The sequence below is a fragment of the Artibeus jamaicensis genome, unplaced genomic scaffold (genome assembly GCF_021234435.1).
Source record: "Artibeus jamaicensis isolate MK-2021 breed Jamaican fruit bat unplaced genomic scaffold, CSHL_Jam_final scaffold_461, whole genome shotgun sequence".
Taxonomy (NCBI): Eukaryota; Metazoa; Chordata; class Mammalia; order Chiroptera; family Phyllostomidae; genus Artibeus; species Artibeus jamaicensis.
This window is the reverse complement of record NW_026522045.1, coordinates 11,120,312-11,364,104: the sequence shown is the minus strand read 5'-3', so window position 1 is coordinate 11,364,104 and position 243,793 is coordinate 11,120,312. Positions and strand designations below refer to the sequence as shown.

The following is a 243,793-nucleotide window of genomic DNA, read 5'->3' as shown; positions in this document are numbered from 1 at the left end:
AAAGGCACCCAGGACATAAGAGGGTACAGAGAACTGGAACTGCAGGCCCCTTCTGATGACTCCTACCACCATACTGTTTCAACTACTATACTATGATCTCTATGTACAAAAGGCAGAGACAGAACTAGTGAGGATGAATATAAGTGGCTTTTAAAGCCTTTTCCCAATTAAATCATTTACACACCCTCCATGTAAAACGCAAAATAAAACTGGTTTTGTTGTGGGTGAAGCAAGGGGAATGGCCAGAAGCCCAACCACACTGCCTTCATCCATCCCACGTCCCAAATGGCCTCTAAGGCACTTCCCCAGCCTCCTTGAAGCTCTAAGGAACAATTTCCTAACCTGTGGGTAAGGGGGCTTCAACTGTGTTGGTAACATTCTTTTTCTTAAGCTGAACTCAGATATTATTTTTATCCCTTTTGTTATATCTTAAACTTTCATTTAAAAAGCACTGGTATAGATGGTCAGTTCAAACACATGGCTCAAAACCTGGAAACTTAGAGTAAAACCAAAAAAAGTTTGCTTTGAATTATTAGCTGGGTGAAGCCTGACCATTGAAAACTGTCTTTGAAACTCCTCAGGTAATTCTGATTTGCAAGAAAATTTATAAGCTCCTGTATGAGTGTTATCTTATCAGCTCCAACATTCCAGAAATCTGAGGGTATGCCCTGGAGTACACAGGAAGGCCCCTCCTTTCTCAGAGAGAATACTGGAGAGCCCAGGGTCTTTCTAAAAAAAATAATATCAAAGTGATTGAGAGTCCTAGGAACAAGGGAAGAGGAAGGCACAGCTGAAGCAACAGCAAAAGCAGGCAGCACCTCTGCGGCCCCCTTGGATAAAACTCACTAGGAGCTCAGATGGTAACCATCCCGAGCTGCTTCGTACCCCTTCAAGGTGTAGGTGATGCATTCCATGGGCTGGTTAGGCTTTCACCATGCAAACACCAAGTCTGTGTGCCCTGGAAACAGAGGGGTGACTCTGATGGGGATGAACCTGGTGAGGATGAGCCAGGGATATGGCAAAGCAGATCGATGATGCCATCCTCACCCTCTACCCAGTGGTCTGGGTTAGAGTCAGGTGAACAAATACGGTCTCAGTTCTCTTCCATCCCAACACCAGCACCTCATCCAAGGTCCCAACCACAGAGAGCCCTGCAGAGAAGCAGGATGGGCCCCTGAGCAAGGAGGCCCAGAATCTGGAGCTTGAGGTATCTTGACAAACAAAGGCACATATCCCATGCAGCAGAGCTCACAGGATGGGCGATAGCTCCTGCTTCGGGGCCAAGGATTCTCCCTCAGGTGATGATTGTGCCTGCAGGACTCCAAGAAAGATCACTGTTTATTTATCACCTTCTTATGGAGCAGGTCCAAGGTGCCAGGGGCTGGAGGGAAAATCAGACCCTACCCTGCCCTCAAGGAGCTCAACAGCCATGAGAGAGCCTTAAGGGATTACACAACATGGGGCAAACTGCAGCCCAGGAGTGAGTACTATGTGCTGTGGAAGCCAAGCAGAGAAGAATCTAATGCAGACTGGGGCTCAGGGAAGACTGTGCACAGGAACTGACACTCGAACTCAGGCCTTTGGACGAGAAAAGAGAATGGAGAGCTAAGAAAACAGCACAAAGAGAAAGGCAAAGAAGTGGGTAAAGGTAATGGCACAAATAAATGGAGTATGATATGCCTGGATCAAGCGGTCTTCCCCTGTGTATGGTTCCTGGGGGGCCTGGGAAGGAGATGAAACCTAGATGTTTACAGGGCCCAGGGAAATGAAGCAGTCAGATTTGTATTTGAAAAACTTGCCCACAGTAGGGAAAAGACTGGGGCAGAGACAAAGGCAGAAGCACTAGCCCAGGCAAGAGGACGGCATGGCCTAGGCCACTGGTATTTAGCAATTCCTGAAAAGGAAGACACATGGAAAGGTCATGGGCCCAACTTTTATCCCATCCATCCAACAGTTTCTTTTTCCATCCTTCTACCTGGGCCAGCTCTACCTAGACCCTTGTGCCCCTTCCCCTACCCCTACTCCTTTACCTTTCAGCTCTGCTCTGAGCCTCACCACTCAGGCCTGCGGGCAGCACAAAAAACAAACAAACATGGGCTTGACTACTCCAGTCATGCAGTCATGGGTATCATTTTCATCTCTCCTGCCTGCCACATCATTTTCCGGTTGTCCTCCTGAATTTCTTCCCTTCTCTTTCAGGTTTGCTCAGTAATGCCAGCAGTCCAAACAGACCATGGAGTCTGGGGGTGAGTGTAAAACACTCTCTAAAATTGGTTTCACTTCTCCATTTATTAGTTCTGTCAGGTGGCGACGGCACTGCCAGTCAACTCTCTGTGTTTTTGTGGGATTCAAATGAGGTACTGTGTGGCGGGACTTAGCATCATACCTGGCACATGGATGTACTTAATGCTTTGCAGATGCAGCATCTGGGGTGGCAAGAGATCAAAGGACTTGCTCTATGTGGTGGTTTTGTGGCCCAGGGTCACAGGCCCCTGCTTCCTTGCTATGCTGGGTGCCCAACTACTGACCAATGAGGACATCCAGCAGCACTGCAGGCCACTCTGGCTAGCTGTGCCCCTTCTAGAAGCAGCAGCAGCACCAGTAAAACACCAAGGAAGACATGCTGTTTGATGTAATGTCAAGCTGGGCTAATCATGCTCACCATGGGCTGTTCAGTGGGAAGCCTTGGGCAGGCAGGTCTGACTGCACCGAAGTTCAGAGTTATCCTCTCCACTTCTCCCCATAGTATATTCTGACTTGTGTTGGGCACAGAGCCCAAGGTGAACAGTGCTGGCACAGAGCCAGCCCTCAGGGAACTTGGGATGACTGAGTCTGAACATGTTGGTTTCAATGTTGCCTTGTCTAACTCAGTCATCCAGCCCGGGTCCATGCAACATGGGCCCAGTGAGTGCAGCAAATGTCCCCAGCAGACAAGCCCTGCTAAGAGCAAAAGACTCCCTGGGTCCCTAGCAGAAGCAGGCAGCATGTAGGAATTTAAAGCCACACATCCGGCCACACAGCTCCCAGGGCAAAGCTATGCAGAGAGTGCCTCTGGTGCTCTGCTCCATGATGTGGTGGACCAGCAGCCCCGTTTGTTTCCTTTTCAAAGCAGGGGGCCTTCTGGGAGGGTATAGGAAGCAAGGCCAAGACTCCTGTGTTCTCATAAATCTTTTAATAACAGTAAATGAAGAAAACATTGTAACAGTAAGTCCCATGGTGAGGGTTCCTTTTCATTCAGGGATCATCAACAACAAAAAAAACCCACCTAAGACTAAAATTCAAAATGCTAAGTACATAAATTAATAACCATTTATTTCCAAAGGTGACTGCAGAACCATCTTGGTACAATCAAATGGTTTTAGAAAACAGGGAAAACTCATTACAAAATGCCCGGAGAAGTGAACAAACTAATGGGGGCAGAGGGACCAAGAACCAGCTTGGCAAAAATACTCACCATGCTACTATTTAGGGGGATTATATAGACTGGTCTAAAAGGGAGCCATTGAGGGGAGCAGTGACAGGAAGGGGTCAGCCTTCAGGATGAGGAAGGATGAGGGTGGGGTGTAAGAGGGACAGATGCATTTGCCAATTGCTTGGCAGAAATAATTACAGATCAGATTATCTTATTCTCTCCACCACAGTAACACCAATAGAAATGAATAATTCTTTAAAATATAAACAAAACTGACACTGGAAGTTTCTAAAACAAGAGCTTTGCTTAAAATGACTTTTGTTTCATTTCATGTCACTGAGCAGCAAACCACTGTACAAAAATGTCACAGACAAGAGCAACAACAAATTAACAGGTTTTCCTGAGCACAAACTGACTTGATCTATATATATAAAAAGAAGGCTCACTCCCTGTCATGACTCTACACCCGCTACCCAGAGGGCAGGTCAGGGTAGGGCATAAAGGAGGAAGATCATTTCTGTCTGGGGCCTTGCCAAGGAGTACACGAAGGGCTGCAGGCCCCCCTCTTATGTCTGCTCCAGATTCACCAAAACCAGCAGTGCACCTGCATGTTATCCTGCTATGCCATACATGGCCCTTCTTTATATATATTTGGATTTTAAAGAGAGGGGAAGGGAGGGAGAAAGAGAGGGAGAGAAACCTCGATGTGAAGGAGAAACATCAATTTGTTGCCTTCCATATGCACCCAAACCAGGGACTGAACCGACAACCCAGGCATTTGCCTTGACTAGGAATAGAGCCAGTAACCCTTTGGTTTGCAGGACGTCACCCAAGCAACTGAACCAGACTGGCAGGGGCTCAGCCCATCTTTTTTCCTCCCATACCTCCCTTTCAATCTCCCAAAGAGGACACATGACTCTGGATCAACATCTAGAGATCCAGGGAAGTCTTTTAGGCCAAGGGAATAGGAAAAAGGGCTTTCCACCACCTAGTGAGGTACTCGGCTTACTCCCTCAGCACCACCCAGCCCCAATACCAGTGCCTGGAGACCTGCTGACAATTTGTTATCTGTGGGTAGCTATGCCTACTCCCCAGAAAACTGAATTATCAAGCAGCACAAATAGCAAAGCCCTGGCCAAGGCTGCAGCTAAAGAGATGATCTGATAGCTAGACTTGTGGTACTGGATGGTAAAGTGCACTGCCCATGCAACTTAGCCCAACCACTCTGCAAGCAGCTTCTGTGAATGCTGAGAAGTTCAAGGAGAAAGAGAGAGCACTGTGGAGAAAAATTCGGTGCTTTTCTCATAAGCTCACAGAGTTATACATCACTGGGAAGAAAATGGGCCAGGTCATCTTTGGTGTCCAAAGCCAAATACTCAGACTGCAAGCAGGCATGACCATATTCCTGCTCTTCTCAGCTGATGCCACAAGTTGGACAACTGAATAGACTGTTCTCATTGGCCCAGATCCTTGGCCAAGGCTACCCAGGGTCTTCAGGGAACAGTCATTTCTCTTCTTAGGGCTGTTTTGAAAGAAGTCATCCACTCCTACAAACACTCCTACTCCTACAAACACTCTCTCAAACACACACTAAGCTTGCACACGCTGGCTAATGACATGGAAACTTGGCCAGAGTGGTTGGGGAACCTCCTTGGCACTGGACGAAGGCCCTGAAGAGGAGCTGGGAAGTTCAGGCCCACTGGTAAGGGCGCCTCTCTCCAAGGCAGGCTGCCAGGTTTTTGGCCAGGTTTGGTCCAAGGTGAGAGTGAGGTACAGACCAATTCAGATGCACACTGCTCCCTAACACCTCAAACAGAGTCCCTGGTGCCCTGTGGAGCCTCTGGACTAGGTTCACTGTTCCTCTCTGTTCCTCCCACCTCCATGTTTCTGAGCCAGCCTGGCCCTCAGAAGCCCTACATCTCCCCTTCACGTATTCCGTTCTCTGACAAGTGTATCCATCTTTGGCTTGGCCAGGGCAGGCACATGGCTTTCACTGTCTTCTTTCCTTCCAAGCAGTACAAAATGCCAGATAGAACGGGGCACTGAGCTGTAGCCAGGGCAAAGGCAAGCTTTAGAGGCATGCCAATGCAGGGAAAACCCAGGTGGACTGGCCACCTGTACCATGCCACACAGGGAGAAAAAGAGCTTCTGCAGAGTCACTTATAGCCCTGTGGCCAGCTGAGGCATGTCATCTGCCTACAAAGACTCCACACACACTGGCAGGGGGCAGGACAGGCCCCTAAGGGCTCCACCCGTGACCTCCTTCTAACTTTTCCTTTTGTAAAGAGGCTGAGGAGCACGGAGGCCTTGCACATTTCCTTATTGGCCCATCCTCCATGCAGCACTTTGATGGTGGGCAAGGCAAATCTTGCCAATCAAAAGGTTCCTCTTCTGGAATGCAACCCTAGAGTGAGAGGCACTAAGAAAAACTTGTTCGTATCCTCAAAGACAGCAGAAAATGAAGGTTACCTGTCTCTCAGAGCTCATGGGGACTATGAGTACCCAGTGATCTCCCTCTTGTTGCCCCACACCCTGGGGGCTGAAATTTCAGTGCCAGCAGGCATCTGCAAAAGGGTGGTTCCATGGTTGCTGCCCTGGGCCTCCCCTTGCTCAGAAACTGTCCTACATTCTGCTACCTCCTGTAGGTCCATTTGTTAAAATTGTAACCACTGAGTCACTAAAGCTCAATCTACATCTCATACAGTAACACCTGAAATATTGAAACTGGTCCAGGGTAACTGGGTTGCCTAGGGTGGAAGATGGGAGGGGAAGCCCACCAGAGGAAGTCACTGAACTATCTTTTCTGTTCTTAAGCAAATCTCCTTAATACAAGCTAATAAGAAAAGAGCAAAAGCCCAGCCACTGTCTCCGTTCTTGAGATCCATGAGTGACTTACCTAGTCTTTCAACAAAAGGTCTTCCATTTGGAGCAGCTGCATCTCCACCCATGAGGATTTAATTCCTTTGTACCTCCCTTTCAATCTAGACATGGGCTTAGAAGTAGGCAGGGTGGGGAGCATGTGATGCCTCCCATGATCAACAATTCAGTACTGTGTCTGGCTACAGTGATGATATCTGGCCCTAAGGAGACAACACCAGCAGGATCTGTATCTTCTGAAACCCAAGACACTAACATATCCTGTAAAGCCACAAAATGCATTGGCAAGAGCCCTTTCAGAGAGATGCCCTGGTGCAAGGATTCTCCAGACTCAAACATCCAAAAACAAATGAGCAAGCAAATAAAAGCCAAAAAGCAAAAAAAGGCAAGCAAACAAAAACCAAAGACAGAGAGAGAACCTTTAAGGGCACTCAAGATTAAACTGGCATCTCTTACCAGCATGACACTGAAATGGAAACATATGAGTCGAATCTGTTTTCTGTTTTCTCAAGTTACCACTTCTGTTGATTAATTTCTATACTCACTTTTGATTGGGATGTGGGCTAGTCCTCAGCTCTCACAGGCAGAATGTGCCCAGAGTCCTGCCTAGAATTACTTGTGGACATTTGAATGTTGTTCACTTCAGATTTGCCACTGCAGCAGCTCTCTATCCTCTTCAATGCAATTAAGCCCTTGGACCTGGTAGTGTCCCATATCCCACTGCAGGCAGCCTCCTGGAGATCATGGCTGGTTGGTTGTTTGCTTTGAGTCATGAGACACCAATGATAAGAATCTGGCCAGTTCTATTTTGGCCATGAGTTGGGAAATCCCATGGCTCTTGGCTTCCTGCTGGTATAGAAACAAGGTCTCAGTCCCCTTACAATGGGGGTTTTGCTGGAGACAAAGGGGACCCCAGAACAAACCTGTAGGTCCCTGGCAGTGGAGAAATGAAACACAACCAATCTCATCACTTCAATGCCCAAGTAACTACTGCTTGTTGTTTCCTTTCTCCTCAACCAGCCATTGTTAGAGCACCAACAAGCAGAGTGAAAGCTACTGACTACTGTCTCCCTATGTAAGGCCACTGGGAGCAGGAAGAAGGAGCAAAGGGGTGAAGAACAGATTCAGCCCTCAGCACTACACCCATGTTCCAGGCAATGTCCTGGGAGGAAGAGCTGGGGAAGGAAGAGTGGTGGAAGAAAGGGACAGAAAGGAGGAAAAAAGAAATACACCAAACATTGTACTGCCCTCTCCCAAGATGTCATTAAGAACTGGGTGTTCTTCAAATCAAGTCAGGACTTATTTCCTCAGGGAGAGAAAAAAAAAAACACCTTCAGTCTATTTTCTTGGCTGGAAGCCGGAGCAAATCCAGCAGATATTTACACAAGGGCCCAACCATATATGAGAACAGGATGACCAGCTTCCCGTGGGTCATGGTCATGAGAGTCTGGTGTCCCGAGGCCCAGATGCGATACCAGGGGCCGTAGAATGGGTCTGAGATGGCCGGACACAGCATGTTGTTCAAATTCACTTCGGTGACCTGCAGGGACAAGGGAGGTAAAGTGAGCGTTCACCATCCTTAGGCTTTCTCTGGCTTCTGCCAGTTCAGCCATCTCTACCTAAAGGGAAACTAGACAAGTAGGGATTAACAAATCCCCACCTGTTCATAATAGGATTTCTCTCCCCTAGGTTTCATGAGTGAGTCAAAGCTAGAGCCCTCTGGAAGTGATGGGGAAGAAATGTTGGGAGATCTGTTTGGTTTTGCTCCATCTTGCATTCTATGTTGAGCATAGGGCCTGTTGTTATTCCTAAGCATCTACTATGTGCCTAGTCCCCAGAAAGGTGTTATGGGAGAAAAGAACAGTTAACAGTATGGTCCCTGCCTCCACATAACTGGCAACCAATCAAGTTAGGGTGATCTGTCTACCACATCTGACCTTAGACCAGATGGAGCTCACCGGGTCTGCCTCACCAGATCTACATAGTGTACAGAATGGAGACAAAGTGTTCAGGTAAGATTTCATGAAGGAAGTGGCATCTGAATGGACTCATGAAGGATGAATGGGGGTCACGGCAAAGAATGGAGTAAGCAGAGCCTTCCTTATAGGAGATGTGGCCTGAGCCAGCCTGGAAGTGGGATGAAGTATGGTATGGATGGTGACATAAGGACACTGGCTCTTCTGGAATCAAGGAGGCCCAGTAGAGAGCAGTGCAAATAAAGGTGTGAAGGTCATACTACTCCATCCCTATTGTCAGGAAGCATGCACACTTTCGGCAAGGAGCTCAAACCACACCCCAAAGTAAACCAGAGCAGAACAATATGCTAGGGTAGGGAAAAGAAGGTAACTCTTTCTACAAAGGCACTGCTGACATTGATTATACAGCCTAATCCTGCCAGATCCTGCAAGTCTCCACATGGAAAATACTATATTACTTCTGCTCACACACAAATCCAGACATGCCACTCCTGCCCCAAGGACAGCCACTACACCTTCCTCCTGCAAACCCACTCACATTAAAAACCAGTCCTCAGCACCTGTTGGGGAGGTTAGGGGTTTTGTACCATGTCACTGAGGGGTGCAGAGCTCTCCATCCTCGAGGATGAGGTGGCAGAACCAGGACTTTAACTTGGGTCTCCTGACCACCCCCTCAAGCCCCAGCTCTGAACTTTTCCTATTCACTTTACCACCACCAGACATCCATATGCTCAGTATTCTTCAGTTCTAGATAATTCAAATACTGAGTCCAGCCATCATCCAAGCTCTCAGCAGGTCTGAACACCCCAGAATGTCCAACACTGTACTTCCACTGGCCACACAGCTCAGGGTCTGGGAGTAGGCCGAAAGGTCTACCCAGGCCCAGAGTAAGGGTTATGGTCATGCCTACCTATGGGATCCACAGCAAACCACTTTCTAGTTGTAGCTCACTCTTCCTGATCCAAGTGGCTATAACTGAAAGGTAGCATCCTTGCCTCCCAATGGATGAAAGAAACAGCCATTATTAAAGGACTCAGAAAACTGCTTAGTGAAGCCATGGCTGCAGACCATAAATCAGCAACCCAGACACAACAATCTGATGTCCTGGCCTTTGGCATCTTGTATTTTCAATACAAAACAATGCATCGGTGCCAACCAGGATTATCAAGATTTATGAAAAAACTCCAAACAGAGGGGATAGAAGGGGTTAGAGCCAAACTTACCAGGCCCAGGATCTGTAAGATGCTGAAGTGATAAAAGAACATGAGGCCAGTTGAGAGAAGTGCCCACTGGAAACAGCTGAGGGGCTCTGGGGTGTAAGCACCTGAAGAAAAAGGGGAGATGGTGAGGTAGCAGGGTTAATGACGCACTTCTCCCCCTTTGCCACACAAGGTGCAGGTGCTGAAGCCCCAGCTGCTGCTTGCAGATTACCCCCTTTCAGTGCTTAGTAACAGCTACCTAAGAGACAGCCCCACTGATTACCTGGGTACTCCAATCAGCCCCCTCCCAACCTCTGTTCTGCCATGTAATGCTGAGACCATTACAAAGAGAGAGCTTTTACTTATTGTAAAAGTAATAACATAAAATAAAATGTGACTAAAATAGAAATATGCTATAAGTGCAAAATACACAAATTTTGCACATGGGAAAGAATGTAAAATATGTTAATTTTATATTGATTACATGTTGAAATGATAATATTTTTATTAAATAAGACACTTAAACTTAATTTAGAAAAGTAAAACATGCTCATTAAAGGGAATTTAGAAAATGTTAAAGAGTATAAACAAAATGGAAGAAAAGAAGAAAATCATCCCCAGCTCTATTACCCAAATGCAACTACTGCTAGCCCATGGGTGTGTCTCCTTGGATCTTTATGCCTTAGGAGTCCCTTTTCCTTGCTTTTAATTATTACTATGGATGTGTGCATGTGTGTGTGTGTGTATTCCCTTAAGTTTCAGAAGAGAAATGTCATTTATTGGGAATAGCATGGTGGTTGAGAGTGTTAACTGTGATGTCAAACAGATTAGGTTTTAAACCTGTATTTTACCACTTACTGGCTGTGTGACCCTGGAAAAGTTGTTTAAACGCCCCAAATCTCAGCTGAGTTTTCTGTAAAATGGGCATAAGAGTCCTATTTATTTCTTAAAATTGTTATGAGAAGTAAAGGACATAATATATTGAGAGCTGTTAGAACAAGATCTCATACAATGTAAATGTACAATGTGTGTTAGATACTATAATTACTATACCATTATTATTCAAATAACTAAAAATGTGCTACATACAATGGTGGTGCCATGTCCCAACTGCTAGACAACTTCCTCCCCTAGTACACCACAAATAATATTATTTTCCCTTTATCATCACTAAGAACCACCATCCCAGTAGGCTTATAAATGTCATGACTGTCACCCTGAGTAGAGTCTTGGAAAGGAGTGGTCCAGAATGAAAAGAACCTAGAACCCTCTACCCCAGCAAGTAGGTGGCAAAATTATTATACATCCTGGAGTAAATTTTTTTCAAGTGAGTCTTTCACTGATTTATCCATTCATTTATTAGTTATTAGGCACCTATTATATTCAAAGGCAGGGGTGTCAAACTCATTTTCACTGGGGGCCGCATCAGCCTCGTGGTTGCCTTCAAAGGATTGAATGTTATTTCAACTCCTTAACAGTTAAGGAGTAGTTACATGTATGCAGTCCTAAAATTATTTCAACCCTTTGAAGGCAACCACAAGGCTGATATGGCCCCTGGTGAAAATGAGTTTGACATTCCTGTTCTAAGTCCTGTGCAAAACTTTGGGGATAGGAAGATAAAAAAGAAATGCTCCCTACAATCTCAGATTCACAGTCAGGCAGGGGAGGAAGACATGCCAGTCAACAATTATGAACCAGTATGATGGGTGCGCAGACCAAGGTCTGTACCATATAGAGGGTGGGCAAATGTAGGTTTACAGCTGTGAGTAGGAAAAACAGAGTTTGATTCTTTTATTATTCTTTATTACTTGTTGTATTATTTCTGCATGAACAACTGTGAACCTACTTTTGTTCATCCCTGTATTATGGAAGGAGAAAACTCAGCTTTGTGGGGAAAGTGCGGAAACATGAACTACCTCTTGGTTCAGTGGGTCCATATTTGTGTAAAAGTTGGAGCCACAGAGGAGAGTATGCTGGGGTAGAGAATCGAAGTAATACTTAAGAGGTTGGCAGAGCTGGTCTGCTCCGAGCTGGGCCACACAGGACTTTAGGAGCCAGGCTGAGGGCTTTGGACTCTACCCTGTGCTGCAGGATCATGAGCCCAAATGCCTCAAGACTCAGGTAACTGGGAGCAAAGGACTGATCAGAGACAAAGAAACATTAGGGATACTAGAAACTGGCCAACTAGAAAGCCCCTGCCCCTTCTAAAGAGGGCAACCACCAATCAGCTCCATCCAATCATTGACCTGCAAGGACGTGGGCCCAGAGTTGCCAATTTTTATTGCTTTTGCAAGAGAAGCCAGAAATAAACCTTTCATGTGGAGTTTCCTAATTTCTAAGTGTTGGCAAATGATTCAAAATATTTTAAGCATGCTTAATGGACTGAATAAAACATTTCTTCTTAGATTTCTGCCCATGGGTGGAACAGCTTTGAGCTCTGCTGCCGAACCATAGAAAACACTGCAGAATTTGAAGCTAGAAAGTGATGACATCAGATGTGTGCTTGAGAAGGATGACCCTGGCCCACTACTGTGGGGAGGATGGCTTGGGGCAGAAGGCATAGAGGCTAGGAGACTGATAAGGAGATTGCTGCAGGAACCCAAAAAGGGAAGAGCATGGATGGCCTTGAATAGCAGTAGGGATGGAGAAAAGTGGAGGAAATCAGCAGGAAGTCACAGAGACTGGATATTGGAAGAAAGGGTGAGGAAGGATCTACTAAGACTCCCGGGCCTCTAGTGTGGGTGTCATTGGGTTGGTAGTGCCATTTATTGAGATGGAGAAGGCAGGAAACCAAGGAGGCCAATTTTAGACGTGTTGAAAATCAGGTACCTGTGGAATATCTTAGCAGAAATATCTCTTTGGTGCCTGGATGAATTCTGGGATATATGGTGTGATGGCTAACAGTGTGAATGTCAGATCCTGGCAGACACAGGTTTTCAAATCCTGGGTCTTGTCATTTATTAACTTTGGGATCTGGAGCAAGCCTGAGTATCTCTTGAATTCAGTCTCACTCATCTATAAAATGCGGTACCACTGCCCACTTCACAAGATTGTTGGGTAGATGATGTGAAACAATTTAAGTAATGACTGTAGTATCAAATCTGGGATTTAACAGATGCTGATTATTTTTATTATTATAGGCATACCTTGGAAATATTGCAACTTTGGTTCCTTGCATTAAAGTGAGCCACACAATTTTTTTGGGTGATTTATCAGGATATACTGTAGTTAATTAAGTATGCAATAGCATTATATCTTTAAAAACAATGTACATACCTTGATTTAACAAAATGTATTGCTAAAAAATGCTAACCATCATATGAGCCTACAGTGAATTGTAAACTTTTTGCTGGTGGAGGGCTTTGCCTCAATGTTGATGAAAACACAATATCCGAAAAGTTCAATAAAGCAAGGTATGCCTGTATATGAATCACAAAGTTAGTGAAGAGGATGGACTGAATGTCCAGATATAGGTGTCATCAGTGCATAATGGTAACCGAAATCACAGGAGTGTATGTAGACCAAGAGAGGAAGAAGGCTGGAAGCAGAAAACCAAAGAACTCTATGGGGTGGGGTGGGGCTGAGATTGGAGGGGAAAAGATGGAGTGGCTAAAGCTAAGTTGGGTCTTCTGGGGGAGCAGGTCAGCCTTGCTCTCCGACAAGAGGCAGAGTCACAGCACAACTGAGTCAGAAGGCTGCTTGACGGTATCAAACTCATCCCTCTATTTTATAGGGGGAGAATGGGTCTGGGAGATGGGCAACACCACAGCCAGTCACAACTGCAGAGCACTAGGCTTTCATACACTTCCAGGGCACTCACTGCTCAATGCCCCTTGCTATTCCCACAGACCTCCATCACACCAAGTTGTACCATTTCTTTTTTTGTCTGTCCAACCACCTATACCAGTTCCTTGGGTTCATGGGCCATGTGAAATTCATTTCTGTGTTCCTAGCATCTAGCACAGTACTCGGTTTTTTAACACATTGAGCTATGTACTTATGCTTCATGTACTTTCTTATTTGCTAAATGAGTGGGAACAGGTCACCATGTTGTCACTGTGGCTTCTGTGGGCTTATATAGAAAGGAAGAAGAGGGGACCTGGAGGACAGCCATTCATACATACGACTCCCCAAGCCCCAAGCCATTTTCCCTACGTGTCTCTGCTCTCTACCTTCTACTTGGTTGCACCTAGTGTACTTGGGCAGTAATGGCAGCTGCAGGAAAGGAACAGATGGGGAAAGTATCCTCGTCCAGGAGCCAGCTCAGCCACAGACCTGGGAAAAGCTGGGATAAGAACTCAACCACTAGGCAGCCCCCTCTCATTGCGCTCCTCTCTGCCCTGCCCTGTTACATGGGGAAAAAGGAACATCCTGACACCGTCAGAGGCCATGTTCCTCAGTGTTCTCACTGCTTCTTGCCCAAATACCCACTTTAGTATCATTCCCTCTGTATTACATCACCCGTGCTACACGAGACTGTTAGTTCCCTGAGGGAAGGGCCATTTCTGAATGACCTCTTTACCTTCAGCACCTGGTACACAGTAAGCACTCAGAAAATGACCACTGAATGGGTGAACGAAGGGCACAGATTTTCTGGCTCAACAATCCTACTTTTAGGACTACCATCAAATACCTAAAAAACAAAAACCCAAGAAACCACTCTTATTTGCACAAAGATGTTTACATCTGCACCACCTATTGAGAAACTACAAAACAAAGCAAATGGAGAAATAAGTTAAGTTAATTCATATTGTGTGACAGTCCACTGTCATTCAAATGACAGAGTGACAAACTATTCCCTGGCTAGTAATGGCAAGTGTAAAAGACAGAACACCAAGCAATACATCAATGATGGAAAATACAGCTTACTAGTTCAAAACAAAGGGTTTGGGGTTAGACAGCTTTAGGTTTAAATCTTGTCTCTGTCACTACCCACAAGGGTGACCTTGGGAAAATTGTGCTACCTCTCTAATCCTGTTTTCCCTATGTAGACTGAAGTTAACCTCTCCCTTTCAAGGCTGCAAAGTAGAACATATAGAAAAGTAAATACAGCAGCTAGTCTGGCATACAGACAGACAGCAGCTGCTATTTTTACCATGTCCACCACAGGCATCCAAAATCTCATAAAAGACTAGAAGAGAGGGAATCTTAAAAAAGGTGATCTTCTCTAGGAAGGGAGACTTTGACTGTGGTCTCTGCTGCCTTTTTACAGCTGTTTGTTATTTTCATTGCAAAGATGATCAAATATTCAATTTCTTTGAAAAACAAAGAAAAAACAAAAACACCCTGAGAATAGATGACCCAATCCACATAGGCATATGCAAATTATATGCAAACACACACCATTCTTTTTTTTTTTTTATCCTGTACCTGGATGTAGCCCTAGGATAATCCATGAAAAAATCAGTTTTCTTCTAAAGGAAAATATAAAGTTAAGCACTTTCAGAAATATTAAACACATAAAACTTTTTTCTACTCTAAGAAAAAAAATGTGATATTTTCCACTAGCATCTTCTATCCCAGGAGGATAGAATCATTTCAGCACTAAAGGTAGGGGAAAACCTAGATAACAGCTTTTTCTGAAATTGATTTCTGCCAGAAAGAAGCTTCATGAGTGCTGGGAAAGAATTCAATTGTACCACCAGCAGTGAAGACCTGCCCCCAGAGAGGCTCCCAAAGCCCCTTTTGCTCATTCTATAATCCCACCCAGAAAGGATTTACACCAAGGAGATGAGACTGGGCACTGTGATATTCCCTTCTCCAATCTTCTTCCTGCTACCTTCAACTCATTCACTTCTACATGTTACACATTCACTCAACATCCACTGAATGCATACTGGGTACTAGACTCCACACTAGGCAGTGAGAATAAGGAAGCAAAGATAGCCCCTGCAATTGAAAATGACCCTGCAGCTTACAAGTGAACAATGAGATGGTGCAATAAGTTAAGCACAGTAAGGAATGGGGTCACCAAGGAAGGGAAGCTGGAGAAAGTTTTCTCTTTCTGGATGAAGAAAAGTTTTCTAGGTGTACGAGGTAAGGAAGGGAATTTCAGGGAAAGGGAACAACACATGCAATCACAGAGAAATCTTTAGCCAAATTCCCAGTATTTCAATAACATCTTTGAATGTCTTCTTTATTCTGTTGTTCTTACCCCATCAGCCGCTCCCCATGGGAGCCTGCCTCACCTCTAGGCCTCTAAAGACACTGGTTTTGGTCCTGTGGCCCACATACCTACAGAAGGTAACTTCTTTCTTTGCTTCACTGTTTCCTGACCACTGGTCCTCCTTTCTCCCTAAAACCTCACAACCATCATAGTGTACCACCCACTATCCTTTCCTCTTACACTTGTCTAAAAACATACGGGTCATGGCCCTCAATATTCCTTGAGGATATTAGTAACTGGCTTGCCACCCCTCTCTCCAAAAGTATTCTTGTTGCACTTCTTGATAATTTCAACATATCTCTAGTTGAATCTTCCACTATCCTGACCTCTCAGTTTCTTGGCCTCTTCTCTAACTGTACTGCCCTCTACCACACCTCAGCTACTCATTGTCATAGTCATGTCTGAGACCTTTTAATTATGAGTATCTGTATCCCTTCCGTAAATCAAGCATTCCCTATTTACAGCTTAATCTTTCTAACCTTGACCCCATCATTTCTTTGACCTCACCGGAATCTGCAATCCATTGGTTCTGTTTTTGCTATCCCTCATGGCTCCCTCTTTCATCCTTAAATTCCATGGCCTTAAATTCTAATTATCTCTGGCATACAATCTGGACTCCATTCAGCCTCTCATTATTGTACTCATCTTGGAAAAAAATTCAGATCTGGTTAAGTTCCAATCTTCTTTTCCTCCCTGCTGGTACCTACAAAGTTGAATGTGGCTGGAGAAAAACAACAATACTGCACTGACTGTTCTCACTTCAAATTTGTGATGACAAACCTTAAAAGCATCCTTCATGTTGCCAGGCAACCATACTACACTTCCCCAATCCAATCACTCTCTCATGCCACAATTTAGTATTTTCTCCTCTCTTCTCAGATGTTCAATACTTTTATCCCATCCTCGATGGCAGATGATGACTTTGCTTCTTACTTCACTAAGAAAAAAAGAAATCAGATAAAAATGTTCCGTAAACTCCCATGATTGCATCTAACATCATATCTGTATCGGGACCTGATATGCTCAGCCTTTACCCCCTGTTACCACAGTTGAACTGCCCAGGTTCCTAGCCAATGCTGGCCCTCCCATCTACATCCAGATCCTGTTCCCTCTTGCCCACTCAATATCACCCCAGCAGCTTTCTTTTTTCTCTTACATCAACAATTTCTTCTTCTTTACTAGAATATTCCTAATAGCATATAAACTATATTATACTAGCTTCCATTCTAAAACAGTAACTTGACCTCACTTGCTGCTGCAACTACCTCATTCCTCTTTTCCCCTTTAATAGCAAAACTCCTTGAAAGTACTGTATATAACTATACTGTCCAATATGGTAGCTACTGGTCATGTGTAGCTATTGAGCCCTTGAGATATGGCTAGTTTGAATTGAGAGGAACTGTTAGTGTAAAATTCACACACTGGATGTCAAATGATGTAAGATGTCCTGGTAATAATTTTATATTAATCATATTGGAATGATAATACTTTGAATATACTGAGTGAAATAAGATATAAGATATATTATTAAAAATAATTTCACCTGTTTCTCTTTAGCTTTTTTAAAATGTGACTACTAGAACATTTGAAATTACATATGCAGCTTACATGGTTTTATTAGACAGCACTAGTCTATACTCCCTGTCTAGAATACTCCTCTCTTCCAACTCACTCTAATTAGGCTTCTACCAAAACAACTCCCAGCAAGATCATGTAACATTTTCATTGCTAAATCCAATGATCAATTCTCAGGCCTCATCTTTTGTTCCCTTTTGCTCTTGAAACATTCTTCACTCGGCTTCAGGGTTACTGTTCTTTCAATTCTCCTCTGACATTTAACCTGCTTCTTCTCAGTCTGCTTTACTGGTTCCCCCTCATCACCCTGACCTCTAAAATGATAGGGTGGATCAGGCTGTCGAAGAGTTTTTTCCTTCTCTATATACTTCCATTCCCTAGGTGATTTCAACCAATCTTATGGCTTTAATAGAATCTATGTGCTGATGACACCAACCATCATATCTCAGCCTGGACCTCTGCCTTGAACATCAGCCCCACATAGCTCACAGCCTACTGAATATTAAACTTATATGTCTAGAGGGCATCTCACTCTGAAACCCAACTTCTAAGCTTGGCTCCTATGATAGATTGATACAGTACTAGCTCATAGTGAATCACACTATCACAGTATCCATACCCTTATATATTCCCTCCCACACTGATTTAACCCTTTGGCTCACATGACTCAGCCATGCAACTTGCTTTTTCCAATGGAAAATCACCAAAAAAAAAAAAGCAAAGGTTTGATAAAAACCTGTACATTCCTTCTTGGAATGCTGTCCTAAGAACTACCCCTACAACAAAATGCCATGTGGATAGAGAAGCCCGACCATCTCAGCCGAGCCCACACAAAACCAGTACAAAAACGTCTTAGTCAGCTTGGGCTACCATAACAAAATACCATGGACTGTATGGCTTAAAAAACAGAAATTTATTTCCTCACTAGATCAATGCACTTGCAGATTCAGGGGCTGCTGAGAGCCTACTCCCTAGTTCACAGATGACCATCTTCTTGCTGTGTCCTCACATGATAAAAAGGGCTAGGGATCTCTCTGGCCTCTCCTTATAAGGGTGCTAATCCCATTCATGAAAGCCCTGCCGTCATAACCACATCTAACCCTAAATATCTCCCAAAGGCCCCCACTTTCAAATACTATCACACTGAAGTGAAGACTTCAACATATGAGATTTGGGGAACACAAATATTCAGGCCATAACAAAGAACAATCCAGTCAACACACATACAGTTGTGAGAAAAGTAAGTCATTGATTTAAGCCACTAAGTTTTGGGAATGTTTGTTATACAGCAATAGATAATGGAAAGAGCACTTCCCCTCACCCCCCTCCAAAAAAAAACAATAAACAAGCAGAAAACCCTTTGTCCTAGTTTTCCTCTTCTCAATAAATGTCCATGTATCTAAGAATAAACAATTTTAGAGCCATCTTTAATCCCTCCCTTTCACTCATACCCCACATCTGTCCCATCAGCAAATCCTGTTGGCTGTACCTTCAGTATGTATCCAGAATTCGATGACTTTTCTTCATCCTTATTGTTAGCATCCTAGCCCAATCTTCTATCATCTCCTCTCTGGATTATTACAAATATCACATACAAGTTTTCCTACTTCTATCCCTGTCCCCTACAGTCTTTTTTTAGCATAGCAACTGGTTAATACCTGGAAAAATTAACTCATATCATGTTAGTCCTTTGCTCAAAACCTTCCAATGTCCACCCATATGCCTAAGAACAAAATACCTAGCCCTTACAATGACCTATGAGGCCCTATATATGAGCTGCCCCTTTACCTACATCACCACTCTAACCTCATCCCCTACTACTTTCCCCTTCCTTAACATGGCTCTAGACATACTGACCTACTTGCTATTGATAGAATATTCTAGAAACCATCCTATCTTAGGGCCTTTATACTTATTTCCTGATTAGCACATTCTTCCACCAGATATTCAGTGGCTCATTCCCTTGCCTGCCAGTCTTTCCTCAAATGTCACATTTTCAGTGAGCCCTTTCCTTTAAATGAAACCACGACATTTAAAATTTCAGCCCTCTCCACCCATTCAACAGCACTATGACCTTTATTCTGCTTTTGTTCTTCCCCTATGGCACTCAACATTATCTGACTTATTATGTATTTTATTTATTTACTGTCTCCTACCATGAGAATGTAAGTTCCATGAAAGCAAGGATATGTATCTGCTGTGGTCACTGCTTTATCTCCAGTGCCTGACACAGACCAGAAATTCAAAAAATATTTTCTGAAAAAATAAAGCAAGTAGCCCAACATGTTCAAGAATTTTATATAGTTTAGGGGATTCCAACATGGCAATGGAGTAGGACGGAGCAGATTCCATTTCCCTATACACATGGGAGAAAAACCTGGCCGATCTATGGAGGAACAGCGCAAACAGCCAACAGTTCCCCAGCATATATGAAAATAAGAGACCAGAAATCATAAGGGACACTGAAAAACCAGACAGTAAGGAGACAGCTGCAGTACAGTAGAGTCTCAGGTACCGGAGCAAAGACAGGAGCAGCAGAGGCCTCAGCCAGAGCCCAGTGCCCACTACACAGCACCCGGCTCCCACTGCATCTACCGCAGACTCTTCGGGAGCCCCAGGCCAGCCCAAGGGTCCTTGAAAGAGAGCTGGGTTATCAGCTCCCTCCCTCCCAGGCCAAGCAAGGTTGGGCACCTGGAGAGACCTGTTTGCTTGAGTTTGCAGGGAAGGTACTAAGGACAAAGGGCTGAGATCAACTGCGAACTCTGTGGTCCCCAGCTCAGGAGATTTGAGAGGCGCAGTGTCAGGCTCTGACTCCAATAGTCACCAGTCTGGCTGGGGGATTAGGCTGTGCTGAGAGGCAGGCTTTCTAAAGGAGAAAGTTTTTGGAAAGCAAACTGAAGGATTCTCCTGTGACAGATGCTTGGCCTGCACCCCACCCAGCCTGGCAGCGAACCCAAAGTTGGGCAGAGGGCCTGGAGTTCCCCGACAGAACTGGGATGGATCTGCACCCGAACCCGCAGTACCCAGGCAGCTCGGCTGGCGTGCATGCATGTTCCTCCCGCAACTCAGTCCACGGTAATGACCCCCGGGGAAAGAGTGCTATGAGGAAGACCTAGATCCCCCTCCTGGGGCGCTGGGGCAAGGCACCAGGTTGGTTCTTGGGAGAAGGCTCACAGAAAGACCACAACAATCGCCCCTCAGCCTGCTGCAGCCAGAAAAACCAGTTTGGCCAGTTTGAAACCAACAAGAGATTTTTTTGTTTGTTTGTTTGTTTTGCTTTGTTTTTTGTATGTGTATTTTTGGTTTTTTAAGTAATCTTTTATATTTTTAATTTTACTATTGTTTTATGTTTCAATACTGTTTTCCTCTCTTTTCTTCTTTCCTGTTTTATTCCTTCTTCCTTTCTTTCCAAAGTTATCACTTGTTCCTCCCTTCTCCTGCCTTTTCTGTTTCCTTTACCCACAAGTGACACAAATAACTTGGAACTGCAAAAAGACCACAGTTGAACCCAAAGAGGGAGCATCACAACAGTAGAGAGAGAGAGACAAATTTCACTTTGCTATAGCAGGGAAGCCACAAGTTGCTGCATATTTGTATTATTATTATTTTTCATTATTCTCACTTCTTTTATATTTTAATAGTACCTTTGTATTCCTCTTTCTGTATAGGCTTCTTTACCTGGGCTGGTTATATTCTATCATTTGACAGGTGTCCCCTCTTCTCTCCTCCACAGTGTATTGCTAATTTTCTATACTTCACGCCACTTGTTCTCCTTCAGCACACTACCCAAAGTTCTATACTCCCTATTCATATTATCCAGATCACATAAAGCCTGTCATATGATTGTTGCTCTAATATTACTGTAAATAATAGCTGTTCTATAAAACTGTAAATACTTTACAACACATCTACCGGATCTAAGTCCACTTTACAGTTTCCTGAATTCTATTACTGTAGTGATGAATTCTATTTGCTCACACACTACACCTATTTACTATCCTTTAATCTAACCTTACCTCAGAATCTGACTGCCTGCAAACTCACGGCTTTCTAGATCCAACTCACAAGTCTTCCCTCCCCAACAAGAGACTTATCTTTTGTCCATCCTCCCTTAAAAGTGGCAAGTTGGGTTGAAGATTACGGTTAACACGATATATAGCATAAAGATCTTCTAACTCTTCTCTACCAGCTGTGACTGTAAATATCATAAAATACTGTCCTCCTGTCATAAACCATTTTGCCTCACCCTCCAACAGATCACTCAAAAAAAAAGGAGTATGTGGAAGCAGAGAACACCAGAATAACAAAAAAAGACTGCACCACTGAATTGCACAGGTATTCTACCACAGAAGTACACACCACAAACCCAGGGAGTCAGGACAACTCAATTTAAGAAGCTGAGGCTAACAAGAAGAGTCTCACAAACAATGGGAAGGCAAAGAAACAACCCCCAAATGAAAGGAAAGGAGGAACCCTCAGAAACTATGTTAGATGAAATAGAGGCAAGTCAACTATCACATATTGAACTCAAAGCACTGGTTATCAGGAAGTTCAAAGAGCTCACAGGGAGCTACCAGGAACTACAGCGGAGCTACAATGAACTCAACTGCAAACTTTATCAACATGAAAAAGGAAATAGAAACGATTAGCAAGAACCAAAAGGAAATGAAGAATACAATTTCTGAACTGAAGAACACAGTAGAAGAAATCAAAAGCAGGATCGATGAAGTAAAAGATTCAATCAGCAAGTTGGAGGACAAAGTAGGAAAAAAAAAAACACCCAGAAAGAGCAAGAAAAGGAAAAGAGGCTCAGAAAGAATAAAGAGGGATTAAGAGAAATACAAGACAATATGAAACATAATAATATCCGAATAATAGGGATACCAGAAGGAGAAGAAGAAGAACAAGGGATACAAAATGTATTTGAGAAATTAATGAGGGAATACTCTCCTAATTTGATGAGAGAAAAAAATGACACAAATCCAGGAATCACAGAGAGGCCCAATCAAGAGGAACCCAAAGAGGCCTACTTCAAGACACATCATCATTAAAATGAAACAATTTCAAGATAAAGAGAGAATCTTAAAAGCAGCAAGGGAGTAAAAGGAACTAACACACAAGGGAGCCCCAATAAGGTAAGCTAATGACTTCTTAATAAAAACACTCCAAGCAAGAAGAGAATGGCAAGAAATATTCCAAGTAAGGAGAACCAGAGGCCTGCAACCAAGGCTACTTTACCCAGCAAGGCTCCCAATCAATACAGAAGGCCACATAAGGAGTTCTCCAAACAAAAGAAGGCTAACAGAATACACCTCCACCAAACCAGCTCTGCAAGAGATGCTAAAAGGACTGCTTTAAGGAAAGGAAGGAAAAGAGAGACACAGAGAGGAACACAGGTACAAAAATGGCAATGAATAAGTACCTATCAATAATAACCTTCAACATAAACGTATTAAATGCTCCAATCAAAGGACATAGAATAGCTGAATGGATAAGAAAGCATGACCCACACATATGCTGCCTACAAGAGACCTACCTCAGGACAAACACCTACAGAGATTAAAAGTGAAGGGTTGGAAACAAATTTTCCAAGCGAACGGACAGGGGAAAAAAAGCCGGGGTAGCAATACTCATATCAGACAAAACAGACTTCAGAAAAAGGGCCATAAAGAGAGACGAAGAAGGTCACTTCATAATACTCAAGGGAAGAATCCACCAAGAAGACATTAACATCGTAAATATTTATGCACCCAACATAGGAACACCAAATATATAAAGAAAATCTTAGAGGACTTCAAGAAAGATATTGAAAGCAACACAATTATACTAAGGGATTTTAACACCCCACTGTCAAAAATGGGCAGATCTTCCAAACAAAATATCAACAAAGATATTGTGGCATTGAACAATGTCCTAGATGAAATGAACTTAACTGATATATATAAAGTCCTTTACCCAAAGAAGCTACATACACATTCTTTTCAAATGTACACGGAACATTTTCCAAGATAGATTACATGATAGGACACAAAACAAGCCTCAACAAATTCAAGAAAATTGAAATCATCCCGAGCATTTTCTCTAACCACAAGGGACTGAAACTGGAAACCAACCGCCCCCCCAAAAAAAACCAAAACACTCAAAGTCATGAAGATTGAATGGCATGTTATTAAAGAACCCATGGGTCGAGAATGAAATTAGGGAAGAAATCAAAAAGTTTCTGGAAACAAATGAAAATGAACTCAAAACAACCCAAAACTTATGGGACACAGCGAGGACAGTCCTAAGACAGAAGTTCATAGCAATACAGGCCTACCTAAAAAAGATAGAAACTTTTCAAACAAACAACCGAACCCTACGCCTACAAAAACTTGAGGAACAACAATAAAGACAGCCCAGAGCAAGTAGAAGGAAGGGAATAACCAAGACCAGAGAAGAATTAAATGACATAGAGACTAAAAGCACAACTGTAAAAATCATTGAATCCAGGTGCTGGTTTTTTGAAAATATAAACAAAACTGACAAGCCTTTAAGCAGGCTCATCAAGAAAAAAAGATCGAGGGCCCAAATAAACACAATCAGAAATGAAAGAGGAGATACTACAACTGACACCACAGAAATACAAAGGATTGTAACAAATTACTATGAAGAACTATGTTCCAAGAAATTTGAAAACCTAGGGGAAATGGACACATTTCTAGAAAAATATAATCTTCCAAAACTCAACAAAGAAGCAGCAGAAAACCTGAACAGACCAATAACAGCAGATGAAATTGAAGCACTAATCAAAAAACTCCTGACACACAAAAGCCCTGGACCAGATGGTTTCAAAGGAGAATTCTACAAAGCATTTATAGAAGAGCTAACCCCTATCCTTCACAGACTATTCCAAAAAACCAAAAAGGATGGAAAACTCACAAATTCCTTTTATGAAGCCAACACCATCCTAATCCCAAAACCAGATAGAGACACAACAAAGAAAGAAAACTTCAGGCCAATATCGCTAATGAACATAGACGCTAAAATCCTCAACAAAATATTGGCAAATTGTGCCCTGGCTGGTGTAGCTCAGTGGATTGAGCGCGGGCCTGGGAACCAAGCAACCACGGTTCGATTCCCAGTCAGGGCACATGCCTGGGTTGCAGGCCAGTTCTCTACCTCTCTCCTTCCTTTCCCCTCTAAAGATAAATAAATAAAATCTTAAAAAAATATATTGGCAAATTGCATCCAACAATGTATCCAAAAGATTATACACCATGACCCAGTGGGATTCATCCCAGGGATGCAAGGATGGTTCAATATTCGCAAATCAGTAAATGTAATACATCACATAAACAAAAGCAGAGACAAAAATCATGTGATCATATCAACAGATGCGGAATAAAGTTTTGATAAGGTACAACACCCATTTATGATAAAAACAGCAAAGCGGGAATAGAGGGAGCATTTCTCAATACAATAAAGGCCATATATGAGAGACCTACAGCCAACATCATACTCAATGGGCAAAAACTAAAAGCTTTTCCACTAAGATCAGGAACAAGACAAGTTTGTCCATTTTTACCGATTCCATTCAATATAGTATTGGAAGTTTTAGCCACAGCAATCAGACAAGAAAAAGAAATAGAAGACATGCAAATCGGAAAGGAGGAAACAAAACTGTCACTGTTTGCAGATGACATGATAGTGTACATGGAAAATCCTAGACTCTACCGCAAAACTGCTCAACCTAATAAATAAATTTGGCAAAACAGCAGGAAACAAAGTCAATATCCAGAAATCAAAATCACTTTTGTATACCAACAATGAAACAGCAGAAGCAGAAATCAAGAAAAAAATCCCATTCAATATAGCAAAAAGAAAAATGAAATACCTAGGAATAAACCTATCCCAGGAGGTAAAGCACCTGTATTCAGAAAACTACACAACACTGAAGAAAGAAATCAAGGGAGACACAAACAAATAGAAACATATACCGTGTTCATGGATTGGAAGAATTAACATCATCAAAATGTCCATACTACCCAAAGAAATATACAGATTCAATGCAATACCTATTAAAGTACCTATGACATATTTCACAGACATAGAACAAACACTTCAAAAATGTATATGGAACCATAAATGACCCCAAATAGCAGCTGCACTTTTGAGAAAGAAGAACAAAGTAGGAGGGATCACAATACCTGATACCAAACTGTATTACACGGCCACTGTAATCAAAACAGCCTGGTATTGGCATAAAAACAGGCAGATAGACCAATGGAAGAGAACAGTGAACCCAGAAATACACCCAAGTCTCTATGGTCAATTAATTCTCTACAAAGGGGACAGTAACAGAAAATGGAGTAAAAATACACTCTTTAACAAATGGTGTTGGGAGAACTGAACAGCTACATGCAAAAAAAAAATGAAACCTGAGCACCAATTTACACCATACACTAAAATAAATTCAAGATAGATAAAAGACTTAAATAAAATCCATGACGCCATTAAAGTCGTAGAGGAGAACATTGGCCAGAAAATCCCAGATATTTCATGCAGCAACATTTTACTGATATGTCCCCTAGAGCAAGGGACATAAAGGAAAGAATAAACAAATGGGATCTCATCAAAATAAAAAGCTTCCGCATGGCTAAAGAAAATAGTATTAAAATAAAAAGACAATCAACTGTATGGGAAAACATAATTGCTAATGATACCTCAGACAAGGGTTTAATCTCCAAAATATACAAAGAACTTCCATGACTCCACTCTAAGAAGACAAGCGACCAAATTAAAAAATGGGAAAAGGACTTGGACAGACACTTCTCCAAGGAGGACATACAGAGGATCCAGAGACACATGAAAAGATGCTCAATATCACTAGCTATCAGAGAGATACAAATTCAAACCACAGTGAGAGATCACTTTACACCAGCCAGAAATGCCATTATAAACAAAGCTACAAACAACAAGTGCAGAGAGGTTGTGGAGAAAAGGGGACCCTAGTTCACTGTTGCTGGGATTGCAGACTGGTACAACTACTATGAAAAACAGTATGAATTTACTCAGAAAACTAAAAATGAAACTGCCTTTTGACCCACCAATTCCACCACTAGGTGTATATCTTAAGAACCCTGAAACACCAATCCAAAAGAACCTATGCACCCCAATGTTCATAGCAGCACAATTTACAATAGCCAAGTGGTGGAAGCAACCTAGGTGCCCATCAGTAAATGAATGGATCCCAAAACTATGGTACATTTACACAATGGAATTCTATGCAGCAGAAAGGAAGAAGGAGCTCCTACCCTTTGCAACAGCATGGATGGAACTGGAAAGCATTTTGCTGAGTGAGATAAGCCAGGTGGGTAAAGAGAAATACCATATGATCTCACCTTTAACAGGACCCTAAGCAACAAAACAAACAAGCAAGCAAAATATAACCAAAGACACTGAAATACAGAATAGGCAGATAGGGACCAGAGGGGAGGGAAATTCAGGGGAAAAGGGGGAAGGATTCACAGGAACGAGTATAAAGGACACAGGGACAAAAACTAACAGGGGTCGAAATGGGAGGGAGGTGGGGAGCACTGGGGGGTGAGCTTGGATAGGAGTAAAAGACAGAAAACTGTACTTGAACAATAATTAAATAAAAATAAAATAAAATAAAAATTAAATTCCTCAACCATTGCAAAAATATTGTTTTATATAGTTCAGTATCATTGAACTATCATATGGGAAAGAGGAATAAAACAGGAATTAAGAGGCAGTTGATAAAGAACTGATTGCTACATTAGATATTTTGAATTTTACAAATCACCTTGAGATCTATTTAAAGTTAGGTTGTGGTCAATTAGGTCTGGAGTGGGACCCGAGGGTCTGTCCCAGGTGCTGGGGGTCCTGAGACCATACTTTGAATAGTGAGGGATAGAGCTTGCAGTCTGGATGCTGATTGACATAGGGTGAGAGTACAAGCAGAGAAACCAGTGTTGAGCCTGTTGCATCGGACCACGTCATGAATGATGTAATCTGAGCATATATAGGAGTATTGGAAGTGAATTTAGAGAAGATCAGGAGGTCAAATGGACAGGATTTGGTGACTGACTGGATGTGGTAGTATTGGGAAAGGAGAACAGTGAAGGGCCAGTGACCATCTTTAGATTTGTGGCCTGGGTAATGAATGCATGATGGTACTACTCAATGGGATGAGGAATATTAAAGAAGGTGCAGATTTGAGGACAGGGAAGACAATGACAAGTTTGACAAGTTTTTAGTTTCTGACAACAATGTCACCCCATCTTTGGTGCCTTCTAAAAGAGACACCACCATTTCTAGCTTTTACAATCAATTAGTTGCCCAAAAGATATATTTCTAAGTGGCACAATCTCAAGGTGACCATGGATATGTGATTTATCATTTTCTGAGCCACTGAGTTCAAGCTTAAGTCATGTTACCCTTCCCCCAGGTGTTTGAATAAATGAACTATTTAAGGTCCAAGTCTGTCCTGAGTTGGTGTCCACGTGGAATGTCCATCTTATTGAACTCCTATCCTGAGATGCTGGAAAGTCCACGCAAGCCAGGCTTCACCCTCAAATTACCTGGTGGAGGCTGACAGAGCCACCAAGCCTGTGGGTAAGGTCACTTAAAAACCCTACTTCATCCATGAACATCAGAGAGCTAGCCCTCTGTCAGCTGCACACAAAGTGAGGGGGCCCTGAGCTGGCAAAGAATTCATCAGATAAACCTAGCCTAGCAGAATCACCAATGGAGTCCAGAGACCCAGGTTCTAGCTTCTACTCTTACCAAGTTGCTGTGTAACCATTGGCATAGATAAAAAAAAAACCCCTAAGCATCAGTGTACCTCTCACAGGAGAATCCCAGATCTTCCCTACCTACTTTTCAGGAGCACTATAGGGATACAAAAGCTAAAGAAGCATGGAAATACTTTAGAAAAAAGTACTATTTAAACATAACATACCATTATGCTTCACACAGTTCTGCAGTTAGTATTAGCTGTGTCTCTGGTTAGCTTTCAGCAAGGGGGGCCAACTCTTCAATCATTTGAGACAATGAGACTTAACCTTCATTCTGTATTAGAATCCCCTAGAGGACTTATTAAATGGCAGCTAACTGGGGCCTACCCCAAAATTTGTGATTCAGTAGATCCAAGGTAGGGTCTAGAATCAGGAATCTGAGAATTTCTAACAGGTTCCCTGGTTGGGCTGCTGCTGCTGCTGATGGTCCAAGGACTGCATGTTAAGAACTCCTGTCCTAGAGGATGTATAGAAATGCAGATTTCTGACTTCTGCCAAGATGGAGGCGTAGGTGGAAACACCTTGCGTCCATGCACAACCAAATCTAAAAACAACAAAGTTTTAATAATAATAAACGCAACCAAACCACACAGAAAATTGACAATACAGAGTCCGAAAACAACAAAATGCTCAGCTAAACCAGTAAGAGGGGTAAAGCCAGCAGCGGAGCGGGTTGGCCAAAAAAATCCCCGACTGGGTGGTGCGCAAGCAGCTGAAGGTGCAGATCCCAGGTGTGGGCTAGCTACCGGCGGACACAGGGAAGAGGCGCAGCTGGCTGTCTGAGGTCAGTCGACTATTTGCGTACAGATAAACCAGTGAAGAGGAGAGCATTGACACAGACCACACAGGCCCTGGCGCAGGGCAGCGGGCTCGCACATTTCCACTCAGATAAACTGGCCGGGGCAAGCGATGGGACAGACTGTGCGAGCAGAGAGGACCGCCATAGCTCCCTCTCTGACCCCGCCCCCACATACAGCATCACAAACCTGCGACCTGGGTGGCCCCACCCTGGTAAACAATTAAGGCTCCGCTACTCATATTTAATGGGCACAAACAGACCAAAAATGGCTCAAGAACAAGTCAGAGCCCCAGAGCCCATAAATCCAAGTAATGAAGAAATAGCCAAACTTTCAGATGCACAGTTCCAAACACTGGTGATCAGGATCCTCACAGAACTGGTTGATTTTAGTCACAAATTAGAGAAACATATGAAAGCTAAACTAACTGAAATGAATGGTAATGCACAGGAAAGCAATAGTAATGGAAAAGAGACTGGGACTCAAATCAAGGGAGTAGACCAGAAGGAGGAAAAAAATGACCAAACAGAAAAGAATGAAGAAACAAGCATTCAAAAAAATGAGGAGAGGCTTAGGAACCTCCAGGACATCTTTAAACGTTCCAACATTCAAATTATAGGGGTACCAGAAGGGGAAGAGGAACAGTCATGAGTGGAAACCTTATTTGAACAAATAATAAAGGAGAACTTCCCCAATCTGGCAAAGGAAATAGACTTCCAGGAAATCCAGGAAGCTCAGAGAGTCTCAAAGAAGTTGGACCCAAGAAGAAACACACCAAGGCACATCATCATTACATTAGCCAAGATTAAAATGAAGGAGAGAATCCTAGATGCAGCAAGAGATAAGGGGACTGTCACCCACAAAGGAGTTCCCATCAGACTGTCAGCTGATTTCTCAGAAGTGACCTTACAGGCAAGAAGGGGCTGGAAAGAGGTATTCTAAGTCATGAAAACCAAAGACCTACAACCAAGATTGCTCTATCCAGCAAAGTTTTCATTTAGAATGGAAGGGCAGATAAAGTGCTTCTCAGATCAGACCAAATTCAAGGAGTTCATCATCACCAAGCCCTTATTATATGAAATGTTAAAGGGACTTACCTAAGAAAAAGAAGATAAAGACAAAGACACTGAAATAGAGAACAAGTGGGCAGTGACCAGAGGGGAGAGGGAAGGGAATTTAAGGGGAAAAATGGGGAGGGATTTTGAGGAGCAAGTATGAAAGACACAGGGATGAGGACTGGGGGGGGGGGAAATGGGAGGGAGGTGGGGAGACAGGGCGGGGGGGCTGGGATGGGAGAAATAGACAAAAAAATGTACTTGAAAAATAATTAAATAAAAATTTAAAAAAAGAAAAAAAAGAAAAAGAAGATAAAAAAGATGAACAGTGAAAGGACAGCAAACACAGTTATCAACAACCACACCTAAAACAAAAGCAAATTAAGAGGACAGCTAGATCAGGAGTGAACCATAGAAATGAAGATCACGTGGAAGATTAGCAACAGGGGAGTGGGAGACGGAGTAGGGGGGAGAAGGTACAGAAAATAAGTAGCATAGACAGTAGATAGAAAATAGATAGGGGGGAGGTTAAGAACAGTAGGGGAAATACAGAATCTAAAGAACTTGAGACACGTGTTCATGAACTAAAGGGGGGGATGGTGGGGGAGGGGTGTACAGGGTGGATGGTAATGGAGGGGGGAAATAGAATAAATGTAATGGCATAATCAATAAAAAAAAGTTTAAAAAAGAAAAAAAGAAATGCAGATTTCTGAGTTTTACCCCAGAGACTTAAATCCAGGGGATGTGAGTGGGCCCTGGAATTTTAATTTAGTAATAAGCACCTGCTTCGTCTTCCGACCTCACAAGAGAAACATTGACTTAGGGGGAAATCATGGAGTTGGAAGACATAACTAAGAGGCCTGGGAACCGCTACAAGTAAAGAAGCCATAATCAGGCCAAAGGTAAGGAGGAGTGCTTTCTGGAAGCTGATAAAATTAAGGTGGGAAATACTTAATCCTCTGTTCCTACACAGTGCTCCTGAGCCCCAGTTACCTCTTCCTCAGCAGAGAGGTCTTCAGAAAAGCACTTACCTATCATCCTGCAGAAGGCTCAAGCCTTAGTCAGTTTTTCAAATTCCCCAGCTCTCCTCTCACCCACTATGCCTTCAAGAGCCTTCAGAATCTACGTGAGTCTCTTATCCTTTCCCCTGCCCCTCACCTGACCAGCAAAGTAAAAGAGGAATGCCAGCCCAGGCCAGGTAGTTCAGCTGGTTAGAGCGTCATTTTCATGAGCCAAGGCTGTGGGTTTGATCCCTGGTCAGGGTACATACAAAAAGCAACCAATGAATGCATGAAGAAGTAGACTAACAAATCAATGTCTCTTTCTCAAATCAATAAAAGAAGTGCAAAGCCAGTGAAAGAGGAAACTTTCCCAGCATCCTGAGACTAGTTAGGAAAGAGAGGCATTGGGCTAATTGGGAAGGTGGGGGGGGGGTGGAGGGAGGAGAATAGGCAGGAAAACACGAAACTAGGGCTAATAGAACCTTGGGGCCAATTTTCAAGTCAACACTGGCCAAAGTGCTTTGGCTTTAACTGTTTGAGAAGCTAGCACAGAGATGGTATTTCAACCCCCATCCTCCATGAGACAAGCTTAAAGCCCACTGAAGAGAGAAAAGGAATCAAACAACACTGGGGTTCTTACACCCCAGTTTCTAGAAAAGTCCCTAAAGACGATGCAATTTGCCTGTACTTTAAAGCAACCTTTTTACCCAGTTGTCAAGCCTTAGGAGCCACTGCTCCCTGATTCTGAAACAGGAGCTCCCTCTAGTGAAACTGAAAGGGCTTCCCAAGCAGCCTGGAGGCGGGGCTCCTTAACCCTCCTCCCCTCCAGACTGGGACCTCGTCTGGCAGGTGGGAACATGGACAAATCCCTTCTGAGAACAATGTTTTAAATGCATAAAATAAAAGGGACAGGGTTATGAAATAAGCCAATAATATTAAAGGTTATCAAAGTATGTAAACAGATTTGAAATATGGTCCTTCTGTGTTTCTTTATTAATGTGTTTAATAATAAGATCTAGCTGCAAGTCTAATTACTACCATAATTTCAAAGCAGTGGTGAGCTAAACAGTATTCTGATCTGTCTGCAACCTCTGTAATATGATAGGAAGCCATCTGTGATTGCTACTGACAACAAAGGCACAGGTGTGCTCATTGCCTACATTCATGGGCTACAGTTCTGCTAGACATTAGTGAAGAGATGTGATTTGGTTTCCCCATCTACATTGACAGACCCTTGTGGATTCTAGGTTAAGAAACCCTGCCTAAAAAAAAAGACCCACAAACCACCACCACCAACAAAAATTCCCCACAAGGATGAAGAAAAGGGAGTTTGGGTGGTCAGGGATGGGACTGTGTCACCAGCCCTACAGGAGCTAAAACTAGAGGCACTCTCCTATACCCAGCATATGGCTGACTTGCCTCCAAACCCAGTGGCACCATCAGCAAATCCTTCTATACCTTCCAAGTCTGCACAGCATGGCCTGTTCACATCCTCCCCCTAAGGAAACCCAGCTCTGCCCCAAGGACACTGTTTCTTCCTTTGGCTGCTCTGAGCCAGACGCCCCTCTTTCTCATGCCCCTATTTTCACTGAAAGATTTTTTGAGGGGAAGGGGAACTGAAGATTCCTCTAACCCTCCATTATTTGCTTTTAAATGTTTGCTCTTCTGTTTTATCCTCTCTAGTTTCAGTTTCTCTTCCTCATCACTACCACCCACTGTCCTCCAGGTCACTACCAGATTCATCCCAGATCAGTCTACATTAGGTCTTTTTCTGCCAGCATTCTCAGTGAGTTCAACATCCACCCAGGCACCATTTCTACCACTCTCACCTCAAAGCTTCTTGAACCTCCTCATCTCTACAGATCTGCAACTTCTGCTCCACCTCCCCACCTACAACCAGTTTCAGTCAGCACTCACAATCACCCTGCCACAGTTACGATCATCTGACTGTCGTCGAACATCCTATATCCTCATTCCTGCCATGTACATGCCCAGAGATGTCTTTGTGACCTCTGACACCTTAAAGCCCCTTGCCACCCCTATGAATTTCCTCCTTGGTCTGCAGCTCTCTCCTAGCCTCACTTCTATCGGCACGACCTGGGATCCCATGACCAATTACTTGAATTCTCACACTAGCACCCTCAAGTCCCTCATGGTCAGAGGACACTCTTCATCCCTCCTGCCCCACATTTCCACTGCCCCCCTCACTAGTTTATCCCCAAGGGGTGGCCTGCTAAAAGTGAGAACATAAGAAACTGCTCAGACCACATTTTATTACATTAATAAGCAGACTCATGGTACATTAGCAAGCAGACACCACACTAACAAGGGTAAATTTATATTGTGTGAACTAAGTGACAGACCCTATTTTAAGCATTCTGCATACACAAATACACAAATATGTTTAACGTTCATTATAATCCTCTGAGGAAGTACTATTATTCTTATTTTACAGATAAAGAAACTAAATAACAAAGAAGTTAAGAAACTTGTCCAAGATCACAAGGTTAGGAAGTGACAGAATCAGGATTTGAAACCACATCATACACATCTCGGAAAAATTTGCCCCTGGGCAGCTAGATCCATTCACCTTCCTCTCTACTCTAACTTCTCAGTTCCTTTGACTGGGTGGGAAATAAGTTTAGGACCTTTCTACAGATCTGGCCACCTTAGATTCTCAGGGTACATTCGGAGCAGGAAGTTCATTTAGGTGTCCATACCAAAACTGCCAGAGGAACCCTGCCTGTATTGGAGGTACTGGGTGCCTGCTCATTTCAGAATAAAGTGGCATTCTGTTTCCAGTTCCTGACTGTTCCTAGGTGACCTGCCCTTGGGTGTAAACCCTAAAGGAGGAAAATAGATGGCAGGATTACCAAACTCTGTCCCAAACCTTGAACATCCCTCACATTCTGTATTTCCCACATCATTGACCCTACCTACAAAGTCCCAAGCTTGAATGGACATCTCAAGCCAGATGTTTTGCTCCTTCACTCAGGCTGCTGAGCCCTCCTGGAGAAAATGGGGTGAATGTACAGAGCAGTGTGGGGAAAATGCACAGAAATTTGTTTCAGGTGGATTCCCTCAGTACTACCCACCAAAGTTCTACTACTACACTGTTCAAAACACTGTTGACACTTGAACAACAAGGGGTAGGAACACCAACCCTCAGGAAGTACAAAATCTGATTATAAATTTAGCCTTCCAGCCATCCCTTGGCATCCATGGGGGATTGGTGCCAGGATTAGTGCAGATACCAAAATTTGTGGACATGCAAGCCCCTTATATAAAATGGCATAAAGCAATGCTGTGGACTGAAAATACTTTGTTCAACCTGTGATTAGTTGATTCCATGAATGTGAAGCCCACATATTTAGAGGGCCATATATTTATTTTATTGAAAGATAAATATACAGTCCGCTTATAAGTGGATCTGTGCAGTTCAACCTGTGTTGCTCAAGGGTCAACTGTAGTACCTACTAAAAGTAGGTGGCTATTTCCATTTCAATTCAATTTCAATAAACTTAAATCAAATTAGAAATTCCTCAGTCCTAGTTCCTTAGTTGCACTAAGCCACATTTCATCTCAGGAGCCACGTGTAGCTAGTGGCTACCATACTGAACAAAGCAGATAAACAATATCACCATCATCATAGAGAATTCTATTGGACAGTACCAAAGTACCCTACAATGATCTTCTCCCCATTCCCGCAGCACTTGCTCCTATTGTCATTACCCTTCTCAATCTTCCATAAACGCCTTTAATTCTCTGCAGCTGTAATTACTCTGTAATTTATCCACTCCCTTTTCTCCCTAGTACCTTCAATTTTCTCTTTCTGTCTACTGGCCTTCATCTTAGCACCTTAACATGCCCAGCCTGGAGAAGAGAGGAGAGGGGAGTATTGGAAAAAGTAAGGGCAACACAGAGAGAGGAAAGGGGGGAGAAAAATCCCTCCATTGGCTCTATAACTCCCTTAACTCCTCCTTCTGTGACACCCTTAACTTCCTCTTCCTTCCCAACCCTATTTCTCCAACAGCTTTACCTTCCTGGAATTCTCCAAGACCCAGAATTCTTCCTGGAGTTCTCCTGGAATTCTCTCAAGTGTGACCTTGAAGAGGTGTGACTATGACCTTGAAGAACATTCCTGTTGTCTTAGCTTCCAGGACAACCAACCACTCCTATTCCTCTGACCATTCCTGCAATCTCCTTACACTCTTCTTCCTCTATTATTTATAGGTTGACACTCTTCAACCTTTTTCCAAGTTTTATTTCTTCCCCACCTACATAGTTAGCCTAGACCACCTCATCTACTTCCGTGTTTGTATCCACCACCTTTACAGCAATGATAATGCAGTAAGCCTGTATCCTCAACTCCCCTGAGCAGCTCCAGATTATTCCACGCAACCGCCTCTTGGACATCTAAACCTGAATAGCCTTGAAGTACCTCAAAGCCAAGTAAAATCACCTCCTCCCCTAAAACATGCTCCTTCCTTCTGTGCTCCCTCTCCATTTAGTAGCACCCTATCCCTCCCATCCCCACCCCACTCAGCCACCCAAGCAAAAATCCTAGGGCCTCACAGATATTGCATTCTCCATAATTCCCATAGCATCTTAATTACAATGCATATTATGAATTTAATTATTTATTATTATTAATTCAATTTAAGATTTTAAAATGGTCTTAATTGTATAGCCTGGGTTCTTGAAAACATGAAAATAGGAGACTACTGCCACCTAGTGGCGATACACAGATTAAACAACTAGATAAGACAGTTGTGATGATACTCAGAATAAGAGTAATTCAAACTGAATTGATATGCCTTTATTTTTACCCATGAGTTAGGCAAAACTTTAAAAAGTTGAAAATACACTCTTTTGGTAAGGCTGTGTGTGAACAGGAACTCTTACACATTGCCAGTGAGCATTTAAATTGGTATAACTTTATGGATCGAGAAATACCCATCAAAATTGCTAACACTCACATTCTTACATTCAGAAATTCCAGGTAGGGTGATTTATCCTATAGGTACACTTGTACATGTGCAAAATGGCATCGGTACAAGGTTGTTCAGTGTGGTGTTATTTATATTACTGAAACATTTGAAGCAACCTAAATTTCTATCAATAGGAGGCAGTATAAATTATGTATGGTATAGTGTTGCAGCCTTGTGTTATGCCTAACAACATAAATCCTGGAGCCATACCAGTGGTTCAAATCCTGGATCTTCTACTTAGTTTTTGAGTGTCAGTTTCCTCATTTAAAAGGAAGATAATAGTAACATCTACCTACAAGGACTGTAGTGGGGATTAAATGAGTTAGTATGTTTGAAGAGCTTGCAACAACATCTTCTGGCATATCATAGTGCTATATAAAGTGTTACCATTTTTATTATGCTGCATTTTATCACCCATGCAATGGAACACATCCTGCTATGGAAAAGAATGCAGAAGCTTCCAATGAGCTTACATAGAAAGCTGGCTAAGAAATACTGCTAAGCAAAACAGTAACAGCAGCAACAAAACAGTTGTGTAGTAGCATGCTACTTTGAGATGTTTGTTTTAAGGAGGAAAATAAAATACTTTAAAAATTTACTTCTATATTTAAACCAAACTTTTGGGGAGATATGTAAAAGCAAAAAAAAATGTTTACTTGTGGAGTTGTAGGAGGGACTGTGTGGATGGGAGGAAGGGGTGGGAAGGTGATTTTTCACAGAATGACTATTTGTATCTTATATTTTGAAGTACAGATGGTCCCCAACTTACAATGGTTACTGACATGATTTTTAGGGTTTAAAATAGTATAGAAGCAATATATATTCCGTGGAAACCATACCTCGAATTTCAAATTTGGATCTTTTTCCCAGGCTAGTGATATGCAGTAGGATACTCTCAATGACAGTGGCATTGAGCCCACAGCCCCCAGTCAACCATGTGATCATGGAGGTAAACAACTGATACTCTACAGCATATTCATTATTAGATGATTTTGCCCAACTGGAGGTTAACAGGAGTGTCCTGAGTGTGTTTAAGGTAGGTTAGGGCAAGCTATGATGTTTGTTTGGTAGGTTAGATATATTCAATGCATTTTCAACTTACAGAATTTTCAACTCATGATGAGTTTATTGGGGCATAACCCCACTGCAAGTTGAGGAATATCTCTATATCAATGCATTACGTAAGAAAAGAATCAATGGAAAAGTGAAACTCACTTTACATTCCTTTTAAAAACTTTCACTGGTTTTCTACAGCTCTTAGAATAAAGGCCAAACCCCTGACCATGGCCAAAAAGCCCTTCTTATCTGACCCCCACCTACCCCTCAGGTCCAGTGACACCCCTCTTCCCCTGACTCCCTATCTTGCTGCAATGCTGCTACACATGCTATTTTGTCTGGCTATAGGAATTTCCTCCCCTAATCCTATGCTTCCCTCGTAAACTCCTTTACTTATCCTGCAGCTTTCAGATGAAATGTCACCTCCTTGAGGAACTCTCCCCCAAACCTCCAACCCAGGTCAGGTTGTGTTGTTGTAAGACCTTGTAAATGAATGTTCCTTTCCTTCAGAATACTTACCTCAGTTACACAGAGCACAGCAAAAGTAAGTTTGTATTGGTTTGTATGAAACATAATATGATAATAATAGTACAGGAATAAACTGTTTTTGCATACTTACAACTGTAAACCTAATTTCACCCCACCCTGTACACATTCACTTGTATGGTTATTTGATTCTTGTTTGTCTGCCCCCACTACAATATCAGTTCTATGAGAGAAAGGGTGCTGTTTGATTTTTCACTCATCAGGATATGCCAGTGGTCAGTGCAGAGCCTGGCAGAAAAAAGGCAGATGTAAATATGTTGCTATGGTTTGAATGTCTGTGTCCTCCCAAATTCATATGGTGCAATCCTAACACCAAAAGATCATCATCTTAGGAGGTGGGGTGTCTGGGAGCTACTTAGATCATGAAGGTGGAGCCTTCATGAATGGGATTGGGGCCTTAGAAAACAGGCTTCACTCAGAGTCCCAAAGAAGTTGGATCCAAGGAGGAACACACCAAGGCACACCATAGTTACATTAGCCAACATCAAAGATAAGGAGAGAATCTTAAAAGCAGCAAGAGAAAAGGAGACAGTTACCTACAAAGGAGTGCCCATAAGACTGTCAGCTGATTTCTGGAAAGAAAACTTGTGGGCAAGAAGGGAATGGAAAGAAGTATTTGAAGTCATGAAAGGCAAAGACCTATATCCAAGATTACTCTATCTAGCAAAGCTATCATTTAGAATAGAAGGGCAGATAAAGTGCTTTCCAGAAGGTCAAGTTAAAGGAGTTCATCATCACTAAGCCCTTGTTATATGAAATGTTAAAGGAACTTATCTAAGAAAAAGAAGATAAAAAAGATGAACAGTAAAATGACAACAAACTCACAGTTATTAACAACTGAACCTAAAACAAAAACAAACTAAGCAAACAACTAGAACAGGAAGAGAATCACAGAAATGGAGATCACGTGGAGAGTTACCAGTGGGGGCAGGGGAGAGAGGAGAAAAGGTATGGGGAATAAGTAGCAGAAATGGTAGGTAGAAAATAGACAGGGCGAGGTTAAGAATATTATAGGAAATGTAGAAGCCAAAGAACTGGTATGTATGACTCATAGACATGAACTAAAGTGGGGGAATGCGTGTGGCAGGGAGTATGCAGAGTAGAGGGGAATAAGGGGGTGGTAATGGGACAACTGTAATAGAATAATCAATAAAATATATTTTTAAAAAAAGGAAACAGGCTTCATACGGACTGCTCACCCCTTCTACATGTGAGAACACAGAAAGTGCTAGCTATGAACCAGGTAGAGGGTCTTTATGAAAAGATGACCACCTTGATTTGGACTTCCAAGATTCCAAATCATGAGAAATAAACTAACATTTATATAAGCTACCCACTCAGTGTTATGTTATTATAGCATCCTGAATAGGCTAAGCCATGTGTTAGATAAATGGATAAATCAGATATGGGGCTGGGGTGACTTCCAGGTTTTAGTTGGGGTGACCGGGTGGTGCCATCTCTCAAAAAGCCACAGTAAGAGAAGCATAGCCAATCGAGAACGTATGAGGGCAGCATGGACAGGTTGAGTTTGAGGTGTGCTTGAGCCATTCAGGTGGACATGTTGAGGAACAATATGAAACTGAACTTCCTAAGTCTGGGCTGCAGATAGGAATGTGGTGGTCATCACTGTACAGACTTCTGGTTAAACAGTATAAGCTCATGAGACCATGCTGGGAGCAGCAAGCGAAAGGTGAGGCCAGAACAGACCACCAAGGAAATCAACACCTTGGAGGGCAGAGGAAAAAAGAACTGAAGAAGACAAAAGACATGGTAAGTGAGGTAGGCAAGCGAAGAGAGGAGATTTTGGAAGCCCTTAGAGCAGAGCCTTATCCATGTAACCACTTATATTATTATGTATATAATATATGTCCTTAAATCTATTGATATTTTCCCTAAAGTATATTTACTTATAAGAGAAATTTTATTATCCATGAAATCCTGGATTCACTACACTGGGTACCTATTTTAATATATATTAAATATATAACTTAGAAAAAATATTATTTCTCTACCCCCTGAAATCACCTCATATGGTGTTAAGAGCACACTCATACTAGAAACCATGAAATTTTAGTGGCATTAAGTCTGAATGACTTGAGAGATTTTCTCTAGTAGGCTAGAACTGGGCACAGGGATTGGACACTTGTTCAGTGCAAGAGGCAAGGGAGTGAGACACTTTCAGGAGGTGGTAAAAGGAAAGTTCCAGTAATTGGTTATAGTGTTACGAGCTGACTGGCTAAAGGAGGAGGCTGAAAGGAGTAGAGATTTGGGTCAAATAAAGGGGCACAGAGGCTGATTATCTCAGACAGAAGACTTTTAGGTGTAGGAGGAAGGCATGGTCCAGGTGACTGAAGAGAAAGGGATGCAAAAGTCACTGAATTAAGAAACCCAAACCTTGAAAGGCCGGGGATAAAATGCGCAGTCCTCACTGGCAGCCTGTCAGCATGCTGGCTAGCACTGTAGTGGAAAATTTGAGAACCCTTGGCCCAAAGATATCTGGGAATGTGGGGCAAGTGACCAAGAAGTTAGGTAGTGGTGGAGATGAAAAAACAAAGTCAAGAGAATGATAAAGGAGAAGCATTTTCACATAAGGTAGAGATGAAATAGTAGCCTGGAAGAGACAGTGTGCAGCCAGGCAGCACATGGGGCTGGGCAGAAAGAGCAGTCTCCATTAGAGGGAGCTTCAAGCAAGAGGTAGGACTTGCTTGGTCTTCTGTAAAGAGCTGGTGGCAGGGCTGGGAGGGTTATACTAGAATATACTTCCAAAGGTCTAAACGCAAAGAGTTGGGAGGAAAAGAAACAGAAATCAAGAGCCAGTATGAAGGAAGAAAAGAATACAGTGGACAAAGATGGTGGTGCCAAAGGGCTCAAGGAACAAGGGTGGAATGGGGTTCCTGCTAAGCACCACTCAGTCACCTCCAAAACACAGGAAGAAGCAGAAGTGTGCCTTTTAAGAAAACAGAGTTCCTGGGAACAAGAGGTGTCTATAGGACAGCTGCCTTGCCATGGGTAAAAAAATCCCTGAGCCAGTTATTTTGGGGAAAATTACGAGACTTCTAGGGAAGAGAAGCCCCAAACCCTCAGCTTTTTTGGTTTATAGGGAATAATCTTCTCATTGCTCACTCCAGATTCCATTTTCCCTCTGTAAGGCCTAGGACCAAGGCTCCAACTGAAGGTCAAACCAGCCAGAAGAAATCCAGAGTATTGTCAAAATGCCCATAATTTCCACTAAGTGAACAGCAAAGGGCAGCAAAGAGCCAAAAAGGAAGCTGAACCCATACAAGAGCCCAGAAATAGTGAAGAAGGGAAAATAAACTAGCCTTCTGAAATCATACCATGCTCCCATGGTATGATGTTGTATTACAGCTCTTATGATGTTGTATTACAATGGTCCATCTTCTCCCATAGATGAAGATGGAAGACTCCCAGCCTGATGTAGTTAGGAGACAGACATCTGTCTTTTAGGACAACTTGGTGTGGGGAATCAGTACTGGTTTGGGAGGGAAACTAGGCCATCTTTGAATCTGGGCTGTGAGCAAGGTACCTAACATTTCTGACCCCTGATTTTCTCCTCCATAGAAGGAAGATTTTTCACCAAGTTGGCTGTGATAAGAAAATACTTAAAACATGCCTAGCACACTATCTTGCAAACAGTAAATAATAAAAAGGAAACTGACATTCATACTGTTATTATTATTATAGCCTCTTCTCAGGGTCTGGCACCAAAAGAGGGGGGAAATCACTAACATTAGGAAATAAATAGAAATTAAGACTTGGAATTCCTATTTCCTCAGCTCAGTTTCCCTGAACAGTGCAGCAATAGATCCAACAGAAGGCACAGTGGAATCAGCCACGTCTAGAAGGTGCTGCTTCCCAGACTGTTTGTTGGAGGGGAGAGCAGGGAATGCCTGCTTGGTATTTTCTATGTCAGACCAGTCTAGGACAGCTACTTGACAGATTTTTATAGGCACCTCAGAGCACAAACAGGTTTAACTAATAGCCAAGCACACTTTGGCTAGAACTTGCATCACACCCCTTAGAAACCAGCAATGCGTGGTGGGGATCTAGAGCTCTGGGACAGCTGCCTGCTGGTGCCCTTCAGAATGAGTCTCTCTCCAAGATTAAAGCATTATTAGGAAATTATTTCTTGTGCCACAGGGGACAGATAAGGGAAATGACAGAGGTCTCCCAGTTACTGGAACTTCAGACTTCTCTTAAAGCTCAGAGGGAGAAATAGTGAATTTAAAGCAAATTAGAAGTTAAGCTGTCTTTGACAGTATGAGATCCCAAGTGGCTGCACAGGGTAAAAACTATCTCAAAGAATATTTAGATTAAGTCCTAAGAATCTTAATTGATACAAACCATGCACAGGAACAAATCACCGGACTAGTAATAGCCATCATGGACAGCAATAATGCCCATGTTCTAACATGTTTCTAGATTGACTGGTCCTTGACACTACCCCAAGCCAAAAGTTAAGATTTGCCAGAATTCCTGAGTTGGAGGAAGCATACTTCCAAACCATCTTCCAGTGGGTTCAAGGGCCCATGTGGCCTCACATCATTTTTAATGCAATAGAAATAAAATAATTGCTGCCTGGGGTGAAGTAGGGAGGTTTGATCTCCCAGGAAACTCCCAGCAACCAAAATAAAGGGGCTTATGACTAAGACTAGAAGAGGCTATCCAAGTATATGCTTTACACAGGATGGTAAGAACAAGGAGAAGGATCTGTTTTCACACTCAGTATAAAAAGGATATGAATTTCTCTTCCCTTTTGTCTACTAGTATACAATAGAGGGAGGGGATAATTTAAGGGGCATTATAAGATCACAAATCAGCTTCCATTGTTCGCCAACTCTCCCAAGTTGGTGATCTCTCCAGTATGACCAAATAAAGGTTTTCCATAGTGTATTTTACGTAAAGGTCACTGCCTTCTCATGCCTCTTCCCTCAATCCTATAACCCCACTGTCCCTGGACTTCTTGCCTCTTTCAGTATTTCCTTTGGTTCTAAGAGAATGAATATAATGAACAAGAGCACAAGGTCTGTCTATTGAGAAGGCCAAGTGCTTCCTTTTCTCCCTCGATCCCACACTGTACACTGAGGCAATGGGAAGGCACAAGCACAAGTGAGTGGCAGAGTGTGGGAGGTTCCATGCAAACCCAAACAACCAGAGTCCAAGGCCTAGGCCTTAGTACAGACAGTCATCAGCACCAACCTCACTGACAGGATGGTTTTAAAAAGCCCCTATCCATGCCCATTTCCCACTGCCTGGTATCTGACATAAAGAATGCTATAGAAACTAAGCCAGACAGCACCCTAAGATCCTGGTAGGCACCCAAGATGCTGTGACTCCCCAAAACAGAAGGGAGCATTTAGGTCTTAGGGTAGGACAGGGGTATGGTTCACTGGTCTTACCTCCTTTCCAAAGCAGGTAGATGGGTACCACATAGAGCATAACGTGCTGAATGTAGTAAATCTCCAATTCAAAGGGGAGCTGCAAGAACATGAGGGAGAGGTGTTTTAGAGCAGGAACCACACATTTCAACAGATTCTGAATTTGAATGCTGTTGCTCTTTACAGCCCACATCTTAGCAACCCTATGCATTTCACCAGTTCACCACCTTCACAATCATACCAAGAAAAAAAAAGACTAAAATGAATATACTTATGACCTAGGCTGGCATCTTTCAAAGTGTATATTGCAGAGATGATACTTGAAAAATGTTCCACTAAGAAAGTTGGTTATCCCATAATTTCTGGCTATAAAAACAAGCAGGGATTATGGCTGAGAGAGATGGAAGGCTTCTGGAGTCCTAGGCAGTTCCTCTTTTTTGTTTTCTAAATTTAATATCTTTTCCACTTTTTAATTTTTTAATTTATTTTTATCACTTTTTAAAGTTTCTTAACATTACCTTTCAGTCCCCTTATACCCCCCTGCCCCCAACAATGACCACACTGTTTTCCATGTCCTTGACTCTGTTTTCCTTTTTGCTCAATCCCTCTACCCCCTAACCATCTCCCAACTAGTACCTGAAGACAGATGTACTCAAACTCACACCCTCTGAGCTCCAGCACTGGGACAGAAGTTTGAAAGGAACTAGGCATATATGGGGAGGAACTGAATTATCTGGCATCGGGGCAAAAACTGGGGGAGTAACTTTCTGCCAGACAAAAGTGCTGGCAGACACCATTGCTCCTTTCCTGAGATAAGCCATCCCCCAACAGAGCCAGCAGCTGGATGCCACATCTGAGTCTCCATCGACCTGGCTCACACCAGGCTCACACTGTTAACCACACCCTGGTGATTCCCTGAGACCCCACCCCACCCAACTTGCAGACCCACCAAAGCTGTTTCCAGCAGCTTTTCAATACAAGTGGCAAGTTGGAAGGTAAGAGAAAACACTGAATCAGAAAAGCAAAAATGAAAATGAATTTAAGATATGAGCAAAGTGTAAGGAGACTCTGGGATAATATCAAGTTCACCAATATTAGCATCATGGGGGTGCCAGAAGGAAAAAAAACAGAGAGGAAGAAACTGAAAATCTATTTAAAGAAATAATCACTAAAAACTTCCCTAACCTGGTTAAGGAAGTAGACTTAAGATTCCAGGAAGTACAGACAGCCCCAAACAAGATGAACCCCAAGAGACACACATGAAGACATATAACAATTCAAATGCAAAAGGTTAAAAAGAGAATATGAAAAAGAGCAAGAGAAAAGCAGTTAGTTACCAATAAGGGAGGCTCCATAAGACTGTCAACTGATTTCTCAACAGTAACTTTGCAGGCTAGAAGGGACTAGCATGAAATATTCAAAGTGATGAAAAGCAAGGACCTACAGCCAAGATTGCCCTAACCAGCAAGATATCATTTAGAATCAAAGAGCAGATAAAGAGCTTCCCAGACCAGACAAAGCTATAGGAGTTCATCACCACCCAACTAGAATTACATGAAATGTTAAATGGTCTTGTGTAAGAAGAAAAGGAAAAAAATAAGAGATTAAAAATATGAACAATAAAATGGCAATAAACACATACATATCAACAATTGTATTTAAACAAAAAAATAAATTAACCAGAAAAACAAAAACAGACTCATACATACAGAAAACATTTTGACAGTTGTCAGATGGGAGGGGGGTTGGGGGATGGGTGAAAAAGATGAAGGATTAAGACATACACATTGGTTGTTACAGAACAGTCATGGAGATATAAAATACAGCATAGGGAATATAGTCAGTAATACTCTAATAATTTTTCATGGTGTCATAGGGGTACAAGATTTACTGGGATGATCACTTAGTAAGTTATATAATATCTACTCACTGGAGTGCACACATCAAACTAACATAATATTATACATCAACTCTGATTTAAAAATAACAAATGATGTAAAAAGATAGTACCTGGGTGGTCTCTACAATTACAAAATAAACCTTTTTAACATTGTTTATCCAGTGTATTCCAAACTTAGTTAGCCAGTGCCTTTTAAAAAATAACACACAGTATTCTGCAGAATATGCTGGAAGAAACACAATCTTATGTCACTACCTGTTCCTGATAAGTAGCTAGTAAGCTATTTAAAAGCTTATTTATCATTTGACATGAAGAACATATGGAATTGGATTTATTATTCCTAATTTCCAGATGCAAAAAAGAATGCTTGCTAGAGCCAATGTCATCTAGATCCAAGAATAGTTTCCCTGCTGCATATTTGGGGTCAGTCCAGAGTTAGCCCTCCTTTTGGGTGAAGATCAAGCAAGTGGGCTAATATTTTTTTGTCATAGGTTGCCAAAAATTAGTCCCCAATCTCTGTCCACCCTACATGTTCACTCATTCACTCCTGTTTCCCATCTCTCTCTCTCATAATGGAAGCTCTGGATTACCAAGGCAGAGCACAGTTTCAAGCTAGCATGTGCACCATGCTGTAGACCCTGGCAGCAGGAAGAGAATGGAAATTGTTTGGTGACTAACTCAATTCCAGCAGCTGGCAAGAGGCCTGGCCTTCAGGTTTACACAGCCCTCAACTCCCCTCTCAAGGGGAAGCCCAGAGAAACAAGGACACCCAGGGGAAGGGTCAGCTGCTTACTTGTTCCCTACAGAACATACACAGAAGCAAGGCTTTGTGCTAATGAGAGGAAGCATTTATGGGTTCCCCAGGCCCAGAAGCCCACACCTGCCTTGTGCCAAGAGCTGAAACTGAAATATGGCAGAGTTACCAGAATGGTAGCTGGGACAACTATGGATCCTGGACAGATACTGGCTCTGGTTCTTGAAAATAAAAACCCAGGTGGAAGGGAAATTTCCCATGGATTCAAATGACACTCAACTTATTTTATGTTCACAGAGGAAAATGTAAAATCCCAGAAAAACAGATAGGTTCTAAGCATCTTTGTAGACCATAATGGAATAGCTGGAAAAACATCACAGGGTTTGACAATGGGCATCACAAGCAAGAGGCAGTTATGGAGGCTTGAGAGGCCCACACTGTACCCTCATAGTAATGTGGTCTTAGATCACCCTACTATCTTAAATTTCAGTGCTGATTCATGCTTTTTAAAATGTTTTCACATCCATCATCAACTCAATCCTGTCAAAAATGTCCTGAAGTAGGGGGTAAAGTATCATTATCATTTGACAGATGAGGAAACCAAGATGTAAAAGTTAACTGGCTTGACAGTAGTCACCCAGAAAATAGGCAATGAGAAAAAGGACCCAGGAAGGTTGAGTGCTCTGGCTGTAATTTGAATATTCAGGTACCTAAGGGACTTGGCGTCTCCCTGCAATGGTCCTGGGAACCCAGACTGCTCTTGAATAGCGAGAAGCACAGAACTGGGCCAAGGACCTACAGACCATGCTCCCAACTAGGTTGTCAAACAGTATCTCTGCTAGCCTTTCGGACTCTATTTACCTCACTGTACTCACAGTACCCACTTGCTTCTCCCTCCTTGACAGCCCTCCTAGGAAGCAATCTGCCCACCTTCATGTCCATCTTAGCACTGTGGCTGCAAGTAAGGACTTTGGAGTCTGTCAAATATGTGCTCTAGATTTGATTCTGCCACTTAACAGCCCTGTGGTCTCAGGTAAGTCACTTAACCTCTCCACCCGAGTAAAATGAAGATAACTGTGGTTGTTATAAGATTATTGTAAGTTTTCTAATTTTAAAAAATACAACAATCATTTATATAGTACTTAATATATGCCAGAAACTATTATAACCACTTAGTTAACTATTAATCCAAACAATCCTTGTAACAACTGAGCAGCAGATATTCAAATAACATTGTTTCCTTCCATGTTGTTTTGTTATAAAGTTGATGAGAAGCTGCAGGAATTTAACTCTTGTTTATATTAATTAGCCTGTGATAAAAACTGGTTTTGTAATATGTTGTTTTGCTTAAAGTTACAGAAACTATTGATGAGGTTAAGTGAGGACTTACTACACTGTTCCAAATATCACCATTTTATAGATGAGAAATTGAGGCATTTTGTAATATTGAGACAATATTATAAATATATTGTAACAAACAAATTACAATATTTTTCATTTAAAGGGACAAAAACTGTTATCCTCACTAGTGTGGCTCAGTTAGTTGGTGCATCCTCCCATAAACCAAAAGGCTATGGGCTCAATGCCCAGTCAGAGCACATGCCTGGGTTGTAGGTTCAGCCCCTAGTCAGGGCTCATAGAAGAGGCAACCAACTGATGTTTCTCTCTCCTCCTCTCTCTCCCTCCCTTCCACTGTTTCTAAAATCAATGAGCATGTCCTCAGGTGAAGATTAAAAAAAAAAAGAACAAACAAGAGACAAAAGCTCTTGACCCTACTATCTCTTCTAGGTATCACCCCATATCTCTGCTTCCCTTTATAGCAAAACTCCTCAGAACATTTGTCTCTCCTCATTGCCATCACTGCCTCTTCCCTAATTATCCTTCTATCCACTCCAATCAAATTTTCATACCCACCACTCTCCCTACATTGTTTTTACTGAGGTTACCAATGACCTCCATGTTCCTAATTCCAATGGGTAATGAGGATGGAAGCTAGCCCCCATAGCATCTTTGTGTGAATTTTAAATAGCTGCCCCTTTTTCACCCCCTTGCCAGGGTGTCAATTTTGGGTCTCTTCCATTTGATCCATCAGCAGCATGTGATGCAGTTGATCATTCTCTCATCCTTAAAACACTTTTTGCACTGGGCATCCAGGTTATCACTCTCTGCTCTTCCCCTGCCTCAATGTCTCCCTTTCTCAGTCTTCTCTGCTAAATCTTCCTTATGTCCCTTACTTTTTAATATTGGAGGGGGCCAGAGCCAATTCCTTGGATCTCTTTTCCATCTACTCTCATTCACAAAATAACCCTTTTCAGTTTCCTGGCTCTAAATGCCATCTATATACTATGACTCCACAATGAATATCTCTCATTTAGAGTCAGGCTGCTAAGATGGAAACTCTAGCTCCATCATTTAGTTGCTATGAACCTTTGGGAAAATTATTTAATCTTCCCCTGCTTCACTTGACTCATTTGTAAAATGGGAATAACAGTACATATCTCATCAAGCTGTGGGAAAATTCGGTAACATGAAGTATGGCACAGTGCTGGCATACAATATGTCCTCAATAAACATTGGCTATTATCATCCTCCTCTTCAACATCAATCAGTCACTAAGTGGTAAAGCCAGGATTTAAATCCCAGCCAACAAGACTTAATGTCAGTTCTCTCTCAGTGAAAAGCAGGAGTGTCATCATCACTCTGCCTTAGCAAGAGCCTCCAGCAAGAGATGGTGGCAACTGGGCCTGCCCAACAGCCCTAAGTCACATGTTAGTATACTTATCAGATAACTACCAGGGTATCTTACCTTCCTAATTCAATCCATTCTTTTGCCCCATCTCTAGGCAAGTTTATCCCTGGAGCCCATGTTTCTCAAAGGAATTTCAACACTGCTCTCCTCTTCTTACCCATGACAATACTATTCTTCCTCTCATCCAACCAACAAAAGAATAACACTTATTGAGATATGAATAGATGCCAGGTAATATATGTACCTGGCTCTGGATATACAGCAATAATGAAGACACAGTCCCTGACCTACAGGAGTCCATAGTCTAGCTGAAGGGGTTAGCAGATAAAGGGATAATGCCTCTGCAACAAAAAATCATGGAAGTACCTGTGGATCAGGCACTGAATTGGGTTTGGTTTTTCCTTGAAAGTCAGGGACAATCCTGTATGATGTACAGTTGTATAGAGCTCCTGCTGGGGACTGGCTTCATGGGATGCTAATGGAGGCAGGGACACCAGTTAAAGGACTAGCAGTAGCAACATTAAAGTCAAGCTTAATGCAGAGGCAGCAAAGAGAAGTGAGGATGGACAGATCTGAGAGAAGGCAAGAATGTTGCATCACTAGGACTAAGTAATTGATTGCATAGTAGTTATACAGGAGTAAGAAGAAGAAAGATGTCAAAAATAATCTTCAGGTTTTTACCCTAGGTGGATGGATAGTGGCATGTTGAAACGTCTCCCTAAGTTGGGGCCCACAGTCAAAGAAGCAGTTTGGAGAAGGTGGGGTATAAGAAAAGAACCTAGGACCATGCTGAGTTTGTAAGGCTAGGGTGATAACCTGGTAGAATGCTCATAAGTCAGTGGGAATATGCATCTGGAGAGAATTAAAAGACTTGAAAGGCAAGTGATATACATGTGTAACTATACTATATACACACACACACAGAAAACTAAAAGCATGAAATTCTGAAATGCGACTTCCGCCAACATGGAGGTGTAGGTGGAAACACCTTGTGTCCACGCACAACCAAATCTAAAAACAACAAAGTTTTAACAACAAGAAACGCAACCAAACCACGCGGAAAATCTATAATACGGAGTCTGAAAACAACAAAATGCTCAGCTAAACCGGCAAGAGGGGCGAAGCCAGCAGCGGAGCAGGTTGGCCAAAAAGACCCCCGACCGGTGGTGTGCAAGCAGCCGAAGGTGCAGATCCCAGGTGAAGGCTAGCTACGGGCTGACACAGGGAACAGGTGCAGCTGGCTGCCTGAGGTCAGTCGAGCATTTGCGTGCAGATAAACCAGTGAAGAGGCGAGCATTGACACAAACCACACAGGCACTGGCGCAGGGCAGCGGGCTCGCACATTTCCACTCCGATAAACAGGCGGGGGTGAGCAGTGGGACAGACTGGGCGAGCAGAGAGGACCGCCATTGCTCCCTCTCTGACCCCACCCCCACATACAGCATCACAAACTAGTGACCTGGGTGGCCCTGCCCTGGTAAACAACTAAGGCTCTGCTCCTCATACGTAACAGGCACAAACAGATAAAAACATGGCTCAAGAACAACTCAGAGCCCCAGAGCCCATAAATCTAAGTGATGAAGAAATAGCCAAACTTTCAGATGCACAGTTCAAAACACTGGTGATCAGGATCCTCACAGAACTGGTTAATTTTAGTCACAAATTAGAGGAACATATGAAGGCTAAACTAATTGAAATGAATGGTAATGCACAGGAAAGCAATAGTAATGGAAAGGAGACTGGGACTCAAATCAAGGGAGTAGACCAGAAGGAAGGAAAAAATGACTAAACAGAAAAGGATGAAGAAACAAGAATTCAAAAAAATGAGGAGAGGCTTAGGAACCTCCAGGACATCTTTAAACGTTCCAACATCTGAATTATAGGGGTACCAGAAAGGGAAGAGGAACAGTCACGAGTAGAAACCTTATTTGAACAAATAATAAAGGACAATTCCCCAATCTGGCAAAGGAAGTACACTTCCAGGAAATCCAGGAAGCTCAGAGGGTCCCAAAGAAGTTGGACCCAAGAAGGAACACACCAAGGCACAGCATCATTACATTAGCCAAGATTAAAATGAGAGAATCCTAGAAGCAGCAAGAGATAAGGGGACTGTCACCTACAAAGCAGTTCCCATCAGACTGTCAGTAGATTTCTCAAATGTGACCTTGCAGGCAAGAAGGGGCTGGAAAGAAGTATTCCAAGTCATGAAAACCAAAGACCTACAACCAAGATTGCTCTATCTAGCAAAGTTTTCACTTAGAATGGAAGGACAGATAAAGTTCTTCTCAGATAAGACCAAATTGAAGGAGTTCATCATCACCAAGCCCTTATTATATGAAATGTTAAAGGGACTTACCTAAGAAAAAGAAGATAAAAAAGATGCACAGTGAAAGAACAGCAAACTCACAGTTATCAACAACCACACCTAAAACAAAAGCAAATTAAGAGGACAGGTAGATCAGGAGTGAACCATAGAAATGAAAATCACATGGAGGTTTAGCAACAGGGGAGTGGGAGAAGGAGAAGGTACAAAAAATAAGTAACATAGACAGTAGGTAGAAAATAGATGGGGGGTAAGAACAGTAGGGGGAATACAGAATCTAAAGAACTTGAGACACGTGGTCATGAACTAAAGAGGGGGAATGATGGGGGAGGGGTGTGCAGGGTAGAGGGCAACGGAGGAGGGAAACAGAACAAATGCAATGGCATAATCAATTAAAAAAGAAAAAAGAAAAAGAAAAAAATTCTGAAATGCATGGAAATGCTAGTATTTTGTTTAATCAGCCCAACAGAATATCTTATGCACCATACTTTTCAGATACCTCCTCCACAGTACTCCTTCAAGAAGAGTCAACTATTGGAGAAAGAGGAAAGACATACATCAAGGGTAGTATCAATAAAGAAAAATAATTATAAAGAATGGGAGAGACATGAACATACTTATAGGCCGATAGAAGGCGTCTGCAGAGAAGGAGAGGCTAAAGAGGTACAACAGGCACTGGGTGGTGAGAGGACCTGAAGCAGCCATGGGATAGGACCCAGAACACAAAGAGAGGGATTTGCTTGGGCTCCAGGAGATGAGCAGTGAGATGAGCAATACAAGCTGAAGTGAGAATAACTGCAAAAGGGAGAAGCATGCTAGAAATTGAGAGAACTCAATACTTAAGGAGCTCACACTATATGGCAGGAAATTTGGCATTACCAAAGAGTCCATGGCTGATGATGAGGTACAAAGCGAGGATATGTGGTTATAAAGAGACGACACTGGTGTCGGCTTAGCCCCAGATGGCAACCTCTTGCAAAAAGAAAAAAAGAATAGGAAAAGATAATTGATATGGTCTGCATGTGTGTGCACCCTGCCAAATTCATGCTCAATGTGATGGTATTTGGATGTGGGGTCTTATTAAGTCACGAAGATGGAACCCTCATGAAGAGAATCAGTGCACATATAAAAGAGGCCCCAGAAAGCTCCCTAACCCTTTCTGCCCTGTGAAGACACAATGAAAAGTTGTGACCTGGAAAATGCCCTCACTGGACCATGCTGGCAGAACAGTAAGAAAGATTTCTGTTGCTCATCAACCACCCAGTCTATGGTATTTTGTTAAGCCTGAGCAGCCCTGGCCGGTGTGGTTCAGTGGATTGAGTGCCGGCCTGTGAACTAAAGAATTGCCAGTTTGATTCCCAGTCAGAGCACATGCCTGGGTTGCAGACCAGGTCCCCAGTAGGAGGCACACTAGATGCAAGCACATGTTGATGTTCCTTTCCCTCTCTTTCTCCTTCCCTTCTCCTCTGTCTAAAAATAAATAAACAAAACCCTTTGTAAAAAAAAAGAAGCCTCAGCAGATTTTAAAACAATAATTCATCTCCCTTAGAAGGGAAAGGATATATAACCCACTCTTACTTCTGCCTTTGGCACCAATGTTCCTGCCAACTAAGTCTGGCTTTGGAACACTGTATCTTCATTAACTGACCAGACTTTCACTGTGGTCTACTGGTGCCCCAAACTCCTTGGGAATAAATGCCACATCCTTAGAGGAGCCACAAAAGAAATGCCCGCAAGCTAAAATTAACCACAATACATTCAGAGAACAGAAAACCATGTGGCTATTAGAAACAACAAGGTGCCATAAAGAAACACTCAGACAAATTTGGAATGTGGGATTTTCTGCAAAACAACTGGCATACAGTCATCAAAATTTCAATGCTGTAAATAAAGGAGGTGGAAGGGGTCTTTTAGGATTAAAACAAAAACAAAAACAAAAACTGAAAAGATAACAATCAAACCAATTTTGAAACTTGACTGGATTCTATTTTTTTTCTTAGTTTAAAAGACATTTTTGGCCCCTGAAATCAAAGCAGCCTGGTACTGGCATAAAAACAGACAGACAGACCAATGGAATAGAACAGAGAGCCCAGAAATAAACCCAAGTCTCTATGGTCAATTAATATTCAACAAAGGGGGCAGCAACATAAAATGGAGTAAAAATAGTCTTTTCAACAAATGATGTTGGGAGAACTGGACTGCTATGTGCAAAAAAATGAAACTTGAGCACCAGCTTACACCATACACCAAAATAAATTCAAGGTGGATAAAAGACTTAAATATAAGCCATGACACTATTAAAGTCCTAGAAGAGAACATAAGCAGGAAAATATCAGATATTTCACGCAGGAGTATTTTAACAGATATGTCCACTAGAGCAAGGGACATAAAGGAAAGAATAAACAAATGCAATCTCAACAAAATGAAAAGCTTCTACACAGCTAAAGAAAACACTATTAAAATAAAGAGAATCAAACATATGGGAAAATATATTTGCTAATGATACCTCAGACAAGGGTTTATTCTCCAAAATATATAAAAAATTCATGTGACTCCACTCTAAGAAGACAAGCAATTCAATTAAAAAGTGGGGCAAAGGGGTTTGAACAGACATTTCTGCAAGAAGGACATACAGAGGGTCCAGAGACATATGAAAAGATGCTCAGCATCACTAGCCATCAGAGAGATGCAAATTAAAGCCACAATGAGATACCACTTCACACAGGTCAGAATGGCCATCATAAACAAAGCAACAAACCATAAGTACTGGAGGGGTTGTGGAGAAAAGGGAACCCTAGTGCACTGTGGGCAAGAATGCAAACTGTTGCAGCCTCTGTGGAAAAGAGTATGGAATTTCCTCAAGAAACTAAAAATGAAACTCCTTTTGACCCAGCAATCCCACTGCTAGGATTATACCCTAAGAACCCTGAAACACCAATCCAAAAGAACCTATGCACCCCAATGTTCATAGCAGCACAATTTACAATAGCCAAGAGTCAGAAGCAAACTATGTACCCATCAGTAAATGAATGGATCCAAAAACTACGGTACATATACACAATGGAATTCCATGCAGCAGAAAGAAAGAAGGAGCTCCTACCCTTTTTGACAGCATGGATGGAACTGGAAAGCAGTATGCTAAACAAAATAAGCCAGGTGGTGAAAGACAAATACCATATGATCTCACCTTTAACAGGACCCTAAACAACAAAACAAACAAGCAAGCAAAATATAACCAAAGACACTGAAATAGAGAACAGGCTGACATGGACCAGAGGGGAGAGAGGAGGGAATTTCAGAAGAAAGGGGGAAGAAGGGTTTCCAGGAACAAGCATAAAGGACACGTGAACAAAAACTAATGAGGGTGGAAATGGGAGGGAGGGAGGGAGCACGGGGCGGGGGGGCGGGGAGCTGGGATGGGAAAAAAAGATTTATAAAAAGGACACATGGACAATAAGAAGGGCAAGGGTGGAAATGGGAGGGAGGTGGGGAGAGTGGGGTTGGTGGGCTGGGATGGGGGTAAAAGGCAGAAAACTGTACTTGAACAACAATTAAAATCAAAAAATGGAAAAAAGACATTTTTTGAAGAGTTTGGGAAATTTTAATACAAACTGGTTATTAGATAAAGTAGACAGTCTTATACAATTGTTGATAATTTTCTTGAGTATGAGAATGGTATTATGCATGTAAAAGACAATGTTGTTTTCTCAGGAACTTCAGGCTGAAGTACTTAGAACTGAAGTGTCAAGATATCTGCAACTTTTTTTTTTGGAAATGACTCACAAAACTTACATAGAAAGAGAAATGGACTTAGAAAGTACATACGGAAAAATGTTAATTGTTGAATCTAGCCAGAGGGTATATAGTCATTTGTTATACTATTACTTCAACTCTTCAGTATGTTTGAAAACACTTATAATAAAAATTGGTAATGTCTAAAATATTAAATAAATTTAAATGAGGTAAAACTGAACTAATATAGCAAAATTCTAAAAAAATGTTAACTGGAAGGAAACACAAGGTATGCTCATTTTGAACAATTTGTCAATATTCACCAAAATTTTTAAATACTAAAACAAAAAAAAATTTAAATACCCATTCACTTTAACTCATGAATTTAACTTCTAGGAATTTATACTAACAGAGATACTTGCATACATATGAAAGCTATATGTGTAAAGATGGCCACTGCTACATTATTTGTAATAACAAAAATATGTAATAACAAAAACAAAACAAATGGCCATTAGTAGGAAAGTCATCAAAAAATATTGGGAAGACTAATTAGGTAACCAGTTACAAAAAAGGAGGTACAACCGTTTGTAGGTAAATCTATATTGTACAAAGCATCATCCTTTTCGTAGGAAAAAAAGGACAAATTAGTATTTGTATTTTTAGATGCATGTAAATGCATGAAAAATAACTGAGCTTAGTAAGTTCCTGCCAAGACAGAGGCATAGGTACAGACTGTTTGCTTCCTCAGTACAACCAAAAGGTGGATAACAACTAATCTGAACTCAATAAACAACCAAGAGCAGAGAAAAATAAAACTGCACGGAACTCCAACAACAAAGGAATTAAAGAAAAAATCAACCAGAACAATTGGACTGGTAAGGCAATGGACTCAAAAAAACCATGGGGATCTTGGGAGCTGGGAAGGCTGCACAGGAGGGGCTGACTTAAGGGGACTCAGAGGTGGATGTGGGCTACCTCTGAGTACGTATTGCCACTCAGGGATTGCCACTGTGGGAGATACTCCCAGTCTCACATGACAGTCTATCAGAAAGTGCGCTAGAAAGGAGCAGGCCAACTGAACTGTTCCCTCTCTGGTCCCTCCCCCACAGGCAAAGCCACAGCAGCAAACAGGGTTGCCCTGCAGGGGTGAATACCTAAGGCCCCACCCCCTTACAATTTATCAGGTGCACCAAGACAAAGAAATATGGCCTAAATGAAAGAACAGAGCAAAGCCTCAGAAAGAGAGCTAAGCATGGAGATCGACAACCTATCTGATGGAGAATTTAAATCCCTGGTAATCAAAATGCTCACAGATCTGATTGAGCTTGATCAAAAAAGGAAAAAGCAAATGAGGGATACTCAAAGTGAAATAAATCAGAATGTTCAGGGAACCAACAGTGACAGTAAGGAAACCAGGACTCAAAGCAACGATTTGGGACAAAAGGGAAAAATAAACATCCTCAAAATGAAGAAACAAGAATTCAAAAAAGTGAAGAGACTATTATAAACCTCTGGGACAACCTGAAAGTTCCAATATCCAAATTATAGGGGTGCCAGAAGGAGAATAGGAAGAGCAAAAAATTGAAAACTTACTTGAATAAATAATGAAGGAAAACTTCCCCAATCTGGTGAAGGAACTAGACTTCCAGGAAGTCCAGGAAGCCCAGAGAGTTCCAAAGAAGTTGGACCCAAAGAGGAACACACCAACAAGACACATCATCATTAAGTTATCCAAGATTAAAGATAAAGAGAGAATCCTAAAAGAAACAAGAGGAAAGGAGACAGTTACTTACAAAGGAGTTCCCATAAGACTATCAGCTGATTTCTCAAAAGAAACCTTGCAGGCAAGAAGGGGCTGAAAAGAAGTATTCCAAGTCATGAAAGGCAATAACCTACATCCAAGATTACTCTATTCAGCAAAGTTCTCATTTAGAATGGAAGGGTAGATAAAGTGCTTCCCAGATAAGGTCAAGTTCAAGGAGTTCATCATCACCAAGCCCTTATTATATGAAATGTTAAAGGGACTTACCTAAGAAAAAGAAGTTAAAGAAACATGAACAGTGAAAGGACAACAAACTCACAGTTATTAACAACCACACCTAAAACAAAAGCAAATTAAGAGGAAAGCTAGATCAGGAGTGGAAACATAGAAATGAAGATCTCAAGGAGGGTTAGCAACAGGGGAGTGGGAGGAGGAGAAGGGGGGAGAAGGTACAGAAAATAAGTAGCATAGACAGTAGATAGAAAATAGATGGGGGAGCAAGGATTGTATGGGAAATATAGAATATAAAGAACGTGAGACATGTGGTCATAAATTAAAGGGGAGTAATGGTGGGGATGGGGGGGGAGGGTGGAGGGGAATGAAAGGGGGACTAGAACAACTGTAACAGCATAATCAATAAAAAAAATTAAAAAAAACACAAAAAAAATAAATGAACCTAAAAGAAAATCAAACAAAAACTAAGCAAGCAACCACAACAGGAACAGAAATCAGGGAACTGGACATCACATGGAGGGATTTCAGTGGAGAGGGGGAATGGGGGGGAGGTACAGGGAAGAAGAAGCATGGTTTGTTGGCATAAGATAGATGGTGAGAGATAAAAAATGGTACAGGAAACAGAGAACTCAAAGAACTTATATGTACAACCCATGGCCATGAACTAAGAGCGGGGGAATGTTAGAGGGTTGGGGGGGGGCAGGGCAGAAGGGAGATGGGGGGAGGGACTGGGAAAACTGTAAGAGCATAATCAATAAAAAATATTTTAAAAGAAAGAACTGAGATTATATTTATACCAACTGGGCCGGGGAGCAGGACTGGGAAGGCGAGGTCTGGATAGGGAAAGAGAGACCTTGACTTCGAAACCTATATACTTTTATAGCTGGATTTTTACAACAAATGAATGTACTTATTTATTAATCATGTAGCTAAAAGGTAAAACAAGAAATGTCCCAAACTGTTAGCAGCAATCACCTCTGGGGAGTGGGAGGAGAGAACTTTCATGGTATATTTAATCTTCATATCTCTATGCAGCAGGAATCCTTAACCAAGAGAATGTATTGAGCTATTAAAGATTAGCATGAATTATTCTTGTTTTAAGAATTACCTCTCTTTCCCTGGCTGGTGTGGCTCAGTGGATTGAGCACAGGATTACAAACCAAAAGGATGTCGGTTCCATTCGCATTCAGGGCACATGCCTGGGTTGTAGGGCAGGTCCCCAGTAGGGGGCTTGCGAGAAGCAATCACACATTGATTTTTCTCCCCCTCTTGTTCTCCCTTTCTTTAAAAATAAATTTTAAAAATCTCATAAACAACAACAACAAAAAAACTCCCTCAGAATATCTCAGCATGTAAAGAAAATAACATGTAAAGGGGAGTCTATCAAGCCCCAAACCTCTTGTTTTCATTTTATCCTCCTTTATGTCCCTGTCCCCACACCCAGTAAGGACAGATGCCCATGGTCCTACCAGGCAGATGATACTCCATGTTATTCTCATGGTCTGATTTGGAAAGATGGAGTGGTAAGTGACAAACTTGGTGGAGAAAGGTCCTTTTGGAGTGCAAATCCTGTTAGGCCTACGTTCTTAGTACACAAAGCCCTCAAGAGACTCTGGAGGACAGACTTGTGCTTGTCAGCTTGTAGCCCCCAGCCAACTCCATAATGTCAGAACAAAGTATTTTGATCCCACAAAAGATGTTATTTGCTCTGATAATGCAGCTACTTGTGCGAGTGTATTTCCTGGTGTGAAAGATATGGCAGCCCAGACTTGCTGGTCTTGACCAGGCCAGCCCACAGAACTTTAATGAGTAGCAATTTAGGGTCAGCCAGCCTTTGGATATGTTACCACACTTAACTGTCTCCTTTAACAAAAATGAAAATGAAAATTCTGCGTTTCTTTCCTCCCACCTCTAATAGACTTAGTACTTGCTGCCTGTCATCCTGGGAAACCTTCAAGTGCCATCCTTGGTATTACTGCTGTTATCAACAGTCTTTTCTAAAAGGGCAAGAGAGTAAGTTCTGGTGTTCTGACCACCTAATAAGAAGAAGAACTAATATTTGAATGTTCCTAGGGCAAATGTCATAATTAATTCTGCTGCATTTTCCTGAAATGTAATGAACAGGAGTGAGAAGATAATGATTACCATAATGGCTTATACTTACTGATTCTTATGGGCTGAATTGTATGAGGTCTATCCAGAAAAAAATCAAGCCATTGTTAATATAACAATAGGAGAATAGTTTGTGCAACATTGATGTAACCCAGTAGCAAACGAGAGAGGCCTCACTCTCTTGGGTTGGGTTCATCATAATCATTTATTATGTTATCCATAAAGAAATTAGTGCACCCTGACCAGTGTAACTTAGTTGGTTGGAGTGTCATCCCATAAACTGAAAAGTCACAGGTTTGATTCCCAGTCAGGGCACATACCTGGGTGGTGGGTTTGGTCCCTGGTTGGGGCATGTATGAGAACCAATCGATTGATGTTTTTCTCTCAAATTAATATTTCCCTCTCTTTCCTTCTACCTCCCTTTCCCTCTCATTAAAATCAATAAGCATGTCCTCAGTTAAAGATAAAAAATATTTAAAAAATATTAACAACACACAAAAGCCCTAGACCAGTGGTTTCACAGGACAATTCTACAAAGCATTTAAGGAAAAGCTAACCCCTATCCTTCACAGACTATTCCAAAAAATCCAAAATGATGGAAGACTCCCAAACTCTTTTTATGAATACAACATCATCCTAATCCCAAAACCAGATAAAGATATAACAAAGAAAGAAAACTTCAGGCCAATATCAGTGATGAACATAGATGATAAAATCCTCAACAAAATATTAAAAAAATCACATCCAACAATGCATTAAAAGATCATTCACCATGACCAAGTGGGATTCATCCCAGGGATGCAGGATAGTTTAATATTCACAAAATCAATAAATGTAATACATCACATAAACAAAAGGAAAGACAAAAATAACATGATCATATCAATAGATGCAGAAAAAGCATTTGATAAGATACAGCACCCATTTATGATAAAAATACTCAGCAAAGTGGGAATAGAGGGAGCATTCAATAAAGGCCATATATGAGAGACTTACAGCCAACATCATACTCAATGGGCAAAAACTAAAAGCTTTTCCACTAAGATGAGGAACAAGACAAGGCTGTCCACTTTTACCACTTTTATTCAAAATAGTATTGTCAGTTTTAGCCACAGTAATCAGACAAGAAAAGGAAATAAAAGACATCCAAACTAGAAAGCAGGAAACAAAACCGTCATTATTTGCGGATGACATGATAGTGTACATAGAAAATCTTATAGACTGCACCCCAAAACTGCTCAGCCTAATAAATAAATTTGGCAAAACAGTGGGATACAAAGTCAATATCCAGAAATCAAAGGCATTTTTTTGGATATCAACAATGAAACAGCAGAAGCAGAAATCAAGAAAAAAATACCATTCAATATAGCAAAAAGAAAAATGAAATACCTAGGAATAAACCTATCCCAGGAGGTAAAGCACCTGTATTCAGAAAACTGCACAACACTGAAGAAAGAAATCAAGGAAGACACAAACAAATGGAAACATATACTGTGTTCATGGATTGAATTAACATCATCAAAATGTCCATACTACCCAAAGCAATTTACAGATTCAATGCAATACCTATTAAAGTACCTATGACATATTTCACAGACATAGAACAAACACTTCAAAAATGTATATGGAACCATAAATGACCCCAAATAGCAGCTGCACTTTTGAGAAAGAAGAACAAAGTAGGAGGGATCACAATACCTGATACCAAACTGTATTACAAGGCCACTGTGATCAAAACAGCCTGGTACTGGCATAAAAACAGGCACATAGACCAATGGAACAGAACAAAGAGCCCAGAAATCAACCCAAGTCTCTATGGTCAATTGACATTTGACAAAGGGGGCAGCAACATAAAATAGAGTAAAGATAGCCTCATCAACAAATGGTGTTGGGAGAACTGGACAGCTACATGCAAAAAAATGAAACTTGAGCACCAACTTACACCATATACCAAAATAAATTCAAGGTGGATCAAAGACTTAAATACAAGCTGTGACACCATTAAAGTCTTAGAGGAAAACATAGGCAGGAAATTCTCAGATATTTCACACAGCAACATTTTTACTGATACGTCCCCTAGAGCAAGGGACATAAGAGAAAGAACAAACAAACAGGATCTCATCAATATAAAAAGCTTCTGCACAGCTAAAGAAAACAGTATTAAAATAAAAAGAGAACCAACAATATGGGAAAACATATTTGCCAATGATACCTTAGACAAGGGTTTAATCTCCAAAATAAAGAACTTATACAACTCCATTCTAAGAAGACAAGCAACCCAATTTAAAAAATGAGCAAAATACTTGAACAGACAGTTCTCCAAGGAGGACATACAGAGGATCCAGAGACACATGAAAAAATGCTCAATATCGCTAGCTATCAGAGAGGTACAAATTAAAACCACTACGAGATACCACTTCACACCAGTCAGAACGGCCAGCATAAGCAAAGCCACAAACTGCTGTTGGAAAGATTGTGGAGAAAAGGGAACCCTAGTGCTCTGTTGGTGAGATTGCAGAATTGTACAACCACTATGGAAAACAGTACGGAATTTTCTCAGAAAACTAAGAATGAAACAGCGTTTTGACCCAGCAATTTCCCTGCCAGGATTATATCCTAAGAACCCTGAAACACGAATCCAAAGGAACCTATGCACCCCAATGTTCATAGCAGCACAATTTACAATAGCCAAGTGCTGGAAGCAACCTAGGTACCCATCAGTAAATGAATAGATCCAAAAACTATGGCACATTTACACAATGGAATTCCATGCAGCAGAAAGAAAGAAGGAGCTCCTACGCTTTGCAACAGCATGGATGGAACTCGAAAGCAGTATGCTAAGCAAAATAAACCAGGTGGTGAAAGACAAATGCCACTTAACCCTACCTTTAACAGGACCCTAAACAACAAAACAAACAAGCAAAATATAACCAAAGACATTAAAATTGAGAACAGGCTGACCAGAAGGGAGAGGGGAGGGAATTTCAGGGGAAAAGGAAAAGGGTTTGCAGGAACAAGTATAAAGGACACGTGGACAAAAAGTAGGGGGCGGGGGTTGGAAATGACAGGGAGGTGTGGAGGGCTGGGGGGTGTTGGCTCGGGGAGGTTTTTGTCAAAAGACAGAAAACTGTACTTGAACAACAATTAAATTTTAAAAAGATAAAAATAATAATAAAATAAAAAAGAAATAAATGGACTCATGAATGAAATTAAAGCATTCCAAATGAAGACTAATGGTAGAGTTCATTATAAATAGAGGATTATAAATGATTACCCCATAAGTGTGCAATCAAGGTCTGTTCAGACACACACACAGAGGTGAAGGTTCATTTAAAAAACTTGTCTGAGGTCTCCAGGCTTTATTGAATTGTTGAGCCATTGTGTGAACCCAGGAAACCTGAGTCCAGTATGCGTGATCTTAACCATTGATGTCTGTTCAATATTCCAGACTATTACCCTGATGGAAAAGAAATAAGGTCTACTACGAAACCTGAAGGCCTGCACTACCTAGCTGCCACAATATATACACTAGCCATTAAAGTGGACCCAGGGTCTCCAAATTCACTAAGTTCTGACTTACCACTTCTTAAGACTGGGCCAAAAGCTCAACTTGTTTGTGTAAAAATGAGAGAAACTTTGAGTAGACGAGAAGGTACTTCAGGACTTAGAAGTCCAGCCCTGAACACATTATTTGAGTTTTTAGCAAGGAAAGAAAATAAATATTATTTGTGTGGCTCTCTCCATAAAACTCAGGGGAAAGTCTAATGACAGATGTCTTTCCAAAGGCTAATGACAGACATTGTTCAAAAGGCCTACAGGAGAACCAGGGCAGCTGCAGGTGAAAAAGACAATTAGCTTGTGTGCAGAGACCAAACTGTGCTTGCAGGATGACTTACCCAGGGCTGGTCTTCCTGGTTAAGTGGTGGGACAAGAGGCTCCATGAGGGCCTTTTACACACAGACAGGAACAAGACATTATTCTCCCCTGTCTCAGGTTACAGAAAATATAAGCCATGCAGACTAGGAGATATGAGAGGAAAGGTACTAAAACTCACAGTCCCTCAATAGCCCAGGCAGTCTGTAATACCAATTATTTATATTTTAGTGCCTTCAAAGAACATGAGCATCAGAAATAAGGGCATCCCCACATTAGTGCTAGACCAAAGAAAGTGGCAAAAACATCTGAAACTTAGCTCTCAGCCTGGTTAAAACAGCTCAAGGGCACTCAGCATCCAGCCCATTGACTCTCAACAACCTAACAGGAAATATGATTAATCTACTCCTTGGGGGACCTTGACTAAAGGCAACCAGAAGAACAGGCAGCCATTCATAAGGCAGGCCTCACTATCCTGCTGCCTCTAACATCTCCCTTGAATAAGGTCCATCACCTCAGCTACAAGGTGGTACAGACTCATGAATCCCTAAATCACAGGAAGGCAAATGTCATATGTCCCCTTGAGACCTCCTGGTGCTGAACCTCCTGATATGAGTAGACTCTGAAGACTTTTTTTCTATTTCTTTTCTTCTTGGTTTAACTCTCCCATTCTGTATCTCTTCCAATATTCCAGGTCTGCTTGAAAGTTTTCTATCATCTGTGAAGGATGATAAACTTAGACTTGCTGCAGCTTGTAGCTAAGCCAACACCCAAAGAATATGATTTCATCACTGATTTTTTAAAAAATCTTCTTTTGACCCACTGGGATGATACTCACCATTGTGTATTTTAGTAAAGGTCCCTAATGTACTCTGGATGCAGAAGTGCTTAACATATATTTGGAGAAATACTAAAGTAGGCCAGGCTCCAAAAGTCTAAATGGTAGGTGTGGAATCAGAACAGCTTGTCAGAAATGACAGGCAGTTTTCAGGAATATGTACTGCAACCTTTAAGTACTTGACAAGAAAAAAACAAATGCTATTTCATCCTTTTTCTCTGAGCTATGAATATTTTTAATCCTGTACATATGGCCAGCCCTTCTGATACTGAGATGATTTTATGAGTTATCCCTCCCATTATCCATTGGACGATTTTCCATGGGTGTTCCCAGACTCACCAGCCAATGGACCAAATGAAAAGGTTTTCTGTTGTTAAAAAAAAAAATCACTTAACCGCCCCCCCCCCCAATCTCTCTAGAGGAATCCAGGACTCAAAAATTCCCACAAATAAAATCTCAAGGAAAATAATGATGTATAGTAAATGAACAATAACAACAACAGTAATGTTGAAACAAACCTAACACATAATGAATTAAGCCACGAACCAGTGAAAACAGAGCTTTAAGGACCTTAGAGTACAATCATTACCTAAAGATTATGTTTAATATATTTGAAAAGTAAAATATAATTGAAATTTAAAACAGACTGACAGTTGTCAAATGGGAGGGGTTTGTAGGGCTAGGTGAAAAAGTTGACTGTCACAGACACAGACAACAGTATGGCAATTACAAGAGGGAAAGAAGGGTGGGAGAGGTAGAAGAGGATATGGGGGGATAAATGGTGGTAGAAGGAGAATTACCTTTGGGTGGTCAACACACATTACAATACATGGATGATACATTACAGAATCATACATCTGAAACCTATATAATTTTATTAACCAATGTCACCACAATAAATTCAGTAAAAATTCTATTGATAGTTTTAATAGATAGGTTTAGTTGCTGATTACATACAACTAAAGAGATAATTAACTGAAATACAGAGCTGAAGAAATTTTCCAAAATGCAGCACACTAGACAAAGAACTAGAAAATATGAAAGATTAAAAGATTTGGAAAAGAGAATGAGACAGAGGCAATAGTTGGAGGTACACTAGCTGAGAATGTTCATAAACCTGATGAAATACACATGTATGCACAAATGCAAAAAACTCAAAGACTCTCAAATAGAATAATAAAAAACAAATAAACACTGAAGCATATCCTACTAAAATTGCAGAATACCAAAAACAAACAGCTCATAAAAACAAGCAGAAAGAAAACAGAGATTACTTTTAAAGGAGTGCAAGTTAAGACTTACCACTGACCGCTCAAAGCAACAATGGAAAACTGAAAATAGTTAAATTACATCTTCATTGTGCTGGTAGAAAAATAATTACAAACCTAGAATTTTATACCCAGTAAAAAATCTTTCAAGAAGGAAGAAACACAAACATTTTATACAAAGACAAACCAAAAAAAACATGCCATCAGCAGATAGCCTCTAAAGGGATTTTAAAGGATACACCTAAAGGAAAAGCAAACTAGTGTCTAATGGAAGGTCTGAGATGCAATAAAAAATACTGAGCAAAGAAAGTGGTAATTAAGACTTAAGGAAAAGGTGGAGGCATAGGTAAGTACATTTTGCATCCTCACACAACCAAAGGAAGGACAATAACAAATTTAAAAACAAAAAATAACCAGAACTTCCAGAAAACCAAACTGTATGAAAATCTGAGAACCAAGGAGTTAAAGAAGAAACATTCAACTTCTGGCCAACATGGAGGCATAGGTGGAAACACTGTGCCTCCTTGTATGACCAAGTTTAAAGACAACAAAGTTTTAGAAACAAAAACGCAGCCAAAACACAGAAAATTGAACTGCATGGAAGTCTGACAATAACGAACCATTCAGCCAGACTGGTAAGAGGGGCGCAGTCAGTGGTGAAGTGGGGTCAGGCAGGAAAGATCTGCCTGACTGACCCAGGAGCACAGGCGGAGGTTGGCAGATCCCAGGCGTGGGGTGGCAATGGGCATACCCAGTGAGGACACAAGGCGGCTGGCTGACCGTGGTCACACATTCAAGAGCAGATAAAGCAAGCGAAGGTGAGAGCAGTGAGACAGACTGCTCAGGCTAAGTCCCCAGAGATGGGAATTGGAGCCTGAAAGCACCAACTGGAAAGACTTTCAGGGTCGAGGTGCCGGGAGAGACTCTCAGAGAGTTTGTTGGATAGACCCACAGGGTCCTGGAGGGTACACAGGCCCACACACCCAGGAGCCAGCACCAGGGGAGCCTGGTTTGCTTGCGGGAAACAGCGGAGGGGACCAAAATCCGAGAACAGAAAAAATGTCATTGCCCCTCTCTGACCCTGCCCCCACATACATCACAGCCCAGCCACTGGGTTGCCCCACCCTGGTGAACACCTAAGGCTCTACCCTCATACTTAACAGCACAAACAGACCAAAACATTATGGCTCAAGAACAGCTCAAAGCCCCAGAGCCAATAATTCTAAGTAACCAAGACATAGCCAACCTATCAGATGCACAGTTCAAAACACTGGTAGTCACAGAATTGCTTGAGTATGTTTGCAAAAAAGAGGAAAAAGTGAAGGCTACACAAACTGAAATAAAGAAAAATGTATAGGGAACCAACAATGAAGGGAAGGAAACCAGGACTCAAATCAATGGTTTGGAGCAGAAGGAAGAACTAAACAACATCCACCCAGAACAAAATGAAGTAACAAGAATTCAAAATAATGAGGAAAGGCTTAGGAAACTCTGAGACAACTTGAAACATATGAATCATAGGGGTGCCAGAAGAAGAATAGAAAGAGCAAGAAATTAAAAAGTTGTTTGAAAACAAAATAAAGGAGAACTTTCCTAATCTGGCAAAAAAAAAAAATAGGGTTCCAGGAACTCCAGGAATCTCAGAGAGTCCCAAAGAATTTGGACCCTAGGAAGCACACACCAAGGCACACCAAATTACATTCTCTAAGACTAAATATGAGGAGACAACCTTAAAAGCAGCAAGAGAATGCCCATAAGACTGTCCGCTGATATCTCAAAAGAAACCTTGCAGGCAAGAAGGGGCTGGGAAAAAGTATTCAACGTCATGAAGGGCAAAGACCTTCATCCAAGATTACTCTATCCAGCAAAGCTATCATTTAAAATGGAACAGTAGATAAGGTGCTTCCCACATAAGGTCAAGTTAAAGGAGTTCATCATCACCAAGCTCTTATTCTATGAAATGTTACAGGGACTTATCTAAGAAAAAGAAGATCAAAAACTGAATAGTAAAATGACAACAAACTCACAACTATCAACAACCTAACATAAAAAAAAAGAAAAGAAAAACAAAACCAAAAATGAACTAAGCAAGCAACTAGAACAGAAGTTTCACAGAAACAGAGATCACCTACAGGGTTATCAGCAGAAACAGGGAGGGGGAGAGAGAGAGTGGGGGAAAAGTCCAAGAAATGAGAAGCATAAATGGTTGGTATAAAACAGACAGGGGGAGGTTAAGAATAGTATGGAAAATGGAGAAGCCAAAGAACTTAGAGGTATGTCCCACGGACATGAAGTAATGGGGCAGAGTGCAGATGGGAGGGGGGTACAGGATGAAGGGGAATAAAGGGGAAAAATGGGACACTGTAATAGCATAATCAATAAAATATATTGAAAAAAGAAAGCAGTAATTGTATAGGTAAATCTTAAAAATCAGTGATTATATAAAATAATTATGTCTTGTATTATATTTAAAAGAAAAGCTAAAGCAAAAAATAATTAAATAACCCTCTTTCACAGCATATACACTCATATATACCAAGAGATTAAAAAATGTCAGCAAAAAAAGTTGTACGTGTTAAGTTCACAGCAGCATTATTCATAATAGTCAAAAATTGGAAGGACTGAGACTGGCCAAGATGGAGGAGTAGGTGGAAACACTGTGCCTCCTCTCACAACCAAATTTAAAGACAACAAAGATTTAGAAACAAAAACACAATCAAACAGACAGAAAAGTAAACTGTACCAAAGTCTGACAACAACAACCATTCGTCCAGACCAGTAAGAGGGGAGGAGTCCTTGGCAGCAGAGAGGGGCCCGGGCAGGAGGAGGCGGTGACTGGCGAGCCAGGTGGGCGCAGACGGAAACACAGTAAGGCTCACAAGGCGGCTGGCTGGCTGGCTGACTTCGAACACACATTTGCACACGGAGAAACAAGGCAGGTTTAAAAATGGTGAGACAGACTGCGCAACCCAGGGCCCCAACAACCGAAAATAAAGCCTAAAAGCACCAATTGGAAAAATGTTCGGGGGCTGAGGTGCTGAGAGAGGCTCCTAGCCCCACAGGAGAGTTCGTTGAAGAGACCCACAGGGTCCTAGAATGAACACAAGCCCACCCACCCAGGAACCAACACCAGAAGGGCCCAATTTGCTTGTGGGAAACAGCAGAGGGACCAAAATCCTAGAGAGAGCAGAAAAAACTCCATAGCTCCCTCTCTGACCTCGCCCACAGTCACAACCCAGCTACTGGGCTGACCCACCCCAGTGCACACCTAAGGTTTTGCCTCTCATATGTAACAGGCGCAAACACACCAAAACATTATGGCTCAAGCAGAAGAACAGCTCAAAGCCCCAGAGCCAATACTTCTAAGCAACCAAGAGATAGACAACCGATAGGATGCACAGTTCAAAACACTGGTGATCAGGATGCTCACAGAACTGGTTGATTTTAGTCACAAATTAGATGAAAAAAACGAAGGCTATGCTAAGTGAAATAAAGGAAAATGCACAGGGAACCAATACTGATGGAAAGGAAACTCTGACTCAAATTAATGGAATGGACGGACCAGAAGGAAGAAAGAAACAACCAAACAGAAAAGAATAAAGAAACAAGAATTCAAAAAAAAAAAAAAAAAAAAACGAGGAGAGGCTTAGGAACCTCCAGGACATCTTTAAAAGTTCCCACATCTGAATTATAGGGGTACAAGAAGGGGAAGAGAAAGAGCAACAAGTGGAAAACTTATTTGAACAAATAATAAAGGAGAACTTCCTCATTCTGGCAAAGGAAATAGACTTCCAGGAAATCCAGGAAGCTCAAAGAGTCCCAAAGAAGTTGGGCCCAAGGAGGAACACACCAAGGCACATCATAATTACATTAGCCAAGATTAAAATGAAAGAGAGAATTCTAGAAGCAGCAAGAGATAAGGGGACAGTCACCTACAAAGGAGTTCCCATTAGACTATCAACTGATTTCTGAAAAGAGACCCTACAGGCAAGAAGGGGCTGGAAAGAAGTATTCCAAGTCAGGAAATCCAAAGACCTACATCAAGATTGCTCCATCCGGCAAAGCTTTCATTTATTTTATTTTTATTTATTTTTTATTTTTTATTTTTAAAATTTTATTTAGTTATTTTTCAAGTACAGTTTTTAGAATGGAAGGGCAGACAAAGTGCTTCTCAGGTAAGGTCAAGTTCAAGTTTATCATCACCAAGCCCTTATTCTATGAAATGTTAAAGGGACTTATCTAAGAAAAAGAAGATAAAAAAGATGAACAGTGAAAGGACAGCAAACTCACAGTTATTAACAACCACACCTAAAACAAAAGCAAACCAAGCAGGCAGCTAAAACAGGAGTGGAGCCACAGAAATGGAGATCGCATGGAGGGTTAGCAATAGGAGAGTGGGAGAAGGAGAAGGGGAGAGAAGGTACAGAGAATAAGTAACATAGATAGTGGGGAGAAAATAGACAGGGGGAGGACAAGAATAGTAAGGGAAATGTAGAAGCTAAAGAACTTGTGACACATGGGCATGAACTAAAGGGAGGGAATGGGGCGAAGGCAGTGTGCAGGGTGTAGGGGAATAAAGGGGGAGATGGGACGACTGTAATGACATAATTAATAAATATATTTAAAAAACATAAACAGTTGATTGACACATATTTTATGTTTTATGGATTATATGCTATATTCTTACAGCTTATAATAAATAAGCTACAGAAAGAAAATGTTATTAACAAAATCATAAGGAAAAGTATTTTATGTTTTATGGATTATATGCTGTATTCTTACAGCTTATAATAAATAAGCTACAGAAAGAAAATGTTATTAACAAAATCATAAGGAAAAGAAACTACATTTACAGTCCTATATGTATTTATTTTTTAAAAATCTACATATAATTGTACCTGTGTAGTTCAAATCCATGTTGTTCAAGAGTAAACTGTGTGTGTGTGTTTGTATTTTAACATTCACATATGCACATGAGCTAAGTATGAGGACTAGCAATGGATAATGAAATAGTGAGAAAATGCTGTTTTGTATGTTGCTGGTATGTTCCTAGAAGACTCTACTTACCAGGCGGGTATTTACTACAGGAAACAGCAAGGCTAGAAGAGCTCCATTCAACATGTGCATCTGTAGCCTGGAGAGGAAGAAAGATAAAGTCTAGGTCATACTCAGACTCTGATGGATGGGCACACAAGAATGTGTCAGGTTATCATGCCATATCAGAGAACATGTAAACAAGTGGCTCCCTGGAAAACAATGCTGGCTAATAAATAAAAAGATGCATTATTGTATTAACTATAACATTCTGAAGAGCATCATCACCACCTCAAAATCTCCCACACATATCTGGAACACACCTTGGTTACAATACTTCATTACATAATGGGCTCTGAGCTCCCTAAACATCCAGTCAGTCCCAGTCAATGGCTTCAACTGCTGAAGCCATGGTGGCATTAGAAAAGGGTAACTGCAGTGGCCAACTGCTCTGTTATTAGAGACCTATTTCTTATAACAGGGCTAATTAATTCACACAATTAATTAAAAGATTAATTCCTCTGATCCTTTTCCCCTAAAAGGCAACCTGGTCATAAAAAGGCTAGGCTACAACCCAGAGAGCTAACTGCAGTGTTTTGCAAATCATTCCCCCACCTTCTTAGACATGCCTTCAAGGGCTGCTATTGGAGGTGAACAGGGTAGAAGTGGCAGTCTTCCAGGCTTCCTTTGATCTATTTTACATATTGGGCTCTGTGACTCTAAAGGAAGATGTGGTGGTGAGAAAAGTGGTTGCCTCAGCATCCTGTAGTGATACTGTTTCCCAATACCACACTGGTTAAAACACATACTAGAAACCCCTTATAAATTGAAAACGAATCAGAAACAAACTTTACGTGTGAGGGCTCTTAGAATGGACTTAAGCAGCTTTCTTTTTTTCTATATGGCAGATGTTTTTTATTTCTTCAAATTTATTTTATCAGGTGTGACTGAAATAAAAAATATATTGAGTCTCATCATCATCATGGAAAGGGCTTTAAGAGAAACCTGATCAGATGAACATTATTGCTTGCTATTTTCAACCAGTGAATAGTTGCCACTGACAGACAGCCAACACTGTCAAGAATGCTCAAGGTATGTTACATAATACAACAAGACTGTTCATGGGAGTGGGAGGTAGGGGATGGGGGAGGGAAGACTAGGAAATAACTTATGTGAACTTCTTGATTTCATCACACAAAACAAGCATGAAAGCATCACCTATACCTCTGAGAACACTGTACCATGCACCCCTAGAAAAAGCTTTGCAGCCTTCACCATGAGCAATCTTACTCCAGCAGTTGAGTGTGCCTGTGGAAATTATATCAGTTCCTTTGCACCCTAACTGCATCACCATGCAATGACTTTTAGTGTCAAATGGCTAGGAAGTCAACCCAGCCACTGCTGTGATGGACTGTGCAGACATCCAGCTGATGAAGATTGAGTATTCTTTGGATCTGGAAGCATTCCTTTTGTAGTGTCATAGATAGAGAAGTAGGCTGCTCAGTACATGATGATACCCTGGACAGACACATTAAAGCCTTGGTACAAGCCCCTGATCCCATCAGATTTGTAGAACTTAATCAGGCAGTCACTGAGGCCTCTGAGTTACCTTTCAACTCCAGCTCTGCCTACATCAGCTGCTAGACGGGTATGGGCAAAATCAAGAGGATACACAACATACAGTGAGGTGACCCCAGTGGCACCGATGCCAGATTTCCTTCAAAGTAGCACCAAAACTGGGTTCTTTTGCCCACAACACCTAGGAAGATCTTCTTGTATTTATCTTTAAAGGCAAAGTTGGGAGCCTGGGTGGGGAAGTAGCTGATGACATTGGCCAGGTTACTGCACCAGAAAGACAGGACTCCCTGCTCCTTGGAGATACACAATGTAATTTATAATGCCCTCGTATTGCTTATCTGTGGTGATTTGCTTGCTGGCATGCTGCACCTGCAGAAGCAGCTTGACCCACTCAGTGGGCACTACAGCTATCTTGGAAATGGCCACAGCCACTCAACCTGCCAGGAAGGCCTTGGCAAAGGACACAGCAGCATTTGTCATCTAGAAAGGAAAGAAGTGCGTGACTGTGGAACTGGACTCATAACCAGTTGGGACTCCGGGCAGTAGCAAGCATCTTTCTTTATGACTAAAGACAAATGGTCCCTTACTACTAAGAGAGAAGCAAAGAATGATAGGCTTTACCTCCTACAGAATAGCTGATTTGATGGGTCATGAACAATCACTGCTAAGTCAACATGCCTCCTAGACCTCAAGCAAATCCCTCTTGCTCTAGCTCTCTCACTCTTTATCTCTTATATGTACACTAACACAGCAACCCTGAGATACCAGGATTTCTCCTATACCAAGGATAGGGAAGCAATTCATACCCTGAAAACCCCTAGGTCTTGAGCTCTTCTCTTGGAGCTCACAGATATGTGCCTAAGATGAAGAGAACTTACAGGAAGACCAATGGAATAGCACATTATCCCCAAGGCTGCTTTTTATTCTTGCCAGTGTATTTCTTACCAATGCTCTTGTCATCAGTGTCATGAGAATGGTGTATCTTAATTGCTTTATACAAACACTATCACTTAATTTTTATAGCAATCTTATCAGATAGGTACTTTTCCCATTTTGTTGATGAAAAAACCAGGTTTAAAGAAGCAAAGTGACCTGATCAACAGCACACTTAAGAGACAAGATTCAAATGCAAGTTTATCTGACTCCAGCCCCAAAACTCTTACATCCCTCTTGGGGTCTTCTATCAGAGTCTTCCTGCCATGGCCACTTGCAAAAATGACCTCAGGTAGAGTTGGGAACACTCTTTTCCTTACTTTTGCCTGTAGGGTTCTTTCTACCACCTCCATCATCCACTCTGAGACTTTTAATATGCTTTCAGGGAATGTCCAGAGGAGAATGCTCTTAAGTCATAACAGGCCATCACAAGCTGACAGTTTTAATAGGACTTTGCTTGGTCCATCATAGGGAGGAGATACACCAATTCAATGACACTCCTACCTCCCCAGGCTGGGGGGTTACCAATGCTTTTACAACAGGTCACTTGTGGGGATACTTACTGCTCTAACAAACTGACTGCTGAAAACTCAGGCTTAAGCCTCATTGCCTACAGAAGGGGTCATTAACAGAAATTCCAGGACTCAGGTGAAGTACAGTCTAGCCTGTCTTCCCCTCCTATGTTACAGCCACAGCATAAACCTCTGCATAATCCTATCAACATAGACTGTGGTGTCATCTGTCTTAAATGTTGGCATTTACACAAGGCCAATTAGAAACTGGGGCATCAAAAGTTAAATCTTGAGGATGACGGAATTGATTCCAAGAGCTGTGGAATGCCAAAGATAAAGAAGACAAAACGAACATCAAGATTCAAAATGACTGCTCTGGCTGGTGTGGCTCAGTGGATTGAGTGCTGGCCTGCAAACCAAAGAAAGGGTCACCCATTCAATTCCCAACTGGGTTACAGGCCTGGTCCCCAGTGGGGACATGTGGGAGGTGGCCACACATTGATGTTTCTTTCTCTCTCTTTTCTCCCTCCCTTCCTCTCTGTCTAAAAATAAATGAAATCTTTTTTAAAAAAGGTCTTGCATATCAATAATTATAAAAAATATCTAACATATGTTGAGCATTTTGATGAGCCAATCATGGAGCTAAGTATTCAAATGCATCATCTTATTTAACCTTCACAGATTTTAGTATAATCATCATCTTCAACTGCATAGCTGAGAAAGCCAAAGCACTAAGTGATTAAGTGACTTGCCTAAGACCACACAGATAATAAACAGCAGAGGGAGAAGTCATACTCAGCTCTCCCCAAGTTTCAAGCCCATTTTCTTGTTACTGTACCCTGCTTCAAATTTGACATGAACATTACACATGTTCTGAGTGTGTGTCAGTGTGTCAGACTGCAGGCCAGGTCAGTAAAAATTCCAGGATGCCAGTGAGGCAGGAAAGGTCATGCCTAAAGGCACCAAACACCTTGTGTCTTTTCTGGCAAAATTGTTCCAATTACACGCTGCAACTGCCCTCTACAGACCCACTGCACAGCCCGACAGGTAAGCAACTGACCACTCTATACCCACCTCCATCCTGATACCAGATTTCTACAGGGCACATAAAATGGACAATGGGCCAGTAGAAGGTCCTGTGAGAATTCCCTCATCTGTACAATGGAAACAATAATAGTACTAACTCATAAGATTATTATAAGGAGTCAATAAGTGTAAAGAGCTTAGAAGAGTACACAGTACATTGTAAGACAAACGATACATAGTAAGACAGAGTCATTTATTAGCCTAGTAACTCTGAACAAGTTTCTTAAAATATGTGTGTTAGTTTCCTCGATCTTAAAATGGGTCTAATCACAGTACCTAGCTGAAATGATTGCTGGAGAACTTAATGAGATATGATCACATAAAGTGATCAACAAAATGCCTAGAACATAGTATACACACAATACATGATAGTTATTATTGTCCTTAATAAAGCAATGTAAATGAATATCAAATTTATTATTCATAACAATTAAAGCTATTAAAACATTAAAGCTATTAAATGAGATTATTTACAATTCAATTTAGCACTTGATTACAACCAAGAACCAAAAGTTATGGAACAGATGACAAATTCTATGAGTGGCGACAAAGGCAAATCCATAGAGAAGAACTCTTACAGAAAATTATATAATTTTATGAGCTACAAAAAAATAAAAATACAACATGTCAAAAAGGATGAGATGTTTGTTTATAAAAAGAATGGTCTCAAATCAGTAATCCAAAATTCCACCTTAAGAATCCAGGAAAAAATGAAAAAAGAAAAAGAAGGAATAATTAAAATAATAAAGATAAGGGCAGAAGTCAATGAAATTAAGAGCAAAAACAATAGAGAATATCAATGAAACCAAAAGTGTATCTTTTTAAAAAATCAATACAATTGATAAAACTCTATGCAGAATGACAAGGGTGAAAAAAAGAGAAGAAAAAAGTCGACCAATATCAGAAGGGAAAGAAGTGATATCACTCCAGACCCCAGGAATTATAGGGATACTAAGGAAGATATGAATATTTCTATGCACATGAATTTGAGAACTTAGATGAAATAGGGAATTTCCTCTAAACCCATAAATTACCCAAACTTATAACAGATGAAATAGATAACCTGGTCAGTACTATTACAGAAATTGAATTCATAATTTAAAACTTATAAATAAGAAATCTCCAGACCTAGATAGTTTCAGTGACCAGTTCTACCAAATATTTATAAAATTTTGGCCAGAAAAGAGAAGAGAGGAAAACATTTCTCAACTTACTTTATGAGACTATTATTACCCAGTTACCAAAACCAGAAGAGAGAAGGTACCAAAAAAGGTGGAGTAGAAAGAAAACTAAGACTAAGCTACTGTCCTTCTTGAATGTAGACGTAAAAATGTGTTTTTTTAATTTTTTGAATTTAGTAACATTTTCTAGTACATTTATCTTAAATGTTCACTCCATAAAATGTTAGCAAGTCTAATGCGGCAATATAAAAATAATAAATACTCCATCACTAACCGGGGTGTGTCATGGTAATAAAAGGTTGACTCAATATTTGAAACTGAATTAATGAAATCCTCCAAATTAACAATTTAAAGAATAAGACGTACCTGATCATATCAATTGATATAGAAAAGGGTTGTCAAAATTCAACATCAATTCATGATAACAAGATAAAAAAAACTGGAAGTAGTAGGGAACTCCCTCAACCTGATAGAGGGCACATCTAAAAAATACTACATGCACACGTTCAATGCCCAGAAAGCTCCCTCCCTAGGATTTTTGGGCCCGGACCTGCCAAGAGACCCAACCAGAGGGGAGCAGAGGAGATTTCAGCCTGCACACAGTTCTGGGTCCAGCGCCCGGTGTGGTGCTGCTCCATCCCTAGGTTTTTTTGGCAGAGGTTGGCCAGGGAACCCAGACAAACACAGGAGCAGAAGAGACACACACCACGCAGCATGCCATGACGTGCGCAGAGTTTCTAGGTCGGCGCCCAATCCTCAGATCGGCTCCCGGCTTCCAGTCCACCCCCCATCAGACTATCGGGAAGCCCCGGGTGCTGAGGGGTCCTGGGAAAAGAGCTGAGACCCTCAACTCCCTCCCTTTCTGGCAAAGCAAGGTTGGGTGCCAGGAGAGACTTGTTTGATAGAGTTTGCGGAGAGGGTGAGGAGGACAAAGGGCACCAACCAAGGACTCTGTAGTTGCCAGCCCAGGAGAACTGAGAGGTACAGCCTTGGGCTCTGAATCCAATAGACACAACAGCCTGGTCTGCTTCACACCCAGCTTGGCAGCAAACCCAAGATTGGGCAGAGGGCCTAGAGCTTCCCAACAGAACGGGGGCAGGTCTCTGCTCAATCCTGAGGGAACCAGGCAACTAGGCTGGTGCAGGTGCCCGCAAACACAGCAAACCAGCCCATGGCGGTAAACCCTGGGAGGGGAGCGCTGTGAGGAAGTCCTAGTTCCCCATTGTAGGGAGCTGGGGAGAGGTGCCAAGTGTCTGGATCCTGAGAGGAGCTGGCTGAAAAAATCACAACAATCGACCCTCAGCCAACAACAACCAGAAAAACCAGTTTGGCTAGTTTGAAGCCAACAAGTGACATTTCCTTTTCTGATGTTGTTTTTGGGGGAATATTTTTGTTTGTGTGTTTTTTGTTTTTTGTTTCTTTTTTTTTACTTTATTTTATTTTTATTCTTTCTTTTTTTTTAACTTTTCTTCCTTCTCCATTCCTTTTCTTTATCTCTTTGCTTATTTAAAGTAATCTGTTATTTCTTTTAAATATTATTACTGTCTCATCTTCCCATACTTTTGCCCCCTTTCCCGGATTTTCTGTTTTATTTCTTTTTCTTCTCTTTCTAAACTTATTGCACTTTCTTCCATTCCCCTACCCTATTTTTTCTTTCTTCCTTTTATTTCTTTCCTTGTCATTTCTTTCTTTTACCCACAAGAGTCACAATCAATTTGAAAATATGAAAAGACCAGAGCTGGACACATAGAAGAGGCCTCCCCATAGTAGAGTCAGAGAGACAAATTGCACTTTGCTGTAGGAGAAAAGCCAAAAGTTGCTGCATATTTGAGTAGGTGGAAGCAGAGAATGACAGGATAACCAAAAGAGACTGCACCACTGAAATTCACAGGCATTCCACCACAAAAGTTCACACCATAAACCCAGGGTGTCAAAACAGATTAATCTAAGAAGCTGAGGCTAACAAGAAGAGTCTCACAAACAATGGGAAGACAAAGAAACAATCCCCAAATGAAAGGAAAGGAGGAACCCTCAGAAAGAATGTTAGATGAAATAGAGGCAAGTCAACTATCAGATACTGAATTCAAAGCACTGGTTATCAGGAAGTTCAAAGAGCTCACAATCAGCTACCAGAAACTACAGGGGAGCTATAATGATCTCACCACGAACTATATCAACATGAGAAAGGAAATGGAAATTATTAGCAAGGGCCAAGAGGAAATGAAGAATACATATTCTGAATTAAAAAACACAGTAGAAAACATTAAAAATAGGGTAGATGAAACAGAAGATGGGATTAGTGAATTGGAGGACAAAGTAGAAAGCATCTCACAGAAAGAACAGGACAGGGAAAAGAGGCTCAGAAAGAATGAAGAGAGATTAAGAGAAATGCAAGACTATATGAAACATAATAATATCCAAATAATAGGAATACCAGAAGGAGAAGAAGAAGAACAAGGGATAGAAAATATATTTGAAAGAGTAATAAGACAAAATTTACCTAATTTGATAACAGAAAAACTCACACAAATCCAGGAATCACACAGAGTCCCATTCAAGAGGAACCCAAAGAGGCCCACTTCAAGACACATCATCATTAAAATGGCAAAATTCCAAGACAACGAGAGAACATTAAAGGCAGCAAGGGAGAAAAAAGAAATAACATACCAGGGAGCCCCAATAAGGTTAGCTACTGACTTCTCAATGGAAACACTCCAAGCAAGAAGAGAATGGCAAGAAATATTCCAAGTAATGAGAACCAGACTCCTACAACCAAGGCTACTTTACCCAGCAAGGCTCTCAATCAAGATAGAAGGCCAAATAAAGAGCTTCCAAGACAAAAGAAGTCTAAAAGAATTTGCTGCCACCAAGCCAGCTCTACAAGAAATACTAAAACATCTGCTTTAAGGAAAGGAAGGAAAAGAGACAGACAGAGGAACACAGGTACAAAAAGGGCAATAAATAAGTACCTATCAATAATAACCTTAAACGTAAATGGATTAAATGCTCCAATCAAAAGACACAGAATAGCTCAATGGATAAGAAAGCATGACCCACACATATGCTGCCTACAAGAGACCCACCTCAGGACAAAAGACCATCACAGACTAAAAGTGAAAGGCTGGAAACAAATTTTCCAAGCAAATGGACAAGAAAAAAAGCTGGGGTAGCAATTCTCATATCAGACAAAATAGACTTCAAAAAAAGAGCCATAAAGAGTGACCCAGAAGGTCACTTCATAATACTCAAGGGAAGAATCCACCAAGAACACATTAACATCGTAAATATATATGCACCCAACATAGGAGCACCGAAATATATAAAGAAAATCTTAGAGGAATTCAAGAAAGATATAGACAGCAACACAATTATAGTGGGGGATTTTAACACCCCACTATCAAAAATGGACAGATCTTCCAAACAAAATATCAACAAAGACATTGTGGCACTAAACAACACCCTTGATGAAATGGACCTAAGTGATATACACAGAGCCCTTCACCCCAAAGAAGCAAAATACATTCTTTTCAAATGCACATGGGACATTTTCAAACATAGACCACATGACAGGACACAAAACAAGCCTCAACAAATTCAAGAATATTGAAATCATACCAAGCATTTTCTCTGACCACAAGGGACTGAAATTGGAAACCAACCCCAAAGGAAAAAACCCACAACACCCAAAATCATGGAGACTGAATGGTATGCTATTAAACATTGAATGTGTCAAGATGAAATTAGGGAAGAAATCAAAAAGTTTCTGGAAACAAATGAAAACAATCTCACAACAACCAAAAACTTATGGGACACAGAGAACGCAGTCTTGAGAGGGAAGTTTATAGCAATACAGGCCTACCTAAAGAAGATAGAAACATTTCAAACAAACAACCTAACCCTACACCTGCAAGAACTCGAGGAACAACAACAAAAACAGCCCAAAGCAAGTAGAAGGAAGGAAATAACCAAGATCAGAGCAGAACTAAACGACATAGAGACTAAAAGCACAATTCTAAGGATCAATGAATCCAGGAGTTGGTTCTTTGAGAAGATAAACAAAATAGACAAGCCTTTAAGTAGGCTCATCAAGAAAAGAAGGGAACGGATAAACACAATCAGAAATGAAAGAGGAGAGATTACAACTGATACCACAGAAATAGAAAGGACTGTAAAAAAATTACTATGAAGAACTTTATTCCAAGAAATTTGAGAACCTAGGGGAAATGGACATATTTCTAGAAATATATAATCTCCCAAAACCCAATGACAAAGAAGTAGAAAACCTGAATAGACCAATAACAGCAAAAGAAATTGAAGCAGTAATCAAAAAACTCCCATCACACAAAAGCCCTGGACCAGACGGGTTCACAGGAGAATTCTACAAAGCATTTAAGGAAGAGCTAACCCCCATTCTTCACAGACTATTCCAAAAAATCCAAAAGGATGGAAAACTCCCAAACTCCTTTTATGAAGCCAGCATCATCCTAATTCTAAAACCAGATAGAGACACAACAAAGAAAGAAAAATTCAGGCCAATATCGCTGGTGAACATTCATGCTAAAATCCTCAACAAAATGTTGGCAAATCACATCCAACAATATATCCAAAAGATTATACACCATGACCAAGTGGGATTCATCCAAGAGATGCAAGGATGGTTCAACATTCACAAATCAGTAAAGGTAATTCATCACATAAACAAAAGCAAAGACAAAAACCACATGATCATATCAATAGACACGTAAAAAGCTTTTGATGAGGTACAACACCCATTTATGATAAAAACACTCAGCAAAGTGGGAATAGAGCGAGCATTCCTCAATATAATAAAGGCCATTTATGAGAGACCTACAGCCAACATCATACTCAATGGGCAAAAACTAAAAGCTTTTCCACTAAGATCAGGAACAAGACAAGGATGTCCACTTTCACCACTTCTATTCAATATATTATCAGAAGTTTTAAGGAGCTACTACCTTTTGCAACAACATGGATGGAACTAGAAAGCATTATGCTGAGTGAAATAGGCCAGGTGCTGAAAGACAAATACCATATGATCTCACCTTTAACAGGAAGCTAAACAACAAAACAAACAAGCAAGCAGAAAAAAAAACCAAAGACACTGAAATAGAGAACAAGGGGACAGTGACCAGAGGGGAGAGGGAAGGGAAGTGAAGGGGAAAAAGGGGGAGGGATTTGGAGGAACAAATAGGAAGGACACAGGGACGAGAACTAAGGGGGTTGGAAATGGGAGGAAGGTGGGGAGCAAGGGGGCGGGGAGGCTGGGATGGGAAAAATAGACAAAAAACTGTACTTGAAAAATAACTAAATAAAATTTAAAAAAAACTAAATAAAATTAATTAAAAAAAAAAGATAATGCCATCTAAATGGAATCCTACAGTGTGTAACCCATTTATCTGGCTTTGTTAACTTGGCATAATGCCTTTGAGATTTATTCAAGTTGTTACATGTATCAATTATTAATTCATTTTTATGGCAAAGTGGCTTTCAGTGATATGTAGGTACTACAGTTTATAGTTTATTTATTCATTCACCCATTGAAGGGTATCTGGGCTGATTCCAGATTTGGCCACTATAAACAGGGTTGCTATGAATATATGTGTAAAGGTTTTTTTTTTTAATATTTTTATTTCTTTTTTTAAATTTTTCATTTATTTTTCAAAAGAGGGGAAGGGAAGGAGAAAGAGTGGGAGAGAAATATCATGTATGGCTGCCTCTCATGCATCCCCTGCTGGGAACTGGCCTGCAACCCAGGCATGTGCCCTGACTGGGAATCGAACCGTGATACTCTGGTTCGCAGGCCCGCACTCAATCCACTGAGCACTGAGCTACGCCAGCCAGGGCTGTGTAAAGGTTTTTGTGGAAACCTTAGTTTTCATCTCAGTAGGGTAAATATCCAGGGATGGGGTTTTTGGATCACATGTTAAGAATATTTTTTAGAGATTTTATTTATTAGTTTTCAAAGAGAAGGGTGGGAAGGGGTAGAGAGGGAGAGAAACATTGATGAGTGAGAGAAATGTCCATTGGTTGCCCCTCACACAACGCCCCTAACTGTGGGGACCTGTCACACAACCTGGACATTTGTCCTAACCAGGAGTTCAAACTGGAGACGTTTTGGTTTGCAGACTGATGCTCAGTCTACTGAGCCATACCATTAATGGCAATAAGAGTAATTTTTACTTTTAAAACTTCTAATAACTTTTAGAAGATTCTGCTTTCACAAATTGTTTTCACATTCATTACAATGTAATATGAGAGTTCCAGTTTCTTGACAGTCTCAACATTTACTTTTGTTAGTGTTTTTATTTTATTAATTCTAATTGGTGAGGAGTTGTATCTTATCATGGTTTCAGTTTGCATTATCCTAATGGTAGAGAATATTTTTATGTGCTTTATTTGCCATTTTTTATCTTTTTGGTGAGGGGTCTGTTTATGTTTTGTAACCCATCTGTAAATTGGTTTGTTTGTCTTCTTATTGTTGGGTATGAATATTATTTGTATATTCTGAATAAAAGTCATTTTTTTGGATATGTGACTTGGAAATATTTTCTCTCATTCTATAGCTTGCTTTTATTTTCTTCAAAGTACCTTTATAGAGCAAAATTATAAAATTCTGATTAAGTTCAACTTATTTAAAAAAATGTACAGTAAGTCCTCACTTAATATTGTGTATAGATTCTGTGACTTTAGGAAAAATGAAGTATAATGAAATTGTATTATATAGTGAAATTATACTATAGGCTTTAATTGATATAAGCATGAGTCAAGTTTCTATGGTATCTCATCAATGTTATAATGAAATAACATTATTTGAGGACCTGATGATTTTGGTATCATGTTTAAGAACTGTTTGCCTAATTAAAGGTTATGCAGAACTGCTCCCATATTTTCTTCAGAGTTTTACAATTTGATATATTCTATTTCGATATATGACTTAGCCTTTATGTAAGTCATTAGGTTTAGGTTGAGTGTGTTATATTATATATAATGTCCAATTGTTCTATTACCATCCTTTGAAAAGGTTGTGCCTTTTCCACTGAATTGCTTTTGCACTATTGTGAAGAGTCAAATGACTTATATTACTGTGGCTTTATTTTTGGATTATTCTTTTTCATTATTCTGTCTTTTCTTGGCTGGTATTGCATTGTTTAGATTGCTGTAACTTTACATTGTAAACCTTATAAACAGGTACTGCGATTTCTTCATCTTTCTTCCCTGTTTTTGAAATCATTTTAGCTATTCTACTTTCCTTGCTCTTACACATTTTGGTATCAGTTTACCTGTATCTACTAAATATACTGACAGGATTTTGGTCACAATTGCATTGAATCAATAGATCATTTTGGTAAGAGTTGACATTTTCCTATGTTGAAACTTTCAGTCCTTGAACATGGTATGGCTTTCTATTAATTTAGGTTGTCTATGATTTACTTCATCAATGTTTTTGCAGTTCTTGTTTTATAGATTGTGTACATATTTTGTTGCATGTATATTTTTTGGATATAAATATATATATATTTGTTGGATATACATATATATATTTCAGTTGGGGGATATATTGTAAATACTGCTTTTTAAAATTTGTTTTCCAATTTTACACTAGTAGTATATAGAAATGTTCTTGATGTTTGTGTGTTAACCTTGCAATCCTATAATCTTGATAAACGCATGTATTAGTTATAGGAGCTGTTTTGTAGATTCCTTGTACTTTTCTACACATATAACCATGTTCTTTGAAAATAGGGATGGTTTTGTTTCTTCCTTTCCAAATTCCATGATTTGTTAAAAAGATTTTGTTTATTTTTAGAGAGAGGGGAAGGGAGGGAGAAAGACAGGGTGAGAAACATCAATGTGTGGTTGCATCTCACGGACCCATGACTGGGGACCTGGCCTGCAACCCAGGCATGTGCCCTGACCAGGAATCAAACTGGTAACGCTTTGATTTCCAGGCCGGCACTCAATAATCCACTGAGCCATACCAACCAAGGCCAAATTCCATTATTTTTGTTGCCTTATTGCATTGGCTAAGATTATCGGTATTTTGTTGAATTGGAGGGCTCAGAAGAGGCACTCTTGTCATTTTCCTATGTTAGTGGTGGAAGCATTTAATCTTTCATCATTCAGCATAATGTTCGGGCATGTAGTATTTTTTTTATTTTATTTAGTTATTTTTCAAGTACAGTTTTTTGTCTATTTCTCCCATCCCAGCCACCCCTGCCCCGTCTCCCCACCGTCCTCCCAGCACCCCCCAGTCCTCATCCCTGTGTCTTTCATACTTGTTCCTCAAAATCCCCCCCATTTTTCCCCTTAAATTCCCTTGCCCCTCTGGTCTCTGCCCACTTGTTCTCTATTTCAGTGTCTTTGTTTTTATTCTGTTTGCTTGTTTGTTTTGTTGTTTAGCTTCCTGTTAAAGGTGAGATCATATGGTAATTGTCTTTCAATGCCTGGCCTATTTCACTCAGTATAATGCTTTCCAGTTCCATCCATGTTGTTGCAAAGGGAAGGAGCTCCTTCTTTCTCTCTGCTGCATAGAATTCCATTGTGTATATGTACCACAATTTTTTGATCCATTCATTTACTGATGCGCACCTAGGTTGCTTCCAACTCTTGGCTATTGTACATTGTGCTGCTATGAACATTGTGGTGCATAGGTTCTTTGATATTGATGTTTTAGGATTCTTAGGATATAATCCCAGGAGTGGAATTGCTGGGTCAAAAGGCAGGTCCATTTTTAGTTTTCTGAGAAAATTCCATACTATTTTCCATAATGGTTGCACCAGTCTGCAATCCCACAAACAGTGAACTAAGGACCCCTTTTCCCCACAACCTCTCCAACATTTGTTGTTTGTTGCTTTGTTTATGATAGGCATTCTGACTGGTGTAAAGTGGTATCTCATTGCGGTTTTAATTTGCATCTCTCTGATAGCTATCGATATTGAGCATCTCTTCATGTGTCTCTGGATATTTTGTATGTCCTCTTTAGAGAAGTGTCTGTTCAAGTCCTTTTCCCATTTTTTAATTGGGTTAGACGTCTTCCTAGAGTGGAGTTGTGTAAGTTCTTTGTATATTTTGGAGATTAAACCATTGTCTGAGGTATCATTGGCAAATATGTTTTCCCATACAGTTGGTTGTCTTACTAATTTAATACTGTTTTCTTTAGCCATGCAGAAGCTTTTTATTTTGATGAGATCCCATTTGTTTATTCTTTCCTTTATATTCCTTGCTCTAGGGGACATAATGGTAAAAATGTTGCTGGGTGGAATATCTGAGATATTCTTGCCAATGTTCTTCTCTAGGACTTTGATGGTGTCACGGCTTATATTTAAGTCTTTCATCCCCCTTGAATTTATTTTGGTGTATGGTGTAAGTCTGTGCTCAAGTTTCATTTTTTTTGCACGAAGCTGTGCAGTACTCCCAACACTATTTGTTGAAGAGGCTATCTTTACTCCATTTTATGCTATTGCCCCCTTTGTGAAATATTAATTGACTGTAGAGAGTTGGGTTGATTTCTGGGATCTCTGTTTTGTTCCACTGTTCTATCTGCCTGTTTTTATGCCAGTACCAAGCTGTTTTGACTACAGTGGCTTTGTAATACAGTTTGATATCAGGTATTGTGATCCCTCCTACTTTGTTCTTCTTTCTCAAAAGAGCAGCTGCTATTCAGGCTCGTTGATGATTCCATATAAATTTTTGAAGTGTTTGTTGTATGTCTGTGAAATATGCCATTGGTACTTTAATAGGTATTACATTGAATCTGTCAATTGCTTTGGGTAGTATGGACATTTTGATGATGTTAATTCTTCCAATCCATGAACAAGGTATATGTTTCCATTTGTTTGTGTATTCCTTGATTTCTTTCTTCAGGGCTGTGTAGTTTTCTGCATACAGGTCTCTTACCTCCTTGATTAAGTTTATTCCCAGATATTTTAGTTTTGTTTTTGCTATATCGAATGGGATTTTTACCTTGATTTCTGCTTCTGCTGATTCATTGTTAGTATAGAAAAATGCCTTTGATTCTGGATATTGACTTTGTATCCTCCTGTTTTGCCAAATTCATTAATTAGTTTGAGCAGTTTTTTGGTAGACTCTATAGGATTTTCCATGTACACTATCATGCCATCTGCAAACAGTGACAGTTTTGTTTCCTCCTTTCCTATTTGGATGCCTTTTATTTCCTTTTCCTGCCTGATCGCTGTGGCCAAAACTTTTTTTTAAATTTATTTTATTTAGTTATTTTTCAAGTACAGTTTTTTGTCTATTTCTCCCATCCCATCCTCCTCCGCCCCTTGCTCCCCACCTCCCTCCCATTTCCACCCCCTTTAGTCCTCGTCCTTGTCTCCTTCCTATTTGTTCCTCCAAATCCCTCCCCCTTTTTCCCCTTCACTTCCCTTCCCTCTCCCCTCTGGTCACTGTCCCCTTGTTCTCTATTTCAGTGCTTTGTGGTTTTTTTTCTGCTTGCTTGTTTGTTTTGTTGTTTAGCTTCCTGTTAAAGGTGAGATCATATGGTATTTGTCTTTCAGCACCTGGCCTATTTCACTCAGCATAATGCTTTCTAGTTCCATCCATGTTGTTGCAAAAGGTAGTAGCTCCTTAAAACTTCTGATAATATATTGAATAGAAGTGGTGAAAGTGGACATCCTTGTCTTGTTCCTGATCTTAGTGGAAAAGCTTTTAGTTTTTGCCCATTGAGTATGATGTTGGCTGTAGGTCTCTCATAAATGGCCTTTATTATATTGAGGAATGCTCGCTCTATTCCCACTTTGCTGAGTGTTTTTATCATAAATGGGTGTTGTACCTCATCAAAAGCTTTTTACGTGTCTATTGATATGATCATGTGGTTTTTGTCTTTGCTTTTGTTTATGTGATGAATTACATTTACTGATTTGTGAATGTTGAACCATCCTTGCATCTCTTGGATGAATCCCACTTGGTCATGGTGTATGATCTTTTGGATATATTGTTGGATGTGATTTGCCAACATTTTGTTGAGGATTTTAGCGTGAATGTTCCTATGTCATTTAATTCAACTCTAATGTTGGTTATTTCCTTCCTTCTACTTGCTCTGGGCTGTCTTTGTTGTTGTTCCTCGAGTTCTTGCAGGCGTAGGGTTAGGTTGTTTGTTCCAAATGATTCTATCTTCTTTAGGTAGGCCTGTATTGCTATGAACTTCCCTCTCAGGACTGCCTTCCCTGTGTCCCATAAGTTTTTGGTTGTTGTGAGATCATTTTCATTTGTTTCCAGAAACGTTTTGATTTCTTCCCTAATTTCATTCTTGACCCATTCACTGTTTAATAGCATACCATTCAGTCTCCATGATTTTGGGTGCTTTGGGTTTTTTTCTTTGGTGTTGGTTTCCAATTTCAGTCCCTTGTGGTCAGAGAAGATGCTTGGTAGGATTTCAATTTTCTTGAATTTTTTGAGACTCGTTTTGTGTCCTATCATGTGGTCTATGTTTGAAAATGTTCCATGTGCATTTGAAAAGAATGTGTATTTAGCTTCTTTGGGATGAAGGGCTCTATATATATCAGTTAAGTCCATTTCATCTAGGGTGTTGTTTAATGCCACAATGTCTTTGTTGATAATTTGTTTGGAAGATCTGTCCATTTTTGATAGTGGGGTGTTAAAATCCCCCACTATAATTGTGTTGCTATCAATATCTTTCTTGAAGTTCTCTAACATTTTCTTGATATATTTGGGTGCCCCTATGTTTGGTGCACATATGTTTACAATGTTAATGTCTTCCTGGTGAATTCTTCCCTTGAGTATTATGAAGTGACCTTCTGGGTCTCTGTTTATGGCCCTTTTTTTGAAGTCTATTTTGTCCAATATGAGAATTGCTACCCCAGTTTTTTTTTCTTGTCCGTTTGCTTGGAAAATTTGTTTCCAGCCTTTCACTTTTAGTCTGCGATGGTCTTTTGCCCTGAGGTGGGTCTCTTGTAGGCAGCATATGTGTGGGTCATGCTTTCTTATCCATTGAGCTATTCTGTGTCTTTTGATTGGAGCATTTAATCCATTTACGTTTAAGGTTATTATTGATAGGTACTTATTCATTGCCATTTTTGTACCTGTGTTCTTCTCTGTCTCCCTCTTTCCCTTCCTTCCCTTAAAGCAGTCCTTTTAGTATTTCTTGTAGAGCTGGTTTGGTGGAGGCATATTCTTTTAGGCTTCTTTTGTCTTGGAAGCTCTTTATTTGGCCATCTATCTTGATTGAGAGCCTTGCTGGGTAAAGTAGCCTTGGTTGTAGGAGTCTGGTTCTCATTACTTGGAATATTTCTTGCCATTCTCTTCTTGCTTGGGGTGTTTCCATTGAGAAGTCAGTAGCTAACCTTATTGGGGCTCCCTTGTATGTTATTTCTTTTTTCTCCCTTGCTGCCTTTAAGATTCTCTCTTTGTCTTGGAATTTTGCCATTTTAATGATTATGTGTCTTGAAGTGGGCCTCCTTAGGTTCCTCTTGATTGGGACTCTCTGATTCCTGGATTTGTGAGACTTTTTCTCTTATCAAATTAGGGAAATTTTCTGTCATTACTCTTTCAAATATATTTTCTATCCCTTGTTCTTCTTCTTCTCCTTCTGGTATTCCTATTATTCGGATATTATAACGTTTCATATTGTCTTGCATTTCTCTTAATCCCTCTTCATTCTCTCTGAGCCTTTTTTCATTTTCTTGCTCTTTCTGTGAGATGCTTTCTACCTTGTTCTCCAACTCACTAATCCTATCCTCCACTTCATCTATCCTACTTTTGAAACTTTCTACTGTGTTCTTCAATTTGGAAATTGTATTCTTCATTTCCTCTTGTCTCTTGCTGATAGTTTCCATTTCCTTTTTCATGTTGCTATAGTTTGCAGAGAGATCATTGTAGTTCTGGTAGTTCACTGTGAGCTCTTTGAACTTCATAATAACCAGTACTTTGAATTCACTATCTGATAGTTGATCAGCCTCTATTTCATCTAACATTCTTTCTGAAGTTTCTGCTTTTTCTTTCATTTGGGGATTGTTTCTTTGTCTTCCCATTGTTTTCAGACTCTTCTTGTTAATCTCTGCTTCTAAAATTGATCTGTTCTGAAACCCTTGTTTTATGGTATAAACTTCTGTGGTATGATCCTTGTGAAGTTCAGTGGTGCAGACTCCTTGAAGTTTCTTGATGTTCTTCGTCTCCACCTACTCTCATGCTGGTCCTCGCGCTGGTCCCTGCGTTGGTCGCCTACCACTGCTGAATGTCCCGGCTCTAGTAGCCGCGTCCTCAAGCACCCAGGTCCGTTACTAGGGCAGCGGCACAGGGGTGGGAATGTCTCGGCTCCCGTATCTGGCTGTTCTGCCTCCCAGGGCTGTCACCGGGGTTTGGAGTGTTCCGGCTTCTGTACCTGACTCCCCGGCATCTAATCCTGTCTCTATGACAGTGCCACAGAGTCTTAGAATGTCCCAACTCCCGTACCTGATTCCCCAGCATCCAGTCCTGTCGCTATGGCAGTGGCACAGGGGCTGAGAACAACCCGGTTCCCCTAGCGGGCTGCTCTGCCACCCAGGTCCGTCTCAGGGGTTTGGAGTATCCCGGCTCCTGTATCTGACTCCCCGGCGTCCAGTTCAGTCGCTATGGCAGCGGCACAGGGGCTGAGGACGTCCCGGCTCCCGTAGCTGGCTCCTCTGCTGCCCAGGGCTGTCACAGGGGTTTGGTGTGTCCCGGCTTCCGTACCCGACTCCCCGGTGTCCAGTCCCGTCGCTATGGCAGCGGCACAGGTGCTGAGAACGTCCCAGCTCCCGTAGCTGGCTCCTCAGGGCCCAGGCCTGACTCTATGGCAGCGTCACAGGGGCCTTTGGTGTCCCAGCTCCTGCAACTGACCCTTCCGTTGCCCAGGCCGGCAGCTATGGTATCGGCACAGGGGCCGAGAATGTCCCAGCTCCGGTTCCTGACTCCTCTGTCTCCCAGGACCATCACAGGGGCTTGGAGTGTCTGGCTTCATACCTGACTCCCCGGCTCCCAGGCCTGTTGCCCTGGCGGCAGCACAGGGGCCGTGTGAGACCCAGCTCCAGTAGCTGACTCTGTCGCTGTCTGGTGTTTCAGCCTTGATCACAATCTCTGGTCTTTTAATTTCATAAATGCTGGGTAACCGATGGTTTATTGTGCTGTTTCTCTATAGATCTGCCAGGATTTTCACCCATGAGTACAGGAGCTAGCATCAGCTCCATCTTACTCCGTTCCATCGCCATCTTTCCAGCATAGATGGCATTATCTAAACAACAAAACTATAGTGATGGATAGCTAAATAGTGATTGCCAACATTTAGGGATATGGGAGGGTGTCACTCTGAAGTGACAACATGAAGAAGTTTTACAAGTAATGGAACTATTCTATACCCTGATTTTGATGGTAGTTCCGCTAAACTGCTCCGGGGTGATATCCACAGTTGCCCAAGATACTCTGGAGCCATTTACATGCAGCTTGTGGAGGCCTGGGTGAAAAATAAAACACTGTCCTCCAAAAATTAGGGATCTGTGCTCTGATTGCTACTTCTGATCACAGCACAGTTACTGGCAGAGAAGCAGGCAGCCATTGTTTTACACACACACACACACACACACCAACTGTTAAATGCCCCTCCCTATCAAGTTAATGTGACTTCTAGGGGATGTAAAGGAAAACCCCATTTCTCCTATTCATTGTTCTCTTTTTTTCCTTTTAGGAGCAAGAAATTGAAGACTAGTTTATTCAAAAGCACCTGCACATATTGGAGAAATTATAAAATCACTGTCCAAGCTGAGGTGAAGTAGCAGGTTTGCAAAAGACCCGAGGAGACCTTAAATTTACATCTCAAACTGATCCTCAGCTTGGAGACAAGCTGCAATAATAAAAAATGGGAAAAAATCAGACTTCCAGAATTAGCATATAATTAGATTCAATGTTCCAGTTATCAAAAATGACAACAAAAATCACAAGGCACACAAGAACTAGGAATGTATGTCTCGCCGAACAGGAAAAAATATATATACAAATAAGAATTTTCCCAAAGAATGACAAGATAGCAGACCTACCAAATAAACATTTTAAAGCATCTGACTGAGAGATGCTCAAAGAACTAAAAGAAAACATGGGCAAAATAAGAAACTGAGGAGACTTCCAGCCAAGATGGAGGTATAGGTAGACACACTGTGCCTCCTCACACAACCAAAGAAGGACAACAACAAATTTCAAAACAAAAACAACCAGAACTGACAGAAAAAAATGAACTGTATGGAAGTCTGACAACCGAGGAGTTAAAGAAGAAACATTCATCCGGACCAGCAGGAGGGGTGGAGATGGGCAGCTGGGCAGAGAGAACTCATGGCAAGGTGGTGGCTGGCAGACAGGGCAGTCCCACCATCATTTGCAGATAAACTGGAAGGAAAAACTGAGGAACCACACAAACTGCACAATCCAGGGTTCCAGCACAGGGAAATAAAGACCCAAACCCTTTGCCTGAAAACACCTGTGGGGGTTGAAGGGGAAGTGGGAGAAACTCCCAGCTTCACAGGAGACTTCATTGGAAAAACCCACAGGGTCCTAGAACATACACAAACCAACCCATCTGGGAATCATCACCAGAAGGGACCAATTTGATTGTGAGTAGCAGGGGAAGTGACTAAAAACTGGCAGAGTTGAACAAGCAGCACCATTCCCTCTCAGATCCCTCCTCACCCTACAGCATCAGAATGCAACAACCTGGGTTGCCCCACCCTGGTGAACACCTAAGGCTCCACTCCTTACTACATCACAGGCATGCCAAGACAAAAAAAAATGGCCCAAAGAACAGATCAAAGCTCCAGAAAAAATACAACTAAGTGACGAACAGATAGCCAACTTATCATATGCACAGTTCAAAACACTGATAATCATGATGTTCACAGACCTGGTTGAATATGATTGCAAATTAGAGGAAAAAATGAAGGCTATGCTAAGCAAAATATAGGAAAATATATACAGGGAACCAACAGTGACAGGAAGAAAACCAGAACTCAAATCAATGATGTGGACCAGAAGGAAGAAAGAAACATTGAATGAGAACAGAATGAAGAAACAAGAATTCAAAACAATGAGGAGAGACTTAGGAACCTCCGGGACATCTTTAAACATTCCAACATCTGAATCATAGGGGTGCTAGAAGAAGAAGAGGAAGAGTAAGAAATGGAAAACATATTTAAAAAAAATAATGAAGGAGAACTTCTCCAACCTGGCAAAGGAGATGGACTTCTAGGAAGTCCAGAAGCTCAGAGAGTCCCAAAGAAGTTGGACCCAAGGAGGAACACACCAAGGCACATCATAATTACATCACCCAAGATTAAAGAGAAAGAAAGAATCTTAAAAACAGCAAGAAAAAAGGAAACAGGTACCTACAAAGGAGTTCCCATAAGACTATCACCTGATTTCTTAAAAGCAAACTTGCAGGCAAGAAGAGGCTGAAAAGAATTCAAAATTATGAAAGGCAAGGACCTACATCCAAAAGGACTCTATTCAGCAGCAAAGCTATCATTTAGAATGGAAAACCAGATAAAGTGCTTCCCAGATAACGTCAAGTTAAATGACTTCATCATTACCAAGCCCTTATTATATGAAATGTCAAAGGGACTTATCTAAGAAAAAGAAGATAAAAAATATGAACAGTAAAATGACAAAAAACTCACAGCTATTAACAACCGAACCTAACACAAAAACTAAAACTAAGCAAGGAACTAGAACAGGAACAATCATAGAAATGGAGATCATATGGGGGGTTACCAGCTGAAGGGTGGGAGGGGAGAGAGAGAAGGTACAGGGAATAAGTAGCATAAATGGTAGGTATAAAATAAACAGGGGGAGGTTAAGAATAGTATTGGAAATGTAGCAGCCAAAGAACTTATAAGTATGACCCATGGACATGACCTAAAGCTGGGGGGGGCAGATGCAGGTGGGAGGGGGTGTGGGGGGGCAGAAGGGAATTAAAAGGGGGGGAATAGGACAACTGTAATAGCATAATCAATAAAGTATATATTTTTAAAATGATGTATGAAGAAAATGGAAATGTCAGTGAAGAGATGGAAAACCGAAAAAGAAACCAAACAGCAAACTCTAGATCTAATAAGTACAACAGAAATAAAAATTATTTTTTATTTTTAATATATTTTATTAATTATGCTATTAGAGTTGTCCCATTTGTTCTCCCTTTTATTCCCCTCTGCCCAGATCCCCCTCCCTTGAGCAGCCTCCCCCTTAGTTCATGTCCATGGGTCATACATTTAAGTTCTCTGGCTTCTCCATTTCCTATACTATTCTTAACCTCCCCCTGTCTACTTTGTGCCTAGCAATTATGCTTCTTATTCCCTGTCCCTTTTCCCCCATTTCCCTCTCCCCACTGATAGCTCTCCATTTCTGTGATTCTCTTCCTGTTCTAGTTGTTTCCTTTTGTTTTTAGGTTCCGTTGTTGAAAGTTATGAGTTTGACATCATTTTACTGTTCATAGTTTTGATCATCTTCTTTTTCTTAGGTAAGTTCCTTTCACACTTCATATAATAATGGCTTGGTGATGATGGACTCCTTTAACTTGACCTGATCTGAGAAGCACTTTCTCTGCCCTTCCATTCTAAATGAAAGCTTTGCTGGATAGAGGAATCTTTACCTTTAATGACTTGGAATACTGCTTTCCAGTCCCTTCTTGCCTGCAAGGTGACTTTTGAGAAATCAGCTGACAGTCTTATGGTAATTCCCTTGTAGGTAACTGTCTCCTTTTCCTTTGCTGTTTTTAAGATTCTCTCCTTATTTTTAATCTTGGGTAATGTAATTATGATGTGCCACAGTGTGTGCTTCCTTGGGTCCAGCTTCCTGGACTTCCTGGAAGTCTATTTGCTTTTCCAGATTGAGAAAGTTCTCCATCATATTTTGTTCAAATAAGTTTTCAATTTCTTGCTCTTCTGGCATCCCTACCATTCGGGTGTTGAAATGTTTAAAGTTGACTTCGGCCAAGATGGAGGCATAGCTGGAGACGCTGTGCTTCCTTACACAACCAAGTTTAGAGACAACTAAATATTAGCAACAGAAAACACAGCCAGACCACAGAAAATTGAACTTTTCGGAGGTCTGATAACAACAAATTCTTCAGCCTGACCGGTACGAGGGGGAAATCAGCAGCTGGCAGAGCGGGGTAGCACAGGAAAACTCGGTCAGACGGACTCAGGCACATGGAATCCAGGCTCAGGGTTGGACCTGGTGGGCAACTCAGCAAGCAATCATGGGGAAACAGCCAGGGAGCAGGGCTGCGGGTTGACTGTGGTCACGCATTCCTATGTGGATAGGCAAGCAAGGGAGTGGGCGATTGAACGAGAGCCAGCAGCCGCAGCGGCAATCGGGCAGCGGAGGGAGCCGCCATTTCCCCGCCTCCACATACAGCGTCACAACCCAGCGACCTGGGAGTCCAAGGCTCCGCTCCTCAGACTAAACGGGCGCAAACAGACCAAAAATGGCTTAAGAAGATCTCAAAGCCCCAGAGCCTATAAATATAAGTGATGAAGAAATAGCAAAACTCTCAGACACACAGTTTAAAACACTGGTGATCAGGATCCTCACAGAACTGGTTGATTATAGCCACAAATTAGACAAACATATGAAGGCGAAACTAATTGAAATGAATGGAATTACACAAGAAACCAATAGCAATGAAAAGGAAACTGGGACTCAAATCAATGGAGTGGACCAGAAGAAAGCAAATAATGGCCAAACAGAAAAGAGTCAAGAAGCAAAAATTCAAAAAAATGAGGAGAGTCTTAGGAACCTCCAGGACATCTGTAAACGTTCCAACATCTGAATTATAGGGGTACCAGAAGGGGGAAAGGAACAGCCACCAGTGGAAAACTTATTTGAACAAATAATATAGGAGAATTTCCCCAATCTGGCAAAGGAAATAGACTTCCAGGAAATCCAGGAAGCTCACAGAGTCCCAAAGAAGGTGGACCCAAGAAGAAACACACCAAGGCACATCATAATTACATTAGCCAAGATTAAAATGAAGGAGAGAATCCTAGAAGCAGCAAGAGCTAAGGGGACAGTCACCTACAAAGGAGTCCCCATCAGACTGTCAGCTCATTTCTCAAAAGAGACCTTATAGGCAAGAAGGGGCTGGAAAGAGCTATTCCAAGTCATGAAATCCAAAGACCTACAACCAAGATTGCTCTATCCAGCAAAACTTTCATTTAGAATGGAAGGACAGATAAGGTGCTTCTCAGATAAGATCAAATTCAAGGAGTCCATCATCACCAAGCCCTTATTATAGGAAATGTTAAAGGGACTTATCTAAGAAAAAGAAGTTAAAGAAACATGAACAGTGAAAGGACAGCAAACTCACAGTTATTAACAACCACACCGAAAACAAAAGCAAACTAAAAGGACAGCTAGATCAGGAGTGGAAACATAGAAATGAAGATCTCAAGGAGGGTTAGCAACAGGGGAGTGGGAGTAGACGGGAGGAGAAGGTACAGAAAATAAGTAGCATAGACAGTAGATAGAAAATAGATGAGGGGGCAAGAATAGTATAGGAAATATAGAATCCAAAGAACTTGAGACACATGGTCATAAACTAAAGGGGGGGTAATGGTGGGGATGGGGGGTAGGGTGGAGGGGAATGAAGGGGGGGAATAGAACAACTGTAACAGCATAATCAATAAAAAATAAATTTAAAAAAATGTTTAAAGTTGTCCCAGGGTTCCTAAGCCTCTCCTCATTGTTTTGAATTCTTGTTTCTTGATTCTGTTCTGGTTGAATGTTTCTTTCTTTCTTCTGCTCCAAATTGTTGATTTGAGTCTCGGTTTCCTTCCTGCTATTGTTGGTTTCCTGTACATTTTCCTTTAGTTTACTTTGAATAGCTTTCATTTTTTTTCCATTTTGTGACCATACTCAACCACTTCTGTGAGCATCCTGATTATCAGTGTTTTGAACTGTGCATCTGATAGGGTGGCGATCTCTTCATCACTTAGTTCTATTTTTTGAGTTTTGATCTGTTCTTTCATTTGGGCCATATTTCTTTGTCTTGGAGCAGATGTTATGTTGTAAGTGGCAGAGCCTTAGGGTATTTGCCAGGGTGAAGCAACCCACATAGCTGTGTTGTGGTGCTGTATGTAGGGGAGGGATCAGAGAGGAAACAATGCCACTTGCTCAGCTCTTAACCAGCTTGCAATCACTCCCCCTACTACATATAAGCAAATTGGGTGCTTTCTGCTGCTGATTCCTGAGTGGGGGGGGGGCAGTTGTGCATATTCTAGGACCCTGTAGGTCTCTCCAACAAACTCTCCTATGAGGCTGAGAGTTTCTCCCACTACTAAAACCACCACATATTTTTACAGCCAGAGGTTTTGAGGCTTTATTTACCTGGCTGGAGCATGGGTTGCACAATCTCTCTCACTCCCCAGTTGTTCCTCCCAGTTTATCTGCATGCAAGAATAGGACCACTTGGTCTGCCAGCTTCCACCTTGTCTGCCCCAGTCCACCAGCAACTGCCATGTCTGCCTGGTCTACCAGCCTCCACCCTAACTGCAGGTCTCGGCCCCTCCTACCAGTCTGGATGAATGTTTCTTTTTTAACTCCTTGGTCGTTGGACTTCCATATAGTTCAATTTCCTGGCTGTTCTTATTATTTTTTTGTTTTTAAATTTGTTGCTGTCCTTCTTTTGGTTGTGCAAGGAGGACAGTATATCTACCTGCACCTCCATTGTGTCCAGAATTAATCCCAATTTTATTTTTAGAATGGCTATATATACAAATAAAACAGGGAGGAAATTATACCAACATATTTATAGAGAAATTATCAGTTATCCTTATTTTGTTATTTATTGTTTTCTGTAATGTACCATGTTTTCCTACAGTGATCATGGATTACTTTTATAATGAGAACAAAACATTTCTACATTTTCATTAGCTACTGTACAGCCACTATATATCTTGCCCAAACCTCATCTATTATGTTGTACTAATTTTTTTCTGGAATTGCTTTTGCCCAATATATAGCATAGTAGATTCCTCTCTTGGCTTCTGTGAGGACTGAGTGGGTTGACAAAGTAAGAGAGGCCAAAAAGTACCAGTCCACATTCCTCTACTCTGTACTGCTTCGAATGCTTGCTCAGATGGGAAAAGTTATCTAAATCTTCAACATTCCTTTTACCAAGAAATTATATACATACAAACACATGTTTAGAACAGAGCAGCCCAAGAGGAAGCAAAAAGCAGGCCCTGTTCCAGGAACCTTCAGTGAGACTTCCAGGAGAGGATTTGGGAGATGAAAATATTAAATCAGAAAATGTGGGCCAAGACTGTGTAGAAGCCAAGTTCCCTAAGAGAAAACTAAATTGAACATATACACATGGGAATAAAACAGGTCCCTGTCTATGTATCAGGGGAAGAGACCTTTGAACAACCTGAAAGCTTCTTCCCTCTTCTAAGCATAAAAAAAGAATATGTATGGATTCCAGGCAACAACTTGACAGGTTATTCCTGGCTGAGCAGCATTTTGCATGAGAAAGGAAATTAGTCTTGAATTGCTGCTTACTCACTATGTCCCTTGCCAAAACGAGAGTCTTAATAAAGCCTCTCAGGTCAGAAGCAGTCTCCCAAACACCTTTATCAGTAATGACTCCAAAACTAAGTTAAAAAGCAGCTCCTTTTAAGTTTCCAGAGTGGTTGATCTGTCCAGCACTAGGAAAGACGGTGCTGAGATGGTAAAACCATTTTGAGATATTTATGACACAACTGGTTCAGCCTCAGCCTATTTCATGAACTCAGAATGGTCCTAGAAAAATGAGTCTCCCTTGGGAAAGTTCTGCTCTTTAAAAATTTGACAGTTCAACATCACTAGCTATCACAGAGATGCAAATTAAAACTACAATGAGATGCCACTTTACACCAGTCAGAATGGCTATCATAAACAAAGCTACAAACAACAAATGTTAGGTTGTGGAGAAAAGGGACCCTAGTTCACTGTTGGTGGGATTGCAGACTGGTACAACCATTATGGAAAATAGTATGGAATTTACTCAGAAAACTAAAAATGGAAGTGCCTTTGGACCCGGCAATTCCACTGCTGGGATTATACCTGAAGAACCCTGAAACACCAATTCAAAAGAACCTATGCACCCCAATGTTCATAGCAGCACAATTTACAATACCCAAGTGGTGGAAATAGCCTAAGTACCCATCAGTAATTGAGTGGATAAAAAAACTGTGGTACATTTACACAATGGAATTCTATGCAGCAGAAAGAACGAAGGAGCTCCTACCCTTTGGGACAACATGATAGAACTGGAGAGCATTATGCTAAGTGAAATAAGCCAGGAAGTGAAAGACAAATACTATACGATCTCATCTATAAATTGAACCTAATCAATGAAACACACAAACAAGCAAAATAGAACCACAGATGTGGAAATAAAGGACAAACTGACAGAGACCAGAGGGGAAGGGTGGAGAGGGTAACAGGGGAAAGGAGGGTAACAGGGGAAAGAATGGGAACATATACAAATAACTTATGGAGATGGACAATGAAAAGGGGCATGGGGGATGGATGGGGCAGGGAAGAACAATGGTGGGGAGGGGGCACAACTGTAACTGAACAACAACAAAAATGTGAAAAAATAAAAATAAAAGACTGACAATTATAATAAATAGGATCTAGAAAGAGAAGGTCACAGGGCTACCGAACTCTTGTAATATCATGTGGCTCAGGGGCTTACATCTTATCAATCTTGCAATGCCAAGATCACATGTCAGGTTGTCGTAATTCCCCTTCCCAACCCCCACCACTGCTTCCTGCCTGTACCTTGGCTCACACCAGCCTACAGTCCTTTCTCCATCTAGCAATGCACACTCCCTGCTGTCTTCAACACAGTTGTAATTTCATCTCATGTCTTTCAAAAGCCTCTTCAGACTGAGCCAATAGATAATCATGACCAAATAATCCAACTTGCATCACAGATGTGCTCCTCTCCATGTGTACATAAAAATGGTCAAATGTAAGGGTCTCAGTGTTCTTGGGGAGGGCACCATAGACTTCCCTGAGACAGAGGATGTTCACTCCCTCTCTGCTATGTACTTTTCTTAACAATGTGAGGTGGGGAAACAGTCCTTTGCCATTCAAACTATACATGTCAGTGACCTATTTCATGAGTCCCCCTCACCCTGGCAGCACACACTTGGACAACCAGGAACATTAAGCAGTGGGTGTTCACTAGACAGATAAACTGTCTGATCATAATATAAAGCTGGGGAAATCATAATACCCATTCCAATTTCCTTCATCTACTCCAAAATATCCCAGCTCAGAAAGGGAGAGTTCCAAAAGGCTAGCTTCTCCAAAAGACTCTCAGCCCTTTGTGAAACAAGAATTTTACCCTCTTCTAAAATAGCAGCCACAATGCCAAAAAGAAAGCTGAAAACTAAGAGGTTTACTGTACACAGAGCCCTTTGTGGTGGTAGGATTCATAGTAACTGGGAAGGGTGAGTGAGTATATGCTACCATGATGACAACACCCAACTTCAGCCTAATAACCAGCCCAGTGAGAGACGTAGGAACTCCAAACAATGCCTACTGCCCAAAGTTACTCCCAGACAGAGCAGACAAACCTGCAATTCACATGAATGGTGGTGTCTTCAGCCCTAGCCTCACTTATGGGCTGTAACAGAGATCTCAGCTTTCCTCCAGCTTTATCATTTGATGGGGAATGTAATATAAATGGACCCTGGTATGCTAATGGTACTCCATGAACAGCATTAAACACACCAGAGGCCCATTCCCTCAGCATAAGGGATTTGGACTTTAGGCTCTTTCAAGATCTTGGTTAAGCTGAGGGTTACAAAGGCTAGAGCTGGAAATTAGGAGAATCCTCTCCATCCCACTGAGAGAAGCACTTGGGGTCCAGAAAGCAGCATTGTTTCCAAATGTGAAGTCCCCAGATCTTCATTTGACAAGGAGTCCTGATGGCACAAGAATCTTGACAAGGAGGTGCAAAAACAGCTGACTCATACTAGCAGCTGCTCTTTTTCATTCAGTGTCTCTGTTGTGGTTACTAACTAAAAAGCTAGGATTTTCAAGCCTTGACAAGACATCATATCATCTACAGGAAGTGTCACTAGTCACCAAGAAGAAAGGGCTGTCTGGCTTTTAATTTATATTTGATATGAACACTTCTGACAGATGCAGAGGTTTCCCCAGCCTGGGGAGTAGAAAATCCCTGCTCTGATCCTCATGCAAAAAAGTGTGACTGTGAACTCAGAGTATCTCTATCCCTAAAAACCATGTCACCAAGATGAGCTGCAGCTTTCTAGAATCACCCCACCACACTCCCACTAAGGTATTCCTTTTAAATACTCGAGAAATCTCTTCCACTACCTTTGAAATTATTAACAAAGTCACTGTATTGTATTTATGTAATCTCCTCCCTCCTCCTTCCTTCCTCACCTCTCCCCCCATTCTCTTTTGGCTAGATTTAATTCTCTAAACTCAGGGTCAGCCCTGCCTGGTGTAGCTCAGTGGATTGAGCACAGGCCTGCAAACCAAACCACCATGGTTCGATTCCCAGTCAGGGCACATGCCTGGGTTGCAGGCCAGTTCCCAGCAGAGGACACATACACTGATATTTCTTTCCCTCTTTCTTTCCCTTCCCCTCTAAAGATAAATAAATAAAACCTTAAAAAATAAAAAATAAACTCAGGATAAGCAAAATATAGTTTTTCTGTTATATATTTTTGGGGGGTACTGATAAAATATATATAACATAAATTTTATTATCTTAACAATTTTTACATATTAGTATAGTGGCATTAGGCACATTCATATTTTTGTACAACAATCACCATCATCCAGCTCCAGAACTTTTTCATCTGGTCCTCCTGTTTTTACAAATAAAGTTTTTATTAGAACACAGCCAAACTCATTCTTTTATGTATTATTCATGCTGCTTTCAGGTTACAACAACAGTTACTTAGTTAAAACAGAGGTCATATGACCCACAAATTCCAAAATATTTACTCTCTGGTCCGATCTCTACTGTAAACAAAAATATACACTAGACTTCCGGTTTAAAACAACACTTAGCTAACAGCCACTAACACAGCCAACTTTCCACTAAAATACCTAGAAGATATAGGAAGAGATAAAACTCCCCAAATCACTGAAAACTTAGATTGACAGTCATCTTATCATGAGAATCTGGAAGAAATCTCCATTAACAACAAGGCTAATGCCAAAATTAGAAAAAAGGAATGTGTAGTCCATTCATGCAGGGATAATTTGAAACAAGATAGAAAGACACTGAGTTTTTCAACCACTGTCAGGCTCATAGCTCAGAAATCAAGAGCTCATCATCTAGTAACTAGCAAACTGGTCAGCTGGATCTCTACTACAGGGCTACTACTTTGGTTGCAAAGGAAGTCAGGAATTCTCCAAACTGGTTTCCATCCATTTGGAGACTCCTACTCCCACAAATCAGAAGGAATGATGTGATGGCATTCATGTTGTCATATTGTATCCTGGTAGTGGGAGATCTCACAAGCAAAACTTAGGTAGCAATTCATGTAGGACAGGGGTGTCAAACTCATTTTCGCCAGCAGCCACATCAGCCTTGTGGTTGCCTTCAAAGGCTTTTAAAATCTTTTAGAAAAACAAATATTTTTTAAAGATAAAACCTTTTAAAATGAAAAGGAAAAACATCAAACTGGGGTAAAAAGAGACCTCAGCAAAGCAAGGAGGAATTACAAAGAAATTAATAATATAGCAGCAGAATTAAAATTCACATTGGAGATGACAGAGCAAAATCAATGAAATTTATAGCATGGAAACCAAATCTAAATCTCCCCCAAGCATGCAGAAAAAAGGAAAGCTGATCTTAGAAATCTCTGTTGGATATCTAAAACATTAGATAAATTCAGCAACCATTCCTGATTTTTTTTAATGTGTGGAATTTAAGAATTTCTTAACATTATAGAGGCCATCTAATGTAAACCAACAACCAACATCAGAGTCAACAGTGAAACACTAGAAACATTTCAATGAAAATGAGAATTAAGGCAAGAATTCCTTCCAGTGCCACTATTATTTAGCATTGTTCTGGAAGTTCTAGCCAAGATAATCAGGTTTGAAACAAGGGTGGGGGGAGCTTTGCTCTTTAAAATGAGATAAAATTATCACATGGGAATTGATACTATAAATTTCCAATATAATCCAAGTAAAGAAAGTGAAAAACTGTTAGAAGTGTTAAACACTGTGGCCAAATATTAAATAAACATATAAAATTAAAATCTTTCCTATATACTAGTAATAATTAGGTTGAAAATATACTAAATAGATGGCATCATAAATTATAAACTGTCCAGGAATGACTTTGATGAGAAATATGTAGAACACACTCACACACGCATACCCCTAAAGAACATAAAAGAAAACTTGAATAAATTAACAAATATATTATGCCATGCCTTGCCTGAGTAGCTCAGTTGGTTAGAGTATCAGCCCAATACACCAAGATTGTGGGTTCAATCTCTCATCAGGGTACATGTAAGAATCAACAAATGAATACATAATATAATAAGTGGAACAACAAATAGATGTTTCTCTCTTGTCATCTCTCCCTCCTCCCTCCTTCCTTTCCTTTCTTTCTTTCTAAAAAAAAATCAATCAATAATTTTTTTTAATTAAAAGACTGTGTCTTTTTTGGGAATGGAGAAACTCACTATTGTAATGATGCTAATGAAATTTTAGGTTTAATCAATTCTGATCAAAACTAATAGGATTTTGGGCAGAGAATATGACAAAAACATTCTAAATTCATTTGAAAGGAAAAAAATATCCAGACTGGCTAAGAAAAAAAAAAGTGTGGGTCAAGTAATAAGCTGGGGAGAATGTCAGAGAGAAAGCTGGCCTGCTAGTTGTTGCAAAAATGAGAGCATGCAACTGCTGAAGAACCCAACAGAGATATCAATGTACTAGCACAACAAACCCCTCCCCACAATAAATCCTAGTACATATAAGAATTTGTATGATAAAAAGGTAACACAATATACATAGGGAAATAGTTATTCAACAAACAGTGCTCAAATAAATGAAAATTTGGGGAAATATGATATATCACACCCTCATACTATTCATAAAATGAATTTTAGTGAATAGCTGACAGCTACATATTTTTTAAATGATTTAAAAAACTAGATCATCAATCTGATCTTAGAGTGGGAAAAGTCTTAAAAGTCTTCAAGCATAAAAGCACTGAAAGAAGTTAGCATAATATGAAGGCAGTTTAGAAACCAACCAATAAAACATAAAATATACATTGAAAGCATTGTCAACAAGTTCAAAGGCCTTCTGGGGAAAACGTTTACTGCAAAGGTGATAAAGAAGTAATGCTCTTTACATATATATGGACACCGTGTGTAGGTCAACAAAAAGAGAAACACCCCTGTACAAAAACTAGGCTGAGAACATGAACTGCCAATTCACAAATGAAAATATATAATGAATGAAAGGATAGTACATATGTGTTTGGATTGTTTATAATAAAATGACTTGCTTTCTCCTCAAATATCCAGTTAATGTCAAATAAAATGTTTAAATGTGCAAACAAATTGAGTTCTTTTCTTCTATCTTTGTCCACCTTTAGTTAGAATGCAAGAAGAATGGATTTCCAATTGATACCAATCTTAAGGCATAAACATAATGTCTAAACCAGAAAGATTAAATAAATACAAATTAGATTATGCTTTCATCCATCAATAAAATGTTCCATGCATTAAACAACATCAATAATTTAAAAATAATAATAATATCTAATACATGCTCTAATCTATTATGATTAGGTCTAGTCCAATACAGACACTTTTAGCTAAAATTTTCAGGTTGATCAAAGATATAGGATCTCTACCTAGACTGCATTTCTACCATTTTTAATATGCTTCCATTTAATATGCTAAATATTATCCTAAATGCATGCCCAATATTTAAAGACATTGTATTAGGTAACTTTTTTCAAAGCTAATAGAAGGATTAGTGAGGACACAATGGTCTCTAAGGGTATGCCATATATTGCTGTGTATAATGACACCCACATTTTTGTGTTCATTATACATGGCAAAATATGGTCCTTTTTATTCAAACCTAAGTGAGGGAAATAATTCTGTGGCTTGGATATTCAAGGTACTGGTAGATAGGTTTTCAGTAAGGAACCACTCAAAACAGCCAAATGAATAAAAGAGGATGGCTCAGATTCAAAAAGACACAGAACAGCACTGCACTGTTTTAAAACAGAATAAAACAGCACTGTTTTATTCTGTTTTGTACAAACAGAATAAAACAAGCAATTCGGATACTATTATATGAGCATCTACAAAGAAAGAGCCAGGAACAGGAAGGATAAGAAGCCTTCAAGGTCAAGGCCAAGATGGAGGCATAGGAGGAAGCACTGTGCCTTCTCGCACAACCAAGTGTAAAAACAACAAAGTTTTAGCAACAAAAACGCAGCCAAACCACAGAAAATTGAACTACACGGAAGTCTGACAACAACGAACCCTTCAGCCAAACCGGTAAGAGGGGCAGAGCCAGCAGCAGAGCGGGGTCGGGCAGGAAAGATCCACCGGACCAACCCAGGCCAGTGACCCAGGTGCGCCTGCAGCCGTGGGCGGATGCCAGGTGTGGAAAAGAGGATGGAACCACTGAGGGCTGATCGCAGTGACACATTCGTGAGCAGATAAACCGGTGAAGGAGCTAGCAGTGAGATAGACTGCCCAGGCCCCAGTGGCAGGAAGTGGCAGAGGGGACCACCATTGTCCCTCTCTGATCCCACCCCCACATACAGCGTCACAAACCAATGACCTGGGTGGCCCCACCCTGGTGAACACCTAAGACTCCGATCCTCATATGTAATAGGCATGAACAGATCAAAACATGGCTCAAGAAGAACTAAGAGCCCCAAAGCCAATAAATCTAAGTGATGAAGAAATAGCCAAACTTTCAGATGCACAGTTCAAAACACTGGTGATCAGGATGCTCACAGAACTGGTTGATTTTAGTCACAAATTAGAGGAACATATGAAGGCTAAACTAATTGAAATGAAGGGAAATACACAGGAAACCAATAGTAATGGAAAGGAAACTGGGACTCAAATCAATGGAGTGGACCAGAAGAAAGCAAATAATGGCCAAACAGAAAAGAGTCAAGAAGCAAGAATTCAAAAAAAATGAGGAGAGGCTTAGGAACCTCCAGGACATCTTTAAACATTCCAACATCTGAATTATAGGGGTACCAGAAAGGGAAAAGAAAGAGCAACAAGTGGAAAACTTATTTGAACAAATAATATAGGAGAATTTCCCCAATCTGGCAAAGGAAATAGACTTCCAGGAAATCCAGGAAGCTCACAGAGTCCCAAAGAAGGTGGACCCAAGAAGGAACACACCAAGGCACATCATCATTACATTAGCCAAGATTAAAATGAAGGAGAGAATCCTAGAAGCAGCAAGAGCTAAGGGGACAGTCACCTACAAAGGAGTCCCCATCAGACTGTCAGCTCATTTCTCAAAAGAGACCTTACAGGCAAGAAGGGGCTGGAAAGAGGTATTCCAAGTCATGAAAACCAAAGACCTACAACCAAGATTGCTCTATCCAGCAAAGCTTTCATTTAGAATGGAAGGACACATAAAGTGCTTCTCAGATAAGATCAAATTCAAGGAGTTCATCATCACCAAGCCCTTATTATATGAAATGTTAAAGGGACTTATCTAAGAAAAAGAAGTTAAAAAAACACGAACAGTGAAAGGACAACAAACTCACAGTTATTAACAACCACACCTAAAACAAAAGCAAACTAAAAGGACAGCTAGATCAGCAGTGGAAACATAGAAATGAAGATCTCAAGGAGGGTTAGCAACAGGGGAGTGGGAGGAGGAGAAAGGGGGAGAAGGTACAGAAAATAAGTAGCATAAACAGTAGATAGAAAATAGATGGGGGGGCAAGAATAGTATGGGAAATATAGAATCTAAAGAACTTGAGACACATGGTCATAAACTAAAGGGGGGTAATGGTGGGGACGGGGGGGTAGGGTGGAGGGGAATGAAGGGGGGAATACAACAACTATAATGGCATAATCAATAAAAAAATAAATTAAAAAAAGAAGAAATATGCAGAAAGATAGAGGACCACCAGTCCAGAAGGAAAAAATGGCAGTAAGTACCTATCAATAATAACCTTACATGTAAACGGATTAAATACTCCAATAGAAAAATATAGGTAACTGAATGGATAAGAAAACATGACCTGCAATGCTTCTCTGCCTTTTGCCTAAAATCAAGTGTAGTATCTGTTCTTATCAGAAAACGGGACTTACATATATACTGTCTACAAGAGACCCACCTCAGGTCAAAAGATCTACATAGGCTGAAAGCAAAAAGATGGAAAAAATATCCCAAGCAAATGAGCATCCCCCCTCCAAAAAAAAGCTGGGATAGCAATATTTATATTAGACAAAATAGACTTCGAAACAAAGGCCATAACAAGAAACTAGCAAGGTCACTACATAATACTTAAGGGAGTAGTCCAACAAGAGTATGTAACTAATGTAAACATATACACTGCAAATATAAGATCACCTAAATATATAAAGAAAATATTGAAAGACTTTAAGAAAGAGACAGAAATAAATATAGGTATTGAAGGGGATTTTAACACCCCACTGTCAACAACGGATAGATCAGATAGATCTTTCAATAAAAAAATAAAAAATATTGCAGAAATGAACAACACCCTAGATCAAATGGACTTAATATTTACAGAAGATTTCACCCCAAAGAAGCAAAATACACATTCTTTCAAACACACACGGATCATTCCCAAAAAGAGACCACATAGTAGGACACAAAACAACACAACAAATTCAAGAAAATTGAAATCATATCGAGCATTTTCTTAGATCAAAATGGCTTGAAACTAGGAACCAAACTCAACAAAAAACTCAAAAATATTCAAACACATGGAGACTGAATAATAAGTTATTGAATAATGAATGGGTTAACAGTGAGATCAAGAAAGAAATCAAAAAGTATCAGGAAACAAATTAAAAATGAACACAAAACAACCCAAAACCTATGGAACACAGTAAAGGCAGTGGTGAGAGGGAAGTTCATAGCAATAAAGGCCTACCTAAATAGATACAGACATCTCAAATAAACAGCCTAACCCTACATCTACAAGAAGCAGAGGTACAAAAACAAACAAAACCCAGAGCAAGCAGAGGGAAGGAAACAATCAAGATCAGAGCAGAATTAAATGACACAGAGACTAAAGCAAAATTGAAAGGATTAGTGAATCCAGGATCTGGTTCTTTGCAAAGATAAACAAAATCGACAAACCCTTAACCAGACTCATCAAGGAAAAAAGAAAGATGACCCGAATAAATAAAATAAAAAATGAAAGGGGAGAAGTAACAACTGGTACCACAGAAATACCAGAGACGTTGAAATTAAGAACAAACTAACAATAGCCAGAGAGAAGAGGGGAGGGGACAGTGGGGAGAAGGGTTTTCAGGAACTACTGTAAATGACACACAGACAAAATCAAGGGGGAGGGTGGAAGCAAGGGAGGTAGGTGGGTTTGGCTGGGATGAGGGGAAGTGGTGGGAAGAAAATGCAGACAACTGTAATTGAACAGCAATAAAGTAATTAATTAATTAATTAATTAAAAACACACAAAAAAAGGAAATACAAAGGATTGTAAGAAATTACTATGAACATCTATGTGCCAAGATATTGCACAACCTGGGTAAACATGTGAATTTCTAGACATACAGTCTTTCAAAACTGAATCAGGAAGAAGCAGAAAACCTGAATAGATTAATGAAAACCAGCAAAATTGAAGCAGTAAACAAAAAACCACCATCAAACAAAAGCCCTGGACCAGATGGCTTCACAGGAGAATTTTACCAAACATTCAAAGAAGAACTAACACCTATCCTTCTCAAACTATTCCAAAAAAATTCAAGAGGAGGGAAGACTCCCGAACTCTTTTTATGAAGCCAGTATTATCCTAACTCCAAAACCAGATAAAGGCATAACAAAGAAAGAAAATTACAGGCCAATATCCTAATGAACATAGATGTGAAAATCCTCAACAAAATACTATCAAACTGGATGCAATAATACATTAAAAAGATCATACACCATGATCAAGTGGGATTCATCCCAGGGATGCAAGGCTGGTGTAGTGTTCCCAAATCAATAAATGTGATTCATCACATAAACAAAATGAAAGACAAAAATCAAATGATGATATCAATACATGCAGAAAAACCATTTGATAAAATCCAGCACTGATATAAGATGAAAACAATCATAGTGGAAATAGAGGGAACATACCTCAACATAATTACAACCATATACAAAAAAGGTATGTCAACATCATACTCAATGGGCAAAAATTAAAAGCATTTCCTTTAAGATCAGAAGCAAGACAAGGGTATTTACTTTTACCACTCTTATTCAACATAGTATGGAAGGTCCTAGACACAGCAATCAAATCAGAAGAAGAAATGAAAGGCATCCAAAATGGAAAGGAGGAAGTAAAACTGTCATTATTTGCAGATGACATGATAATGTACACAGAAAACCCTATATGCTGCACCAAAAAAGCTAGTCAACCCAATAAGTGAATTTGGCAATGCAGTAGTATAGAAAGTCAATATTCAGAAATTGATGGCATTTTTGTACACCAACAATAAACTATCAGAAAGAGAAACTAAGAAAAAAATCCATTTTATTATAAAAAATAATAAAATACCTAGGTATTACTTTAACCAATGTGGTAAAAGACCTATACTTGGAAAACTATAGGACACTGAAGAAAGAAATTGAGTAAAATACAAATAATTGGAGCATATACCCTGTTCATATATTGGAAGAACTAGGATCATTACAATGTCCATACTACCCAAAGCAATCTATAAATTCAATGCAATCACTATTAAAGTACCAATAGCATATTTTACAGATCTAGAACAAATACTTGAAAAATTTATATGGAACCAAAAAGGACCCCGAATAGCCTCAGCAATCTTGAGAAAGAATAAAGTTGGAGGGATCATAATACTTGATATCAAACTATACTACAAGGCTAGTGTAATCAAAGCAGACTGGTACTGACATAATAACAGACACATAGGTCAATGGAGCAGAATAGAGAGTTCAGAATGAACCCATGTCTCCATGGTCAATTAATATTTCTAAAAAGTGGCACAAGCATAAAATGGAGTAAAAATAGCCTATTCAATAGATGGTGATGGGAGAACTGGACTGGTATATGCAAAAAATGAAACTAGACCACCAACTTACACCATACATCAGAATTAACTCAAAATAGATAGAAGACTTAAACATAAGTCATAATACCATTAAAGTCGTAGTGGAAAACATAGGCAGTAGAATATCACATATCTCAGGCAGCAATATATTTGCTGATATATATCCTAGGGCAAGAAAAATAAAGGAAAAAATAAATGGGACTACATCAAATTTAAAAGCTTCTGCATGGCTAAAGAAACCATCATCAAAATGAAAAGGGAACCAATTGTATGGGAAAACGTATTTGTCAATGACACCTCAGAGTAGGGTTTGATGTCCAAAATATATAATATGAGTCAACACCAGGAAGACAAACCATCCAATTAAAAAATGAGCTAAGGCCCTGAATAGACACTCCTCCAAGAAGGACATACAGAGGGCCCATAAACCTTTGAAAATAAGCTTAACATCACTAGCCATCAGATAAATGCAAATTAAAACCACAATGAGATATCACCTCACACCTGCCAGAATAACTATCATTAATAAATCAACAAATAAGAAGTACTGGCGAGAAAGTGAAGAAAAGGGAACCCTAGTGCACTGTTGGTGGAAAGGCAGACTGGTGCAGCCATTGTGGAAAACGGTATGGAATTTTCTCAAAAAATTAAAAATGGAACTTCCTTTTCATCCAGCAATTCCGCTGATGGGATTATACCCTAAAAATCTGGAAACACCAATTCAAAAGAAACTATGCATCCCTGTGTTCATAGCAGTTCTATATACAGTAGCAAAGTGTCATAATCATCGTAACTGCCCATCAGTAAATGAGTGGTTCAAAAAACTGTGGTACATTTGCACAATAGAATACAATGCAGCCGAAAGAAGGAAGGAACTCCTACCTTTTGCAACAGCACAGATGAAACTGGAGAGTATTATGCTAAGTGAAATAAGCATAAGCTAAGTATTACACTAGGTGAAAAACAAGTACCATACAATCTCACTTATAAGAGGAATTTAATGAACAAAATAAACTAAGGAGCAAAAAAGAACCAAAGGCCTGGAAAGAGGGAACAGACTGACAGCTGCCAGAGGAAAGGGGGTGGGAGGAAATCGTGGAAAAAAGGGGAAGGGAGTAGTCAAAGAATATGTATGAATGACCATGGACATGGACAACACTGTGGGGATGGATTGTGGGGGGAGGGATGGACAGAGGAAGGCAAAAGGGGAAAAACTGGGACAATTATAATAGAATAAACAAGAATAAATAAAAAGAAAACAAAAAATGGAAAGAACAAAAATATTCCACTTATAATAAACAATGAAAAAAAGCCACTAATTCTTTAAGAAAACTATATCAAGAGAAGTATGCAGCATATATATATGTGTATATATGTGTGTGTGTTTATGTGTGTATATATGATGGATATAATTGAAAGGCAAGATCTAAACAGATAGGGAAATTATCATTTCTTAAGTAAGATGGCTATATCATTTTTAAAAATCAATGCTCATCGAACTGAAATATAAATATTAATGCAATATTAATTAGACTCCAAATGATGGTAAGGGTTGAATAAAAGTGATATGAAAATTTATATATAAAAATGCCAAGGAATAGCTAAGAGAAATATTTTATGTGAATGTAATAAACCAATATGTCTTCGGTACACAGTACACAAATAGATGAAACAGAGTAGAGAATTCATAAATCTATACTAGTATATAAAAACTTCATGAGGAGGATCCATGATGGCACCATGCTAGGTAGATATCACCCTGAAATCCTCCCAGAACAAAACCAGAATTACAACTAAAATATACAGCAAGCAACCTGAATAACAACTGCTCACTCTACCTTAAAAATCTGGGCAGATTACAGGGCCGAATGAGTTGTGTATCTCTGTGGCTTCTCCCGAACTTTACCACATCTCCCCCTCTCCTGACTCCTGAGAAGTGAGTTGGCACCATAGTAGGTAGATATCACCCTGAAATCCTCCCAGAACAAAACCAGAATTACAACTAAAATATAGAGCAAGCAACCTGAATAACAACTGAAGACTAGCTGAGAATGACCCCAGCCCCAAAACCATACTACTCAGTCACTGACATCCACTTGGTGTGTCCAAAACTCTATAGGCCAGGCTGTTAATTCAGCATGGCACAAACACCACAGGGTGGTGGGATAGGGAGCCCATAGGCTGGGGCTTTTGCATTCCCCCAGCCTGATGCCACAAGGAGGGGAGTGTTCCACCCCAGATGACATCTGCAGTGTGGGAGAGGGACTCAGAACAGGGATCCTGGTGGCTGTCCTTTCGGTTCACTCCCCAGAGCCACAGACCTCAGTTTCTCTTCCCTGCCCTGCCCTGCTAAGATCAGACTCCTGGAAGAATCTGGGACAGACTGAGTTGTGTGGCTTTAGGATGGGGGAAATGCCTAACTGGTGTAGACACTTCCCTTCAAATGGTCAAATTTTGTTGTTTGGACCTGATACACTCTGCTAGACTCACCTTAAAAAGTCCCTTGAGACCTCACCCCACCACAAAGGTATGCAAGCATCCAGCAGGTGGTAGCTAGACATGGTATGCCTGGGGACATTTGCTGAGTGGCCTCAGAACCAGCACTGGGACTAAGTCTCAAACTGTATAGATTTGGTGAACACCGATCACCCCTACCTGGTAACTCACTAAGAATCTACCTCATGAAACTTGAATATAACCAGAGGCAGATCTTGGCATTCCTTGGGATATTTGATGACCTACCCAAAGGCCTGGTGCTGGTAAAGCCAGCCATGATGCACAGTTTAATGATTCCTCAGCACACCCAGGCCCAAAGGAGAACAAAAAATGTGGATTGCTTTGTAGCCCCAACTAGGTTAGCCAGGATCAGTCACAGTAAGCATCTAACATAGGCCTGCAGCAGAGTCCCTCCTGAGAGGCCCCAGAAACAACACATACAGTGAGAAGCTTCAGACAGCATTAGAGCGGGATGCATATAGATTCACAAGCTGCATATCCAAAGAGAGATCCCAGCAGTCACCAGATGCTGCTGAGGCAAATTCTGTTCCTTGTGGTCAGTACCTGCACAGCAGCTTCTACACTGTGGTCATAGTTGTTCTTCACATTCAACCAGCCTGAGGGTAGACACCATGCATGAGTGGGCCAATAGCAATCAAGATGAAATTACAGCAGGAGGACCCACATAATGCCCACAAGGAACATTCCTGGAGCACCCGGCTCAGGTGATAAAGGAGACTGTACCCCTGGGTCCTACAGGACACCTATGACATAAAACCATGCTACCAAGACTGGGAGTCAGTCATAGTATATCTACCTAATACATGCAAACAAACATAATGAGGCAGCCAAATGAGAATACAAAGAAACAGGCCCTAAATGAAAGAACAGCAGAAAGCTCCAGAAAAAGAGCTACATGAAATGGACGTAAGCAATTTGTCAGATGCAGAGTTTAGAAAATGGTTATAAAAGATATCAAAGATCTTAGTGAGAATTACAACAACATGAAAAAGGACACATAAACTAGAAAAAAAGTCACAAATAAAGAATACAATATCAGAAATGAAGAATACACTAGAAGGAATAAATAGTAAGTTAAAAGAAGCAGAGGATTGAATCAGTGATTTGGAAGACAAGAAAACCAGAGTAGCCAAAACAAAACAAAATTTTAAATAATGAGAATAGTTTAAGGGACATTTGGGATAATATAAAGCATATAAACATCCACATCATAGGAGTAACTGAAGGAGAAGAGAGCAAGCAAGGAAATGTGAATCTATTTAAAGAAATAATGACTGAAAACTTCCCTACCATGCTGAAGGAAAAAGACAAACAGGTCCAGGAAGTGCAGAGAGTCCCAAACAACATGAACCCAATAAGACAAACCATAATGACAAAGCTTAAAGAGAAAGAGAGAATCTGAAAACCAGCAAGAGAATGACAGTTAACCTACAAGGGAGCTCCCATAAGACTGTCACCTGATTCCTCAAAAGAAACACCTGAGGCCAAAAAAAGACTAGCGAGAAATATTTACAGTGATGAAAAGCAAGGGCCAACAACCAAAACTACATTACCCAGCATGGCTATTGTTTAAAACTGGAGAAATACAGGGCTTTCCAGACAAGAAAAACCTAAAGGAGTTCTTTACTACCAAAACAGTATTAGCAGAAATGTTAAAGGATCTTCTTTACAAGAGGAAGAAGAAAAGGCTCACTTCAGCAGCACATATACTAAAATTGGAATGATACAGAGAAGATTAGCATGGCCCCTGCACAAGGATGAAAGGAAAATTTGTGAAGCATTCCATATTTTAAAACAAGGGAAAAAAAGAACACAGTTAAAATAATAAAATGACAATAATAATAATACATACCTATCAATATGCACTTTAAATATAAATGGTTTAAATGCTCCAATAAAAAGTCATAGGGTAGCTGAATGGATAAGAGACCCACCTCAGAACAAAAGATAAATGAAAGTAAATGGACTAAAAGTAAATGGAAATAAAAAAAAACCCTGGGGTAGCAATATTATATCTGAAAAAATTGATTTTAAATCAAAGGCTATACTAAGAGACAAAGAAGGACATTACACAGTGATAAATGGAACACTCCAACAAGAGGATGTAACTCTTGTAAACACTTATTCATCCAAAATAGAAGCACCTAAATATATAAAGAAAATCTCGATGGATATAAAGGGAGAAATCAACAGTAATACAGTCATAGTAGTAGATTGTAACACTGCATTGACTTCAATGGATAGATCTTCTAGACAGAAAATCAATACACAAACAAAAAAATGACACACTAGATAAGGTGGATTTAATTGACACGTTCAGAGAATTTAAACTCAAACAACAGAATATACATTCCTTTCAAATGCACCTGGAACATATTCTAGGATAGAACACATGTTAGGACACAAAACAAGTCTCAATAAATTAAGAAGTCTGAAGTAATATCAAGCATATTCATGGACCATGATGGTATTAAACAAGAAATCAAACAAAGAAAAAAAATGAAAATCACAGAAATACATGGAGGCTAAATAACCTGTTAGTAAACAATGAATGAGTTAACAATGAAATCAAGGAAAAAATAAAAAGATACCTTGAAACAAATGAAAATGAGGATAAACAACCCAAAATTAATGTGACACAGTGAAAGCATATATAAAAATGAAATTCATAGCATTATAGGCCTACCTCAAGGAACAAGAAAAATCTCAAATAAGCAATCTAATTTTACATTTAAAGAACCTAGAAAAGGCACAACAAAGGCCAACTGAGTAGGAAGAAATAATAATAAATGCCAGAGCAGAAATAAATAGAATAGACTCTAAGAAAAACAATATAAAAGATCAATGAAACCAAAGCTGGTTCTGTGAGAAGATAAGCAAGAAATAAAGGGGGAAAGCAACAACTAACACCACAGAAATACAAAGGATTGTGAGAAAAATAATATGAACAACTATATACCAACAATCTGGAGAGTCTGGACAAAATGATAAATTCCTAGAAACATACAATCTTCCAAAACTGAATCAGGAAGAATCAGAAAATTGGAATAGATCAATTAAAACTAATGAAATTGAAGTACTAATAAATAAATCTCCAAACAATCAAAAGTCCTATACCAGATGGCTTTATGAGTACATTTTATCAAACATTCAAAGAAGAACAACTTTCCTTCTCAAACTATTCCAAAAAATTCAAGAAAAGGGAAGGCTTCCAAGTTCATTCTATGAGTCCAGCATTATTACATTTCCAAAAGCAGATAAGGACACTACAAAAAAATAAAATTATAGTCCAATGTCCCTGATGAACACAAATGCTGAAGTCCTCAACAAAATATTAGCAAACCAATCCAGGAATACATTAAAAATATCATACACCATGATACTTGGGATTTATTCTGGGGATGCAAGGCTGGTACAGTATTGCAAATCAATAAATGTGATATTCCACATAAAAAAATGAAGTATGAAAATCACATGGTCCTATCAAAGCTGTAGAGAAAGCATGTGATAAAATCCAGCACCCATTTATGACTTTAAAAACTCTCAGCAAAGTGGGAATAGAGAGAACATAGTTAAACATTATAAAGGCCATATATGACAAACCCACAGCCAAAACCATAGTCAATAGGCAAAAACTACAAGCATTCCCCTCAAGATCAGGAAAAGACAGGGATGTCCACTTTCATCTCTCCTTATTCAACATAGTACTAGAAGTCCTAGCCACAGCAGTCACAAGAAGAAGAAATAAATGGCACCCGAATTGGAAAGGAAGTAAAACTGTCATTAGTTGCAGATGACATGATACTGTATATAGACAACCCTAAAGATTCCATGAAAAACTACTACAGCTGATAAATGGATTTAGTAAAGTAGCAGGATACAAAATAAATATCCAGAAATCAGTTGCATTTCTATACACCAATAATAAACTAGCAGAAACAATCCCATTTACAATTGCTTCAAAAAATATCTAGCAATAAATTTAATGAAGAATATAAAAAACCTGCACTTGAAAATTTATGAGACACTAAATAAAGAAAATAAAGAAGATACAAATAAGTGGAAGCATATACTGTGTTCATAGATAGGAAAAATTAACATCATTAAAGTGCCCATGTTACCAAAAGCAATCTATAGATTGAATACAATTCCTATCAAGATTCCAATGACATAGTGGAATCTTGATAGAACATATCTTTACAGAAATAGAATAAATGCTTCAAAATTTTAGGTGGAATAGTTGGAAGAATCATGTTACCTGATATCAAACTGTACTACAAGTCTATACTAATCAAAAGAGCCTGGTAGTAACATAAGAAGAGACACATGGACCAATGGAACAGAATAGAGAGCCCTGAAGTAAACTCACACCTTTATAGTCAATTAATATTTGACAGAGGAGGCAGGAAGATACAATGGGGTAACAAAATACTAATCAATAAATTGTTGAGAAAACTGGACAAATACATGCAAGAAAAAAGGAAATATACCACCTTATTATACACTATACACAAGAATAAATTCAAAGTGGATTAAAGACTTAAATATTAGACTCAAGACAATAAAAATCTTAAAAAAAATAAGCAGTAAAATCTTGGACATTTCTCATACCAACATTTTTTTTCTGATATATCCCCTCAGGCAAGGTAAACAAAAGATAAAATAAATAAATGGGACTACATCAAACTAAAAAGTTTTTGCACAGGAAAGGAAATCATCAACAAAATGAAAAGAAAATCTATTAAATGGGAGAACTTATACACCAATAATTCAACTCATAAGGGATTAATATCCAAAGTTTATAAAGAACTTATACAACTCAACACCAAAAAAACAAACAATCTAATTAAAAAATGGTCAAAGGACCTGAATAGACACTTCTCCAAAGAGTACATACAGATGGCCCATAGACATATAAAAAGATGCTCAACATCACTAATCATCACAGAAATACAAGTTAAAACCACAATGAGATATCAACTCACATCTGTCAGGCTACCTATCATCAATAAATCAACAAACAACAAGTGTTGGCACAGATGGGGAGAAAAGAGAACCCTCGTGCACTGTTGGTGGGAATGCAGACTTGTGCAGCCACTATGGAAAAGAGTATGGAGTTTCCTCAACATTTAAAAATGGAACTATCTGGAAAGCATTATGCTAAGTAAAGTATGCCAGGCCATGAAAGACAAATACCATATGAACCCATCTATAGTGGAATGTAATCAACAAAACAAACAAGCAAGCAATATAGAACCAGAGGCATGGGAATAAAGAATTGACAGTGACCAGAGGAGTGGCAGGAGGGGCATAATGGGCAAAAGAAGGAGAAAGGTTGCCAAGGAACATGTATAAAAGACCCATGGGCAAAAACAATGGGGAGGTAGGATTGAATGTGGGAGGTGGAGGAGGGTAGGGTGGAGGGGAATAATGGGGAGATATTGAGGACAGTTGTAATTGAACAACAATTAGAAAAAAGGAAAAAAAAAATGGACTGTCTTATGACCCAGCAATATAAATTCTGGGACTATATATACAAAGAAACCCAAAAACATTAATTCAAAAATATATATACATCCTATGTTCTTTGCAGCAGTACTTACAATAGCCAAGATTTGGAAGTAGCCCATGTTTCCATCAGCATATTGGTATATACAAAAGCATGGGTACATTCACACAATGGAATACTACTCAGCCATAAAAAAGAAATCTTACCTTCTGCCACAGCATAGATGGACCTGAAGAGTATTATGCTAAGTGAAATAAGCCAGTCAGAGAAAGACAAACACCATATGATTTCACTTATATGTGAAATCTAATGAACAAAATAAACTAACAAAATATAAACAGACTCAGATTCGGAGGAGAGACTGAGAGCCATTAGAGGGGTGGGGATTAGAGGGCTGCAGGGGGGGGGGGGGGGGGGGGAAGGTGAAGAGATTAAACAAACAAAAGAAACCTAATACAGACAACAGTATGGTGATTAACATAGGGAAAGAGGACTGCAGGGGAGGTAGAAGAGGGTGAGGGGTGAATTTATGATGGTGGAAGGAGATTGGCTTTGGATAGTGAACACACCATACAATATACAGGTGATACATTATAGAATTCTACATCTGAAAGCTATATAATTTTATTAGCCAATGTCACCCCAATAAATTGAATTTTAAAAAGTTCATGAGATGCCATAGATGGTAGTTCAGTTCACAGGGAATAATAGGGATTATTTAATATCTTATGCTACTATAACTAACTGGTTATTCACCTTTAAGAAAATAGTCTTGACCAAGACTGGAAACCGGAACTTACATAATAAAAAACTCATATTTGGATATGAAAAAGTGAAAAAAAATGTGGAAAAAATATACCATTAACAAAGTCAACACATACAGATTTGGGAGAGATTATCTATAACAATGATAGACAAAGAGCCAATAACTAAAATATGCAAAGAGGTGTTACAAATTAAGAAAAATATAAAAACCCATAAAAATGGGCAGATAATATGAACAGATAATTCAAGAAACAAATTTAATTGGACAAAAAAGTATAAGATAATGATGAAATGCATTAGTAATCGAGGAAATTCATCCAGTAAATTGTAAAATTATAAAAGAACTATAACGCCTTATGCTAGTAAGGATATGAAGAATAATCTCATATTTGTGTACAAAAGGTAAAAGTAAATTATAATAGCCTGTTTTTATAAATCAATATGGACAAATATGTCACAAATATATATATACATTATATATAAAATTCACATGTGTGTATGTATGTACATATAAATGTATATAGCACCAGCATATAAGGGAATATGCACAATGATGTTTATTTCAGCATTGATTATAGTGGCAGAAATCTAGAAAGAATGAATGTAAGTGTTCATTACTAGGAGAATGGCTAAATAGGTTGTTGCATCTGTATAAAATATTCTGAACCCTTGTTTTAAAAGAGTAAGATCTGTACCAATAGACTTCAATAGAATTCAATGAGATAGTGTTGATTGAAAGAAGCAAAGTGTATTATATATAAAATTATATATTTGTAAAATAATGAACAAAAACCTGTGTAATTGTGTATGTGTCTATATACACATATGAACATGAAAAAATATGGAAGGATACATATTTGTTTGGTAATATACAAGGATGTCATGGAAAAACAGAGGAGCCAAACAAAACAAGGAAAAGGAAAAAAAGGCAACTGTAAAAAAAAATATAAATCCAGCAGTCATATTTATGTATTTTACATATAAAATGTACCGTATTTTTGCCAAGGATCATGCACATCCACATCTTTGGCCCAAACTTTCAGGGAAAAAATCTTTTGTTTTAATTTTTAATTCAATTATTTACTTATTTATATTTAGAAACAAAACTGATTATTATATTTCAGGGTATTATTTTACATATGGATATCATTATTGCTTTCTAGAGTTCCACTTTTAACACATAAGCATACATAACAAGTAAAAACTTTTATACAGATACAGAATCAGTACTGCCTATATATAATGCACATCCTTATTTTTCCCCTCAATAATTTGGGTGAAAAGAGTGCACATTATACACAGCAAAATATGGTATATATAAAATGAAATAAGTTTTAAAAAGATACAGTAAAAATCCTAAAGAGGATCTCTCCTTATAAAGAAATAAAATAACAAAAATTATCTCTTAACGATAGAATTAAGGGTGATGTTTATTTTCTTCTTTATGTGTCCCTGCGTTTTCTATAATGAGAATTTTACTTTCGTAAAAAAGAAATAAAATGAATATATGTTACTTTGAAAACATCACACTAAAAAACAGAGCTCATTTTGAAAAATCAAGGAAGGAAACAGTGTTAAATACCTCTTGCACTCAGGAGCTGTCCAAGTGGGAGATAACATGAAAACAAGTTCTATTACCCCTCATTCAGCAGAAAGTTACTCACCAAAGCCAAGAGACTGGGTGACTACTGCAAGAAGCTATTTGAAGCAGAAAATATAGTATATTTTCCCATACCTAACACTTTAATGATTTATGTATATCAGAAAGCCATTTACATCACTCTCAATTATCCAAGAATTTCTGGGCTCTTTACTTTTTGTCTGTTCCCCCCGGCCTATGGCCATTTCACTGGTCAGGAAGAGCTCCAAAATGGGGTCAGGGAAGGAGAAAAGAGATGACATTAATTTGGTCAATTTGGCTTCCTATTAGCAACTCTAATGAAAGGCTTAATAAATGAGATGGTCACAACTCATGGTTACAATGATGGTTCCAGGACTCTTAAGAATTTTATTTAAGCAAATGTGCCATCAGCTAAATACAATTTGCCTGAAATTCACTTTAATGGGTTTAATGCTTGCTATTTTTAAGAAAGCCAGGACTTGTAATAAGCTGATACTTTTCTCTCCTCACTTTAAAAGGAAAAAACATAAAACACAAAAACAAAGACCTTCAAAGTGAAGACATATCTTCACTGGAGTGACAGGACCATAAAGAAAAGAATCTTGAGATGAGATAAAATGTCTTGTCCCCAGCTTGCTCTCAAGCAGAAGTTTAAGAAGACAGAAAACTTCCAAGGGAGCAGGCCTTGGTGATAAACCACTACCACAAGGAATAGCTAAAAAGGATTTGTCAGGGCTTGACAAAAGCCAGATCTCCACATACAATAGTTCCCTGTTTCACTGAGACCTCACAGACTTTTGTCCCTTGGGATGCACAGAGACAAAGCAGTGCAGGCCCACAGAATTCACAGCAATGAGCCCATCACCCTAGGTTATCAAACAGACAAAAGTAGTCTGAATAGCAGTGGCAACAGTGTAAAAAACAATTTTCCCTTACTTGAAGATGACGATAGCTCCCGGACATGGAGGGCAGGCCAGGAGAAAAATCTGCAATGGAAAATGAATGAAGCATAAGTATTTAAAAGAAATGCTAGATCCAGTGAGACAATGATACTTTAATAATAATAATAATAATAATAATAATAATAATAACAACAACCAAATTCTAACCCAGAAAATGTAATATAAAAATTAAAAGGCAAGCAGGTAGTTTTCCGAACACGTTTATGTTTGCAAGTGCATCTAAATGTGTATGTCTTGAGTGTGTATGTGTGTGCAATAGGAGGGAGAGGGACAGAGATGGAGAGTAAGGGAAGGAGATGGAGAAACCTTTCTTAGGCCCTCTTAAACTCAGGAACACTTCCTCTTAACCTCTAAAACAAGACTCAATTTTCAACACTTCAATAGGAGACAAGTAGCCAGTCAGATAATCTTTCAACCCAAGACAAATACGAAGAGATTGTGAACATAGAACAAGTATATAGACTTCTGGCAAAGATGGAGGTATAGGTATATACACTCTGCCACCTAGCACAACCAGAAGAAGGACAACAACAAATTTAAAAACAAAAAACAGACTGATAGAAAATCGAACTGTACGGATGTCCGACAACCAAGGTGTAAAGAAGAAACATTCAACCAGACTGCTAAGAGGGGCGGAGACTACAGCCAGATGGAGAGGACCAGTGGCAAGGCAGTGGCTAGCAGAGTGGGCAGTCCCACATTTCCATGCAGATACATCAGGAGGAACAAGTGGTGTGTGAGACAGACCACGCAACCCAGGATTCTAGCGTGGAAATAAAGCCTGAAAACCTCTGACTAAAAAAACCTGTGGGGGTTGAGGTAGCAGGAGAAACTCCCAGCCTCACAGGAGAGTTCCTTAGAGAGACTCACAGGGTCCTAAAATGTACACAAACCCACTCACCTGGGAATCAGCACCAAAAGCATCCAATCTGCTTGTGGGTAGCAGAGGAAGTGCCTAAAAGTCTGCAGAGAGTTGAACAAGCAGCATTGTTCCCTCCTGAATCCCTCCCTCACATGCAGCAAAGTGGGTTGCCCTGCCCTGGTGAACACCTAAGGCTCCACCCCATAACTATGTAACAGGTGTGCCAAGACAAAAAAAATATGGCCCAAATGAGAGAACAGATAAAAGCTCCAGAAAAAATGCAACTAAACAATGAGGAGACAGCCAACCTATCAGATGCACAGTTCAAACTACTGGTAATCAGGATGCTAACAGAAATAATTAAGTGTGGTCACAAAACAGAGGAAAAAGTAAAGGCTATGAAGAGTAAAATAAAGGAAAATACACAGGGAGCCAACAGTGACCAGAAGGAAACCGGAACTCAAATCAACAATTTGGACCACAAGGAAGAAATGAAATATGCAATCAGCACAGAATGAAGAAACAAGAATTCCAAAAAATGAGGAGAGGCTTAGGAACCTCTGGGGCAACCTTAAATGTTCCAACATCTGAATCACAGGGGTGCCAGAAGGAAAAGAGGAAGAGCAAGAAATGGAAAATTTATTTGGAAAAAATTATGAAGGAGAACTTCCCCAATCTGGCAAAGGAAATAGACTTCCAGAAAATCCAGGAAGCTCAGAGAGTCCCAAAGAAGTTGGACCCATGGAGAAACACACCAGGCACATTATAATTACATTACCCAACATGAAAGATAAGGAAAGAATCTTAAAAGCAGCAAGAGAAAAGGAGACAGTTACCTATAAAGGAGTTCCCATAAGACTGTCAGCTGATTTCTCAAAAGGGACCTTATAGACAAGAAGGGGCTGGAAGAAGAATTCAAAGTCATAAAAGGCAAGGACCTACATCCAAGATTACTCTATCCAGCAAAGCTATCATTTAGAATGGAAGGGTAGATAAAGTGCTCCCTGCATAAGTTAAAATTAAAGGAGTTCATCAACAAGTCCTTATCATATTGAAATGTTAAAGGGACTTATCTAAGATAAAGAAGAAGATCAAAACTATGAATAGTAAAATGACAACAAACTCAGGACTTTCAACAACTTTCAATAACCAAGCCTAAAAAAAATTAAAAAATGAAAACAAACTAAGCAAACAACTAGAACAGGAACAGATACACAGAAATGGAGATCACGTGGAGGGTTATCAGCGGGGAGGGGGAGGGGAAAGAATAGGGAAAGCACAGGGAATAAGTAGCAGAAATGGTAGGCACAAAATAGACAGGGGGAGGTTAAGAATAGTATGGGAAATGGAGAAGCCAAAGAACTTACATGTATGACCCATAGACATGAACTAAGGTGGAGGAATGATGGTGGGAGAGGTATACAGGTGGTGGAGGAAAATGATGGTGGAGGGAAATAAAGGGGATAAAAATGGGACAACTATAATAACATAATCAATGAAATAAAATATATTTTAAATAAAAGAACAAGTACACAAATGTCATCTGGTTTGCCTCCTATGGGGATTGTGAGTTAATTAATACCCAGCACTCAGATTTAGCAAATAAAAATGCCAGATACCCAGTTAAACATGAACTTCATATAAACAAAGAATAATGTTTTAGTATATTTATGTTATATGCAATATTTAGGATATATTTATATTAGAACATTATTCAATGCTTAGCTAAAATTAACGTTTAACTAGTCATCCCGTATTTTATCTGGCAGCCCAATATTGTCACTCCTAGGCTCTCTACTTCCCTTTGATTTTGAAAGGGAGCAAAAATCTGTCTCTTTGGCCTACGGATTATATTAGGCTGACTATTTTTAAGAAACAGCAGACACAGGAAAAGCTCTGAAAACTGAGTAGAAGTTATCCTTTTGTAAGGGACATTTACACTAATAAAGGAAACTCCACTTGTATGGGTGTTTCCCTCTGAGCACCAGGAAGAGAAGGATGACTAAATCTCTAGCAGCTCTTCCATGTAGAAGGCAAGGACTTAATTAAATCTGTGTAACAACTTTACTGTTATTTATTGTGCTTTTTCTTGGTCATCTCCCAAAACTCACCCCTCCCTCCCCAACTTCTTCCTTTATCTTTAGCTGGAGATGGTATTTAAAGAGATGGCTTAGACCATTTCAAGGAGTTACTCTGTTCCAATGTGTCTCTCCCATGTACAGCAGAGGTATATATTTTATTCAACACCTATTTGTTTTTCTTTTGTAAATATATCTTTTATAACAAGGGCATCTCAGGCAAAAACCTAGAAGGGTAGAAAGAAAATTATTTTTCCTCCCCCATACTGAATTGGTTTGTTTCTAAGCATGACTGAGTAGTTTTTTCCTTCTATTCTCCATCCAGGTCAAACCAAACAAAAAGAACTTTGTCCTAAGAGACAAATCAGTCCAGTGCTACTTCACTTGATCTAAGCCTGGATTACAGCCTTCAGAGCTGTAGCAGGTTGACCTTTGCTCAAGTGCTGGTTCTCCAGAGGGACAAAGAAATGTCTGCAGATCACTTATTAAACATGAGAATTGCTGGGCTCCTCCATTACATATGCTGATTCCAGAAGTTTGAGACTTCAGGAAACTGCACATTTAATACCCAGGACATTCAACCACTCCTAGCAGCCAGATAATGCTGAATGTTTGACCTTGGCCTGAAGTCAGACATTCAGCGGGACTAAGGACTGATAAAAAATGAATGCATGTTTTTGGAGTTCTTTCACCTACAGTGACTTAATGGTGTAGTTTACAATATAATCAATATATGTCCCTATCTTGTGAGCATTTATTAATACAGATTATCCGCCTTACAGATTTGTTTGGCTTTGTCATATGTATATTCTTTAGCATTTGCTTCTTTAGTTCCCTCAGAGTACACATTTGGAAGGAAAGGATACTATAAGGAAAAACCATATAAAAAAAGACACCCACTTGAATCCCTGCAAAGAAGACAAAAGAATATGAAACAAACACAGGCAGGAGCCCATCACCTGCACAATACCTCATCAGAGAACCCTCCAAGGAAATATCCATTGAGAATGTGCCTTTCCCTCTGTGGATCAATTTGATTAAAGGTAAAAAACTAATGACGATTACAGGTCCACAATCCTTTATAGGCAATCACCAAATCAGAAAAGCTCTCAGAGTCAGTTTTTTTCAAAGCTAATTTGGTAGGAAAATATGACTTGAACTGAGCTGAGACAATTAACAGACTTAGTTTAACACACTTTTGGTGACCATGCATTTTTCCATAAAAAATAATGTATTTTGATTATGGGGTGCTACCTCAAATCCCACTGACAGTATATGTACAATACTCTACATGCACTATATTGCCTTTCTAACATTCAAAAATTTTGACTTATGAAATACATATGACCTTAGTGGTTTGTGATAAGGATTGTTGACTTGGAATTCATTCATTCAACATGAACTTATCCCCATTCCAACTCTTGGGGGCAGTCCAAGAAAGAACAAAACAAAGCTACTATTCTTTACCACCAACCCAGAAATAAAGTTACTCACCTTAGTTAAGGGACCAAATTAGAGGCTTCGCATAGTTACCCAGCATCTGGCCCATCACAGGCTACACTCAGAAGCTACAGTATACAGAACAGAGACGGGCACCCAACCACCTTGGAAAGGTCCTCAGTACTTCTGGAGTCTGCTAAGAGCTATGCCAACAGCCTTCCTGAGTTTTTCACAGTATCCATGATACTTCTAACATGCTAAACAAAAAATCAAAATATACCACTGGATCCAACATTTAACTCTTAATTTTCTACACTCACAGCCAAAAAGAGAGGAGTAGATTCTTAGGGACAGATTTACCTATAGATGCTAGATTTAGCTGGTTCTCATCCATGACGGCACTATGCCAGAAGCCCACAAACGTACTAAAGGGAGGAAGCCTCGCATTTCAACCCAATAGGGTGTCATGTTATTTTCAATTCAATCATGGATCTAAATTCTTTTGAGGAAATTAATCTACTCTTGACTCTAAGTTAGTTTTCTAACAGTTGACTTTCATGTGGTCACATCATTCTAATAGAGCAGGCAGTTAGGCTCCAGCAGAGCAGGAACCATAGACCAGGTATGGAATGTCACCAGAGCAGAAAGTCCTGAGTGCCTAGTAATGGGTAAAACTGAGACACAGCAGGCTATAACCTTGCCCACAAGGTGACCTTTCCTCCCCAGCATGTCACTAGACATGTGGTTTGGTCTCCTTGACCTTTTTATATTGTTGGTTGTGTGGTTTAGACACCCTGGGAAGAGGAAAAAGGAAGCCAGAGAACAGCTTCATATGGCTTCCATACAAGCCCTTACATGACTACTCCCTTAAACATTAAGTCCCAGAACAATGAGGCTCAGATCAACATCAAATAATCTTAGAAACAAAGCCTTGAGCCTGTCGACCACAGAGAGGGAATTTTGGTCCAACTAGAGCTGACATTCAGGCCTCCATTGTGTTTCAGCTCCAGGCCCAGAAAAGCAGCAAAACCAGATAAAGCAATATGATTGATGACATCAGGACCAGGTGCAATGACTAATGACTCTCTCTACCCTAATGCCAACCAATCAGTAGAGACCATGTCCTGGAAAGGACATACTGGAAAGCTAATGAATATTCAATTGAGATCCTCCCCCAAGACCTCCTCTAAAATATCCACCTTTGGAAAAACAGATAAAAAGCCTAAGACAAAGAACCCAGTGCCATGTGCTCTCTCTCCCCTGAGCATGCCCATACCTCTCCCCACCACATTCTTTCCTAAGGTGTGCACTCCCTCTTTCCCTTTCCCTCTCTCTCTCTCTCTCTCTCTCTCTCTCTCTCTCTCTCTCTGTCACATCCATGCTTTTTCCTACGCCCCCCTTCTCTCTGGAGCATGCTCACACCTTTCCTCCTCTTCTTCCCCCAGGCATGTAATTTTTGCTTTCTTTCTCTTAAGCTCCAAGAGCCCTTCCTTTGCCTCTGTAACTTGTTTCCTGAGCCCACACAGTTCAGCTGGCTCATAACTTCTACTTTTGTGACTTTCTAAGTAAAATTCTTACATTAGAGTTCTTGGCTCTTAATTGTCTTAGCCAAACTCAAGGACCAAGGTCTAACACTGCATTTGCTATTAACAATTCCAACTAGCACCTTGGCCTTTCTCATCTTGGCTGTATATTCTCAAAACCAGGATAGAGGGTATCTTTTTCAAGCAATCTTTAAATCAGATGTTTATAAACATCTCAGATCAGCAGATTTGAAAAAGAGCCCCCAATTCATCATACTCCATTTTCAGTAAACGTATGACAAGGAAAATTTCTGAGATGTCCTAAACTAAATTACAGTAGATGAAAGGGTGGAAGGAAGAGATAAGAGAGGTTAATCAGTTATCAGAACCAACAGAAAACTTCCCTCTCATTTCTGAATATATGTTAAAACATTAATCAACCTCCAGGTAACAATTTTCCATAATTATCTAGAGAAAACAGCTGAATAGCTGACCACTAGATGCCACCACATCTTGCTTACACATGAACTTTCCAGACTTTTGCCCACAACCAATCCAAAAGTAGCAAATACTTCTTCTTTACAGACTATGCATCCATCCTAGAACTTTTCTCCACTTAACTGCCTCCTAAATCCTTTAGCTATAGCCAATGTAAATTCTTTTGAAAAAACTCACATCTTTCTTCTCCAAACTCATTGTATAAATGAATCCAAACAACCCAGGATGGTGAGCATGTTGTCTTCTCCATCTAGCCCTGCTGCTGATGGCTTAGATGGCATGTCCCAGGACGTGGTCCTTTCACTGTCTAGCATATAGCTCAATAAACACTTTCTTTCAGAAAAACTTTCAGTCTCAAAGTTTTTTGTTTAACAATGGCCTCCTTTAGCAACTTCAAAGTTTTATAACATTAACCTTTCTACTCTGTCATGCTGGAGCCATATCCATAATCACAATTAACCACAGGAGCTACGGACAAATAACATTTTAATTCAGAGGTCCAAATGCCCCCAGCCTTTGCCTGAATATTCCTTCTTTCTTCCTTGGTTAGCTGCCAAACACTCCAAATTTTGGTAGCACATGTTTTAGACAAGTAGACAGAAAGCTAAATTTCTTTTCAGCTGTAGAAAGTGTGGGAAGAGAAGTCACTTGGAAGAGCAAACGAGGACAATAGGAAAATTAAAATGCATCTGAGCATATCTGGCACCAACCTGACACTTATGTATTCATGTCAAAATTTGCCCAGCTCAGCCTTTGCTGGTGTAGCTCAGTGGACTGAGCATAGGCCTACGAACCAAAGGGTTGCTGGTTCAATTCCCAGTAAAGACACATGCCTGGGTTGTGGGCCAAGTCCCCAGTGGGGAGTGAATGAGGGGCAACAACATATTGATGTTTTCCTCTCTCCTTCCATTCTCCTCTCTCTAAAAATATATTTGTTTTTTAAATTTGCCCAGCTCAGCACAAAAGTACATACATGGGCAAGTGACATCAGCGGTGTGGCAACATGAGAGATCCCCTTGGTGTCTTCCCCTGAAATTTCAACAAGTTGATCAGCTATAACTCAACAAATGATTCCCTCCTCAACATATAGACACACCTGAGAGATCTGCACATTTAAGCAACTAAAGGTAGGCAAATGAGAACAACAAAGGGAAGAGAGAAGGAAGGCTAGCTCAGAGGGCCACTGATGCAGCCTTGCAACCTGGAATTCATAGTGGGCTCCACTCAGAGAGGGGAGGAAGTCAACTGTGACCAGCACTTCCTTAGGCTGGAAGGAGCAGAGTCTCAGTGGGCACTCCTGCAGGAGTGAGCAGTACAAACTGCCACTGCAGCTGAGCCAGACAAGAGGCCCAGGCAAGGACACAGCACAGGGGTTCTACTGGGACTGTTGGCTATCAGGCGGTCAAGGTTCCAAACAAAGAAACAGAGGCATAGAGTCCTGATGCCTTTTGGACTCCTAAAACTCTCCTCCGGTGGCCTTTGGTATTGGGTTTCAGAGCACATTATCTTCAAACCCAAGAACTTTTATGCCAGAATTGCTATTTCCCTCTGTGACTAACCTACAGTTGTGGCACATGGCTGGGGACCCCCGTGGAGGTCTACAGTTGCAATCACCAAGAGGGCAAAACACACTCTACCCCTAAACATCAGAGTTATACACAGATATACTGACAGTAGCAGCAGAGGTGGGATTTGGGATTTCACAGAGCTTAAAAACTTGTTATTGAGAATCACCTATTGAATACCATGAATAACCATGGTAGCAAGGCAGCTCAGAAAGGAAATGAAAAATAACCAGAAACATGAAAATATGTGATGTAAATGACAAAGAATTCAATATTACAGTTCTGAAAATACTCAACAAGATGTGAGAAAATACAGACAGACAATTTGATGTGCTCAAAAAACAAACTAATGGCCCTGGCTGGTGAACTGAGTGCGGGCCTGCAAACCAAAGCATCACTGGTTCAATTCCCAATCAGGGCACATGCCTGGGTTGCAGGCCAGGAACCCAGTAGGGGGCGCGTGAGAGGCAACCACATATTGATGTTTCTCTCCCTCTCTTTCTCCTTCCCTTCCCCTCTCTCTAAAAATAAATAAAATAAAATGATTAATGAACAAAAAAAGTATTTTACCAATGAGGCTGAAACTTTAAAAAACAAACAAACAGAAATCCTGGAGATGAAGCATTCAATAAAGGAGATCAGGAATGAACTATTGAGAACAGGAAATGGAGCTGACCAGATGGAGGAAAGAATTAGCAATATCAAAGATAAGAATCCAGAAATAACACAGTGGGAAGAAGACAGACCTAAACATTAAAAAAAGAGAGAAAAAGAAAGAGCTCTACAAGAACTATCTGACTCCATCAGAAAAAGCAATATAAGAATTATAGGTATTCCAGAAGAGAAGTGAATGGAAAGGTTACTCAAACAAATAGTGGATGAAAACTTCCCAAACCTATTTAAAGAATTAGATCATCGAATCCAATAAGCAAACAGAATACCTAGTTACCTTAATCTAAAGAGCCCTCTCCAAGGCACATTGCATTAAAACTGTCAAAAATCAATGACAAAGAAAAAATTCTCAAAGCAGCCAGGAAAAAAAAAAAAGAAAGTGACCTACAAAAGAATGCCCATCAGGTATCACTGGACTTCTCAGCAGAAACTCCGTAAGCCAAAAAAGACAGTGGAGGCAAATATTCAAAATACTGAAAGAGAGATATTACCAGCTAAGTATAATATATTCAGCAAAATTATCCTTTAAATATGAAGAAGAAATAAAGACCTCTCCAGACAGGTGCTGAGGGAATTTACCACCAGGAAAGCTCCACTGCAGGAAATACTCAAGGGGGGTATTCTGCCTGAAAGAAAGAGCAAAAGGTCACAACTTTATAAGATGTACCCAAAAAAAAAACTTACAGCATAAACAGGGATAATACAAGACAACAAAAACATAAAAGGTTAGGGATCAAAGGTTTGAACTGGCAAAGGATGATGGAGATCAGATGCACTCAAAAGGAAAAAAAGCTGCTGTATATATGCAATGTTCTTTTTTTATAAACCTAATGGCAACCACACACAAAAACCTCAAAATTGAGAAACATAACTTAAAAAAAGAGGAAACAGAGGAAAGAAGCATAGATACCACCAAACAAAAACAACAGACCAAAACACAAACATAGTTGGGAAACTTAATACTCCATTGACATCTCTAGATAAGTCACTCAAAGAGAAGATCAATAAAGAAATATCAATCTTAGACTGAATATATGTCATTGACATATACAGAACCTTTCATCCCAGAACATCAGATTATACATTAATCTCCAGTGTACATGAATCATTCTTAAGATAGATCATATGTTGGGCCAGAAAACTATCCTCAACAAATTAAAAATGACTGAAATTGTACCAAGCATATTTTCTGACCACAATGTCTTTTTTTTTAATCTTTCAATGAACTTTTTATTGGCCTTCTGCCCTGCCATGGGATGTCCCACTCTGCTGCCTTTAATGCCTCAAAACTTTGGTGTTGTTGACCTCAGACACCACTCTGTGGTCCACAATCCTACAGGTCATGGTCCCTTGGATGGTTTGTAAGGAGGGGCTCTTGTCCAGGACGTCAACAAGACTGAAGCCCTCCCCTTCTTCCAGTAGGTTGTGATAGGTAGCAATCTCAGCCTCCAGCTTGACCTTGATGTTCAGCAGGGCCTCATACTCCTGGGCCTGGGGCTGCCCTTCTGCCCAGGTCTGGGCCAGCTCTGACTCCAGGTACAGCAGGACCCCATTAAGCTGTTCCATCTGCCTGGTATAGTGCATTTACACTTCCCTCAGGCTGTTCTCTAAACTCACCTTCAGATTCCTCATTGAGTCCAGGTCAGTCTCCAATGACTGGACTCAGCAGCGCCTATCTCAGCAGTCTGCAAGGTGATCTGATGGGACCAATACTTGTCTAGTTTCTCTTGGTTCTTCCAAGACAGCTCATCATACTGGGCCCAGATGTTTGCCATGATTTTGCCGAGGTCCTGAGATTTGGGGGCATCCAACTTCACAGTAAATCCAGAATTGACAATCTGGTTTTGTAGACCATTTATGTTCTCCTTGTGTTCTTCTACATGAAGAGAAGCTCCTCCTTGAGAAAATCTATCTGTTTTCAGCTGCAGCTGAGTGATATTGGTGTCCATTGATATCCTTCTCCACAGACTGGCACATGGCCAGCTCTGTCTCATACTTGACTCTGAAGTCATCAGCATCAAGATGACTACTGTCAATCTGCAGAACAATGCAGGCATTGTCTACAGAATTTGCAAAGATCTGAGCTCTTAGGTCCTCGATGGTCTTGAAATAATGCCCCCAGTCTCTGACCTAGGGTCCCTTCTTCTCAAAGTATCCCCGGGTTTTGCTCTCCAGTCTCTGATTATCATCCTCCAGGCTTCTTACCCTCTCCAGGTAGGAGACCAGGCAGTCATTCAGGCATTGCATAGACTCCTTCTCACTCTTGATGGTCCCTATGCCCACCAGACCCATGACCATCCCTGCAGCCAGGCCCCCAGATGCCCAGATGCCCAGCTGCCCCACATGCTGGTGGAGTGGTACACTGAGATATGGGAGTCTGAGCCCCCAGAATCTGCATAAATGCCAGCCACACTACTAGCCTGCCAGACCCAGTAGCTGGGCGACTGCGCAGAGGCCAGGGTCCAGTAGCTTGTGGAGAAGCTGGAGCCTGTGCTGAAGCTCATGTTGTTCAGAGAGGTAGGTGAGAAGCGGAGACTCAGGTTGAAGCTGCCCACAATTCTTGAAATTAAAAATCAACAGCAAAAAAAAGTAGAGAAACCCACAAATATGTGGAGTTTAAACAACACACTATTAAAAAATGACTAGGTCAAAAAAATAAGAGAAGAGGCCGAAATATAGAGAAAGACAAATGAGAATGACAGTAGGACATATCAGAACTTCTGGGAGGCAGTGAAAGCAGTAATAAGAGGGAATTTTATGTCATTAGAGGCTATATCAAGAAACAAGAGAAATCTTAAATAAACAACCTAATGTAACATCTTAAAAATCTAGGAAAAAATATAAGTCATGACACCATAAAAGTCCTAGAGGAGAACATAGTCAGAAAAATTTCAGATATTACACTCAGCACTATTATCACCAATATGTCCCCTAGAGCAAGGGATATAAACAATGGGAAAAAAAGGGAATACATCAAATTAAAAAGCTTCTGCATGACTAAAGAAAACAGTATTAAAATGAAATGGGAACCAACCGTATAAGAAAACATATTTGTGAATTACACCTTGGACAAGGTTTGGATCTCCAAAATATATAAAGAATTCACATGACGCCACTCCAGGAAGACAAACAACCTAATTAAAAAATGGGCAAAGGATCTGAACAGACACTTCTTCAAGGAGGATATACAGAGGGCCCAAAGACATGAAAGGATGCTCAGCATCACTAGCCATCACAGAGACAGAAATTAAAACCACAATGAGATACCACTTCACACCAGTCAGAGTGACCATCATAACCAAATCAACAAACAAGTGCTGGTGAGGATGTGGAGAAAAGGGAACCCTACTGCAGTGCTGGTGGGACTATAGACTACTGGTGCAGCCACTGTGGAAAACAGAAGGGAATTTCCTCCAAAAATGAAAAATGGAACAGCCTTTTGACCTGGCAATTCCACTGCTGAGATTTTACCCTAAGAATCCTGAAACACCAATCCAAAAGAACCTATGTACCCCGATGTTCATAGCAGCACAATTTACAATAGACAAGTGCTAGAAACAGCCTAAATGCCCATCAGTAAATGAGTGGCTCAAAAATCTGTGGTACATTTACACCATGGTATACTATGGAGCAGAAAGAAAGAAGGAACTCCTCCCCTTCACAACAGCATGAGTGGAACTGGAGAGCATTATACTACGTGAAATAAGCCAGGCAGTGAAAGACAAATAGAATATGACCTTACCATTAACAGGAACCTAATTAAGAAAACAAATAAGTGAGCAAAATAGAACCAGAGACATGGAAACAAAGAACAATCTGACAGTGACCAGAGGAGAGGGGGGATAACAGGGAAAAAAAGGAAAAGGGTCAAGTCAAGGAACATGTATAAAGAACCCATGGACAAAGCCAAAGTGGATAGGATCAAGGGTGGTAGACAAGAATTGGTGGGGCATGGGGAATTGGTTGGGGTAAATGGAGACAACTATACTTGTACAACAATAAAAATATATATAAAGAAAAAGAAAGAAAGAAACACAGGCACAAAGGGGAAAAAGATAATGAATAAATACCTGATCAATAATAACCTTACATGTAAATGGATTAAGTGCTTTAATCAAAAGACATATGATAGCTAAGTGGATAAGAAAACATGACCCACATAAATACTACTAAAAGAGACCCAACTCAGAACAAAAGACCTACACAGACTGAAAATGAAGAGCTGGGAAAAAACATTCCAAGCAAATGGACATGAAAGAAAAAAAGCTGGAATAACAATACTTATATCAGACAAAATGGACTTCAAAACAAAGGCCATAACAAGAGATAAAGAAGGTCACTATATGAACCTAAGGGAGTTGTCCAACAAGAAGATATAACCCTTGTAAACATATGTGAAACAAACACAGGAGCCCCTAAATACATAAGGAAAATCTTGGAGAACTTTACGGAGATCAGTAGCAATATAGTCACTGTAGGGAATTTTAACACCTGACTGTCAAAAATGGATAGATCATCCAAACAAAAAATCAACATAGATATTGTGGAATTAAAAAACACCAGAGATCAAATTGACTTCATTGATATTTACAGAGCATTTCACCCCCAAAAAAGCAAAATATTAATTCTTTTCAAATGCACATGGTTCATTTTCAAAGACAGACAACATGTTAGGACAGAAAACAAGCCACAACAATTCAAGAAAATTGAATTTATATCAAGCATCTTCTAGGTTCACAATGGACTAAAACTAGAAACCAACCTCAAGAAAAAAAATTCAAAAACAGTCAAATGCATGGACACTGAAAAACATGTTATTAAATAATGAATGGATTAACAATGAGATCAAGGTAGAAACCAAAAAGTACCTGGAAACAAATGAAAATGAACACAAAACAGCCTTGGCTGGTATGGTTCAGTGGATCAAGTGCCAACCTGTGAACCAAAGGGTTGCTGGTTTGATTCCCAGTCAGGGTACATGCATGGGTTAAAAACAAGGTCCCCAGTGGTCGGCACATGACAAGCAACCACACAACAATGTTTCTCTCCCTCTCTTTCTCCTTCCCTCCCCTTCTCTCTAAAAATGAATAAATAAAAGCTTTTTTAAAACTGTAACAGAAAAACTTCTAAAAAAAATAGAGAATGAACACAAAACAACCCAAAACCTCTGGGACACAGCAGAGGCAGTCCAGAGAGGGAAATTCATAGCAATACAGGCCTAACTTAAGAAGATAGAAAAATCTCAAATGAACAACCTGTCCCTACATCTAAAAGAACTATAGGAACAACAGCAAAGGAAGCCCAGAGCAAGTGAAGAAAGGAAATAAACAAAACCAGAGATAATTAAATGACATAAAAAATAGCCCTGGCTCCTTTGGCTCAGTGGATTAAGCACTGGCCTGAGAACCAAAGGTCACCAGTTCGATTCCCAGTCAGGGCACATGCCTGGGATGCAGGCCAGGCTCCCAGTAGGGGACACAGAAAAAACAACCACACATTGATGTTTCTCTCCTTCTCTTTCTCTCTCCTTTCCCCTCTGCCTAAAAATAAATAAAATATTTTTAGAAGACTAAAAATTCAAAATATCAATTAATGCAGGAGCTAATTCTTTGAAAAGATAAACAAAATCGACAAACCCTTAACCAGACTCATCAAGAAAAAAAGAGAGATGACCCAAATAAATAAAATCAGAAACAAAAGCAGCAAGTTACAACCAATACCATAGAAAAAGAAAAGATTGAAAGAAATTACAATGAGCAACTATATGCCAAGAAAGTGGACAACCTGAACTAAATGGGCATATTTCTAGAAACATACAATTTTCCAAAACAGAATCAAGAAGAAGCAGAAAGCCTGAATAGACCAATAACAACTAGCAATATTGAAGTAGTAATCAAAAAACTTCCACCCCACAAAATACCTGGACTACATGGCTTCACAGGCAAATTTTATCAAACATTCAAAGAAGAACTAACTCCTATTCCTCTCGAACTATACCAAAAAATCCAAGAAGAAGGAAGACTCCCAAACTCTTTATACAAGATCAGTGTTACCCTAATTCCAAAACCAGGGGAAGACATAACAAAAAAAAAAGAAAATTACAGGCCACTATCTCTGATGAATATAGATGCTAAAATCTTCAAAAATATTGGCAAATCACATCCAGCAATACATTAAAAAGATCATACACCATGATCAAGTGGGATTCATCCCAGGGATGCAAGGACGGTACAATATGTGTACATCAATAAACATAATACATCATATAAACAAAAGAAAACAAGAGTCACGTGTCCATATCAATAAATATAGAAAAGGCATTTGATAAAATAGAGCACCCATTTATGATTTTTTAAAAAACCCTCAGCAAAGTGGGAATAGAGGGAGCACACCTCAACATAATAAATGCCATATAGGAGAAACCTAATGCTAACTTCATACTCAATGGGCAAAAATTAAAAGCTTTTCCCTTAAGACCAGGAACAAGACAAGGATGTCTGTTCTTGCCACTCTGATTCAACATAGTATTGGAAGTTATAGCCACAGAGCTGAGACAAGAAAAAGAAATAAAAGATCCAAATTGGAAAGAGGAAGTAAAACTGTCAGTATTTGCAGATGATATGACAGTGTACAAAGAAAACCCTCTAATCTCCACAAAAAAATTACTTGACCTAATAAGTGAATTTGGCAAAGTAGCAGTATGCTAAGTCAATATTTAGAAATGGATGACATTTTTGTACACCACAAATGAACTATCAGAAAGAGAATCTAGAAAAAGAATCCATTTACTGTAGCAACAAAATAATAAAAGTACCTAGGAATAAATTTAACCAAGGAGGTAAAAGACCAATACTCACGAAACTATAGAACACAAAAGAAAGAATATGAGTAATATACAAATAGATGGAAGCATATACTGTGTTCATAGATTGGAATGATTAATATCATCAAAATGTCCATACCACCCAAAGCAATCTATAGATTCAATGCAATCACTATTAAAGTACCAATGGCCTACCTCACTGATCTAGAATAGACTCCAAAAATTTTTATGGAACCAAAATAGACCCCAAATAGCTTCAGCAATCTTGAGAAAGAAGAATAAAGTTGGAGGGATCAATTTACTGGATATCAAACTATACTATAAGGCCACTGTAATCAAAGCAACTTGGTACTGGCATAAGAACAGACACACAGATAAATGGAACAGAATATAAAGCCTAGAAATAAACCCATGTCTCTATGTTCAACTAATATTTCTAAAAGGTGGCACAAGCATACAACAGAGTAAAAATAGTCTCTTCAATAGTGTTGTGAGAACTGGACTGGTACATGAAAAAAAAAATGAAACCAGACCACCAACTTACACCATACACCAGAATAAAATCAAAATGGATTAAAGACTTAAATATAAGTCATGATACCATAAAAGTCCTAGTAGAAAATATAGGCAATAAAATTTCAGATATATCACACAGAAATATTTTTTCCTGATACATCTCCTAGGGCAAAGGACATAAAGGAAAAAATAAACAAATGGGATTACATCAACTTAAAAAAGGGAAGGGTGGAAACAAGAAAGGGAAGTGGGACAGGTTGGGGTGGGGGGCATTGGTGGGGGGAAAATGCAGACAACTGTAATTGAACAATAATAATGTAATTAAAAATAAATAGAGAGTAGATAGGAGAAGATGGTAGCAGATAGGACAAAGGATTCTGCTTCCCCCCACACACATGGGAGAAAAACCGGGCCGATCTGCGGAGGAGCACAGCAAATAGGAAACAGTGACCCAGCATATAGGAAAATAGGAGTCCAGAAATTATAGCACACACTGAATGACCAGACCGTGAGGAGACGGCTGCGGGTCAATAAGGTCCAAGGGACCAGCGCAGATGCCGCAGGTTGAGGCTGTCGCTTCTGCCGGGCCGCGCCAGGGCCCCAGTCGGGTCTGCCGCGAACTCTTTCAGAGCCCAGGGCTGCCAGCAAGGTCCTTGGGAGAGAGCCGGGTCATCAGCTCCCACCTTACACAGCTAGACACAGTTTGAAAAATGCTGGGAGAGATCTGTTTGCTTAAAGTATCAGAGTGAGTAATGAGCACCAGGAAGCAAACAAGGGGGCCTTGAGTACCCCTGGAGTCTGTGGTTGCTGGCTTGGGAGAATTGAGAGTCGCCCTTGCGTTCAACTATGGCACTGGGAAAAATTCATGCCCAAGACCACGGGACCAGGGAAGCCTAGCCAGGTGCACACATCCACACCCCAGGCCAGGACTGTGACTCTTGGGGAAAGTCTGCTCTCAGTGGAGCGTTGGGGAGAGGGCTCATGAGACTGGCTGAGTACATGGAGAAGGGAGAAAAGCCACACCAATTACCCCTCAGACTGCTGCAGCCAGTGTGACCAGAAAAAGTGGTTTGGCCAGCTGGAAACCAAGAGATTGTTTTTTGTTGTTTTTTTTGTTTGTCTTTTTAAAATAATCTTTTATTTTTTAACTTTATTATTGTTTTATCTTTCAATATTTTTACCCTCTCTCTTGTTTTATCCCTTCTTCCTTTCTTTAAAAACCTAGTGCTTTTTCCTTCCTTCTGATACCTTTTTTTCTTTTTGCCACCCCCCCCCACAAATGAGACAAAAAACTTGGGATGGCGAAAAGACAAGAGTTGGACTCAAAGAGGGGCCATACCAACAGTAGAGACAGAGAGACAAATTTCACTTTGCTGCACCAAAAAAACTACAAGTTCCTGCATATTTGTATTTTTTCATTATTCTTATGTCTTTTATTTTAATAGTATCTTTGTATTCCTCCACTTTCTGTATAGTCTTCTTTACCTTCGCTGGATATACTGTATCACTTGACAGGTTTCCCATCTCCTCATTCAAAGTCTATTGCTAATTTACTGTCCTTTACTTCCCCTTGCTCCATTACCACACTATTGAAGGCCCAATACTCCCTAAATTGGTATCTCATTGATTCTGTCACATCATTGTTGCTCTAATATTACTGTAAATAATAGCTGTTCCACACTATTGTAAATACTACACAACACACGCCCCCCCAGATTTTAGCCCACTTCATTGTTGCCTGTACTATAATACTGTAGTGGATACCTCCATTCTCTCTCACACTACACCTATTTATCATCCTTTATTCTTACCTTACCTTAGAATCGGACCTCCCTCAACCTCACTGCTTTCTAGATCCAACCTACAAAATCCTCCCTCCCCAACAACAGCCTTATCTTCTTTCCATTCTCTCAAAAAAGTGGCTAGTTGTGTTGAAGATTAAGGTCATCACTGTACATAGCCAGGGGATCTCCTATCTCTTCTCTACCAGCTGCTACTGTAAATATCATAGAATTCTCCTGCTGTCATAAACCATTTTGCCTTCCCCTCCAACTGATCACAAAAAAAAGAGTAGGTAGAAGCAGTGAACACCAGGACACCCAGTGGAAGAGGAAACCCAACAACAAAGGAACCACCAACACATAACAACAGAAGAAGGTGAAGAACAGACTGGAAACCACACAAACTTCAACCCAGGACCTATCTGGAAATACAACTAAATAGTAGAGAAACTACACAGGGATAACAACTGAACAAGAGCAAAAGAGAATCCTCAAAACCCTGCACACGCAGAAGAACTAGCTTTATCAGAACCCACCCTAACCAGCACAACAAATTACAAAAGGTGGTGGACAGAAGGACCATCAGTTCACCAGCGGGTGGGAAGGACCCACAAAAGAAAGACCTAAAAACAACAAACACCCAAAGACAAACTCAGAGCCAAGGTAAAGGACAGCCCAAGACCAGTGACCTGGGGAGATCAAGGAGACTACACCACTGAATCTCACAGGTATTATACCACAGAAGTGCACACCATAAATACAGGAAGCCAGAATGGATCAATTTAAGAAGCTGAAGCTAACAAGAAGAGTATCACAAACAATGGGAAGAAAAAGGACTAATCCCCGAATGAAAGGAAAGGAGAAAGCCTCAAAAACAATATTAGATGAAATAGAGGCAAGTCAGCTATCAGATATTGAATTCAAAGCAGGGGTTATCAGGAAGTTGAAAGAGCTCACAATAAGCTACCAGAAACTACATGGAAATTAGAATGAATTCACTGCAAACTATGTCAACATGAAAAAGGAAATAGAAACTATCAGCAAGGGACAAGAGGAAATGAAGAATACAATTTCTGAACTGAAGAACACAGTGGAAGGAATCCAAAGCAGGATCGATAAAGCAGAAGATTTAATCAGCAAGTTGAAGGACAAAGTAGAAAAAAAAAACACAGAATGAGCAAGAAAAGGAAAAGAGGCTCAGAAAGAATGAAGAGGGATTAAGAGAAATACAAGAAAATATGAAACGTAATAATAGCCGAATAATACAGATACCAGAAGGAGAAGGAGAAGAACAAGAAATAGAAAACCTATTTGAAAAAGTAATGATGGAAAACTTCCCTAATTTGATGAGAGAAAAAGTCACACACATCCAGGAATCACAGACAGTCCCAATCAAGAGGAACCCAGAGAGGCCCACTTCAAGACACATCTTCATTAAAATGGCAAAATTTGAAGACACAGAGAATCTTAAAGGCAGGAAGGGAGAAAAAGGAAGTAACATACAAGGGAGCCCCAATAAGGTTAACTGCTGACTTCTCCATGGAAACACTCCAAGAAGAATAGAATGGCAAGATATATTCCAAGTAATGAGAACCAGAGGCCTGCAACTAAGATTACTTTACTGAGCAAGGATCTCAATCAAGATAGAAGGCCAAACAAAGCGCTTCCAAAACAAAAGAATTATAAAATAACACAGCTACACCAAACCAGCTCTGCAAGAAATACTAAAAAGACTATTTTAAGAAAAGGAAGAAAAAGAGAGAGACAAAGAGAAACACAGGTATAAAAATGACAATAAATAAGTACCTATCAATAATAACCTTAAACATAAATGGATTAAATGCTCCAATCAAAAGACATAGAACAGATGAATAAATAAGAAAGCATAACCCACACATGTGCTGCCTACAAGAGACTCACCCCAGGACAAAAGACCTACACAGACTAAAACTCAAGGGCTAGAAACAACTTTTCCAAGCAAACGGACAGGAAAAAAAAAGCCGGGATAGCAGTACTCATATCAGAGACAATAGTCCTCAAAAAAGGGCCATAAAAAGAGACCCAGAAGGTCATTTCATAATACTCAAGGGAAGAACCCACCAAGATGACATGAACATTGGAAGACTTACGCCAAGATGGAGGAATAGGTGGAAGCACTGTACTTTCTCACACAACCAACTTTAAAGACAACAAAATTTTAGCAACAGAAAACACAGCCAAAACACAAAACATTGAACTTTTTGAAAGTCTGATAACAACAAATTCTTCAGCCAGACCGGTAAGAGGGGTGAAGCCAGCAGCTGGCGGAGCGGGGTGCACAGAAAAACTTGGTCAGACGGACTCAGGAGCGCAGACTGGCTCAGGCGCACAGACGGGTGGAGGTTGGCGGATCCCAGGCCTGGGGATGCAAATGGGCACACCCAGTGAGCAACGGGCAGACCCTGTGTGGGCGCAAGACTGCTGGCTGACAGCGGTCACACATTCGCGCACAGATAAACCAGCGAATGAGTGAGCAGTGAGACAGACCCCGCAGGCCCCAGTGGCGGGAAGCAGCAGAGGGGACCGCTATTGCCCCGCTCTGACCCCGCCCCCACATACAGCATCACAACCCAGCGACCTGGGTAGCCCCATCCTGGTGAACACCTAAGGCTCCACTCCTCATACTTAATGGGCCCAAACAGATGATCAATGGCTCAAGAAGAACTCAAAGCCCCAGAGCCCATAACTCTAAGAGACAAAGAAATAGCAAAACTTTCAGATGCACAGTCCAAAACACTGGTGATCAGGATGCTCACAGAACTGGTTGATTTTAGTCACAGATTAGAGGAACAAATCAAGGCTAAACTAACTGAAATGAAGGGAAATGCACTGGAAAACAATAGTGATGAAAAGGAAACTGGGACTCAAATCAAGGGAGTGGATCAGAAGGAGGATAAAAATGACCAGCCAGAAAAATACAAAGAAACAAGAATTGAAAAAAATGAAGAGAGGCTAAGGAACCTCCAGGACATCTTTAAACACTCCAACATCCAAATTATAGGGGTACCAGAGGGGAAGAGGAACAGCCACGAGTGAAAAACTTATTTGAACAAATAGTAAAGGAGAACTTCCCCACTGTGGCAAAGGAAATAAACTTCCAAGAAATCCAGGAAGCTCAGAGAGTTCCAAACAAGTTGGATGCAAGAAAGAACACAGCAAGGCATATCACAATTACATTACCCAAGATTAAAATGAAGGAGACAATCCCAGAAGCAGCAAGACATAAGGGGACAGTCACCTACAAAGGAGTGCCCATAAGCCTATCGGCTGATTTCTCAAAAGAGACCTTACAGGCTGGAAAGAAGTATTCCAACTCATGAAATCCAAAGACCTACAACCAAGATTGCTCTATCCAGCAAAGCTTTCATTTAGAATGGAAGGACAGATAAAGTACTTCTCAGATAAGATCAAATTCAAGGAGTTCATCATCACCAAGCCCCTATCATATGAAATGTTAAAGGGACTTACCTAAGAAAAAGAAGATAAAAAATATGAACAGTGAAAGGACAGCAAACTCAGAGTTATTAAGAACCACACCTAAAACAAAAGCAAACTAAGAGGACAGCTAGATCAGGAGCAGAACCATAGAAATGAAGATCACATGGAGGGTTAGCAACAGGGGAGTGGGAGGAGGAGAAGGGGGGGAGAAGGTACAGAAAATAAGTAGCATAGACGGTAGGTAGAAAATAGATATGGGGGAGGGTAAGAATAGTAGGGGAGATATAGAATCTAAAGAACATGAGACATTTGGTCATAAAAGAAAGGGGGGAAAGGTGGGGGAGGGGTGTGCAGGGTAGAGGGGAATGAAGGGGGAAATAGAACAAATGTAATGACATAATCAATAAAATCAAATAAAATTTTAAATAAAAGAAGAAAGGAAAAGAAAATTGCAGCACGCTGTGCAAGGCACAGTCTTTTAAATACACTACTCTAGAAAACTGAGTCCAAGAGGCGAATACTCCTGTATCCAGTTTTACAACAAACAGGTCTTCAACTATTACAGGGCCAGGACTAGAGCTGCTCCACCAGTGTCATGGCCACTGGCCACAGAAGCTCCTGAGCAGCTGTATCACAGACACTCCAAGTGGAGAGATGCTCGGGTGTGAAACTCAGGGAGGAACTGGAAGACTTTGTATTAAAAAAAAGTAAAATATCTCATCAAAAAAGTTTATGTTGATTACATGCAGAAATAGTATGTCAGGTATATGGATTAAATAAAATACAATATTAAAATAAAAAAAGAAGACATAAACATTGTAAATATATATTTATCCAACATAGGAGTACCCAAACATATCAAGAAAATCTTAGAGGACTTCAAGAAAGATACTGACAGCAACACAATTATAGATGGGGATTTTAACACCCCACTGTCGAAAATAGACAGATCTTCCAAACAAAATATCAACAAAGATATTTTGTCATTGAACAATGTCCTAGATGAAATGGACTTAACTGATATATATATAGAGAGAGAGCCCTTCATCCCAAAGAAATTAAATACACATTCTTTTCAAATGCACACGGAACATTCTCAAAGATAGACCACATGATAGGACACAAAACAAGCCTCAACAAATTTAAGAAAACTGAAATCATTCCAAGCATTTTCTCTGATCATAAGGGACTGAAACTGGAAACCAACCCCAAGACAAAAGACCCCAAACGTTCAAAATCATGGAGATTGAATAGCATGCTATTAAACAGTGAATGGGTCAAGAATGAAATTATGGAAGAAATCAAAAAGTTTCTGAAAACAAATGAAAAAGAACTCACAAAAAAAACCAAAACTAATGGGACACAATGAAGACAGTCCTGAGAAGGAAATTCATAGCAATACAGACCTACCTAAAAAAGATACAAACATCTCAAACAAATAACCTAACCCCACGCCTACAAGAACTTGAGAAACAACAACAAAGACAGCGCAGAGCAAGTATAACAAAGGAAATAACCAAGATCAGAGCAGAATTAAATGACATAGAGAGAATAAAAGCACAATTCTAAGGATCAATGAAACCAGGAGCTGGTTTTTTTAAAAAGATAAACAAAATCCACAAGCCTTTAAGCAGGCTCATCAGATAAACAAGAGAGAGAACCCAAATAAACACAATCGGAAATGAAAGAGGAGCGATTACAACTGAGACCACAGAAATACAAAGGATTGTAAGAAAATACTATGAAGAATTATATGCCAAGAAATTTGAAAACTTAGGTGAAATGGACAAATTTCTACAAAAATATAATCTTCCAAAACTCAATGAAGAAGAAGCAGAAAGCCTGAATAGACCAATAACAACACATGAAATTGAAGCAGTAATCAAAAATCTCCTGAAGCACAAAAGCCCTGGACCAGATGATTTCACAGGAGAATTCTACAAAGCATTTAAGGAAGAGGTAATCCCTATTCTTCACAGACTATTCCAAAATATCCAAAATGATGGAAGACTCCCAAACTCTTTTTATGAAGATAAAAAGGATGATCCAGCATCATCCTAATCCCAAACCCAGATAAAGATACAACAAAGAAAGAAAACTTCAGGTCAATATTGCTGATGAACATAGACACTAAAATCCTCAACAAAATATTGGCAAACCGCATCCAACAATACATTAAAAAGAACATACACCATGACCAAGTGGGATTCGTCCCAGGAATGCAAGCAAGGATGGTTCAGTATTGACAAATCAGTAAATGTAATAGGTCACGTAAACAAAAGCAAAGACAAAAATCACATGATCATATCAACAGATGCAGAAAAAGTTTTTAATAAGGTACAACACCCATTTATGATAGAAACACTCAGCAAAGTGGGAACAGAGGGAGCATTCCTCAATACAATAAAGGCCATATATGAGAGACCTACAGCCAACATCATACTCAATGGGCAAAAAATAAAATTTTTTACACTAAATCAGGAACAAGACAAGGTTGTCCACTTTTACCACTTGCATTCAATATAGTATAGAAAGTTTTAGCCACAGCAATCACACAAGGAAATAAAAGCAGAAAACAAAACTGACACGGTTTGCAGACAACATGATAGTGTACATGGAAAAATCCTATAGACTCTACCGAAAAACTGCTCAACCTAATAAATGACTTAGGCAAATCAGTGGAATATAAGGTCAATATCCAGAAGTCAGAGGCATTTTTGTATACCAACAATGAAACGGCAAAAGCAGAAATCAAGAAAAAAATCCCATTCAATATAGCAAAAAGAAAAATGAAATACCTAGGAATAAACCTAACCAAGGAGGTAAAAGAACTGTATGCAGAAAACTACACAACACTGAAGAAAGAAATCAAGGAAGACAACCATGTTCATGGATTAGAAGAATTAACATCATCAAAATATCCATACTACCCAAAGCAATTTACATATTCAATGCAATACCTATTAAAGTTCCAATGACATACTTCACAGACATAGAACAAACACTTCAAAAATTTATATAGAACCATAAATGACCCCAAATAGCAGCTGCAATTTTGAAAAAGAAGAACAAAGTAGGAGGAATCACAATACCTGATACCAAACTGTATTACAAGGCCACTGTAATCAAAACAGCCTGGTACTGGCAGAAAAACAGGCACATAGACAAATGTAAGTGAACAGAGAGCCCAGAAATAAACCCTAGTCTCTATGGGCAACTAATATTCGACAAAGGGGGAAGTAACATAAAATGGAGTAAAAATAGCCTCTTCAACAAATGGTGTTGGGAGAACTGGACAGCTACGTGCAAAAAAATGAAACTGGAGCACCAAGTTACACCATACACCAACATAAATTCAAAGGGGATAAAAGACTTAAACATAAGCTGTGAAACCATTAAAGTCCTAGAGGAGAACATTGGCAAGAAAATCTCAGATATTTCACACAGCAGCGTTTTTACTGATATGTCCCCTAGAGCAAGAGACATAAGGGAAAGAATAAACCAATGGGATCTCATCAAAATTAAAAGCTTCTGCATGGCTAAAGGAAACAGTATTAAAATAAAAAGAGAACCAACATGTGGGAAAACATACTTGCCAACGATACATCAGACAAGGGTTTAATCTCCAAAATATACAAACAACTTACACGACTCCACTCTAAGAAGACAAGCAACCCAATTAAAAAATGAGCAAAATACTTGAACAGACATTTCTCCAAGGAGGACATACAGAAGATCCAGGGATACATGAAAAGATGCTCAGTATTGCTAGCTATGAAAGAGATGTGAATTAAAATCACAATGAGAGACCAATTTACATCAGTCAGAATGGCCATCATAAACAAAGCAACAAACAACAAGTGTTGGAGAGGTTGTGGAGAAAAGGGGACCCTAATCCATTATTGGTGGGATTACAGACTGGTACAACCACTATGGAAAACAGTATGGAATATTCTCAGAAAAATAAAAATTGACCTGCCTTTTGACCCACCAATTCCCCTGCTAGGATTATACTCTAAGAACCCTGAAACACCAATCCAAAAGAACCTATGCAGCCCAATGTTCATAGCAGCACAATTTACAATAGCCAAGAGTTAGAAGCAACCTAGGTGCCCGTCAGTAAGTGAATGGATCAAAAAATTATGGTACATATACACAATGGAATTCTATGCAGCAGAAAGAAAGAAGGAGCTCCTACCCTTTGCAACAGCATGGATGGAAATGGAAAACATTATGCTAAGTGAGGCCATAAGCCAGGAGGTGAAAGACAAATACCATTTGATCTCACCTTTAACAGGAACCAAAACAACAAAACACGCAAACAAGCAAAATAAAACCCAAGACACTGACATAGAGAACAGGGGGACAGTGACCAGAGGGGCGAGGGGAGGGAATTTCAGGGGAAAAAGGGGAAGGATTTACAGGAACTAGTATAAAGGACACATGGACAACTCAGGGGCGTAGAAATGGGAGGGAGGTGGGGAGCACCTTGGGGGTGAGCTGGGATTGGAGTAAAAGAAAGAAAACTGTACTTGAGCAATGAGTAAATAAAAATAATTAACTAATTGATTAATTAATAATAAATAAAGGCTTCTGCATGGCTATAGAAACCATCATCAAAATGAAAAGGTTACCAACCATATGGGAGAACATATTTGTCAATAATATGTGGGACAAAGGTTTAATCTCCAAAATATATAAAGAACTCATATGATTCAATACCAGGAAGAGAAACCATCCAGTTAAAAACTGGGCAAAGGACCTGAACAGACGCTTCTCCAAGGAGGAAATATGGAGGGCCCAGAGACTTTTGAAAAGAAGCTTAATATCACTAGCCATCAGATAAATGAAAATTTAAACCACAATAACATATCACCTCACACCTGTTAGAATGGCTATCATTAGTAAATCAACAAACAAGTTTGTTGTTTGTTGCTAGGGAGGATGTGGAGAATGGGGAACCCTAGTGCACTGTTGGTGGGAATACAGACTGGTACAGCCACTGTGGAAAACAGTATGGAATTGTCTCATAAAACTAAAAATGGAACTGCCTTTTGACCCAGCAATTCCACTGCTGGCAATACAACATGCACCACTATGTTCACAGCAGTGCTATTTACAATAACCAAGTGCTGGAAGCATCCTAAGTGCCCATCAGTAAACAATTAAATAGAAAAACTGAGGTACATTTATACAAGGGAATATTACACAACAGAAAGAAAAAAAGAGTTCCTACCTTCACGACATCATGAATGAATCTGGAGAGCATTATGGTAAGTGAAATAAGCCATTGGTGAAAGACAAATACCACATAATCTCCATATAATCTCACTTAAAGAGGGATCTAGTAAACAAAATAAACCAACAAGCAAAATAGAACCAGAGACACAGAAACATGGAACAGACTGACAATGGCCAGAGGGGAGGTGGGAGTGGAGGGAGTTATTGTACAAAGAAGGGAAAGGGGCGAGAGAACATGTATGAATAACCCATGGACATGGACAACAGGGTGAGAATTGACTGTGGAAATGGCACATGGGCTGGGCAGAGGAGGGCAAAGAGGAAAAAACTGGGACAACTGTAACAGAATAACAATTAAAAAATAAACTTAAAAATACTCTCAAAAGTAAATATATGGTAAATTTTTGAGTTCAGTTTTGGCAATGGATTCTTAGATGTAACACCAAAAGCACAAGTGACAAAAGAAAAAAACAGAAACTGGACTTCACAAAAATTAAAATCTTTGGTACTTAAAAGGCATTATAAAGAATGAGAGAAAATTTTGCAAATCCTATCTCTGATAAGGGTCTAGTATTCACAATACATAAATAGTTCTTAAACTCAACAAAAAAGACAAATAACCCAATTAAAAAGTGGGCTAAGGATTTAACAGAATTTCTCCAAAGAAGACATACAAATAGCCAATATGCATATGAAAAGATGCTCAATATCATTAATCATCAGGGAAATGCAATCAAGTCCACAGTGAGGTACCACTTCACAACTATAAGCAAGGCAAAAATAGGAAAGACAATCACAGATGTTCGTGATAATATGGAGAAAATGGAAATTTCATAAACTGCTGGTATGGATGTAAGATGACGCTGTAGCATTGGAAAACAGTATGGCAGGTCCTAGAAAGGTTAAACATACAGTTATCATATGACCCAGCAATTCCATACATGTCTGTGCATGTGTGTATATCCAAGAGAAATGTCCACAAAAAAATTTACACATTGATGTTTATATCAGAATTATTCATAATAGCCAGAAGGCAGAAAAATCCAAATACCCATCAATCAATGAATGACTAAACAAAATATGGTATATGTTTACAATGGAGTACTATTTGGTCACAAAAAGGAATGAAGTACCGATACATGCTGTAACATGGACTTAAAAATAATATGGTTAATGAAAGAATCCAGTCAAAACAGACCATATGTTATATGATTTCATCTATATGGAGTGTTCAGAATAGGCAAATCTACACAGACAGAAAGTAGAATAGTCATTGCTTAGAGCTAGGAAGAACAGATAATAGTGACCAGAGGGGAGAAGGAAGGGAAGTTAAGGGGGAAAAAGGGGGAGGGATTTGGAGGAACAAATAGGAAGGACACAGGGAGGAGAACTAAGGGGGGTGGAAAAGGGAGGGAGGTGGGGAGCAAGGGGCGGGGGAGGCTGGGATGGAAAAAATAGACAAAAAACTGTACTTGAAAAATAACTAAATAAATTTTTTTAAAAAATGACTGCCAGTCTGGAAAAAAAAAAAAAAAGAACAGATAGAGGAGTGATAGGTAAATGGTATGGAGCTTCTTATGGAAGTGATATATAGGTTCTAAATTGACTATGGTGATGGCTACACATACCTGTCAATATAATAAAAACCACTGATTAAGTACTTTAAAGATAAAAATAGTACCCTGAGTTATATCTCAGTAAACTAGTTTATAAAACATCAATGGCTCCTTTATTGCTAACTGAAAAAGTCCAAACTCCTAAATCTGGCATACAACTCCTGCCCTCACCCACCATCACTTGAGCCCCCAGCTAGCATTATTATTGTTCACTACTTTTTCACATGCTTCTTATCAAACCAAAATGAATTATTCACAATTACCCATATGCCCCATGCAATTTTTTATCTTCGTCCTTCCTCTTGCTATTCCTTTCCCCTGCAACTCTCTCCTTATAACTTATTTTTACTTGTCGTTACATTTTTATATCCTGTTTCTTTCACAAGACCTAGTTCAAATGCCCTCTCCTCTGCAAATCCTTCCATGTTCTTCAGTCTTCATATAGTAGGCCCACAAAAAAATTATTCACTTGAAAGAATGAAAGTAAGTAGTCCTCACATGTTATGATTGCTACTGCCAGAGAATAATCCTCTCAAAGCCACAACTACACTTTTCTCTTCCTTACCTGGTCACAGCAGCATCTCACTGCCTCAGCTCCTTTACAAAGTCCTTGAGAGTGGTTCCAAACTGCTACTCTCTCCCTCTCCCAAAACCATTCCCTTCATGAACAAAGCACTGACATTACATCACGCAAGGAAGGCCAAGTATAGTTGTGTAGGTTGGGTACTGCACAACCCTAGTGGCGCCATTCAATTATTGTGTATGTGAATGGCACAATCTCCTAGGGTTGTGCAGTGTATAATCGTCGTTCATGGCAGTCCTGATTGGAAACATCAGTAGAATCTGGGAACAAAGCCAAAAAGAGTGCTGCACTCAGTGAAAGAACCACCATAACTGTATTGCTCTTCAGAAATGGGTATTTGCCAAATCTCATCAAGATAAAAAGAAACTCAGGAGAATAACATGGTCATAACATGGTCGTAGTAATCACACATTGTTTGCATGGAATTAGAAACCAGGAGTATCTAAGGGAAAAACTGTCATTGATGTGTTTCCAGCAGTAGAGAGAGAAAAGGATATACAAAGGTATGATGTACGTATATGGTTTCTCTCATGAAAACTTTCAAGTCCATTAGGTTCTGATTTGGGTTTATCAAACAAGCCCATTTAATTCGGTTTCAAGAATATTGCTATCTGGAAGGATATGACCTAGCTGAAAGACACAAGTTTTATGTCTCTATATAGGTCTCTCTCCCATCATCAATCCATTCATCTGCCTTGTGGTTCATCAAGGAGTCTTTTGTAAAGTTGAGGAATATAAAACTAACACCCCTGGGTAAGGTGAAGAAAATTAGGTACAGAACCCATAGCCAAGTTGCATAATTAGGACACATGTCACTTCCACCAAGGCAGAGACCCTCTAAACCTCAGCCAGAGCAGACATTCAACAAGTACCCCCACCCTGACTACCACCACTAAACTGCAGGCAGTAACGCAGAACTCTTCAAAATGGGGAGGCATACTAGCTGTGAAGACAGGTGAGCTGGTAGTAGAGTCTAAGTATACCAGACATTGGATTTGTTCCTTCTTTTTGCCCCCACTACAATTCATCTGAGCCTCCCACTTTCATATTTGCTCTACGAAGCACATTTCATTCCACCTCTTCTCCTTCTCCAATAATTTCCTGGGTAACCCACCCAAATTGATTATTCCTTTCCTGAACTCCATTGGTACTTAGTGGTACTATAAACATATTGTTCCATTAGTCTCCTACTATTGTTAATAATAATAACAACAGTAATAGTAGTAGTAATGGCAGCAAGTATCATACTTTTGGACTATAAGACACACTTGTTCCCCACCCCAAGTTTGGTAGGAAAATGCAGTGGTGACCCTGCTCCTGCCTCCTGTGACCCCACTCCACTGCTCTCCCCTACCCACAGCGAGCCAGGAAAGCTACATTCAGACTATAAGACACATCCCCATTTTCTTTTCCCTTTTCCTCCCAAATTTGGGGGGAATGCGTCTTATAGTCTGAAAAGTACAGTATTCTTTATTGAGTACTTTACTATATGCCTGGCACTGTATTCAGCATCTTTTATATATCATTTCATGTATTCTCAAGGTAATCCTATGAGAAAACTAATATTTCCCCACCCTAACCCTCCCTTTTTACATATGAGGAAAGTTTAAGTAACTTGCCTAAGGTCATACAAATAATGAGTAAGTGAAAGTCAGTCCCTGTACCCAGAACTGATCCCAAAGATAGTGTTTGTAGCCAATACTACCTTTTGTCTCCCTCATGATAATTTGTCTTTTAAGGGGTCTCCTTTGCCTCTACTATCCATGATGCCTAATACACTGTCAGACACAGAAGTTTCCTAGGGAACATGTGCAAGTGTGACTCTGCTTCCTGGCCAGACCTCAGCTCACACAAAGAGGAAAAGAAGGGAAGAAAGGCAGTGAGTACAGAGAGGCTCAACCTTTCAGGGAGCCACAGGAGTCCTCCTCTGACTCATTTACTAGGGATCAAGCTGCTGTCTTGACCTCAATCCCAGAAAAAATATTTAGAATGAATAACCTGGTTATCTTAAAACTTTTCCAGATAGCTCTGAAGGAACAGAGCTTAGGCTAACCAATGGGAAGAATGAATGGTACCCAGTTGTCTGTCCAGTTCCCTGCAGGAAAGAGACCAACTGTGTCAGGGTCACAGCCATGTGTGCCAGCAAATGTTTGCAGAAATCTGCCACCACGAAGCCATGTGACTATGGTCAAGGATTTTGGGAGGATGGGAAAGGATAGAAGTATTTTTAAAGAAGGAAGGTTTTTTTACACCTCTTTAAATCTCAGTTGTCTCATCTTTACAAATAGGAATAAGAATGTCTACCACCTGCAATGCTGCCGAAGTATAAAATAAAAATGTATAGAAGACTCAATCACCCAGTGCCCACATGGGTTTGTACTTGCTTGGGTTGGGCACAAAAGAGGTATGGGATGTGGTTCCTGTCTGCAAGAAGCTCACAGTCTCTCTGACAAGTTTTCTGATGTATAAACACGGTTAGACTCTGTCGACCGATGATAAAGCTGGCTGATAGGTCATACTAACTTTCAGCAGGCCATTTTATCAGTGAAAATTCTGGTGGAAAAGGAGAAAACTGCTGGCAAGAATAAAGGTTGAGGGTTATATTTTTGCTTCCAATATCACATCCATGCTTCTGTATTAGAAAATTGGGGAAGGAGACTCTATCAGCCACTATTTTGGAAATGATGCATGTGAGCTCTGTTCTTTTCATTCACAACACTCATCACCATTTCTCATTTTCTAGTAGGTGTGTTTTTGTTAAACAGCAACCATCCCTGCTAGACTGTAAGCTCTTGGAGGGCAATGGCTGTGTCCTGGTCCATACTGTAGATACAAAAGCTAACACAGTGCTGGGAATATACAAGATGCTCATCAGATACTTATTGAATACACAAATGAAACAAACTTGGTTAATTAATCAAAAGCAATTTAAAATACGCAAACTTTGTTTATACATAGAGTTCCTCTTATATATCCAAGAAACTAGTAATGGTGGTTTCTTTCTGGGGAGAAGAAATAGTAGAGTAGGATTCAGGGGTTGGAGGGGAGTATACATCCTATTTTATTCCTTTCAAATTGTTTGAGTCTTTAATAACCAGTCAAACATAAAATGTGGCCTGACTTGTGTGGCTCAGTTGGGTGGGCACTGTTCCACAAAGTGAATGATTACCAGTTCAATTCCTGGTCAGGGCACATGCCTGGGTTGTGGGTTTGGTCCCAGGTCGGGGTGTATATGAGGGGCAACCGATCAATGTTTCTCTTTCACATCAATATTTTTCTCCCTCTCTTTCTCCCTCCCTTACCCCTCTCTAAAAATAAGTAAGTAAATATTTTTTAAAAACAAAAAATGTGAATGGAAAAATACACTTACAGTGGTTATTGCTAGGTGATAGACTTCTAGGGGACTTTTATTTGTTATGTGTCATATACTTGTCATGTTTCAGGTTTGGATCATGAGCATGTATTGCTTTTATGGTAGAAAAACATGATTAAAAATGCAATTTCTCAAAGAATAGAAATATGTTGTTAACCACCTAGTGTATAGGAATGGAATCAAATACAACTTGGGACAGGTTCAAAAACCCAGAAAGCTCTGTCCAAACTATAACAAGGAAAGTGACATTGCTGTTCCTCCCCACAGATAAGCTCTTTCTTCAAGCAACTGTAAATGTTTATTTTAATCCCTGAGACTGCCCAAAGGCACAATTACAGCCCAGACATCAAGCCAGCTAGATAGCTAGATATTTTTGGGGAGAGAAGGTGCCTTCCTTTTGTATGTGACAGTAATGACAGGGATGTGATGGTGGGCTTCTTAACTCCTCAAGCTTTACTAGTACCCTCTTCTAGGCAAGAAAAGCTAAGGTGTGAAAAAGTTAATTATAGCTCCTTCAGCTGTCTCAAACAGCCCAGAATCTAGCTGTTTGGCTTTTGCTGCTAAAATGCAATAATGCTGAATGCACATTAGAATCCCGTAGGTAGTTCATTTAAAATAAAACACTAATCCCGAGGCCCACTCCTGACTCAACTGCTCAGGTCTGGGACCTGGACAGCAACATTTTACAGTTTCCCAGGTGATTTCAATGTACGGCCAGGTTTGAAAACCACACTTGTACCCACTGGAGTCAGTATCCTCAGAGAAAGAACGCTCAGTTCCTATTTTTAAAATTCTTCTTTAAACAGTATATTCCCCTCAAAAAAAAATGGAGGCCAAAGAAGTCTGTAACCAGGACAAGCTATGAGCACAAAGAGATAGGTCTCTGTGATTTGAAACCAAATGAAGCAGGAGAGAAAAAGTAGAGCAGTCTGATACAGAGACTAAGAAATAAACAGGAAACTAGAGAACAAACGCATGATGTCTGTGAGAGAGCCTGGATGTTAGTTAGCACATCAAACTCCTGGGTCCATTTTCCAAACTTAGTACCTTGACCCAGTTTCCCTAAAGATGGATAGCAACCAGGAATTACCAAATTAAACCCTTAAAAACATGCTTTCCTAATCAACTTTCTGGGGGGGAGGGGTGGGAATGGGAATGTCTGCTATTGTGAAGACTACAAAACAATTTTTTTCCTCCAAGCCCTCTCTCTTTTCACACCTCCACCTGCCCACTTAGCACAGCAGAATGACAATGAAACATGAAATCCACATGTGATTGGATTTTTAAAAAGCTCTCTTCCTCCATATGTGCTTTAACTCTGGAGCTCAAGTTCTGTTCCCCAATAGGGAAGAACTGAGATGGATAAAAGGGCTAAGGACACTGCAAAGTAAAAGCTATGGAGATGGCCTTCTGTCCTCTTTTTCAGGGAGGGACTATTCTGGAAAGCACACATCAAAAGGAAAATTCAGCCTGCAATGAGCTGAAATTGGATAAGATATGATGAGGCATAAATGAAGAAAAAAAAAAACAGGAAGGAAAATGGGTATTTCTTTACCAGATGAAATTTTTCCTGAAAACTACTTCACATTACAGCACTTTCCTCACTTGGTTCTCCCCAGGAAGCTTTGCATTATACTTAGAAGCAAAACACTTTTGCCATACTTTATGAGGAAACATTGAGGCAGATGCAAATGACCCAAAATTTGGTGGTTTGGGAGGGAGAAGGAAATACATGACTTCAAGAACAGTCATTCTAGGCTCATTCTATTTCCCTCAGTCCAGACAGCTGAGAGTTTATTCACAGTGATAGGGAAGGGACACACAAGCAAATCTACAATGAAGCAAACTGCTGGTAGTTTGAGGAAATCCAAAGCCATACATTATCTCTTCTTAAAAGAATGCAATGAATGGTGCTCTTCTTTATTATTATGATATTGCCCCACCAGTCTCAGAGGACTTCAGGTGGCCCAGTAGAAGGATGCTTGGCTCTCCCAATCCTTTGAGGTTGACTTTTGGCCTTATGATCTTTTTAATTAGCCACCTGTTGGCTCTTTTTCTCACCACAGGGAGAAATAACCAGCCTGGTGTGGGACTCCTGCAGTGTGTCTACTGGAAGGCATGTAGAGAAAAAAGCTATGCAATCCTTTTCAGTCAGTCACGTACCTTCCACAAGAATCCAACTCTGGGTCACAGGCTTACACCTGCAAAAGCACTGTTGTCCCTTCCTTTCCACAGCTTACAAATTGGCCTCTCTCCTAAATGCCTTTAAACTTTACTTAGGTGACCCATTATCCTATGTCCTCTAATTCAGTCCTCTGGCAGATTCTATTATGAGCCAAAGAAACTCACAGCAGTCAAGACAAGACATGCAAATAGCCTGACTGGTGTAGCTCAGTGTATTGAGCGCAGGCCTGCGAACCAGACAATTGCAGTTCGATTCCCAGTCAGGGCACATGCCGGGTTGCAGGCTGGTTCCCTGCAGGCCAGTTCCCAGCAGGGGATGCACGAAGGCAACCATACATTGATGTTTCTCTCCCTCTCTCCTTCCCTTCCCCTCTAAAGATAAATAAAATCTTTAAAAAAAAGACATGCAAATAACATTAAACAATAGGTAGTTAAGCTACCATGTAATTTTTAATAGCTGAGGCACAGCTCCAAACCAAATGACCTAAAGCCTCCTCCTAGAGCTGTAGGAAATACATAAAACTAATAATAGTAACAACAGTATCACTTATCAAACCACATGCTTACCAATTAACTGATCTATGGGGTAAAAAAATCACATCAGTAGAGTGATTTCAGCAAATCGCATAATCAAGAAATACCCACTCAGCATTCAGTCATGTTCTAAACTCTCTACAGATGTGGAATCCTAAAATAATAAAAAGCCATTTATTATGTCTCAATTCTGTAAGCAGTGACTTAGGTAAGTTGTACTTCCTTAGCTCTCTCCCAGGCCCAGCATTACTGAACCAAACCTAAGTTCCAGAATGTACTTTCTGTAATACTTCACCTTTCTGTTTCCCCAATCCACATCGGCAGTGACCTGGGTCAAGTGATTTGGGACTGTCTTAAAATCCACAGAAGAATAAGTTGTTTCAATGCATGCAGGCTTTATAAATGAAATGTATACCTCTGGAAGAAACTACAATGTCCTGGGAGTCAGAATCCTAGATTCTAATCCCAGAACATCTGCTAATTAAATTATGAACTTGAAAAAAATTCCCTCACCCTGGCTGGTGTAGCTCAGTGGATTGAGCATGGGCCTGCAAACCAAAGGGTTGCTGGTTCAATTCCCAGTCCAGGGCACATGCCTGGGTTGTAAGCCAGGTCTCCAGCAGGGGGCACATGAGAGGCAACCACACATTGATGTTTCTCTCCCTCTCTCTTTCTCTTCCCCTCTAAAGATAGATAGATAGATAGATAGATAGATAGATAGATAGATAGATAGATAGATAGATAGATAAATAAATAAATAAAAACTTCCCTCTCTAAATCTTGGAACCCAGATCCGTAAAAAGAGGAAAAAAGGTTGGACTAGATTCATACTTCTCAGCATGGTTTAGCAGCCCAGAAGTATGTTCACCAGGTGAAAGATGAGGCAAATGATTTATTATGCTTTCTTGAATCATGGAGCAAAATTAAATTACAGGGTGACTTCTGGTCAATGTGGCAATGCAGATAAACTTAGTACTGGCCTCCTCACACAACACATCAAAATTACAACTAAACTACAGAACAAGCATTATACAGAACTGCCTGTCCAGCTCAGGGTTCTAGTGCCAGGAAGAGAAGACCCCATAACTCTGGCTGTAAAACCCAGCAGAGGTTGAGGCTGTAGCAGATGAAAGTGTCTATAGTTCCAGGCAGTTCCTCTTGAAGGGCTATGTACAGACTTGCTCAAAATCACTCGCTCTCAGCTCCAGTGCAGAGGCAACAGCTTGAAAGGCACCAGAGGCATACAGGGAGGAACTAGATTGTCCATCATCATCAGGGTGAGAGCTGAGGAGAGAGCTTTCTCCCAGGCAGAAGTGCCGCCATTGTTCCTTTCTGAGTCCTTCCCACATAGAGCCAGCATGCAAATGCCATCCCTGAGACTCTACCAACCTGGCTCATACTATTTGCCCCACCCTGGTGGTTCCCTAAGGCCCCACCCCACCCAACTTTTGGGCCCACCCAAGCTGTTTCCAGTGGCTTTTCCACATGAATGGCCTGTCCTGGCTCATGCTTCAGATTATCCTAATTATCTCTTAAAGAAGGACCATCTGGCTTCAGTGTGCTCCATACCTCTGGCTAAGTGGTCCCAGGCCTGGCACTAGCAGCTGGCCTTGTTTTGCAGCTTGGCCTCACTTTACTACGCCAGCACCTCCAAGACCAGCACAAGTAGCAGCCATCTGTACCTCCCTTTGTAGCCCATGCTGGGTAGCCCCAGGCAGAACACAGGTAGTGGATGACCTTGGCCTGTACCTTCTGGGGGACCCCAGAGCCAATATACCCAGTGGACAGCTTCAGGCCATGTTGAAGCACCAGCACCCAGCCACTTTCACGAGTGACACACGCAAAGAGCAGACTCAGTGGGCACTACAGCCCTGCTAAAGTCAGTCCTACTCTCCGGAGTGGGCACCAGCACAACTGATCCTTCACAGTGGTCAGAGATTGGTGGTCAGTGGTCTAGTCAGTGGTCTCAGCCAGTGCCTGCAGCTGATTGGCCTGAGGGTAAATTCCTCCCATTGACATGTCAACAGCAATCAAGGCTCAACTACAACAGGAGGGTATACAGAGCACACATGTGAGGCGCACCTTGAGTACTCAGGTTGGGTGAATGAGGAAGCTGTGCCACTAGACTGCACAGGATACCTGCTATATTAGGCCACGCTACAAACCTGGGAGAAATAGCAGCTCTACTTAATACACAGAAACATACGCAGGAAGGCTGCCAAATGAGGACACAAAGAAACATGACCCAAATGAAAGAACAGAACAAAACTCCAGAAAAAGAGCTAAATGAAATGAAGATAAGCAATCTCTGAGATGCAGAGTTCAAAACACTGGTTATAATGACACTCAAGGAACTTAGTGAGAACTTCAACATCATGAAAAATAACCAGTCAAAATAAAGGATACACTAACTGAAATGAAGAACGAACTACAGGGAATCAACAGTAGAATAGATGAAGCCAAGTATCAAATCAGTGATTTGCAATATAAGGAAGCAAAAAACAACCAATCAGAACAGCATGAAGAAAAAAGAATCCAAAAGAATGGGGATAGTGTAAGGAGCCTCTGGGATAAGTCCAAGTGTACAAACATTCATATCATGGGTGTGCCAGAAGATGAGAAAGAGTAAGAAATTGAAAACTTATTTGAAAAAAATAATGAAAGAAAACTTCTTTAACCTGGTGAAGAAAATAGACATATAAGCCCAGGAAGCACAGAGAGCCTCAAACAAGATGAACTGAAAGAGGTCTACACCAAGACACATCATAATTAAAATGCCAAAGGTTAAAGACTAAGAGAGATACTTAAAAGCAGCAAGAGAGAAGCAGCTAGTTACCTACAAGGGAGACCCCCATAAGACTCTCAACTGATTTCTCCAAAGAAATTTTGCAGGCTAGATGGGATTGGCCAAAAATATTCAAAGTGATGAAAAGCAAGGGACTGCAAGGACCTACAACAAAGATTGTTCTACTCAGCAAAGCTATCATTTAGAATTAGGGAGATAAAGAGATTCTCAGACAAGAAGAAGCTAAAGGAGTTCATTACCATCAAACCAGCATTATATGAAATGTTAAAGGGATTTCTGCAGAAGAAGAAAAAGAGACCTGATCAGTATGGTTCAGGTGATCAGGCATCATCCTGCAAAGCAAAACCCTGCCAGTTCCGACCCTGGTCAGGGCACATGCCAGGGTTGTAGGTTCGGACCCTGGTCAGGGCGCATGCAAGTGGCAACCAATTGATTCTCCCATACATTAATGTTTCTGTCCCTGTTTCTCCCTCCCTTCCCCTCTCTCTAAGAATAAGTAAAATCATTTTAAAAATATAAGATCAAAAATATGAACAATAAAAAAATATGAACAATAAAATGGCAAAAAGTATATCTGTCCACAATTGAATCTAAAAATCAAAATAAATTAACAAGCAGAACAGAAACAGACATAGATACAGAGATCATTTTCACCATTGCCAGAAGGGAGGTTTTGGGGATGAGTGAAAGCTGAAGGGATTAAGAAATGCAAATTGGTTGTTACAGAATAGTCATGGGGGTGTAAAATATTGGGAATATAATCAATAATATTCTAATGAGTATGTATGGATGGTGTCAGGTGGGTACAAGATTTATCAGGATGATCACTAAGTTATATAATGTCTAATCACTGGGTGTACATCTGAAACTAATATAATAATGTATGTCAGCTGTAACTGAAAAGTAAAATGATTAAAAAATGGGAAATATTAAGTTACAGGACAGTGGTTGGGAATTCTCTATAACCTAATTCTCTTCATTTTGATGCAGTCCTCAGTCTACTGAGCATGTGAATACCATCCATCATGTATATAGCAGCTACAAAAAGGTTGAGAATCCCTAGACTAGATCATTCATTCACTCACTATACAGTTATTATGAACCTACTACTTGCGAGACATTATGTGAAGTTCTGGGGATATCACAGTGAGTAACAAAGACATGGTCTTTGCTTTTGCAGTAATTCAGTTTGACAAGAGGAAAGAAAAATGACATAAAACATGCAAATCACACTACAATAAAAATTGTTATGAGTGTTGAGATTCTGTAACAGAGTCACCAATTGATCAGCGGCAAGGGGAAGATGTTCCAGACAGAGGAAAGAGCATGGGTAAAGGCTTCAATGGCCCAGAGGTTATAAAGACATGTCCAGGGAACTCAAAGTAGCTCCTTTTGCCTGAATAATATAGACAGCCAGGGGAAACATGATAAGAAATGATTCTGAAGAGCTGAGCAGAAGTGAGATCACTAAGCAAGGCCTAGGAAACCATGTGAAGGAGTTAGAATTATTCCCTCCAACAATAAATCCCTACAATTCTGTTCAGAGGGTAAAGCTGAAATGTATTCCTGGAATCATGGATCTAAAACCTTTTTTTTTTCCCATAAATGCACTGTTAGGAACCCTGTTAGGGACTGGGGGACTGTATTTACATTCTGCTTCAGATTAAATAAGCTACTGCCAGCTTGTCTGAGAACCTGATCTCCAAACATATTGTGTCCATGGAAAAACGCAATCTGAATTCTAAACAGATTTTCAAAGAGAATTTTGGAACAAAATCCCACAACGTTGTTGGAGAATGCCTGACAAGCAATAAAACACAGGATCTTGCTTTATTCCACAGAACCAATGTTTGAAAAATAGACTGAACACTATTACCACTGTCTTAAAATAAACACAGTATCCTCATTTTGATTAGCAGGGTTATATTTAGGCACAACCATTGAGTGGCATCATGTAGTGCCTATGTATATATTTCAATTACCACAAAATCCCAAATATCTTGGAGAAGACTGGCTATTTTCACTCTAAATAAAGACAATGCAGAAATGGAGAAGAGGGTGTTCTCTTTAAAAGGAAACATGAATGCAAACCAAGTGTGTTAATGGCACATTCTTCCTGTGGCCCTACCCAAACAGCTCTCAATTACTGAGGCAGTAATTGAACACATATTCAAATGCTAAGGCCCATTTCATTTTGCATGGTGGCATCTCCACCTTTCTTTCCATAGAGAGCCCCAATGTATTTGCACTCAGAAAAAATATCCTCTGACACCTGGAATACCACATTTTTACCACCCATTCACTTGGTCTACTAATAGAGAGAGAAATGGAAGTATTCATGATTTCCCAGAACTACCTTCCAAATCCCCTCAGGTCATTTTACAGAGTAGTTATGCTTGAAGTTGGGTATGCATAAATATCACCTGGAGATGGGTGGGTTAAAATTCATATTCCCAGGTCAATTCCCTCCCCCAAATCTGGACTCAATAGGTCTGAGCTAGAGCCCAGGAGTCAGCATTTTTAATAAGCAACCGAGGTGCTCTGATACAATAAGCATAAGAATCAAACTCTGAGAAACCCACTGTAGATATTTTAGCTGAGTGGCTTTGATATGCTGTGACACTGACAAAGGGTAAAATAAATGGGAGGAAAAGACAGCATCCCAGTCAACTTGCCCCCAACTATCTTTTAGTTTTTAAAAGTTCCATATTTTTAGTTTAATTGTACAGATGGCATTGCCTTTGCAGCAATCTCCTACTGACACCAGAAAAGGAACTCAACAGGGACTATTTAGAAGGAAGACATAACCATGGGAGAAGAAACAATGTTAACTTGCTTGGCCCCATTCCACATTTTCCAGCTTCCTTACTGCTTCCGCTAGTTGGTTTCCATTACTGGAACTCAGTGCTGCTGTGGCAAGGAAGAGAGGCCAAGTTGGGACAGTCTATTATTCACATTAATGCTTTCCTCTATTACATAAATAATCAAGAATTTACTGGAAAGAGGAATAAATGAAAGGCAAATATTCTACTGAGAGGTTCAACAGGATAAAGGCAACCCCCTGCTGGTTGACAGTTGTGAGCAGATAAATGAACAGTCAGGATCCCTGCCTGCTTTCATTCTCACTGTTCGCCAGGGACAAAGATTTAAAGCCCATAATGTCGGCACTGAGCTTAAGAGAAATAATCAGGTATCTGTGTTTTGCCACTGTTCCTAATACTAGAACAGTATTCAGCACCTAATGTTAACCTTATATGTTAAAGTGTTACCAATTCAGCCCAAAACTGTAAAAGTAGGGGCTAGATATAGTCTTACAATTATTTTATTTTATTCTGATAGAAGTATTTAACTTGAGATCAACCCTCTTAACAAAAATCTCAGTCTATAATACAATATTGTTAGCTATAGGTACAATATTGTACAACATATCTCTAGAATTTGTTCATCTTGTATAATTGAAACTTTATGCCCATTAATTAGTAATTTGCTAGCCCCTGGTAACCCCTCCCTCCCAGCCCCTAGTAATTGCCATTCTACTCTGATTCTATCAGTTTGACTATGCAAATACTTCATATCAGGAGAATCATGCAGCGTTTATTCTCTGTGACTGGCTTATTTCACTTAGCATAATATCCTCAAGGTTCATCTCCATGAAAGCATATGAAAAGATTTCCTCCTTTTTAAGGCTGAATAATATTCCATTGTATGTATTCAATATTTATGTTTTGTTTATCCATCTATTCATGGCCATTTAGATTGTTTCTATATTTTGGCTACTGTGAATAGTGGTGCAATGAACACTGGGGACAAATACCTCTTTAAGATTCTGATTTCAGTATTTTTAGATACATACCAAGGACTGGGATTGCTATGTCATATGCTGGTTCTACTTTTAATTTCTGAGGACTCTCCATACTGCCTTCCAGTGGCTACAACATTTTGTATTCCCAATGGACAGTGTACCAAGGTTCCAAATTCTCTAAACCTCACCAAAATTTATCTTTTATTTTTTTTTGCTATTATCAAAAAACAAAAGGTAACAAATGTTGGTGTGACCATCTTTATTGTACAAAAACAAGTCCTGCTCATGTGGCTTAAGGGAGGGTTATTTTTTGAAAGAAAATAAGTATGCTATGAAAATCCTAGTACAGGATAAAGCTGGGACTCAGGAGAACTGGAAGGTGGTTCTGGGTTCAAGGTGGGTATGGGGAATAGCTTATCTGTCTCTCAGGGTATCTCTGTTTCTCATTACTAGTTTTCGGTGTTGACTCATGGTTTCTCTCTCCTCATAACACCAGCTTGTACATGGCATGACGTAACTGCTCCTCTCCCCATCATCTTTTGGCTCTTGTCCCTGCTGCAGATGGTTTTATTTAGTCTCTCAGTTTCCTAATTCTAATTTTGTAAGAGAGGAATACAAATGGTATAGCTCAACTTGTCAAGCCCATGTTGCTAGCCAGGTGATAGATGGGCTGTTTTGAGGACAGGTGGCCACCTTCCATCAACGCAAGCCAGGGAGACAACATGTCTGGCACAGTTCGTGACTGCTGCAACTCAGCACAGCTTGCATGGAGTGGTGCCTTTGAGGAGATGTGAACCAAAAGGCATAGTAAAATGTATATGTATAAACCTGATGCTTAGTATGTAACTTGAAAGATAATGACATGTCCATTCATGAGCTTCAAACACCCCTGTTCTTACTTTCTTAATTAAGAGTAAAGATAGCATCTGACCCTGAACCCAAAGCTCTTAGCCCTATGGCCAAATCCCTGAGGTAAAGACAAAAGAAGAAGAGAGCAGGAGATAGACAAATAATGATAAACTGACAGCACTAGCCTTAAAGCCATCCCTCAGCAGGCAGTCCAAGTAAGTTATGGAAGGTCTGCAGTGGGGAGTGGCCAGAGCGGTGCTCTGTTGGTACCCATCAGGAATTAACGATCATTTTTTCCCAAGTGCCACCTATCATGTCTTCTTCAAAATAGCCCTTCAAAATCCCTTTCACTTCGTGTACACAAGGGATATCATGTAGCTATTAAAAGGAAGAAAGTAGTTATATGCACTGGCATCCAAATATATTGTCAAGTGAAAAGTTTCCAATTATAAGTAACCATCCTATTTTTGTAAAAAATATATGTAAAGAAAAAGCTGTGAAAGAATAAATGCTAGATGTTAATAATGATTATCTCTGGTGAATGGAATTATGGACGATTTTCACTTTTTATTTTTGCCATTTATGTCTTGCTTAAACATTTTTTTGCAGTCAAGAAAAGGATGTTTTTAAACCCCTCCAGTTCATCAATAGGTGGTATCCCCACACCTTTGGTTTTCTCTTCTAATTTGCATAGGCTTCAGAAAGGCAGGAGAGAAGAAAGTAACAAAGAAGCATGTCTGGGATTAGAATAAAGTTGTTCACTCTGTTTATGATAGTTGGCACTCAGTAAGTAAATGGCATGAATGTGACAGAAGGCACAGGCACAAAGGTCAAACACGGGGGCTCTGGGGTCTGGGTTCAAGTCTCAGCCTACTACTACCTTGTTTTAAGTTTCTGCCTCTGTTTACTAACATGTATGAAACACTTGAAATATGTCTAGCACATAATGAGTTCAACAAATAGTAGCTAGAGTTACTTTCAATGGGGAAGTTTAAAGTACTGTAATTAGAAATCATTTTCTTTTACTTTCAGTTATAATGTCTCCAATTTACTTTCAGCATACACAGTACCTGTGAAGTACCTGAGAAGATATGGAGAAATTGGTATTCTTGTACATTGCTGGTGGGAGTATAAAATGGCTTATCTTTTGTGGAACAGTTCTGCAGTTCCTCAAAAATCTAAACACAGATTTACCATATGACCCAGCCATTCCACTGCCAGTTATATACCCAAAAGAACTGATACAAATGACTCAAACAGATGCTTGTAAGCCAGCGTTCATTGCAGCACTATTCACAATAGCCATTGGGAAACAACCCAAGTGTCCATGAATAGATGAATGGATAAAGTACCTATATATGCTACAACATGGGTGAACCTTAAAAACATTAAGCTAAATGAAAGATGCCAAACATAAAAGGACAAATATTGCATGATTCTACTCATATGAGGTACCTAGATAGGCACACTCACAGACATAGGAAGTAGAACAGCCATTACCAAGAGCTAGAAGAGGGGGAAATATGGAGTTACTGCTTAATGTTTAATGGGTACAGAATTTCTGTTTTGGGTGATGAAAAAGTTTTGCAAATAATGTAGAGTGGTGATAGTTGCCGAACATTATGAATATAATTAGTGCCACTGAACTGTACACTTAAAAAGTGAAAGTAGCAAATTTTATGTTATATTTTACATTTAAAAAAATTAATGATGTAATATACCCAAACCAATGAATTGTATTCTTTAAATAGGTGAACACTATGGTATAAATTATATCTCAAAAAATCTGTCTTTTTAAATGCTTATTGACTTTTTAAGCAGACAGGAAGGGGGAGAGAGACAGAGAGAGAAACATCAATGTTAGAAATACTGACCAGCTCTCCCCCATACACTACCTGACCGGGGACTGAACTTACAACCCAGGCATGTGCCCTTATCGGGAATCAAACCACAACCTTCTGGTGTACATGACAATACTCCAACCAAGTAAGCCACAAGAGCCAGGGCTGGGTTTCTTTTTAAAAGCGTACAAGCATATTGTGGAGGGGTTTGGGGGGGGGGGTGACAGAACATTCTCTACCTTGATTTTGGTGTATACATTCGTCAAAACTCACAGGACAGTATCCTTAAAAAGGTTAACTTTACTGTATTAAAATATACTTTATTACTTAAAATAGAAAAAAAAGCCACACTCAAATGGTTTGTTCATTTTAATTAGAACAATGGATACTACAAGTGATATTTCTTGGGGAACCTCTTGGTATTTCACACGAAGGCAGGGATAAGTTAGGAATATTAGTCAGGCATTCCAATCCTTGCATAAATAAGACTCTGGTTGGCCCAATGTCCTTCACCCCTTGGAATGCACCTTAGGCTCAGGAGTCCCAACAAATCTTATGTTCGGAAACTTTATGAAGGACTAAGGTGTGCCCTCTGATTAGAAGGTAAGCTGCATCCTACCATGAAAATATTGTCATATCTGTCTCCAGCAAACTTTCATGTAAGATAATGGGTGGAAGAAATAAGGCATGGATGATCTCTGGGCATACAGATTAGGCTATATGACTATGTTGTGTCTGGTTATTAATGTATATGTGGCAGAATTTGATCTGTATTATTTTCAGTGTAATACACGAATTGTGGGGAGGAAACCTACAGCCTTTGTCTACCTCAAACTATTGGATATCAGTGATACCCACCAAAATAAAATCTAATAACTATGGACAACCAAGTTGGCCTACTAGATCAATTTGTGAGAAACATTTCTTGGACTTCTATACAAACAGGAATGCATCCAATCTGAGAATTCACTTTAAGTAAAACCAAAATTGATGAAATAAAATAGATCAACAGTGATTCCTCACCTATCATGGGAGTTACATTCCAGAGACCCCCATGATAGGTGAAAATCCATGAAGTAGCAGCATATTTATTCTATTATTTACATATATTTGAAGGCTTTATAAACCCTTCCCACACTACTATAAAACCTTTCCCACTCTCTTATTAACCTTTCCCACACTCTTATAAACACTTATATGCTCTTAAACACTTTCTACACTCTTAAACCTATGTAATTTTAACAACATATAAAATTCTATATGGGTACTCACCTGTGAAGTACACAGTCATCCCTCACTGTATCATGGTTCACTTATTGCAGCTTCACTGTATCATGGGTTTTAAAAAAAAATGGACAACTGTACTTTCCTACTCTGGCTGTGGGGCTAGCAGGGATGAGGAAATGGGAGTTTTTCATGTGTGGTACTTATTTACAGGTACAGTAGTCGTCCCCCCCTATCTGTGGGGCATAAGTTTCAAGACCCCTAGTGAATGCCGGAAACCTCGAATAATACTGAACCTTAGATATACTGTTTTTTTCCTCTATATACATACCTATGATAAAATTTAATTTATAAATTAGGCACAGGAAGAGGTTAATAAAAAATAATAAAACAGAACAATTATAACAATATACTTTAATAAATGTGGGCTCATTCTCTCAAAATACTTTATTATCCTGTACCCACCCTTCTTCATGAGATGATGTGAGATGATACAATGCTTATGTGATGAGATGAAGTGATGTGAATGATGTAGGCACTGGGATACAGCAATACAAGCAATTTCACTTGAATACAAGCACTGTGATAGAACAATAGTAAATCTAGTAACTCAGACACATAGTCACTGCCCTGAGTGACTAAAGAGCAGATAGTGTACATAGTGTGAAGTATACAAAGGGATGATTCAAGTGCCAGGCAGGATGGAGCAGAACAGTACAAGATTTCATCATGCTGCTCAGAACAGCACATAATTTAAAACTCACAAATTGTTTTCAGGAATTTTCCATTTGATATATCCACACGGCAGTTGAACGTGGTAACTGAAACCATGCAAAGTGAAGCTATAGATAAGCGGTGACTACTATAACACTATTAAATGGATTTGTTTCATGGAAAGATTTTCCATTTAACCTATTTTTCACCTAGGTGTTTTATGCAAAGGGTCAGAGTCAAACTTCACAACATGGATCTAGAAACAAAAGAACATTTAACAGTGGCATTTCTTTAAATCAAGCTGAGAGTTAGGACCCAAGTATCAGTCTCGGGTGTGTCCCCTGGTCTCAGAGGCCATGTGGTTAGTTGCCTCTGAGCCTGAGGACTTGCTCAGAGTCCAACCTCAGAGTGTAGTTGAGCATAGTGGAGAAGGAGGTACAATGATACAAGAGAAGGCAAAGGCCAGCAGAAGGAAGTAAGCAAAGAGTTATTCAGTTCTTTTTTTTTTTAATCACATTACTCTGGCCCAGGCTGGTGTAGCTCAGTGGATTGAGCTCAGGCCTGCGAAGCAAAGGATCGCGGTTCAATTCCCAGTCAGGACACATGCCTGGGCTGCAGGCCAGTTCCCAGCAGGGGACCCATGAGAGGCAACCATACATTGATATTTCTCTCCCTCTCTCCTTCCCTTCCCCTCTAAAAGTCTTTAAAAAATAAAATAAAATCACATTACTCTGTATTCTGTCATCATCATGAAAAGTGATTGTACAAAACTCTTTAACATTCTGTATGGAGAAGCTGCTGGGAACCCAAATACTAACTGAACTAACAGAGTTGCTGCTACAGCTCTGAGATCTCTGGGGAGCTATATCAAGGGAAAACGTAACACTGGTGCCATTTCCCTGAGTATTTTATGAACAGAACATACCCAGTTGTTTCACTAAAAATGAAGGTTGTAGCCTTCAAGTACTTGAAGCCAAGCCAATACATTAAAATTAAGATTCAACAACCAAGAAATTTGAAGACTATAATTCACATTACCAAAGGATCTTTTTAAGAGGTTCTACATGGAATTCCTTGGAATTGAGAGGCAAGCTGCCCCCTTAGAACTTAAAGTTGAATATAACACATGGATTTGTATCACAAACAATTTTTTCAAAGTATATATTTCTTCTCATTCTTACAAAAAAACAGATAGCAACAGAGATCAGTAAATTTGAAAGAGAGTACGTTGTTGGCTCTTACAGGGAAGTCCTCTTAACATTTAATTTTGATATCCATGAATAGTCTTTGAATGGTCAGTGATCCAGCATGTTCTTGTTTGCTAGGGTCCCCTGTTAAGGCAGTAGCTATGGAAACCCCTCAGGCTTCCTCATGGATTTCAATATTACCACTATATAACTCTCACTCTCTGAGCCAACCCTAATCCCTCAATCCACATACAGCATGTATCACTCTCAGAAATTCTGGTCCAGGCAATATAGAAAGTCATAATCTAGACCCATTGAATGCCCAGAACACAACTCAGCCAAGTGAAAGACAGTTTTCTATTGGAAGTGATATAACTGATTTCCAATGTTATTTCTTAAGTAATCTTAAGATTACTCTCTTAATAGAGATCAATGGGAAAGCTTTCCTTAAAGCCAAGTTAACAGAGCATCTTAACTGAGGTGCAGAGACCATGACCTCCAAGTATGAAACACCAGGTCTTCCTGACTCAAAATTAATATCCTCCATCACCCACCCACTCCAATGCAGAAAGTAGAGGTACCATTTTCCTATGAACTTACTCTTGAAAAAGGTAGGAAGAGGCACTTTCATCAATCCCTACCCCCTCTCAGACAGATCAGAAACATCGAAGACAGGTGGCAATCACCTTAGGTTCATTACCAAAGGCAGCTTTAGAGATTTCTTCACTCACCTGGTATCTAGGAACTCTTTCAATCAAGAAAACCTTTCTTATTAAATCTGTCACACCAAACGTCTCTTTCTCTGAGGATATGGAGCTTCATGAATACAAAAGCAAGCATGAGGAATGAGGAAAAAGGACATTGGGTCAAGGGCTTAAACTTGAGGTTATTATGAACATAAGTAACCTGCTTTAATAACAACTACCTTTTTAAAAAATATATTTTATTGATTATGCTTTTACAGTTGTCCTATGTTCCCCCCTCACTCCCCTCCACCTTGCATACCCCCTCACTACCACATTTCCCCCCCTTTAGTTCATGTCCATGGGTCATACTTATAAGTTGTTTAGCTTCTACATTTCCCATACTACTCTTACCTTCCCACTGTCTATTTTCTACCTACCATCTATGCTACTTATTCTCTGTACCTTTTCCCCCTCTCTCCTCCTCCTACTTCCCTGTTGCTAACCCTCCATGGGATCTCCATTTCTGTAGTTCTGTTCCTGTTCTAGTTGTTTGCTTAGTTTGTGTTTGTTTTTGTCTTAGGTGTGGTTGTTAATAATTGTGTTTGCTCTCATTTTACTGTACATATTTTTTATCTTCTTTTTCTTAACTAAGTCTTTTTGACATTTCATATAATAAAGGCTTGGTGATGATGAACTCCTTTAACTTGAACTCATCTGAGGAACAATTTATCTGCCCTTCCATTCTAAATGAAAGCTTTGCTGGATAGAGCAATCTTGGAGGTAGGTCCTTGCCTTTCATGACTTGAAATACTTCTTTCCAGCCCCTTCTTGCCTGTAAGGTCTCTTTTGAGAAATCAGCTGACAGTCTGATGGGGACTCCTTTGTAGGTGACTGTCCCCTTATCTCTTGCTGCTTCTAGGATTCTCTCCTTCATTTTCATCTTGGCTAATATAATGATAATGTGCCTTGGTGTGTCCTTCTTGGGTCCAACTTCTTTGGGACTCTCTGAGCTTCCTGGATTTCCTGGAAGTCTATTTCCTTTGCCAAATTAAGAAAGTTCTCCTTTATTGTTTGTTCAAATAAGTTTTCCACTGGTGGCTGTTCCTCTTCCCCTTCTGGTACCCCTATAATTCAGATGTTAGAACATTTAAAGATATCCTGCAGGTTCCGAATCCTCTCCTCACTTTTTGGAATTCATGTTTCTTCATTCTTTTCTGTTTGATTGTTTCTTTCTTCCTTCTGGTCCACACCATTGATTTGAGTCCCAGTTTCCTTCCCATCACTGTTATTTCCCTGTATGTTTTCCTTTATTGCACTTAGCATGGCTTTCATTTTTTCATCTAATCTGTGACCAAATTCAACTGATTCTATCAAAGAATCGGTTCAAAGCATCCTGATCACCAGTGCTTTGAACTGTGCATCTGATAGGTTGGCTATCTCTTCGTTGCTTAGTTGTATTTTTTCTGCAGCTTTGATCTGTTCTTTCATTTGGGCCATTTTTTTTGTCTCAGCACACCTGTTACATAGCAAGAGGCAGAGCCTTAGGTGTTCACCAGGGCAGGGCAACCCACATGGCTGGGTTGTGATGCTATATGTGGGGGAGGGTCTGAGAGGGAACAATGGCACCTGTTCTGTTCCCTGCTGGATTTCAGTCACTTCCCCTGCTTCCTACAAGCAAACTGGGCCCTTCTGGTCCTGATTCCAAGGTGTGTGGGTTTGTGTGCATTCTAGGACCCTGTGGATCTCTCCAACAAACTCCTGGGAGGCTGGGAGTCTCTCCTGGCACCTCAACCCCCACAGGTGTTTTCAACAAGTGGTTTGAGGCTTTATTTCCCTGGGTTGCATGGTCTGTCTCGCTCCCCAGTTGTTTTTCTCAGTTTATCTGCATGCAAATGTTCTGCCGCCTGCTCCATCAGCCACTGCTTCACTGGGTCTGCCAGCTGTTACCTCGCTGCAAGTCCTCTCTGCCTGGCTGCCTATCTCCACCCCTCCCACTGGTCTGGATGAATGTGTCTTCTTTAACTCCTTGGTTGTTGGACTTCCATACAGTTAGATTTTGTCAGTTCTGATTGTTTTTTGTTTTTAAATTGTTGCTGTCCCTCTGGTTGTGTGAGGAGGCACAGTGTATCTACCTACATCTCCATCTTGGTCAGAAATCTTCGAATAACAACTACCTTTTATTGATTCCTTAGTATGTCCCAAGAATTGCACTGTATAGACACTCTAATCCTCACAACAACCATGCAAGGTAAGCATTATTACTCCTATTTTACAAACAGGTCAAATGAAGTTTTAAAAAAAATCACCTGACAACTGGCAGAACCAAAATTGTAATCCGCTAGTGTCTGATTCTAGTATCTAGCAGATTTACTGGCAGACAGTACAAGCTCAGTAAATACAAGGGGGGATTTCTCCAAACCAGATTTATTAAAAAATGTGTATTTATTCTTACACATTTAAATTCAGTTGCCTTCCAAGTATTCTCCATTTGATGCAATATACCTATTGAGATGTTTTTTACACTGCCTAAAAGAGTGTTTGAACTCATCGTTTTTGATGCCTTTTAGAGCTTCTGCAGTGTTTTGTTTCACCTCTTCCACATCAGCAAAACGTTTCCCTTTGAGGACTTTTTTCATCCGGGGAAAACAACAAAAAAAAATTGTCAGTCAGGGCCAGATCAAGTGAATAGGAAGGATGGGGCATGGGGATCATGCCATTTTTGGTCAAAAACTACTGAACACTCAGTGCAGTGTGGGCAGGTGTACTTGTAAATCACCTATCATGCAATGAGCAAATGCAATGAAATAGTCTTCAAAAAACATTCACAAATGTTTTTTGAAGCTGAACACAGCCTCTCACAACAACACCAGCTGGTACACTGATACAGATGGGTTCCTAGAACACTCACTTAGTGGGCAGAGAAAGCCTGTACTACAAGGTGCCTGGCCTCCAGAAGATAATTTCAATTTTTTGAGGTCCCCCTCATACATATTGCAAAAATCCATGTTCTTACCCCTTAAACTCTACCACATCCAAAAGATCATTGATTTTTGCAAAAATCTTAAATGTACAGCTCAAGTTAATGTTTTAAAATTTTTTCTGCTTCCAATGGCAACTCAAGACAAGAACTTGTCTCTTTCCTTTAACTGGGCAACAACATGGAAGCTGCTTCACTATGCCAAGAGAAAGAAGGGTTACTCACAGTTATTCTGACTGTATTTCAAGAGCAGGAGATAAGGCGAAGCCCACACTGGGCCACCTTCTCTCTCAACAACTGGCCCTTGTCAATTCAGTGAATTGGAATGGACGTTCCTTTCTCAACTGCAAGGCCTGCTGACACATGGAAATTTCACTGTCTGTCTCCCAAAGCCACACCCAAGTCTATGGTTTCTGAAGACTTCTAGGTCTGACTTAATCAGAATATATTTTCCCAAAAGGGAGGTTGTTTCTAAGCTAGGTTGTCTCTCTGAGCCAAGTTGGGCCTAGGGGTTGGGAGTCTAGGTAGGATAGAAAATGGGAGTGGCTGGGTCAGCTGAGCACATTTGGGGAGGAGGGATGCTTTTGATAGTGTTTTTCTTTTTCCTCAAAATGAGTCCAGAGGCAGATCTCTAGAACAATAATAGTTAATTATTAAGCCCATGTGCTAAGGTCACAACAGGGTTATAGAAATATAATCAATATAATAAGGGACATAGTGGAAGAAGTAAGGAGCAGTTAGTAGGAAGAAACAAATTTTAACTTTTTTGAAATATTTTCACCAAGTTTATTTTGATTTGCATTTAAAGTACAAGTGAACTTGGACTACTTAGGTTGAACAGTATATCCAAAAATGAATAATCTTCCTGTACATAGCCATTAACATCTAATATCATTTCATATATAAATCTAAATTATATGAATATTTGTTTCTGAATATTTCTGCGATTTACTCTGATAGTTTAATTTATAATTGTATTATTAGTAGCTACTCATAATTTGCAACTGGCCCTTAAAGGAAGCAGACAAGTGAGAACAGCATGAATGGGTGGGCTCCCAGGTTGCTTCTGAAAGATCAGTGAGCCATCCAAGGCACTCTTTCAAGGCATAAGGGCCACAGAAGGCAGTTCTGTCTGTGACTAAACAACACTGCCTTTCTTCATATAGGCAGTCATTCTCTCCCACCTTCCAACTTACCACTCAACACTGCTATGTATCTGAGCCACAGGAAGGCACACAATAACTGGAAGCCAATTCAAAAATAAATAATTTGTGTGTTTAGATGTGGCTGCATTTTGGTGAATCACTACTGCCCAGCCCTACCTAATAAAGAAAGAGCCAATAACTCACATCCACTCCCAGCAGCTTGCCCACCCCAGCAGAGGTGACCTTACAACACCACTCTCATTCATTACTCCTCTTCTCATGAAATTTTAATAGCTCCCTATTACCAAATGTATAAAGTGCAAATGTTTCCTCTTCATATTCCAGCTTGTGACACTCTGCCTGCACCTTATCGATCTAGCATAATCTCCCTCTTCGCCAAATGCACACCTTTCAATAGAGGCAGTTTTCATTTTGAAATAAGCTCACTGCTTCCACTTTCTCCATGATTCTACCAGGTTCTGACAGCCTCTCCAAAATTCCAGACAGCCACAATGTCAGTGATACTGTAGATTACTATACATACTGAGCTCCTCTTAGCCATAAAAAGGGACTGTGCCTTTAAATATTCCATATGATCCTGCACTGTCTGCTATGGTAGCCACTACTACTTGTGGTTATTTCAATTAAAAGTATTTAACTTAAAAAATCACTTCCTAAGACACAGTAACCATCTATCAATTACACAGTACCCACAGCTGCCTAGTGGCTACTATATTGAGAATGCAGATATAAAACATTTCCATCATTACAGAAACTTCTACAGTGCTATACTATTATATGTAAGGCAGGAGTAGCCTAAATTGTTTATCATTAATTGGAAAAGTTGGAGATCCAGATTTCACAAAAAGGAGTGCATAGAATTTAGGGATACAGCCCATCTTAAGTAACCATAAGCATTGTTATCTGTGATCCTAACCAGTTCTGTAAACATAACAGGTAACTGAAACATCACATTTGTTTTAAAGTCACATGCAGCAAACCTCAGGAACCTTTCAACAGAGCACTAACTGTATACTAAGCTTTCTTCTAAATTCTGGCAGCCAGTGCAAATTAACATGACCTAGAGTCCTTGCCCTGGGGAGGAAGCCCCCACACAGTAAATTATAAATAAGGCAGAAAAATAAAGACCAGAAGAAAAGTAGTATGGGCAGAGGTCAGATGAGCATGAAGAACACTGGAGGACTGCATGAACAGGGAGATGAATTCAGATCTGAACCAAGCCTTAGAGGATGAGAAAATTTTGACACAAGAAACTCAAAAGATGAAAGGGGAAACTGCATGAGCAAAATGGAGAGGGAATTTGGGCTCAGGGTGCATTTGTGAATAAGCAAGCCAAAGAAGGAATATGACAAATGATCAATAACAATTTGAATTTTTCCAAGCACCCCAATAATCAAATAATTACATATTAACCTAGACAGCATTGTAAAAATGTGCATTTAGTGAGAGTATCTGTTGGCAAGGAAGAAGTGAAATGGGCTCTCTTCTACACTGCTGATGGGCATGTAAATGGATGCCACCTTTTTGGAAAGGCAATATTAAGCTCCTTAAAACCCTTCATACCCCCTAACCTGATAATTCCACTTCAAGGAAAATGTCCTACAAAAAAATACAAACATTTACACACAAACAGTTTTTTTGCAATGTTATTTATAACCAAGAAAACAATAGGAAATTATTAGGTAAATTATGATGTTATAGGATAGGGTATTATATAGCCATTTAGAATTATACTTATGGTAAGTTTTAAATAATATGTGAAATGTTTATGACAGTAAATGAAAAAATCAGAGCACAGAATTGGTGCTATACAGTATATAGTCATAACCATTTAAAATAATATGAATAGAAGGAAGAAAAGATGTTAACATTTTGGTAACAAGATTATGGTGTTATTTTAATACTCACCCAAAGAATGTTTATTGATTTTAGAGAGAAGAAAGGAGGGGGGAGGGAGGAGGAGGGAGGAGAAGGAAGGGGGGGAAAGAGAGAGAGAGACATAGATGTGAGAGACAAACATCCATTGGTTGCCTCCTGCATGCACACAACCCAATAGACTGAGGATCAAACCCACAACCTAAGTATGTCCCCTGACAGGGATCAAGCCTGCAACATTTTGGTGTGTGGGAGGACACTCCAACCAACTGAGCCACCCAGCCAGGGCATGGGTGAGTTTTATTCTCCATAACAGGGCTCAGGAAATTATATCCCACAAACCAAATCTGGCCCATATAAAACTGATTTGTATGTAAAGTACTATTGGAACACAAATGCACATATTCATTTCTGTATTGTCACTGTTCACAGCTGATTTTGTGCTATAATGGCAGAGACAATACAACCCACAAAGCCAAAAATATTTACTATCTGGCCTTTACAGAAAAATTTTGGCAACCATTGTATTTTCCAAGTTTTCTGTAATGAGTATGCATTTCTATAATGAGTATGCAATCTTCTTCTAAGAAGTCTACTTCCACATTGTGAAGGGCAAGGAACAGGCTAACAACTTCAGATGTTATTCTGTAACCAGGAGCACTAAAAGTTTCTGAGTAGGGTAGAACATGATCTGGCATGATGCCCACAGAACACCAGATCATTTAAGAAGATGAATTTAAACTGTATGCCAGGCCGAGTCTGTGATTCATCAACAGCTGTGATTCTGTGCCACTCCTCATTTAAAGGGAAAGGTGAGCCTAAGATTTGTCTTATTATTTTCAACCTTACTCTGCTGAAGAAAGCCTATGAAATGGCCTCCTCCCTGTAGTAATAACCAATCAAATTTTGCCATTGAAAGAAAGGGAGAAGCAATATGGAAATTTGTGGCTTTTCCCTGGAGAGGCAGTTTGAAAGTTGAGGGTGATATTTGTCTCTTCTTGAAGCCAGTTTGTTTCCCAAGCTTTTACCTACCTCCTACCTTACTTTCCTGTTCTAGAAGTACACAGGGCAATGACCTTGTGTAAAGGAGGAGGAAGGCAGGAAAAGGCACAAAGGGAGAGAATAGAAAGTATCTCAAGCTTCTATTTCAAGAGTCCTTGAGATGCCCCCCACATCTACATACCCTTCGAACCTGTTTAAGAAGACCCTAAAATCTATCCACAGGGAACATGTGCCATCTGTTTGGTTTTATATTTAGGAAGGAAAAGGCTGTCTCTGTAAGAGAAACCTCTCTCTATTCACAGGCTTTCTCCAGGTTCTGTAAGCCTTCATCACCTGACTCAGGCCTACTTGCCCATGTACACTGCAAAAGGCCAGATCGCACAGACTTTTCTTGCCTCATTCTCTCAGGAATGAATACAGTGAAAGGATGGAAATGGTCTGGAGAGTAGTTTCCTTTCAAATGAACACACTACCCGTCACAAAGATTAATCAATCATTACAGAATGAAAAACTCCAAACTACCATAATTCCAGGGTTGGAAGGAATAAAAATACAATGAATAGGTCTCCCTTTTGTTTTACTTTAAACACATGGCTTTTTTTGGATGCTTGCAAATTAAACTTGTGAATTTCATTTGGGGCACCTTAATAAAAGAAAATAATCCACATGTATTTATATTGTTTTTACTGGTTCAAGAGAGATGAGATACAAATACACCAAAGTGCTCAATTATTTAACAGATCATACTTAACATTTTATATTTTAACATACACCTAGTGGCAGCAATTGTTCTCACAAGGTTTCTGAACCATTAAGCTGCACTGCTCTTTTTCTTCTAAATCAAATATAAGTAATTTGTTGTCATAGCAATGCCTCTTCCCACTCCAAAACAGTTCAATACAGGTTTTGTTTCATCTGTCTAGCAAAAACCAGTCATTATCTTCTATCTTCTTGACAAATGTCTTATTACGATTAGCTGCCTGGCTTTTACGGTTATCAGGGGACGGTATTTCTGAGGCACCTTTTAGCACTTGTACAGGAGAGGAGCTTACAGGACCCCTCTGGAACTGCCTGGAAGCATATCATAGCTAAGCTGCTGGGTGACACCAATCTCTCATAGTCATGATGACAACAATCCTTTTTGCATTATTACCCAGCTTTAGAGTTGGTAGAGTTGTCAACTCTATCAACTCTAAATAGATAGAGTTGATAGAGTTGTCACCCACTTCATTGTATTTAAGGCACTACTGGGTAAAGCTATTAATAATATACTTCTATAATTGTCTATGTCTGAAGGGTTATTTAACTAAGTATATCAGTAATAAGTTACATTTGTTCTGCTCTTTCTTCTCTAAGGTTGAGTTCTGCTCTTCTACCCTTTTGATGTGGTATATACTAAGCTAATAAGGGCAATTAAACTTTTGGAATTATAAATAGAAGTAACAACAGAGGCACAGGATACTAACTATTTAGACAAATCCATGAGAGTCACACCCAGAGTCAGCACCAATATTAATGCTAATCTCATATTTATAGGGCACGCTTCTTTTTACAAAGCTGTTTCACAAAAATGATCTAATTTGAACTATGTCTCTTATCCACTCACTGCCCCCCATCCCCACCCCCCACCACCAACACATATAAACACAACTGGATCAGGGCATGCGGACCTAAAATCTTATTCCCTGGCTTATAATTTATCTATTTTAAATAAGTATAAATAGTTGGTATCTCCAAATCCAGTTCCTTCAAACCTTAATCTTTATTTCATGCAGCCATATTCTGTAAAATCTATAACCCCTAACTCCCCACCCCCTATTAGGTTGGAATTTCTTTTGCACCACACTTTTGTAAAAAAAGGAAAATTTGAAGGAAGAATCAAAGAACGGGGAGGAGATATTCTTTGATATTAGCCCAGGTCTTTCAAAAGAAGAGAATGGGGACCCTAGCTGGGTAGCTCAATTGGTTAGATCATCCTCCCCATACACCAAGGTTGTGGGTTCAGTCTTCATCAGGGCATATACAAGAAGCAACCAATGAATGGAAAAATAAGTGGAACAACGAATTCATTCGTTCATTCATTCTCTCTCTCTCCCTCCCTCCCTCCCCACTCCCTCTTTCTCTTCTCCCCTCCCTCTCTCTAAAATCAATTTTTAAAAAAAAAGAAGAGAATGGGGGCAGGGATATAGATTCCTAGGATCTCTCACTTTTTCTTTACACATTGCTATACTTTTATAATTGTTTTAATTTATGTTATTTCTAAAATAGAACATAATAGCTTATTTTTTAATCAGAGAATGAGAAAGAGGAGTACTGCTCCATTTAAAGGAAAGGGCAGCCAAAACAGAGGTCCTAAATACGTCACCTGAACCATTTCTTTGAAACTCACTGGGAGGGACGGAGGTACTGGTAAAGAGGACCAGCTCAGCATGCTTATTTAGGAGATACAAGCAGAATCAGGATCTGCCCTGACACAGCCTAAAAATGAGATTTCACAGTACTATGTAGTCTCCAAAGCTAGAGCTCAAAAGTTCCATTCCCACCCAAGTGTGACCAAATGTAATTTGTCTTTCTTTATGATTTCCAGCACCTGTAGTCTAATTCTATTTTAAAATCTAATAAAACATGTAGTCATTGCCATAATTTCTGTTGCTTTGTCCTTTTGAGCACTTGTCTCCTACAGCCTTTATTTTCTTTCTGCAGAGTGAGCAGAGGAGCTGATGAATTATTTAGAGACCTATGCAACTATTATCTCAATTTATGCACACCTCGCCCCTGTCCGGTGGAAGAGGATAGAGTACTACCCACAGTATTATAGCCACTGAATCTAAAAGGCAGAGAGCTAACAGGATTTGGGTCAGGTCCCACAGATAATGCTAGCCAACAGAAAGAAGAATGCCTAAGGGTCTGAAACCTGTCTGATTAACCAAGAGTATTGTCTACAAGGCCCAGAAAAAACAAAGCTCCCTTTCCCAACCCCTCACCTAACCCAAAAGGAATACAGCTTTCAAAACTGCTTTAATGACAACAAAAGCCTCTGGCACTTAAGGATAAGACAGTGTTAATTTTGTTTGGCAAAGTCAAATTGCTTTAAGAATTTAGTTCGTAACTGGGAAGGTGCAATTCTGCTTTTAAATGTGTTTCTTCCCTGGAGCTCAAAACCCAATTTACCCAGGCCACCTACAGGGATACTTTTGCTTTTACCAAGTAACCCTTATTAATCTATCCAGAGGCTAAGTTGCAATGGGAAATGGTATATTAAACATTTGACCAATGGATGTAACAAAGAAGTGTAAAAAGTAACCTACTACAGCTAATAGCATACCTTCAAAATATATAAAGTAAAAGTTGACAGTACTAAAAGAAGAAATAGATAAATCCACGTTTGTCATGGTAAATTTTAACAACTCTCCTAATAATTGATAAGAGTATGCAGACAAAAAAACTGGGTAAGGCTGTCAAAGATCAGCACAATTAACAAGGTTGATCTAGTACACATTGGTGTACTAGATGGTCATACCAATGGGCTACAATGCAAGCCTCAACAAATTTCAGAGACTGACTACACAGACCACATTCTCTGATCACAGTGTCATTAAGTTAGAAATTGATAACAAAAATATAATTGAGGAAATGTTTAGAATTTTTTAAAAATCCTTCTCAACAACCCATGGGTTAAAAAATCACAATGGCAATTACAAAATACTTGGAACTGACCAACCTAACAAAATACTACATATCAAAATCTGTGGGATCTAGCTAAAGTAGTGTAAAGCACAAAATTATTAGCCTTTAATGATTATAGTCAAATAAGAAATTCTGAAAATGAATGAGCTAAGTATCCGACTTAGTTTGAAAAAAAGAACAAGCAATAAAACTCAATATAAAGGATAAAACCATTTTTAAAATTAGAAAAAACTAACGAAATAGAAAACTAACTTCAAGGAGGATTAACAAGCTCAAATTGCTTCCTATAAAAGATAAACAAAGCTTATAAACTTATGGTGAGATTGGTTGTTAAAAAAATAAATGACATTATGGATGAAAACAATATCTTTTTAGTATCTGTAGTATTTTATATTTGAAATAAGTCTTTTATTTAAATGTAAAATAAACACAAACAAAAACATTTCACCTACCCCTTCCATGCACACACACCTCTGGCAACTACCAATTTGTTCTTTATATCTATGAACTTAGATGGTTTTGTTTCTTTTTTAATATTCCATATATAGGAGAGATCATATGGCATTTTCCTTTCTCTGACTTACTTCACTTAGCACAGAGCTTCCAGGGTTCATCTACCTTGTCTCAAAGACAAGATTTCATTTTTAAAATTTATTTAGATATTAATTTTAGACAGAGGGGAAGGGAAGGAGAAAGAGAGGGAAAGAAACATCAATGTATGGTTACCTCTTGCATGCCCCCACTGGGGTCCTGGCCCACAACCCAAGTATATGTGCCCTGACTGGGAAATGACCCTCTGGTTCCAAGGCCAGCACTTAATCCATGGAGCTACACCACTCACACCAGATTTCATTCTTTGTTATGGCTGAATAATACTCCACTATATCCACAGATGGACATTTAGGTTTGTTTCTATATGTTGGCTATTATAAATAATGCTTCACATATCTTTTCAAATTAGTGCTTTTGTAATTTTGTGGCATTTTCTGTACTTTCTATTGTTAAGAATCTATTACCAATTTTAAACCAATAAATTTGAAAATTTAGAAAACATAGTCACATTCCTAGAAATATATAAACTACCAACACTGAGTAAAGAATAGAATACTTGAAAATTCCCATGATCATTAAATAAATCGAATCAATAGTCCAAAGTCTTCCCACAAAAAGATATCAAAGCAGATTCTATCAAGCATTAAAGAAACAAGTAACTCCAACCTCATGCAAACTTTTCCACAGTTTAGAAAAAGATGAAGCACTACCCAAACCTTTTTATAAACCTAGCATAAACTTAATACAGAAACCTAGCCCTGGCTGGTGTAGCTCAGTGGATTGAGCACGGGCCTGTGAACCAGACAATCACGGTTCAATTCCCGGTCAGGGCACATGCCTGGGTTGCAGGCTGGTTCCCTGCAGGCCAGTTCCCAGCAGGGGACGCACGAAAGGCAACCATACATTAATGTTTCTCTCCCTCTCTCCTTCCCTTCCCCTCTAAAGATAAATAAATAAAATCTTTAAAAAAAAAAGAAACCTGACAGAGGCAGTGTGAAAAGAAAAACTAGAGTCATATTCATTCAAAATATAGCTGTAAAAATACCAAATCAAATACTAACAAACCATATCCAGGAATAAGAAATATAATGGATCATTACCAAGTTGATTTAATTCCAGCAATTTAAAGTTAGTTTAATATCAAAAAAAAAAAGCAAACAGGGAAAACCATGAAGACTTTCAGTCAAGATGGAGGTGTAGATAAACGTGTCTGATTTCCTTACAAAACCACATCAAAACTACAACTAAACTATAAAACAACCAATACTCAGAACCATCAGAAAGCAAGTTAGATGGAAGTCCAACAACTATACATTTAAGAAACCACATCCACCCAGAATGGGAGGAGGGGAGGAGATGTGGAGATGCAGAACAGGCTGGTCTCACATCTACATGTGGTGTATAAGAATTCAGGATAGATATCTCAGGAGCCAGGGGCCCCAGTCCCACATCAGGCACCCCGACCCAGGGTACCAGTGCCAGGAAGATAAGTCCTCATAACTACTGTCTGTAAAAACCAGCAGGCATTCAGGCTGTGGAAGAATTTCTGGAGTCCCAAGCAGTTCCTCTTCAACAACCTACACACAAGGACTTACTCAGACTCACTCCCTCTGAGCTCCAGGACTGGGGTATCAGCTTGAAAGGTACCAGTGGCATACAGGGAGAAAGTGAAGTGTCTGGCATCAAAGCAAGAGTTGGGGGAAAGCTCCCTTCCATGCAAAAAGGTGGACAGAGGCCATTGTTCCTTTTCTGAGCCTACCTACCACAGAGCCACAAAGCCAGCAGGCAGGGCCATACCTGAAACTCCATCAACCTGGCCCGCACTGTCTGTCCCACCCTGGAGCTCCCCTGAGGCTCTGCCCTACCCAACTTACAGGCATACCCAAACTGTTAACAGTGGCTTTTTTCAATATGAACAGCTTGTCTTGGCTCAAGCTTCAGAATTTCCTAAATCCTCTCAAATAAGAACAGTGGGCCTCAGCAAGTCCCCAGCCCCTGTACCTCTTGCTAAGTGACCACAGACCTGGAACTAGCAGCAGCTGGCCTTGGTTCATAGTCTAGCCTCACTTGCATACCTCCAAGCCCAGCACAAGTAGCAGCCATCTACAGAACACTTTATAGCGTAGGCAAAGTGACCCCAGACATAAAACAGGTAGTGTCTGGCCTTGGCCTGTACCACCTGGGAAACCCCAGAACCAGCATACCCAGTAGACAGCTACAAACCACGTATGAGCACCACCACCCAACCACCTCCACAAGTGACACGTTTAAGGTGTGGACTCATTGGGCTCCCGAGCCCTGCTAAAGTAAGTCCTGCTCTGTGGAGTGGGCCCCTGCATAGCTGATCTTCCATGAAGGGCAGAGGTTGGTGGTCAGTGGTCACAGCCAGTCCTTGCAGCTAACTGGCCTGGGTAAATTCCTCCCATTGACCTGCCAACAGCAATGAAGGCTGAACTACAAGAGGAGGGTGTACTCAGCTCACATGGAAGGTGCACACTGAGTTCCCACCTTATGTTATAGGGGAGGCTGTGCCCCTGGACCCTGCAGGACACCTGCTACATTAGGCCAATGCTACCAAGACAGGGAGTCAAGGCATCTCTACCTAATACATAGAAACAAACACAGGGAGGCTGACAAAATGAGGAGACAAAGAAACATGGTCCAAATAAAAGGACAGATCAAAATTGCAGAAAAAGAACTAAACAAAGTGGAGATAAGCAATCTATGAGATGTAGAGTTCAAAACACTGGTTATAAGGATGCTCAAGGAACTTAGTGAGGATCTCAACAGCATAAAAAAGATCCAGTCGGAAACAAAGGATACACTAATTAAAAGAAAGAACAATTTACAAGGAAAAAACAGTAGAGTGGATGAAGCTGAGAATCAAATCAATGATTTACAACATAAGTAAGTAAAAAAACAACCAATAAGAACAACAAGAAGAAAAAGAACCCCCCAAAATGAGGATAATACAAGCAGACTCTGGTTCTTCAAGAAGTCAAACATTTGCATCATAGGGGTTCCAGAAGGAGAATAGAAAGAGCAAGAAATTGGAAATCTATTTGAAAAAATAGTAAAAGAAAACTTTCCTAATTTGTTGAAGGAAAGAGTCATACAAGTCCAAGAAGCACAGAGAATCCCAAACAAGATGGATGCGAAGAGGCATCCAAGACACACCAAACTAAAATGCTGAAGGTTAAAGATAAAGAGAGAATCTTAAAAGCAGCAAGAAAAAAGCAGTTAGTTAACTATAGGGGAGTTCCTGTAAGACTACAGCTGATTTGTCAAAGGAAACTTTTTTTAAATATATTTTATTAATTATATCATTACAATTGTTCTATTTCCCTCCTTCATTCCCTTCTACCCTGCACACCCCTCCCCCACCATTCCCCCTTTAGTTTGTGACCATGTGTCTCAAGTTCTTTAGATTCTATATTTCCAATACTATTCTTACCCTCCCCCTATCTATTTTCTACCTACCATCTATGCTATTTATTCTCTGTACCTTCCCCCTCTTCTTCTTCTCTCATTCCCCTGTTGTTAACCCTCCACATGATCTTCATTTCTATGGTTCTGCTCCTGATCTAGCTGCCCTCTTTGTTTGCTTTTGTTTTAGGTGTGGTTGTTAATAACTGTGAGTTTGCTGTCCTTTTACTGTTCATATTTTTTATCTTCTTTTTCTTAGGTAAGTCCCTTTAACATTTCATATGATAAGGGCTTGGTGATGATGAACTCCTTGAATTTGATTTTATCTGAGAAGCACTTTATCCGCCCTTCCATTCTAAATGAAAGTTTTGCTGGATAGAGCAATCTTGGTTGTAGGTCCTTGCTTTTCATGACTTGGAATACTTCTTTCCAGCCCCTTCTTGCCTGTAAGGTCTCTTTTGAGAAATGAGCTGACAGTCTGATGGGGACTCCTTTGTAGGTGACTGTCCCCTTATTTCTTGCTGCTTCTAGGATTCTCTCCTTCATTTTAATCTTGGCTAATGTAATGATGATGTGCCTTGGTGTGTTTCTTCTTGGGTCCAACTTCTTTGGGACTCTCTGAGCTTCCTGGATTTCCTGGAAGTCTATTGCCTTTGCCAGGTTGAGGAAATTCTCCTTTATTATTTGTTCAAATAAGTTTTCCACTCATGGCTGTTCCTCTTCCCCTTCTGGTACCCCTATAATTCGGATGTTGGAGCATTTAAAGATGTCCTGGAGGTTCCTAAGCCTCTCCTCATTTTTTTTTTTGAATTCTTGTTTCTTCATCCTTTTCTCTTTGGTCATTTTTTTTTCTCCTTCTGGTCCACTCCTTTGATTTGAGTCCCAGTTTCCTTTCTATCACTATTGGTTTCCTGTGCATTTCCATTCATTTCAATTAGTTTAGCCTTCATATGTTCCTCTAATTTGTGACTAAAATCAACCAGTTCTGTGAGCATCCTGATCATCAGTGTTTTGAACTGTGCATCTGAAAGTTTGGCTATTTCTTCATCGCTTAGATTTATTGGCTCTGGGGCTCTGAGTTGTTCTTGAGCCATGTTTTGGTCTGTCCGTGCCTGTTAGGTATAAGGAGGGGAGCCTTAGTTGTTCACCAGGGCGGGGCTACCCAGGTCGCTGGTTTGTGATGCTGTATGTGGGGGCGGGGTCAGAGAGGGACAATGGCAGTTCCCTCTGCCACTTCCTGCCACTTCCTGCCACTGGGGCCTGTGAGGTTTGTCTCACTGATCGCTTCTTCACTGGTTTATCTGCGCGCAAATGTGTGACCACTGCCAGACCTCAGTGGGTCCACCACCTTGCGCCCTCAGTGGGTCCGCCTGCTTCTCCACACCTGGGATCCGCCCACGGCTGCTGGCACACCTGGCTCGCACACCCGGGTTAGTCCGGTGGATCTTTCCTGCCTGACCCCACTCTGCTGCTGGCTCTGCCCCTCTTACCGGTTTGGCGGAAGGGTTCGTTGTTGGACTTCCATGTAGTTCAATTTTCTGTGGTTTGGCTGCATTTTTGTTGCTAAAACTTTGTTGTTTTTAAACTTGGTTGTGCGAGAAGGTGCAGTGCTTCCACCTACGCCTCTATCTTGGCGGAAGTCCCCAAAGGAAACTTTTCAGGCTAGAAGGGACTGGCAAAAAATACTCAGTCATGGAAAGCAGGGACCTACAGCCAAGATTGCACTACCCAGCAAAGCTATCATTTAGAATCGAAGGGCAGATAAAGAGCTACCCAGACACAAAAAAACTAAAGCAGTTCATCATCACCAAACCATTATTATATGAAATGTTAAAGGGACTTATTAAAAAAGTTCAAAACTCTGAATGATAAAAGGGCAAAAGATACATACCTATTTACTATTGAATCTAAAAAAAATCAGCAAACAAGATGAAGAGACATAATCATGGATACAGAGAGTTTTGATGGCTGCAAGATGGGAGGGAGCTGTGGGAGAACAGGTGAAGAGGTGAGGGGATTAAGAAGTACAAATAGGTATTTTACAGGATAGCCATGGGGATGTACAGTACAGTATAGGAGAGGGAGTGGCCAAAGAATTTATGTGTATGATGCATTTACATTAACAATGGTGTGGGGACTGCCTGAGAGAGTGTGGGTACTGGGTGGAGTAGGGCAAAGTGGGAAAATTGGGACAACTGTAGGAGCATAATAAATAAAATATCATTTAAAATAAATAAATAAATTTAAAAGGTGATCTACATTAAAATACCTTGACAACTATTAAAAAAGCAATCAACCTAATTTTCCACATTGAAAGATTAAAGAACAAATGCAATGTAATCATCTAAATAGATGAAAAAAGCCTTTGATAAAATGTAACATCCATTCATGATTTTAAAAAAACAACTTAGCAAACTCAGAATAGAAGGGAACTTCTATAGTCTGATAAGAGATATCACCTAAAAACTCTATAGCAAACATCATGCTTAGTGGTGAAACACTGAAAGCATATCCTTTAACACAAGGAACAAGATAAGGGTAACCACTACTGTCACTTCTATTAAACATTATACAACAGATCTTAACAACTCAGCAACCCCTCTTCTGGGTATCTACTCGAAAACTTTGAATATGCACCCTTATGTTCATTGCAGTGTTATTTACAATGGCCAAGACATGGAAACAACCAGTGTTCTTCTATAGAGGATTGGATAAAGAAGACATGGTAAATACATACTATGTAATACTACTGAGCCATAAGAAAAGATGAAATACTGCCATCTGTGCCCTGGCTGGTGTGGCTCAGTGGACTGAGTGTCAGCCAGTAAACCAAAGGGTCACTGGTTCAATTCCTAGTCAGGGCACATGCCGGGGTTGCAGGCTAGGTCCCCACTAGGGGACGCACAAGAGGCAACCACACATTGGTATTTCTCTCCCTCTCTTTCTCCCTCCCTTCCCCTTCTCTAAAAATAAATAAAATCTCAAAAAAAAAAAGAAATACTGCCATTTGTTACAACATGGATGGACCTTGAGAGGATTTTGCTAAGTGAAATAAGTCAGTCAGAAAAAGCTATGAATCATATGATTTCACTCATATGTGAGATATAAAACTGAAACTTGTAGACATGGACAACAGTATGGTGGTTGCCAGAGGGAGAGGGGGTTAGGGGTCGTAAAAGGTTAAAGGGGCCAAATATATGGTGATGGAAGATGATTTGCCTTTGGGTAACGGACACACAATTCAATATGAAGAGATGTACACTTGAAAAGTATGTGATCCTGTTAACCAATGTCACACCAATAAATTTAATTTTTTTTATATTTTATTTATTTATCTTTAGAGGGGAAGGGAAGAAGAGAGGGAGAGAAACATCAATGTATGGTTGCCTTTCGTGCATCCCCTGCTGGGAACTGGCCTGCAGGGAACTGGTCTGCAACCCAGGATGTGCCCTGACTGGGAATCGAACCGCGATTGTCCGGTTCGCAGGCCCGTGCTCAATCCACTGAGCTACACCAGCCAGGGCTTAAATTTAATTTTAAAAGATAAAAAAATAATGGTTGCAAAGGAAAAGACAAAAGTCTCATCATTTGCAAATTATGGACATCAACACAAAAAACCAAAAAAAAATATCCTCAGATAAATTAACTATAATTAATTTTAAAAGCATTTAGCCAGGTTGTTAGATATAAAAGTCCACTGCATTTCTGGACATCTGCAACTAACAATTACAAGATGTATATTAAAAAAAAAGAAAGAGGATTGAGCGCAGGCCTGCGAACCAGATAATCGCGGTTCGATTCCCAGTCAGGGCACATGCCAGGGTTGCAGGCAGGTTCCCTGCAGGCCAGTTCCCAGCAGGGGACGCACGAAAGGCAACCATACATTGATGTTTCTCTCCCTCTCTCCTTCCCTTCCCCTCTAAAGATAAATAGATAAAATCTTAAAAAAAAAAGAAAGAAAAACTACTAGAGACTGTATAGGGCAGTAGGCTAAACCCTTGGGCTCTGGTATCAGACTGCCTAGTTTCTAAACCCAACTGCACCACTAGTTATGTGACTTTAGGCAAACTCCTTGATTGTTCTGTACCCTACCTTTTAGAGTTCTTATGAGGATTAAATGAGTTAGTACAGGTAAAGTACTTAAACGAGGGCCTGGCACAAAGTGAGAACGAAATAAATACTAGCTCTTATTATTGCTGTGAAGAAGTAGTTAATAGGCTTACAACCCAGAGTTCCAAGGTTCCAACCATTGCACTCCAGGCCATCTCAAGAGTAAAAAGTCAGGGAGCTGTCACAGGAGCCAATGTCACTCATCCATCTTTTCCCTAAGGTTGGGCACTGAACTCACTCCCACACTGAACATATAGCACTGAACTCACTCCCACACTGAACTCACTCCCACACTGAACATATAGCTCCCACATACCCTTCTGTCTACAAATTACCAGAAGCACACACCCTTTCTCTGGAGATTTCTGACCAAATCTTATCAACACTTTAACTGGCAGCAAGTCAACAACTTCAAGCTTCTGGTGAGTATAAAATCCAGAGTTCTGGACAGCTACCCTTCATCATCAAAAGAAAAGGAAAACCTCAGCCCCTTCGGGAAAACTAATGACAGGAGAGCTGCAGTGAGGTAGTAAAAGAAAGGTTTTTGTCATCAGAAGGGGTGAGGGGGAATGTATGAAGAGGTGAGGTTAGGGGATTAAGAAGTACAAATAGGTAGTTACAGAATAGCCATGGAGATGTAAAGTACAGGACAGGAAATGAAGTAGCCAAAGAACTTATGTGAATGACCCATGGACATAACAATGGTGGGGGGATTGCCTGAGTGGGGGGTGCTGGGTGGAGGGGGGCAAAGGGGAAAAATTGGGACAACTGTAATAGCATAATCAAGAAAACAATTTTTAAAAAAGGTTTTGTCACTGGCTCCATTTCTTGGGGGCAAGGAAGGAGACAATAATATTTCTGAACTCCTATTATGTACCATGTACTTTTCTCACAACTTCACAAATATTAATTCATTTAATACTCTCCATAACCTGAAGACATTGATAGGATTCTTAGCCCAATTTTACAAATGACAAACAGGGTGACAGTGATTATGTGGCTTGCTTAAAGGCGCACAGCTCATGAGTGACAGAAATTTGCTTCAATTCCAGATCTGTCTGACTCCAAAGACCTACACCAAGCTAGAAGACAAGAAAAAAATAAAATAAAGGGATTAGTTCCTGAAAAGAAGAAGGGAAATGGTACCACATGTATAAAAGCTATGGATTCCTCTTTCTTTTTTTTTTGAAAATTTTTATTTATTGATTGGGGGGTGGAGAGAAGGATTTATTTGTTGTTCTACTCATTTATGCATTCACTGGTTGCCTCTTGTATTTGCCCTGATCAGAGATACAATCCACAACCTTAGCAAATCGGGATGATGCTCTAACCAACTGAGCTATCCATCCAGGGCTAAAGCTATGAATTTCAATTTTCCTTCTGAGACCAGAAGTGAAATTGACAATGGGAATGCACACTATCATATGAAAAGAAGAGTGAAAACAATCCAGCATGATATGCAAGTTAGTACTTGTGATGTGGCCAGATAAAATGTTGTTGCTATTTTTTGAAATGACTGAGCAATATTTTTAAAAGTCCCACAAGACTATTGCCACTGTGTGGCCTTATTTCATTCACTCTTTGTGAAGCCTGGGATATTCATGGCTACAACATTCATTCATATGAGCCTACTCAGACCTGAGTAGGAATAAGATAAAATCAGTTTGTGGTACAAGGTTGGTAGCTAAAGAGCAAGATGTTCTTCTTGGGTTTTGATGTCAAGAGGATCTTAAGTCTTGCTGTATGGCAACACTGCTGGGCAAACTGACTTGGTAGTTCACAAGTGATGAGTATCGAAAGGGATTTAAGTGGTGAGCAGAAGGCTAACAGTTGTACAGTACTAACTATGTGCCAAGTTATCACTACAATCATAGCCCACCTGTCAGGGCTTCCCCTCCCTGTCTCCAGGTAAATGATTTTGTTGCTCCTGTTGGTAGTTAATCTGAATGGGAAGAAGAGGAGATAAGAGCCTGGCTTTGGGAGCAGCCCTCAGAAGTCTGCCTGATACAAGCTGATATAAGAACCACTGAAAATAAGGGCCTCTGGGTTCAAGAACACACAGCCATATACCTCAACAATAACATACAAATATTAAGATCAAGCTGGGAAACCAAAAGGTACAGTCCCTAATCCTATGTGTATAGGGAGAGGACTTTGGGAAGAATAACCCAGTATCTCAACCTTGAGTTACACCTGACTCTTAAAAAAATCCTCAGACTTGGAAATGAATTTCTGACTTGGGAACAGGGCTAAAAAAACCACCCTATGCTGGCACCACTTGGAACCCACCCCACTGCACTAATTCTCAGGGCCACACATAAGTCCAGGTACCTAATGCCTCTAAGATAAATTTCTCAAAGGTTGTTGTTCTTTTTAAAGAGTGACTGAGATAGAAAATTCATAAACCCTTTTAAGTATGAGAAAATCCCTTAGAAAAAGAAGAAAAGTACCATAATTAAAGACACAGGGCCTAGAGTTAATGGCTGTTTCTGTCAAGAGAAAATCAACCATCTTTAGACCTCTTGAGCCTGAGCTATGATTCTAGTTGTGACCAGGACTGGCCATCCCCAAGCAAGGTTTTAAGAAAGACTACAATTCAAACCACCCTCCCTCAACCATAAGGAAGCCTTGGAGCATAAAGCACAAAATGAAATTCTTGTTAAAGTTTTAACATAAACAATTAGGTTCCCTTGTCCTTCAGCTGATTGACAGAACAGTGTAGTGGGACTTCAAGGGGAGGCAGCCTGGCATGGTAGTCTTGCCTTGGCTATTCCCAGTGGTATGACCTTGGGCAAGTAGCTTCCGGCTGTGGGCCCCACTGCAAAATGAAGGGACTGAACTACAGGAATTCAAAAGGCCCACTGATGTCTAGCATATTCTTGTTAGAAGTTCTGCAGATAAACTGCCACCTAAAAATGCAGTAATTAGACTATAAATGATCCTTGGTGATAAGATCCTTGGGTAGCAGAAACCATCCTTGATATTTCTTGCATATCTCGTGGTCCCCAGAATGATGCTAGGCCTAGAGTAATTGCATAATAAATGTTGTATTATACAGATTCACTGCATAGGGCCTGGCTTATCATAAGTTTTCATGTGCCAGGCTATTCTCCTCAAAACCTCTCTTGCACCAGACTTTTCAAATATGTAAGGTATTACCATTCATGAGCTTTCAATAAAAAGAAAAATTGCACAAAAAGACAAAGCTCCCTATCACCTCATGTGACAATGATTATACAACCTAGGTGCCAGGGGCTCTGCTCTATACTGGAAAAGGGACAGACTTGGCCCACTGCTGGCACCTGTCCTATATGCTATATGAGTCAGGGTGAGTCAGTTAACCAAGCTTAGTGTGAGGTCCAGTAAATACAGTTGCTATTACATTTTAGATATCAGATCTCTCCCAATAGACTAGCAACCGACTAGCATGCAACTGGATGAGCACTTCACTAATAATAACCTACCCAAAGGCTCTGGGAATACAGAGAAGAAAATACGTGTACACACACACAAACATCCAAGGGCCAGTTTAGGCTCAGAACACATTTAATCCAACCTTTCCACACTAGTGGTTTCTAATCCTGGTTGCACATTTGAATCACTTGAGGAATTTTTTAACTGCTGATGCCCAGGCCCAAGCCAAGACAACTGTTTAAGAATGAGGTGGAAGAAACAGACATTAGTCCTTAGTGACTATAAGGTGCAGCCAGGGTTGAGGACTCCTGGCTTTCACCTTCTCCATTTCCACTTCTAGTTGTAAACTTAGGGACAGATCCAACAGACAACTCAGAGGCATGCAAGAACCATAAAAATTCAATGTTGGTCACTCACAACACTATTCTCTAGCCATTATGATAAGTCCACTACTGCCAAAACAGTTGGGGCAACCAAAACCTAGACAGAAAGGGGCTTCCACCAGGTCCTCTTCCAACCATGTTGTCTGATAAGGTCCGGGCCTAGAGGACTTGAGTTCAAGGAATTCGTCTCCCCGGAAGAGAACGTGGCATCCAAAATTGGTTAACAATTGGCTGTTTTATTTTAATAATTTTACTCTTGCTACTGAATATAGGCATTGTACTTTACTTACTTATTCCTGTGAAAATCACCCAAGAGGAAGGGACAGTTCAGGGGAAAACATTAGTATTCCTCATGGAACTGCCTGAAAGGATGGAAAAATCCCCACAGATTTCCCTCTCCTTTATATAGGGGTGTACGACAGCCAGGGTAATATAATTGTTAACCATAAGGGAAAACATGTCAAGTTGTATAAATTACCCTGGTTTGAGCAACTTAAAGTGATCGGGACCACCATGGTGTACCAGAAATAAGAAAAACAAGTTAGATCTCTTAAATCAACAGTTAAGGCCAGTTAATAAAGAACCAGGTTGTTGTTGCAAGCACAGGTTGTGCTGCCAACAGTTGAGGGAATGGAAGAACAGATTAGAAAGACTTTCCCACAACTGTTCCTTACCCACAAATACAAAGGGTCTTCCAAGAAGACAAATAAAAACTATATAGACCCCTACCCACAGCCCAGGGATATGGTTGGGACAGTTGAGATGCATCTGCAAGGCAGAGGCAACTGTGGCTGGATTTCCTGTCTATCTCTCCTTACATGTTTGTTTGGGTGATCAAAAGGTGGTGGGATTGTTAGACACTTGTATTTCAGGTTCATTGATTAGCATAATTCCAATGAAGTTGTACAAAATAATTTCTTGACCAGAGAACAAAGTCCCTGTATGTCTAAAAGTTGTTGGAGTAACAGCCGCTCCTTTACCTTGAATAGGAATATATATCAATTAGACAGGCAAAGGAATAAGAAAAGCTGGTTAGCTATTACAGACTAAACACAGAAAAACATTTTAGACAGAAAAGGCTAGACAGCTAAGTTAGACATCACAAAGGCCTTATAATAAATTTCCTATTACCTCTACTCAATCTAGCATATCCTTTTGCCCCATTACAAATTCTGAGAAACTTTTAATAAACATTAAGACATTCAAACTCTGTACATACAGCTACTTTAATTGTCTGATTTATGGCTCTCCTGGTCAAAACAATCTTTGTTTAATATAACTGAATCTATGGGAACTTCCGTACTTTTCCTGGTTACCTTTGTATTGATTTTTTCTGCTTAACTGATCATGCTATGCTGCAAATGTCAATCACTACCTAAAATGAAAATATAAAAACCTGCTTGTACTTGCAATAAACGGAACAGAGCTTCACTGTCCTTTGAGGTGTGTTGTCATCTGTTACCCATTGCTGACGCCTTACCCACTTTTCAGGAAACCCTGGACCCTGCTGCGGCTGGACCGCGGCAGGCTTCCTTAACCCGCAGTCAGAGAAGGCGATTAGGTACACCAGCCTATGTTCCAGCCATTCCATTTATTAATCAGCCTGAGACCTTATCCTCTGGGGGAAGATTTTCTACTCCTAAAATTGATATTTGTCCTTTCTCAACTGCCCTACCTCTGTGCTCATACCCATTTTCCTTATAGCTATAAAAGCTCTCCATTCCCTTTGCAGTTCAGCACCCAGCCAATCTTGTCCCGACTGCACTCTCTCCGCCTCTTAGCCACTTTCTTCCTCTTCTACTTATCCCATCCTCTTTCCACTGAACCTCCTGGACCTGGGGTGGCTGCCTCATTCCAGCAGTCCACTTTCCATGCCCCCTTCCTCACCTCCAGCAGCCATATAGGCAGCAAAGTTTTCTATAAGCACAGCCTCCAAACACGTTTTCTCTTATGAGTTGGCTTCCTTCATCCACTGACTGTCTTCTGCAGACACTGTTTCCTAAGTTCCCAATCATCTTTTTGTTCTTTCGTTAAGAAAATGTTTTCCTAATTACTAAAGAAATGTGGAATTACACCAAATTGAAACAATACAGAAATGTGTAAAGTAAAAAGTGAGTGTTCTCTTACCCTAATGACTCAGGATTAAATACTATTTGATATACAGTTGACCCTTGAACAATGCAGCCAAACCCCCCACACAGTCAAAACTCCATGTTTAACTTTTGACTCCCCGCCAAAACTCAGTTGTCCCTCAGTATCAACGGGGGATTGGGTCCAGGACCCCACTGAAGATACCAAAATCCATGGAAGCTTAAATCTTATATAAATGGCATGAAACAATGCATATAGTCAGTCCTGCAAAATTGCAGATTCCCAACCACGGATTGAAAATACTGTTTCCCATCAGGAGTTAAATCCATGCATGCAAAACCTGGGGATATAGCGGGCTAACTGTATATTTGTTGAAAAATAGCTGCATATAAGTATACATGCACAGTTTAAACCCATGTTGTTCAATAGTATATTATTGTAGTTTTTGCAATGTGTCCAGAAAAATGCATATAGAAGTTTGTTTGCTTTCTTAGAAGAATAGGTTTCTGTCATACACAATGATCTACAACTTGTTTTTAATTGTAACAATATATTGTAAAATTATTTTAAAGTGAATACAGAGATCAGCCTTTGTACTGATAAAAGCTGCACAATATTCCACTGGCCAGATTTTTCATTCTGCTGCTACTAGTGGACTGTTTCTCAACAACATTTACCAATTTTGATGCCATAAATCTTCTTGTATGCAATTCTTCACACATAAACATTTCCAGGGTAACTATTTAGAAGTGGATGAGTGGCTGGCCATAGATCTAGCCTGTGCTTGCCAATTCCAATGGCCTTTTCTCAAGTCAACCTTGATCTCAAACTCTCTGCATCACATGACACATAGGACCTACTCGAGCTTCCTGAAACTCCTTCCTCTCTTGTGTCTTGTTCCACTTCCTGGATGACTGCATCACTGAGTGTTTTTTTTTTCTGCCTCCAAAAGTACACAGAATACTTTTCTTCATTCTCTTTCCTAGCCTGCATGATGTCCTCACCTTCTCCTCCTTTCTCTTCTCTAAACAAATGCCTCCTAAATCAACATTCCTTCTAGCCTTAGCTATATCTCAATTGCCTGACAAACATTCCAACATCAACGTCTCAGACATCTAAAACTCAATACACCCCCAAATGAACTTATGACCTTTTCCTCTAAGCCTCATTTTCCTCATCTTAAAAAACAAAGGGCCTGGATCAGACCCATTTTTTTTAAAGATTTTATCTATTTATCTTTAGAGGGGAAGAGAAGGAGAGGGAGAGAAATATCAATGTATGGTTGCCTCTTGTGGGTCCCCTGCTGGGAACTTCCCTGCAACCCAGGCATGTGCCCTGACTGGGAATCGAACTGCGAGCCTTTGGTTAGTAGACCCACACTCAATCCACTGAGCTGCATGAGCCAGGGCTCATTTTTTAAAAATTAGGATTCCAGTATGCACTAGATGCTATGGGGATAGGAAAATTAATAAAAACACAGACATTGCATTCAGGGAACACACAATATAAGGAGATGGGAAAATACATAAACAATTATGTAATACAAGGTAGAAAAATGCTAAAATAGACACAAATGCCTAAATTTGGCATGGACGCTTGAAGAAAGCTTCACAAGAGGGAATATCTGGACTGAGCCTTAAATGATGACTAGCATTTCAATAGGAAGATAAAAGAAAAAATATTTCTGGCTGAGGGTACAGCATGAACAAAAATATAAACTCAAGAGAAGCATGGAAGTGCATGGCACACCTATGGAAGAATGTACTAGAGGATAAGGCTGGAAAGAATAGTTAAGACCAACATCATAGAAAATCCTGAATCTTATTATCAGGAGTTCAGGCTTTCCATAATGGGTTGATCCACTAGCCATCCCTAGCCTATGTGATAATTCCAAATGACTGATAGATAGTAGCTGCCTAAAATGCTATACCAAGAAAGAGTATGAACTCACATGGAGACTCATTGGGAAAGGATGGGTTCAAGTGATTAGCAAAGTTGTTCTGGGGCACCATAAGGCACTGTAAGTCCTTACTTAATGTTGACAATAGGTTCTTAGAACTGCAGTGAAACAATGTATAAGGAAATCATTGTTACACCAGGCTAATTAATATAAACCAAATTTAAGTTCCTATGGCATCTCATCATATTATAAGAAAGTAACACTGAACAAAAACATGTTATTTGGAGACCTGCTATATATGCATATGGTGTATGGCAATGGTAGCTATCAGGTAGCTATTAAAGTTTTTGGAGCAAGGGAATGGCATGACCCACATGTGTTTTACTAGTATTATTCTGGCAACAGTAATGTTGCAAGACAACTAAGGAAGGGAAGCTTAGTAAGGAGGCGGCTGTAATAAGCCAGATGATGATGATGGATGATGATGATGATGATGATTAACAAGCAGATGAATTAGGGCAGGTGAATCAAAGAAAAAGACGGAAGACATCATGAATGACAGAATCAAGATGACTCAGACTATGGAGATGGAAAGGAAGGGGGAAATGGAAATGTGTCAAGGTATTTAACCTGAGTCAGTAGATGGACTGCAGTGTACTTAGCTAAGAAACAAGCACTGAAGGAAGAGTATTATTGGTTTTCATTTCAAATCCTTCAACCACTTTACTTGGGATGTGTAGCTTCGAGGCTTTCAAGTACCCTTGAGTACACTGAAACACTGGATGGGAAAAAGCATGATTCACATTGCTTGATGACCTCAGTATTTATATTACATATAAACTTACTGTTCTTCCTTCTTGCCAGATCACCAAAGAAATATCCATGAATATATGATCCTAGAAACAATGAGCTAATAAACCTTTGAATGTTCATGTTCTCAAAAGATCATTCTTCCCATTTAGCTACAGCTCCCCTTATTTCCATTGATTCTCAGGCTTAACCCTATGACTGAGGAAGAACAAAGATTATCTCTATCTTACAGATAAAAACCGTAAGTCATATTTACTAAGCAGTTACTACACACTAGACACACTTTTAAATACTTTACATGTAGCCATGCATTTAATTCTCACAAGAAGCCCACAAAGCAGATATGATTAGCCTGATTTATAGGGAAGAAAATCATTTTTAATCTCAGAAAATCTGTAGGCCTTTTAAAACTGGAAATTACAATTAAACATATCCAAATGGCATAATTGGAATGTATATTTTATGTTTTAAGAAACTGAAGCTCTATTAGAAGGTTGATCATATCTTAAAGCTTGGTGAACTCATAACATTTTGCTTGACTCAAAAGTAGACTTTATAATCTAACAAGAAGATCTATGTTACCCTCATTCACCAGTCCCATTCCAAAGTCTTATAACGTGACCCAGGCTATCTGGTATCCAGGTTCTGACCCTATCTGCAGGGATTCTTTGCACTAAAGCCTGTGTGAAGGTGGGGCTTTCTATTATATAAGGTGCCAACCACTATCACCACTTTTGGGGACTGGTATCATCTTTGATGTTCATGTGGTTATTTTTATTGTCACTTCGGCACTGACAGAATCCAGTAGAAGGCATGGCCATGTATATCAATATACTGCAGCCATACCAGGAATATACTTTCATTTTGTTGTTCTCCACACTAATCAAAATAAGTTTCATCTTTAATTATAGTAGCCTACACATATATCCCACTTACTAAGTGCCAAGAGCTGTTGTTGCTGATGACAACCCTACAAGGTGCAGGTACTGTTATCATCTCATTTTACAGATGAAGAAAATAAGGCAGAGAGAATGAAGAGATTTTCCCAAGGTTATTTGGCTCAGAAATGACAGGGCCATGATGCAATGAGATGTTGCAGAACCTATATTCTTAACTGCCACACTATGTGCCTTATTATACAGGAAGAATGAGGCACATAGAGTCTCCCAATTAGCCAAAACAACTAGGTTCTGTCAACTACTCAGTGATGAAACCTATAAGCAAGGTCCATGTATGGTTGGGACTGAATCCAGTGCTCTTTCTATTATTCTTCATTGTTTACCAAAATGAATTGACCTCTCTCCTATTGAGCTGGGAAATTATTTTGACCTTTTTTCTCTTTGGCCTTTGTCACCTTTGCTAGACAAACTTTCTGAATTCTGATATGGTCCTTTGCCCAGGAGCCTCATACAACTGTTCACTAGGAATTGATGCAGGCTTCCATTTGGAAGAAGGAAGTCAAGAACTCAGTTATATCTCAAAGTGAATGGTTCCTATTCCAAACAACCACTATCTCGTGGCAGAACAGACTGGTTCTACACACAGGTTCATTGAACACACATCTCACTGGACTAACTGCCCAGGGCAAGCAGCCAGCAATGGGGGCACTGGGGTCAGACTCCTCTGTGACAGAGAGGAAGCAAGGACAGAAAACCACATGGAAAAAGCAGTTGCTTTTGCCATCAGGTACACAGGTTGCCTGCTGTCATGAAATCCTCATTTTCCAGGCTGCAATAGATAATAATGTTTAAAAAAACACAACATGTTTACTTCTCTACTAGTGAGCACAACAAAAGTCCTGGTCCTTTTATGCTGGAATGATAAGGATAGAAGGAGACCATGTGTGGTATTCTGGAGACACAATGAACCAGGAGTCAGGAGACCCAGATCTATTACCATCTAGCTGTGACTTTGGGCAAGTAACTTCACCTCTCTGGGTCTCAGTTTACTCATCCAGGAAACTGAAGAAGTCACACTAGATGATCTCTGAGGTTTCTCTCAGCTCTGAGTTTGTGTCACTCTATTCCTACAACCTTCAGAAAGTATTCCTATAATACTTCATCCAGTATCTATAGTCAACCAAAGGTGAAATCAGCTAGACCCAAGGGAAGGAAGAATTAGATAAACAAAAATGACCTTTGCGGAAGGCCACAAATGAGGTTGTATATAGGCAGTATACTAAGCATAGTCCCTGAAGCATAATATCTGCTCAAAAATGTTACAAGTAACTTTATTACTCCTAACTTTTCAGAGAGTGTACAGATATAACCAACATTTACAGTGAATTCTTCCTCCTAAATTATTTTTTGCCCATCTGACACTGTTTCAGTTTTACAGTGTTTAAAAGGTCCAAGGGGACCTTATGACCTAAATGACCAGTAGCACCAACTGCCCTTAATAGCAATGAACAATTATGACTAGAAAGCGAGAACCCAACTCCAAAGAAGGTGACAAGCAAACAAATATAAGGAGCCAGAATTAATTCTTAGTTCACTGCAAACTGACTATGGAAAAGTGGGGATAAAAAAAGACAACATGTGAAGATCACAGTGTACTTTGCAAATTGTTTTCAAGATATACCCAAAGCAGGAAGTAAGAAATTTGGGAAGATGATCCTAGACATGAGTCCATCTGAGATAACACAGCAATGGCTGTGAGGTATGGCCAAACACCACACAACCAGTCAGGAGCCCAGGTGCTGCTGCAGGCTTCACATTCTTCTCAACAAATCTAATGCAGCCTTGGCCTGAAGGTCAACCCTGACCTCCTTGTCCAAGGCAACAACCCCCTGAGAGCCCCACCCAGAGAAGACAGCTGGTGGGGGATGGGGCATTAATCTGTTCTCTTCACTCAAGGGCCAGAAGCCTCACAAGCAAACACAGAAACTTGACCCTTGACTGTGTCTTGGTGCTGGCTTACAAGGCTATTCTGAAGAAAGCTAAAGTAGCAAGTACAGTGAGCAGCTGTGCAGTGGAGTAGAAATCCAAAGGTAAAAGCAACCCCTTTCCTCAGGGTAGCCTGATATTCCTCTTGGGACTGGGAGCCAGGGATATAGGGGGAAATGCTCATGTGAAGTAGCAGCTGGCAGCAGAGGGGTTGGATTAAAAATGCTGAAGATAATAAGGCACTTATGCACGCAACCCTCAGCCACATTCCTGAAGGGTGCAGAGAATAAAGTGCAGTGACAGGTATGCACATGCTCAAGTGCCTGGAACTTAAAAAGGAAACTCTTAACAAATGCAAACTGACAAGGAAAAAGTGCTGATATGAAGAGCACCCTTTGTTACCATCTCCCCTAGGTCTTGGAACAAGTGACCTTTCACAGCTAACTTCTAAAGGCTATTGTTTCTTTGGGTTGCTATTTTTTTTATAAATGTCCTCAAAGCCAGTGCCTTCCAAAGAACCAGATAAATCACAAAAAATATGACCTTAGCCTTCTCATTTCTCTCAATTCTGAGACTAAGGAACCGTATATTTACCCACAATGCTGGCAGATATGCACAAAGGCCTTACAATGGCCCTGGCGGAATGAGGCAACCCCTACCCCAAGGCTGTTAAGTTACATGACCAAGGCCTCAGCCCCGAAAGGCTTCCTCTAGTAACTGGTGGTTTAGGTCCCAGAGAAAAGCCCAATTCCAAAAGAGAGTAGCTGGTCTTGGAAACAAGAGAGGTTTACCATACCCTGGAGACATCAGTATTTTCTTTATCCAGGATTTTTTTCTACCCATCTGCTGATGTATAAGTCAAAGCACAATGAAAAATCTCTCCCGAGGAGCACATTTTCCACCACTGTGCTTTTCCTTCAGTGAAGATACTAATGCATTTAGAAGTCTTCCTTTTCCTAGGAGCTCTGGGAACAGCTCTTCAAAAATTACTTAATCCTGGTAACAGGTGGCACTTTAAAAAGTTACACTCCCCTCAACCAAATGAAATATAATAAAAAAGTAAAAAATAAATCCATGCACCTGTCTCTGCCCACCCACCTCCAAACACTCTTTTCATACTTCTGTCATGGACTCACCAGATTCCTAGGCTACCAAACTCAAGACAGTTTGCACCATGGAGCCAGCCCATTGATGAAAAGCAGGAATAACTAAGCCAAGAGGTCCCTGGGAAGCCAAGCTTCCCACCAGTGAGAGCCTTCCTCCAAATTCTTCAGCTAGTACTGCACAATTTAAGGTAATAGTCACATTACTCACAAAACTGCCCCTAGGTCTCAAGCAGCCAAGCCACCCTGCCCCATAGACATTACCTGGGCATCAACTTCACACAACCAATATTTTTGCCTACTACATAAAACAAAGATGCCAAGCAGCTTTTCTTGGGTGAGGATCTTAAAACTGCCTTCCTATAGGTAATCCCTATTATCTTACCCCAACATCAAGTACCCCACTTCACAGAAGCAGCCACCACCACCATAATGATGATGATCATCACCATTATCACAGCTAAATTTAATGAATGTTTACTCTGTGCCAGATACTATCTTAAGTGCTTTACTAGTAGTTTTTCATTTAATCCTCATAACAGCCCTTCAGGATGGGTATGGTTATTATCCCATTTTACAAATACGGAAACTTGGGCTCAGAGAGGTTAAGTACATTTCCCAGGGTTACACAGCTAATGGTAGGATTTGAACCCAGGCCTTTCCCACCCTAGAGCCTGTGCATCGTTATCCAGTGTGCCACCACTGTCTTGAAATACATAGTAGTGACACTACTATCATGAAGAACTGCTGACATTTTTTGAGTGCTCACAGTGACACAGAGCTTCTGCTACATGCTTGATTTAAGTCATTTCATTTAATCCTCACAGTAACCTTATTAAGTAGGAACTATTACTATTCCCATTTTACAGATGAGTGAAATTGAGGTTGAGAGCTATTAAGTGACATACCTAAAATCATGTGGTGATGAAGGTCACTAACAAATACAGAAAATAGCATCCAAAAGGTTAACCCACTAAGCTGACCTTACATTAGGAAAAAGAGGCACTTCTACTGCCCTACTTAGTCAGACTCTCAGCTGTATCCCAGTCCAAACCTACAGGGTCCCAGCGAGAATCTGGCAGATTCTCCCTTTGAAGTCTGTTTAACCCTTCTGTGTACAAGCCAACAACTCAGATCTGCTTAATCTAGGAAGATGGTCACAACTCTAAAAGTCTCTCATCATCTCCTTTTTCCCTCAACCTGACTTCTGAAGAAAGTACCTCATTTCCAGCAGTCTCTGCTAATGCTCTGCCCAGAACATCTAATAGATGTTTACCCAGGGCTCCGAGAGCCATAGTTAAGAGTCTTAATGTACAATCTAGCTCTGCATCTTATTTAATCAGCACCTGAATGAAATGTTTTTTTTTTGCTAGCAACAGCCAAAGCACAGTTGGCCAGAGTCTTTCTGCAAACACAGTTCATCCACTAGCAAGGGCAATCATAGGCAAAATACACCGAGTCTATGCCAATGGTGGTATAAGGATGGAATTAGAATGGGTTAATGTTTCCTTCCTCCTCCAGATAATGTTGCTTCTCCCTCTTCTACCCACCTAACCATCTGCCCACAGGACATAATTTGGACCATTTCTATCAACAGGCCAATCCTTTCTAACCTGGCTCCTGCCATCTACTCCCTTCCTACAAAACTACCCAGCCCAGGACAAGACTCATCCCTCCTTCCCTCAGACATTTCCTCCAGCAGCTACTCGAAAGGAACCAGAGCCAAGACATTCCCCAAATACTCCCCCTTCAGGAGTTCAGGCTGGCAGTAGGTCTAAGTCCCTTGACATACCAGGCCATGCCCTATTTAGCTGGCAGAGACCTGAGTAAGCAAAGAGTACTGACTGGCACCCAGGTGAGGAGGAGTCCTCTCCAAGCTTTCATATTTAACCACTGAGCCCAAGTACCTTACAGGCAAACTTATCCTGGGCGGGGGGTAGGTCAGCAAGTAGGGTAGCAAGACACTGATAATCCCAGTTCTCTGGGTGGAACAAGTTGGGGAAGAGGCCAAACACTGGGCAGGAAACAAAGGCATCAGTTCAAAAACACTGGGATACACCTCACCATTTGGAGACCAAATCAGGATAACAAGGCCCTTTTTAAAACGCATTCCCTCCCCCAAGCACAGTTGGGTCTATGGACCATTCACACTTCAGTATGAATCTCTTAAATGGAAATGCTTTGTTCTAGTTCCATCTTAGACATCACCTCTTCTGATGCACTGGGCATTTTAAATTCTAGAAGAAATTGTTTGGGAGCTTGGAGTACTCTGGATGGAGGCAAGCTTGCATGGGGTGGGTGGTGGAAGGGACCTGGAAGCAAAGAAAGAACAGGAAAAAGAAAGGATAGCATCACATTTCATTACTTCTGCTGCAGACTTCAGTGGGTGCATCAAGCACTCAATGAGCCATTAAAAATTGTCTTCTGATCAGAGGTTGGATGACTGCTATCTAATTTCTTTTTGTATTTAATGTCTGCTCACTGTCATCAACGTTGTGTGTGTCTGTCCTTAACAGTGTGAGCCCTCTTTTGGGCAACACAGAGAACACTACCTCACAAACCCTCATATTGTTCCAAGGATTCATGGACAACTGCAGTTGTCTTATTAACAGCCAAGAAACAACAGAGTGTTCCTACAGTTTTACTTGATTTGTCAGGGGAAAAATAAGAAATCTGCCCCTGATAATAATACTCAAATGATTTCAAGTCATAGTTGAGAAACTTTCCTGTGGAAGACAAAGTAACTTTGCCTTTTCACATATTTCCTATGCCATGAATTGCCTTCCTTCCCACAACATCCAGTGAACTCCTACTCATTCATTCACACATGTTGACTGAACCCTATTAGAGGCACTAGAATAGAAAACAAGACACACAAGGATATCTTCTCTTATAGAACTAATGTGTCTCTTTCATGATCCAGCTAAAATGTCATCCACTCTAGGAAGATTTTCTTAATCACACTAGAAAAGAAAAAAAATCCCTTCTGTCCTCTATGCTTTGTTAAAATCTGTTACTGTATTTGTTGTGCTGCAATTTAGTTGATCTTTTTTCTTGCCTGTCTCATCTAAACTGGACAACATGAGGACAAAGAATGTTTCGTATTTATCTTTGACTCTCCAGTGCCTGACACAATGTTTGACATATAATAGCACTGGATAAGTTATCACTGAATGGACACAAAAATGAATAAACTCCCATGAGCAGTTAAGAGTCCTACAAACAGAGTGAACATGCAACAATTATGTGTCAATATTTTCTATTGTTAGCTCCTGATGATCTTAGAGGTTGGAAGGAAGAAGAAGGAATGTAGAAGGACTAGAAGGTGCTGAAGGAGACCTGGCTGAAATACTCCACTGACATAACTCCCAGTCACCAAACAAGCCACTGGAACTGTAAAGCCATATCACAACAACTTGAGGCCCTCAACCCCTAATGTCAGTGACATAATGTAACACCTATATAAACACTGAAGTACTGCCAGAAGACTAAATGCCCTGCCCACAGGGCAGTTATGCCAGACAAGATGAGAATGTGAACCAACTTTCCACCTAAAACATTAACTACTAAATAATGTCTGTCAAAGCAGGGTCCAAAGTTCACCAGCACCAGAATTACTCAGGAGCTTATAATAAATGTAGATCCATCTTCGCACTACACCTACTGAGATTCTGTGTAGAGAGCCAGGCATCTGCATTATAACAAGCTTCCAAGGGAATCTTTCACAAAGCAAATTCAAGAATCACTGCTCTCCACACCCATAGTCTCTTTATATCCTCTCAGCCAATTATTGGCAGAAGAGGAGCACCTGAGACAAGACACCCTCCATTTAACAAACCATATGAAAGATCACAGATGTGTTAGAGCTCAATGGGAGGAGGATCCTTCCACAATGTATACCTATAATAAACCATCTTGTTGTACCCTTTAAATAATCTCACAATCTTCTTTGTTAATTATATATCTCAATAAAGCTGAAAAAATAAAGCAAAAGTTTTTAAAAGACATAAAAGACCAGGAGAAGTGGAGAAAGTTGGCTGTTCTTGCAGAAGGTATTTTAATGAGGCATGATGGCAACAAGGTACTCAGGGAAAAATACTGAAGGGAAGATTGATGGAAAGTGAGTCACTGGCCTAAGAACACTTTTTGTGAATCCTGGCTGCTATGGCTCAGTGGATTGACCATGGGCTGTGAATCAAAGGGTCACTGGTTTGATTCCCAGTCAAGGCACATGCCTGGGTTGTGGGCCAGATCTCCAGTGGGGGGGCTGTGTGAGAGGCAACTACACATTGATATATCTTTCTCTCTCTCCTTCCTGTTCCCTTTCTCTATAAATAAAATGTTTTTTAAAAACTTTAGTAGTGCAGGGGAGAGTAATGGTGGGGGGTAAATGGGAACAACTATAATTAAACAATTTAAAAATTCTTAAATAAAAAAAATTTAAAAATTTTACATGATACTAAAGAAGGACAAAAAGAGAGTAGGCATGTCCAGATGTTTACAAAGGAATTAATACCAACATTCTAAAGCATAATTTCCTCATTAGGATGAAATGGAGAGAACACTTTGAGCAGAAAATGGGTGGGCTACAGTTCTATTAACCAGTTCTTTGTGATGGAAATTCACCAAAAAGGTGTGTGAGCTGGAGCCAAAAACTGCCTCTCTCCTTTGGTTATTTAAAAAAACAGACAGGAGGTTCTCCTAATGGGCACAAGGAGACATAGGAACCATGCCCATGGGACCTCACAGGAACACAGACAGGGTCAGGAGGGAGAAAAGAAAAAGGGGAATAATAAAGTCAGCTATGTCAGTCAGTCAGTCAGTCAGCATTATCTAGGCACAAATTAAACAATTAATGTGCATGTATGCCATTGTATTAAGTTCTGTAGGGGATTACAAAGAAAAAAACACATTATTTCTTTCCAATAAAAAACAAAAAAGTAGGGAACTTCTGGCCAAGATGGAGACATGGATAGACATACTATGCCTCCTCACACAACCAAAATAAGGACAACAACAATTTAGAAACAAAAAACAACCAGTACTGACAGAAAACTGAACTGTATGGAAGTTCAACAACCAAGGAGTTAAACAAGAAACATTCATCCAGACCAGTAGGAGGGGCAGCTGGGTGGAAAGGGGTGGTGGCAAAGCAGTGGTTGGTGGACCCTGGGCATGCAAGGCAGCAGTGGGCGGACCCAGGGAGGCAGCAGATTGTGGAGGGGTGCAGCACAGAAGGTGGCTGGCAGACCAGCAGTCCCACATTCGCACACAGATAAACCAGGCAAAACTGGGAAGCGAGAGAGACCATGCAACACAGGGTCCCAGCGCAGGGACATAAAGCCTCAAAACACCGATTAAAAACACCTGTGGGGGTTGAGGTGCCAGGAGAGACTCCTAGCCTCACAGGAGAGATTGTTGGAGAGACCCACAAGGTCCTAGAATGTACACAAACCCACCCACATGGGAATCAGCCCCAGAAGGGCCCAGTTTGCTTGGGGGAAGCGGGAAAAGTGACTGAAATCAAGCAGAGGGCAGAGCAAGCACCATTGTGCCCTCTCAGACCCCTCCCCAACATATTGCATCACAACCCAGCCTTGTGGGTTGCCCAGCCCTAATGAACACCTAAGGCTCCACCCCTCACTCGTAACAGGTGTGCTGAGACAAAAAAAAAAAAGGCCTAAATGAAAGAACAGATCAAAGCTCCAAAAAAATACAATTAAGCAACAAAGAGATAGCCAACCTGTCAGAGGCACAGTTGAAAACACTGGTGATCAGGATGCTCATAGAATCGGTTGAATTTGGTCGCAAATTAGATGAAAAAATGAAGGCTAGGCTAAGTGAAATAAAGGAAAATGTACAGGAAACCAACAGTGATGGGAAGGAAACTGGAACTCAAATCAATGGTGTGGACCAGAAGGAAGAAAGAAACATCCAATCACAAAACAATGAAGAAACAAGAATTTAAAAAAATAAGGAGTGGCTTAGGAACCTCCAGGACATCTTTAAACATTCTAACATCTGACTTATAGGGGTACCAGAAGGAGAAGAGGAAGGGCAAGAAATTGAAAACTTATTTGAACAAATAATAAAGAACTTCCCTAATCTGGCAAAGGAAATAGACTTCCAGGAAGTCCAGGAAGCTCACAGAGTTCCAAAGAAGTTGGACCCAAGAAGGAACATACCAAGGCACATCATAATTACATTACCCAAGATTAAAATGAAGGAGAGAATTCTAGAAGCAGCAAGAGATACGGGGACAGTCACCTACAAAGGAATTTCCATAAGACTATCGGCTGATTTCTCAAAAGAGATCTTACAGGCTAGAAAGAAGTATTCCAAGTCATGAAAGATAAGGACCTACATCCAAGATTGCTCTATCCAACAAAGCTTTCATTTAGAATGGAAGGGCAGATAAAGTGCTTCTCAGATAAGGTCAAGTTCAAGGAGTTCATCATCACCAAGCCCTTAATATATGAAATGTTAAAGGGGCTTATCTTTAAAAAAAGAAGATAAAAAATATGAACAGTAAAAGGACAGCAAACTCACAGTTATTAACAACCACACCTAAAACAAAAGCAAACTAAGGAAACAACTAGAACAGGAGCAGAACCATAGAAATGGAGATCACATGGAGGGTTATCAACAGGGGAGGGGGAGAGAGGGGGAAAAGATACAGAGAATAAATAGCATAGATGGTAGGTAGACAGGGGGAGGGTAAGAACAGTATGGGAAATGTAGAAGCTAAAGAACTTAAAAGTATGACGGATGGACGTGAACTAAAGGGGTGAAATGTGGGTGGGAGTGGGGCAGGGTGGAGGGGAGTGAAGGGGGTAAAATGGAATAACTGTAATAATATAATCAATAAAAAATATATATTTTTAAAAAGTATTCCCACTAATAGTGGAGACTGAACAAACACACAAAAACAAGCAACCCAATAAAACTCAGAATTACTTGCCTGTATACAAAGGTATACTTTAAAGAGCCAAAAGTCTGAAGAATGTTCAGAGAGTTTGGAAAGGAAGACAAAAGATGTTACTAAAATGACTGGAACAGTCCTAGCTACTGTGACTCAGTGGACTGAGCACCGGCCTGCAAACCAAAGGGTCGCTGGTTTGATTCCCAGTCAGGGTACATGCCTGGGGCCAGGTCTCCAGTAGGGGACACACGAGATGCAATCACACATTGATGTTTCTGTCTAAAAAGAAATAAATTTTTAAAAATAAAATTGAATTAACTGGAGTTGGGGTCAGGGTCAAGGTCAAGGCCTGGATCCAGAGAAAAGCAACAAAAATGATTAGAGGAATGGATTCTAATGGTTATCAAGAAAGTTAAGCACTGGCTGGTGTGGATCAGTGAGTTGGGCACTTTTCCCAAAAACTGAAAGGTCACCAGTTTCATTCTCAGCCAGGGCACAGCCTGGGTTGTAGGCCAGGTTTCTAGTTGGGGGCATGTGAGAGGTAACTGATTCATGTTTCTCTCACAATCAATGTTTCTCTCCCTCTCCTTCTTCCTCCCCTCCCCTCTCCTAAAACTAAATAAAATCTTAAAAAAAAAAAAAAAGAAAACTGAAAAGGAATTGAGGTTTGTTAGTTTCTGAGTCTGAGGTCAAAACATATTAGTCATCTGTCAGCTTTGATCAGCTTTGTCCAGTTTCTCTGTTTAAGTGACCACATAGTTATTCAGGGGATTAAAATGCTTAGTTTGCTCCGGGTTCCTTTCAGAGAAGATGGGGATAGGAAAAGGTTAAATAATTTGCCCAGGTTCCCTAGCAGGCAATGAGTTCAACTAGCATAGTAATTTTAAATCCCAGGGCTGTCTGTGGGCTGTTTAATCTACCAATTCACAACATTTCTCTTAAGGATGCCCCCAAAAGACCATAACAATGAAAGATGTAAAAATTCTCTGCAAATTTCCATGTCAGAAAAATAAAAGAAACTAAAAAAGAATGTCAAGCCTCACTGCTGAGGCCCATATAAACATCATCCCTTTGTGTCCCCCTAGACTGATGACACAGGACACAGTCCATTTGATAAGCTGTCAGCAGATGGCTGGATACCTCATTGTACCCATTACCCACCAATGTAAATTCCAAGCAGAAGCTGTTATCCATGCTCCAGACAACAGATGGGGATGAGGAGGTATGGCTGGTATGAAGTCAAGAAGAAGGGGTGGACACACACAAAAAATACTTGTTCTCAAATCCATGAGGTTTTCTGTAAAACAAATCCATCACAAAGCAAATGGAGCACACTGGTGTATTTTCAACTACTTCCAAAAGGTGTCACAAAAAGATCAGGACTGTTTTGATTATGTGCCATTCTATATTTTCAGCAAGGAGGGAAGAAGTAAGGAAATCAAATGATGAACCAAAAGCAGGTAAATCATATTTGTGGAAGTCAGATTTCTAATATATTATAAAGAGGACAGAAAATCAAATAGCAAATGACAACTCTAAAAAAGAATGGAGCTCACTCAGTATTACTGGCTAAAAACCAGTGGCTTGGGGGTATGCAAATGACAGCATCAATTATTATTTGCCAAATGGCTGGCCTAACTCAGCCTGACTTCTGTACATACAACCTTGAGGGTTAAATGCATGTACTGTGCCTCACTAAGTTCACTGCCCCCTCAGGAGATGTTGACACAAACACATACAGAAACAGCAGGAATTGGACAATTAGATGACACAATCAAAATGGGATTTTTTTTTGTTAAGTTTCTAAGGCAGAGACAAAATAACCGTATATACATAAGAGAGATAAAGGGCCACGAAGACCACTAGTCTTTACAGATACAATCAGTCAAACTGTCTGACATTTTAACCCTTCTACTGAGAAGTTGTAGATTTTAGGGCTTAAATCCCTAAAAGAATCTCTTTCTGCTAAAGCCCCAATTTCCACCGCAGCAGCTCAGTTCTTAAGCCACCTCTGCCACTAACTTGGTTGAGTAATTTTTGGTAAACAGCATGACCACTCAGTAAATTCATTTCCTGTCACCCACACCTGCCAAACTAATGTGCATAAGAGGACTACTCATGCTTGAAGAAATACTTACTGGTGTAATTGGTAAATGCTACTGATATTCAGCAAGGAGTTTAACAATGTTGCTGCTTACTGATCCTGCTTGAGGATCCAGCTTGAATTTAGATGTGAGGTGATGCTGCTTCATCATACAAACCTATATCAGTCTACAGTCACAGGGCTTTGAGAAATCAAATGAGACCAAAAAGAAACCTGACACTAGGAATATTAGTCAAGAACAGAACATGGGCACAAAAACTGTCCTTCGTAACGCTTCTAAAGCTGGCAACGTGGGTAAGGGGAGGGTCTGTGTGACAAGGTTTTGAGAATTAAATGTTTTACAGACTGTAAAATGGGAGATGGGGATATTAACCAACTTCCCTCCAACACATATATTTCCCGGCCTAAAGCAATACCATCCCTGTTATAGACAAACCTACACTGACTCTGAGGAACAAGACCTTTCTATAAAGCCAAAATTGAGTCATCCTGTTGGGAGACAAACATGAGAAATGTTTCTGCTAAGCTTTCCCTTTTATTTCAGCTAATGTCTCCCTTCCCTTATCAGGACCTGTGATCTCCATCAAATTTACTGGCATAATGTAGCCTAATTAATTCAGCTAACTAACTTGCCAAAGCATTTCTTGATACTTAGTATCTCCCCTTTGGAATATACATAGTCACAGGAAACATTTTAACATCTCTTTGTACAGGCTCAAGCCTTTCTAAGAACCTTTTCTTAACCTTAATAAGAAAATGTATGCTAAAATACCTTAAAATAAACAGTAAAGTACTAAATAAATGTAAGGTAATATTAACCATACTTACTATCATTACTCATTGCTGCAACCAAGTGAGAAAACTATTTCCCACCATCTGTTGTGAATTTTTAAGGACTCACACCAACTTTTTAAAATTCACACATTTATGCTTCCCAGGAAGAGCCATTGGTAGGGTATGGAACACTGGAGTCATCAAAGACTAAGTCCTCCAATAGGCTAGAGATTACTATTTAAATGATACAAAACAGGGACTTAGAAGTAAAGAGTAGAGGAGTCTAATCCTGAGTGAGCTCAAGGATTCCTCAGCATAACTCTGTTCAGAGCTTGAACTAAGCACAGGACAACAGAAAATACACAGGTGACAGAAATCAGTCCATAGCCCCCTAAACATCTATCTCTCTGCAGCAAACAGCTTTGAGTACCATAATCATCCACACATACCCCCAAGGGTAACCTGGTCAGGTTAACCTCTCTGGGGAAACAGAAGTAGCAGCAAAAGATGAATAAGGATGCAAGATGAACAAGTGTACCTGACCTCAGCAGAGAATAAACGAGTTTCCTTTTTCCACCTGAAAAGACCAAAATCATTTCTAGAATAGTTATCTGTTGCATCCCCAGCCACTGCTTAAAGAAGAAAAGACTTGCAGAACATGGGCTAACAAGAGCTAGAAGTGAAACTCTGATTCATTTTGCAGATAGGCAAACTGAGGTCCAGGAACAGGTATTTTCCCCAAAGTCACACAACTTATTAATGCCAGAACTAAGTCTCCAGAGACTTGTAAAAACCTCTCAAAACATTTCCATTAAAAACCATGGTGCTGCCAGGTTTGACGTCATTACAGCAGCAGGAGCCTCCGTTCGGCTGAATTTAATCCTTTGTTGACCTTCTAGATATGTGGCTGCCAGAGGCCTCAAGACCCCTTTGTGGAAGAGGCACCCTCTGACTCTGACCACCTGCCATCCAAAAAAAGCACTCCTGTCCCAAAAGCCTCATGCAGCAGCAGCTGAGATGCGTTGTTTCCTCTCATTAACAAAAAGGGCATTCATTAAAAAAAGAAGAAAGAGAACTGGCTCAAATTTAACACACAAGGTCTAGCTGGGAGAACCCTGGGTTTCCTTCCTGTGAATGGCATCACTTCCCAAGAAGCCCTCTCTTTAAAAAAAAAAAAATCCTGCCCCTTCCAACCCTTCTTGATGATGAGAGCCACCAAATAAATAGCAGCCTCTTATTCCAAAGCTATCTGCATCTCTTGGCACATCTACAAAATGGGAAGGGCTTGATGCCATTTACCACCTTTTACAGATTGGGAAACTGACGCCAGGAACCTGCAGTCAAAGGAGCTCCTATAACACAGAGGTAGCAAGCAGGCAGGCCACACATAGTCATTGCCATTCTAATCAGCCTCAGCCTCAGCCTCCACACAGAGGCTGCTCTCCCATTCCACTGACAACTTGCAAGTCCAAAGAGGGTAGGTTACCTTTCCTACCCAGATAATTCATCTTTTAGCCACAGACAATTGACTTCGCTACCCCCAGGCCCCCAGCAGGCCTGCAAAATGGAGACAATAATCTTAATGTGCTGCCCCACACAGGGCTGTCACAAGTCTCCTGAGAACAACCTACAAATATAAAAGTAATAAAGATTCTAATGACAGGTTTCAAAACTATCCCTGAATAAAAGACACCATGTTTTCCATCACGTGAAATTTTAAAAAAGGTTTGTTGCCCTTTTTCATTTTCCTTTTTCAGGATTTTATAGTTTTAGAACATCTCTTCACAGAGTTACAGAAAGACAGTCTCACTCTTGGTCCTCAACCAGATTATTTTTATGTATCTGGCACTTTCCTTTTGAATCCCAGTTGTTTTTCTTAGCATAGGTATTGGAAGGTAAAGAAATCAGCTCTCTGAGTGCTCCTGGACCATGACCACGGGAGACAGAATAAGAGTGATAAGATAGAAAGGTTTGCAATAATAATAATAAATACCCTCTCATCATAGATAGAAACCACCAACCCAAAGTTCAGAAGTCAGCCTGGGGCCTGTTTCAGAGTGCACTTAGAGCTTTGTGCTCTTCCAACCCTCAGAATTCAAAGGCAGACTTCACCCTGATAGCCTAAACTCCAAAACTAAAGAATAATTAAGGGAAACCTGCACAAGTATTTCTCCAAAGTACTGTCATGGACACAAGGAATGTTATTTGATCATCTCCAGGAAAGAAATGTCACCAGGTATCTGGGAATTAACTGTGACAGAAGACAGGGGGGCTGGGCCATGCTCTCCAGATGTGATTGAGAAGGGGCACCTGACTAGGGTTGGACTTCCTGATTGTGAAAAGCCCCAGCAGGGCTGGGAGGGGACAGGCAGCCAGCCTGAGTACAAGTTGGCTCTGGCACTATGTTCCTCCTCTCCAGTGTGAGACTAATGCATTGTTCAGAGGTGAAAGAAAGCAAAATCTGAGATATGTACAAAAACAGCAGATCTTCGGAAAATCAGTTTTAAGAGTCCCCCTTTCCACAAGGATGAGGTGCTCTACACTGCTGAGTATCTTGAATACAGAAGTAACTTATCACTAAGGCTGTCCAGGAAAAATTCCAACAAACTCACATGCATCATGGTGACCAGGTGACAGGGGTTGAGCAGGTAGATGACGGTCTTGGTGGCGAACTTAAAGCCCACCTCCACCCCGAAGGTCAGGCACAGGGCTACTAAGAGCAGATTCTTGCTCAGCGTCTCCTTGCCTTCCTCTGGCCGCTGGGTCACCTGCTCTGGCTGGCAGCCATGGCCATCCCTACCGTCCTCCTTCGTCTGCCTCAGGATGTGCCGCAGGGCCACCAGGATCTCCAACAGAGCCACGGTCAGGACCACCACACTTTCCAGCAGCCGCTGCTGCCAAGAGAGGAAGGCAGCACAGTCGGGGCCCCCATTGCCTGCAAAGCTGGGGTCCACGCCCCCATAGAGCCAGTCCAGAAGACTTTGGTAGGTATACCGGGACATGATAGGAAGCGGTTCCCCTCAACCACCGTGCAGAAAACAAGAGTGAGATGGAACACAAGCTCAGAGTTGCTCGGGTGGTGGGACCTGTACAGAGGGCACACCCCCACACCCGCACTGCACTTCAGACACCAGGGCACCGAGGGCACAGAAAGCAGGGAAAGGGAAGCTACATTCGAGGCCTGGGGTTAAATGCTGGCTCTAACTTGTCCCCACGGCTGTCTGGGGAGCCCCCCGCGTTTCTCCAGTGGCCACCAACGAGGCAGGGTTGAAATGAGCCGTTGGCCAATCTAAAAGGAGAGGAGAAAAAAAAAAAGGTCTCAAAGAGGCAATTGCATCGGAATTACGAAGCGGGGAAGGGTAACTAGTGAAGGAAGAAAAAGGGAACCGGGACAGTGGCGAAGTAAGCAGGGGTCAGGGGAAGCCGGAGGCCGAGTGGTTCAGGGCCGAGGAGACCCAGCCGTGCCGCCGGAGCGAACCAGGGGGGTAACGGGATGAGAGGGAGGGCACACGGGAAGGAACTAGCGGGGCTGGGTAGTCGGGCGGGCGGCGGGGATGGCTGGGACGCCGGACTCCTCCTCTCACGCACTCGTCACTGATAATCGCTTACTCCTCCAAACGAGTCCCCCCTCTGCCCCCAGCTAGCAACTTCGCCGCCGTCGTATCCCTCCGGCCAATTTAGAGCCGTGCAGGTCCAGCCACCAGCCTCCGGCTCCCACCCTCTGGACAACACCTCCCCCACCCCGCAGCGCGTCCAGCGTCCAAGACCGGCCCCCTTAGCGCGGGCAGCGGCGGGAGGAAGCCAGCAGGGAGAAAGGGAGGGAGGGAGAGAGGAAAGGAGGAAGGCCGGGCCGGCAAAGGGCTGGGCTATGGGCCCGCCCCCTCCCTCCGCAGCGCTGCATCTTCCCACACCTCACGCCCGGCTCCAGAACCGCCGCCGCATCCCTTGGGGTTCCACTCACCGGTAGCTCGGCCCGCCACCCGGACTCGGGCCACCTCTCCGCTCACACGCTCCCCGCACCGCGGCGCGCGTTGCCCGGGCGGCCACTGCCGCCGCCGCCGCCTCCTCACGAGGCTCCTCCTCCTGTCTTCCTCCCCACCCTGCAGCCACCGCGCTCGCTTCCTCCTCCTTCCCCTCCCTCTCTCCTCCCCCTCCTCTCCAACCCCTCGGTCCCACCGCCTCCTCCTGTTCCAGTAACCCTTGCTCCCCCATGCACGGAGGCCAGGACTATCCCACCTAGCCTCCTTCTCTCTTCGGGATACCTCGCTCCCACCACTGCTGCCCCCCAGTCACACCTCCCACCTTGCCTGTTTTCGGCTCTCCCTGCCCTCTCCTTCCTCCGAGTTCAGTCTCCGCCTCCTTCGCCTCCTGCCCCTTCTTCCTGGCCTGCCTCGTAATTCTGCGTTCTTGAAGCTTGCACGAGGGCACATCCACCTTCCTTCCCCTGCGTGTGCTGAAGGTGCCACTTCGGTGAAGCCTTTTGACTGACTTCACATCCCGCGACTCGATTCTCTAGGGCACTTCTTTCTACACCGGACACCTTGTAGGCACTTAGCGGGCTCTGACTGAGTTCTCAGGGAAGGGTTGGGGGGGGGGAGGCACTGATGTCTGTTGCTGAGCAGCTGGCCCAGCTTTGCTTCCGGGTGTTGGTTGGGTCTGGCCTTCTGCTCCCTGACACTCCTCCTTTTTGCCCTGGAATACTACACTCATGCAAGACCAGGATGGCACCTTCTCTCACCTTGCTATCCACATCCCCACTCCTCATACTTCAGGGCCTAACATAGAGGCCTCTAGTCCTTTTCCCTGCTCTTCTTCCTCCTGCTTGAATAGGGTATTTTTCTCTCTTTACCTTGGTCTACACAGCCCACCCCTGCCACTTCGTCTCCAAGCCCTCTTTCTCCTCTTTCTCCCCTTTCTCCTACGATGCCTTCAATCAGAGACTGACTGGACCAAAACAAACTTCCCCTGACCTCTTTCACTCTCCTTCTTGCAAGGTAGCTGCTGCTTCCCAACCTGCAGTTGGCAAGGGGTCCTAACACTGAAAGGCCAACCCAGACAGTGTGCTTATGGACTTACCCAAGAATTGCATAAAGACAGCTGGTTAAAATAGGTTCCTCCCTTCCCTGCTGCTTTCTACCCGCAGGCTGTGCTTTGCTTTTCTTGGGACAAAGAAACAGAAAAAAACTTCCTTAAAATCTATCTCACGTTCCTCTAATATTTATTGAAGACTCACAATGAGTTAGGACAATATTCACAAAAACAGTTAGGCACCTCGCCTAGGAAACACTTCCAGGTGTTGGCTGCAAGCCAGAGTCAAAATATAAAATACTATCTACTGTATTATCAAGCCATTGTTCTCCCATCCTTTCCAAGTCTTGTTTTCACAACAAATTACAGCCTCAGAGCCAAGAGCCTTGTTTAATCCCAAGCTTCTGTACAGCCTGTATTACAGGCCCAATGCTCTTTAATTGCTAATTAATAAAGAATAACTATGACCTAGACTTGATACAGACAGAGGCTTACTCACTCATTCTCTTTAGGTGACTGTTAAATTCTCTGCAACATAACCAGGAACATGAAGGATAAAGCTGTAGAGCTCCTTCATGAAATGACATACAGCATCTGGAGACCTCAAGTTCCTATGTTCAAGGAAGTAACAATGTAGTGTGAAAAACAATATAAATGGAGCCCCCTTAAAATGGAGTCGGAAGGACTTTGGGTCAAAAGGGAGTCATAAGTAGATATGTTTCACATCCTCATGCAACTACAACAGGAATCACAACTAACCTCAAAACAAAAACACCCACAACTGCCAGAAAATTGAAGTGTATAGAAATCTGACAACCAAGGATTAAAAGAAGCCACATACATCCAGATGGACAGGAGGGATGGAGTTATGGAGCCAGGGCAGAGAGGATGCAGTGTGGTGCAAAGAGATGGTGGCAGTGATGGCAGATGGAGTATTCCCATATTCACATGTGGTGGATAAGAATTGGGAGGAATACCTTGGGAGCAAGCAATCCCAGCCACAGTCCAGGGTTCCAGAGTTGGGAAGATAAAGCCTCATAACTTCTGGCTATAAAAACCACTGAGGGTTGGAGTAGCAGCAGAAACTGCTGGTTACTCAGAAGAGTCTGTTTAAAGGGCCCACTGGAACCTAAAACTTATGCAAACCCTCCCACTCTGGGAATTACCACTAGGACAACAGCTGGAAGGGTGCCAGTCACATAGGCAAGTAGGTGAAATGACGGACTGAATGCCAGGCAAGCCTCCAGAAGCCAGGCAACAGCATAGTCCCCTTTCTGACCCATCTCTCCCACATAGCAAGCACCACAAATCAGTGAACTGGGTTGCCCTACCCTGGTAAATACCTAAGGCTCTGCCCCTTACAACTTGACAGGTACACTAAGACAGGGAATCAAAGCATTTCTACCTAATACACAGAAACAAACCGAGGGAAACTGCCAAATTGAGGAAACAAAGAAATATGGCCCAAATGAAAGAACAGAACAAAACCCCAGAAAAAGAACTAAACGAAATGCAGATAACCAACGTATTAGATGCAGAGTGGTGATCAGAATGCTCACAGAATGCACTGAGTATGGCAAAAGCATAAGGGAAGAAATGAAGGTTACAGTAAGGGTAATAAAGAAAAATCCACAGGAAACCAACAGGGAAGGGAGGGAAGCCCAGATTCAAATGAATGATTTGGAACATAAGAAATAAATAAACATTAAACCAGAACGGAATAAAGAAACAAGAATTCGAAAAAATGAGAAAAGTATAAGAAGACTCTGGAACATCTCCAAAAGTACCAACATCTGAATCATAGGAATGCCAGAAGGAGAAGAGGAGGGGCAACAAATTGAAAACTTATTTGAAAAAAATAATGGAAGAAAGCTTCCCTAATTTGGTGAAGGAAATAAACATACAAGTCCAGGAAGCACAGAAAGTCCCAAACAAGTTGGACCCAAAGAGGACCACATTAAGACACATCATAAATAAATGTCAAAGGTTAAACATAGAGACTCCTAAAAGCAGCAAGATAAAAGCAGAAAATTTTCCTACAAAGGATTTCCCATCACACTATCAGCTGATTTCTCAAAAGAAACTTTTCAGCCTAGAAGGTACTGGCAAGAAGTCTTCAAAGTGATGAAAAGCAAGGACCTACGATCAAGATTCCTCTATCCAGTAAAGCTATCATTTAGAGTGGAAGGGCAGATAAAGTGCTTCCCAGATAAGGTCAAGTTAAAGGAGTTCATCGTCACTGAGTCCTTATATGAAAAGTTACAGGGACTTATTTAAGAAAAAGAAGATCAAAACTATGAACTTATAAAATGGCAACAAATTCATAAGTATCAACAACTGAATCTAAAAAAACCAAACTAAGCAAACAATAAGAACTAGAACACAATCAAATCATAGATATGGAGATTATTTGGAGGGTTATCAGCAGGGAGGGGTAGGGGGAGAATAGGGGAAAATGTACAGGGATTTACAAGCATAAATAGTAAGTACAAAATAGAGAAGGGGATGTTAAGAACAGTATAGGAAATGGAGAAGCCAAACAATTTATGACCCATGGACATGAACTAAGGGGGGCAGAGATCGCTGGAAGGAATGGGCATGCTGGGTGGAGGAAGCAAAGGGGGAAAAATGGGATAACTGTAATAACATAGTCAATAAAATATATTTAAAAAATAAAAATGCCCAGTCAGGGTACCTATCTGTGTTGTGAGCCAGATCCTCAGGTGGGCCCTACAAGAGGCAGCAGATGAATGTGTGTCTCATGCGAATGTGTGTTGCTGCTTCTCTCTTTCTTTCTCCCTCCCCTCTTTCTGAAAATAAATTTAAATAAAATAAAAATAGTCCTGGCTGGTGTGGCTCAGTGGATTGAGTGCTGGCCTGTGAAGCAAAGGGTCACTGGTTCAATCCCCAGTCAGGGCACTTGCCTGGGTTGCAGGCCAGGTTGCCAGTAGGGAGCACGTGAGAGACAACCACACATTGATGTTTCTCTCCCTATCTGTCTACCTGCCTTTCCCTCTAAAAATAAATAAATAAAATCTTTAAACAATAAAAAATAGAAAGGAGTTGGAACTTTCATCCCAGAGGAGCTTCCTTTCACATCTTATTCTTCAAATTTTTGGAATGTTAAAACTGGGCAAAGTAACCTTTGAGTGGGTCTAAAGCAGCACTGTATTCCAAACAACTGTTTGCAAAGATAACAAGAAAGCAGACATTTATCAATATGGCACTGAAAATTACAGGGCTTTGGAATTAAAATCACTATGTTAACTTACCTTCACTGACAGAAATGCTTTCATTCTATTCCTGTAGTTGTTACCCTTCCCTTTCTCATAAATGCCCCTCACATTCACCTTCTATTCAGAATGCTATTTGGGTTTCTGCCTGAATCAGTGCTTCCTGAATATCTATACTTTTGAGTCACAAATAAATGCTTGTTGCCTCTCATTTGGCTTTTTATTTTAGGTTAACAGATTAGAACAACAGAATAAATGGCTTCATTAATCCCTCCAATTTCCACGCTTAACTTCAGTCAAGAATTTGGCCTAGAGACTCCTCATGTTTGCAAATTGACCATCTTTAATGACTGTAGCCAGGCCAACTTCATCACCGGAGCCACAAATTCTTTTTCATAGAGTAGCCAAGTGTTTTTAGGACCTGGATTCTAATTCAATTTATGTCTTTTTTTATTCGCTGTGATTTATTCAACCTATCTGTGCCTCAATTTCTATCTACTAATTGAAGGTTTATTAATTATCATCCAATTCCTAAGATTCTGCACATTCAAGTTGAATTATGTAGAATATCATGTAGTATCTGGTGCATTGAAAGTACTCAGTAAATGCTACCCATTATTTTTACCCAGTTCTGCATCTGTGCGTGCATCCATGCGTGTGCACATGCATACACACTCAAATTCAGTGCCCTCTCCCACATGTGTATAAACAATCCTAGCCATCCTTCAAATCCCAAGTGAAATTGTACTCTCCCAAACCCCACCCACAGCTCCCAAAGCTCTGTCCCTCCTCTGAATTTCTATAGCCGGTATGGCCTGCACTACTCATTTTATTCTGAATCACATGCTGCCTTCTATTGTTCTCTTATGCGAGTCCTGTCTCCCACACTAAGATCTTTGACAGAGGGGATGGGTCTTAATATTTTCTCCCCGCCCCCCACCACAGTGCCTAGCAGAGTGGCAAAGACAGTAGGCAGTAGACAAACACTAGGATATCGTTTGTCTTCGTAGTTGACCTGAAACAGTGTGTCAATTTTTAGAACCTCAAAGAGCTTCACACTATGTCCTGATAATTTTCTTGCTGGGAAACAGGCCAGAGGCTTCTTGTCTCCAAACAGTAACCAGAGCAAATTAGCTTTGCTTTTTAAGTACAGCCTTGAACCACACCATGAATAAGGAACCTGGAACCCAGGCTCCATTCAGTGAGACCTTGGGGAAAAGTATCTCTCTGTGTTTCAGTGTACCCAGATAAAATGAAGAGCTTGAAATAGAATGGTTACTAAGATACCTGCTGGCTCTAATATTTTATGATTCTAGGAACTCAACCTTCCCACCTTTTAATGCAAGTCATATTTGAATCTTAAAACTTTAGAAAGCTGGTCTACCTGGCTTGGTGGTCTAAACTCCCCTTTCCTCATTAAGACAATATCCTAAATTCCTTTGTCCAAAATACCTTCCCAGCTGTAAGTTCAGCTGACCTCCTGTGAAGTAAAAAGTGTCAAAATTATTATCTCAGACAAACTGAGGCTCAGAGAGGTAAAGTGATTTGCCTAAGATCACACAAGTTGGTGGCAGAGTGAGGACTGGAATTTGGGGTTCAACAGCATGAGCTTGCTCTTTGACTCAGCCATGGGGCCTTTTCTCCTGCATTTCATATCCTTTGAATCCAGTCCTGTCCCTCTACCCACAATCTAACCTGAAAGTCAAATGTGTGCATGATCATCCGCAAGCAAAAAACAATGCATAATTCTGATATTATATCAAGTATTATCAGTAAAAATAAACTGTATGTATATGGAGGAGAATGAAGAGAGAAGCCTTTGTCTTGATATATCTGCTTACTTCTTCTTTTTTCCACACAATCATTCAACACTAGCATTTATTCACAAATATTTACTGAGCCTCTATTGTGTGCATAGGGATATGCTACACATGTGGGCAAACTCTGTCTTCAAGAAGCTTAAAATACAGCTAGGCAGTCAGAATTCGCAAACAAAGTTTGCTTAACAATACTTGGGGGGGTATAATTACAAGGCAAGCAGATAAGAGCACTGCCACAAGAGGAAATCTTGCCTGGTAAAGTGAGCTGCACAGGCCAGGAGGTAAAGACGAATTCAGGGGTAATTCAATACCTGGCAATACTCATCTATGGGTGAAAGTTCAGCATAACAGTGCAGGGGGCCAAATTTGCCACCCCAAAATATGACTCTTTGCCATAAGGATTATTCTAGGCTGATTATTTTTAAGAAATAGCACACACAAGCGAAGCTCTGAAAACTGAGTAGAAGTTACCCTTTTGTAACAGACATCTACTTTTATCAGGGAAATCTCCATTTGTAAGTGTCTCCCTCCTCGTACCAGGAAGAGAAGATGTCTAAATCCTTAGAAACTCTTATCAGTAGAGAAGGCAAGAACTAAATCTGCATAACTACCACTCCTAACTGATCTCCCTCCCTGCACCCCAACACTTTCATTTGCTTTAATCTGAAGATGGTGGCTTGTCTCATTTTGTAACAGGGTGCAGCCAAGAGGGAGGCCCCAAATAGGGATTTGTAATGGGGTCCAGAACTCAAGGTGTCCAGGAAATATTATAAATATATATTTATATATAAATACATATACATTATATATAATGTATTATATGTTATATTACATTATAATGTATATAATTATATGTGATATATGATGTATGGTATGTGATGTATTTATATATTGTATCATACAATTTACATATTATATATATATATACATATATATATATATATATATATATATATATATACTCATCTATGGGTGAAAGTTCAGCATAGCAGTGAAGGGTGCCAAACTTGCCACCCCAAAATATGACTCTTTGCCATAAGGATTATTCCTAATATATATATAAATATGTTTATACATATTTGTATAAATATAGACTTATATAAATTATATACATATTATATAATATTTATATTTATAAAGTTGTGTACATTATATACGTTGTATAGATCGTATATTTATATAAACATATAAATATATGTTCCTAATATATTTACATGTTGTATAATTTATATATTACATTATATATTAATATGATAATATATTATATTATATATTATATATTTATTTTTATATATATGATGTCCTCAGCCCCACAAGTCTAGCTGGGGGGATAAGACACATGGAGCAGGGCCATTCAGTGCTGTATTGTATAGTAACAGCTTTGCAGCTAACCTCTGGCATGGTCATTTAACATTTCTATAACATTTAACTGTTTTCATAGATATGTTAAGTAGCTGTGGCCATGCTTTGAGCCAGGGAGGGGGATCGAAGTGACTTCCACCCAAGATGTAACTGGGAGGCAACTCCCCCTGGTTACAGTGCCTGCGTGAGAGCTTGGAGATGATTGGCTCCATGCCTGGGGCACACCTGCCCAGACTTGCTATGACAGCCCAGTAAAGCTGGGAGAATACGGGAATGCTGGCAGGTGTAACTAATTGTAGGAGCAGTCGGAAATGGAGCTGCAGAGGAAGACTGGTACATGGATTTAAATCCAGGGGTGGCAGACATGTGGGGGAGAACTACGTGGCTTTGACAGAGTGGGGACCCTGCAGCTTTGGGGTGCTCCCTTTTGCCACATGCCTTAGGAAGCAGGAGAGACTTTGACTGGAAGAAAAGGGGTGAAAGGACTCTTGCTGGTGGGACATGAGAAGATGCTACATGGCTTTGGTATAACTGGAGATTGTGGCAGCGACTCAGCTGATGGTGCTGCAAGCCCAAATCATGGACTTAAACTTTTCCTGAGATACGGTACCCCAGACTAGAGCAGAGAGAGAAAGAAGGACTGTGTCCTTCTGTGGGTATTTCTAAAGAACTTTAGTATTTTAATGAAGACATTAATTCACTACTCTAAGTCTGTATAGCTTTTAAATAAATAATTCCTTTCCTTTCCACCAATCTCTGGCATGGAGAGATGTTTTTCCTGGTGGGGGTGACTTTCCTCGCAAGTCCTCCTGTGTGCCACGGATGAAAGTAAACAAGACTTGAGACATGATGTGATCTGCTTGGGGAGGAGAGTGGCCAGTTTCCCAGAGGAGAAAGGCCTTGAGCAGTGAGTGGCCAGTTTCTCAGGGGAAAAAGGCATTGAGCCCCCTCCTCCAGGAGTTTTTATTGGGTTGTAATACGCAGGAATACAGGGCGGCAAGGATCAAACAGTAGATAACGTTTCAAAGAAATCTGAGGGCTTAGTCTGTGTCAGAGTCTGTCAGGAAAAGAGTTTTTGGGGTTTCCTGCTCAAACCCTTAAATATTAATGAGAGCACTCTTAGCAAAGCAGATTTCACAGGTTTATCAGGAAGTCTTTGTGATGCCAGATTGTTCCCCTGGACACTCTCCTTGGACAGGCAAGGGGCTGCACACCTCCCCATCAGATATTCAGGCTTAAGAGGATTAGAGCCAGGAAGTGCTTCTCCCAGAGGACATGGGTACTCAGGCTATGTCAAAGCCGGGGTGCAAGAGTCCATTGCTCTTTGTTGCAGCCCCCCAAGTCCTTCCATGATGGCCTCCCAAAGTGATCGTGTCTGGCCTAGGTTGCCCCTCCTCTGAGGGGTGTTACTCATCAAGGACTTCCACCATGCTTTGGGGTCACAGAGGAAACTGAGGCAACATTTGCTACCAGAGACAAGCCTTGTCTCCTGCAACTCAAATTCCAGAGGTCACTCCAGAGGTCACTTGCTCATCCGTAGGCACAGGGGGTCGAGTTACAATTCCTAAAACTAGGCAGACCAGTCCACAACATTTCCTTTGGCGGTGGCATAGCAAACCTAGTAGAGGGGGTTCCCCAGAGAAAAAGGGGGGTCCTTCCAGTAACAGTTTATCATTCACCTCCCCTCCAGGTCTGTTCTGTAACAATTTCAGGGAATTAGTTTTCCTGGCTGTCTCCCATATATATGAGACATTTACATATTATTAAACTTCTTTTTAGTTTTCTCCTGCTAATCTGTCTTTTATTATAGGTGTGCAGTTTCAGCCAGGAACCTAACAAGGTAGAGGGTAAATTATTTTTTCACCCCTACAACAGTTCCTCCTTATGGGCTACTGACAGGGAAGGAAAAGGAGGAAGCCTTCTGGAGCGTTGGCAGCGCACTGTACCTTGATCTCGGTGGTCTTACATGGATGCACACATTCATGAACATTCATAGACCTATACACTTCAAAGTTTTGCACTTTACCATATAGCAGTTATATCTCAATTTATTAAAAAGTTCAGAGAAGAGAGAAAACACTTGCAGTTGGAATTGTCAGTGTCCAATTAAAAAAAAAACACTTTTAGGGCAGAAATTGTTTATGCAAGAAAGGGTTTATTGAGACAAATGCTCACCAGAAAAAGATCAGGTCTGGAGGCATGAAATCTAAATCACCAATAGTAGGGCTAGATGGAAAAGGTAAACATGCCCAACATCCTGGATTTGTTTAGCAATTTTATACATTATGTTTTAGGAAAGAAAGATATAAGTTGTTTTGAAGAATTTACATTGCTACAGATAAAAGGTAAAGTGGGGTGGCAGTTCTAGGACAGGTGCACAGTTCTGAAAGTTAATGCAAAAGAATTATAGGTTTGATGAACTGTCTCATTTTACAATATGTAATATTAATGCATATACATAACTTAAAAAAACCATTAGAACCACATTCCAAATAGTACATTTCATTTTAATGTTTAGTAATTATTAATCAAAATTATATGTTTAACCTGTTTTGATCAATGTTCTATTAACAATAATGATGATAATTACCCAGTCTTTTGTCAGGTGGCCTACTGCTCTTAACTGGTTAATTACTCTCATCTCTTTCTTTCACTCAGTGACCCACTGTAATTTAATTTCAGACATCTTAGAATTTTTCTCTTGTCATCAAGAGCATCTTTGGGGACGAAGCAGTGGTGTTTGGGGATGTATCCAGCCCAGGGCTTTTCAGCTCTAACTATAATTTAGAATCAGCTGGGTAGCTTTTTAATAACACTAATTTTTGGAGGATCCAGGATGGCTGCAGAGCAGCTGAAAGCTCTGTCCACTTGCTCCCAGACCTGGACCAGTCTTGCAGCTAAACCACAGAGCATTCAACTTGAGTATCCTGCCAAGAGTGAGTGAGAGTGTGTGTGTGAGTGAGTGTGTACAAGGGCCAGTGTGAAGGATGTGTGCACAAGTGGGAAGGACCTAGCAGAGCAGCTGCCCCTGCTGTTGCTGCTGCCCATCCCAGCACTTCTGGCTGCACAGATTTGGGGTGGGAGCCATTTTGAAGAATTTTTAAATATCCGCATTGGGAATAAGCCTCCAGACAGCCCACACCTCAGCACCTAGAAGTGTTTCTGTGCCCTCTGCCCTGGCAGGGCTGCACACGCCACCACTGCCAGGAGCCAGAATCCAGGGACTACTGGGGAAGGGGCTGTTGCCTCCCTGACCCAGGCTCCATGGTAACTGCAAAAAGGACAGAATCTGACTGAGAAGGCTGTGGACTAGCTCAGGAGCAGAGAGCTCAGGGGGGCAGAGAGAGATGATGGGGGAGGGGGCAGTACTGGCTGCAGAAACAGCGTGGTGGGAACAGGCCTGCCACAGGCTAAGAATCACCAGAGGGAGTTGCAAGAGTGCCCCACCACTGCCCCATGTCATGCTGTGGTACCCTTCCCAGCACCATCTGGGAGAGATCCAGAGAGAAACTTTATCTAAAATTATCAGAGGCTCTGGCAGGCTGTGGCCAGCCCTGACTGAGAGACTTTGGGCTTTTGGGGAAGGGAAAGTGCATGAAGAACAGGCCCTTTCAGGGCTTGGTGCTGCAGTGAGGGGGCCACAAAGAAACTCTTAAAACAGGAGTGCAGGCGAAACTAGAAACTCAGCAGGGACACTGTGATTCCTTGCAAGAAAGGCCAGGAAATGAACACCTGAGATTCACTGTAGCCAGACAGGTCCCCTCACATGCAGGCGTGCCTAATCTGTGGGACTACAGGCTCTGCAGATCATAGAGGCCAGGCTCTAGGCTCTCCTCCTGGGCACATACCCACAAGGGAAAGCTAAAATCTCTGAAAGGGCCCTTTTTACCGGATACTGTGAGCTACACTGCTCCTTGGGCCCTGATCCACTGAAAGCAGCAGAGCAGGGAGATTAGAGACAGGTGCAACAAGGTTGTCCAAGGCCCTGCTCAGCCTCTGTACCTAGACAGAGCTGCTGTCAGCACCAAGAGGAAAGAGTGGCCCCTTTTACATGGACTGGCCACTCAGGAAACAGACTAATTCACCAGAAACTATTTATTATTGGAAACAATCTGGGACAGACCAGGATGAGTGGCAAGAGGGTAGGGCAACATTCCCACTAACTTCCCTGAAGTTCGAACAATGCCCTGCAAGGGTGATCGAGGGTACCCACCCTTCCAGTACACCAAAGGCCCCCACTGGAGGCAAGTAAAGAAGGTACTGGCAGTCCTCTCAGGGCATTAAATGAACTACTCCTGGTCTGATGGAATGCTGACAGAGCGGACAGTGGGGAACAGCCAAATCTGAAGGGGACAGCCACAGACTGTGGATTGCTTGTAGTCTAGGGCCAGCTAGGACACCATTTGACTTTACCAGGTGCATATCCAGAAATAGAAGATAGTAGTAACACTGAATCCTACTGAGATGAATTCTACCAGTGTCTGCTTCATTATCTGTGTTATTTTCTCTCCTGCATAGTGTTTTAACTTTCATTTCTTTTCCTTCAAGTTTCTGCCTATTATTTTCACTAGTTTTTACATTTTAATTTATTTCAAATCTCATATTTTGCTCCTCCCTTCTCTTATTTCATTTTACCTTCTTTTTTCCTCTTCTTATTTTTATTGTAAGTTTTATTTTTTTCCCACCCTGGCTCGTGTGGCTCAGTGGATTGAGTGCTGGCCTGTGAACAAAGGGTCACTGGCTCTATTCCCAGTCAGGGCACATGCCTAGGTTGTGGGTGGGATCCCCAGCAGGTGGCACATGGGAACATGAAAACATTGATGTTTCTCTCCCTCTCTTTCTCCTTCCCTTTTCCTCTCTCTAAAAACAAATAAAATCTTTAAAAATTAATAAATAAATTATATTTTGTTTTTTGCTGCGACTTGTTTCTATTCTGCACTCCTACTATTCTCCCTACCCCAGCCTCTCAAAACCATTTTTCTTGTTATTAGCCAACTCACATTCTTTTTCCAGGTCTTAAAATACCCTTATTCTATCTCCACCTTCATCATTCTTTGCTTGTTACTGGTTGATATGGTGGTTCTTATTGCATTTCTTCAATTTTATTCCTAGATCTTCACTATTTTGGTATTTCAAATCTCAAATTTTACCATTCCCCTCTCCTACTCCACTTTTCCTTCCTCCTGCCCTTTCTTTTTTTTGTTGTTTTATTTTTAACTTTTCCCTGTCTTAGCCTGGTTTTCATTCCTCAATCTTAACATTTCTTCCCCTCTGTCCTCTCAAAATCACTTTTCTTTCCTCTAGACATCTGATAAGTTTTCTTTCTTTTTTTTCTTGGTATTCTTATTCCCATTCCACTGGCATTAATCTTACTCATTTATTGTTGATATTGCAGTGGTGGATCTTTTCTTCCAATTTGGTTGCTAATTTTTTCACTGTTGTTAAAATTTTTTTAACTCTCATACATTATTCTTCCATTTTTTTATTCCATGTTGTCTTCTTCCTTCCCGTACTCCCCTTTTAAAATTATGATGGAAATTCTATTTTCTTTCTTTCTTCACCTTGTTTCTATTCTGTATTCTGATTATTTCCCCTCCCTCTACCCTCTCAAAATCACTTTTCTTTCAGTTTATCATCTCATATTCATTTTTCCTGTCTTATGATACTCTTAATGTCTTTACACCTTTATTAATATGCTCATTTGTTTTTGATACTGTGAGTGTGGGTGGGGATTACTACCATGAGTATGAGTTGTGCTTCCTGGGTTGTTTTGTTCTGGCAGCACCTTTATAACAGCATACAAGATGTGGTAGTTGGTATGACTCTCAGACAGTTAGTGGGAGGGAAGAACCCACTAAAGAATGACTCAACAAGAACCAAAACTCAATTGCAATAAAAGGCCACATAAATGGCATAAAGGGCATCCCAAGAGCATCCTGCTCAGGAGAGCAAGGAGACTGTACCACTGAGTCCCACAGGTCTCCTATTATAGAAGATCACATCATAAAGACAGAGAGTCAAAAACAGATGAATCTAATATGCAGAAACAAAAAAGAAGAGTCACATAACATGGGGATACAAAGAAACAACCTTCAACCAAAAGAAAACAAGAAATACCCAGAAGACATGTTAAATGAAATTAAGGCAAGCAATCTATCAGACATTGAGTTAAAAATAATGGTTATTAGGATGCTCAAGGATCTCAGCAAGAACTACAAGGAACTCCGTGGAAGCTACAAGAAATTTGCTGGGAACTACATCAGCATGAAGAAGGACACTGAAACTATTAATATGAGCCAGGAAGAAATGAAGAATACAATATCTGAAATGAAGAATACACTAGAAGGAATTAAAGCAGGCTAGAGGAAGCAGAGGATCAAATCAGCAAGTTGGAGTACCTGTTATAAAAAAAAAAAACAACTCCCAGACAGAGCAACAAAATGAAAAAAGACTCGTAAAGAATGAAGATGGTTAAAGGGAGCTGCAGGACAACATGAAATGTAATAATATTCATATCATACAGATACCAGAAAGAGAAGTGGATCAAGGGATAGAATACCTGTTTGAAAAAAGTAATAACTGAAAACTTTCCTGATTTGATGAGGGGAAAATATCATGCAAGTCCAGGAAGCACAGTGGGTTCCAAGCAAGATGAACCTGAAGAGGTCCAAGACACATTATAATTAAAATTGCAAAAGTTAAAGCCAAGGAGAGAATCATAAAGGCACAAAGGGAGAAACAGCTAGTAACATACAACAGAGCTCTGATAAGGCTATAGCTGATTTCTCAACAGAAACACTATAAGCCAGAAGGGAATGAAAAGTAATGGAAAGCAAAGGCCTGTAAACAAGACTCCACTACCCAGTAAGGCTCTCACTTAAAATGGAAGGCAAAATAAGGATTTTCACACCCTCACACACACACACACACAAAAAGCTAAAAGAATACAACTCCACCAAACCAGTGCTGCAAGAGATGCTAAAATGACTGCTATAAGAAGATGAAGAAAAAGAGAGAGAAAGAGAGGAACATGGGTAAAAGAGGAAAAAATGGTACTTAATAAGTACCTATCAATAATAACCTTAAATGAAAATGTATTAAATGATACAAACAAATGACAAAAGGTAGCTGAATGGATGAGAAAACGTGACTGGCATATATGTTGTCTACAAGATACACACCTCAGAACAAAAGATCTACATAGACTGAAAGTGAAGGGATAGAAAAAGAAATGTTCCAAGCAAATGAACATGAAAAGATGGAGTAGCGATACTTACTTTGGACAAAATGGAGTTCAAACCAAGTGCCATTAAAAGAGACAAAAACATCACTACATAATACTTAAGGGAATAGTCTATCAAGAAGATATGACCCTTGTAAACATATATGGACCTAATATAGGAGCACCTAATATATAAGGAAAATCTTAGAGGCACCAAGAAATATATTGACAGCAACATGCTCATAATAGGAGATTATAACACCCCATTGTCAACACTAGGCAGATCTTCCAAACAAAGGCTCAACAAGAATATTGTGGCACTTACAACACTCCAGATCAAATGGACTAAATTGATATATACAGAACCTTTCACCCAAAAGAAGAAAAATACACATTCTTTTCAAATGGACATGGAACAGTTTCAAAGATAGACCACATGATAGGACACAAAACAATCCTCAACTAATTCAAGAAATTCAAATAATATCAAGCATCTTCTCAGATCACAATGCTTTGAAACTAGAAACCAAACTCAAGGAAAAAACTCAAAACCATTCAAATACATGGAGGGTGCATAACATGCTATTAAATAATGAATGGGTAAACAATGAGACCAAGGAGAAAATTTAAAAGTTTTTGGAAACAAATGAAAACACACAACAGTCCAAAATCAGTGGGACACAGTGAAGGCAATCCTGAGGGAAGCTCATAGCAATACAGGCCTAGGTAAAGAAAAAAATCTCAAATAAACTACCTAACACAACCTCTACAAAAAAAAAAAAAAAAAACCTAAAGGAACAACAAAAAACAAAGCCTAGAGCAGGTACAAAGGAGGAAATAATCCAGATCAGAGCAGAATTAAATGACATAGAGACTAAAAGGAAATTGAAAGGATCAATAAACTCAGGAGCTGGTTCTTTGAAAAGATAAACAAAATTGACAAGCCTTTAACCAGAATCATCAAGAAAAAAAAGAGGACCCAAATAAACACAATCAGAAATGAAAGAGGACAGATTACAATTGATACCACAGAAATATAAAGGGTTGTAAGAAATTACTATAAAGAATTATATGCTAATAAATTGGGCAACCTTGGTGAAGTGGACAAGTTTGTAGAAACATACAATCTTCCAAAACTGAATCAAGAAGAAGCAGAAAACCTGAATAGACTGATAACACTTAGTGAAATTTAAGCAGTAATAAAAAATTCCTGGCACACTAAAGGCCTGGACCAGATGACTTCACAGGTGAATTTTATCAAACATTTAAAGAAGAATTAATTCCTATCCTTCTCAAACTATTCCAAAAATATCAATATGAGGGAGGACTCCCAACTCTTTTTATGAGGCCAATATTACCCTAATTTCAAAAACCAGGTAAGGACACAACAAAGAAAGAAAACTATAAGCCAATATCTGTGATGAACATAGATGCTAAAATCCTCAACAAAATAAGGCAATCCTGATCTAGCAATAAATTCAAAAGATTATACACCATGATCAAGTGGGATTCATCCCAAGGATGCAAGGATGGCATAGTATTTGCAAATCAATAAATGCAATACATCACATAAACCAAATAACAGACAAAAATCACATGATCACATCAGATGATGAAAAAGCATTTCATAAAATCCAGAACCCATTAATGATAAAAACCCTTAGCAAAATGGAAATAGAGGGAGCATACCTCAACATAATAAAGGTCCTATATGAGAATCCTATAGACAACATTACACTCAATGAGCGAAAACTAAAAGCTTTCAGCTTTTCCCCTAAGATAGGAACAAGACAAGGATGTCCACTTTCACCCTTTTATTCAACATTATATTACAACTTCTAGCCACAGCAATCAGGCAAGAAAAAGAAATAAAAGGCATCCAAATTGGAAAGGAGGTAGTAAAGCTGTCATTAATTGCACATGATATGATAATGTACATAGAAAATCCTATAACCTCCACCAAAAAACATCTTGACCTAATAAGTGAGTTTGGCATATAGTGGGATACAAAGTCAATATTCAGAAATTGAAGGCAGTTTTGTATACTAACAGTGAAATATCAGGAACTGAAACTAGGGAAAAATCCTATTAACTATAGCAACAAGAAAAAGAAAGTACTTTGGAATAAATTTAACCAAGGAGATAAAAGACCTGTACTCAGAAAACTACAGAACACTGAAGAAAGAAATTAAGGAAGACACAAATAAATGGAAGCATGTACCGTGTTCATGGATTGGAAGAATTAAAACCATCAAAATGACCATACTACCCAAAGCAATCTATAGATTAAACACAATCCCTGTTAAAGTGCCAATGGCATATTTCACTGATCTAGAACAAATATTGCAAATATGTATATGGGACCAAAAATGACCTCGAATAGCCTCAGTTACCTTGAGAAAGAACAAAGTAGGAGGGATCACAATACTTGATATCAAACTATACTACAAGTAATCAAAACAAAGTGATAATGGCATAAGAGCAGACACATAGATCAACAGAACAGAATAGAAAGCTCAGAAATAAACCCATGTCTCTGTGGTTAATTAATATTTTAGAAAGTGGGCAGAAGCATAGTATGGAGTAAAATTAGCCTCTTCAATAAATGGTGTTGGGAAATCTGGACAGGTATATGCAAAAAAATGAAACTAGACCATTAAGTTATACCATACACCAGGATAAACTCAAGATAGATAAAAGACTTAAATATAATTCATGACACCATAAAAGTTCTACAGGAAAACATAGGCAGTAAAATTTTAGATAGCCCACTCAGCAATATGTCTGCCAATATGTTTCCTACAACAAGAAAAATAAAGGAAAAAATAAACAAATGGGAGTACATCAAATTAAAAAGCTTATGTACAGCAAAAGAAACCATCATCAAAATGAAAAGGGAACCAACTGTTTAGGAAAACGTATTTGCCAAAGATACCTCAGAGCAGGGTTTAATGTCCAAAATATATAAAGTACTCATGACTGAACACCAGGAAGACAAACAATCCAATTAAAAAATGGGCAAAGGACCTGAATAGACACTTCTCCAAGGAGGACATACAGAAGGACCAGAGACATCTGAAAGGACGTTTGGCATCACTAGCCATCAGAGAGATGCAAATTAAAACCACAGTGAGATACCACTTCACACCAGTCAGAATGGCCATCATAAACAAATCAACAAACAAGTGTTGGACAGGATGCAGAGAAAAGGGAACCCCAGCGTATTGTTGGTCGGAATGCAGACTGATACAGTCACTGTGAACAACAGCATGGAATTTTCTCAAAAAATGAAAAAAATGCCACTTTTAGCCCAGCAATTGCACTGCTGGGTTTATATCCCAATTCTGAGATACCAATTCAAAAGAACCTATATACCCCAATGTTCATAGCAGCACAATTTACAATAGCCAAGTGCTGGAAGCAACCTAAATGCCCATCAGTAAATGAGTGGATCAAAAAATCTGCGGTACATTTACACAGTGAAATAATTCACAGCAGAAAGAAGGAACCTCTATCCTTGTGACAGCATAAATAGAACTAGAAAATAACATGGTAAGTGAAATATAGCAGGCAGTGAGGGACAAATACCATGTGATCTCACCTATAACAGAACCTAATCAACAAAACATGCAAATGTGCAAAATATAACCAGAGGCATGGAAATAAAGGAACAGACTCACAGCAACCAGAGGGGAGGGTGGAGGGAGATAATGGTGGAAAGAAGAGTAAGGGACTAGTCAAGGAACATGTATGAATGACCTATTGACACTGACAACAGGGTGAGGATTTACTGTGCAAGCAGGGGTGGGCTGGGCAGAGGACAGCAAAGGGGAAAATTGGGACAACTGTAAATAGAACAATATATTTAATAAGAAATGAAGTTGTAGTAACAAACACATCAGACAATAAAAAGTAAATAAAAAGAAAAACACTAATTTTTGTCCTGACCAGTGAGGCTTAGTTGGTTGCATGTCATCCTGCAAGATGAAACATTGCTAGTTCAATTCTTGGTTGGGGCACATGCCCGGGTTGCGGGTTTTCTCCCCAATTGGAGTGCTGCAAAAGATGACTGATATTTCTTTCTCACATCAATGTTCTTCTTCCTCTCTTTCTTTCTTCCTTCTCTCTCTAAAAAATCTACAAATAAAAATTTTTAAAAATATACCGATTCTTGTGATTCACTCTACACCAACAAAATCAGAAGGTCTGGAAACAGGACCTTAGTATGTATATTTAAACTTTTTACAAAATAATAGTTGACATACAATATTAGTTTCAGGTGTACACCTCATGATTTGACATTTATATACCTTAAGAAGTGATCACCCAGATAAATCTAGTACCTGTCTCACACCATATACAGTTGCTATAAATTATTGACTATTTTCCCATCCTCCCAACCCCTCTCCAATCCAACAACCATCAAAATGTTCTCTATCTATGAGTCTGTTTCTGTTTGCTTGTTAGTTTATTTCTGTTTTTCATTCCATGTATAAATGAAATCATCTGGCATTTGTCCTTCTTTGTCTGACCAATTTCACCCCACATAACACCCTCTACATCCATCCATGTTGTTGCAGGTGTAAAGATTTTATTCCTGCCCTCGCTTATGTGGCTCAGTGCATTGAGTGCTGGCCTGTGAACCAGGGGGTCACCGGTTCAACTTTCAGTCGGGGTGCATGCTTGGGTTACAGGCCAGGTTCCCAGTAGGGGGCACACAAGAGGCAACCACACGGTGATGTTTCTCTCCCTCTCCTCCCTCCCTTCCCCTCTCTAAAAATAAATAAATAAAATCTTTTAAGAAAATTAATCTTTTTAAAAAAGTAGTCTTTTAGAAAAATTTTATTCTTTTTTATGACTGAACTATATGACATCTTATATGTGCACCACTTCTTTATCCATTCATCTATCAGTGGATACATAAGATTCTTTCATAGCATAATGCTGCAATAAATATACGGATGCATATGTCATTTTGATTTAGTGTTTTGGGTTTCTTTGGATAAATACCCAGAAATGGAAAGGCTGTGTCCTTGTTTGTCTATTGTAATGGCCTTTGTTTTAAAGTCAATTTTGCCTGGTATAAGTATTGCTACCCTAGCTTTTTTGTTTTGTTTTTTTTCCATTTTTTTTTCTAGCTTCACATGCCATTTTTATTCATAATAGTTTTTTTAATTTATTTTTTATTGATTATGCTGTTACAGTTGTTCTATTCCCCCCTTCATTCCCCTCCACCCTAAACCCCTGTCCCCACCATTACCCCCCCTTTAGTTTATGACCATGTGTCTCAAGTTCTTTAGATTCTATATTTCGCATACTATTCTTGCCCCCTCATCTATTTTCTATCTACTGTCTATGCTACTTATTTTCTGTACCTTCTCCCCCCTTCTCCTCCTCCCACTCCCCTGTTGCTAACCCTCCTTGAGATCTTCATTTCTGTGTTTCTACTCCTGATCTAGCTGTCCTTTTAGTTTGCTTTTGTTTTAGGTGTGGTTGTTAATAACTGTGAGTTTGTTGTCCTTTCACTGTTCATGTTTCTTTAACTTCTTTTTCTTAGATAAGTCCCTTTAACATTTCCTATAATAAGGGCTTGGTGATGATGAACTCCTTGAATTTGATCTTATCTGAGAAGCACTTTATCTGTCCTTCCATTCTAAATGAAAGTTTTGCTGGATAGAGCAGTCTTGGTTGTAGGTCCTTGCTTTTCATGACTTGGAATACTTCTCTCCAGCCCCTTCTTGCCTGTAAGGTCTCTTTTGAGAAATGAGCTGACAGTCTGATGGTGACTCCTTTGTAGGTGACTGTCCCCTTAGCTCTTGCTGCTTCCAGGATTCTCTCCTTCATTTTAATCTTGGCTAATGTAATTATGATGTGCCTTGGTGTGTTCCTTCTTGGGTCCAACTTCTTTGGGACTCTCTGTGCTTCCTGGATTTCCTGGAAGTCTATTTCCTTTGCCATATTGGGGAAATTCTCCTTTATTATTTGTTCAAATAAGTTTTCCACTGGTGGCTGTTCCTTTCCCCCTTCTGGTACCCCTATCATTCGGATGTTGGAGCGTTTAAAGATGTCCTGGAGGTTCCTAACCCTCTCCTCATTTCTTTGAATTCTTGCTTCTTGACTCTTTTCTGTTTGGCCATTATTTGCTTTCTTCTGGTCCACTCCATTGATTTGAGTCCCAGTTTCCTTTTCATCGCTATTGGTTTCCTGTGCAATTCCATTCATTTCAATTAGTTTCGCCTTCATATGTTTCTCTAATTTGTGGCTATAATCAACCAATTCTGTGAGGATCCTGATCACCAGTGTTTTAAACTGTGCATCTGAGAGTTTTGCTATTTCTTCCTCACTTAGATTTATAGGCTCTGGGGCTTTGAGATCTTCTTGAGCCATTTTTGGTCTGTTCGCACGCTTTAAGTCTAAGGAGTGGAGCCCTGGACTCCCAGGTCGCTGTTGTGACGCTGTATGTGGAGGCGGGGTCAGAGCAGGGAAATGGCGGCCCCCTCTGCAGTTTCTTGCAATTGGGTGAAGAGCAGAGCCTTAGGTTGTTCACCAGGGCAGGCCACTTAGGTCGCTGGATTATGACGCTGTATGCGGAGGTGGGGTCGGAGCAGGGAAATGGCGGCTCCCTCCGCTGCCGTCTGTCGCTGGGGCTGCTGGCTCTCGTCCAATTGCCCACTCCCTCGCTTGTCTATCCACACGCGAATGCGCGACCACAGTCAACCCGCAGCCCTGCTCCCTCACTGTTTCCCCGAGATCGCTTGCTGAGTTGCCCACCGGGTCCAACCCTGCACTTGGATTCCGCGCTCCTGAGTCCGTCTGACCGAGTTTTCCTGTGCTACCCTGCTCTGCCAGCTGCTGGTTTCGCCCCTCTTACAGGTCAGGCTGAATAATTTGTTGTTATCAGACTTCCGAAAAGTTCAATTTTCTGTGTTCTGGCTGTGTTTTCTGTTGCTATTATTTAGTTGTCTCTAAACTTGGTTGTGTGAGGAAGCACGGTGTCTCCAGCTATGCCTCCATCTTGGCGGACGTCCATAATCTTGTTTCCATTTTTATGAAATATTTTCCCATCCATTTACTTTCAATCTGTGTATGTCTTTTGATCAGAAGTGAGTCTCTTGGAGACAGCATATGTAAGAGTCTTGTTTTTTCATCCATTCAGTTATTTAAACCATTTGCATTTAAAGTAATTGTTGATAAATATGTATTTCTTGCCATTTTATTATTCATATTTTTATTATATTTTCTTCTTCATAAGGAAGACCTTTTAACATTTCTTGTAATGCTGCTTTGGTGATGATGAATTTCTTTACCTCTTTTTTTTTTTTTTATCTGGAAAGCTCTTTATCTGTCCTTCGATTCTAAATGATAGCTTTGCTGGGTAGAGTAGTTTTGGTTGTAGGTCCTTGATTTTAATCACTTTGGATATTTCTTTCCACTCCCTTCTGGTCTGCAATATATCTATTGAGAAATCAGCTGACAGTCTTATGGGAGCTCCCTTGTAGGTAACTAGCTGCTTTTCTCTTGCAGCTTTTAAGTCTCTCTCTTTGTCTTTAACCTTTGGCATTGTAATATTATGTGTCTTGGTATGGCCATCTTTTGGTTCACCTTGTTTGGAACTCAGCAGTTCCTGGACTTGTATATCTATTTCCTTCACCAGATTAGAGAAGCTTTCTGTCATTGTTTTTTCAAATAGGTTTTCAATGTCTTGCTTTCTCTCTTTTTCTGTCATGCCCATGATGTGAATGTTGGTATGCTTCAAGTTATCCCAGAGGCTCCATACACGATCCTCATTTTTAATTTTTTTAAAATTTTTGTTGTTCTCATTAGGCATTTTCTGCTTTCTCATATTCCAAGTCACAGATTTGATTATCTGTTTCATGTACTCTATAGTTCATTCTATGTAATGTATTCTTCATTTCAGTTAGTGTATACTTCATTTCTGACTGTTTTTTTTAATGGCTTCCATATTCTTTTTTATGCTGTTAAGTTTTCACTAAAGTCCTTGAGCAACCTTATCATCATTGTTTTGAACTTTATATCTGGTAGTTTGTTCACCTCCCTTTCATTTATTTATTTTTGACATTTTTCTTTTCTTTTATTTGGGACATGTTTCTTTGTCTTCTCATTTTGGCAACCTTCCTGTGTTTGTTTCTATGTATCAGGTAGAGTTGATATGTCTCCCAGACTTGGTAGAGTGGCCTTTTCTGTGATGTCCAATGGCATAGCCTCACAGCCTCCTGACCTGGGTGTTCTGAATGAGCACACACACCCCCATGTGGGTTGTGTGCACTGTCCCATTACAGTTGAGCCTTCATTGCTCTTGGCTTCACTGGTAGGGATTACCCACAGGCCAACTGGCTGTGAAGACCTGATGCAACTACAGAGGAGGAGCTGCTATGCAGGGACCAATCCCCCCAAGCAGTATTTGATTCAATGGGGCTTTAGTGTTCACCAAATCCATCACTTGAGTAAATCACTCATGAATGTGGTTGGGTTGTAATCTGGCATGGTCTGAAGCTAACTACTAGGTGCACTGGTTCTGCCACCTCCCAGGAGGTATAGGGCATCCATTGCCTATGCCCTGCCTAGGACTACTGAGTATGAGTTACAGAGTGATCTGAAGATGGCTGTTATTTGTGCTGAGCTTAGAGGTACCCCATAGAAGTCAAGGTGTGAACCGAGGTTGGCTACCTCTAATGCTAGGTCTGGGGCCATTTATCTAGGGGTACAGGATACACAGAGGCTAGATACTGCTTATTAGAGGTTTTAGGAGAGTCCATACTAACTGCCTGTTTTGGCATGAGCCAAAATCAGGGTGGGTCCATCAGCTGGGTGGGGTTGGGGCTCAGAGAATCACAGGGTAAAGTAAACAGTGTGAGCCAGCTTGATGGAGACTCAGATATAGTACCTGTTTTCCGGGCTCTTTGTGGGGAAGGGCTCAGGAAAGGAACAAAGGCCTCTGCCAGCGCTTCTGTAATAGGGCAACATGCATGGGGTCCAGCCATATATTACCGTGTATGAGGTTGGTCCAGAAGGTATCCAGCCATGTCATATGAAAAATAGAAATATTTATTGAAGAAGATACAAGAAACATTGCACATAGGACAATGACACCTCAGTCCCCTTCAAAGTAGGCACCTTGGGACCTCACACAGTTTTCCCAATTGCAATCAGCTGCCCCACCATATTTCCCTGAATCTCATCAATGGTCTGAAATCTCTTCCCTGTCAAAGGTGATTTTAGTTTTGGGAAAAGCCAGAAGTTGCAGGACACCACATCTGGGCTGTAGGAGGGCTGAGTCACCTGAGTGATTTGATGTTTCACAAAAAAACTCTACATGAGACATGATGTATAAGTGGGTGCATTGTTGTAATGAAGCCGCCAATCACCAGTTTCCCATAGCTACAGCCTTCTGAATCATATGAATAGTTTCCAGGGAGGAATGGTCAAGCTTCATGCAAAATTTGATACAGATTTGTTGCTCTACTCACTCAGTCATTTTGAATGCAATTGCCACACAGTACACATGATCTCTCAACAGTGTCTGCTGCCCCCACTGACTAGTAGAGTGACATCATCATTGTTCACAAATGTGCATTCCAATCCACTCTCCTTGGCTGCCAGGTTAGATCAATGTCATGCAAAACATTCTCATTATATTAAAATGGCTGGACTTTTTCTGGACAGACTTCATATACATATAACACAAAAATTTGTGTGGTAGGAAACAGGTTTTTTTTTTATTAAAAAGATATCCGATTTGGAGGGGTTGGGAGTGCTCATATTCTGAATCCTTCTCTTCTACAAACACAGAACCTCCCTTGCTCTCAAAATGATTGTAAACCAAAGTCATGCCCAGAAGTCCTCTATTATTGTTTATTTGTCTTTCTGGAGATTAAGACAGCCATGCAAATAGGTCTCCATCCTCTCTGGGGTAAGTAGTCATGAATTTCAGAGTCACCATCATCTTGTAGGAGCTCTCTTTCTCTCAGGGTCTGGGGTGCACTGCCAGGTTATTCCAGATGCTTGTGCAGGAGACGCTCCATTCATGAGAAATTTTGAAGCTCATGCCTCCATGTGCTGTTCTCAGTCTTAGTGTACTGCTCTCAGGGCAAGAGAGAAGAAGCTTTTCAGGACCTATGAGCCATGAGGCATTTGGTCATAGTGTCCCAAAGGCTAGAGCCAGGTGAGGCACACATCCCAGTGTGGGACCCTGCCTCTGGAGAACTGACTTCCAACCATGCTGTGCTCAAGCCCCAAGTGGGCCTGGCATCTGTCAGTCCCATGAGCACTCCCATCTATCGGGGCAAATCAGAAGCCAAAGAAGGAGAGAGAGAGAGAGAGAGAGAGAGAGAGAGAGAGAGTGCCTCTGCCCATCTGCTGCTAAAGGTCCTGTCCCAGAATCCCATGCATTTTGGAAGCCAGTTGAGTGTTCAGATTTCCAACCAATGAGGGTCAGTGTTGGCCATATTTGTCTTTGCCCCTCTTCCAGCCACCATGTTTAGCAATAGGACAAAATCTCCAGTCATGCATGCTTTGTACAAGCTCCCTTCTGCAGAGTCACCAGTTGCTCAACTGCCTCCGGCAACCCATGCTGGCTTGTTTACAGTTTGCCTCAGGTAATCTTTATGCTCTAGTGGCCCCACTTTGGAGAAGGCAGGTCATTTTAATCTGCCACCTCAGCAGCTTTCCCCAGAGCTTGCCTTCTCCTGGCAGGAGGGTGAGCAGCCTCTTGTGCCAGATTGGAGTTCCTCTAGACTGGGGTCTCCCCTGTTCTCTGGTGATCTCTGGTTCGACCTACCTTGTTATATTTCTACTTGAGAGAAGTCTGCCTCTCTAGTAGTTGACCCAATCTCAGACAATTCAGTTCCTCCTATATGCCCCCAGTACCTTTCAAGCTGCTGCTCAAGTGCTGGAGCTCAGAGGGAATAAATTTGACTACGTCTGTGCACAGGCACTATAAGACGAACTGCCCAGGACTCCAGAAGCCCTCTGTCTCAGACACAATCCCCGCTGGTTTTTATAGCCAGAAGTTATGGGGACTTCTCTTCCTGGCACTGGAACCCTGGGCTAAGATTTCTGATGTGAGGCTGGGACTCCTGCTCCTCAGGAGGAACCTCCACAGCTGAGATTTCCTTTTAGATTTTTATCTGCCACACATGGGTGTGGGGCTATCCTGTTCTGTATCTCTGCCCCTCCTACCTTATCTCAATGTGGCTTCTTGTCTATATCCTTAGTTATAGGATTTATATTCAGCTAGATTTCTGGCCATTCTCACTGGTGGTTGTTCTTTAGTTTAATTCTAATTTTGATGTGGTTGTGGGAGGTTCCAAGTACCTATGCCACCATCTTCTTTTCCAGTATGGGTGTTTTTTTTTAAAACCAGAATTGAGAACTGCTTGGGTTGGATCCCTACGGCAAAAAAAAATCTGAGGCTGCTTGAACAGTAGTAAGTGGCCAAGGGCTCTTGTATATATTATGTCGTTTAAGCCTCTTGACAAATAATTCTAAGAGATAGGTACTATTGTTGTGATCCTCACCTCACAGATGAGAAGATAGAGGCTCAAGATATACTGCATGTAAGTATCAAAGCTGGAACTTTATCCTAGATCTGTTAGCCACAAAGGCAGTGAGTCACCTCAACCCATACACAATATTGCCTGTCAGCCAAGCATGTAACTATGGAAGCACAGAGACTATTGATGAATAAGTTGGCTGTTTATGAAGAAATCACTGCTTTTAAAATGACCTTTCTTTTTTTTAAATTTTATTTAGTTATTTTTCAAGTACAGTTTTCTATTTCTCCTGTCCCAGCCCACCCTTCCCCCATGCACCCCACCTCCCTCCCATTTCCATCCCCCTTAGTTATTGTCCCTGTGTCCTCTATACTTGTTCCTCTAAATCCCTCCCATTTTTTCCCCTTAAATTCCCTCCCCTCTCCCCTCTGGTCACTGTCCCCCTGTTCTCTATTTCAGTGTCTTTATTTTTATTCTGCTTGCTTGTTTGCTTTGTTGTTTAGCTTCCTGTTAAAGGTGAGATCATATGGTATTTGTCTTTCAACACCTGGCCTATTTCACTCAGCATAATGCTTTCCAGTTCCATCTATGTTGTTGCAAAGGGTAGTAGCTCCTTCTTTCTTTCTGCTGCATAGAATTCCATTGTGTATTTGTACCATAATTTTTTGATCCATTCATTTACTGACGGGCACCTAGGTTGCTTCCAACTCTTGGCTATTGTAAATTGTGCTGCCATGAACATTGGGCTGCATAGGTTCTTTGGATTGGTGTTTTAGGGTTCTTAGAATATAATCCTAGCAGGGGAATTGGTGGGTCAAAAGGCAGTTCCATTTTTAGTTTTCTGAGAATATTCCATACTGTTTTCCATAGTGGTTGTACCAGTCTGCAATCCCACCAACAGTGAACTAAGGACCCCTTTTCCCCACAACCTCTCAAACATTTGTTGTTTGTTGCTTTGTTTATGATAGCCATCCTGACTGGTGTAAAGTGGTATCTCATTGTGGTTTTAATTTGCATCTCTCTGATAGCTAACGATATTGAGCATCTCTTCATGTGTCTCTGGATGTTCTGTATGTCCTCCTTGGAGAAGGGTCTGTTCAAGTCCTTTGCCCATTTTTTAATTGGATTGGGTGTCTTCTTACAGTGGAGTCGTGTAAGTTGTTTGTATATTTTGGAGATTAAACCCTTGTCTGAGGTATCATTGGCAAATATGTTTTCCCACATGTTGGTTCTCTTTTTATTTTAATACTGTTTCCTTTAGCCATGCAGAAGCTTTTAATTTTGATGAGATCCCATTTGTTTATTCTTTCCTTTATGTCTCTTGCTCTAGGGGACATATCAGTAAAAAAGTTGCTGTGTGAAATATCTGAGATTTTCTTGCCAATGTTCTCCTCTAGGACTTTAATGGTGAATGACCTTTCTTTTTTATTGAGGGCTAACTTACATACACTAAAATTAGTCTTACATGTACATTTCCCTGAGTTTGACAAATGTATAAATTCCTGTAATCACCACCCAGATCCTCTTGCCCACTCTCAGTTGATCCCCAACTCAAGAGGCACTCGTTATTTTAATTTCTATCACCATAGATTAGTTTCACCCATTCTTGAATGCCCTATAAATGGAATCATACAGCATATACTCTAGTGTGTCTGGTTTATTTTGTTCACTATTCTGTCTGTGAGTTTCATAAGATCACTTCTTATGTCAGACAATGAATACTAAGAATCTAGGAGATGCAGAATCACTTAGACTCAGGACCTACCAGGGCTTAGGGCTTTAATTGCAGAGCTGGGAACTACTGTTGTTGGGAAGCCCTTTCCCACCCTGTTGCTATAATTCCAACCATGCTCTTACAGCTAATATTATTAATGGGGCCCCCATGTCAAATTTTTACTGAACTATTTGAGACACTTGGCATACGTTAACCTCATACAATGTGAGAAGCAGCAGAAGCCGGCTTCCTGGAGTGCTGCAACAAACTTGGCCTCCTGGAATCCTGGACTTCTTGTTTTCCCAGTTTCAGAAAGCTCCCAAAAGCATGATTAATATTTGACAGGAGGTGGCAAGAGCATTTCTGGTGAAACCCCACCTTAGGAAAGTTCAAGTAACTTCTCATATTCCACTATATTTCCCATAAGAGCTGATCCCAGAATGCCATGGCTGACCCCAAAATAACACAAAGTATACACAGCCATTTTTCCTCTGCTTCCATCATCCTTTCACCCCAAGCTAATGACAGCCTCTTGTGTTCAGCTATTATATTATTGTAGGCAGTTCCAAAATTCTACATTTTCTAAGACCATTGCTATATGTTAGCTCTTCTCCTCATATAGAATTCATATAACCATTTTGAATGGGTTTACTCATATGTGCACAGATTTAATCTCTCTTTCTCCATTCATTCAGGGGTCTCCAGGATGAGGCAAAAATATCTTGAACTCACTCATGTATAGAGTTTTCCAACTAGAGCTGTAGGTGACAGACTCACAATCCTTGTGTTCTATTTCCTGGCTTTATTTTAAGGGTTTCCTTCCTGTAACCTTTAACTTTCCCTTTTGGACTTCATTTGTAAATTTAATGTAGTCTCCAGACATTAAGCTAACATTTCCATATGGTGCCCTAGTATCTAGTAGATTTTTTGTTTGGTTGTTTTCTTCATTGTTTGGTTCTCTAACTTCTAACCTACTTGATCTCTCTAGTAGCAATTTTTATTTGCTCCCCACAGTACCCCTTGATAACTGACCCACTAATTGAGGAAATACTGTGTTTAAAGAAAAAAAAATCCAGGTTCTAGCCTTGGGTCCTTGACTTGCTGTCTAACTAACCCAATCCTTTGCTTTCCTCATATTTGGCAGAAATGTACAAATCCCGACCTTTCCCTGCTTCACAGATGTGCACAACATAAATAAGAATATACACCAAGGCTCTTTGCAATCTTGCTGATATATAAATTCAAAAGATGATTACCATCATTAAATCTTAATTAATGGGAAAATAATGCTTTCACAAAGGAAGCCATTTAGAAGTGCCTATCAGGTACATACTAAGAAAAAAATTAAAACTTCAGTAACAGCACAAAAAATAAGGTTTTTTTTTGGGGGGGTAAACTAGCTTTAAACAGAAACTGATAACATTAAACCTTTTACTTAAAATCTACAAAGTCAAGTTCAACAGTAACAAATTACTACTTGAGCTTTCAAATTTAAACTTTCCCTTAATTCTGTTAACAACTATTAGTGGAGAAATGTTTTGTTGGCTTGTCATCCTTAACTACCACTTACTCTGTCATCAGAAACTCAGTTTGGCATTATTTGGCCATTTAAATCATGAAGCAGTCAGGCAGTTGTCTTTTTCCCCAGGGTTCCAAGAAAGGTCTATGGTTAAATGTCACAGGCTCAGGCAGAGTCAAAAACTTTCCTTGGCATACTGGGCAAAGCAGGGGACTCTTTGGGACTTGGGCTGCTCACTCCACCCTTGACATAGCCTGGGAAAGCCTGGCAGGATGGCAATATCACATAGTTGAAAGAAGGAAGAGATAGGCAGTCAGGACACCTGGGTTGGATTTGTTTGCCTAGCTTGGATTAGTCATGCCATTTCTTTAGGCTTCAGATTTCTCTTTTGGAATCAAAAGGATATCACTCACCTCTAAATTTTATTCTAGTACATTAATATTTCTTGAAAATAATTGGGATTGTTGGTGTGAAGGAACTGGCCTTGTGAATTTGGACTAAAGTTTGGAATCCTGGATATCTAGCTCATTTGTCTTTTAACTACACCATGCAAAGTAACAAAGGAATTGATTTATTGAATTGAGACATAGATCTATTCATTTCAGGCCAAGTTAGTCACAGGTACATAGATGGAAGACTCAGCATCTTTCTGGGGGAGGCTCATTTATACAGGTTGTATTTCCTTATATTTTTTGTTATCATTGCGTCTAGAGAATGTGTATCAAGAGCCTCTATATGCCAGGTAATGTGTGCAAAATGGTATTTTATAGCTAAAATCTCATAGACAATATATATTTAAAACATTAGAATGTACAAATGCACATCCATTGCTTGTTGCAGAAGTTGAATATTGCAAGAAATATTTAAGTCTATGATGTTGAATTAACATGAAATTATTAACTTTGTTTCATGAATTAATATTTAAATATGAAAGTAAATGAACAAATAAAACCTGAAATCAGACAGACAGGGGTTCAATTCATTGCCAGTGATGAGTTTGGTCAACCCCAGGCAAGTGGTTTAACCTCTCAGAGTCCATTTCCTCGTGTGTGATAGGTTATTGGTAGTATCTACCTTGCAAGGTATCTGTCAAGCAAGTCACTCAACAACTGTTTGCTTTAGGGATGTTCCCCCTTTCCAATTCCCAATATTCTTGTTGTAATCCTAAGGCAGAAATGAAATATATCCCAAGTGTATCAAGTGGGCCAATTTTCTGTTGAATATTATTTCACTTCTGTAGCTTCAGGTGAAAGTGACATCCTGTCTCACTACAACATAGCAGGAAAGTTATTAGAACCTACACTTTTTCTTGCACAGGAGGAAGAAAAAAGGAAATAAAGGAGAGAGAGAGAGAGAGAGAGAGAGAGAGAGAGAGAGAGAGAGAGAGAGAGAAGTGAGCATTTGGTATACCTGCAATTGATTTGGAGATGCGGGCAAGCTGTAGTTTGTAGTTTCTCTTTTCCTGATGTGCGATGCTGTCAGAGATCAATATGCTGAAAGCAGTTTTGGAGAGCCATCCTGGGAACCCCTGGAGGATTCTAAGATCCGTTGCCTCACCCATTCTAGCTATAGGCAAGTCTCCCACCCTAACCTGTTACTTTATTTGTAAGATAAGCACTCAGAGCACTACTTCCTCCATTACAGTGAAGATAAAGCTATCTGGCCTCTGGGGTGAGGGTGGAGGCTAAGAACTTTGATTCATTGTTTTAGCAGTGGAGTCAGACAAGGAAGAGAAAATAGATTTTGTTTGACTTTAGCTCCCACTGGTAATAAATTGGAAGGGCAAGTTTCCAAGAAAGATCTGTATAAATGCCTCTTGCCCAGAGTCTCATATGACCTGTGGCTTGTTCTTGCAAAATGACTGACAAAGTCTGGAGGATGAATTTCAGGACAGGAACA

At 40.4% G+C, this 243,793-nt stretch overlaps 1 protein-coding gene, 1 non-coding gene and 2 pseudogenes across 7 annotated transcripts; 1 reads left to right on the top strand and 3 right to left on the bottom strand.

Annotated features, from left to right (window-relative positions):
• Nucleotides 1–3,153: 3,153 nt before the first annotated feature.
• On the bottom strand, nucleotides 3,154–212,967 carry TMEM164 (transmembrane protein 164). Of its 6 annotated transcripts, none has more exons than XM_053657455.1 (7): nucleotides 212,786–212,808; nucleotides 211,096–211,772; nucleotides 119,402–119,451; nucleotides 69,462–69,528; nucleotides 42,868–42,946; nucleotides 9,489–9,589; nucleotides 3,154–7,829 (listed from the first exon to the last, which is right to left on the bottom strand). In XM_053657455.1, exons 2-7 carry the CDS (start codon nucleotides 211,483–211,485, stop codon nucleotides 7,623–7,625), a joined length of 894 nt encoding a protein of 297 aa, XP_053513430.1. In that variant the 5' UTR covers nucleotides 211,486–211,772; nucleotides 212,786–212,808; the 3' UTR covers nucleotides 3,154–7,622. The 6 variants fall into 6 exon arrangements, with proteins under 6 accessions (XP_053513430.1, XP_053513431.1, XP_053513434.1 ...); XM_053657456.1 differs by lacking the exon at nucleotides 212,786–212,808 and adding an exon at nucleotides 212,445–212,535; XM_053657459.1 differs by lacking the exon at nucleotides 211,096–211,772 and having other exon boundaries at nucleotides 212,786–212,967.
• Nucleotides 70,597–71,486, bottom strand: LOC119060046 (ADP/ATP translocase 2-like; annotated as a pseudogene).
• On the top strand, nucleotides 112,258–112,362 carry LOC119057193 (U6 spliceosomal RNA). The gene has a single exon (XR_005084033.2). It is a non-coding gene; the product is annotated as a U6 spliceosomal RNA (small nuclear RNA).
• Nucleotides 129,341–130,569, bottom strand: LOC119057192 (keratin, type I cytoskeletal 18-like; annotated as a pseudogene).
• Nucleotides 212,968–243,793: the final 30,826 nt, after the last annotated feature.

Excerpts from the sequence above, each read along its gene's own strand:
- TMEM164 (XM_053657455.1), bottom strand. The coding sequence starts at position 211,485 with ATGTCCCGGTATACCTACCAAAGTCTTCTGGACTGGCTCTATGGGGGC. Across the intron at positions 119,452-211,095 it reads ACCTGGTCACCATGATGCAT|ATTTTTCTCCTGGCCTGCCC; the intron begins GTGAGTTTGTTG and ends TTTCCATTGCAG. Across the intron at positions 7,830-9,488 it reads TCTTACAGATCCTGGGCCTG|GTCACCGAAGTGAATTTGAA; the intron begins GTAAGTTTGGCT and ends TTGTCCCTGCAG.